The following is a 280,230-nucleotide window of genomic DNA, read 5'->3' as shown; positions in this document are numbered from 1 at the left end:
AGTATTACTTAGCAGTAGAAGTGTAAAAACTAATTTTGATGCTTTTAGAAAAGGATTTGGCCCACACTATGTGGTCCTTACTTGCACGAGCAATTGCATTCAACCTTATGGGAGTAACCATGCCTCTGCAGGCCCCGAAGCATCATGAACTTTTCAGTTGTTCTCCTTCACCTTAAAGAGGTTTTATAAAGAATAACTCCAGCTTGTGATTCATTTAGTTTTCTGAGCCAAAAAATTATGTATGAAAATGGACTTGTTAATCCCAATTCAAAATATCTCTTAATCCACCTCATCATTAGTTCAGTTGCAGGATTTTCCATAGTTATAAATCCAACATTTCTCCACAGACATTTTTTTTCCAGCTATATAAATGCTTTTTAATAGGAGCAAATCCTGCAGTCCTGATTCAGTAGCAGGCAGAGTGCCTGTGGTCTGGAGCAAGAGCAAAGATCTCAGACTGGCCCTTAGGGCTAAGGTCATTTCAGACATAGGCTATTTTCCCCTCCAGAATAACCCATGCACAAATCAAGAATCACTTGACTTGCTCCAGCCAGCATTAACAGCCTGAACCGCCTGCTGTAGATAAAGAAAATTCTTCACAGACAGGTTTGCTGAAAACATAGTCCCCCCTAGAGGCTGAAAAGGTGAAATCTTTTAATATCGTCTCTACTGCAGATATATCCTGCCATTTGGATTTTAAAAATCTTTCCTTGTTTTTCTAGAAATGTATTCTATTTTTATTTCAAGAAATCTGTATTTTTCTGGAGCACACATTATGCATCTCGGTGTCTCTTTTTGCATTTTGTGGTCTTATCTTTCTATACTGATGTTGCATTAAAATGCTGCACAGCTTTTAGGTGAAAATATAGCAGAATGAAAACCCAAGACGAGCAGATCTAATCCTTTAAAAAGTGAATGGAGAGGGGTCATATAAAATCTATCTACCTTTGTTCTGTTTTTTTAATTGACACCAACCTCTGTGTAGATATGTTTCTAAGAACTAGAAAATGACGGATTAAAATTGCACACAGAAAACGTGAGCATATAGTAGTAATACTTCGCAGATTCTACAAAATTGCAGAACTTACTTTGCTTGCTATCTTAACAGCTGGAAACTCCCCAGCTAGTCTAGTTGATGTTCCCCTAGATTGTGCTTACACTTCTGAGGAGTATTTCAAGAGCACACACTCTTCTACTGTGTAAAAATTGGGAGTTAACCCCCCCAAATCGGTGCTTGCTGTGTTTCCTCACACCTACTGGGTAATATTGAATGTGAGGCAATATGATGAGAGACAACAAACCAGGAAATCTTTGCAGAGATATGACATTCAAGAAAAAATGCTGGAGAGTTGCTATGGCTTAGGGAAAAACCCTGCTCTCAGAATTGTCTTAGGAGGCTCCACTCTGGGTTTAGAAGAATTATTACAGAGACGAGATTGTTTGTTTCTTAGATGCACGCTAGGGATGCATCCAAATTCATCAGAATCAGATTACTGGCAACTAGTATGAGTTAGAGCAATTTCAGGATGGTCCTAAATAATCCCTTGGGACTGACCTTGGGTATAAATCACAGTCCATAAGTGTGTCTTGTGCCAGGCTCAGTTCTGTGCCCTGTGCATCTGCAGCACAGGAACTGGATCCATATCTTCATTTCCATCTGAAGACTTTGGAGACTCCCTGATGCGTTGCCCTTCACTGCGTGCAGGAACAGCTACAATGACCTTAGACTAGGGATGTCTCCTTAGCACTTCCATGAAACACTTTTAGTCACCTCATTTTTTCTCCCCTCCTTTTCACTTCAAACCATCTGACATTATGGCAGGGATAAATCAGCCCTGACATATTTCATATAAAAGAATTCTGAAGATATGCATTAGCTTGGGGTTGCTGAAGTTATGAGAGTAACTTTACTTTACACAAGTAGACATCAAGACATATCTGAATTATATTCTGTGTTGCCTTTCCAATCACTACCCTAGTCTGTATGGACAAAAAACTTGTCTGCTTAAATGCATCTAAGTATGTGATACATTGCCAAGGATCTGTAGGCCTAGCTCAGAAAGATTTGTATCATTTTTAAAATACAGGGAAATAGTTTTTCTTTTCTATGATGCTACTAAAATTACCAGGAATTCTATGTAGTATTTTTCAGTTTCTAATAATTCATCACCTGTCTAACGAAAGTTATCATCTATTAAATGCAGGAAGCAACACTGCAAATTCAATCAAATCATCTTTTCAAGCATTTTGAAATCATAGAAGGTAAGGTTGGAAGGGACCTTCAACCAAATCATCTTTTCAAGCATTTTGAAATCATAGAAGGTAAGGTTGGAAGGGACCTCTGGAGATCATCTAGCCCAACCCTCAGCATAGCCCCATACGGGGATTGAACCTGCAACCTTGGCATTAGCAGCACCACACTCTAACCAACTGAGCTAAACCTGCCCCCATAAGAGAAAACAATGTGCACGAAATTCTCTATTTGAAGTTAATTTCTCTTCAGTAGTTCCAAATGGAAATAGTTGCTTTAGAGATTATTGCAAAGCACATTTTTCTTTTCTCTCCTATGACTAATATTCATGAGAAAAATAACGTCGTGTACTTCTGCAGTCAAGGCATGTCTGCAGCTGCAGCAGTAACTTTGCCACACCTACACCTTTCATCTCCAAAATGAAGGAAGGTTACTACAAAAAAGGCCCATAGTGTTCAAAAATGCAGCAATAAGTATAATCTACATTAGCTATTATAGCGTTGTTAGCTCTACCCATCAATCAGCCTGTCTGATATTGGCAATTATGTGATGGCTGTATTTATTGTCATTATGCATAAAATGACACTGTTTTCACTTGCCTGTGATTTTAGCTGAATATTAACTGTTTGAGCCCAAGTTTTCACAATGTGGGTCTATGCTAGGCTGCTTTTTGTTCTTCTAAATTTAGGCAGAAAATCTTGGCCATTTCACAAGAGATTAAGGAAACAGTCATCATTTTACTCACAGTAAAAATCTTGGCTTTATTTTGAATTCAGTCCTTCAAGTAGGTGTGTGGGGGGGGTCACCTGTGTGTGAGGGAAGGGCACATGAAAATATGCTTGCATTTAACCACATGCAGATTCAGGACTGATGTTCCTACAAGCAGAGCAAAGGCCTGCAAAAGGCTAACAGCTTACATCCAAGAAGATTTCATCTGCCCTGTGTATGCACCGTCCCATTGCAACTTGCTCATCACCTGGTAACTTGCACTGTTCACCTAGAGCAACTGAGTCTTATTTCCATTCTGACCTTCTACTTGGCTGTGACCCTGCTGCACATACGCAGCTTCACAGGGATGACAGTACTTCGGTCCTAGACTTTGGGAGACTACAGCTGCTCCAGACTGTGCTGGGTGAAGGCACCAGAAATAACACTGGAAAGTCTGATCATTTTGTTTTCTCTGTGTAACCAGAAAGAAAGCTGGACGGATTCTTCTGCCTCCTCCTGAGACATCGTGGCGCTGGCAGTTCTCCAAAACATGCTCCAGAGTCAGCTGGGCATTGTGATTCTTGTCCGTGCCCGACCATAGATTTCAAAAAGCATTCCACTTACTTCACCGAAAAACACCCTGGGTCACAGGATGTAATCCTTACATTTTATGCTCTGTTTGCACAACATGTAATTTGGACAATTAAAAAAATACATATGATTAATAATAAGGAAGTATGCTATACTTGCATGGTATTTAAATTAAAAGACTGTGCTACAGAGATTTAGTCTTATTATAAGGCATACGTACATAATAAGGTGTTTATATATATATATATATATACATGTGCATATATATATATATATATATATAGCTACTGAGGTCAGATAATCTTAACCCAACATCCACAAGCTCTAGGCTCAGAAATCATACTGACAACACATAGCAGAGCAAGTGAAGGTGTAAGAGTTCAGAGGCCACCTTGAAAACACAGACTAATTTGCTAACATGGCCTTATTAAAAAAATCCAGCTGAGCTTTGGTTATCAGCTTCAACTTTGAAAGTAATTAGCTGCCAATAAAAGGCAAGAGCACTATTCGGATATGACTCACTGAATTCTCACCTCAAAATTTGGCATGTGGCTCTCATGTGTCAGTGTTGCACTACAGAAGAGATTGCATGGTGTTGAACTGGTGCCAAAGTCCAGCCGGACAATGTGGACAAGCTCTTAGAAGCACTTCAATGTTCGTGAGCTTCATTCAAAGACAAAGAGGAAATTTGTAATGAAGGACTGTTTGATCTTAACCCACGTCACAAGTGGGCAACCATGCTCACATTATTTTTCTATAAAAAGGGGACACGTCCTAAACAGCTGGAAGAGGTGCCCCCAGTAAACAAACGGTAGTTATACAGATAAAAGAGGTCAGATCGCCAGACTCCACTGACTTTACTTGAGCCCTACAAGTTTACTCCTTGGAAGCATTTGGATTTGCACAGAGCAAACCCTATCTTCCCTTTCTCTTCCATAAATAATAAAGATTAAACTTGCTGTGAGGGCTGTTCAAGGAGTGCAAAGAATAATGCTTCTTGTCCTCTGCCTGCCATCCCAGATAACATAAAACATGGGGTGAAATGCAACTTTAAACAGAGCAGATATTACATTACTCATTTTTCTTTTCCAGCATATGCATGGTCCCACTGAGCTCTATGGCAGAAGTACTGATCACTAGTTGACAGCAGGAAATCAGAAATACCTTTTATTTCTAATTTTTGTATTCAATTCAAGCAAAGCATCCCTGCACTTCCATTTATTTTCCAAGTATTTTTATGGATGAGAAAAATATTTAGAAAGCAAATATTAAATTGCATTATTTTAAAAAGTATAACCTTATAAAGTACCCTTTACTTATGTTGTTCCTTCCCAAAAATGAGAGGGGGGAGGGGGGGGAGAGAGAGAGAGAGAGAGAGTCAGAGCCTTTTTTGTGAACAGAGATTTGAAAAAGATCTCCAAGTTCATCACATCTTTCTCTGCTATCAGCAGCAGTCATATGCCCTTACATGGAAAAAATGCAGGTAATCAATGCTTTTACAGATGGATACAGCTCTGTTTTAAAACTAGTTCTAGTCTTGACCACCCCTTTCTTCTCTTGGAAGGATGATCTGCAGTAGAGCACTCTGACTGCTAGCAACTGTCCTTAAATTCAGTTCATAAGAAAGTGAAAAAGGAACCAGGCCACTTTTCACCTTACAGCTGAAAAATACCTACTTAATTGTTGGGTAAATGTGCTGCAAAATATTTTATCATGTATCTATCCAAATACAGTAAGAAGTCATTTTGTATACCTTTATGTGGGAAGAGGTAGCAGTTGTTTGGCCTTTTTTATGTAAAGTTTCAACAGATTAATGTGGGAACACCAAACTGAGTCAAGACAAGAAGAGCTTCATAGTGTCTGCCAGTGTTATTAGTACCACTACTTAATGAAGCATTCAGATTCTAGCTTCTAGCCAGGTTGGCAGCTTGAAGAGCTGAAACTATGCAGGTAAGACTGCTCTTGTGCTATCTTCAGCTATGATACAAGACTCAGATGATTTATTTACAAGGTATTAAGATTTGAGACCAATAGATAGACATGCAGTGGTCTACTGTATGGTCAGAGCCCCATTGGATGAATGGAAAATGCTTGCAAAATTTGGATACTATTCCTACCTAGGCACGAAAGCATGAAATAAAGTAGCTTGCACTGTCAGAAGCAAAGCTTTCTTCTAAAACAACAAATACTGATTCCAAATATTTAATTAAATGAAAATGTATGCTTTAGAAGTTCTGCCATTTCCAGTTTATTAAAGTGCTAACAAGATAGAAACCATATTTCTGATTTAAAGGGTTTTCTCTAATTTAACGTCCCATTTAATTTATTGCCTAGATAAACTACTAAATCAATTTTGAAGATTAGAGCAGCAGAATACATTCATTACAGGCTTAGACATCATGAAGGACAACATTTTCCCTGCTTGAGCAGTGGGGATGGACTAGATGATCTTCAGAGGTCCCTTCCAACCTCAACCTTTCTGCGATTCTGTGATAAATCTGTGAAGATTTTTGATTTGTTGAGTTCTTGACGAATTATATATAAAAATATCCAAGTCACTGAAGTTTATATATTTATTTTTCATCTTTTTTTCTTACTGTTTATTGACATTGTATTTATGTTTACATATATCTTCTTGTAAAAGTCATACAAGTCAGAACTGACATACAGAGGACTGTAAGTGGGGGGTTCTTTCAGGTCATCATTAGCCATCTGCAGTTCTCTGGACAGTGCAGGCTGGATCTGAAGAAGGCCCTATCTGCTGCAATTCAAGCTAGTTTCAAAAGGCCTTAACAACTGGTCGGCTGTTACCTTCCTTGAGATGCTTTATTCATTTATCTCAGTTAAAACGATTATTCTTACAGAACATCTGAGTTTTACTGTTGCTAATTACCATTCCTTACCTCTGTCTCTGAGGAAAATACATAATTAATTCTTCCTCTTCTGCGCTTTTCACACATTAACTGTGTTTACAGATCAGCATAGTTCTCCTTTGCAGATGCCTAATCAGTTATGATCTAAATCTTAAGTCATTGATTAATTGCTTTATATTTCTTTCTACATCCTCCTTGGGAAAATCCATGCTCACAGAATCAGAGAATGGTTGAGGTTAGAAGTGACCTCTAGAGATCATCCAGACCAATCCCCTTGCTCAAGCAGGGTCACCTAGAGCATGTTAGATGCACCCAGGTGGGTTTTGAAGGAGACTCCACCACAACCTCTCCGGGCAACTTGTTCCAGTGCTCTGTCACTCTTAAAGTTCTTCCTTATATTTAGGTGAAACTTCCTGTGTTTCAGTTTGTGCCCTTTGTTTCTTGTCCTGTTGCTTGGCACCACTGAAGAGTCCAGCCCCATCCTCTTGACCCTTCAGGTATTTATAGACATTGATAAGATCCCCTCTTAGTCTTCTCCAGGCCTTTTTCCTTTCTCTCTCTATTTCAACATCTCTCATATGCATTCTTTCCTTTTTTCCCTCTCTCAGAGTTTCGTATTTCCTCTGATTCCCCCAATTCCTGAAGAAAGCTGCTAGGTATTCCTCTGTTTTCCTTTGGCCATCTCCTTCATTCAAGTAACACTACCGTTTTTGCCTCCACAGCTGGTGAAAATTAATCTGAAGTTTGGGTCCCATTTCTATCTGATGTCCCAGAGGTGACATCTAGCCAAGTTTTTCATCAAGCTGCTGCAAGCCTTGTGCATGGATGGATGTCCCTTCTCTGGACAACTCAGATGAGTTCTGTTCATTTGTGGAAATCCCATTATGTTGTCAGAGCCTTGGTGCTTTACTGATACTCCCAGATCAGTCACAGGTCCTATCATAAGTGAAGGAACAGAACATTAGCTCTGCTACGAACTCACTTCAGCAGACGAGGATGCAAAAAACAAAAAGCAACTAGCCTACTTTATTGTAAAACTATCCATCTCAATATTCCTGAATGGGAAGTTGGATGAAAAGGTTAGCCCATGCTGCAATAACTGAGGACCATGCTCATCAAAAGAAAAATGTGATCAGAATTCCACTCAGCTGAAAATAGCAGACACAAGAGGAAACAGGAAAGGGTTATTTTACATCATGCCACAGGACATAATCACAATACAGTAACTATATCCTCCAGGTTGTTACCAAAAAAAAAAAAAAAAAAAGGCATGGAAGTGTGCAGAAACAGGAATCTACAGTTACTTCTTTCTCTGCATACTCAAATATATCTCCTACTGATTTCAGTAGTATTTTGCAGATGCCCAGTTCTGCAGTCTTCACACTGTTCTTTCCCTGACTTTGATATTGCAAAGGAATTGCTAGCACAACAGAATTGTTAGAGCAATTAGTAAATAATCATTTGACAAACATATATGAATGCACACACTATGTCCTCAGAAACAATTCTTCCATAAACTTAGAAGAACTGTATCCATCCAAAGCACAGAATTACAAGTATAGAAGATGTCAGTGTACCTACAACAGGAAGACATCTAAATCTTTAGTTTTGTTCTGTTTTGCTTAGTAGTAAGTTGGAAGAACATGCAGAGTATCAGATTGGAAATTAAAAGACCATGATGCCAACATTGCTTAAAAATTCCTACTTTGAAAGAATGAGGCATATAACAGACAGCTTGTTCTCAGCAGGCTGAGAAATCCTGGCCGAAGTGCCATTTTTATATTTTAAAAGGTAACTGTCCTAATTATTAGTTATAATTTGTTCCCATTTCTGCAGCAGTTTTGATTTCAGCTGCAAGACAAAAATAGAGGTTTAAAGACATATGAACCTTGATATCATAATGTGCTAATTGAAAGCACAAATCCACTACCAAAAATACAGGAAAATCCCTAACAGTGCTATAATGCTTTCAAGGCAAAGATATGTCTTTGGATTAATAAATATTTTTATTCTGATCTCTTGTTAACTTCTTAGTTTTATGTATTTTGAAAAACTTTGTATAAATAATATTTTTATTGACATAAAAATATTGTAAAAAAAAAAGTGGTGATTGGTAATACAAAGGAAAAAAGAAATAGAGGGAAGTTCATGTGCTTCACAGGAGAGCGACTGTCTTTTTCTAGTGGAATTGCCAATCATTTTAACACGGTTAACATGGTTTGGACTGCTCTGTGGCTCTCCCACATCCAAAGGAGATGTTTGCCACTTCTTTTATGTGTACCAAGAGCATCAAACTGATGCAATTGGCCAACACCAGATTGTTTGATTCTTTCTGGGCAGCAAAGAGGGTTGCATCAGCAAGATATACACTGCGGAAACTAAATCAAAGATTTCTTTGCTCTTTGGTCCCAGTTTAGAAGGACCACAGGTTTGTAGGATTTTGCTATATGAATGTTAGCTGCTGTTCCAACACTACTAATATACCATAAATGCTATTGCTCCTATTGCTTATGCCTCGATCACTCAGAAGCTAAGCAGGAACTTCCAGCAAAAAGCCCATAATGCTCCATCATGCAAAGCCACATTCATGCAAAGGCGTAGGGAATTGTGAATACATGGGCATGCGGCATTATCATTCTTACTTATCCCAGAAATGGTATGGTCAGTGTAGTACAGAGGCTTCCTGGAAATGGTATGTCTTCAGCAACTTTTGTAGAATGGAAGCTTGTCACATTCAGCCTGCTTCATGAGATGGCAATTCATGACGACAAAAATAGACAGAGGTCCACAGAAAAGTCTGGGAGAAACGAAACTTGGAAGTGCAGACCAGATCACTTGTTAAACCTTCTAAAAGCAGAGGAAAAGGAACCTGAGATATCCTCCTTCACCCTGCAGAGAGACCTTTAGGAAGTGTGACTTCATCTGTGTACTGATGATACAGACACCTTTACTAAGTGACCTTTTATTTATGTGCAGTTTACCATGTATTCCCTAAGAGCCCACTTGCTTCTTCCTTTAGTTATGTATTTTGCTTTTGCTGACAGCATGAGTAAATGCTTTTATGACAAATAAAATTTACTGCTTGAGAAAGTTTAACTCCTGTGTGTGCACTTCCAGACTAAGGTCAAAAGGACAGAAACATTCCTTATGTTTGTTTAAAAAAAAAAACAAAAAACTCTTTCATGTCTTTTGCTGCCAAAGCAGACAGAAAGAGCAAACATATGCAATTATGGAAAGGTTAGAAAGAGTTAGACCTCTTTCTGAAGAAGAAAGGAGTTTTATACTTCTTTTTACACTGTAAAATTTCCTAGCATTTTCAGATAGAAAAACACAGAGAAAACACAGAAAGAAGATACGAGCTTCTTAATTCTTTCAACTTTTAACAGTTACACTGTTCTTTTTTAATACTAAACAGAACAGTTTAAGAAGAACAAGAGTTCAGACAGCTTTGTTCTCTCAAAGGCAGTCAGGAACCTAGTGTAGGACAGAGCAGAGCAAAATCCAAGGCACGAACATGATTCTGCCATGAGGTTGTTCATTCTTTTTCCAAAGACACAGTTACACTAGGACCACACCAGGCAGTGCAGACTGAAACAAGTTGAAAAGTTCTGAAAATATCTCTTATAGCCCAGAATCCTTGGCATGCAACAAAAAATGGAGAACAAAGATTTCAGTCCTTGGTATCCATCTGAAACAGAATGGCTTTCATGACAGTAGAATAAGTTGTCTAAGGAAAAAATATGGACAGTTGGAAACTCAAATAATTTCTATGTATTTTTTTAAGCTAGACTGTATCCTCTCAATACAGGCCAATGATGGTGAGCAACAGAAGCTGAATGAGGAAAGCAAAATAGGAGGAATTGTCATCTTTATTAGGCATCAAATCTGAAGCATCAAGACAAGAGTATATATGTAGAACTGAAACTGAATGTGGAATCTCTTTGTTATCGATGCTCAAAAAAATGATCAGAAGCCCATACAGGACTTTCTTCACTGCAAGGAGTACTGTAAAATGCTGAACGCTATCAGGAACACAATAATATCAGATAGGTATTAGAGGGGTTTGAGTCAATGACAGAGAAGATGCAATTTATGGAAAGGCCAACTCTCTAAGAACAAAAGTTTTAAATTTTTTGACCACATTGCAGGTAGCATCTGAAAATAATGCAGAACAAACATAATATAATTTGTAGCTGAAGTGGAATTGTTCTGGGTTAATCTGTGGAAGTAGAATAGTAAGTAGGTAGACTTGATTATTGAGGTGTTTTGTGTAAGACTGTGCTTGTTTAAATCAACTGGACTGCTATGTATCAAAAAAATAAATAAAAATAAAAATAAAAAGGACAAACGATGGCTCAAAGTTGCATCCATTCTCGCTTTGGAGACTTGTCTCCAGCATCTACCTGGCTGGCTGTTCCTAATGCCTTAGTTTGTTGTTCTATCAGATCTGCCAGGGCAACTGCATGTGTAATTGCTACTTATCCTCATTCTGTCAGTATGATTCGAGTTAAAAAGGTGTTTCTGCTAAACTAGGTCATTTGACAGAAGTAGACTAGGGAGTGTCTCCGTATAAAGAAATGCCAAGAGACTGGAGGGGGTGATAATTTCTGGTATAATGAAGAATGCAGCTGTAGGTGAGCTCCAGTAACAAATTTCTTATCCCAAAGCAGCTACACTATATTCAGCTCAGGTGATCTGGAAGACAAAATAAGCATGTATGTAGACACTATCTTTTTTAAAAAAGTCTTTCATTGTATTGTGGTTCACCCCTAGAGCCAACATTAAACTGTACTGTTGTGTACAAGGAGTGATTGACCCTATACAGATATAATGTCTGTGAAAGGAAAGCTTGAAGTATAATTCCTAGCAGCATGAGCTGGGTTGGTATGTGCTAGGTATGATGAACAATGCATTGCTTGCCAGGCACAACTTTGGTTACTGGAGAGTCATGTGAGGACAGACTTGGAGTCCAGAGAAACTGAGAGTTTCTCTCAGTCTGAGTCCAGAGAAAGGCAGACACCAGCAAGACCTGAGAGCTATCAGAAGTGTAGCTAGACCTGACAATGATCACTCTACAGAAACTAAGAGGTCTGCAGTACAGTCTGCATCAGCTCACTGAATGCTTGCATGATCAGCTGAAACTGGTATATGTGTTTGAAAAAAAGAAAAAACTTACAGAACAGCGTATCAGTCAGTCTCAATTAAACTGGAAGGATATTTTAAGTAGGTTCTCTCCTCTGTCTGGTTCTAGTCCAAAAATTCATTAGTTTGTGCGAGGGAGGAAAGGATATATGTTTAAAATCTGTAAATTTGTCAAAATGAAAGAGGGCTGGCAAATACTTTGAAAAATTGCAAACAATCTTAACAAACTGGAGAGGTAGTTTAAAATCAGACAATCCATTTAATAACATACAGTGCTTTGCCTTTCAGGAAAGCATACGTACACACAAAAAGCATTAGCACTACAGAAAATAATCTGGCTGTCCTTAAGAGTCAAAAAACTGAAGGAGTGAACAATATGATGCTGTTACATTAACAGAAATATTGCTTTAGCTTTCCTGTTTCTTTATTTGAAGAGATTGTATCCATGAAACATCATTAAAAAGGGATTATCAGAAGATCACCATTTGAGCCATAGCTAAAAAGAGAACTCAAGAACACACTTTGCAAATAAAATAAAATAAATTTCACTGGAAATGTATGAACTCAAGTTCTAATTTCAATGAAAAGCACGGTCAAAGGAAACAAAAACCTAGACTCCAACATCTGCTTTCCCTGCTTTGTCTATCATTTTCCTTGAAAATTCTCTGAGAGAGCATATGCATGAGAAGCTAAAGCAAGAGTTCTTTGGTATTTGGAGATCATTTCCAGAACTATGGAGTATGATAAGGAAACTGAGTTTGGAAAATTGATGCTCATTGAATTTACCAAATGAGTGGCTCTGGAAAGACATTTCTTGCTTCTTGTTGCATTATGTAGGCCATATCTACATGCTGTATCATCAAACCTCAGCCATGTGGAAGGCCTTGCTCAGGAAGAAGATAAGGAACAGTTTGGTGTCCATAACATGTGAATCACTGCTTTTTCTGGTAACAGCATCAGAAAGGATGTCTTGTTGTCATTACTCTGTGGTAGACATAAACTATACAACATATATACAGGCCACACATACACAGAGGAGTACTTTTAACAAAAAGAAACATGTCTGAAGAAGTTAAATTTTCTTCTGATGTCCAAAGCAACATGCTATTTCCTGGATTAGAAATTGGAGTCTACTACACTTGAGTGACAGGAGTGTAGAGATGTTCTTACAACTGTGAAGGTTAGAAGTTCCTTACATCAGAGAATTTTTCCTGATCACTCCTCAATGCATGCACATGATTCCTCTTTATTACCTATGCATGTTCCATATGGGACTATTCAAATTATTTAATGTTCTACTGTTGGGTAACAAAATTCACTACCACAACAAATTGGCACATGTAAAACAAAGGAGTCATAGAATGGAAACGCTTTTATACAGACTGAGGGAGAGACATCTTATCAGTTAAATACAAGAACAACATCTCTTTTATCTTAACAAAAGAATAATAAGTTGAATCCAGGAGATCTGAATCTCCATCTCACACCTCAGAAACAAGATTATGCCATAAATCCCATAGTCTGAATCGGAGAGTTTTAAACAGGACATCCTTGTGGAATTACTTTTTCACCAACACAGCCTGTATCATTGCTGCCATCTTCTGGCAAAACAGACAGTTCTGCTACACTTCTAATCGCTTTTGAAATATTGAATCATCTTTTGTCTTCTCTTTAACAGCATCCGTAATTTTTTTTGATCATTTTTGGGCAAGACTATCTGTAAGCTTTGCAGCGTTCTGTCTGGCAGGCAGGTACCACCCCTTCATAAGGAAAAGAAATTCTAGAAGGTATTGTTAATTATAATTTTTTTTAAAAAAATGTTGTATTACTAAACATTGTGCTACTAAACAACATCGTACATTCTTAAATGTAGCTGTTTAAGAAGGGTATTTTTCAATATTTATGCTCCTTATATTTTGGTTTTAGACAACAAATACATTTTTCAAGTTTATTCTGTATAAAAGTATTTATAAATCCATATTTACTATACCTTCCCATTTTAATATTTCTAAATAAACAAATATTTGCATTAACTTCTTATTTTTTGTGGCCAAATGAGGTGGTAACATTCTCTTAACTACTTTTTACCTCTGTATAATCACTATTAGAAAGCTATATTAAACTGCGAATCTTTCCTTATATTTTTTCCTGCAGCATTTAAGTCTGTAGAACGTTTTAACTGAAGGAAACACTCCAAAACCCCACGTTTTTGTTGCAGATGAGCAGGAAGCAGCTATTCCAGGAGCCTTTGCATGCAGGGAAGGAGCGGGCGTCACGCACTCTGCAAATGGCAGAGGGCCAGACCAAGCCGCACTCCTGACCTCTGATTTAAACTCCTCAAAGGCCCCTTCAAGCCAGGACTCTATACCTCTAGGCCTTTCAAATGTGAAATTTTGTAATAAGCACGTTTCTTAAGCTAGGCCACCTGGCTACTGAGTTTACTGAGCACACCTAAGGCCTTGCAACAGCCTTCCCTCGGGGAGCCCGTGGCCACCATGAAAACATACTGAAAGAAGGAAGTAACTTTCCTGAATTAAAGTATTATTTATTTTTCCATTAAAGAAGCACCAGGAGCAGAAGAGAAGGAAGGTTACAGCAACAAATCTGTGGCTGAATATTGTAGCCTTTCCTTGGGGTATCAGGACTCTCTCACCCCATTTCCCCTCAGGAAAGGGCAGCCAAGCAGCTTAGATGTCCACAAAGTGTGACCCTCCAGTCAGCATCTTCCTCACAAGTTACCAGACTTTCCAAAATCTCTTCTACTTTTTCATCCTTGTTCTTGGGGAATGGGAGCTAGGAGGGCTTTTCGCAGGACAAAAACTGCATCAAAAAGGGAAGTGCCCCTGCTTCCCTCCCCGGGGACCAGTTCCTCAGCGCGGCGACAGTTCCCGTAGCGCGATTTATTTTTATTTCCTTTAGGAGGGAGGACGAGGAGGCCCCAGAGCGCGCACGGCGCGGGCAGCGCGCTCCGGCAGCCCCGGCCCGTTCCCGCCCCGCGTTGCATCAGCTGGGGCGGGCGGAGGGCGCCTGCGTGGGGCTGCCCCGCTCCGCCGCCCGCCCCGCCCCGCCCCGCCCCTCGGCGACGGCGCGGCTTGGCGGACGCCATGGCGGGTGCTGGCAGCGAGGTGGGTGAGGGGTTTGCTGCGGTCCCCTGCAGCTCGGGGGGCTTCGGGCTCTCTCCGCGGCCCGGGGCGCCCTTACCGCGGCCCGGGGACGGCGTGTCCTGAGGCGGGGAGTCCCCTTTCCCCCACCCCGCTCCCGCGCCGGGCCCCCGGGAGCCGGCGGCCGTTGGGAGCGCGCGCGGCGGCCGTTGGGAGCGCGCGCGGCGGCCGTTGGGGCGGCTGGTGCCAGGGGCAGACCGAGGCCTCTGGCCGCACCTTCATAGCAAATCACGGGGTTTTTCCCCAGCTGGCTCCGGGAAAGCGGGGGTGGAAAGACGATATATTTTAAACCTGAGCTGAAAAACGAGTTTCCTGTGTTTGCTTCGATCAGGTTTCCTTTCCCTTGTGTTGTGGGCTTGGACAGGGGTAAAAGTGTGAGCGCGTCTGAGTGATTTTTGGAAAATGAGGAAATGGGTGTTTGCCCTCCATAGGTAAATGCTGAGGAAGGGAAAAAGGCAGACTGTGGAAAGAAGAAAATGAAAGAAGGGGCTGGTGATGAAGGGCGCACAGAGGTGAGCTTCCCTTGGGTTTGTATGGCATTAAAAGATGTAGACTTTTGGCTGTTGTGTTGTGTGCTGATGGTATTGCTGCAGTTTGTCCCTCTGAAGTATTTTATCTAGAATTACGATTATTCCATTCCTTTTCCTGTTATTTCTGATTTTAGTAAAGTTTGTGCTGAAATGAGTTTGTTGCTCTTGACAGCAAGTTGCATATGTGTATTGGAGGAGCAGTTCAGATTTCCATAGTTGCTATTTACAGTGCCTCCCATTTGCACCAGGAAATAGGGAGCAGTTCTCTGGGATGATGAAGGCCTGTGTAAGATGCTCTGTCTTTTTAACTGATGTAGTGGGTATGAGTAAATGGATGCCTTCGACTGTGCACCGAGGCAGCCAGATGCTAGCCAGTGCTGATCCCAAGCCATCCACATAGCTATATAATCCTCTTTATGCTCAAGCTTCTAGCCCTAGCGCCATTAGCTGACATATAGATTGGAGCTAGTTTCTGTCTAGATAGCTCAAAGTAGGAATGTGCCCTAAGTTTTCTGACCCAGTAATAGAAATATATTTTATCTTGAACTCTGATCTTTTCAATTTGATTTCAAATTGATGCCCCTGCTAGAATTTTACATAGTTTATTAAACAGGTGTATTGTGCTACACTTGAAAGTGGTAATTTTCATTAAGATGAACTTTTATAATGTTAATATATAATTAAAGTGTAATGGTGACTATTGCTTGTTAGATATCTAACTTAAATTATCTTCCTATCTGAGAGAGATTGAATGAGTAAAGACTAAAAAATAAAAGGGATGAAGTGACAGATGAAACTGTGAAAGGGGAGATGTAAATGCTTATTAGCTGTCAAGTATAGTGCAAATTAATTTTAATAATTTAATGCTATATTCCAAGCATCAGTGAAATATGTGGAAATACATAAACTTTTTTCTTTGTAATTAGAAAAATTGAAAAATGTTTTCAATCCCATGATAAAAGTGACGGATTGCCCTTTTTCCATTATCTTGAATTGTCGTTGGGATGGTCCTTCTCCTTAATTTTTTATTGCATTGCTTAAAGGGTTCTTATTTTCCTTCTCTTTATAAGAAAATCATCAGTATCCATGCTCCCTTTTTGAAAGGGTTATAGCATACAATTTTCAAAGTTGGCGGAACTGAGATTCCTAAATCACTTAATTCCCTGTGAAAAAGTATACCATTCTATTTGCATTCTTGACATAATTGGAGTAATCTTATATCACATAGTCTGTTGAATTCTTCTTTCTCTTTATTCTTTGTATGTAGATGAATCCCTGGCCTGCATTTATCAGTGAGCGTTTAGAGATGTATAATAAACTCAAAGCTGAACATGATGCACTTCTTGCAGAAAGAGCTGCGAATGACAGTAAACCCATTAAAGTTACATTGCCTGATGGCAAGCAGGTTGATGCTGAGTGCTGGAAGACTACTCCTTACCAAATTGCTTGTGGAATTAGGTATGATTCTATTCTGTGACTTACTCAATAGTTTTCAGATAGATCTATATCTGCAGATTGCAGTTGTTATCATTAATGTTAGGATCCTAGTTACTTATCTCAATTTTCTTCAAGGGATCTTCTATAATAAAGTGGAAGTAACCAATAGCTTTCTATTTTTGAAGTCTAATGTTTTGTCTTATGAAGATACAGTTTCTAAAATTAAATACAGACTATAGGTGGGATCCTTTAGACAGGTAACTTGCCTGTCTTTCTCAGTGAGTACTGCAATTGCCTTAACTAACATGCTAACAAATTTTCTGTGTCAGATTGAATGTTAGCACATGTTAGTTTGCATGGACTTGGGGAGGACTGATGGGTGATATTTCAGTGGATTTCGGGGAGCATTAACAGTGTATCATTCACTAAATTGCATTTTTTTTCTTATGTGTGAGATCACCATAAAAAGCATGACCTCTCTCTCTGGATGACTCAGACTTCCTGTGGGGAGGGTTTGATCAATGCGCACTGGTCACCTTAAGAGTTAAAATTATGAAAGATAGGTGATACTTAGAGATGAAATGCCATTTCTGTGCCCGGTCGGGAATTTTCTTTGCTTTTGTGATTTGGGATCAAGGAAAGGGTTTTTTGACCGTTGGAAATGAAAGTGTTAAGGTAATGCATTATCTTAGAAGTGATATTTGATATCTGTATTTTTGATATTTGAGATCTGTCTCTGCCATGGGAAATCTGTCTTTTATTGCAGTAGGATTTTGAGATCAGGTCAGTACTTCAAGATAGGTGCTTCTAAGTCAAGTATGTTAAACACTGTATGAACATCCAGGACACAATATAGTTTTTTTTTTTTCCCCAAATCTCTTGGAGATGTGGGTATGATTTTCATAAATGTTCAGGACTGGCTAAACTGCTTTTTTATTTGGAATTTTTTTATGGAATTATACCCTCTCTGAGCACTCCTGAAAATCCTACTCGACATTGAGGGCAAAGTTGGGGAACTTTTACTTGCTGATTTCAAAAGCTTACATACCATGTATTTATTTCGTAGTCAGGGATTAGCTGACAACACTGTTGTTGCTAAAGTGAACAAGGTGGTTTGGGATCTAGACCGTCCTTTAGAAGAGGATTGTACCCTGGAGCTGCTCAAGTTTGAAGATGAAGAAGCTCAAGCAGTGAGTATCTTCTTTTAAAACTTGCTTGTCCTTGGATTTGCATTAAACTCAGCCTCCATTAGTTACTGATATTTTAATGCTTAAAAAATTAAGAAGAGAGAATGAGTTTGCTGTGTAGGTATATATTTGTTTCTTAAGAAGGAGGTGTGATACTGGAGATAATACACATTCTGCTATGTTTTCAGAGCCAAGTATCTGCTAGCAGTTGCTATAGATTATGTCAAATCTGTTCTCATTAAGATATTTACGTTTGCAGCCTTCATGTTAATGTAAGGTAGGTTTTTTTGAACCAAGCTCTTGAGCACTGCCTGCAAAAGTGATACTGAGTAAAGACGAACAGAGTATGTACAAACTTAAAGAGTACTGAGTAAGCTGCACTTGAACTTTGTATGTACAAAAACACATATTTTCTGATATGTGCAAATAAAAGCTGAATGAGACCCTATTGATTTGCTTTTAATTTGTCAAAACTTAAGGTGTCCTATAAGATGAAGTGTTAATTTTTTAATTTATGGACTGTTCTACAGCAGTGCAAGATTTTCCATTTATAAAATACTTATAGGACCTCAGCCTTATGTTGTAAGTGCACTTCATGGCTTTTAGGCTGGCTGTATATCAGCAGAGCTGATTGTTTAAAGTTCACAAAAACAGTTAGTGAATTAGTTTCCCAAATTCTTGACAATAATTGAATTATTTCAACAGTAATTGAATAATAGCTGAAAATAATTCTGTTTCACTACTAGACTGTAAATAATTTTGCAGTGTTATTTTTCGATATATCAGTGCTTTGGATGGGTGGGGGTAGCTGAGCAGATCATTTTTGTTCTGCAGACTGCTTTAATATGGGATCTGCATCATGTATCCTTAAAAGCAAGCTTTTAGAAAGGGTTCTAAATAAATTACTCAGAAATGCATTATGCCTGTTCAGACTGACCCCTCTTTTTGACTTCCATTAGGTATACTGGCACTCAAGCGCTCACATAATGGGTGAAGCTATGGAGCGAATCTATGGTGGATGTTTGTGTTACGGCCCACCAATAGAAAATGGATTTTATTATGACATGTTTCTTGAGGATGGGTAAGTATTTTATTTTATTTTTTATTTATTTATTTTTTTCTAGGAGTGAGGGGACTGCAGGCACAGCAAAATTTCTGTAACCTGCTTACTCCTGGGACAGTCATCAGTACTGTCACAGATGCAAATTGTTTTGTTCTTTGCAGTATGTCCTGTCCACAAGCTAGTGCATTGCAAAGACAGTACCAGGTCAGAAACTGCAAGTGAAAGCAAGAATGATTCACTTTGTCATGTGTTTGTTTTAGGGGTGTATCAAGTAATGACTTCTCTGCTTTGGAAACTTTATGCAAAAAGATCATGAAGGAAAAACAAGCCTTTGAAAGACTGGAAGTTAAGAAGGAAACACTGCTTGAAATGTTTAAGGTAGGCTGTTTTAGAAGATTGTTTCTAGCATCATACAGTTACGCTTTTTCTGCCCCTTTCTTTCCTGTTCCTGTTCCTCTCTCTCCTGTTTGTATGTCTCTCTTTTGATGAAACAGAGCATTAGATTTGTAATTAGTTTAAACTGCTGTTCAAATCTCATGCTTAATAAGTAGTTAACAAATGTGTGTGCTGTTTTTCTTTTTAGTATAATAAATTCAAATGTCGGATTTTGAATGAAAAGGTCAATACGCCAACTACAACAGTGTACAGGTAATAATGCATGCATAGTAATACAACTAGATATAACTCTCTAGGATGAAATATACTAAATTAATGTTTCCTTTTCTTAGGTGTGGCCCTTTGATAGATTTGTGCAGGGGGCCTCATGTCAGACATACTGGCAAGATAAAAACCATAAAAATTCATAAGGTGAGTGCTGAAACTTCATGAGACAAATGTGTTCACTGAAAACATGTTGCTATAGTGGGGCAATACATTTGTGGGATACCCAGGAGCATAATGCAAAGTGGATAACCTGGCCATAAACTCAGTTTATCTATATGAGAGTGGGTTGTGTGCTGTGAAAATTATCTTTAGTAGTATGAAGCTCAATTATGTGACCAGAGCCTCCACTGCCAACAGTGGATTGGAAAGTGAGCAGGGCCTAAGAAAAGGGCCTGGCTGAACTCTGTCAATCGGAGCTTATAATTTTTGCTCATCTGATGGTTATAGTTGAGTGAGAATGAGAACATTTGGAAGAAGATGGCTACAGAGAGAGCAAGTGGGATTAAAAAAAGACAAAGGAGAGGTCAAATTCCTTCTTACAGAATCTGTTCACCTGTCCTTTGTACATTTTTCTCTACAGGCGATTTGGTTCTTTTTGAAGTTTTGACATACATTTAGTTTTCATCATGGCACAAGGAGAGCTTTTATTTCTAAATAGAAATACTGGTGTGCTGCATTAAATATAGTGACTGTTAATAATTCTATGCCTTTTAACAGGAGGCAGTAATAGTAGAATATGGAGTCTCCTCCTTGTCCTTACTGCATCATTTAATTTTTGCACGCAGAATTCCTCTACCTATTGGGAAGGCAAGGCTGATATGGAATCTCTTCAGCGGATCTATGGAATTTCATTCCCAGATGCCAAAATGCTGAAGGAATGGGAGAAATTCCAGGAGGAGGCTAAAAACAGAGACCATAGAAAGATTGGGCGGGTGAGACAACCTTTCTGGTAATGTATTTCACAAATACCATGTGCATGTAACCTCATAACTAGAAGCATCTCAAAGACTTCATATACTTGCTGGCACAACCAAGATGGACATAATTGTATTTTCAGTAGTTTTGCAAAGCCAGGCACTTTTCTCTAACAACAGAGCATCAAAAGTCCTAAAGCAAACAGAACTCCTATTTAGAGCTTTTACTATTTAAAACACTATAGTATCCTTATGCCACAGATTAAATGTAACACAAACACTTCAGTTTGTAGAAAAAGTTCATTCCTATATGAGCTGCTTTAGCCTGTTCACTCAGTTCTTTCTTCTGTATGGCATTAGAATCAATAATACATTTCTTTTTCTTGTGTAGTCCTTACACGCATTTTGTGCTGACAGTGTTCTTGTTAGCTTTTTCTCTTCCAATACTATCTGCTTATTTTGTTGGGGCCGTTTGGATGGAAACCTCTGTCAGACAGTTGATAGTCGTGGACACACTGGTGCAAATTCTGCTGCTTGGGCGTCAGGAAAACCTACAGCAGAATTTCACTATGTGCTATCCCAGTATGTCAACAAATTAGCTACGTACAGTTAACACTTTTAATACATGTGCAAACTCCTAGTGTGCTGCAGCAGCAGAACTAACTATTACTTGTTAACAGACTGAGTGAATTTTGGAGGCATAACTGGTTACATATAAACACAGGAATAACAAAATCTGAGCATCAGTAATGAAACAGGAGACTGAACAATCTCCTTTAACAATCAATACTAATAGGAGATATAAATGCCAATGAAAAAGTATCTGCCTATTGCTACTGATTTTTTTTTTTTTTTTTTTTTTTTTGCTTTCAAATGTGTTTTAACTTTGAGTAGTGATGCCCAGTCAGTAGTAACTCACCAGTGAATGTCAGTGAAAGTACTGGCTGTACAAATAATTTTTTTCTCAAATACTGTTTTTCTGCAGGACCAAGAACTGTTTTTCTTTCATGAGCTCAGCCCTGGTAGCTGTTTTTTCTTGCCAAAAGGAGCTTACGTTTATAACACACTAATTGAATTCATCCGGGTAAGTAATACCTTTTGGAAATCTTACAGAAGAAATTTCTCTATTTTAGGAGAATATGTAACATCATTATAAATGGCATTGATTGAGAGTGAAGTGCTATATTAACTAGTTCTGTAAGCAGTGAACTAAAGTAACCTGATTTCTTTGCACTGGTCATGTCAAATTCTGTGCTTAAGTTTTTATCAGAGCTTTACCTGCATTTAAAGCCATGTAATGATGCTCTGTATTATGGATTATTTGAGGTCTATTAGTACAGCTGAGCTTATACTGCAGCTCTTCCACTGCTGCATATTTCTTTGTTTTATTTGGCCTTGTAGAACTATCTGTTATAAAATGATGTGTAAAAAATACACTCGCCTTTCGGTTGCAATATTTAAAATTGCTATGTCTTGTTGTCATATATTTGGGCTGCAGGGTAATATCAAGTGTCGTTGAATAATTAGAGACTGTTTCTTTGCTTGCAAGGAAGAAACTTGTTCTTCTTGTTTAGCACAGATGAAAAGTTTTGGGGGAGGGTGGTGCTGGTAGAATGGAGGTAGCCTGGCATGTACAGCTTGACTCATTACTGCCTTACAGATGAAAGGGGGTAGAAGGATCAAGTTTTCTTGGGTATTTTTGTTCTTGTTTTTGTTTTTATCTAGTCATAGACTTTTGGAGGGCAGCATTTGCATATTCTGTGGCTGCAAATTTATTTGTTTTATAAATTATTTTATATATTGGGTCTGTCATTATAGAGTGAGTATCGAAAACGTGGATTCCAGGAAGTTGTTACTCCAAATATTTTCAACAGCAAATTATGGATGACATCAGGGCACTGGCAGCATTACAGTGACAATATGTTTTCCTTTGAAGTGGAGAAAGAAATCTTTGCTCTGAAGCCTATGAACTGTCCAGGACACTGGTAAATACATAGCAAATTTAGTTAATCAAAAATGCTGCTGCTTCAAAAAGTGCTCAGTTTGTTTTCCCTGCTTAATTATAAAGATGCCTATCATCAGGTACTCTGATTTGATGCGCCATCTGGAGCGACGTAATTATGAGTGTACGAGCTCTCTGTTTACTGAGACACTGAGGAATGCCATTATTCCATTGTTGCACTGGCTATATTTTCAGAACTGACAACTTACTTTGGTACTACAAAACTTGAATATCTAAAATGGATACCCAGGCGTTGTCCATTTTTTTTGGCAGTGTAGCCATTAAGAACTTCGTGTTCAGTTTTAGGAGCTATTGTACCCTCTGTGTGTGTATGGAGGGGGAAGCCTATCAGCTATAAACAGTATCTGAATTTGTTTTCCTGAAAAAAAAATAGATGTGAATGCTCATTGTGTTCAGATCTCGTGGTTGGAGTTAGGGACATTTGCTCAGATATTGGCTGCTCTTTGCAGAACTTTGATTCTGGGTGAGTTTCAAGCAATAAACTTTTCCTTCAGCCTTATGTTTGATCATCGTCCGAGATCCTGGCGTGAGCTGCCGTTACGATTGGCTGATTTTGGTGTTCTGCATCGTAATGAACTGTCAGGAGCTCTTACAGGACTCACTCGAGTACGCCGGTTCCAGCAGGATGATGCTCACATATTCTGTGCTATGGAGCAGGTATGGGCTGCAATTAAATGAAATTGTGTATTAAAATCCAAGTAACTAAATTTCCCATAGTTGACACTTTATTTCCATCCTCATAAAGATTGAAGAGGAGATAAAGAGTTGTCTGCAGTTCTTACGTACTGTGTATGATGTTTTTGGATTTTCCTTCAAACTGAATCTCTCCACTCGTCCTGAAAAGTATCTTGGAGATATTGAAGTATGGAATCAAGCTGAGAAGGTAAACAGTGATTTAATGACTTTTTAAATGAAAAGTAGGCTGCAGTTGGAATACCATTACAGCCACTGTAATAAGTCTTAGAGTCACCTTCCAAAAGCCAGGTTACTTTCATGATTAAAGGGACAGGGTTAGACCTTGCAGGGGCACTGATCTCTGTCAGGGAGAAGATGGGGCAGGAATGGACGTTAGGTGTGCTAGGGTGGATTACCTCTCAGTATTATCTACAAACTTTGAATCTAGCATAAAAATTTCTTAAGTTATAGCCAACAGTGCTTGACTAGCTTCTTCCAAAATGTATGTTTTAGTTTACTTGCTTGTTTTTTAAATTTGGATTAAAATAATTTTTATTTTAGTTTGGGCACCCTGACAACTTCCCCTTTCCAAAAAATAAAATTAATTGGTAAGAATGTGTAAAGAAGTTGCAGCAGGTACTGAAAAGCATTGAGATTTTGGTAGTTTTAAATATTCTCCAGCAGTAGGCTGACCTGATGCTCTAATATGGAAACACAATAAATAAAAATGATGGGGGGGAAAAGGGCTGAGTGTGTGTTCTTTATCTATAGCAACTTGAAAACAGCCTCAATGAATTTGGTGAGAAGTGGGAATTAAACCCTGGTGACGGAGCTTTCTATGGACCTAAGGTTAGTATGTTACAATCATCCTCTATGTGGGTTAAGCTTTTAATTCTGTTTGGTTGAGGCAGGGAAAAAAACTATACAGTTCCTCATTTTCCATTGTTGCTACTGTAATCTTGACAATAGAGATAGCATGCAAGCAAAGTTTTCCGCAGTATAGTGGATGAGCAGGAAAAAAAAAAGTCCTAACGTGTAGCTTAGATGTTATATTGGTTTTAGTCTCCATAAAGTCTGGTAATGTATGAATTCCCCCAAAAGACAATTGATAGGCATTAGTCTGTGCAGTGTTTGCCAAGTATCTTCAAACAGATACCTGAGCAAGACGAAGGCTTCAGCTAGTAAATGTTCTACTTTAAGTTAATTAAACCAGTACAAATGGTCACTAAATGCTGTTAATACATAAATAACACTCTTCAGATGTTATTGTGAGGGAAAAGAGGAGTAAGCAATGTGGTGATACACTTGTTTTTCATTCCTGATTTGGAGTAAAGACAACTTCCTCTTTTCTCCTATCATCCTGCACATTCCCTTGCTATGTAACATTATAACTGACTTTTTTCAATGTTAGTACACACTTAATTAAGTATGATGCTGTTTACTTTCGGTTGGAGGGTACAGGACAAAACTCTTTCCTGAACTGACAAGCTGGTCCGTGCTGAGGTTGTTAAAGACTGAGATTAAGAAGGATTTTTTTTTTTAAGTCATCTGTCTCAAGTTGCTGTCAGACTGAAATAATATGTTTTACCAGCTACATAAGCTTTTACTTTCATGGGAGAGAAAAAAATAGTCTATGATCTGGGTTTCTACATACCTTTAACATTCTTTTCCTTAATTAAGCCCAATTTACATGTACAAAGTAATCAGCTCTGTTTAAGCAGCAGCCAAATAATTTAGTGAGGGATGTGAACAGAAGGTGGCACTGTCAGATCTGTATTACCAGAGCAATAGCTACATTTGAAATATTTTTCAGTAATCAGTGAATCATAACATATGTAAATAATTCTATATTGCTATATAAAACAAGCAGTGAAAAAAAATTAACTTCATTTTATTGATTAAACAGATTTCTGAAAAATTCCTTTTACTGGCACAGTTTTGTAGCTCAGTTAAATTGCTACTGGGTTTTGGTATTAGGAAAGAAAAAACAAACTTGTGTTGGTTTTATATTGTTAAAAGATGTCTCCTCAGTCTGCACAGATTAAGTAGGGCTCTCTAGAAATTTACTTGTATCTCTGAACATAAGGACACAGAACATTATAAAATTACTTGTAAATCTTTCTCTAATAAACCTACCCTACATTTATGTCTACATTAATTCATGTAGTAAACTGATTCTGATTTCTGTCTTTGTATGTTAATTGAATCAATTTCATTTTATAGATTGTACATGGAATGTGTTATAGCAGCTAATCATTCACAGTGTGAAATGCAAACAGAGTTTAGTGATTTCCCTTCATTAATTTGAAAGGAGGCAAATATCTGCAGGAACACTTACCTTTGTTAACCTTAGTTAACCTTCTACTTAGTTCTAGTACACTCCAGCTGAAGGGAAGTGAGCAGACATGTAGCCTGTTGCACTGGTTTTAATGGAAACTGGTTAAAGTTGCATGTTAAGTGAAGCTCGACATCTAGGGTGCTTTCAAACTAACTTTTACTTTTTTTCTACTTGGATAATTTGAAGATAATAGAAGGTTTTAAGTAGATTATTTTGATAGAAGGTTTTCTTATGAATAACTGACCTATGATAAACTCCAGCTTCGAAGCTTTCTTTTTTTAACAGTTCATATTTAGCCCAAATACTTTTGAAAGATGTTTAGCATTTCAATGAATAAAACACTTACTTACCTGTTTATTTGATATATAAACTAAAATAAAGGACATAGCCCCAACATACAGCCATACTGGTGAGCTGTCTGGTTGTGCAGCTTTTTATCACAGATGTGCTCAGGATTAAAGCTTGTAAGATGCAACAGAAAGAATAGGCTTGATTGTAGATAGTCACATAGACAGAATGAGTGTCACTAATGCAATCCATATTAGAAAGGGAAATTATCTAACACAAGGATTCTCTTCCCTGTGCCCTAATTTACAAAATAAGCTACCAAATATTCCAATATTGTATAATAAATAAGCATAAGTTTTCCAGTTTCAGGTTGAAGATGTCCTGTTTTCAGTGAGAAGTGTTCAATTCTGATCCAACGCATATGCACTCTTCCCTTGATGTGCTGCTGACTTTACTCAGTAAAAAGGCCTGTGAAGGTCCCATGTCCTGAGAACAGCAGAGCAGATTGAAACTCACCCAGTATGATATATTAAATATGGTTCCCTCTGAAGTAATGCCACTGTACTTGCTTACCTCATTTATCATTCTGACAAGTATCTGCATCATATTCTGCAAATTATTTAAATCTTGAAGTAGGCCAAAGTGTTGTCTAAAATCATAAATAGTTCTTCTGTACTGCTCTGAGTAAAAACTTCCATCTTAAAACATGTTTGCTTTCAGAGGAAAATGCTTGTATCTTAAACTCTAGTAAAAATTTGTGTCTTTTGTTTCTAAGATTGACATTCAGATTAAAGATGCCATTGGTCGCTACCACCAGTGTGCTACGATCCAGCTAGATTTCCAACTGCCAGTCAGATTTAACCTTACCTTTGTCAGGTGAGTAAAGTAGCTGGTATTTTTAATTGCTGTATAATCTAGCTTGCCTGGCACTTAGAGGCATAAGCTTGAAAAAAGAAACAGCTTGATGTTTTAAAAAAACCTTTATTCACAGCCATGACGGTAATGACAAGACCAGACCAGTTATCATTCATCGGGCCATCTTGGGATCTGTGGAAAGAATGATTGCCATTCTAACTGAAAACTATGGAGGCAAATGGTAATGTTGAAAAGTAGATTTATTATTCCTGTTTGAACAAACATTTTATGTAGTATAAGATAAATTGGCCCCAAGTGTGCAAGAGTCAAGAGGATTTCTTCTGCTTGCTTGATGCAGAGTTGTGCTGTAGGTACACCATGAGGTAATTTCTCTTAAACTACATTCCTTAGATGTTTAGTAATCCTAGATGTGATAGCTAGTACATGATATCACTCTTGCAGGTGCAGCATACAGCCTAACTATACAAGCCATGCATCGCTGATCTTATTCTTGCAGCTAGGCTGCCTTGAAGAGTCATTTTATGTAGGTAACATCCTTAACGTGCTGCAGTATGATACCTGGCAGGTACGATCTCTCTGACTACTAGGGAGGCTCAAAAGTAAACATTTTTTCTGTGATTAGTTAATAATAAGCATAATGACTCAGTTACACGTTTTTCTGTTGTAAAACACAACTTGAAACTTTAGGTAAATAAATTTGCCCATACTGAAATTTTCCTTTAGACACTCAGTTTTTTGGGGGAGATAAACTGTGACTTGAGTTTAGGGCTGTCATCATCTCTGAAATCAACCTAAGCAAGCGGCTTAATGACCCTCTAGTGTAGATTTTAGTCTCATCTATTGATAGGCTATTTCATATTGAAAAATACTAAAAACTGTAAAACTTGTTTTTGTTTTCTGAAGGCCACTCTGGCTCTCCCCACAGCAGGTTATGGTGGTACCAGTGGGCCCAACCTGTGATGAATATGCTCAAAAGGTGAAGTAGCATGGGTTTTGTTTTGTTTTGTTGTGTGTTTTTTCTTTTTGGTTCCCGAAATTCTGTATTTAGATGAGCTGCTCAGTTTTTAAAGATTAATACTGTTTATTTGAAATAAATAGGATAAGTCTTTACCTACTATGTTGTTGTCACTGTAATATATAAATGCTACAAATTAAGCTGCTGAAATTATAGCTGGATCCTTTAAGAAGACCTGAAACAGATTTTGGGTATCCAAGCAACACATGCTGATCTTAGTGATGCTTTTATTATTGGAAAGCTTAGCTTTTCAGCCAGAGGAAAAACGGTTACCCTTCAGGTTCCAGTCTCCCATGTCCATGGGCCTCTTGCAGAGTAGTAAGAAAAATGAAGCAGGGTCTTTTGTGTCTTTGGCATCCAGCTGACATTCTTCTGCATTTCTTTCAAGCACATGATACATTTAAGGAAAAAAAAGTCTGCAAAATAAAATCCTCTGATCAGGTAGCTCCATCATTCTGCTGCCTTTCTCCATGCCAAATTCAAGTCACTATTCAGCTCAATGTGTCAGGTATCCATGGCACTGCTTAGTGATTCAGTGTGTATGAGCTTACGATAGCTGACATGTTTTCACATTCTTGAACTAGGCTCATCTCCATGGCCTGAGCCAGCAATGGTGTCTTAGGTTTAGGAGGGAGTTAGACAAGTTTGACTGGCTTGTTAAGCCTACAAGTCATAAATAGTTCATCATCATGAAATACTCTGTCCTTTTTCAGTGACAGTTTAAGTACTTTTCTTCTAGGTCAGACAGCAATTCCATGATGCTGGACTGATGGCAGATGTTGATGTAGATCCTGGGTGCACACTGAACAAGAAGATCAGGAATGCTCAGCTTGCACAGTATAACTTCATTCTGGGTAACGTATAGGGCATGTGCTATTTTATCTATGTTGGTTGACTTTCTTGAATAGGACTAGGATTTGATCTAGCTCCTTCTGTGAGCAAGGCATAGTCAGTGTTTTACGCCACTTTACTCCTAAGAATCTCTGTCTCGGCCTCCACTGCATGATGGGCATTCCTTGCTTGTGCAGCGGTTAGAGGAAGGAGGTCATTGTTGAGTGGCCCAAGGCATTACTGCTGCTTTAGAAGAAGTATTCTGCTCTCTTCTGGTCAGCAGTATGGAGACACGTGTGGAGTCTCTCTTCATTTGTGAGGTAGATTTAAGCAATTTTTCAGTATTTTTCTCTCTCATTTGAAGTGTGGCAAAAGAAGTATCATATTTCCACTGCATTCAGATGTGGTGCACTTTTAAGCTATGCATGCATGTCTAAGTCTTGCAAGAGAGGGTGATTTAAAAAGTGACCACCAAGTATATGATTTGAAGTACTGACTTAGTCATACAAACTACTTCCTCCAAGTATATCCTATAAAATTTATATTAGTAATGAGACAAACACATATTATCTTGGTGTCTCTATTTTAATGTTTAGTTTAAACAAATAACTAAGCTTTTCCAGTAAATTATCTTGCTGTTTCTATAAAGTAAAAAAAAAGAAAGAAAGAAAGAAAAAAGCAAGCTGTTGGTTATTTACGATCAAATAAATCGTAAATATCGTTATTATCGTAAATAATAAATCGTTTCTTTCCTAACCTTTGTGTAGCACTCGGCTTATTTCTGATTTCAGCTTTGTGGGTCTCTAATAAGAAATAAGCCAAGCTGAGCTTATTCAGTTAACTTTTCCCCTTGCTCATATTTTACTAAATTGCTATTTATAATACACTAAAACCTTTTAAATAAGATGTGATTAAGTAAGAAGGCTAGTGGCTGCTATGGACCTAAATTTAGGGGAGGATGTGGAAGAGAGCAAAGAAGGACTTGTATTGGTTGTTAAGTTTTTTAGAGTTTCTGTTTAACATCTTTGTGTTTTATGGGAATGAAAAAAAATATTTAAGAAATGTTAAGTTAATCTCTTTGCATCTGGGTTGTTTTTAGTTGTTGGTGAAAAGGAGAAGGCAAGCGGAACAGTTAATATTCGCACTAGAGATAACAAGGTGCATGGTGAGCGTACAATTGCTGACACTGTGGAGAGGCTGCTGGAATTGAAACGGTCCCGTTCCAAACAAGCTGAAGAAGAATTCTAACATCACCTATTTTACCTGGCATAAAGATTCTAGTTTTTCTTACTCGTTTAACCATAAAGTTGTTTGCTGAACCAGATTTGACATATATTTCACAATGGACCTGTTGCTTATTTTAGCAGAGATCTTTCTTAGTCAAACATATGTCTTTGTAAAATCAAATTTGCACAAACCATGAAGTAAAATTTCTTGGCTGCTGATAAATGACAGATGAAGCATGGTGAAATGACCCTTTCTGCCGCAAGAGGAAATGGAAATGTTCATCAGGGATACCTATAACATGCTAACTACCCAATTAAGAATAAAATTCATTTTGGTAACAAATGGTTTTCATGCAAGCTAAACAGGAAACATTGCACTTAAGATACCACACAGGACGCAAGCCCTGCAGCAGCTTTTGGAGTATCCTTTAGCAGGGTAAGTGATACTTGCAGTCTTGGTCTGCTGGTCTCACATTTCCTTTACCATCTGAGCAGAAGCATTTCATCTAGCCTTCCCTCACCTACCTTTCTCAGGTGCGATGATAAAATTATATCAAAATTTGAACCTATCTTGTATTTAATCTTTGCTAAAATTTGCTGGGGGGCTTGGTAAATCTGTTTCCTGCCTCTTTGGCTCATCTAGGCTAATTACTTTACATCTTAAGTGCTGTGATAAAAGGGGCGATTTACTTTCCAATGAGTTGCTGCTTTTAAAATTATTTCAGTGAAGGTGCTTTTTCTTTCTTTTTTTTTTTTTTTTTTTTAATATTTTTGCACTTGCTTTATTTTGCTGTTTTGTGATTGTTGCTGGGGCAAAATGAACAGCGCAGAAGCAGGACAGCTATCGCTGGGGCAGGAGGGCTTAATCAAATGTAGATGTTGAAGCAAAAATAAGGCAAATAGATACCAGTCCCAGACCAAAAAGGAGCCACTAACTCCATTTCCCTCTCTAGGAAACATGCTTTAGACCACCTTCTAGCTAGGTTGGTATATTTGCTGAATTTTACAAAGCTCTGCATTTCATATTGTAGGCATGCTAGAAGCATTAATTTGCCATATTCCTTTAAAGAGATACTCTCAAATTAGACTGGTGCTGTCAAATGCTAGACACTACTGTGTATAAGTCAGTAGAGGTCAGTCTTGTACAGGTTACCCTGCTACAGAAACCTCATTTAAATAATTATGCTTTCAAAACTCTAATAATGTAGATAGAAATGTATAAGTGCATATATTATTAGAAACAACACTTACTTAATGGTACAATCCAGTAAGTACATGGGCAACTTCAGCAGGAGGTGGACAGAACTGTATCTACAACTAAATCATAACTGAAGCCACTGAAGTGCCATCTAAACTCTCTTCGGTCTCTGCTTCTCTGACTAGAAGTTCTCTGGATCCCTAATGCGGGCATATGCAGAAGCAGAATTGGCTTGGCCTGAGTAGCATGTTTGCTTTCTCCCTCTCCCTCCCTCCCTCTCTTTCTCTCTCTCTCTCAGTTCAACCAGAAGTCCCTTGAAGAGTAGGCTTCGGGTACTGCTGATCATCTCTGGCAGGACCAAGCTTTTGAGAAAGTACCATGTCCATCTCTTGGGTCAGGAGGATACCATAAAACTTTTGTATAATAGCATCTCTTGGCAAGTGGTCCAACCACAAAGCTATTGACTAATTCTTTCAAGGGTCTGAGAGGGCTTAAAGCCACTTGTTCAACTTCTCCAGAGCATGTTTTGATTACCACCACTCAGCAGGAGAAACATAACTTCTGCAGTTTAGTTTTTAGCCTGTACATCCCTAGGGACTGTTTCAGGGAAAGGTTTGCTTGTCCTTTGTTTACTAGACTACTGCATGCCATGGGTATTTCTTACAGGTTGCTGATAAAATACAGCGCACAACGTGCTTTACAGGAATTCTTGCTTGCTCCTTCCTTGAAGCAAATTTTAATGCAAATTGCTGAAGAAGGAAGACAGAATGAAAGAGAAGAAAGATCCCTGATCTGATAGTTCATCCAGGTACATAACTGGACAATACAAAATAGGGTCTGCCGGGAATGCCTACCTGGATAGGTCAATACACAGGCCTTCAGTTTTCTGTGAACTCCGCAGTTGTACAAACTCCTGTGAAAGAGTTTCACCTCTCAGAGTCATCTGGATACTGCCAAGGAACCAGGGTAATTCCACTAAAAGTCTTGAGATTCCCATGCTGTGGTTAATATTATTTCATGTCTTAGACCACTGGGACAAACGGATAAAGTTTCACTGCTCAGATTCAGTAATACAACAACTCCATCCACAACCAATGAATCATCTTTAGGGAGAATCCATCTATAGGATAACTTTTTTGTTTATTGTAGGCACCTGACTACATCTTTTCTATTGCTCCAGAATCCCCAGAAAAGCAAAAAAATCCTTGTGTTTTTTTTTTTCTTTTTAAAAAAAAAGTCTGTCCAGCCTGACTTCTCCCAAGTAGAATAGACCAAAATTAAGGCTTCAACTTATGCCTTATGTAGTTAAATGATTACCCTAGCTTTCACTATAGTTTCTTAACTACGTAAGTTTTTGGCAAAGATACAAGCAATTGGCTCTGGAATCAAATAATTGTGAACTGCTAATACGAAAATTAAGTATTGCTAGAGGCTGTGCTTATAAAAACAAAAAGATGCCAGTTTTTTTACAAGTACTTTCAAAACACTTTGCCTTTCTACACACCAGTGTTTTCCGGCTGCTTTGGAACAGTCCTTCATACTTCTCTGGTTATGCTGGATGCCTTGCTAGCCACTGTAGTGGAATAGGCTACATTTGGACCTTCTGTCAAAATTATTTTTTTGCATAGGCTTCTGACAGGAGTAGGAGAACCTTTGGAGCAAAGTATGCATTAATAATCTGAGACACTGCTCCAAATAAATGTGCCCAGATGAACAGGGGCAGCCAAAGACCTTTCATAATGTTCTCAAATGTAGCGTTCAAGGTAAATCATCTGGGCTACATAACAAGCATCAATAAATAAGATTTTTTGCATCCCATTCAAAAACATTCCCTTCAGCTATATCACAGAGTTCTCTTGAAACCATGAAAACGTTCTGCAATGCACAGCATGCACACAGGAAAATTAAAAAAAAAAAAAATCCAACAAAGGGTTGAGCATTTGGAAAGTAGACATTCATGCCAACTGAACATGACAGAGCTTCCTCAAGTCATCTGTATATATCTAGCTGTATTAAGGGATAGAGGAGTACAGACCACCATAATGCAGGCCACAACGTCTCACCAAACAGCCTTTGCTTCCTAAACCCTTTGGAACTGCCTCACTTTGGGATCCCCATTACAGCAACAACCCCTGGGGCTAGCACAGACTGCCATGGGTCATGAGGAGCTGGCTGTGCCCCAGGCAAGACCCTCTCAACACACACACGTTAAACCTTCCAGAAGCTCCGGAGAACCTGCTGCCGGCCTGGGCTCCCTGCAGAGCCATGCAAACAGCACAGCAAGCAGCACAGGGGCCGCCTGCTCTGCTGCAGTAAAGCTCTCTGACTCATAAAGTTGGCCCTAGTTAGGGGAGCAGGTACAGCAGAGAGGAAGACAAAGAGAAAGACTGAAGGGCGATGACTCTCCTGGCATGGTGCAAAGCCAACATCCTCTTCAGGTAGCTGGAGTAGATCTAAAGGAAAGAGAAGCAGAAACAGGGACAAGAGGGCTGGCAGATGGGCAGCAGTGATTACGCAGGAAAGTCTGAAACAAAGATGTCCACATGCAAAGTACAATTAAGCTCTTTTGAGTTTCAAGTGTCCTGTCCTATGAAGGGTTTAATCTCACTAGACTGAAAGAAAATATGTTCACTCCATGCCAATTTGGGGCTGGCATTTAAAGCACATTTTGCTATACCATCACAGGAACAAGCAGGCTTATAAAATAGACATTCATTAATTTGTTACTCTCCTGAAACACCATCTTCATTTTGAGAATACTCACAACTAACCCTTGTGCATGGATGTGTATGCCAACATCAGGACAAGTTAACTTAATAGGCTACAAGAGCTTAAATGCACAATGACATTGATCTAATCATGTTTAAATGTGATTTCACAGTTGCATGCTGAAGGGACAAACTGAAACCTGTCTACATCTAGCAATAGAGAGACAATTTATCTTTGTTTAATGGAATGAACTTCCATAAGGATGCGAAATTTCTACCCTTGGGTATCTGCAGGGATGTCAGGCTGCACACAGGAAAAGCTTTGAATAACGTAAGCCTATATAGGTGTGTGTATACATACATATACACACATTATATACATATATATATATATATATATATATGCATATAGACTAACGGAAAGACACCTTTTATTGGTGCAGCCACTGAATTGTCAAAATTACAAAGTGTGTCTTTCCAAGAAGCCATTACCAGCTGAGAGCTAATAACTATACAATGACATTCATAAGTACTCCGCCTCGATACAGAAAATTAAGTCACACGTATTACATATGAGTCCTGGCTTCCATACCAAGCTAGATGGTGTCCACAGAGGGACCAGGGGGAGTCCAGACACCCTTAGATGATACCCAGAAGACAAAGGGAAGCTGCATACACATGATCAAATGGAGACTCTTTCTTTAGTAGCAGGTTGTTTGGAGATTTTTAAACCACTGTAACACAATCTTTGAGCAGGGCATTCCTGGACAGACTACAAATCCAAACAAGAGGAAATCTCTAATGTGGCCACTTAGAACTTCACTATCTAGCTTTCCCCTACTCTCATTAAAAAGGTAGATGTCCCCACACTCTAGCATCAGGTAGTTACGCTGTTATCTTTTATTGCCAGAGATGTTTTTGAAATTGTTGTTAATTTTAATTTTGAAAATTATTATAATTGAAACTTAGTTTCGAAAGGCAAGTTTTATTTTTTAATAGGAGACTTTATCCACAGACTGACGCTGCCAAGCTCTCACCAGAAATGACCATCAACCAACCAAAATTAATTTCCTCTTATGATAAATGAGTATTTTTCATCCTTTGTTTGCAGACCGAGAAACAAAGACTTAAGAAGAAACAAGGAGCCATTTTTTGTTAGAAATTCAGAGGTTTTTTTTGTTTTTTTTTTTTTTTTTTTTCAGGGTTCAAATCTGTCCCTCAAATCAGAGCTCAATAATTCCTTCAGGTTTCATGTACAGACTTTCAGAGGAATCCAGCATTTAGCTCAGCTGTTCTGGAAACACCAACCACTCAGTGACCTGGAAAGCAGCCAAAATGAACTGTTTGAAAAAATCAGCTCTTGCAGCTGAACTCAAGAAAGATCGCAGCATCTGAAGTGAGACTCGGGCAGAAATTAGAGCTCAGCTTCAGTCCATACCTCTGATTCTGCTGCCTGGCCCCAAAGTATCTAAATCATAGAGGCAATTTCATATTTATGTTAAGTCCCCCACCTGTCTAGTGCTGGCACAGTGTTGTGGCGTATGACTTTGTTCTTAGCAGAGTTAAGTATTTTGCAAGGCAATGATTTGTTACAAGATGATAGTCTGTATCTTCTAAATTACAACCTTGTCAGAACAGCATCATAAACGTTAGGATCATTTCAGTCATCCCTATGTATAGAAGACAGCATGGGGTGATCCTGGCAAGCTCTGGCTCTCTTTCTAGCAGTGCTTCAAAATGAATGGAAGAGAGTGACATCCATCTTCCCATCAGGTAAGACACACCAAATTATGCAGTTTGCATTGTGCTTCAATGAAGAAAAATAGTGCACTGCTTAGAAGCATTTATCCTGCACAATCCATTAAAACTTCAGGAGAGGGGTATCAGCATGTTTCCCATATACACTGCTGGTCTCATCACAGTTCAAGTGTAAATGAAGAACCTGCCAAAGGTCCCGGCATTGACTCTCGGCACTCTTATCGCATCCCACTGTAACTGTGGAATAAAGCACTGCCACTGCTGGGGAATTGCAGCAAAGAGCATTTCAGCTGTGCTTTCCAGAACAACAAGCAGGAGGCAAATGTGGTATTTAATTCATGGCTTGAGCTGAGATCATCAGAAGAGGAAAGGGCCATGTGAAATGTGTAGGAGAAGGCAGACAAATGGAGAAGACAACAGGATGGAGAAAAAGACAAAGCGTCCAGAATTAGGAATGAGGAGAGATGTTACATGTCTGTTTACATTGACACACTGTTTTGATCTCACCCCGACCAAAAATGCCAAGTCCAAACTGCCTTTTAATAGCAGTGTCTTCCAGGTGCCTTCTCCAGAACCACGCCCAGCCACTGCATGAGAAGGCCCAAAGAATATGCCAGCCTTTAAGCAGTCCTTTAATAACCCTTAAAAAGCCAGCTACTCAAAGTGCCTGAGCATGTTTTAATTACAATATATCCATAGCTGATTGTCCCTGTTCAGACAGGTTTTTCCAGGTTTGCTACATTCGGAGGTTGCTAGGGAAGCACAGATGTCTGCGTGAGTGCTCACGGGGTGGGTATTTGCTGTCCCCATTCTTTTAACATTGATGTTATCTCAGCTGACAAATGAAATAATCATTGAAAGTTCAGCTGTACATGTCAGCCCACAGTAGTGACAGTGAAATCTCTGTTCTCCTATCTGCAAAGAGCTGCCAGGGGGTCCTTGCTGGATCTCCCTTCTCTTCCTTCCTTAGGCTGGCCAGCCCGACTTTGGATTTACAGGTTCAAACCGCTGGAAGAATACTGTTTGCTAAGAATGGTAATTTTATCGGCTTTGTTATGTAGCCTCTTCTTGAACTTTTAACATGACTTTAAATGGATCATCTTTGTCACAACTAGAGACAAGCGAAATAACAGCAGCAATGGAGCGATCTAAAGATGCTTTCTACAAATCTTAGTTCACTGGGAGTCTTGATGGCTCACCTGTGCCAGCCAGGGTCTTATGCCAGTTGAAAGAATAAATGATCGGCTCCAAACTATAACAAATATGGGACTAGAACTTTTTTATGTCTCATCCTCAGCTCTCTGCTTTCAGCACAGGATCATTCTTCTTTAAAACTGTCTTTGTGATATACCAGTAAATCATATAATATGATTAAAATAATGGTATTAATGCAGTGCCAAGGGACCTCAAACAAGATCAAAACTTCACTACTCAAAGCTGTACACAGGCAGCCTCTGTGTCAAGCCTGCGATTTTATTTAGTGAGTGCACCAAGAGTGCAGAGCACTGAGGTGACTTACCCAGTGTCACCCTGCAAACTACGGGAAGAGAAGGAACGGGACCGTCAAGCTCACAGAACAGTGCGCTCTGCTCACTAAACCACGCTGCCTCTTGTGTCGGCTCTGCCACGTAGCAACTTTAATTACAACGCATTTGTTGCGAGGAAGAGAGATGGCACATGTGTGCACGCATACGTGTGCACAGCCTTTCTGCACCACTGCAAACCAGCAGGACAAACGGGGATTGCTGTTTCCTGCACTGATGATTTTTACCAGCTGCCAATACTCACTGACACATCTTTCACATCAGAGCAATGAGTGAACCACATCATTAGCCACAGAAAAGGAAAAAGAAATATGGTCAAAACTTTAAGATTTTTACCTTAGGAAGGATGGAGCTTTCCTGCTGCTTAAATTGCCTCCATGCCCTGCCCTGAGTTGCTGCATCAAAGCTCGGTGGTAGCATTTGGTTGGAAGATGGAGAAACTGACTCTCCATCCTCAGTGTGACCATCTTCATCTCAAATTTTTAATGCCTTTTTCCCCCCAGCCTTCAAATTCTCATCTGGCCCAGCAGCTGCACAGTATTCACAGATACTCACAAGATCCCTTCACTCGTCATGACCCAGTTTGGCAAAGCGCTGGGCCCCTGCAGAGGGGTAGGGAGTTACCTCTGCTAATGCTGCCTGCAGGACCGGGGCCTTCGCCTCCTGCAGAGCAAGGCTGACACTTGTTCAGTAGGCCTCTGCCATGAGGTCCCCACGCGTCAGCCCATAGCACGGCCCTCCATGACTCACAGATATCAGGACGGGGACTGTCACCCTCCCCAGGTCCTCCCGTCTCCAAAGTCTCTCTCTCAGAGCCTGCAGGAAAGAGCAATCTCTGGCAAGCGCAGCTCTGCCCAAACGGCAAGAGAAGTCCCTGGGAGCCCAGACAGATGCTGCTTTGAAAGCTGCTGGAAGCAACGCAATTAATCCTTCACTTCTGACAACCTTGGCCTATGCTGCGTATGGTATTTCAGGCCCACTACTTATTCAGTGATCAAAGCTTTGAAATATTTATTACCTATGAAGAATATTCAGTTCCTCAGAAGACAATATTCTTTATGAACTATCATAGCCAACAGCGTTCTGAAAAAAACAGACAAAAAGATCTTACCCTGTTTACTGTTATCCAACCACTCATCTATAGGGACCTGCAGGCAATTTTCCTTGCATGTCATGACCAAACTTAGTTCTAGAGGACGATGAATGCGGCTGAGGCTTTGCAGTCCGTTTTGGCAGCCTGCAGTCATTAGTGCAGGTAATTCTGTGCTGTGTTTCGCACACCAACTTGGGAGGTTGGGAAGACACCTCTAAGCCACTCCTTCTCCCCAGTAATTTATCAGCACCTCTTTTTCTCCCTTCTCTGCCTTGTTCCATAACAGCAGCTTCAGAACTTGGCTGAGCAACAAATACGCCTCTGCACAGCTCGAGAATGCACACGAAAACCAATATTACCCATCTGAAAGGGAAAAAAACAAAAACAAAACCCTGATCGCTTGCAATTTAATTTTTCTCATAAGACTGAGAGATCACCTCAAATAGTTTTCAGTCTTCGCAGCAGAGGTGGAGAGAGCATAGCATTTTACTATTTTTGGATTTCTGTAGCATCATAAAAATTACATTTAAAATTGACACGAAACTTCACAGCTCAAGAAGCAAGAATTGCTGGTGGCTGGGGGGTACTGGACAGGAAGGGCATCGTCACCAAGGATTACCTGACGTAATAGCAGCACACGAAAACTTCATAAAATCAAATCTCATTAAAGAACTGCAACCCAATAGCTTTCATCCACAGATACAACACACTGCAAGGCAGGCCTGGTTTTTTCTCCATCTCAGCTGCAAACCACATTTGTCTCTCAGTTACACTTCTGTAAATCTGGAGCGAGAAGCCTGAGGACTGAATTTCCTCAAGAAAAACAAGAAATTGCTTCTTTCAGTTACCTACAGGTGTTCTCTAGGTGCACAGCTGAGCTTGTTACGGAAGTTTCTAGCTTGTGCTTTTTGTGACAGCCCTTTTGCTTCATGTTGCAACCTTGGGCACTGCCAGCAGAGAGATGTTTGTGAGCACACCTTAAACTGCCTCAGGCAATGTCTGCTGGTCTAGCCTCAGTGAAGAAAATCACTGTTTTAAATTAACCTACCTGAATGTTCCAAAGGTGATTAGGGAGAGATCACACTTACTGCTTTAGATGTGATGGCAATCGGACAGGAATTGGCAGCAGGTGGCTAGACGAGCTTCAGCTGCTTGAGCTGGAGACTGAAAAGGACATTGTAAAAGGATGTGTACACAGATGCTGGTCAGGTAAGAGAGCTGCATTGGTGGCAGAGCAGTTCTCAGATCAGGAACCTACAGTCATGCAAATCCAAGGAGCACTCAGCTGAACACCTGAAGCTTCAGCCAAGTTCATCGGAAGCTTTGCAAAACTTGTAAACACGAGTTGAATTTCAAGAAAAAACAAGTTGAAAAGCGGTAATGTTTTTGCTTTTAGTTTCAAAAATGGGAGGAGGTAAACTTCTGTAAATTACAATCCTTTTGAACTGCTGCTCAGTTTTATCAGTCCTGCCTTCAAAATACCTGGACTTACTATTTGAGGTAGAAATCATGTTCAACCCATTATTTTAGGACTCTCTTTAGCTCTCAGTGAGAGCAATCTCATGTGAATCATGATTAGAAGTTGTAGATGTTAATAAATAGCAATCAGTGCTATATAACATATAGCATATAAAGGCTATTTAAAAATGAACACTAGTAATGAATGACAGCATAGCTCACCAGCTGCCATGCAGTATTCCTCCAGCCTTTATGCAGGGAACTGCAGTCACACAAAGGAAATTAGACAGGACTCCGGAGTTAACCCCGTCATTTCAGAACAGTGCTAAGTACTATTCTCTCCAGTTGCAAGGACCAGACATAGAGTCAAACAAATCCACACAGGTCAAGTTTTTTGATTCCTTAACAGTGTTCTACTAAAAACTACAGCTTCATCAAGACTTCAGCTTTAAAGGAAAATGTTATCTATGACAATATTCATTTTCTTCCATGAGAAAAAGATCACTTTGTGTAATAAAATGTCACTTATCCTAAAATATAACGTCATTGTTAAATGAGTTCTGAGCTTCTCACAGGAGCTGAACCAAACATCTTCAATTAAGTCTTTTTTTCCAGCTGCTCAGAGTCTCCTGACCAGCTCCAGCCCTGACCTGGCTAGAGATTCACAATCCAGGCCATTATATTATAAGCTAGAAACCACTGGCCTCTGATATAAGAGCTGATGTTATTTCATACAGAAGATGGCATTTTCCGTCATAAGAAAGCTAAGCAGAGAGTGAGCTCAGATCATCAAGATAAACAATCCCAAACTGTGAATTCAGAGGCAAATACCTCCTTGGTCACAACTTCACAGAGTGGCTGGCACAAGGGGAAGGTGGTAAGCCCTTCACTGAATCAATCAAATTCCTTCTCTAATGAAAATCACATACACTTTAACTTCATTTAAAAAAAAAAAGTAGCTGTCACTGCCTTGAGGCTACCTGTAACTATTTTGCCTGACTACAGCCTGTGGCTGCATGTTTGTGATGCATGTTTGTGATCGGGACAGATCTCAGCACTGCCCCACACCAGCAAGTGTGTCCAACGAGCATCTGGACTTGTAACAAGGTCACTGGTACTTGCCTCCTCTCAAAAATTCCCAGCACTCCAGGTCAGTCTCTTCTTTCACCCCCCAAACTAGCAGTAGTTGGATCTGCTTGTAAAACGATACACGTCCCTTTTAAGCTCTTACTGAAGCTAGACTAGTCTCTCCAGATCACAAGCAGCTGAGGCTCTGACTAGGACAGCCAGCATCCTTGCAGCCTCCCTCCCTCAGCATGTTCTTACTCTGTAGGAGCCACAGGCAACTAACAGTCCCTGGGGAAGCCTGGGAAGGCTCTGGCCTAAACTGTGCATGCCCCAAAGTAGGAGCTGGAGTTGGGAGCTACCTTCCTTTTCAAACATGAAACAGGAGCAAGCATCTCCCATTGCAGGCTCCCCTGCTCATCAGATCTTCAGGCTCAAAGTATGGGCTCAGGAAGACTTTCAAAACCAGGTTCTTCCACATGGTAACCCCCTCTGATGTGCTAAGAGACTGCTCAGCCTGTGCTCTGCAGGGGGACAGTGCTCCTGGCTATCTCCAGAAGAGCTGCAGGCAAAGACATCTCCCCGGCCAGAGTCTGTCAGGCTTTAACTAGCTGCAAACACTGGGCCTGCAGGTTGCTGGCAGCCAGCTTCAGGGGAAGTCCCGCTAATATTTGTGAGCTGAAGATTTATAGCCAGCATATCGGTTATTAATGTGAAGAGAAGCCAGATGAAATTTTTCCTCTGTTGTAACAAATCACGGCAGTTTCACTGTTCCCACGCAGCAATCTGTAGCTGTTTGAAACAGCAGCTCTACAGCTTCCAAAATTAATTCCTGTGATTTCAGATGCACGATTAGGAGTCTCAAAAGGCAACAGAGAAGCATGTCACGCAGAAGTTCTCAGAGCGCGGGAGTGCAAAGTCACGGATGTTTCAACTGATCAGTAACAAAGATTCCACGACTCTCATATTTGGCTTTCTTCTAATCTTGGATGTTTAAGAGGGCAACTAGCCAGCTGACCCCAAAATGTCTCACTGGTTACACTAATAGGAAGCCTCATCCAAAGAGATTTCAAAGCTGCTGGGCAGGTTTTCAATGTGCTTTAAGGCTAGAACTTCAATGAGACGGAGTTTAGGGTTGTGTTCTCTACTACGTTGGTCCTTGTCAAACCAACTTGACTAATTTCCCCCCATGAGACAACAAGCTTAGTTGGACTTGACATGAGATATCTGTGAAATATTTCATCTTGTCCCACACAGTATTTCAATTGTAAAAACTACCACTCTGTTAAAAATAAACACATTCAGAACTGACAATAAAAATAACTATAAAAGGGAAACATCAACAAAACTTTAATTCCTTTAGAATATACCTTTAGAGATATATTAAATTAAATATACCATTAAATATCTTTATCAGTGATTTGGAAGAAAATACAAAATCAGTGCTGAGGAAATTTGCAGATGACACAAAAAGAATTTAAAGATCTGTTTTCATAAAGCAGTAACAGGCATATATGACCTGGTCATATATAATATGGAGGCTGTACTCTGGAAGTCCATGACACTGGAAAATGACAGTATAGTAATGGCAAAATAACAACTGAGTTTATGCTTACGATCTAATGCTACAGCTGTAGCATTACTTACAGCTGTAGTAAGTAAAATTTGATCCTGAAAAAATAGAATTAATACCAATGTTGCATGCAGTGACAAGATACTATAGCAAATTTAGCTGTCTGTATTTCGAAGTGGAAATTTTGAGAGTTCAAAAACAAAACAGAAAAAAATGAAGTCCATGGCATATGCCTTGGAATAACAGAAGAAACTCAGTATTATTTACTTCATTCAGGAGAAGGTGCAGAGGTGACCTGACCACAGTTTGCAAGCTCCTAGGATCTCTGTGGAACAGATTTCTAATGGAGGCTTCCTAGCACAGAGAGATCAGCACAGTCCAGAGTTTGGAAGCAGAAGGTAGAAAAACTTCAGCCAGCAAAAGGCTTGAATAGGAGTGATAACAAACCTTGAGGTTATTTAGGAGTTTCAGGAGCCCAGTAGGCAGCTTGTAAGAAAACAAGATGCTTTGAATTTCACTGGGATTCAACCTCAGCATAGTTCAAATTAACCACATACCTTTCTTCTGTTTAGAACAAATGCTGTTAAAAATGAAGTAGTCCTCTAATTTGCAACCTTAACTCATTAATCTAGGGCGTGAATATACACACTCATTCACCAAAGGTAAAGGAACCCAATGAACAAAGATGATGAAAGAGAAGGAAAACAGTTGTCTACGGCAGACTTTGTGCTCCATGTACGGCATATTTTCATCTCAGAAGACAACTCCTTTCCTGCGAGGGAGAGGTGGGATGGGCTGTTACAGAGGGTACACAATGTTCTTTCCTCAGAGACTTATTTTATCGTTTCCCCTATAAAAGTTCCTGAGACTCAAGCACATGATTGCTCTGTGCATGTGGAAACAACGGGAGGCAGTGAGACACACTCTATAAATCTGTTTGGGGACTGCTGGCAATTGCTTACTCTTCACTGTTCAAATTCAGCTCCTACTTGCTTTGGCCGTCAGCGAGTAAAGCACCCTTTCAGGGCCCACTGAAATCGACAGCTTTCAGCTTTGTGCTCAGCAGATTTCCTACAGAAAACCAGCAAAACTCATTTGACAAGCGGGGGGAAAAAAAAGGCTTCTCTGAGTAACTGTTTCTTCCTCAGGTGACTGAAAAAAACCGAGATCATCTGGAGTCAATATGAAACTGAGACGCTCCCTGTTCACTGGAGGTGGAGACTGCTCCTTTCTCTCAGCCAAGAGCCTTAAATACCACCTTAGACTGTGTCTCTCACTGCTACCATAATTGTCACTATGCAGTAGAAAAACTCCTTCAACAGGGAAGACTGGAAAGAGACCACTCCGGCACTCCGGCATCCTGCACGGAGCTACACTTCAGGCACTCATACCAAGCTGCAGCTATGGACCATACGGGTACACAATCGAAATGCAAACTCCATCCAAGCAGCTGCTGATAGGAGAAATACCTGATACAGCTTCTGCCTTCTGAATGGCATCCACCTACGTTCCCCAACCAAAAGATTTGATTTCAGAAATATCAAAATTAACAGTTCTGACATTCATGATTTTTCCAGTCAATTTTTCACTGTATCTAACTTAATAGGCAAGAGGTTTCAAACAGTCCAGGACTCCACTTTTGAGCAACTAAACTTTCTATCACAGTTCGTCTCCATCCTTGTTTAATGCAAGCTTCACATTCACACAGATTCTGCACCAAGTGCAACAGCTACTGACTGCAGCTGATGGACAATTTCAACACTGATCGTTGTCGTCTCTCTACAGCTTTCCCGGGCGCTGCCTGCTCCCCCGCCGGGCAGGCTGCGGGGAGGGCTCCGTGCGGTCCTGGCGCTGCCCCCGCAAAGCCAGCTCACCCGCACTGTGAAGCGGCCGCTTCCAGGGAGCGCGGCACCAGCGTGTCCTCTTCACACGGCCCATCCTTAAACTCCCCCCTGCGCCAGCGGGCAGAGTCCTGCTGGTTTTTCAGTGCATTAGTTACCTGCTTTGACCAAGAGGCCCAGGGCTGCTTCCCATGAAGTCTAGGAGGACGAGGGCCAGGGACACAGGGTAACGAATTTGCAATTTTCCTCTGGAGGAGAACACCATCCAATCACCGTTCAGATAGTAGAAGTTGCAGCAAAGGATAGTAATCTTGTAAGCCAACATTATCTGTTACGAGTCTGATTCAGGCTCCCGATATATTATAACATGACAATGTATTTTTACTTCCAGAGCCAAGCAACCAAATAATATCGTTCCAGGTGAAAACAGTTGATAAGCGACAATTTAATCTCAAGCTTCATTAGTTCAGCTATTGTATGAAACATAGCAGATGCAGGAGAATAGCCAGAAAATACAGTCCTTCCATGTTTGCCATCTGGTTAAATAACTGTAGGGGATTTACAATTTACAGAGGGTCATCATGGGATTGTAATAAGGCATTCCCTCTATGCTAGGTGGTTAGAATAATCAACTTCCATCATGCTGGAGTTCTCCTTCCTTCCTACTAACACCATATTTGCCCTGTGAGAATTTCCCCTAAGAGTAAGACTACAAGAAACAGCAGTGCCCTTCGCCAAACTGGCCTGGCAAGCATGAGCATAGATGTGGCATGACGAGAAGGCAGCCCACTCCTGTTGGTATCGCAAGGATTACTGCTGAAGGAAAGCCGGATTCCACGAGCTGCCTCGAAATGCTCGCATGCCCAGTGCTTTGGTCTGCCTGGGACTCCTCTCTCATTTGCAAGGAAAGCCTTTCCTTGCTTCCAGCTTCCCTCAGCCTCTACACACAGACCATCTTCTCCTTTTGCTATCTGATAGTATTTAGTCAAATCCATGACAACTCTTAAGGGTTTAAAATCCAAAGTTCACCCTAATTTTCATTTAGTGAGCCTTCAAGTACTGTTACCTTGATGCAGGCTCTTGTTAGCGTGCTAAACAAGAGGGAATTCGGGGTTTCTCTTCCATGTTTACTGCATGGTTAGAGCTGACTCTTGCCAACCCTTGAGCATAATTTATGCGTACTCAGTGCTCTGTGTACGCCAGGACTCAGGCACAGGAGGACAAGGCTGGATGGCACTGCAGCCGCTCCTGCTCCAGGCTCCAGACCCAGCAGTTCTGTGAGGCAGCCTGAACTCCGTCAGAAACTTGCATAATTGGGGCTCAACAAACTGGGGAACAGCACATCAAGCACTGTGTTTGCACATTAAAATCCCTTAGTCCTTACGAAAGGCGTCAGTAGGTTTTCTGCATTTATTTAACATTAACCATGCCCTATCTGCATCACCCTGTTGCATGACCTGTTGATGCACTGGAGTTCCTCCCAGGTGCCATGACTTGCTGGTTGCCCTGGACAGCTGTCCTTCTGGTGAGCATGCGACTGTCACATCCTTCCTAAAGGCCATATAGTCTTATGTTAAAGCCCCATATTGTGACCACATATGGCACTCTCTCCTGGGATGAGCTACGTGGTAGCATTTTGTGCCAAAATCCTTGTGGAAGGAGGCAGATGAGCTGGGCTCTCCCATTACTTTATTTTGGACCACAGTCACTGCTCGAGAGTTTCTGCACTGTTCATCAGAGTTTAACCTGCCACTTGTCCCATCACCCTGATATTAATTTTATATTGCTTGAGTGGGATTTTCAGTTTACTTCAGCACTCAGGTTCACTTTTAAGGGTAGGTCAGGGGGTGAAGAGGAGTGATAACAGGCTTTTAAGCCCTGCCCATCACCATCAGCAGCTGCAGGATAGGTGTTTGTGCACCACTGGCCCTTCTAGAAAGATCTCCACACCAGAGTCCACATATCACCATTACACATTTACACAGATGTGCTGTTTAACAAGGCAACAACTTACCTGCACCTGAAGTTTCTCCAAGCAGTTTTTCTTCTGTGCTCCCTTTTAATGTAAGGTTTTCCAGAAAGGTGGCTTCTTTGCAGCCTCATCTCTCTCGTCTTGTGCCTGCTGGATCATTAACACCCCTGCGATGGACGGTGCTGGCAAAGGAGACAGAGACTGGGCAGGCCGGGTTTTCCTTAGGAGATTGCTGGACCCCCTGAGCAGGGCAGCACCAGGAGAGGCTGTCAGTGCTGCACAGCTCCTTTTCCTCAAAAAAAAGATCCCTTTCTGGCCTATGTCCACTTGCTGCCTAACCCACATGAGAAGTCTCTGATCTCTCCAAAGGACACTGAATCCCCAGAACACAGCCACAAAAAAAAAAAAAAAAAAAAAAAAAAAAAAAAAGGTTCTTTTTCTGCTGGGTTAACAAGCTGAATCAGCTCAAAAATGACACCTGAGAGAGGGGTGGGATGGCCCAAGTGGGCATGCAGTGAGGGTAGAGTGGTTTTTTTGTAGTGGAGAGTTCTTTCCATGTGGAGAGACATTAGAGAAGTTCAGCTGCCTGTGGAACTGCAGCCAGCATTTCTACGACATTTCTGAAACCCCTAGGACTGAGATTACTTGTATATTTGAGCTTACGTAGAAGCATTTCCATCTAGCCACCGCAAGCAATTTGACACATTATTTACAATGTACTCTCTTTCTGTGTCTACAGAATTCATCCACCAAAGCTACTACTTCAAGCTTCTCTGTCTAGAATGCCATTCCTCAAATCCCTGCTTCTCTCACACCTCATCCTATCATCATACAAGTATGCTCTGGCTGGCAGAAACCCTGCACGCCTAGAAATCTCTTCCTGAACAGGTCTAGTTGTGCGTAGGCCTTGATGCACAAGGTAACTATTTTCACATTTAGGGACTAATAAGATTCACAGCTGTGTATTCCCCTTTCTCATCCACTAGGGTTGCAGAACACTAAATCAGACTCTGTGTGAAATGTAACTGAAGAAATTGTTCCTTTCCCCACAGTTTCATGGTAAAGACACTCATTTAGCCCTTGGCTGACCCAGAGCTGGGTGACAGTAAGGCAGCTGGACTGCTAGGTGTAAACAGTCACTAGGTGCTGCAAACCACAGAGAAGGAAGGATGTTTGGAGAAGGAAGATGTCCCACAGCTCCCTGCCAACATGTGGCACAGAAAGATACTCTGATTTTTTTCCTCATTAATCCATCTTACAAATCTTCTTGCACTAGCAACATAAAATACCAGAGACATCAGACATAAGCAATGCCATTTATTGGAGCTTTAACAAAGAAGTCATCATAGTTTGCTTTTTAAAATTTGAAATGTTAGAACAAGTAGTGAATGTGCCAAATAAACATTTTTCCTGAGCCACTTGAAGAAGCTGATGTGTCAGAATATGGATAATACAATGATATGCTTCTGGATTTAACTCTCTATTCACTTTTGAGAATAGCAACCATCTGGGTTAAGACCATAAACCCACCTTTACTCAAAAAAAGTCATGTCATAAAAAAGGAATCTTGCTAAATGGATTGGAGAGGTGACTGCAAATAAAATTGGCATAGAGGAGATATTTAGGCTGATGAGTGCAATGTAAAAACCTACACAAAATACTGCAGTGGCACTGCTTTATTAAAACAGTTCCTGCTATTGTCACAGTCTTTTCCCTAAAGTTTTAGGCTGAGTAACAGTGATGACTGTACTTCCCTGGGTAGAAAGATCATTTTCATTCACGTTCACGATATCACTTACTCACTTTTCTCAATTTCGAAGGAAATTGCAGCTCCCTGAAGAAAACAATGAAGCCAGAAATGGTTTTAATCCACACTAGCTGTAAGGAAGACTGCAAGGCACATCTCCCCCCAGGCTCTCTTCCTTCCACCTGCACTATGTTCACTCAGTCATCTCCTTTCTTATTAGTCTACATGTCCGATGGCCTTGGGCCACTGTTCCCTGTGGATACACATTTCAGGTACCTCTGAGCACAGAAGATGCTCACTCCAAAGTGAATCTAGCATTGACCTGCCCAAATCCTGAGACACATCTCTGGGCACATCAGATGCATTTGCACCAGCTTAGGTCGTTCGGCCATCAGAGAACAGCTCAGACCTAGCTGTACAGGTTCTGCTCAACCTGAGCCTGAGGCCAAACGCTTCCTGAATCACAGATGGGACGCCTCCCCCCCACAACACAATTCAGTGTTGCTACAGTCAGTGGAATAAGAACTGACCTGGTTTCTATTGCTCAGAGAGTTACTAACCATTCAGGTCTTCAGAAGGACATAAGCATACTGTAATACTTAAAAAGCAGTATGTCTGGCATTGGCCAGCAACACCGTAGATATGTATTATGTTGTATGTGCATATAGGCCATGTACACACACATGCATGCACACATACCACTTTAAAGCACCCTCCATGTCTATTATACTAGCACCATATTTTTAACAGTGGATTTTAAGTTTTATCAGCACCTATCTATAATTGAGGTTACATTGCCATCACAGAGGTTAAGTCTAACCTTCCCATGCTGCATATCCTGAACTCCTAGAGACTTCAAGTGAAGAAGCAAACTCTTAGCCAAAGGTCTCAAATCTGTCTATGAAAAAGGACAGTTAGATTTGTGGTCTTCATTAGATTAATGCATTATAGCCAGCCCCAAACATTTCTGTTAACTTTCATATAGGTCTGTCTAGAAATAAAACTACTGCTAATCTTAGCTCTGTATCCATAGTGACACTTACATTCGTGGCTGTGTGTCTCACTCTACATTGCATAAAACGTGTCATTTCCCTGTTTTACATCCTGAAATTGTCAGGTAGCTAGGGAGTAAATCTGAGATATTCAAAAGAGCACAAAGGACCAGTGTGTCCAACTCCTAATGAGTTTCAATGGAATCTGAATGCCAGACTCAGTCTAGCTCTTCTGAAATGCCCAGCTACACTTCAGAGGGTCCAGTCTGGTCTTCTAAAGGTTGCTTGTCATTTACTTCAACAGTAAAATAGATCGACTGTCTGGGTAATATTCTCCTGATGATTGAGGCCCAGAGCTAGCCAGCCACTCCAGGTCTCCAACTCCAAACAGCCAGCTGCTCTCACTCTCGTTAAGGTCGAAGATTTGCACTGGGGCAAAAGTTTGCTGGGAGTGAAGTGACTGAGTAATGTTGTAGATATGAGCTTAGACTCTTCTAGTAGACACTGGATTAAGTAATTGCTCCATCAGTGTGAATTACGTCCATATCAGAGTGAATTACAACCTATCTGGTAATGGAGTAGATGCAAACAGCTTTGTTTTTATGGTACCATGCTGCTTCATGACCACTTAAAACATATTTGGAACTTAACATTCCAGATTTGATTGGGCTTTTAGGTTGGAGTAAGACATTTACAGCAGGACAAAACTGGCCAGGACCAGATATTTCTGAGGTATCCTTAGATGTTCAGTCAAGTATTAAGTGAACAACTTTCCTTTTAAGAAATGGTGTTTAGATTTGGCCTACATATCATGATCAGTTATAAAATTCCGCTTGTAAATTTAGATTTTAGGATGGATGGAAGTGAGCAAACAGTTTGGAGAAACACTGCCACTTCACCTTGATTCCTTTGGGGGGGGAGGGGGGGAAAGAGAGTGAGCACAGAGGGGCCTGGCCCAGAGTGCAGAACACATAGGGCACTCCTTCACTGAGTGCTCTTGGGTACATGGTGCTGCCATTTCAAGGAGGTTTCAAGAAGAGATGGAAGAAAGCACAAATTAAACATTCATTTAAAAAAAAAAAAAAAAAAAAAAAAACTTGCAAGCTTATCTCTAGCCTCTATGCACATCTAAGAAGTACTAACTGCTGGTACATTTCAAGTTATGTTACAAATTATGGACCATTAAAGGAAAAATTTGGAGGAGTAAACTAAGATTGCCAACCCTACAGGATGTGTTTTGATCACAGAATTCCATTTATATTGGATGGTTCAAAAGAAAAAAAAAACATTAAAAATCTGTAAACAGAAGCCCTGTTTAAATTAGCTATATAAAAAACAGCTAGTGTTGAACAGGTTGGTTGTTAATTTCTTGGCTTTTGAGGTGATTTTCTTCTAGACTTAGAGTAATTCTGTTGTTTGAGGCCTCGCTGATTCCAATATCTTGCTTTGTTACGAATCTGGGGATGGCTACATGTGAAGCAGCACTGAGTCTGTATTGATGGCACCGAGCATTTGCCAATGCCTTTCAGCCTCTGGCAGAAATGAACCGACAGCTGGTCTTTGCTGCAGGATAGGCCTATGGTGGAAAAGATGAGAAGAATTAGCTATATTTCGCTGAAAAATTTCTGTATTTCTAGAATCTTCAATTACTTTATTCTGGACAGTCATGTCTGTTAAGGCTCATCTTTATGATGGCTTTCTCTTGCTTTGTATTAATTTTCAGCTTGATCTCCCTGAAGTTTTGGCACTCCTAAGTGAAAGGATCCTATTAAACTTCACATGACCTTCTGTCTTGGAAAATACATCACTTTTTATTATTGTTCGGTGAGCGTTTACTTTTGCAGCAGATGTAGGTGATTCGTGTTTTTCAGTTTAATGTTTCTGTTTTTAAGAACTGCCAGAAAGATTCCAGTAACAATGATTTGTGTGTCTGATACTCTGGCATTTTCGTCCCAGAGCACTGGAGACAAGCCCGCAGGGGCTGGCTAGGGGCTGCAGAGCAGTGCAGGGCAAACAGGGAGAGCACAAAGAAGGCATGAGCAGCTACGCGACTCCACTGCAGCACCAGAACAGGCTAGGGACTGGTAACACCTGTATTACGGTGCTGACCAGACTGCAGTAGTTTTAAAAAAATGAAATGCTCCAGAATTAGTCAGGTATAGAAATATTGGGGGTCTTCAGCTGTGAAAAGAGATGGTTGAGAAGGGACATGATCGAGGGTTGCAAAAGCAGGAAGGTTAGTTGAATGCAGGGTTGTTGTTCAGCAAATCCCTCACCAATAGAAATATGGTAATTCAATGAAACTAGTAGAAAAGAGGCTTAAAACAGATAAAAACACTTCTTTACACCGCAGACTGTGAACTTCTTGAAACTGCAGTCAGAGGCGGTGACAGAAGCTGACAGAATTGCACAGTCAAAAAGGGATGAAACAAATTCATGGAAAAAGTTCCATAAATGTAAACTGAAAGAAACTGGTTGGGATGCCCTTAACAGCCCTAACTCAACAGTTGGAGTTGCTGGAGGAACACAAAGGGAATGATTCACTCCTGTGTCCTCCCTAAGCAACATCTCCTTATGCCTTGCTGGAGACAGAATACTGGGCTGCATGGACCATTGGTCTGCCCAGTGGGCATTTCTTAGTTTTATTGTCCTCTTGAGTTTTTATTTACAGAAGTAACTACTAACAGATCTGTATAGGTCCTATTTATCTGAGTGTGTGTTAAGAGGGACAGGAGATAAACAGAGCAATTAAACTCTAGGGCAAAATACATGCTAAAGATCTTCAAACAGCAGGATGGGTGACTCATAGCACTCTCAAGTGTATGCCAGATCTGCATTGCCTGCAGGAGTCAACCTCTTGTCTTATGGCCCTGCTGGACCCACACTGCTGACATGCTAGGAAGAAAGAACCTCCAAAAGGCCTTCGAAGGCTCTTCCAGAAAGTCTCTGAGCTGGTGTCGTGTTTACCATAGGGTAACCATTGGATACTGCAGTGCACAGACTACAGAGCTTTGGAGTTTACTCCACTTTATAGTCATCATGAACAAGAATAAATACACCCATCTGCAAATCTTTTCTCCTTCTCTGGAAAATTACCATCTATATAACTGCACCCCTGATCCCTTGAAGAAGAGAGCAGCAGGACACCCAGAGCCACAAGGGGAGCTTTCTTCTCTCTATCTCTTTGTTTTGGGGATAGTTTCACTCTGTAGGGCACTTGAATTAACAGTGTCAAGACACAGACTGTACCTGTGTTCACTGATAGCTACATTTTACTAACATTGTATTTCCCATTTTACTTGCTTACACTCTCCACCTAGAATTTGCAGTTCCGATTGGAGAATCTGTTTAAGAAATAGTATCTACTTGGCCTCCATCACTGCACAGTCCTGTTCTATAGCTGTTGGGTTTCTGCTTCCAAAACAGTTGCCTCCCTTCTTCCAAGGGAAAACACCCTCTGAGATGCTTGCTACTACCTTCTAACTGCAATATTTTTAGACATGCTATGGGCCCTCCATTGCCTCCACCAAATCAAGCACAGTCTGCTGACCGGTGTACTCATAGCTTCAACAGCTCAGCTGCACACAAGCACAGCCACTCTGCCCTGCCAAGAAATGAGTTTCCAAGCTTACAGCATGTCCTTTTGTAACCCTTCCCTCACAGACCAAAACAGGCTGTGAGTTACCTAATAAGTCCATGCACAAAGAAACATCCATTTTGTAGCATCAGAAATTTAGGGACACATGCTCAGTCATTCCCCATCATGACAACACAGTGCCAGCAGGGAGGGAGAACATGGTAACACGACCCTGCCAATAGTATGACTGAGCTGTAGCAGGTGAGGCTAACCTGTAACTTCTGAGCCTGCAGTATTTCCAGCAAGCCAGTACACTAGGGGAGTACTAGGCTTTTGCAGGACCTCAGCACAAATGATGAGCTCTTTGGAAACTGCCTGCCTGAGGTGTATCATCATACCTGTACTTCTCCCGCACTCCTGTGGATTGCATTTCTGATACTCCATTGGCTTGGGCTTATCCACACACATACTGTGATCTTCAGTTTCATTGCTCTCTCTATTCATGCACTTCACTGTTCTTTGCTGAATGCCTCCTCCACAAGAAACAGTGCACTGAAAGACAGTCATTTTAACATATATAAAAGTCTTTTAAATTGAAATTGTTTAATACGCCAATATTTGAGCTGCAGAAGAATGAGATTTTTTTAAAAAAAGCCATATGACCCACAATCAATGGCACAAAAGTACTGTGTGCATTGCACTCCTGGCTGGACATCTCCCTGGGGCACCGTGGCCAGGTTTGAGCAGACTACAGTGGAGTGGTAAATAGTAGAAATACAGCATCTTGGCATGTGTAGCCAGGGTGGGAGAACTGCTTTTTCAAGAGGAGAAGGCGGATCTGAAATGCAAATTCTCCAGCATAAGAGAGCAATAATCCAGATCAGTATTCCAAGCTGACATTTTTTGTTTCCTGTGTTTTTTTCACTGTTTGTCTTAAACAGATTTTAAAAAAACCTAGTGAGAGGATGTTTTTTCTTTGGTGATATTTACCCTGTGGTTGCCCTTTCCTTGTAACAACTGCCAGCTGCTTGTTATGGCCACACACAGATGGCCATCAAGAGAACACTTCCACAACACACTCCTGCACTACTCTGAAAATTTACTTAATTCTTCATACGTCACAGAGTTTAGAGAATTCCAGTGATTTTTACATTCCTATTCTCTTCAAATACATAGTAGGCAGAGAAATAAACACTTTACAAACACACAGTATCAGCTAAAGAACTGCAAAGAAAGACAAGATTGGTATCTCTCTATCTTTTCTCAAATCATCGTTTCTCTAGCGTCTATCTGTGCATAAGGCACAATATTATTAGTGTGAAGTATGTACAGCTAAGATCTTAAACATTATTGTTGCAACTTCAGATTAATGTCTAAAATATGTTTTTTATAAAATAAAATGTATGCATCAGTAGGTTTATTAAAGAAACTGGAGGGAAAGGTTTATTAGTTATACCAGTTTCTTTATAGTTAAAGATGTACTGCAGAACTATTTATTTCATCATTTGCTTGGATAAAGGCAAGAAATAAGCTGTAATCAGTCCAAAATACTATGGAGAAAGCTGCCCTGTGTGAATGAATATGGAACAGCACAGAACTGGCAATAGCAGCTGATGCAACACCACCGGCAGCAACACTTCCCCAACAAAAATAAGTATGCAGGTCACATGTCTGTAGGATCAATCTGCAATCTTTACAGAAGACAGTACAAGTCATGAGATGCAACATCTCATTTTTATAAGGCAGTTAGGGACATTAGCATTTGCCCAATGTATCCAATATATTATCTACAGTACGGCCAAAAAAAAAAAAAATAAATAAATAAATAAAGGCATCACACTGTGTGTGACCTAGATTCTTTCTAAGCGATCTTTTGTCCCTAATTTATTATCACTGCTCAACTGATTATTATTATTCACTTGGTCTGCAGTACAGCCTGCTTGAAATACACAAAAGGTTTGGTACACTCGATGCAGCAAGGAGCCAGATATTCTTTGGGTAACACACTGCTGCTGTTCTACATAGAACTGCAACCCTATGGACAGGCATAGGATCAGGGTTGTTCCTTTTCGATCCAATTCTATCCAGTATCCTCAGCGTGAGGACGACTGCCAGGGATTGCCAGGAGCTGTCAGAAAATATTCTAAGTGCTAAAAGACGAAATGGTGGAATCATTTGGGCAGTCTTTGATTATTCAACCTTTGCTGACCGATCCAACAGGAACTCTGCATCCTGCACACAGGATGAGGTCTCCTATTTCTTAATTTCAGTGTGATGTGTCGGCGGTCTGTAAGGAAGCAACATGATCACTTTCCATTTAAATCCATAAGCATCAGGTCCACAACGCAGCAAGCAGCATGGCACTTTCTCCAGAGCTCTTCTTAGTGGGAGCAAACATTAAAAGGGAATCATCATGCCACATGCTCTAGCTGAAATAAATATGTACTTGGATGCCTACAAAAGTTCGCAGATTTATGTCACTAAGTGACTCACAAATCAAATTTATCTTATGTCTGACCTCATTTTCTGGCCCCATAAAATTCTAGCCCAAAAGGGTAAAGGAATATTAGGAATTTAAGAAAATGCTAAATTGGTCATAGCAACAAGGCAATATAAAAACTGGCAGCAGAAGGACGCAGTCTGAATGAACCTGATTTACTGATCCAGTAGAATACCTGAGACAAATCCACTTGATATTCAAGGCCGTATGCGACACTGTTTTGGGGCATGGTTATTTACAGCCCTAGCTGTATAGCATATGCAATCCTAGGAATAATCCTGGCAGGTCTTATCTAGAGTAAATGTTGCTCTAACCATACGCAGGGACTGTGAACCTGTGATTAGTCACAGCCGCGTGCCTTCCTTTGAGGGACAGCATCAGACAAAACAGTCACTGCTATCTGACAGCTAAGCGCTCATTCCAAAAGCTTCTTTAAAGGACAATACCTCATTCCAGGGCTCCACTTGCCACTGCAAGCAAGGCTCCATATTACAGCTGGTGTTGAGCTGTGGTTTATATCCAAATAATTGGCAATGAAAAGGCCTGAGAACTCGCTTCTCACGAACATCCACGCAGTGAACATCTCGGGTCTTGAAACCGCCACTGCAGTTTGCAGAGCACTGTACATGGGAACAGAAAGGGGCACATAGTCAGCGACGGTCCTCCGACAGGCTGTCCCTTCCCCAGTCACAGAGGAGGGTGACGCGCCTGAGATTTCAGCATCACGATTCACGGACGTAATTTCCAGTTTGCCCTAAGAGCAATTTCTTACTACGCTTAAAAACTGTGGTTTTCATCATCGCAAATCAGAACGCACCATATAAGTAAGTCCCTTTCTTCACTGGAACATTCACTAATAACACAGATGCAGATCTAATTAGGAAATCTTGCCAGCTATTTCCGAATATGTCACAGTAGAACAAAAGTCATAACGAAATACAAAAATAGAAATCTCACGCATGCGAGCGAACAGCCAGTCCTTCAGCTGCTCCTGCTGCAGGCAGGCAGGAGGCACAGCTGTGCGAGTAACCGATCTCTAGTTCGGCCACGGACGGGGCAATCCACAGCGGCAGATCGCTCAGGCTGGCAGAACTGCTTCCCTTCTTTGAGTACGAAGCAGAGCCACTGATGATGCCTCTAGGAGATGGTGCACTCATTCTGCAGCAGCAGCTGCCACCCTCATCTGCCTCCCACCTCCACGGCAGCAGGAGCAGCAAGTCAAACTTTTCATCCCTATCTTGCCTTCTCTCTCATCTGTTTGCCCTTCCACTCCCTCTCTCTGGGCACGGCAGGAGCCAGGGGGATCGGACCCTTCCCGTAGGGGAGGAAGAGATTTAGCGCAGAGTAAAGGAACACAGAAATCTTTACTATGCTGGCAGTGGATTATAACCATATTGCCATGATAAAGGTGTGTGACAAACATTTGAAACAAGTAATGAGAGTAAGAATTGCCACTTGCAAAGGCAAACAAAAACCAGCCATTTTTATATATGAGACCATAATTAGATTTGTATAGGTAAATTACTGGAAAATAAGGGTGGCTAACATAACAGAAATCTGTTACAAAAGGACTTTTGCCACAAATTGGCCTCAGATTTGGACTGATGCTCTAAAATACCTGTTGCGTATAGTATGTTAGCATTAAACCTGCCATCTAGTTACTTTCTATGACACAACTACCTTTCAGTAGTTGCAAGAGTAGTAACATTTTTGAAGAAAAAGTGAAGGTGAAATGCACCCCAGTGCAAAGGGACTGCAGAATGTCTATGCATCATTTAAAATGAACTTTCAAAGTTTAAATACAGTTAGATGGTGCCTTACCCTTGCTTGGACTTTCTACACAGGTATGTATTTCATGTATAAATCACTTCTGTGTCAAAGAGCTCAGTAACATAACACAAGTTTTGTAACTATAACATTTTCTGTAGCGTCTTCTGTGAATTCACCTATGCTCTAGTCCAACGGCAACAACACTGTCCACAAAAACAGTATGTTTGGAAAGAGTCCAACAGATTTTCGTTTTTCTTTACTAAATCTATATTATTTCAATTAGAATTTTGTATTTTTTTTCTGAGTATTGAAAAATAACCCAGTGTTTTAAGCCCTAATTCTGGATAGCCTGAAGATAAAACCAACAAGCTTCAAAAAGTTTCATCAAAGTCTTTCCAGGTGTTCACTGTAAGTCTTACAGAACTCAAAGCCAGTTCCTTGCGTTACACTTATCTTGGACACATTTACTTTTCTCGATCTAGCCTGTGTATGCACCTGGGACAGAATAAGACCCTTGCAACAACAGGCATTCTCCCTACTATATTTTTCTTCAATTTTTGCAAAATGAAGTTTTTAAGTTATAAGACGAATTTTCACTTGTTTATTAAAATTAGGATATGCTTCTAGTGGTAGAGGTACATATTTGCACATGCAAATACGTGTAGTTTTACCTTAAGATCTTCATAAAACATGGACAGCGAGCTCTGCTCTATCTTTAGGGGTAAGATTTAATGAGCATGACCCCCACACAGGAAGGACTGAATTTACAGCAGATACATTTCCATAAAAAACTTTCATTTATTTATAAATATCTATTTATATATGTATATTTTATATTACATATATTTTATATATATTATATATGTGTATTTATATACTTATTAATAATACAAATTAGTAAATTAGAGCTGAATGGTCAACTGGGAATCAGGCATGCATTCAGTGCAGTGAATGAACAGTTCTTTTAAATATGAAGTATTTACAGCTCCCTAGCCTTTGAAGTCAGTGAGCTTACTGCTCACACAGAGCTCTCCATGAGGTTACCTTGCTCCAATTTCCTGTTTTCCAGCTCGCACAAGGGCGGAGATAACATCTTCTTGCAGGATCAGGCTTTTTGGTGTGCTGGCAGTCGGATGCATCCCTGCTGCTACACTCCACGTGTCTCCAGAACGCCCCCAGCCCACAGGTGGTAGAGCACTGCGCCGTGGGAGAGGAAAGCCCAGCAGTCAACCTCAGTCAATCTTTCTGGAAACAAGTTAGGTGCCTGAACATAATTATCTAAAGCCTTTTCAGATGTCCTAGGTTATCCAAGATGCTTGTACAGACTCTACAAAGATTTCAAATTTATCTAGAACTTCTTAGCTAACATTATGAAGGAGGATTTTTGTTGCTTAATTAGGAAAATACCAGTTCTGATTTATACCACGCACTGCTCTTTGTTGGCAAACTTCTGCTTACTGAGACATTCTCAATCTGTATTGCCTGCCCTGTTGCTTTCATTTGTGATCTCTGGTGCTTTAATTTTCATTTTGTTAGGGCAAAATGTCAGTGCATCTAACCTTCATCACTTTTCCTTCTCTACTCCTACTAACATAATTAGCAAATTATGCACATGATGTTGAAAATCTCAAACACACTGCATGAGAATCTAGACAAAATTTTGCAGGAAAAGGATTTTTTAAAAAATGAATTCAGAGCGTAGATAAGTGTTTCCTACAGCTAGGAAGTTTTTAGCATCTAGGGTAGGAGGAGATTGATCATCTCAATATAGTTCCAAAAAGCACACACTATTCACCAAAAATGTCACTGTCATTATGTTTTGAGGCAGAGGGAGGTGAAGAGTAGCAGTGGCTGGCGACTCTCTTTTGAAGAGGACAGTGTACTACATGCAAAGTATGAACACATGCCAAGTAGTCTGTAGCTGGTATGAGAAACAGTATAAATAATCTATGATTAAATCAGCAAAATAACGGAAAGTAATTGCTACTGTGTGATTTGGACTCCCTAAGCAAAGAGGGGGAGTTAAACAGGGAAAGTTGAGCTAAGTGTCCTCGGAAAGACAAGAAAAATTAAGTTGAAGCTAAGGCAGGAAAAGAAACTGTTGAAGATAGTGGATGTGTTTCTAGATTCAAAGAACTAGAAAAACTGTAAATAGTTACAATAAAGAATTTGTAAAAAGAAAAAAAAAATTGCAACTTGTGAACAGCTGGAATTTGCAAGGACTTCTGCAGCATGCTGTCTCCAGGTTTCCAAGGTTCCTGGGATATCTGGCCAACAGGACAGAAAGTTCTTGTTAATGGGGATGGCATATCACTGTTCAGTTCCATAGAGTCACAGATCTATCCAAGACAACTTGCCTGCAAGAGAGGATAAACTGCCTTTGTCTTGGTTGCTGGCAATTCAAAGCTCCCACCAACCCTGCTCTATCAGTCTGACAACATTGAGACCTTACTGGAAGGTTGCTGATGTTCAGCTCAGTTTTTGACCAAGGCCCCATTCTCATCATTCACAAGGACAGTAGTGATACTGCCAGGGATGCAGCTGAGCAGAGCAGGTAAGAACATAAGGCTTTGTGAGTATGAGAGAGCTGGGACATAGCACGACTCTTTCAAAAAATTGCTGCGTGTGAGCACTGAGCCAGCAGAAAAATGCATGATGTTGTAAATAATATTTGCAGAAAGTTTTGGCTTTCTTGATCTTGGTTTCATGTTCTGCAAAGGAAGACCACTGGAGGACATTACTCTGAGTTTCAGAAGCACCAAGAGTCTAATTTGTTGCTCTTCCCTTTTGTCATTCAGGAATCAAAACTTCCTCATGTGACAGTAGAGATCTGTTACAGGAGGAGGTGGTGGAGGAGACTTCGTAAGCAGCAACAGAAATACAGAATGAGCAGATCGATGGGTAATGGGGCATCTTGGGTACCCAGAAAGCTCTTAGGAAAGGAAAATGCCAGCCCAGAATGTCCTGGGAATGTGACAGGAAAGTCAAAAGTATCACAGAATCACAGGGTAGCTGAGAAAAGTAACTGGTGTCAATGAAAAAAGGTGGGGGGAAAAAGGCGGAGGGAAAAATAAAAAATGAAAATGAAAATGAAAAAATTGAAAAGAATTTGAAAGTTACTGGTGTCAACCTGAAAGCTAAAAATAAGTTAAATTGAAGTGACCACAGAGCAATATAGCTATTGAAGGGAAAAAAAAAAAAAAAAAAAGTGAACACCAGAAAAAGTGTAATACCTCATCTTCAAAACCTCAGGGATGAAGATTAAACCTCTTGGGAAGACATGTTTTCCTTTGCACTAATAAATGGAGTTGTGCCCAAAAATGTTCCCAGGCACTGGAACATGATGGTTTATATAACTAAACTATTCAGCTGGCACACTGTATGCTTTTGCCCTGTCCTAAATAGTGTTCTCCCTTTGAGGATAAATATCAACCGAGGTATGAGGCATGTCACATCATTTCAACTCTGGGACATGAGTATTCCTGGGCACTGCTAATTTACTAACGTATGCAATATCCTAAGGAACAAGAAAATATTGGCAGTTACTAAAATAGATTATCAAGTGTATTATGATAATAATAGAAAGATATGAAGCGTAACAAGCGATTCATCTAGGTAAATACAGCAGTCTTGAAATATTAAGGCCTTAGAAATCATCTAAAAATAGGCACAGAAGTTTATGAAGGATAAGTAAATAGAAAAAGCAAAAACACATATAAAGACAGAAAACTGCAGACTAAAGATGAATTAAAAGTAACAAAGGTCATAAATACCAATAAGAAAAGGTTCTATGATTATTGTACAAGAGGAAGATGGAGGAAATACAATTCCTTTATCCCATGAGAAAGCCGACTTATTCACTAACTCTTCTTCAAATTCAAAAAAAAAGTTAAATGTCACCAGACATTTATCACCAGACTTCACATAAAATTCAATTCTTACTAGGGGCAACAGCTCAGACTAGAACACTACAAGATTACTAAGAATGCTAAAGGACAGCAGTCAGATGCATGAAGCATCCTTTGACTGTTTTCATCAATTCCGTGAAACTGAATGGATTGATCTTACTTTAATATTCATTCAGGTGTTTTTAAATAATCTTTGAACTCATGGCAATTATCTTAAAAACTTTATGGAGGATTGGGAAGGCCTCAGAGGATTATAGAAGGACATCTTTCAAGTTACCTTTAGGAAAAAAAAAAAGGTGGACCTGTATACTAATGGAACATTTAGCCTAACTTTATTTCATAGGAGGATACAAAAGTGAATTATTAAGCAACCAAAATAGTAAACACTAAAAAAGGCGATAAAGCAATAAAAACAACAAACATGAACCTGTTGATGGATCATGCTATTGGACCAACACTGGACCACATCTAAGAACAAATGATGTCAATTCAGTCTAACATTTTTCTCTGGCAAGGGTATCTGCCTTAATGAACAGGGAAACCAGCCAGTGACATGCATATTGATGCGATCTCAAATACCATCTTTTTTAAAAAAGGATGGAAATATAGGCTAGGCAAAATTATGGCAAGATCGGTCCAGCTGACTTAAAAACTCTAACAGACGTCACGAGTGATTCAGGGTCAAAATGAAAAGACAATTCAAAGGAGTTCCTGTAGGACTCTGTTCACAGCCAAGCTCTCTTCAGTATTTTCATTAATTGGATGATGAAAGACAGTACGCACTTATAAAATCTGCAGACGACAACAAGTTGGGGAATTTGGCAGAAAGTGGTAGGATGAAATTAAAAAAAGCTGTGCAAAATATCACATTTACAGAGAATGTATTATACGCATCAAATAAAACTGGGAGTATCTGCTGCTGCAGAAATATAATTTGGATCACAAAACAAATGAATCAAAGGGAGGCAGTAACAAAATAAGACAAATCTCATCCCAGCAACCAAAAGGAGGGTCATCTATAAAATGAGAGTAATTATTCTGTTTTATTTGGCATGTGTCAGCTGGAGCTGTACTGAACATCACTTCTTAAGAAATACAAAAAGAGACAACAGAAGTCTGGACGAGAACAATCAAATCATGTGTTTAGAAAACAGAAGGAAAGGCTTAAAAGAAATGATTGTTTATTTCAGAAAACAGAATGTCAAGTAGTTGTTAAAAAGAATTATCTTCTGTGGCCACTGCATATAATAAGTAAAAAATATCTGCTTAACTTTCAGCATAGAAACTTTTGGTTAGGTGTAAGGAAAATCTTTCTAATGGGGGCCATGAATCACTAGGGCAGACTGCAGAATCTCCTATTAGACACCTGAAAGGGATGCACTGGGCTTGATAGCACAGCCTTTGCTTGGACTCTCTCTTGTAGCAGATTCTATAGGGCTTCTCTTGTAGGCTCTTTCACCCAAGCAGACGTACAGAAAAGTCTTTGGTCCTGTGCCAGAGGAAATGCCTTCGTGCCCTGCTTGGATACGGCAAGCTCAGGCTATTCTCACCTGGCCATGGAAGGCACAAGAGGCAACTCTGGACTGCATGAGGGAGTCTGCTTCATGAACAGCCACAGAAGTGGTTGGTCATGACAGAGCAGGGATCTGACCCACAGCCTGCAGACAGACTGCAGGCGACCAGCAGGATCTTGGTGGTGTCCAGCTGGGCTTTAATTCCATTGCCATAGGATACTCTAAGTCATCTCACGCTGTCCCTTTTAGCATGGCATTTCTACATTTTCATGTATTTGCAGCATTCCAGATGGACCTGAGAGCAAGTAGGTATGGGGAGATAGAGCTTTCAAATTCTTCTCCATCTATGTTGACACAAAGAGGCAGATTAGTGCAAGGAGGTTTCCAATTCTGGACTATAGGCTTTACTGATTGCACTGTTTGAAGATGGCCATCAAGAAAGATGCCTCTTCAGTCCCTCTGAAGATGAGGTAACTTGTTCAGATACCAAAATCTCTCACTGTAGGAATCACAATTTAAAAACACGAAAAACGTTAAAATACGAAAAACTCTACTCACTTACAAACACAATTTTACAATAGGAAAGACATTAAAAAAACCTGTAAAATTGTAAAAGGCTCTTGCTGATTATATATATTCTCTTACTATTGTTAGGAGGGGGTGGCTCCCCCAGTCAGCCCTGACTCCGCAGGAATTACCATCCCTGAGCACAGCAAGATGGCTACATAGAAACCTACTTGTCAAAAAGCATGATTCTGGGAATCAGAAAAAGAAAGTCAATAGCAATACACAAAACGCTGCAACCACATTTCAGAGGCCACAGAAAACTTGGCAATCTGCACTGCTCCTGTACAGAAAGCACAATTAGCCAAGCATTATAATCATTCAGTAACAACCAGGAAACATGGGTATCCAGCCAGGGAAGCACACTTCTCCACCTGCTCTGTCTAGCATGTGGTATCCTTGCAAGGTAATAGTTATGTTCAACAAAACCATTCTTTTCAAAGCCTCTGTTGTGTGACAAGCTGGGGAATTGGGACAAGTCATCACTTTTCAGACCAGACATCTTCCAAATGCTGCTTGTTCATTCTTTACAACACCTCAAACAAGTTTTCAAACTCCCTATGAGCTCCAACTTGTTTCATATAATCTCTTCTGTCATTTTTATGAATCACAGAAGAATCAAATAAGACAGTGCTTTCATAAGGAATAAGTGAACACCGTAGAACGTTAACACTGCTTCTGATTCACTTGCATTATTGCTAGAGATTAAAACGTCCTTTTTGGCACAGCCATTAGTGCAGCTAAAATAACTGCTCATTTCTATGCTCAAATAACAAGCAGTTTTAACGCTGTAAAAATCAGCTGCTGTATCCAAAGATATTGTCATAACCACAGCCACTGGCCTGACAATTATAACTTCTATTCTAGCCACATTCTAGGTAAATACTCTAGGCAAAATGCTTTTTGTTTGCTATTACTATCCAGTTCCAGTATCCGATCACATAAAACACTTCAGAGAACTTCACAGAACTCACATATCTCTGTGTCTTCGATATCTCTCCACAGACATACTGGACAAATTATTTTCCCCAAAGATACCAGTTTAACTTCGGATTAAAATCCTTGTCTTGACTTTATAGAGCCAAATTGATTTTACCAAATAGGATGCTGTTCTGAGGTAGGAGACATTTGCTTAATGGTGGATAGAAATGCTCACGGCAGTATGAGGCAGAAAAGCACCACAAAAATCTGTTAATAATCAACTGAAAAATATGTTTAACTGACCAAAGTATTTATGTGCTTTATCCAGTTAAAAATAACTTACCTCACTCCAGTTCCCTACTATCCAGTAGGCCTCAGCACGTAAATTGTTGGCTGTTATTAGGTGTCTGTTTTCTGTGACATTCAGCAGAACCCCCTCAGATGTTGCACTTTGGCTCCTGGGAGCATGCTGGAGAGGCGGCGATTGCGTGCTGTTGGTGAAACTGTCAGGTAGCTTTATTTCTGTAACCTGGTCAATCTGGTCTCTCAGTCGATTACTAAACATTGCGGGCATTACTGTAACAGATGCTTCTTGGGTGGCAACTTCCACGGCAGGCACATCAAATTGCAAACTGATAGAGTTTGCTGTTGTTGGAAATGCCAGTCCTTGTGGTGCTTCACTAACAGGAAGGAGCATAGAAGATTCTTGGTGATGAGAGGCTGGGGACACCTGAGAAGTCACACTATCACGCTGCAGGACACGAGACCTAGTATCTAGTGTCATGCTCCTGGTTCTGATTTCGGGATTGAGTTCTGTGCTGTAAAGGAGCTCAGTCGGTTTCTCACTACTTCCTACTGACACACTGATGTCATCAGATTCTTCAGTTAGGTAATCATAGCTAGGAGTTATTTCTGGACCTTTGGTGAATGAGAATACATGACTGTCCTCACTTCTTGGTGCTTCACTCTTCACTGTAAAAACTGGCTCACTCTCAGAAACATTTTCAGCACGCCTTATATTTTCAGTACTTGAGCTGTTATGAAAAGGCCATGAAGTAGTATTTTGGTGTGAACTAGGTTCAGTAAAAGCACCAGAATAATTGTAAACATTACTTGAGCCAGCAGAATTGTTTTGTAATGTTTTGTTGATTGTTCCTTCTTTTTCTGAAACATTACCCAAAACAGAGGATGTAGGCAAACAGGCAGTTATACTTTCAGACCTGGGTATTTTTGTTGTTGTGTGGAACCTTGGGCTTGGTATGGGTATAGGTATTCTTCCAGGAGAAGCCCATTTGGGATTAATGGCTGTTTTTCTGATAACTATCTTTCCTCTTCTGGGTGCCAGTGGGGGTATGAGAAATCTTCCAGCAGAAGGACATTGCTGGAGACCACACAGGGCCTTAGAGTTTGGTTTCTTGGAACTATCACATGGCTCATCATTATTTTTGGCACAAGTGACATTACGAGTTCTTATTCCACCACCACAAGTAACTGTGCACTGCAAAAGAAACAAAATGAATACATCTCCCCTTTTCATTTTGCTCCACATGATGAAAATAAGCATCAAATAGTTTATAACAAAAGCATCCTCATAAATAATCAGTAACAAAGGTTTTCCTGAGGACTAAGCCCTTAGTTTTAGTGATTTTCTGCTAGCATGGATCTTTTAGAACAGTAAATGTCTCATTGAATATACAGCAATGATAAAAGACTACATGATAAAGACAGATTATGGACATATGATAGAATTTGATTTCTGCAGTGAAACAATCCCAGAAGCTGTTTAGCCAATTCCTTTTCCATCAGAGTCATAAAAGATGGACTAAAAAAGCTGTTATCAAAAACCTATCTGTCTGGCTCAGTTCTGACTGCTTGCAATGCCCCAAACATGCTGTGATGCTTTGGCAGCTCATAGATTCTTGCTGAATTTATGAAATGGATCTTTCATTCTGCCTTAGTGCAACTATCATATGCTGTCAGAGCTGCTTGCATGACTCTCCTAAATCAGAGACTCCTGGTAGGAAGTAACCTATGTGGCTTCTACATAAACAGGAGACCTGCAGTGTTCAAAGGGTGTTGGACTCCAAGGAGACTTTTTCTGCCATATTCTGCCTCCTCAGCCCCACAGGCATCACCAGGCCTTTAGAAGCTGCAGCTCCACTGAGGATTCTTTGAAATTTCAACATGCTTCTCTTAGTTTTAAGGTGCTGAGGCTGGCTGACTAGCTGTGTATTAGTGGAGATGTTACATATATCCTACTGGAGGAAGCCTGCTGAGGATGCTAGAGTGCTGGACCAACTAATTTTACTGGCTTAAGTTAGGTGCTCAACACTTAATGCAATGAATACCCCTACTGCCAGCACTTTTAACCCCTTGGGATATCTCCCCTTGTCAGAGCTAGTCTAGGTCCTGTGGTAGTAGAAACACTAGTGACTTTGTGTTAACCGGTGTTCTCTGTACTGTTACCACCTGTAGAATAACATCAGCTCCACAGCAACAGGAGGGGGAAGGAAAGTAGAGAAACCTCGGAGTAGGTAAGTTCAGCAGGTATTTTGTCTTCTTTGTACTTCTAGCAGTATAGCATTATTAAAATACTCAGAGCTATGCAAGTTTACATCAGCTGCAATTTAGCTTCTGAATTCATTCACATTGCTAGCAAAGAATTTTGCTTATTGAGAAAGATACCAACTATTGATATTATGTTGCTGCTTCAGAGAAACAGAGCACATCAACTTCCTCGGACTTCACCACTTAGTCGATTTAGATTAGCATTTCTAAGAGTTACAAGGGACATCCAACTTCATTAACTTCTGGGGGAGACGGATGTCTTTTTTTCTATAGAATTAGCTTTGAAAATCTCTGCTTTAGATTATGGCCATGAAAAAAAATGAAATTTCAGAATGGCTGTAATGCTGCACCCTCATCTGCCTACTTAAGTATGTTCATTTCACAAGACACAGGATGATTTTCTAATAGCCAGGTAAGCTCAGAGTAGAGGGAAACCTTGTCTGTAAAATATCTCTCTCTTATGTTCACCAGCAAAGAATGTTCTGCAATTACAAGTCTATTGACAACACTGCCATTTGTGCAGGAGAAACAATCCATTTTATGATCCTTCCCCAATTTGTGCAGGGATGGAAATTTATTTTTGTCAGTAACATGCAAATATAACTCACTGACACACAAGCACTTGCTGTATTCAGTATCTGTTGATTTCCACCATTTCTGTATAATGACAATGCTGGCCATGAACTCACAGTCAATTTTTTCACAGGTAGTTAAAATATGTTGGCTATCCAATTTACAAAACAATCAACATTCACTGATGATGGCTTAAAAGCAGCACAAGCTGAATTAAAACTGTCACAAAATTTAATTAGTTCATTATCTGAATCTGCTATCAAACTTGCTAAACCCGTTAGTGAGTAATTGCATGCAGAAATTTGGAGAGAGAAGGGAGAGGAGGCATTAAAAATGGAAGTGTTGGAAGTTCTGAAAAACTCAGTAAAACTTCATTTTCATTGAAGATGACACCTAGAAATGGAAATGAAAAATGGGATTTGTTGCATATCTGCTGTCATGATTATTAGAATTATATTTTCTTATCTCAGGATATACAACAAAACTGCCTGTTTGTTAACTGAACCATGAGCAAGCCTTACGTTAGCAGAATCATAATAAAACAGTTTTAAAATTGCACATCACTCAAGACCTCCTTCTCTCCCTCAAAAAGAACAAATATCTTAATGCATCTTTAGATTTCATGGAGAAGTGGACTGTTCAAAGTGTTGGGGAACCTAAGCTCTCTTTGGTCTTAGTAGAAAGGGAAATTGCGAATCACCTGCTGATACCAGCCCTATAATCTAAAGAAAGTTAAGTAGTATGTGGTCATTCCACACTAAAGTGCATCAAATGAGTACTCCCTATTAACCCTAGCACACATAGCAATATATGTTGCATTATATTTAAAAACATTTAGTATACTGCTATCACTATTTTGATGGCCTCACATTCTGCAGCTCATCAGTTGCCAGTGAAATAACTGCATAATATTTATTTAAAACTTCAAGGATACAAAGATATCCCAGTGTTTGTTAGGGCTTCAGACTAATTCTGTAAGTAAAGAGCTTGCATGCTGCTGCAAATCCAGCAGACAGAGAGATGAATGGAAAAGAGATATGAATGTAAAAAACATGAACGTAAAATAGTTTTTTTTCCATGCCTATATACATAATATATAGCCTCTCCCATCCAGTCCACAGCATAATAATGTCTGAGAATTGCATGGAAGTTTTGAGTGCGCAAACAGACTCTGTTCTACAGCACAAAAAGCTCAACAAGCAAAACTCTCAGAAACTTCTAACAAGCAACATGTGTTGAGGGTATTCTGAAAAAAAATATTTAATTTTATAGTTGATCTGAGTTTACCTCTGTCCAGTTGCTCACTGTCCAGTCAGAAGGGCACAAGACATCCCTATTGCATGAAAGATGAGTTTTTGGCTTAAGCAGATGTTGGCACTCTGTGACAGCCAACGCTTGCTCATCAGATCCCACTGTCTGGATGCAAAGTACGGTTCGCTTCTTCTGTCCTGTTGGGCCACATGTAGTTGAACATTTTTGCCATTCTCCTGCCCACCATCTGAAAACCACAGTGGGGAGAAACATTAGCAGAAAATAATCCATCATAAACACATTAAGGAAAGAGTCAGAGAACCCTTTCCTAGAGAAAAGGCCCAGAGAACCCAATTCAGAACTTTATTACTGGTGCTTTTTCTTGTCACACAGTAATTAAAGTTCTGGGTTCAGGTATCTGCTCCATGCTCTGATACTGGCCAGTGATTGAGAGGCACTGATTTCCAAACAGCAGTAGCCACTGAGGATTATGTTTCTAGAATAAATAAGAACCCACTTAGTGATAGTCTTTCAAACCTAAATTTGATGAACAGCTACAAAGCTTAGTAATTTGCTTTCTCTCTCCTATTGTTTATCTGCTTATTGTTTCCTGAGTACAGAGTGAGCCTAACAAATGAGAATAACAAGAGGGTCTGTAATTAGAGCATAGCTGTAGAAAAGATCATCTCACACGTGTCTGTGCAGCTTATACTGCAGAAGTGCTCAAACCGGCAGAATCCTGTGTTACCTCCAGAAGGGGAAGCAACTGGCAAATAACCCCCCCAAAGACGAGGCTACAAGCAGAGCTATGCTGCTTGTACCCAGGTAAGATTTCCGCACAGCAGCGCTATGTTTTTGGACCTAGCTAGATGCTCAGGACTAGAGCAGGCATTTCTGTACTGCTTTCCTTTAGGAAGTAAAAATAAGCCCCTTAAACATCTCTGTTGATTAAAAATAGCCTTCTGTAGCATACCACTCACTTGGGTCACTGAACTGATGATAACTGCTTCCTCCAGTTACCAACATGACCTGTTCCCTTTATATTCACTTCACCTTAGCTTTTCCCCAGCATCATCCACGTGTTTCTTGTCATACTGAACAGAGTGGACCAAATACCTGTATGCCTGTCATCTGTGATGAGAAAGGAGGGCCAATTCCGAGTTCCTACTGTTCTAGAAACACTGACATCAACTGCAAATTGTGCCACTTGCCTACAAATAATCTGTATTTTTGAACAACAAGAACAAAATCCTTTCAGTTTACAGTGCCCCAAGCAAAAACATAGCCCCAGGCTGCTGAATGAGAAATCTGGCTCAGCTGCTAACTCTAAACCACAAAAGCTCCTAGACAGTGTTACTTGTTCCTTGGTTTTAAGGCAAGTCGTAAGAGAATCGTATGTTGCAAACGTAAGAGGGATGAATTCAGAAAACACCTTTCTAGACAGAATAAATATCAATTTGTTTCTGGCTTATCATCAATGCTATTTTATCACATTTTTCCTTCTTAAGCCAATGAGCTTAAAGTAAGGAAATGCCATTCCAATAAATACACCAAAATTCAATCTAAGGTTTTATTACAGTTTTTGGCTCTGTCACAAGCTCCTGCTTGCCCCCCCCATCTTACCCCATTTCTAGCTTCTTCAGTTTGCTGACTGTCCCTTCTCCTGCAATTAATTTATTCTTCAATTGCAAAAGAGTTATCACTGATGTTGAAGATGCTAGTATCTATCCATAATTACTAAACAGAAAAATCTTAGAGCTATCAAGCTATCACACAGCTTGTCTGTGCAACTGTTTGGTGTTCTCTGAGGTACACACCTTCCCTCATCTCTTTAGGTACATATACTTATCGCATTTCATTTTAAATTATGCTATAAGCCCTTTGGAGCACACACTGCTTGCTACACTGCAGAAGGTTAGCAGATTGCCACCGCAACCTTGTATGAGGCCTCTGGATAGCGGTGTAATAAAAGAACAAACTATTTCTCTCCTGCCTATCTTTGAATGGTTTCTTGCTTCTTCACACTTCTGCAAAACTAAGAAGTGGTTGAAAAGCCAGCACGCCTCAGTGGAAACCGGCAATAAACAAGCAAAAAATATATTTTGATATATCAAGCCATTTCAGGGTTGTTTGCATCTCTTGCATCTGCTTTCCAGCTCTCTTTACCATCTCTAGTATCTTACAGCTTGCTGAAAAATCACAAAAGCAACTTCAAGAACATGAATTGCCCTATTAATTTTAATGGCCTCAGATCACATAGTTCAAGTTACAGACAGGGCAGGCTGACACCCTCTCTGCCACCATTTTCAAATTGCTCTGAGTGACAGTTCAAGAGTTTGCAGGTTTAAGTAGTGAATTCTCAGCACTAAATTATCCAAGTTTACTGAAGGACTTACCCTGATCACCTGTAACAGTGCATGAATAATAAGCTATTGCATGCAGAACATTTTTAAAAAGTCATGAAGGAAAGTTAAGTACTCCAAAGTTAGGAAATACCAGAATTAAGACTTTATCCTTTTGCAGCTTCATAATCAGTGTTAAATTACATTTAATCCTGTAAGCTTTTCTAAAGTCCTTCCTCATTCAATGCACATAACAGGATTCAATGTAACAGGACTGATGAGTCAAGTAACTAACTGATTTATTTATCACACACTATCCAGAAACTTGTTCTGACTGAAAATTTATTCTTATCAGAGCCTGGAGTTTTTGATGTATGTGTTCTAGTGTGTACGCACGTGCCATAAATACCCAAGCACGAGAAACCTGAACGTGGAAGTATCATGCACTCTACCCCTCAAGCTCTGTGGCAAGGACTTCTGAACAGAGGCATCCCAGTGGAAGGGAAAGAAAAGCAAAGTGAGGACACCAGAATGCTTATCATCCATCTGCCCAATCTATTATGGGGGCCTCAAAGAAGGTCCATGACTGCACAGAAGGGAGCTACATATGAGGATCTGTTTTGCAAGACACTATTTATCCAGATGCTTCTACAGAGGCATGACTCCCACTGCAGAGGCACGGCTGGAACTGGAGGGGACTGCTGCACAGACATCCAGGTGTGACACAGCAATCTGAGATCCAAACATGCAACTGCTGAGTTGAAATGGTCCAGCCGTTGGACCTCCCAGATGCCTGCTAAAAGTGGGGACACTGCCAAATAGGCTTAGCTTTGTGCACGTTACCAAGCAGGCTTTCTTCAGTCCACATACAGAGATGCTTGGCAAGGAAGAGGATTTGGGGAAGGTAGCTGTGATCGTGATGATAGACTATGATGATCTGGTAGAAACTGAACTTGATGGCAGTCTGTGTCCAGTAGGGCAGGGAGCCTCAAAGTGACAGTGGATAGGGTGGCATGAAACTGAGGTGCACTGAACACTAATAGCAGAGCAGGTGTCTGAGCACCCAGGACAAAACATTACCAGGCAGATAGGTTTATGTTTGCTAGGACTTATGAGGAGAAAGAGATTTCTCCCAAGCAATTTAGCACTAAGTGCTAAAGAGAGAGAAATTTCCTGGAACGGGACAGTGGTGTTATGGCTGTGGCCTCAAAAATGTGAGCCTTGGAAAATGGTGAAAGGCAAACACCAACTTTCTGAAACTTTGGAGGAACTGTCTTGGAAAAAGTAGTCAGCATCAGACTCCTCTGCTGTCACAGCATGGATAGACTCCTCATAATCCTTCCTGGAGCTCTGTGAGGATTTGTACTTAGTTCTGGTATTTTAGACAACACCTGCACAGAGCAGAATACAGTGAAATCTTTAGCAAAACTTCTTGTTCCTACCTCTAGTTTCCCATGGCAATTATACCTAAAGCAACTGTTCTTAAATATTTCTTAATATTTTAAAAGTTCTTAAATATTAATGCATCACTGTATCCCTGTGAAGGGATACAAGGCTGTCTTATCTCCACAGGGAGGCATGGCATGGAGAGATTGTGGTAACAAATAAGCAAACAAAGTATCTGACTTGGTAAGTTATTTGCCTGAGCACCCGTTTTCTTAAGCTTGCTGAACTAAAGAGCAGTCTGTGGAGTGAAAGCATCACTTCAGTTGATTCCAGTTGTAGCTGTTAGTGCTCAGCTTTTCCATAATCCAGTCAGGCGTTCCCAACCACGCACCCACAAAATGGGCAACATACAACAAAGTTCTGTTCACAACAGGACAAACAGTTAAATTCATCTCTTTTTCTTCAAGTATTATCTGTTGATTTTTATTACGAACACCCATGGAGTTAAATACCTGCTTATCAAAGAAACATATAACGGGAAACAGTATTCTTTAACTAAAGTCTGACTGTATCCCTACATAGCAACATTATTCTAGCTTCATATAAGCTGTTGTATCACATTCAAACTTTCAACTACGTAAGGTAAACAGTTTATCCAGTGTTAGTTTGTTCTAAGCCAAGATGTTGCATGCATATTACAACATTTAAAATGTTTTATTTGTCTTCCTCTAGATTCTTTCAGTAGAAAGTGTGGGAAAAATAAATTTAGTCCAAATCACCTAACAAACAAAACTATTAAGACTTGGTACTTCTCAGGAATCTGCCATTTAACCTGTTTATAATTAACTCCTTGAAATGGAGTAGTAAGATAAGATCTGGTTTGTGCACTACAATCATTTTAGTAATGTTATTCTTTGACTATAGCTACTGTCTGATATGTTATCTCATTTTGACTTAGTACCCTAGTAGCTAGACTAGTAGACTTCTCTGGTAGCTTGTTTTCCATCCATGGGATTTAGCAGCTCATACAAGGGTTATGCCAGAGATTATTCTTGTTCTTAGACAGGAAGTTCTCACAAAGCAACTAGTTCACTGTTGGGAAGTGTGAAGCCATCCAGCAATTCCAGACCTGTGGCTACAGCACTGACTCAAGGTCCTCACCTCTGTGCTTCTAGAACAGAGCTGCCACCTCTCTCTGCAGCACGCTTGTTCCTTGGCAGCTTCACATGAGTTTTCAGCTATGCCAGATCATTAGGACAGTCATACCTTCCTCTAACATTCAGATTTTCTTTAGAACCAACGAACAACCAAATGTCACTATCCCATGTGATTTAAGCACCTTCTTGCTTTTCAGAAAGAGATGTGTAACTGTCTGTCTGAATTAGAGGTGACATCTGCCACAGCAAAGTGGCATATCAACTAAATACCGTGCTGGGATTACAGCCTAAGAGACCAGATCTATAAAATGAATAGCAGCGGAAGGGGTGGGGGTAGGAATCCACTCTTCATTGTCTGTTCCAAAAGAAGAACTAAGGGCCACCAACTGAGGCTAGTGAAAGTGAGGTTCAAAACTAACGAAATGAGGCGTTTCTTCACCTATTAGGCAATAATCTGTGGAACTTCTTTCAGATACATCTTCCTGTGTGAGAAGTCTTACATGGTTGCAGGGGGAGGCTGGACAAGTATTGACAGAACCATTGGCAGTTATGATTAGACAAGCCACAAAAGGCTCTGGAAATGCCTTGAGTTGAAAACAGCTGGAACCTGGAAGAATATTAGAAAGAGGCATGATTTATACTTGCCTTGTCCTTAATCTTTCCTAGGCTTGCATTTATGCATTTATTCTGCTGAAAACAGAATACTGGGTTAGTCAGACCCTTGATTAAACTCTATGGTCAGTTTTCTTTTCTTAAGAAGAGAAAAATAAATGCACAAATTGACTCCTGAAGTATATATTCTGCGTGTTTTATCCACCTCATTTTGTCAATATTTTGCTACCCTCATCTACCTCTGAAGGATAAATGGTCCTTTTCTCTGCAGTAAAGAACGATCTTGAGAAAGATCGTTCAGACTGACAGTATTTGCGAGCTTTTCTGCCTGGACTGCAGAAAAGTAAGCTTGGCTTACCTTTAACGTAATTCTGTGCTCTGCCGAGTAAGGGATGGATTCAGCTCCCTCACTTTCAAAAACAGGCCCAAATAATGCAGTCACTTAGACCAAATAGGGATAACTGAAGCTTATGTAGAACTTTGGAATAAATAGCACAGTTTACACTTGCTATAAATACAAAGCATCCCCCACACGTGGATACCTTCAGCTCTTAAAAAGTCAATTAGTTAGTAAGTTTGATTTACTGTAAGTTGATTTACTGGCAATCAATACAGAATTATGAAAAACTGATGGTTTATTCTTCTAACAGCTATTTATACAAGCTGCAACAGCAAAGACGTAATTCCCAAAGGAGCCATCATATATTGTTACAAACATACTTGGAAAGAATTAAACAGCTGTGCAGTATTTCTTACGTTAAAACTTCACAAAATTCACTGCTGGTAAATGTAACATGATATACTTAAATAATTATAATGACTTTGATATGATTACAAATTAATGAAAATTACTAAGGACAGACTAGTGTATCCCTATGTGATACCGCATGTCAGAACAGCATGACAAAAATTTTCCAAAGAAAGTGAAAGACAAAGTAAGACGTTCCAGCGTCTAAAGCACGAAATAAAAAGCAATACTGTACTGTAGCAACAAATACAGGGACTGCCATGTCACTTTGCTGCTCTGATATCTTCCAACAAATCAGTGCCCATCTTACAAGCCCACAGGCTGTTCTCACCTGGAATGCTTGTAGTGATTAGATTTCCTTACCCTACTCCCTAAAACAGCAGAAGAAAACAAAAACAGTGATGAACAGAATTTAAAATAACGGAAATGGAAAAAAATGAGCAGAGAAGGAAGAAAGTTGCCTTTCATGGAAAAGAACGAATACTGAAGGACATGATAAAAAGATGTCAAATAATAACAATTATGAAGAAGGTATAATAATTAGTTATACAGAAGAGGGCATTTCCACCCATTCTCTTTTACAAAAAGACAGAGGAATACCCAAAAATAAAAATGAAATGAAAAACAATATCAAAAGCTTAAAAAAGATTTCTCTGCAAATAAGCTTTTGGAACACAAAGTAATATAATATTACTTATGCTAAGAGGAGAGTAGGTGTTTTTAAATGATTAAGAATTTTGTACAGCTTGTGTGTATATCTGCAGCTAACCTCAACAGGATACAGTAGCTATGTAAGTGAGACGTAGCAACCTCTGCTGTTCACAGCAGTGACAGACTGTTCAGTAACTCTTAACAGAAACTTCTTAGGACATCTCACTTCTTACTTGTCCATTACTGAGTTTCTGACACTTTCCCTCTGAAATATTTGGGAGTTATTGCTGTAGCTGGCCACAGACAGCATACTGATCTGGTATTAGAACTAACATACTCTTTTGAGTAAGGCTCCTGCTTAACGCTACAGGAGCCCTCCCAGTGTGTGTTACCTGGGTGGACAGTCCTTTTCATAGCATTTCTTTTGTCGTCCATTTGGCTGTGTTGCTGGGTCACAGAAAGAGTTTTTGATTGCTCCACTTCCCTTCCACATGCAGTGGGCAATCTGGCGCTGCACTCCTGAAATAGAGGCAAAAAAGAAGAGTTATCCTTGAAGGTAGTGGATGAACCACAGAAATCCTCTAGCATGGAGAATGCATGTAGATTCTGCTCCACATCTGAGAATGCAAACAGCTGTGGGACAAATACAATAATATACACATTCCTGCATGTATGCAGGGCAAACACAGATGCACATACTTCATCACACATCAGGAGTAAAAGCCAGCTCTGCTGAATGCCTGAGCTAAGACAGGCACGAGTATCCTTTAATCGAGCTGAAACAGTGTCATGCAGAGCTCCTCTGAATCTATTAGCTCAATTAACACCATTAGATGCACTTCACTTTATCGCAATTAAATTGTCAGTCTTACAAAGGGTTCCTGTATACCTTGAAATCACACCTAAGTTTAAGGGCTGTGAATGCTTCTTGGATTAAGATTGCTTCTTGGGATAAGAGGCAACACAGAGCAGCATGAGGCTACTCACAGCAAGGATGTTTTTGTTGATCTTTATATTGTATTTCACAGATCAATTAAGCAGAAAAAAAAGAAAGCGTGTCACTAAAAATCCAACCTTGTGACTGTTAATGCTGCATTGCACTTTTTAAAGGTTTTGATCCAGCATTTGACCTGAAACAATGATGCTATATTATAAGGGAGAAAATCTTCTGTTTCCTATATGACTGACATGCTGCACTGATTATATGAGACAAACAACAGTAATGCAAAGAGGCAGAAAGACAGAGACACATCCCAGACACACAGTCTGGGTTATTCACTAACAGTTCCACCCACAAAAACCCCTACTCAACTAACAGAAAGAAAAATGAACCAAAATACTGCATCACTCTGATGTATAACAAAAGAAAGTCAGCCTTCAGGGGCCTGCCTTCTACTGTGAGTTTTGCAATAATTTGAGGTAGGTCCTTTGCTGCAAATCCAGTGTAAAAAGTATTGCAATATTACAATTTACAAGGCAGTAGTTGATAGAGCTACAAAACTGGCATTAAACTCAAACAAATCCCAAGGACTCTAAAAAGACAGAAGAAATCTTGTTTATTAACTCCCATTAAATCAACTGTGCTATTAACTCATGGCAATTAACATGTAAAGGTTACGTCACTGTATCTCTGTGACTTGTATCCTTCTCAGGGAAGAAACAGCCCCAAGAGCAGCTATTACTGTGGTGTCAGGGATAAGTGCTATCGTATTTTGCAGCATGTCTAGGAATGAAGTTTTTCTTTTCTTTAATAACTAATATGGGAAACTACCTGGAAAACAAGAGCAGCAATTCCTATATAATAATACTTGTGAAATATGAACGTGTTCCTCTGTATGACATATATATATATATATATATATATAAGTTTCTCTATGTAACAATGTGCCCATATATAGCTATTAAAATGTATTTCCTAAAATTTCATGCTAGAATTATGGCTATCTCACCTTTTTTGTAATTTTACTTGCAAACTTGTGACCGAGACATATAAGACAGGTACGCATGACAGCATGGGATTTGTTGACCGAGTCTCCTCCCACAATACATGAGATTTATTTTCTTGAACAAGAATTAGTTTCTCTTCTTGGGGGGCGGATCAAGGGGCCCACAGTCCTGTGCTCCCATTAATACTGTGCCAAGACCTTCCCACCCCAGGCCGCGTGACGCAGCCGCAGCTGCGTGCCCGCACAGCCCCATGTGGCCCTCGCCAGCTCTGACTTTCTGCTTCAGTGCCGGACTCCCTCAGAGCTGCGTGCTGTTTCACACTTTGAAAATCTGTCTGGAATAGTAAGCAATCTTCCTGCTAGAGGTAAACAAGGAAGTTCATGGAAAAATATGTTTGCATCCCTTTCAGAATTGTAATATGTTGCTGTTACAAATGCAAATAAGCCAGAGAAGAATTCTTTCACTCTGATAATTTTCTGAGTGTCATTTCAGCAGCTGTAATTCACTTTAAAACTGCTATGAACCTTTTATGAGCATCATTTCAGCTGCTGTAATTCACTTTAAAATGGCTATGAACCTTTGCAGAAGTCTTGTTTAGAGGATGTACATTCTCATAAATCATTTGCTGTTCACTGGCATCAGTAAGCTAATTTATTCAGCTCTTAGTCTTAAGACCTATAGCGTTTGTAAGTGAATTCATACTGTAATTACAAAATCTGTAAAGTTCTGGGATGGGCATAAATGCTAAAAGCACTGATAAAAGCATAGTTTTTTCATCATGATTGTGTACAGTTCACTTCAGAAGTTGGAAGGAATTCTTTATGTGTACATATATTTATATATGCATAAACTGATAAAAATATGTTCATAAAGGGAGTAACAAAATACAGTTGGGTTTCTAATCTTGAGCTCATTGAACTAGAAAATATTGCAGAAGTAGAAAACTAGTCATCTGACACTGACCCCTTCATCAAACATTCACACACTTACACAACTCAATAGTACATAAGATCCTGATTAAGTCACAGATTAAAAATTGCAAATATGCTTAAAGATCTCAGTTTTAATGAGTTTTTAACACTCTTCCTAAAGGGCTCTGAAAGACGTACTGGCCTTCTTCACCTTCGGTATTTCTCTCTGACCACTTGCTAATTAGTCCATATTGACCACGGTTTGTGGTGGGCACACGTGAAGGTGCTGGTTGTGTTCAGTCGCACCTTGTCCGGTGCTCCGATGCCAGTGGCAAACCTCTTGCTTTGTCTCCTGGAGCGGGAACATGCCTGTTCCCTTCTGTCGCTCGCTGTGATGCAGGTACCACCAGCCATCACAGCCTCCCTTCCCGTAGGACTCGCAATCCCTTGCGAGTGCAATACAGAAAGTTGGCTGTGGAGGGTTTTTGAGACACAGATTAGTAATCTGTGGGCAGAACAGCCCTCTGTTTCAGCAAAATTAGAGCTGAGAACAAAACAGCTGAAGGTCCTACACTTCCACAGCAGATGTACAAAATGTATACGCGGAAGAGCATGTTCGATTGTACACCTAATTTGATCATGTAATTGTCACAGTTGTGCTACCTTGTAAGAACAGCACTTTGGCATTTCAATGAACAAATTAATTTCACTGCATGCACAAATTACATACACAATACAAGAGCTAGCCTTGACATTCTTGTGGTTTTAAAACTTAGATGCGTAATTTTGAAGGAAAACACATTGACCTTTATTTTTTAAAATCAAAGCTACAAGTTTAAGACTACATTTCAGTTCAGAAACACCTGGAGGTAATGTTGCAAAACAGCAAAATTGCTATTTGGTAAGTGCTATAAAGGATTAAAAGGGCACACACCATTTAACCCCCCAGTTACTGGTCTTATCTATGGAGAAATAAATTTTTGCAAGCTACCTAAAATTCTCTCTTAGTTGCAGCTGTGTTATGCTTACTGTTACGTTCAATGCCACTCAAATCTATTTGCACCAAGTTTTACTTCTTCTTCAATGCAGTATTGTCTGCTAAAGAATATGTTGATTTTTCAGACAAATTTTGTCCTTCTTAAATGATGTTACTGAAGACTGACCAGAGCCACTCTCTTTGAGACTACACAAAACAGGAGCACATGAAGAGGACAACGGAAAACATTAGCATATCATGAAAAATGCAGCTTCTTTTTCTGGGTTGTAAAGCAGTTGGAGAAGGGTATGAGCCAGGGCACAGCTATGCAGGTGATGTTACCTTGAAGCCAAGGCTTTTTAAAAATGTCTGGAAGGAGCTGCCTTGGGGTAAATCTGAGAAGGGATGGCCTCATTCTGTAAAGACATCTTCCCAAGTACATTTCTCTTGGTTATGTAGTTGTATCATGTGGTTAAAACTGTATTTTTCACCTAGGATAGATGAGACTTATCTAGATCAGCCCAGCCAATATCCGTAGTCCCATCTAATCACTCCCTAATTCAGCTTCACTCTCATGGCTCCAGAAAGCATTTGTCTGCACTGTCCTGACGCCTCTGGCTATGAAAGGCAGAAGTGCCCTTGCATTTACTACTACCAGATCGATCAATTGTGATTAGGGGCCCTGTGCTGAGTCTTCAGACTGGTCCTACTCTGCCAAGAGAAGAAATCTCTGTAGGTATGGACTACCGGGTACGCCCCTCAAAGTTAGTTCAGAAGTTCACCTTTCTGGGCCCTCCTTTCTATCCTGACGAACTACTAGTTTATTATTTACCAAACAAGGACTAGAGAAGTCCTTGAAGGTTATTTTACTACCGCATTTAGTCTAAACTAATGCAACTTTTCTAATATCCTTGACTCTCATTCTGGGCTTGCTCTCAGTAAGACTTCTTGTGTAGCACACTGATAGGAGAAGATAATGTTCTTGCCAGCTTCAGTACACTTTATCTTAGAGACCTTTCAAAAATCTTCAAATGCTTGTGATTTGGCACAACAGGTCTGTTACTGCTAATGGCATTAAATTCTGAATGTAAAGATGATTAATTTTATCGGAACGTACAATCTCTAAACCAAGAAGGAAGTTCTGCAGAAGTGGGAGAGCTCTGTTGCTTAATGCTGCTTGGGAACATTCATTTTTGCCTTTGTTCTGCCTCCTGGTCCTGAACTGAACTTGGGGGGATCAAATCACAGTAACATGCAACCGCCTGGGGACGTCCCAGTTCCAGGTCAACAGCTACTACAACACCTGTTTCTTGCTAAATGTAGCAAGGCTTTAGAGTTTCCAAATTTCTCTGCTGATGGAGAACTGACATTTCCCAAATACCCCTTCTCCACTGCTATTCTCTGCTTTCTAGGTAGCAGAGCTCCCGGGTACCCTACTGATGCCCGTGCTCTGCTCAGCCAGCTCTAAGCCAGCTGTACTAGGGCACTGGTGCAGAGCTTAGTAGGGCCGGCTAGCTCTAATTCAGAGCTGAGCTAACATGGCAACAGCACATCTGTCCCCCTTTCAGACAGGCTGGAGCACTGCCAGAATAGGCATCCGGTGCCTGTGTAAAACTGCGCAACATCAGAGCACCCCTGGTTCAAGTGATACATGAAGCTCTATGCTACTGTTACCCTTTTTTCTGGGTCAGGAGTAAGTGACAAAAAACCCTGTCTTCAACATAGATTACACCCTCCTTAATGCCTGCACAGTTACTTTTGCAAATATATGTATTTAAAGGGAAAGAAAGCAAAGTTTCTGTCCACTCTTTGCCTCCTGCCCACGAAGGCATACGAAGACCTGAGAAGGTTTCTGTGCTCTTCTAATTTTATTAATGAGAAACACTTCTGGGAAAAGTGCAGCTAATGTCAAAGAAAACAAAACAAGCAGTCTAATAATACTTTTTTTCCTATTTTTGTTATCATGCCAATCGTTAAATTGAACATTATCCACAACAAAGTAACAGAGTCAAAACTTACAGTGTGCCATTAAGCACAGTACTTTTTTTTTGTTTTGGAATGTACTTAGATGGATTTTTTCTGCTAACCAGGAAGCATACAGCATTTTGTGCTGAGACTTTTCTCCAGAAAACACATACACACATACACATAAGCATTTAATTGGGGTGGAGTAATTTACACTATTCTAAAACTATACTTTTAATTTTTTAAAATTAAGACCATACAACGGCCTTTGTTCAAACCACTGAAAATACGTTCTTATAGTGAAAATACATTTCCTGATAGGCAAGACTTTAATATTGTTACTCATGTAACCATTAGTACTATACTATTTTAGAGTTCATTGTCAACTTGATCTGTTACAATGTTTGATTGTCTTTTTCTTTTCTTCTGGAAAGTAGTTAAAGCAATAATTACCAAAAAACACTTATAAAACCATAGCATTATAAAGAAAAAAGGCCCATTTCTTGTCATTTCTCCCCTGGTTGTAATACAAATATTCTATTACTTTGCATGATTTACACACACGTCTCAATGAATAAGGTTCCCATCTAATCTCCAGGACTTTTCTCCTGTCCAGTCAAACTCAGTAACTAATTCAGATCACAAACAACATCAGAATCCAATCTGATAAATCACAAAATGTTGCAATCTCCTGCCCCCTATGCAGACTTCCTTACACATGCAATCTTGTTCTTTTATTAAAAAACTCCTACAAAGAATGTTTTAAAAAAAACTTTCCTCATACAAAAAGAAAACTTCTTTAGTCCTTTTATCATTATTGTGTTGGCTTACTCCTAATATTAACTTCATCTCATTGATCTGTTTCTTAAAAAGCTGTCTTTCTAATGTTTTTATTGTGTGTTACTAAAGGCAAACGTCCAGACCCATTTTTAGATCTCTTACAGGTTGTCATTCTACTCTTGGTTTAATATGCAGCATGGAACTACGATACAAGTAAAACTGTTCTCCAGCCATTGTATTTAGGGTGGTAAAAAAGTACAAATGCTCAAGACTAACTTAAATCAACTATTTATTGAGAAGTGCACAAAAGGCTCTGTTGCTTATTAAGATGATACAGAAAATAAGTTTGGGGTTTTTTTGTAGTTAATATGTTGGAAAGATTCGTTAGAGAAATTAGTAGGCTGTTAACTGTTCCTGGGAGGGAATTAGTGCAAACAGTACTAGCAACAAATTATAAAGAGAAGAAAAATAGTTTCATTTAGGTTCAAAGTTGTGAATTTCAGGGCAAGTGTTACAGAAATGTAGTTGCCTTAAACCATCAAAAAACTTACTTTATTTTAAAGCCAATATATGTTACTATAACCACTTGATCTGCTTTCCCACAGAACGCAGATTAAAGAACCTTACCTCTCTGAGAAACAGAATGCTGCCAGGCTAATTTAAAGTAAAGATGAAACTTGCCAGTAACGAAGACAAACAGTAAGAGAAAAAAGAAGCGAGGAATTAACCTTTTCCACATGTAACACTGCAGGCTGTCCAATCTCCGTACTGCCAAAAATACTCTGGCTCGCCAATCTCATTCTCATGGCTTTCTTCTTTACGTACAGTATATTCATACATGACTCCAGGGTTAGTCTCCTGAAAAAGCAGCTGGAAAAAAGAACAGTTTATTTAATGACTTAGGACTACAATAATTTACTGATCCAAAGCTCTTAAAGTGTGAAAGCAGAAGAATTAGCAATTTCTAAAACAGCTCTCCTGTTTTGGAGCCTACCACCAGTTCAGAAATGAAGACTGACAGACTTTAATTTGTGTGTTGGCAGTGGTGCAAATGCTTATCTCTCTAAGACACAGTTTTTCGCCATGCACTTCTGCAAGCACAGCTGGGAGGAACGAGGTCACCATAATTGGTATCCTATTGACTGTAAGAAAAGATAATGCAAAGTCCATCCAAGACTGCCAGAAGTGCCCTTGATTAAGAGCTACTGCCTATCCTCATTATAAATGGTAATTTCCCTACCCACATGAAATAGCTGTTACAAAATATCCAGTAGATCAGCAAATAACACACTTTCCTCAGATATGCTTTACTATTATTTTTTCAGTGTTTATGTCATTCAGAAGGAAAATTTTAATTGTTAAGACTCCTCAAGAAATTTACCATTGGCTGATGACAGGGAGAAAAGGAGAACATCTTCAAGGGATAAAACAGTGAAGTAATGAACTTCTCTTCCTCCTGATTATTTCCTTGACTTTGTTCCTGACAGTGAAGGCGGAGCACCCACCCATAGATGCACCTTCTCTCCAGACATTCAAAGTGTGAGAGTGGCCCCCCTCACACTTTTAATACTGATTTTAAGTGTTCACTGGATACGCAGGGACACAAATCAGGAAAGATACATTTAGGTATATATATGTTAAAAAAAAAAGGGCATTTTAAAAACATTTCCAAAAGAATTTACAGAAGCTGGTTATGCTTAAGTTAGAATTGATAAAGCAACATTAGAAAAAGGCAGCAATGTTAGTCAGTGGATGCTAAGTGGATCCATTTCATATAAGCTATTTGCTGTGTTTCATGCTCAGCATAAGCTGGCTCTAGTGTCACCTTTCCCTAGCCGTCACTGCTGTTTGACATCGGCTTCTTTTGTGTGACAAAGGGTTACTTTTCATTTGGGTGCAGTGCACATCACAGCCACATGTGCCGGTCTAGGCTGGCACAAGAGACAGGGAAGCCTGGGCAAAGGCCTGACCAACCAGAGGCATAAAATCATTACTCCATGGGGCACTGCTAGATCATAATAGTTTTTAATGATCATGAAACTATGACACCCAACAGTGATTTTCAGATAGGGTGAATTGCCCTCTCAAGCAAGGGACTTCTTTCTCTACAAACTACCTCAACTGAATTTTGCAAGACTGTTAAAAGCGGCTTACATCAAAACACACATTTTTCCAGCCTCATTTTCAGATACCCCAGTGCATTCTGCTGCCATCTAAACTCAGTAAGTTCTGCCAGAGGTTTCCTATTTACCTGTATCCATACTGATTCATTGGTGGGTCCTGGAGCAGTCAGATTTTCCAGATCACCTGCTCTGTCATACTGAAATATCGTTCCTGCCACTTTGTATTCACCATTCCATTGGATGATAAAACCTCCATTCAGGTAATATTTTTCTGGGTCTTCACTTCGAACAGCAAGGAAGTTTCCTGCTTCTGCCACTTCTGTGACTCTGATACCTCTTGCACCTTTTGGAATTAGCCCAATATCAACATATCCTAAGGGACAACAAAGGTTCATGGAAATGAATAACAAAAAAGTCATTGCACGTTACTTATTTATAATTTCATATCCCTTCTCTTAAGTCATTTAACTTCTCTCTGTTTCCCATCTATAGACTTGCTACTGCAAACTAAAAGCCACTCAAATGCCTCATATTACTAAGAATAGTTGAACAGATATAAACTACTGAGTTTCATAAGGAAGTTCAATAGCTCTTCATGCACAAAGTTATCTATAAAAGGAGATGAGATTATTGGTATGTGTTTTAAGAATGAAACCAGAGCATTTATCACAGTTTTGTTTGTGTAACGGGCAACATGACATGAAGCTCAGTGCTTCTCAGCTTACAGGGAACTGCTATTGCTACTTAATGAAAACTGTAAAAATAGAAAGTTCACATACAAGTTTTACCAGAAACTAAAATAGCTTTCTTGCTCTTGCTATTGCTCCTGGCTGGGCTTTAGAAGTTGGATGGATGACAGCTCTACAAGCAGGAGCTCTGGAGTGAGAGCTAAAACTCATCCTGGTGCATTTCAAGACTGGCTACTAGGTGTGAGTGTGGTGCCTCAGTTCTTACCCCACATGGCTGAGGTTATGAATTAAATTCTGAGAACTACATCCTGTTGACCTTCCTGTGTAAATTATCACCTTTGACTACACACACATGTGAGTGAGACAAACAGCACCGGGCACATTACATGATCTTCAGTATCTTCCATAACCTGTTAGAACAATTTACTGGAGTAAAGAGCGGTATCCACATAGCCTTTTACATTTTAGTTGTTCTTGCAGCAATTTTCTGAGGTGATAAACACTGATTTTGACATCACATATTGCTTACATAAAAAAAAAAAAAAAAAAAAGGATCTGTCTACCTTGGCCCCTTGTAATTAAATTCCATATATTTTTCCTGTCATAATGTTCAACCGAGAGAGTCTTCTGGTTGCCATCTTTTGCAAGCTTCCAAATTTTAAGTCTTTCATAAGTAAAAGGATAACAAAATTTGTAAGATTACTGAATAACTTCTATTACAAGAAACCAGAGAGAAGGTCTAATGATTCTCCAAAATACTCTACTCTTTCAGCTGCAGTGGAAGCGTATTAAACACAGTGTGTGATAATGTAACTAGAGATTTGATTACAAGGCATGCTCACAAATGCATCAAATTAAAACAGCATAGAAAATTTCAGTTGTGTCACTTCCTGAGAGCTTGGCTTTGCAGCCTTGGTGCCCCTTTTCAGTTATTTTTTTGGATGTAATTAGAGTAACAACTGCTCAAAACACAAGTATAACAACAATAAAATACAATTTTCTTTCTGTTAGAACACAAAAGTCTGTGTCCTGTCACGTTTTTGCACAATTATTTTTGTCTGAATCACTTGCTGTTGCTCATAAACCTGATTTTAGATGTATTTTAAATGTCTGGTGATAGATTCTTCCATGCAGTCTGTGTATCATAGTCCTCTCTTTTTTTGATTAACTATATTATCTCCTGTTTTCCTAGAATCTCACACTGGTTTCCATATACTGAGAATGCAATATGAAGAACAAATGCATGCATTTAGTTGTAGTTTAGTTGTGTTTAGTTGTATTTACAACCCTACCGCAACTGAAGTGTGGACTGGGTACTTGCTAGCATTATTGTTAATAGTTGAGACCATCTGTGCAAATCTGATTCGATTTCCACCATAAAACACTAATGGAAACCATTACACAGATGAAATATTCACTCCTGCAGCTGTTCTGGGAGCCTCTGGACCACTGCTACAGCACAGAACCACGAAAAGCCCTGCTGGGCTGAGCTTTAGATCAAAATATACTAGCTTTGCTTTTGTATTTCTCAGTGCTATTAACCACAGACAGTCCTCTTCAAAATTGCGTTCCCAGTGACTGGCAGCACGTACCTTGTGCTCTGGTCCAGTTTTGTTAATTCTGAATTCATGAGCCTGAAGTCTTTATGCTTACGTGAACCACTTAGTAGCCATTCTGCCATAAATTTGAGTTGTAAGCCAGAACTTCACAGTACTTGTCAGTCAGAGACAAAAAGTAGCCAGATTGTTTGAACAAAAAAAAAAAAAAAAAATCCTATTCCCCACTTTACTACCTGTAGAACATCAGTGCAAACCATATGTTGTCTTAAAAGCTTAACAGCCCACAGCCCACCTTTCCTGACACTTTTCCTCATTTCTTCTGCAATGGAATCAATTTCTGCAAGAGTGAAAGAGTCTGCAGAAGCAATCCATTCTTTATTGAATCTAAACACAGCAATGAAATAATTTTACTTAACACTCAAAGACCCCCTCAGTGGTTTCTGTCAGTGAGGCTTATTGAATCCTGCGGCAAGAAAAACAAAGTGAAGATAAAATACAGTATGAATTTAAATAAAATAGGTGTCATTTTATCCTCCCAAGTATAACTGCTTCAGTTAGCCTGGACCCTTTGAGAAATACATTTCTTTGAAAAAAAATTTCAGATCATCTGCATCCTTGGAAAACCCAAACACAGTCAGAGGTAGAGTGAGGTTTAGGCTAGCAGGAGCAAGAGATCAGAGGGTAGGGGATTACTGAGGGAGAGGCCTTCACACATCTACAGCTTGCCTACAGCATAGTTGTAGGTGCCTTCAAAGTTCACCTGTGGGATACAGGTGCAATAAAAATAAAATAAAATTTAAAAAGCGAACCTAAGTTTACAGGACAGAAAAAAACTAAACTACTGTAAATGTTTTCCCTGCAAACTTTGGCAAATCCGATTATCAAACCAGTTCTAACTTATTAGTACATACCATATTTGTGCAAATCAGAATTCTTTTATGAAAAAACAATGAAAAACAAAAGCTAGTCAAAGCCATATCCTCACAGCATTCTCCCTATTTCACTAACATGGTAGCAATCACTGCTCTTTAGGCTTCTCATTTGCCTGCCAGTCTCTGGCTCCAGCCAGGCCTCGCTCCAAGCAGGCTCTCTAGAGCCCCATCACCTCACTTCTCCCTTCCTGTCCTGCATCCCCACTCAGAGCTGCTCATCCCAGCCTTCTCTTCCAACTCACTGTCACGTTCTCACTCAGTTTTAGTTTCCCACACCCTGTTCTAGACTCTTTAAACAGATACATCCCATAGCCACCTTACAACCTAAGTGGCTTGCTGCCATCAGCTAAAAAAAAAAAAGCTCAGTTCTCCCAGCACTGGTTCAGACCACGTTAACCCTGTAGGGAGCTACAGAATCACAGAATGGTTGAGGTTGGAAGAGACCTCTGGAAATCATCTAGTTCAACCTCCCTGCTCAAGCACGGGCAGCTAGAGCATGTTAGACAGGATCATATCCAGGTAGATTTTGAGCATTTCCAGAGAAGAAGACTACTATCTTTTTCTCCTGGTTACTTTTCTCCCCTTCCACTCCAAAGACATCCTGTAGAAACCCATACAGCAATCACATGGGCCCAGTTCATAGAATCATAGAATCCGTAAGGTTGGAAGGGACCTCTGGAGATCATCTAGGCCAACCTCCCTGCTCAAGAAGGGTCACCTAGAGCATGTTAGACAGCGTGGCATCCAGGTGGGCCTTGAATATCTCCAGAGAAGGAGACTCCACAACCTCTCTGGTCAACCTGTGCCAGGGCTCTGTCACTCTCACAGTGAAGAAATTCCCCCTCACATTCAGGTGGAACTTCCTGTGGTTCAATTTCTGCCCATTGCCTCTTGTTCTGTCACACGGGACAACTGAAAAGAGTTTTCTGCATGGGGAAGTGACTGTGTTGCAGCGGAGCTGTTTGTATCAGACAGATACGACTCTTCGAAATTAATCCCAAAGCCAGTCACTTCCAGCGTTTCCTTGGTGCTTTACACTGCCTGGATATTTAGTTTTTTCCGTTGTGGTAAATTACATTCATTTTGTAAATGCACTTGCTATTTTAGGTTTTATTATTATCTGCATAAATTACATAGGGACCTGCTGGTCTCTAACAGCATTTTTATTAGACAAGGTGAACCGATCTTTTCTAGTTCAAACATGATTCACTACGAAGCATTCATTTGATATTCAGACTGATAGTCTGCACTGTTGCTTAGTTTGCAATGAGAAAAGCTTCTCAAGCCTTTTTATGGAGAAAAATGATTTCAGCAATGGAAGAATTTTTAAAAAAAGAACTCCTTTTACCAAATCCTTCACTTTGATTAAACGTCATCTTCACTGTATGACAAGCAGAGCCATCTCCCAGGCAAACTCCACATTGGTCTTCAGTTGCATTGGAATTTATCTCATAATCGCAGCCAACAGTCTAGAAAGAAAAACAGTTTCAGCATAAACGTGGCCTCCACAATGAAACACTCCAAAACTCACATCTCACTGCCTTCAGTGTACCCTGCTCTTCCAAGAAGGGGGAGAATTAATTTCATGGAATAGTGCACATCCTATACACAGAAACTAACAGAAGACTTTGTCATATCTATCTCAAATTCACATGTATTATATGAAATTAAAAAACCACACCATATCATGAAACTTGCAGTAGTGACCAGACACTGTTACCCGAGATGAAAATGTGCCTCACAAATGGCTTAAACTGGCCAATGCATCCAGGATTTTTCCCTGCTTTCTTATGATGCAGAAGCAACCGTGGCTTCCTGGGAATACAGTGCCCTAACAGAAACAGTGACTCTCACCAGTGCCTCAGGGAAACTCCAGTATTTTAAATCCTTGCAAATATTTCACAGTTCCAGGCTATCTTCCAACAGCTCTAAAACACTGCTCTGCACAGGAATGGATGTTTTGGACCTGTATTAGTGCCGGTACCTAGGGCAGGGAGTACATGCCAGGGACTGAGTCATTGAACATGCTGATTTTATACAGCTGTACACAGCTAAAGCCACAGAAAACTCAAGAAAGGACAGATCACTGTCTGATCTCTATGTTGGCTTTTTGTGTCAAACAGCCAGTGTGGGACCAACAGCCACAGAGAAACCTCCTGGCAAAGAGAAACTCTCGAACAGGCATGAGGTTTTATACCCACAAGGTCTGCTTCTCCAGCTCATCAACACCAGGAAACATGCCAAAGTTCTGGTAAAAGCTTATTTTTCAGTTCATGCTTGCTACAGGGAGATAGAGAAATTCATTCACTTTGAGGCATGACAAAACTTTTTTCCTTGCCAAACCCCAAAACTGTGTGCACTGTACCTCCTTTAAATTTGAACAAAATCTTTGTTTTGTTTTTGTGTCTTTTTTGCTTCTATTTAAAAACTGGCAAGGTTTTCGAAGTTTAAAAATTAAGAAGTTTAATTTTTAGAACATGGAATGAAAACAATTTAACATACATTGACTTCTATATCCATTTGTTGTACTCAGACAACAACCCTACCTGTTGGCCTTACTCAGTCTAAGTAGCACATGTTCTAGACAGAGAAGTGGGGGCGTAAGATGGCAGAGCCAGCACTCAGTCAAATGTGCACCAGGGTTTGGTCCCTGGCAGCATATAAAGTAGAAAAACCTTTCATCATCTAAATCTGCTGGTGGTGAGGCACAGCAAGGCTTCAGAGCTTCCTGCAGCATCTCTTTCTTGACACAGTCAGAGCTCAGCTGCAGGCAGAGCATCATTCCCCAAACCTCCCTAGAGGCTTCACGCTAAGATAATTCTTTAAAAACACACCAGGGAAAGGATTCTAAAATATATTCAGTTCATTTAAAGTGATTTTTAAAAAGCTGTATTTGAAAACTTAGAAAAGGTTATAGTACAAAACAAAAGCTGAAGTGTACTACACTCTGTTAAACTTTGCATTTCTGTTTTTTATAGACAACTGCTTTTCAAAGAGAGCGAGTACTGCCACCTAAACTACATAATGGTGCACTTGAGCTCCTTGATATCATGAAGTTACTTAAACGATATGTTTTAACTACTGTTGTCACAATCAAATATTAACAAAGTTTAAAATACATTAATAGTGGTTTGTACCAGAGCCCATCATCATTACAGAGGAGCTGGCTGGGGCTCTCAGCTAACTGAATCTCCAGCTGAGTATCATTTTGCATTGTTTCATTTTTGTTATTCTTAGCTTCATCCACAGCACATCGTCACGCAGCGAATGAACACAGGGCAATGTGGTCAACCAAGGAGCGTGCTACAAAGTTTGTCTTGATTCTCCTGGAACTTAATTTTCCAGTCTTCTCTTCATGCAAGAAAACAGGATATATTGATTTTTTTCTTTCTATTTGAGGAATGTGAAGTCATGACTATAAGAATGTTTAACCAAATTATGCTGTCTGCTTTCTTCCTCCTTGAATGTTGCCTTTTGGGAATCATTTAACCTTTTAAAACTGTTTTCCCCACAATTCAGAGTAAATTTTTAGGAGAGGTATCAAAATGCTTTGTTTTCAAAAACGCACAATAAAATGTGTCAGGTTTTCTGACCCTCTCCCTTCTCTGTCCCCTCCTTTCTCTTTCTATCTTTTTCTTTGGACTGAACCTACTTTCAAATTTTGATACGAATTACTGAAAAGTTTCAATCCCATACATGTTACATTTCTTGGTTGACTGAGTATTTGCTAGGAAAATAACATCATGTTTAGCTCAGAGAGGACAGAGGCAATTCTGGGCAAGTCTTTTGTGGACCCACGTCCACTGAAGGAAAGTGCCGGTTCATGCTCCAGGAAGTGATTTTAGGAGGGTTGCCTCACAGCACAGTCCTGCCTGGACTCTCCGGCTAGTGTACGAATACTGCCGCTTGCACAAGCCCTTGAGACACTCCTTTCCAACCCATGTTACAGCTAGGACTCTGCCTGCACCCAATAGATTGCACCTTCACTTTTAGCAAGGGGGCTTCTAGCAGTACAGCTCCAAGATGCTCTGTGCCACCCTCACATTGGGCTAAAGCTGCAGAATGCAACCTACTGTCCAGCACTTAATGGAAGTTAACAGTATATAAGATATCTGGAAGCCTTCAGCCATGCACTACCTGAGATGTAAATGAATAGCCACAGATGTGGTATTTGCAGTTTTTCTCTGCTGATTTTTCTCAAAATTAACTTCTAAGTCCAATACCTGCTAACTTCTCTAACACCCTCCTATAGTATGAAACTCTAGCTATCCCTCTTTTACTCTGATCTTATTTCACCTTCAGCACAACTACCATAATGTTCTGTGAGCTTCTGACAGGAAAATGCATCCATTAGACTAATTTAGGCATAATGTATCCTTCATATTCTAATATTTTGCTGACCTTTTAAGTGCAAGAAACACCTAAACTCTTCCTCTGTGTACCAGTGATACAAAGAACAGCTACAGAAGATGCAAAAATGGAAACAGGAGAAGGCCTCAAGTTAATAACCGTGTTAAACCATGTCACTTGCATTTTGCAGAGTATTTCAAAAAGACTCATGTATCACTTAATGCCAACACCTCACCAGTATCTTTGATATCTGCTACGGTAAACCAAACCTGTGCCAAAAAGTTCTGCAGCATCCTCAGTTTCCTTCTTTCTTTATAGAAGGCCACTTTCAAAAAAGGGAAAATAACTTTCTCACTGCTACTATGTCTTTCACACAGGCATTCCTCAGTACCAAGGGACTAGGTTTATGAGCAGTGCAGAATGTTACAGAGATAAGCACTTGCTAAGTAGGTTCATGACTACATTTTGCCTCCAAGCATGTAGCTATTCTATTAAGGATGGATTTAATGAAGTACTTCAAGTACTTGGATAGCACTGTGATAAGAGCAGGATGATCTGTTATCTTGCCAGGAGTTCAGATTTGACTCTTCACCTGTGAGTCAAGGATGCACTGTAGCTCATTCTTAGCACTGCCTCAGCATGTAAATAGGTAGGTACGTAGCCATTTTCTTTAAAAATAGAGAGGCATTCTGCACTATATTTACTGTACTATCAGCACATTAGTTAAGTGTCTATAAATTGTTAGTAAAGTCAGCGTTATCAGGCTTATCATTAGACCAGAGCAAGAACTAGGCTCTTGATGGTTTGGGGAGTCCTGCACGTTAAGTTTATTTTCTATTCTACGAAGAGTCAGTCAGCAGTGTCTCTACATGGGCTGTATTGTGTATAAACTCAGAGTCAAATTACAGCTTCCTCACGTTCTTCTGCATTTCCTTTGGCAACGCACTTGTATCACCAAAATATGAGACCACTGTGACATGAAAGGAATCCCTTTGTCCCTTCCAGTTACAACTACTACTGGTTTTCCTCTGACATCTGAAACAGTATTTATATTTCATTGTATATCACCACTCGCCTCTCCACATGCACCATGGTTTGGTGCAGGGATTCCCATGAGTGCGGCAATCTGGACAAACGCTGCAGAGCAGGTAATTTACCGGATCACAGTACATAAAGCCTTCATTTTGTTCCCTGCTGCCACTGATGCAATGACATCTGTATTTGGCAACAGGTCATGTTACAACACTATTAATGACTATTGCAAACTGTAAAACATTTTCATGCGTCAGAGTAAACAGCTCCAGCAGTCATTCATTATAAATACATTTACATGAACTTTAATTTCCAGGCCCTGCTTTACCTCACCGCTCCAGTGAATATCACATTACTTTTGTCATTCATTAGATTTATTTCTAGATTCTTCCTCCTTCCTTTTAGTTGCCTTCCTCATTCTTCTATCCCAGATACGAACCAACCATGGTTTCTGTAACTGCTTTTAATAACATGCCTAAAATTTCTGGCAAATTGCACGTGAAAGTGGACCTAGAGACTAAATGCAGATTATTAAAACAAGAAAAAAAAAGCAGCAGCAATTAGACTCTGATCCTAATGCACGTCTATGTCCTTATGCACCCTCCACCACTCCATACTGTGTTACAGCAGCCCGTGGCATGCCCATTAAAATCAGCATCATCCCATGCAGCCTTTGTCATTGCCTAGTTCACCAAGGGCCTTTTTGACATACCTGAGAGTAGTTTTTATTATTGCTCCCATCACACAGCAGACATGAACTGCCCAACTGCATTTCTGCAGAAAGAAGAAACCATTTATTTCCTGTCGCTTGGTGACTAAAAGGAAACTACTCTTTTGCCATTTACAAAAGGAGACTTTTGTGTCAGATTGGATGTTGGGCAGCAGATACAAAGAGTCCTTGCTGTCACTGAAAGACATTGCCAGGATGCACTGTCTGAATATCCAAACTACAAGAATGATGCATTACACTTTAAGGTCTTCCTTGCCACGTCTCCAAATGAAGAAATCATGATTTTGTCATGTTGGCTATGACATTGCCTTGAAAGGGGAGAAATGTGTCCTGATGTGCCTGTTTCTCTTATGACTTATCGAGAAAGGGCTGAAGCAGTTGGGCTAGCAGTAGGAGAAGGAAATCGATGCAATACTAAGAGATAGCTATGCTACTACGATAAATGAGATGCACAGTCTACTTTTTAGCAAGAGAAAAAAAACTCACTTTCCTCCCTAGGACCACACAGAAGTGCAATTTCCAATACAATATTAATAATCTCTCAACGTAACAATTGTGAATTACCACAGAGAACAGCTCACGACTTTGCAAGACTGAAGGTCAGTTGAGCCCTCAAACTCTGTATGGGGAGTCGGAGGCCTGTTACAGACAGGGGAGATGCTGGGTCAATGTCCACACACTCCCAGTGCATACATTACACAAGCTTTCACTTTTCACGAATGCTGTAACTCATATTTAACCAAATTCCTTAACCTGAAAATGTCATACCTCCATTGCACCTCAATATACAAACTAGCATGGCAAGATCCTTGCCAATTAACACTGTGGGAACAACCAAAGGCTCCAGTAAGAATCAGAGTCCACTTGTGATATACAATTTAAAACATAGGAAGAGAGATTATGTGCTTTAAAAATCTTATAAACAAATAAAAAAATGACACGCAAAGGATGAATGCAGGGGAACATGGTTAAACAGCAAACTAATCATGATCTCTTGAAGATTTTAGATTAAATTACAGACAGATCTCCCTGACTCACTCCAAAGTAGTTTAAGTTGGGCATCACAGCAAGACTGGGTCTGAGAAGATATCTGAAGGAAGCTGAGCAGCTAGGTGCAAATATATAAAAGGGTTAAGAGCACCTCTCGCCTCCTGGGTAGCACCACCTGGAACAACACGTGATTGCAACCACAGGCACAAGGATCATGACTCCTCTGTGCAGCTACTGATTCCAGCCCTGACCAGGCTAACAGCATTACTGGTGTTCAGAGACACCCTGCTCTGTGTGAAAGACAAAGGCCCAGCTGTATTATATGACAGGACTTCTGAAGAATTAGGCCCCATGTATTGTACAAATTGCAAGGACCAAGAGAATCAGCAGTGTTATCTGCCTATACTTACTTTCCAATTGAAGGTGCACATTTTGGCCTTGCCAAGGTGGCTAGCAAAGCAACCAATAGACCTCATATAGTTAAAATAAAGCATCTCAATCCACATTTAGACATCTAGATAAGAGCAATTTCCCTGGTTGCTCTAAGCAAAACCATTGCAATCTGCAAAACCACATTAAAATCAGCTGAATTTAGGAGAATAAATTCTTGACTGAATCTGGGTCTACATGACTTGTTTTTAAACAGCCACATAGAAAACTCTGAACTTCACTGTTAAAGAGCTATTCTGCAAGCCAAACACATGCTAGCAATACGGACAGCAGGTCTAACAGACAACACCTTACCATATTTTTTTTAATTCAATTTCAGGCAAGTGAAATATTATTTCAGTACTCGGAACAAATGTGAAGTGCTTTTGTGAGATACAGTCCTGAAAACCTCAATTGAGCTTTATTAGTCACTGCCATTAATTTTTCCAAACTCCTTTTTCACATTATTAGTGCATGTTACTGTTAAGAGTACAAGAATGATGTATCAGGCTAATTACATTAAACACATTTCTAAGTTTGTGACCCATAATGTATGCATTGTATTTAACTAGCCGGACAAAAATACTAGTGAATTATATTGAAAGAGACAAAGCTTCCATTCAAGTGTTGTGCTGTGTACATATTTCAGATAAAAGCACAGTGTCTTTCAGAAATGTCAGCTATTTGGGCTACCTATTCACCATTTCATCTAGTTTGTGGCAGTTGCATGGTTATATTGTTCACGCCATGATTCTGACTCAAATTAAATCTGTTTGTCGGATGGGAAGTGGTATTCCACATGTGAAATTGCTGACAAAACTGTACTTATGACAGCACCTGTATTTTGGAGGATTTTTTTTTAAAAAAAGTTTCAGTCTCCTATTTATGACACAGTATCTCTAGTATCTACAAACTGCAATTAAAACCGGTTTTGTTTTCAACTCTGATCTACCAGTTCAGTTAAATTTCGCTCCTTCTGAAATAGGTATAAATTTGAATTGTCACAAACAGGGCTAAATGTAGAAAACATATGAAAGCTAAAACTTAGTCACAGTGATCCAAACTCCTACGTGTTGGAAATCAAAAAATAAAAGTAAACATCATGAAGACAGCCTTCTGAGTTCAACACCTGGCCTTTTCTGAGTGAAGGCAAAAAACATTGTAACAGTATTTAACATTTACTACATGCTCCAATATACTAGACACTGGTTTCCAGCTGGCTAAACTGCTGATGTTCAAGTCAGCTCTTTCCCCATCACAGTTGGGAGACTCATCCTAGCTCTCAGCAAGTGGAATCTCTTCATTGTAAATTTGAACAGGATTTCCTTAACTCTCTGTTACGAATGCACTTCGTGCAAGAAAAGCTTAAATCTTTTACTGCTGCTCTCTGAGGCATTCCAGTAGAATAGAAAGCCTTCAAAGAGGGCATTCTAATTCCCTAAGGAAACTGTAGGACTTCCATCACTGGAAGTCTCCAAGTAAAATAAATATTTATGAAGAATGACAAAAGTGTACATGTTTCTGTAATGAAATGCAACCCTTCTGGCCGCATTTTTCTATGATTCATTGGCTTATGACATAGGATTACCAAGCTCTCTACTGTAAGCTAACATAATTTCTACAAAACATCAAGCCCTACTTTTCATTCCTAAGATGTTAAAAGCCAAACAACCATCAGGCTTCAAGTGGTATAAGATCCAAATTCCTAATTTTTAAGGAAAAAAGTTGTTGTTGTAAACACATCTCCTACAAATAAAATGTTCATTTGATTTATTAGTATTTCAATAAAGGTAGAACTATGACCGTGGGCATTGTAGTTACAGAATACATCTTCAGATGTCAAAGTCCTGCACATTATTCTGGAAATCTGCTACTAACATGCAGAGAACCTTGTATTTATTCCTCAATAAACAGAACATTACTGAAACACATACCTTGTGATTAACCATTTCCTCATTGCATAGCGTTATTCAATTTACTTATGTAAACTGCTAGAATTTTTATTGTCTTCAAGTGCAAGTGTCTGATCTTACCACAAGTTCCACTTCAGAACTGCTACATAATGTGTAAAACTGCACAGCGGTGACACCTAAAGCAATAATCTTTGGTGAAAACACCTTCATCAGAAACAAGCAGTTTTTCTTAAATTGGTATTTTAACATAAAGGAAGAAGAAAAGGGGAGCCTGAAGGTACCAAAAGAAATGGACACTCAAGGCAGATGGGTTCATTAAAAAGAATGTTGGAGGCTCTTATGATGACTTAGAAAAGCTGTTTCCATGACTTTGTTCTGTGACTATTAAAAATGACATAAAACGGAGCTGGGAGTGCCTTTTGCTGAATGCTCCAAAGAAGTATGTTAAGTATTTTCCCGTAAGTTTATAAAGTAAATTGTAAATAAAGAAACATGCAAACATACCCAATACCTTACACATGCCATTAATACAGATATCTCGGCTGTGGCTTCCTTCAAAGCATGGAGTACCATCGGTGACAGCATCAAGCATCTTCTCTGAAAAATGGCCATCTACTGGGCGACAGTGGAGCTCACAGGGGTTAGCTGAAGGAAAAGCAAAGATACTCTTTCAGAAAATACTTCAACAGGGTCAGACTGTAACATGCAGGGAGTAACAGTACACCTTCATTGCACCATCTGCTCACTTTCCCTGGTAGTTTCTATCAGCAACGGCCTGATTAGAAATAAGTAACAAAGCCACAGTAGTATTGCTAATAGAATGGCACAGACGTGATAAATGTCTCTAGGGTATCTCTAGGAAGTAACTGGTGTTTGGCATCTTTGTACCTCCTTGCCTTCTATCACCGAAATGTGACCATTCAGCTGGGTGAGCCGGAACAGCAGTGGCTACACAGTCAGCTGGGGTGGTGGAAGGGAGAAGAAAACAGCAAAAATAGTTGCCCTCCATGAAGGAAAAGGAGAAATTTCAAGATGAGATTGCCAAGGACAGTGATAAGCACAAGTCAGTTGTGACTGAGTGGGTTTAGAGATAATTTATAAGTCCTGATCAGTGCCGCAAGCCTCTCTTGGTGAACAGTGAAGCAGTTGCTTCTGATCTTTCGTATGTCAGTAGAGAACACAGAATTGCTAATTTTCAGCTACTTGATGGGACTCAATAACCTATTTCAAACACTTCAGACATGGTGATTTATTTTTTCTGCTTGGCAATTTATGAAATCAGAGTTAATATTAGTGGGCCTGAGAGATTTAGGCTGTTCCTGGGTGAAAGTGCATGGAAGCACCTGGGAAGGCAAAAGTAGAGCAAAAGCATTTGCAAGTACAGCAAGGTTCTCTACAATGGACCACTCTTAAGTCTAGCCTATACATGTATTGTAAAGAGCTAAACATAAACCTGCCCTGCCCCACAGATGCTGGCCTGTGGCAAGAGGAAGCTTCGAAATTCAGACTTGGGAGTGTCACAGGGCTCGAATTTGAAAAATAAGTTGTATAAACTGAAGGCAGCATTAGAACTAAAACCAGAGTCAAAGCAAAAAGAAGACATGATCTATGGCCCTATGCCATTCCCCAAGAAGCCCTCCAGCAAAGCCAGAGCTGTCTAATTGAAAGAAAAATCACCCAGTGTCATAGTTGCAGCTGATGATAGCTGAGAAGCTGTCTCATCTTTCTGATCTATTTCAAGATACCAGTTTAGCCAACTGCTAGAGCAATTCATTCATGTTCAGCCAGCTGAAATGCTTTGCTGAAGCAAGGCTTAAATCTGCTCCAGATGTGACTGTAAGGAACCAGCCAGGAGGACTTGAAGACACGCTCATTAAGCCATTTTAACAAAATCTTCCAGAGTGCTGCAGAAGTGCCTCTGCTGAGTGATAATTTTACCCTGCATCCGACTGAGCCAACAAATGCCCCTCTGCTGGTCTCAGAGGAATGGAAAATTGTTATAAATCTTCTGTATCCTGGCTAATGAATTTCTCTTTCCTTCCTCTCCTTTTTCCTTTTTTCTCTTCCTCATGTCATAAAAAGAACTGCATTTAAAATCAGAGGCATTTCTAGTAATAAAAAACTTGGGGTTTTTAAAAAATACAATTTTGTTTCTTTGCATTAGCATAAAAGGACTTCTGCCTTTCAAGGGGGAAATTCAGTTTCATTGCTTTTGTTTTTACAGCACCAACAGATGTACAATAGAATACAGCGTACTAAAATCACAGCAGCTCCTGCCCCAGACTGCTTGCAACTCAAGGACTGAATCCTACACAGCCTAAGTTTTAAAATCAATAACCTCATTCACATAAACATTATTTTTGCAGGATTGGAACCTAAAAGAACATTAAAAAAGAAACACTCCAGGAAATCCTAAACCTTAATGGCAGGCAGTTGTGTTTCCTCTCTCATGGTCAAGGTGGTAAGAACCTGAAAATAATGAAGCACTCGTGGCCTCCCAAGTAAGACAGAAGAATGCTTTCCACCTTTGTAGAGGGCAGCAGAGGCGTTAGAGAACAAGGACTGATGTTATGAAACTAGTGGAATTTAAGGTGATGTGAGTCATAGTCAAGAACAGTGACAAAGACGGAGTTACTAAAGACTCTGGAGCAAGAATATAAAATTGGTAATCATTATCAGTCCGCAATACTCTGTTAAGACTGCCAGCCATAACATCCATCAGCTGTTTTGATAAGAACTGTCATGGTAAGTGATAAAATTTATTTCACTTTTATCTGGAGAAATGTTTTCTGGCCACGTGGCCAACTTCATGACTTTGGTGCTCTTTATTTTGTTGCACCTTGTTCACCCTCTCACTACGTTGTTTTTCAGACATGAAGCACAAGGGAAAGGAGAAGCACAGAACCGCCACTAGCCTCTTCCCTGCTCTGAACTGATGCTGCCTGACACAGACCTTATACAAAGCCATTTCAGCTGTCATGTAGTTCATAATGAAATACGTACAGCAGCAGTTTGATATCTGCACCATCTCCCTACCTTGTTGACATAAAAAGCAAGATGGTATCCCAACTTCATTTCAGAAATCACTGAGCAAGAAAAAACAGGCAGTGCCGTCTGCTGACGGACTCCTGTCGTGACCAGGAGGGTCAGGCACGTAACTCGGAAAAAGTTTGTAGCGAAAGATAATCTCCCTTACTCAGCCAACTGATAAGGTAAAAATAAACAGCAAGCAAACTTTCAGACTCACGAGCCTCATGATTCAAAGATGGGCTTTCTACGTCTGAAAGCTTTCCTGTTTTTTCTAATTGTAGTAACTCGTTTAAACAGAGATCCTAACTTCTCTCCACAGATCTTGTGTTACTTCTCTTCCCATCAGCCAACTGAAAATGAGAGCATCTCTGCTCCCTGCACACAAACTCAATCCTCTCCAGTATTTTTTACTCGTCATTATTCTTAACGCTATTTTGGTATTTCAGTTGCTCAGAAAACTGGTTAGGGCACAACCGAGGAAATTATCCAAGCACTGTATTAACTGTTCATTTTCTAAAATTGTTTATCTATCTATTACTATTTCTTACAGCTGAATCTAGGGACCTGAGAAAACATCAGGGCTCCATTACTCTTAGACTATAAATAAAAATTAGTCACTTTCCACTAAAAGTTTAACATTTTAAACATAAGACAAATATAACAGGTGTAGAAAGTTCTTTCATCCCCTTTTTTCAGATATAGAATTGACATACATGGAAAATAAGTACACTGTCTGAAACAATGGAAAAATTCAAAAGCAAAGATTGGCTCCGAATTCAGATTTTCTACATCTTATTCCAGTCCTGAAAAACTGAAAAGAATAAACTGGGATTAGTATGAATATTAGGGTTTTTCAGAAGAAACTATTTAAAGCAGCTTTTTTAGTTTTTGTTGCTTTAGCGAATTTGATTAATTCATGACGCAACTTTAACAAAGACATTCCCATCTTAGTTACTTTTAGACCAAAATTTACAAAAGTTCTTTCAGTCCAGCATACACATGAAATACTAGACTCAATCCGTAAACACTCAATAAGGGCCAAATAGAGTAAAGGCCACAATCCTTGTTCGGGACGAAAAAAAAAAAAAGAAGGCACTCTGAGTTCTAGTTTGATTTCTGCCTGGGTAAAGCCTACAAAGCTTTAGTCCATCTCTGTACATGAACGTACGATCAAGTATATAGGATCAAGTACACTTAAACTATCCCTTTCTAGCTTGTCTTTAAATCTACACTGATAACATTCATCCCTCTTGCTCCCTGGGTAACCTGCTCAACTGTTTAACTATGGCTATAGCAATAAAAATTCCTAATCTCTAACCTAAAGCCCCCCCCACACACTTTTTGCCTATCACTACCTGTCCTACCTTTTATGGGCACAAAGGACCTCTGGTTTCTGCTCTTTTGGGAGGTCCTGCCCTTGTCCTGCATAAGCCAATGCTGGAGCCAGAAGTTCTAGGGCAGCAGGATGAAGTGCAGCGACAGGAAACTTGACATCAGATTCACGTTTGAAAGCCAAAGAGCTACATTCACACATCCTGGAACTGAGCTGACAAGACCTCCTGGGTCCTACCTTTCACAGCTAGCTAACAGGGAAACACAACTGATTGCAGCTGTATTGCTTCCACACTTGAGCACGTTGCGTGAAGCCACGTGAACTTACTACTAGCTCAGGGATACGCATGGAATATACTCTTAGAAACATGCTTAAAGTATCTGGCCTTTAACTCATTCAATCTTCTCTTTTCTAAGGCAAAACTTGCTTTTTCTGACCATTCACACTATGTTTTTAAAATATTTTATCTTTTATGTCCTTCTTCAAACTTCCTCCCATTTGTCTGCATCCTTCTTGCAGTGCATTGCCCCTAGCTGGACATAAGATTTGAGCTGAAGTGCCACCAACACTCAACAGACCAGAAAAGTTACATCCTCCATTTTATGTATTCTGCCCTTATCTTACACCAAGATTACACTGCTAATCTGAACAGGGACCAGATCAATAGTTTGATACTTTGATATACGGGGTGAGGGGAACACAGATGTAATGGAATACCAAGCAAGAAAGCTCCCATAAACACCCAGCGATTTACTTCTAAGTAGAATGGGATCAAGGACACAAGCAAGCAAAGTTGAGTAAAGTTCCTAAAATTAAGGTGTGGGGTTTTTTTCTGTGTATATTAGGACAGAAGTCAGATTCAGCAAGTGTAAATAGAACAACACGAAGATAACAAGAAAGGGACATGCTCCCTTCTCAGAGTAGAAATACTGAGTTTAACTTCCTTCCTTCACAGCTGAATCCTATGAGTTTGAATGCAGGAAGGATGCACCTTAACATGACTGAAAGGGATGTGATTAATGTATCTGCCTGCAGAAGATAAGGCCTCAGTATTTTTTCCTCTATTACACAAGGAATAAAGGAGGTGGACCTATTTTCTTGAAGCCCTCGCCTCCGTGCATCTGTGAGAACTCAAAACTAGATGAAAAAATCCAAAATGAAGAAAATCAGAAAAGACAACTACCAAACACAGACAAAAAGGAAAAAGAGAAGCTGATGTAAAGCTACTTTATCGTATTAACCAAGCTTGCAACTTTAACAGAAAGTTTAATTTCAAAGCAGTGGCAGCAGAAACATTACCTTGTGCTGTTAGCTCAGACCCTGCAGCTGTATCAGTATAGATCGTACCTGATACACAGACACATTTCAGAAGAAATACAAAATTTACAGCATTCCAGTTACACAACCCCTATCGACACGTACATGAAATGAAAATATAATTAATCCCAGCACTGACTGAGGAAGAAAAGTATTTATATGATTACTTCCATCATTCAAAGTACGACTCACACTGACTACTACATGTTCCGAGAAGCTATCAGATTCAGACTAATGTTAGCTGCCAAAAAGCATGAAATAAATTAAGTAGATGTGGGGTCTGCCTGATGGCAAAACAGAAGTAGTACCAGTGCCCAAAGTGCCAAAGTAGGGGCTTAAGTCCTAAGAATGCACTCAGAAAATGCACTCACCAAAGCTGCTTTAACTATCCTTTAATCTGAAAGTTTCTTTTTTGTCATGTCTCCCAGAGATGCTCAGAAGATTCCAGCTTGAGTTCAGGAATTTCTAATGCTCTAGAGCCACTCTATGACAGGTAAGGAGGCATCAGAAGGCTGTGCAAGTTCTTCAAGAAGGTGGAACAAGAGGAAAACAAGGACTTGAAACAGGAGGGAAATAACTCAACAGACTTGGAATCTCAAATGTAGATAGTCTAGGTAACAGCAAATATCATTCACTGCTCTCCTTCTTGGCTGCTTGTTACAGCTTCTTCTTGCATCTCACCTTACATTAGGTCATAAACTACTTAAGAGTCTTTGTCCTGTACAATTGTATGAATGTACAATTTACATAACAGAAAAGGACATTATGACAGTCTTTAATTATGTAACAATCATTAGAACTGGGTTATGGAAGCTATGAAATCAAAGCCAAGAGAGACAATTGTGATCATCCGGGCTTCTTTTACCATTTATTGTTTTTCCAGAAGGATTAAAAAGAACTGAAAAGATTACCAGCATCTAGAAAGTTTCTAGTTCAGAGTTTCAACTCCTCGACTAAGCACTTCCACACAAAACTAGGATGCACAGTCAGGGTCTGGGAGAGCTTTTCTCCTACATCACATGGGCAGTGGAGAAGGCTTGAAAATGCCTGCTAATGAAACATAAGCCAAAACCATCTTGGCAGTAAGTTAACATAGTAATGGAGTGCTCTGAAAAGTCTTTGAAATTGGATGGCATTAGCTATGCAAGGTGAAGCAAGGCAAGCTGATATACACTGATGAAGGCTGGTGGACATATGGTGGACATGGTGATTCAGTCTCCAGAGCTCTGTAGTGTCAGGTCTTTTCCATGCAGAATTTACGTGAGGGTGTTGCTTTTATTTTTCTAACATTCTGGTTTGCTCAAGACAAACAAGAAAGACTCAAACTGCTTTATCACACAGAGATAGCATTGTCCTATGAGCCTACTTAAAGTTATTCTGCCCAGAGGTTAACACAGACATGAAAACAAGAGATTTGTGCTGCAAAACATTAGAGGGTTGAGGAGCTCCTTCTATCTCAAATAAAATGTGTTAGATTTCTTGAGTACTCCTGTTAGTCATGGCTTATGGCTGTACATTTCTCCAAGTTTTACTCTCCAGCTACCTTTAGGTACTTTTGCTCTCAGTCACATTTTTTGCTATACTTCCATCAGAAATCACTGAGCCATATGTAACCAGAGAAAACAGAGACAATTTCATTTCCCTCAGACATCTTTAGCGACTGACTGGAAGGTGGGAGAAAACTAGAATCTGAGATGGCTCAGATGAAAAACTGCCAGCTGTACCTCAGTATAGTAGCTGACATGGTCGCACAAAGCTAGAAGCTGAGAGCCCACAATAGCCAGTGATGCTGGCAGATGGAGGATTAGCGCAGGACATCGCTCAGCTGTCTGCCCAGGTGAGTGCTCCCAGGAGAGCCTGCCTATCTTTGCCAGGATTCTTCTAAGTTAGAGTTTAGCAGCAAGAAAACACTTCAGATGTTCTTAATGGAACGTAAGAATGAAGTTGCAAACATAGCAGACCTCTCAAATCCTGAAGCAGCAAGGTAACTGAAATCCTGGCTGCTAAGAAAACAGGTAAGAACAGACAAAAAGCCTTTTAAGCCACTGAAGAAATATCTGCTTGGTATTTGAAGGATTTGGCAAAAGGTCACCAAACCCAGGATGTTCCAAATGAAATATTTCAGGCTCAACAAACCAGCATTTTTAATGCACATGTTTTGTCAGTAAAGTCAGTATAATCAGGTCTGCTTGAAACATGGCAGAGATATGATCATAGGCCTGCCTTTCAGTGTGCAGGAAGCATTCAATTCATGATCTATAGTGCTTTTTAAAAGCAGACCTTCAATGACAAATGCACATACATAATTAATAGCTCTGTTAGCACTGCCCTGGAAAGGACACTAACTGAATCAAGGCCATAGACAGCAGAAGCACCTATATGAATAACAGAGAGGAGTAGAATCCCAATTTCAGTGACAGGGGATTGTAGAAAACAATTTATGAGTTTGGCTTTATAGGCCTACTTTATAGCCTATTGGCCATAGGCTTTTAGCATTTACCGTGGATTGTTTTGCTGAACGACCTTCTGAAAGAGTCTTTTTCTATCACTTACATTTTCTCTCATCAGAAATTCTCATGGAATGCTGTATGCTCCAGGATTATCTTCAACGATGTATTTGTTATATGATACTGAGGTAGTAGTCTGTACTTAGGAAATCTATGTAGTGCTGTCAGTAACTATGAAAATGCAATAACTATGGCTGAAAAATACAAATGAAACTGAGAGCTGAATCTTGAGCTTCACTTCCCTAACTGGTTTATATATTCTTAAAGAAATTATATCTATAGCTTCTACTGGATAATCCACTCCTTAGGTTTATGCATTCAGCATGAATTGAACTTCGTAGTAATAACTATTACCCATTTTACCCCTATATTTAGTAACTAGCTGTTACAAGTCAAATTATAAGGCAGAGATATCAATTCTGTCTCTACAATATAGAGGAGTACATTAAAGAGCCTGCTGAGGTATTTACCCAGCATTGTGCTAGGCACTTCCCATGCAGGTCTGAGTTTGGAAGTAGTAAAGCTGCATTTGTGAAGCTGAAGAGCTGTGCTTATTGGATGCAGTGATGCCTGCAGGCCCAGACACACAGCTCTGCACCTCACTACCACACTTCCTGTTCAGGGATTGATACTGGGAAACGCAGGTCAGGTCTATCCAGACCAATTAGCATAGATGTGTCCTCACCACTAGCTTTTATTAGCATAATATCCTGCCAGGTGATAGGGTAGTTAAACTCATGGCCACTGTTACTAAAGCTTTCTGAAAACATCAATGTGTAAAGCAAAACCAGTACCTTCCTGCATACTCATCATCAAGAGTGTGGTCACATTTGATATTTTCTCGCTAGTTAATTAAGACCTGTAATTCAGTGACTTCTCTTTCTCATAGAGGTTCTCCGTATGTCTGTAAATTTGACTCTTAAGACAAGATACTCAAGAATTCTTAACTTTGTACCTGTGTTATAAACTGGAACCCAGTGGTAGAATTCATTCTGGTAGGGAACTGTATCAAACTCACTACACTGCATCTGACGGAAGGTTGGTGTGCTCTTGTGACAGGGACTAATGTTACAGATGCGGTAACGTTTCCTTTCTCCAGTGCAGTAGTCTCCTCCGAACTGTGGTCTAAAAAGGAAACATTGAGATCAGGGATATGAGATTCTGGTTAAAATATAGTTTTAGCTTTTGCATTTTCTAATAGTATCAGTTAGACAACAATGTCTTTCCAACGGGTTAACAAGGTGAATCTGAATCCTTCACAGCGCAGAGACACTCTTCACGTGTCCAGCTATCCAAATAGGACAGTATGCAGCACAATGATCTAGAAGTACCTTGCATCTCACAGAGCTGCTCCGCACATTGCCTGACAATGACAAAGTACCTTATTAAAGAACTCAAAAAAAATCCAAAACAAAATAAAAAAAACCTTTTGTAGAAACGTTTGACAATCCTGCCAGAAGAGCCAAGTAATTTCAGCATTTCAGCTGTTAGGCACCCCTCTAGCAATTTTTGAAAATGAGATGCAGGGTTCTTATGTTCTCAGGTATTTATTAGAAAATTCTGCTCTTCCTCTTCTGTACCTATTGACTCATGTATCTGAAGCTCCAAACTAAACTATGATTAGAATAAAACACAAAAGGCGGGGCCTTGACTCCCCTCTAGAACATACCAGTAGCCATTATTCTCACCCCATGTTCAAGGGCATTGTGTTTGTTCAAGGTAGTATTATTAAAGCAACATTTCTAATATTTACACCAAGCTTGAGGCCAAATATCATGATTTTTTCATTATGTGTAAAAATAAAATCTCTGGAAGATAAAGATTAATGAAGGAGATGAAGATTATAAAAACTGAGCCAAGATATGTTTCACAAAGGTATGTTTAACTGGGGAGGAAAGGTGCTCAATAATTGTCTTGCTGTAGCACCTGCTGCTAAAACTGTACCATAAAGAAGTTTCTCCAGCCTCTTAAGTACATCAAAGATCTTGAATAAAGAGAATGGAAAGATCACACACTCAACTTACTCTGGGTTATTACATGGTCTCTCTGCACTCTGAACTCCTGCCCCACACGTCCTTGTGCAATGGGACCAGGATGACCAAACACCCCATCCACCATGGACTGCTTCTGGAGTCTTGCCCACTGTAATGCACTCACCAGAGAAGCACCACTTAGAAAAAAAAGGGCAAACAGTTCAAGATTAGTATCACAGAAAACCATTACTGTAAAGGAACTCCACTGAAGGTTAAAACTTAAGTGGAGCTTTAAATGAAGACATCAAAGGATGCTCCCTCTTTTACCCAATGACAGAGCTATTCATGGTATTTCTGCTGCCCTTTCATAGCATGGAAGCTCACAGTCACCTTGTTTTCTCCACATCGAGTGCCATCTGCGGCAGCATCCAGTTTGGAACGGCAGGAGCCTTTCACTGAGCACCAGAGGGTTTGGCAAAGATTCTGGAAAAGGAAGAAAGAAAACTGCAGCAGTCTCAAGTAGAGCTGAATGTCTAAGGCCAGAACTTTCAGAAGTCACACACAGTTTTGAACATCAATTTACAAAGCTTTACAAGGGCCCTATTTCCAGAGAAAGACGTTCAGTTCTCCACAAGTTAGGACCCTTTCAGGGTTCAAATTCAGGTACAACTATGGACTACTTAATAAAACACAGAACAGTGAATACTTTGTATCAAGTGGATTAACCAAACTATGCTTGTAAGTTTAAATGTTTCCCTCATTTGCTGCTCTGCTCCCAGCTACACACAGAAAAAATTACTTTATGAAGTTTGTGCACTACTGCTTATAGTAAATGCAGATCGAGTCTGTATTATTTTCATTTGATGACTACTAAGGAATATAATGTTCAATTTTGCATTGTTATCTGCTTGAAAACACGTACACTAAAATCAAAGAAGGTTAGAGAACCCAGCTGGTAAGCAAAAACAATGTCATGTCTCCAAGTATGACAACCAGGTTAATGTCCTTCAATTCTCAAAATCAGGTAAGGAGAAAGAGCAAAAAGCAGTGCTCTCAGAACATCAGCCCAGCAGATACAGGAGGGAATGATCTAAAAGAACCTGTCCAGAAGAGCTGGCAGAGGGAAAAAAGCCTAGTAGCCCAAGAGCAGCAAGGGCTCTGGTTGATGAAGGCTGACATAGCCTACAAACAAACTGTGCATTTGCAAAAATCCAGCCCCCATAAGCTAGCAGCAACATTTGGACGAGTTGACATCCAAAGTTTGGCCACTGGTTTCTGGCCATCTTCTATTTAAAATAGTCAAGCTCAGACATGAAGAGTGCCATCTCCACATACTCTTATGCTTCCAGTTGGAACACAGTGTCTGAGGCTTTGCATCTCTGCACATTTAGCTGCTTTCTGGTGATGTATACATGTTAAAGGTTGTTTTGTAGTTCCCTATTTATTATAGTTTAAGAGTAGCACTACTTAGCGACTCTTTGTGGAGCCACCATTATCAGGATGTAAAGGCAAAGCTACCCAAACGTTCTTGCTGATGAATTTGCTTTCATTGGGAACTTCATACTTATTTTTAGCTATTGTATACAGAACATGTCTGTGCTTTGTGCATCCTCCACTGTTTCAAATGCCCAGAGAAAGGCACAAGCAAGTACCACAATGTGGATTTACACTGAATGCAGCTTTCCATGGGCAGTTACATGTTTACCCTGCAGAAGCACTCAGATTCCAAAATCTAGTATTTATGAAGGAAACTCATTATCTTTAAAAGATTTTTTTTCCATTTTAATCCCCACGGCTTTTCTTCATATTTAAGAATATTGAAATAATAGAAGAGCAAGAAAAAGCTTTGTTCACTGCATATTTTTTGGAGGTAATAATCAGGAATTTATGGCTAACATGGACTCACTGTAAGTGATTTTATCAGCAGCAATACAGTATACGCTCAATCTGCGAGATCAGGATCTGTGCCTCAGAGATCACTCTAAACACTCCCAAGTGCGTGAAAGATATGGAGATAAGGAAAGGACAATAAAATGAGAATTCTGAACTCCTAAAGCCTGTAGGGAGCTATGGATCCATCTACCACTTGGAATATTCACCCTCCAAGTTTATATTTTGCTTTCTTTTTCCTTATTAAAAGGACAGTACTTATGTATTTCATGTGATGCTCAGAGAACTAACTACCTAAATGGCTTGTGGAAATCACCATATGAATTCTAAACCTCTATTTCAATTCAATGTAATCACTGAACCCTTGGGCAACTTCAGCTAAATGCAGGTTCTTCTCTTGAAAAGAATTTGTAGATAAAATTCAACCATACATTAAAAGTTATACAAGAAACGTAACTTGGTAAGTGAGTGTTAAGTAAATAGCAACAAGGCAAAGAATAGTCAGACTTCTCAGACAGAATGACTATACTGATTGTCCAGTATGCCTGGCAGACTACATTAATCACAATTCCTTGCCAATGCAGTTACCTGCAAAGCACAGGCCTTGCTCTAAAAACTAAAATAAAATGATACTAATTAATTTACTGGCATTTGTCCAGCTGCAAGTTGGTTAATCAGGAGATGCTGAATGTAAAGGCCTACTAGGTTCACACTCAAGGAGAGACAGAATGAACCAATATTGCAAAATTACACTTTAATTTCCTATCTGTACCAACAGACAAATTACAGCAGCTGAGAAAACTGGAACAATAGGTAATGAAAGCAATCTTTCAATACATGCTTCAGATTCAGTAGGTGCAGTTCAACATTGCTAACCATTACAGCTGAGGAGATTAGTCATAAATAATTCCTCTAATAAGAGGGTAGATGAGGATGCATATGATTATCACAATGGAATAAGCAATCAAGATCTTCAGTCCCCAGTCCACAGCTGTACACAGTACCTTGCCTAAAACACAATCCAGCATTGTTGATAACCTCAAGGCACTACTTCTGCCACAGACCTTTTTTAACAGGGAGAGCAAATCAGGATACAGCCTGCAGCATTTGCTGAATAGTGCTGCCCAACAGTCAGGAAAACTTAGTGATCTCTTAGCTAGATTAGCATTTGAAACTACAGTTTCTGAAGTGTTCATCCATGTAGAATAATGCTGCACTGAGACAAACAGCGCTAAACAAGATAGGTACAGGTATAGCAGCATAGCACTATACCTTAGCTGATTTAACCTGTTACTCTGCAGTACTTCCTGGGTCTTGCAGGGAGTTGTGCTGATGTGACTATACTGTTCCCATGCATCTCTACACAGCACTATCTTGCTGTGCTGTGAAGATAGTCCAATATTGGCTCCCTAAGGCTTATCTAAATTATCCACTGCCACATGAAAGTCTTTATGTTCTTTGAGACTGGATATAAAAATATCTATATAATCTATATTTAATTTATATAAAGACCCTAACAAATATCTATCTATATTTAATCCACATAAAGGTTCTTTGAGGTATATAGTCTAAATAATGAAAAAAATTTTCAGTCTAACAGAAGTCTGAAAAAACAGGATTTATAGGAAAAGAGTAATGCCCTGTTTTTTTTTCAGGCAACCTCTCCTGGAAATGAAGATTTGTCCCCAATTAAATCATTGGTCAGTTGAAAACTACATTATTATAAGTGTTTTATTTTGGAAGATAGAACTTAATCTCTGCTGACAATTTACTTGAGATCAATATCATAAGTTTAAAATAAAATTACTTCTCCATTGAAGGGCAAGCATCTCACAATAGGTATGAGGCCAGATCTCATAAAGGACAAGGAATATACAGAGCAGACAGGGCAGTATCTCACTTCTGGGATCTCTGAACCGGAATCAAAACACCCTGTTAGGTTATGTCTGCACTACACGTCTAGTCTCTGAGACTCTGGATATGCTGCATTTGTGCTTGTAAGCTTCAGAAACTGCACTTCCACGCTGTTCAAAAAGCCTAAGCTCTCAACAGTGTAATGAAGAAAAACATACAGCACTTACATCCACATCTTCACAGAAAGTAGCGTTAGAACCATACTGAAGCTGGCACTGGTGATGTACATCATAAATCACTCCGGGGGCAATGACTGGAGACTTCAGAACTTTTTTTTGGGGTATATCATCCAAACAGAATCCCCATCCTCGGCTTAAAGATGAAAATTGCAAATTAAAAAAACCACAACCACACCTTTTGAAACCTTTTTTTATACTGACTTTCAATATCTAATTATTAGCGGTAATTTTTGATATGGCCTTTGGTAATTATGCTTCCAGATTCCAGCTAAATTATGCTGAAGTGCTGCTAACAAACAGTACTCATTTCTCGTAGTTCATGAAACCTTAGAGATTATCAAAAAAATTGAAAAAAAAAAAAAACCCACAACAAACTGCCTGCAACAGAGCAGCCAATGTATCAGTAACAGTTAGACCAATGTCCCAATTCCACACTTTGGAGAAGGGCCACTGAAGTCTCCAAAAGCAAAGGAACATATGCAGTCGCTGTATGTGCTGATGGCCCCGATACTGAGCAACTCTCAGCTGCTATCACCTCCTCCTACACCTGACAGATAAAATCCCTCTAACGACTCTTCATCTGGTGGGGGGGGGGGGGAGTGTTGTAGAGGCCAAATCTAGCCTGTCAAATTGGAAGTATCATGAAGTCATTATGGTTTGTAGAGTGACTTCAAAGCATACTGCAGCCTCTGGTCAAAGTTATATCATAGTGCTGCTTTTAAAAAGAGTATGAATTTGGACTAGTCATTGAAGTCAAGCACATGTTGTGGCCAACAACATTTGATGTTCCAACAGAAGGACGTATGTCCCTTCACAGAAAGGCTTCCTTCTTCCTGGTAACTGCAAGAAACTGCAGGTTGCACCAAACCTGAGCTGACATGACAAGACTGCAGTTCACTTTTAGAAACCCAAGATATAATGGAGCTTTCCCCAATTACTAAGTGAGCAATAAGCTTGTGGTATGCCCTGCATGGGAATTAACTCAAATACTCTACAAAAAAGTAAATCTAATAAACTCCACTCAGATGGCTCATATACAGCTGTACTCATTCCAGTGAAGTGTTACACCCTGAACACTCACTCCAGAAAACGTGTGATGTATTCCTTGCTGCACGGAGACCAGGTGAGGGGAGTGGGATCGTACTGCAACTGCCGAGACATAATATATGGACGCTTTCCAATGGGCTCACAGTCATTCTCTTTTCCATCATGCTGGATACCAAAACTAGAGAGAGAAAACAAGTTAATAACTCTAGCTGACTGGTTATATCAGAACACTCCTTACAGGTTCAACAGTATGTGTAAACAGATATAAGAGTTGCTTCCTCTTTTGGTTAGCTGTAGATACCTCTTTGCCAAAAAGTGCACAGAAGACCTAATTCAAAACCCACAAAAAATTCTTTCAAGCAGCTCTGTTATGCAAAGCAATACTATACAGCAGAAGCAAGTAACACTGTCAGAGACAATGCAGTATTTTTAAATGAATCAAAATGCTATTGCACAATTTGGTTGGATTGAAGCAGGCAGTTTAAACCACAGGGTTATGTCAAAGCTGTTAGAACTAAGAGCATTTCCTAGCTTTTCGGTCCAAGAGCTACCTTCTTAGTAGCTCTCAGTTCTTTCTAGCAGCTCTCCAGTTTCACAGGAAATCGGCATCTCTTGCCATCTGCTCTTCTTTCCCTTCTTCGCTGCCCATCATAGGGGAGAAATCTCAGCTTCAATGCCTTCTAGTTAGGTCTTTGATCCTTTTCTTCACCTGCTGGTTCATTCTACTGGTTGAATGTAGCTGTAATCTGGCAATCAGATTTTTAACAACCAGATATTCAAGCTTTATATCCAAGGCAACTGCTTTTAATACCCTGCTGCAATATAAATTTGATAACAATTCAGAAGGAAAGGTCACCGTTGGAGTTATTAAGCCTCAGATACTCCAGCACTCCAACCTACACCTGGCTGGGCTAACATGTGCCTACTGTGGGATATCTGATGAAATCATTTATACATAGACAGAGGACGCTGGTAGTGGGATGCTTGCAGAGGCCAGATAAGACGCTGATGAAAAAAATATCAAAAGCAAAACTTGTTCCTAAAATTACTAGCTACATTTTACTCTTTGTTCCTTGGGCTAAGAACAAAGCAATTCTATTGACTAGCACAGTTATTTCTGACTCATACCACTTTTACTAAGGTCAGGCTTTGTTACACTGTGTCATACTGTCTTACAACCACGCCTTTAATGCTTGTTTCTTTTCTAATCTCTTTTGCTGGATTTGGACGGAGACACTGTTTTCCAAACTGGTGAACATGCAGTGAATTAGCCGCCAACCTGCACTCCTTCTTACTATTTAACTTCCTCATATTGTGCCTTAGAGACAAGGAGACAGTCCTCCACAGCAAGTCTTCCCAACACGGTGTTCTCAGTCTTCTGTGACTTATTTAAAAGACCTCCTTATTCAACAGCTTGTTAAAGTCAGGAACATAAAGCTTTGGGTGGGATTCACTTGACTAAATGTAGATGTCCCCAGGTCATCTCATCCTAAAGGAAACTATCTGAATCAAGTGAGGGAAACCACATCCTAAAAACACCTACTTCTCACCACTTACTGTAAAGGCAATAGATCTACAAAGACTTTGACACTTGCACTGTTAACATCTGAAGCTTCAGCTCATTACTTAATTGAGGATCACATAAAGATCTTCTAGTGAATTCAAATCACTAAGACTTTGTTTCTGGAAAACAAAATTGTACCATGATTCTAATGATCCAAAAGCAGGGCATAGCTTCAGTCTGCATAAACTCCAGCAATGAGTCTGAGCAATAGAAGTGTGCCCCTCTAGTGACGCATAGTCCCTTTCCATGAACAGGGTCTACTGGCAAAGGAAGTGAGTGTATAGAGAGCCAGTATGAGGGAGAGTTACTTTTGGAATCCATCATCTTCTGTTTCACCTGCAAGACCTATAGACTGCTGTCCATACTTGAACTTTGCAAGTATGCAAGTATGCAACTATGTCTCCTAACCTGGCTTGGGTAACGATGGTTTTAGGTTAACTGCAAACTCTAGAGTATTCCATTTTTGTGCATGGAGACAACCTGTAAAAGCAAGGCCCTAAAACATTCCTGCAAATTCACCAGTATTCTGTCCTGTCAGCAGCACCATAGTCAGGACCAAATAACTCAATCTCAAAGGACTAAGATCTTATAGCGAATGATCACAGTATTATATTATTACACTATTTCCTTTCTGGCAATTGAGGTACTGAATGAAGAAAGACCAATTAATGGTCGATAGGCTCAATATCTAAGCAACATTTGTATCAGATTTTATATCCCACCAGGAAATCCAGTCTTCATTTTGACTAGTAGTTGGATGCATAATAAAAGTTACGCGATTGTCGATACAGTAACGAACATGTCACCTAGCCAAGGAACACAGCCTAGCTGAAAAATGCAGGCATTGCACCCAAACTGAAGTACCCATGAGACAATATGCTATTTGGGAAAAAATGGTTCAATTCTGAAATGGATTTGAAACCACAGTGTTTCAGGTGAGTTTAATAAACCCACTAACCAACCAAAACATCTCAATCAATTTGGAAATACTGAGAAATCAAGTTGCTAGCAAAAAAATCCAAACTCAAAAAAAATAATTTAGCCATGTCTAAAACTAAATGCACAGGAACTTTACTTGACTTGATATAAGTGAATCCACAGTGGGAATATTAATATATAGCAGCTGCCCTGTTATTAAGAAAAATCCAAAGCGACTTCATTAGTTAGAAAGGAGACAGAAGACTTACTGCTTCTGTAAAGTTTAAGTGCTTGGAGATAGAAATGGTTTGTAGTTAATCTTCAATAATGAAATATGATGATGTAGTATAAGTCATTTAATAATGATTTAATGAAATGTATGTTTTATGCAAAAGTAAAGGAATGATTGGAGATCATATATACTATTCAAATAATAATTCAATATACAGTTGGAAAAATGAGTATGTGAGAAAAGTTAAGGCATGAAAAGCATGCTTTAAGTGATGGCTCTTTGTAGCTTTATTATTTCATCCTGAGGAACTGCCTTGGCAGACCCTGTTAAAAGGAGTATACTAAACAGCTGTAAATATAAACAACTGTCAAAAGCTGAAGAATGCCTTTCTTATTCCTCTGCTTGAAAAAAGATACACGTAGTTTTTAATTTTAATAATAAAGAGACAGTAACTCACTCCTTGTTTGATTCCTGTTCGGCAGAAATGCAATTTTGCAGTGAAAATTACAGAGTAGTTACTCAAAAGGACAGCATTTCTAAAGTAACAAATATTCAATTGGTTCCTAACTAATCTCAATCTAATGCACCCGTCAATAGTTATTATTACAAAAAATACCTCCCCAAGGGTAAATGAGACATAAAAATTCTTTTTATTAGGAGGCTAAAACAAGACATATATGCTATTGTTTTTCTGGGGTGTGCAGGTAGGCTAACGGCATAGGTTTGAGAAAAAAAACCAAACAATTTCAATAGTAGTGTACAAAAAAAAAATTAAACTCAGTTGAGTCCCCCTTCACTTTCAACTATACCTGTGTCCCAGTTCATGAGCAATAGTGAATGCCAGTGGAAGGCCAGAATCTTCATTAATATTACAGCTTCTGTGAGGTTGACACATGCCCGACAGATGAGACAAACCTAAGGTTTCACACGGACGATTCATGCCGGCACAAATGTCCTTTCTAGAATCACAACGAAGACTTGCCATTAACAGAGCTTAAAAACAACTGCAGAATGTCACTTACACCGGACAGTAAGTCTCTGCCTCCTAATGTATCAGTGCTAACTTGCATTTTAAGCAAAGCATAGTTTTGTTAACATTTTTACAAACATATCCACAATGATATGCACTGGTACTGCTGTTACAGTATTATACTGCTGTCATTTATTGGACAATATTTATGTTGCAATAGTGCCTCAATATAAATGTTTATTCCCAACTCACGTAAGGAAAAGCTTTAAAATCTCCACCTCTGACAGATGATTTTGATTATAGTACATCTGAAGTTTGCTAGTGCATACCTGATGGTGAATGTCGTGAAGAATTTCCTTTCTTCTAATTCTGCACAAGGATTTACGGGAATCAGAATAGTTTTACCTCTAATGACCCTACCTCAGCCTCTTTAATTTGCCATTAACTTTCTGAGCAGAATTTTCCCAAGTCTCCAGGTTTCTGTCTTCTGGAAACACTTTTAAGAAAACTTCTGCCTTTGTTTTCTCAGTCTGAGCAGACTTCACTTTGGGCATGGGACTCACAGGCAACTGGCAGCTGATGTGCTGCTGCAGAAGCAGCCCTCGGCTACTGTGGTGGCAAAAACCCCGTAAGCTGTTCATGCCAACAGTTTCCTTCCCCCAGCAGTGGCTGCTTCCCTGAGGAAACCAGTGAATTGTGCTGCTTCACTGCCAGGATTAAGCAACTGAGCTCAGGCTAAAACCAGGCTCTTTAGTTAAAAAAAAAAAAAAAAAAAAAAAAAAAAACAAACACCCAATGTAGCTACTTGCCTTCCAGTCTGCTAAAAGAAATGAAAGAGAGCAATGTGTGTTTTGCCCCTGGATAGGAAAAGCCCTAATGCCAACCCCAAAGTCCATAAGCTATCAAGGAGGAAAGGAGACAGATCCCCAGTTCAGTCGGAGCAGGCTGAGGGAAGTAAAGCCTAATCCCAGGCTCGTCAGCTGTGAAACAGCCCACTGTGACAGTGTTCTCTCCCAGGGTAAATGAGTGATTTATTAAGGAGAGGAGCAAGGATTCATATCCTGTGTATCAGCACTGCCGGGTGCAACGCGTGTGCAGCCACTCATGGGATGACAGGCTGGCTACGTTATCTCTCTAGCACCTCTTATGCAAGCTTCGTTCAAATTAATAGTCTGAAGCCTGTTTACTGGGAGAAGCATTCTGAGCCTTCTTTTTCCCATTCTTATTTTAATATTTGCTGACCCTCTTCTTTAAGTACCTAATCCTAAGTACCACTTAGGATTTTTTTCCTTTGGCCTTCCAGACATTTTTAGCTTAAGATTTGTTTGTTTGTTTGTTTAAAGACTTGTATGCTGGTTGGATCAGTTTTTATGGACCTGTAAAATTTCTGTTTCATGCTCTGCCACAAACACCTTGCGTAACCTCAGTCAACACCTTTAAGGTTTCTGTGCCCCAGTTCCTTACGCTAAAAAAAAAAAAGTCTCTGTCTAAATATAAGATCATGCAATACCTTTAAGTACCTCTTGTATCTAAAAATCATAAAATTTAAAGCTTAAAAATAAATTGCAGCACACAAAGTATACTTCCACTCTGAAGTGCACCTCTATATTACTGTAGGGTTTGTCATTATGTTGTTATGTTCATCTACATGCTAGACTGCTTTGGTATATATTCCTCTATGAAGAATACACTAAATGAGACAGGATCAAGTGGGAAAAATGACCCAAGGTCCTTTTGTCCCTGAGAGACTGCTAATCTCTGGGGACACACAGATCTCAATTTCCTGACTAAGATGCATTGCCAATAAAACACCCACATACATATATAAAGCATTATATGTACTTTGAAAGCAAATGAAAATGAGCCCTTTTAAAAGGTACAGCAGGTCTAACCTTAACCACATGCTTTTATACTGTAGCTCATGTACTCCACCTGTATGAGTGCCATGCACACTCAACATTAGGTTATTTTTGTATTAACATTGTGTCTCAGAAACAGCACATCTTCATCAGGTAGGCCTCTTTACAAGGTTCAGTGCAGGACGAACTAAAAGATGGTATGAGTCTATAAACAAAAAATATCAACAAAAGAAACACAATTGAACAGTCTGCCACTTATCTGCTGAACTGCTATCATACCTGGTTAGGAGGACAGCTACATCATGGTGTGCAGGGTTGACATCACTCTTGGGGTTGACACTTTTTTGCCATTTGCAGAAGCTGGCTAATGTCTTATCAGCATGGTGAACTATCTTCAAGCCTTGCTAACAGGAAATGAAGGAAAATATTATTCTAAAGACAACACTGCATTGCAATGACACATCAGGAACACTAGCTGTGAAGCTGAATAAAGTCATTGAAATGCAACTGATTACAGTTTTGCTTGAAGCTAGAACCATCACTAAGAACAAGGACATCTATTTATCTAATGTCTTGAATATTAAGTTAAAATTTTGTTATCTGTTAAATGGTGTTGGTAAAGATAAAAAGGCAGAATTCTGTATTTCTTTTTTAAGTGAGCTTCATAAAAAACCAAAACTGAATTTTCTAACATTTTATTTGCTCTTTAAAGTAAGTTTTCCTCTTGGTGTAAAGAAGGCAAAAATGAATTGGTGTATGACTTCATGTCTATCACTCCTAATGCTGGGTGAACAATCACATAGTTAGGGAATAATTTACACATTTAAGGGTGTACTACTTTTACAATACTTTTCAATTACAAAAAGAGACAATGCACTTCATAGATGTTTCTTCTTCATCTTGTGATTATATAGTAAACATTCAAGTTACAGAAGTTTCTTCTGTGGTATAAAGTATGCAAAATAAATTCATCCAAAAGCATATTTTCTTATTTCTGGCTCTGACATCCATGATATCTTGCCTCAGTTTTTTAGAGTAAAGTAAAATTTTTAAAAAGCATCTAATAACATAGCTATTCAGTTTCAAAAGTAACTTAAAACTAGATTTTTAAAGATACCACCACTGTTGCTTCCAACACTGCCATGCTCAGCTCATCAGGAATTCATTGCTCATTTTTAAAGCTGCCACTGAAACTTCGCAACTAAATTTTATTGACGGATACCGTGGACTAACAGGACAGCCTAACTGTCCTGTTAGAAAGTGAACTACATTTTTTGCCCTTTACATCAAGGGCTAGCTGTGTAAATTAGGCTAATGATTATTCCTCAAGGCACAGCCTGCCTCCATTGCTTGGTTCACTGCCTTCAATAGCTTTGGATCCATCTGGCTTGTGGTCTTACACCGTAAGCCACTGAGAACAATCCCCTCATTGTGCTTCTGCAGGTAGAGTAGGCTGTATCATGCACAGAGTTTTAAAAAATGACTAGTAAAATGATGACTAGTAAAATGGTAAGATCTGCAGAGGAAAATGTGTATTGCAGCTGAATAAAAATAGATTTACTTCTTTAGAGACCTGTAAACACTCTAGCCTTATACTCTACAACTCTATTCAGGTAATGTTGGGAGATTAGACCATGAGTGATGACACATTAATTTCCGGTTCTCATCTACTCCTCCTTATCAGCCCATATTCTTTTGACACTAGGGGGATTCCATCTCCCTATTCCTAATCATTTTATTTTAATTGCATTTTCCTTGAGGATTTTATGCAGGAGTATCTGAAGTCATAAGCCTAATACTGTGCTATCCAAGGCAGCATTTATCTTAAAAACAGGTATGCTAAAGTCAAGAGATTAATAGAAGAATCAAATGAACAAATTATTTCAAGCAAACAAACCCTCTTCACCCTAATTATGCCTCAATGCATTGAAATACCAAGTTTTTTAACTTAACATTTTGAGGAAAATAAAAATCTTACCTCCTCCTCCTCGAAGAGGATGAGCCGAACCAGTACAATGTGAATTGCATTGCCAATGCTTGGATCATGGAAGAGCCCTGTGACCTGTGCCAGAGCCAGGAGGTATGAGATTAACTGAATCCTCTACAGTAGAACAGAACTTCAGAGAAAAAATATGACTTTTACTTTAAGCACACTGTCCATCTTTGAGTTTTGGGGTTTTCTTTGTTTTTATACTCACACTTCATTGAAAGTTTACTGAAATGCAGTAACTGTTACAAGCTACTGCAACAGGCAGCTCTGCCAAACGAGTGAAGATACAGGATTTGGCAGAAGTTGCTAATTTAATGAGAAAAAGCATAGACTTCCACACCAAAGATCATTTTACATCCATTTCTCTTGCAGAAGAATTCATCAGCTCTGGGCCTGCATCCCTCACAGTCATTTCAGCCACTTCAAAATTCTTGACAAACATTAGCAGAAAAAAAGCAACATCTACTGTCACTCAATACTAATGCAGAGGTCCGCTCAGGGTGCAACAGAGCAGCATATCAAATCTTCATGTTTTGATTTGATAAGAAGAAGCTTCTGCCACAATGAAGCAAAAGGAAGCCAGTATTTTAGGCAAAAGGTTATCAGTTAAATGATGGATACAGTTGTGTTTTCACAGCACAGAAGAGGATGCTAAGAGGAAAAGGAAAGATAATGAATTCACACAAAAAACAACCAGAACATTAGGACAAGAATTGAACTCAGCAAAAGCCTGGCTCAAACAAAATACAGCAATATCATAGCAATGTCAAATCAGGCAGGAAGAAAGGGAACCAGAACAGAAAATAGCCAGAATCTCTCTACATGAAATATCTCATACATCACAAGAAATACAAATAGATAAAATAGATTGTGTTCGGGTCAAAACTGTTTTGGAGAAGACCATTAAAGGATGCATTACTGAGACAAAGTGGATCTGCTGCTTTTGAGTCTGACTTAGATATGGGTCTTTTTCATGGTATTAGACTGGAAATTGAATCACTGTAGGTAACCTTAACAATTCAGGTACAGACTGTACAGAAAATGGTAATACCTGTTTGTTCCTGAATGTGATAATGATAACATTTTATTCCACATATTGTCCCTGTGTGGACAAAATCTTGTGTAGTCCGATCAGCCTGGTGCTTGTTTACTGAGGCTCATTGCCTCACTAGCTAGTCAGACAGTTCATCACACAGCCAGGCGTATATTGTATAAACATGAGGGATAGATCAGATACCATGCCTAGAATTTACATTGTGATTTGTTTCATAGCTATAACATACAAGTCAGAAGAGAAGGACATAGGAGAAGACATCCTCAACATATTCTGCAAGGCCAATACCTCCTATAATAGAGATAATAACATAAAACATGAGCTGCACACAGCATCATGAAACACTTACTTTTTGGGGGATCAATGTATTTTGAAATTTGCTACACAAGGACACATTAAAAGTTAAACCTTTTTTTTAATTTTAATGTGACTTTACTACAGGCAAGATACTGCTCTATTCATCTGGAAAGAAACAGTACTTTTTCAAGTCTGCAATGGAAGTGACAGAAAGAAAGTAATTATTTGGAAAAAGAAAAAACAAAAACAAGTACCAATTATATAAGTAACCAAGTCATTTCTGTTAGGTACAAACCTACATACTAACTGTTTTGGCTGAACTTTATTTTAATAAAAGCATATCCCTCTAAATTGAACAACCATCAAAATGCTAGAACAGAGCTTAAAATTACTACAATTTCCAGTGGGCTCTAGGGTGCCTTTCATTCACAGACATGGAAAAAAATTCATATGCTTAAAATCATAGCACTTCTCTGTAATTGCAGTTGCTAACCCTAAATCATCAATGAGCAGCAAGAGAGGCAAGAGATTCAAAAACAGTAATTTCAGTGGAAAGAAAATTAGTGCCAAAATTTGTAGGTATGTAATATGTCCTCATGACTAAGACTTGTAAAAGCTACTCTCACTTAAAATCCTCAGAGAAAAATTACATCTATGCAAAATAAAAATGAAAAATAAAGATGCTTAAAAGGACACTTTTAACTAAAATATATGAAAGATACTCCACTTCTTTCAGTAAACTACTGTTATAGTTGTTTCAGGGTGATTGGTAACATAATCATTAAAATTGGCTTCATTCACCTAACTAAAAAAGAACACTGTACATACCATATTCATGATAGTGAGGATATACGACTCCACATGGTCACTTCCATGATATTCAACCATCTTACTGTCTGCAACCACAAGCGTCTCCACCCATCGTTCCTTGCTGACAGAGCGCCGCGAAACCTTTCTGATAGTAGTGTGATTTCGTTCCCATCTCTCCCTTTGACGCTCTTGGCTTTGGAAAAAACTGAAGGTATCTGGAAAGGTAACAAGCAATGCGGACTTCAAAATGTTTTCAAGCCTGATTTACATTGTGTATGACTGTACTACTTGTAGATAGAACGGCAGCATCACAGAATCAAGGAACAGTTGAGTGGGTTGGACCATTGGCTGGAAGAGACTTCTGGCTGCCACCTACTCGATTTGCTCAAAGCAGGACCAACTTCAAAATGACATCAAAATGACAATCAAATGACATCTCCCCAGCGAAGTGCTAAGTATCTCCAAAGATGAACTAAACAGCACTCTAAAATACATATCCAAAAGTTACCCCCCCCAACACTCAAAACACCAGAGATTAAGATACTAGACACAGAGCTAAGCTAAGAAAAACAAATTGGGGATGCCTTTTTCAAGGAATTTTTGCTCTGTGGTTTGGTTCAGAACTTTCTAATGACACCAGTTTACAGTTTCAGATAAGGGATACTCTGTCTCCACATGGCACCCTTATTCTCAATGGCATGATAATTTAAGCTTAGTACATGCCATTTGTTTTGTACATGCAAAATATCACCACAGAAACCCTGAAGAGCAAGAATGCTTCACCAGCAGGTGTCATCTGGATACCAATGAGGCAAATGGCTGGAGGCTCCTCAGCTGTCACGTTGTCTGACTGACAGGTAAGAAGTTTAGTGCTTCTGCTCTAATATTGGGATCTATGCATATAAATCCTTTGGGAAAGTGCTCTTGCTCTTTAAAGTTGCTAGCAACCTTGCACTGTGCTCAGTGGGGCTAATTACTCCTCCTTCACTCTAGCTTGGAGGGCCAGCTGGCTCTGCTAACAGGGAAATACTGGGAACATGCATACATCTAGGCCTGAAAATGAGATGAGAGATGCCAGTTCCAGCAGCAACTGGTGGCATTTTTCCAGCCAAGAAGCCAAAGAAACACTTCTGTGGGTACCAGGGTTTCCCAAGTCTTGGGAAGAATCAGGAATGTTTGTTATTTTGATAGATACTGCTGAAGTCCTCTGGCATCTCATCTGCAGAACAGGATGTCTTTACTGTAGACTGTGCACATGTGCTGGCCAGCAGCATGGCTCTTGTCTCAAAGTGCTCACAGCCTGTTCATCATCATCTGCACCTCCCAACACTACTCAGTGGCAGGGGGCAATTATCCAACATCACCTCCACCTCCCAGCACCACACAGCGCTGAGGGACAGCTATCCACATCACTCTTCCCTTTAAGTACAGATGACTTTGCAGCTAGGTCTCAAACTCCTGGGTTCACATTGGCAGAAGATCTGTTAAACCTGTGTCATGAATGCACTGTTTGCCCTTCAGAAGAATGAAGTTCAACCAGAAGGTATCACTGGGGCTTATGTATCTACAATGTGTGCAACCATTTGACTATTAATGATGTGTACATCTGTTAGTACGAAAGGTAATTGGTATCTTGGCTTATGGTATACATGCAGCAGAATATGCACATGTCTTTAGAAGTGGGCTCTCTGAGGTCAGTCTGAAAGTTGCCTAGAAAAAGAAATGCTGGTACTGATAATACATTGGAATTGGAATATGCCATATTAACAATCAAAACTACAGCAGCTACACTACTCACATTTAGAACTGAGCTACAATACACAACTGTGCATTGCACAAGAACTCCATTAGCTAACAGACATTATCATCAGTTAGTATTGCGTTGTAGCACCATTTAAGGACTTCAGAAAGCACCAGACAGGTAGCACTGAGAAGAGCACATACATACAAGGTTACCTCAAGCAGATTCATTCTATTAAACAGGTATCTGTACCTCCTTGGACAGCTTTTTAAAGTATACTGTACAAAGCTGAATTAATATACTATGCAGGACATCTAGTATTCCATATTGTGGATTCAGAATATAATAAATTAGTAAATAATAGTTGTAAGTACATTTTTTGGACTACTTGGGCAAAAACAGGAAGATTTTTGACCTTCTTGACAAGGTTGACAGTGTAAAAACTGACTGAATATAAGAAAAGTCTGAATAATATAAAAGAATTCATATAAATCTGCAAGCTTCTATTTTTTACTATCCATACATTGTAAGAATAAAAGTGTAACTATACTGATTCCCTTGTGATTACCAACCCAAATCACTGTCAGTAACACCCTATGCACTCAGGCTGTATCCAGTAGATATGTCAACTGGTAAAAATGTTAGTCAGTGAAGAAAGTTCCCTTCTCACCAAGCCAAGGAATGCAATGAGAGGCATGCATCTTTGTATCAATCTTGAAGAATGAGCTGCATGGAATACTAGCTTTTTTATATACAGAACATACTTTGCAGTATAAGAAAATAAAGATTTCCTTCCCCTCTGTTATGTTTTTCTAAGGGCAGGATAATGGTCCTAATGGATAATGGATAATGGTAACTCTTAAGGCAACTCCATAATGCTAAGCTGCAGTATCATTCCTGCTGCCACCCTCAAGTTTTGATAAGTTACCTTAATAGTTACCCCTATCAGGGGCTATTAATGAGTTGCATTCATTGCTCTATTTTGTACATTTGTGTGGTTTTCAACTTTTTGTTTTTTAATGAAGTGCAGTTCACAGTATCTACATTTTATCAAGGCATTTTTTCACTAAGAAAAACCTTCCCCACTGCTACCTGAACAGAATATTTTGGCCAGGCTGCTAACAAAGTGATTTGTTTCTGCCCAAAGGAAACATCACATCAGTTGTCAGGCTTTGTATTTGCATCCAACAAGGAGTTTTACTTATTGTCGGGACAGGTGATAGCTCTGGACCCAAGGAAGATAAAAATGTTTAAAGCCAGCCAGACTGCAGCAGTGAACAACCCTCAGGGAAGTAACATCCCGGTTAAGTGTGAGGCTATGATTACCGCAAAACCTCAGAAATGAGACTCGAGTTGTGAAAATTAATGCCAGAGAACAAGAAGGTGCCTCAGACAAAACTTTCTCCTCAATGATGGTCTGGGTAGTGCCTGCACTGAAAGGGATCAAGGGACTCACCTAAGAATTGAATCCCAGGCGCTCAAGTCTCCTGACAGCTTTTAAGTTGGGTGAAGCAGGGAGAGAACCTCTTCAATACACACTAGCACATCAGCAGTTACAAAGCATAGTTCTGCTGTTATGTCTCCACAAATGATGGCTGCTTTATCAAGCTTTTTGTTCTGAAGCAAAATAAACTCATTTTCCTTTTACCTTATATTAGTGAAGTGCTGCAAATGATTTCTGCTTAGCTAGAAAGTCATAGGCACTCTGTTCTCCAGGAATGAAAATTCTAACCTAGAGTCCACAAGTTCAGGGAGAGTCAATACAAAAAGACTTTCTCCCCCACCCTCCCATGATAAATGCTGACCAAGGAATATTCTACAAGAAGGAGAAGCAAGAAAAGGGGATACCTGAATCCTGAGGGTTTCCGTGAATGTTTGAAAAAGAGATGTAAGTATAGTTCTGGAATCATAAGCAACAGAAACAGAGGTAGTGCTGAAAGGATACACAGAATAGTCCAAAACCAAGTAAAATGTAGGTTGGTACAGATCTCAGCTAATAAACTGCATGAAATGCAACCAGAAGTATTCAGATGTTTCTATCTATTATGGGAGAAAATTTCGCAGATATTAGGTTATTAATTAAAAACATGATTCAGCCAAATAGGTCACCTACAGTGTTACAGAGGTCATACGTGATATCCAGCCATATCGCTGCATATCCAGCAAAAATGAGGCAGATGACAAGATTTCATCAACTTCCAACCAGAACTGGCTGAAAAAATTTCAGCTAAGAGCTTTGTTTTCTTAGAAACCCAAAGTTTGGTTTTTCTTTTCTTTTCATTAAAAAAAAAAACTAAAAAAATAAAGACTGTCCCCTGAAACTATCCACAAATGCCACCTGTCTAGCTCAACATATAGTATGCTTAACTCTGGGTTACGAGGGAAGATTTTTGTTATCTGTAAGCCTGAACAAGCTTACAGGAACAGGTGTGCAGAAAAATAGCAGTATAACAACTTCTACAGCACAGGTTAACAATGCATGGCTTATATGCAGGAAAGCTGCATTTTCTCTTTTAGTAAATCAACTTAATTTGTCATTAGATGACAAAAGAATTATAGTGTTATTTTATTAGCTCCTCTAAAGAAAGATCTTTCTAACCTTTAAACAGCAACATTGATAGCTTCACTATAAAAAGCAATTAAATTTTTCAATTTGAACATCACATCTGCTCAAAATTTTGCTCCATTGGAGGTTTTTTGTTCAATTTCCCCCCCCCCCTCAAAAGTCCCTTAAAGAACAGGTATGACTCACCTCACTTAAAGGCATTCTATAGAATTTTCCATTTCAAAGGTCTCTTTCACCTCTGTTTCCTGCAGGTGTTGCTCACAGAAGAATGCAAGCAGCATACCGCGCAATGCAAGGAGACCTCAAGGTGCTAACTGCACACAGCCACTTCTAACATCTTTGGGGATACAGAGGGCACTTTGAGGAAGTAAGGTGAAAATGTCTGTAAATTCTCAGGAGAGGAGGGTGAAGCCTATAGACATAATACAACAGCACAGACTTGTATCTTCACTTTCTCTCCCCACCTCCCGTCTCTTTGTACAAGAGCTCTTCCATTTTTACTGCTCTGTATTATTCATAGTCGAAATACTAGCTCTCCAGACATGAGGTATGAAAAATGCTGGGGATGTTAGAATAATAAATCCCACACTGTTCAGGAATTTCTACATCACAGTTATTCTCATAATCTTCACTATACAGACGTTTTCCTAAGATATGTCTTTAGTTTGAGTATAAACAAATAGACTGTAGTTTTGGGTAAGTAGTGGAGTCAGTAAGCACTGAAACCCCATCACTGTATAATTCATAAACATATGAAATCATCACTAACTACAGAGATTAACCTAGTGCTAAAAAGAACAGAGAAGACAGTCCAACTGTAGACTAAATAAAGGAAAGGCAGAGAAGTGACTCAGCTGACAAATATTAAGAGAAAAGAAATTAGCAGAGTTTCATGAAAACTGAGTATTATCCAACAACCGCTGAATCAGATCTAATAAGGACTTGGGAATGTCCAAGGAAAGTGCTCTAGCCACCACACTTCTAGACAAAGAAGGCAGCCCTCTTTCCTCCTTTGCTCATGTTTTGCGAAAGCGCAGGTTTGGTTCTAGGGCGTGAATCCCCATTTCTGACGGGCAATCCTAGGCAAATTGCCTGTATCTTTGAGAGAGGTGGAAGATGAGACACGCACTGATCAACATTTTTCAGCGGCTAACTCCCAAACAGCATATTGCTTCTTTGAGTTTCTACCCATAAACAGTAACCTTCTTCATCTCTACAGGGAGAGACGTCAGCACAGGCTTCTGCCCAACCCTTCAGTCTGGTGAGCCCTGCACCAAAATGCCACTAAGGCCTGGAGCCACAGGTCTCATTCCACATACCCTGAAAGCAGAGGGCAGCAGGAGCTGGCGGTGGACAGATGATACCAGGTCCCCCTCAGTGCTCCAGCAGCCGAGGTTGGAAGGACCAGATCTCATCCGACAGGGATCTCATCCCTGACAGGTCAAGTGAGGCCAGACTCCATGGCCACGGCCACCTCTCCTTTTCCCATGGCCAACAGCAACCCATATAACCCAGCAGCCCACACAGGCTCTTGCCCACACTCAGCAAGCAGGCACAACAGGGATTTGAGTTGAATTGTCCAAGATTCACATGCAGTTCGAGAATCAGCAACCTGCCTCTTGCCTTCTAGGAGGAAGGCAACTGCAGCTTTCCTGCTATGATCACTGGCAATACTGGTAAACTGGTATGTTTGGTCAGCAAATTCCTAGCTTGCTCTGTTCCAAAATGCAGCAGACTGCTTGCTAGCAGTATACATTGTCTTGAGCAGCACAGTATCATCACCCTGAGTAACCGTAAGAACTTCTTATTAATCTACAAAATTCAGGAAAGCAACAGCTTATTCCATACAATATGTGAACTCTTTCTCCTTTTCTAACTCTGTCTGCTAAAATAAATAAGGTAGAACAACACTAGTTCTGAATACTGGCAGTGTAAGAGGAAAGGCTCACACATCCTTACACAGAAAAGCTGCTGTAAAACAAGGAAGAAATAAAGCACATGAATTTAAAAACAGAATAGGTATCTAAAGCTCTTTTTGAACATTTCTGAACAGACTAAGCTAAATCACACAATTGCTTTCCGAGTGTCAAACAACACTGTTCACATAGAGAACTATTACAGCTATTTAATCACATATTTCCCCATGTTGACAAGCTCCAAGATCAACAAAGACAACCCCATGAGGGCTCAACAAAAATAAATACAGAAAAAGAAAACTTGCAAGCTTTGTTAGCTTCAACATTCCCGCTGTCAAAAATATATAGTATCAAACAGTGGAGTCACACCACTTAATATAGAATGAAGCTAAAATTGGATCTGTGATGACTGATGCACTGAATCAGATACTGCTGCTAAGTGTGTCTGCCACACGTTACCACGCAGGCTGGAGGGACAGAACAACACATATCCTGAGCCACTAGCTCTGTACATCAGAAGATGTACAGAGAACATCATCATGAAAAACAACTACATCTAGAGCTGCCTATGTCTTACAACTAGAATTTTCCTTCTGTCTGAATCTTTTAATTCCCCCCCCCCCCCCCAGGGGTGAACCCAAGGCAAAACAATTCCAATTTTTTTCAAATTTTCTTAATGGGAAAACCTTGCTCCTTCCTTCTTAACTCCAGTATTTTTTATTGCCATCCTACCACACTGTGTATGTACTACTCACATTAATATAAGATAGCTAGGATAGTTAAAAATGAAAAAAGAATAGAAGCTGCAAGGAAAAATAACCGCATGCTTTCCTACCAGGAAAACACAAAGTAGAGAAACTAACACTTTTTTAAAAACCAGAAAAAAAGTACTTGCTAATTAACAGGACATATGCAGCAACTATAAAACCCCAAAACTATGAAACTCCCTCCAAGCTGCAGCAGAACAACACTGCAATAATTATGTAGTAAGTACAAACTACAGCTAGAAATAATCTGCAAATAAAAATTGTATGAAACATCTGATTGCCATCTCTCCATTCAACAGAATTCACCAACTCCGATGGAACTGGCTGTAAAGTATAGAGTTCTGTACATACTTAAGTCTCCAAAAGATTATAGTTTTTCCGTAAGTTAGAGTTTTCACTTCTTTTTTTAATGTTTATTTTAGTGAACATCTAAAACTGGCTGTTTTGTTTCTGGCTTCCCTTAGATATTAACAACAGTGAAGTATCTAGAAGTGGTGGATTAATTATCCCCTTCACATTCAGGAACTATATTTCGGTCAAGGTTGCAGAGAAGAGCAAAACACTTCAGGGACAACAAAAAACTACAGATGTGTAAGATGCATTTCTATGACTACATTACTCAATGTGGCTTGAACTTTCCATGTTCGTTCATTTGGTAACTTTGGTGGCTGGTCCCTCTTGTTTTGCTGATAATATTAATGTGATGGATGAGAAAAACAAAGTGCCTTTTCCATGAATTCAATCTAGCACTTAGTAAATCAGTATTTGAAAACAATTTAATTTGCAGTGCAATTCTGTTTTCATTTGATGAGACAAGTATCTTCTGGAAAAAAAATTCCTAATAAATTACGTCAATGCCTTAATGTTTGCAACTAAGAATCATTACTTTAAGAATCACTGACCTAAGAACAACAAAAAAAAGTTTTTTTTAGATTTGGGAGCTAACACGACGCAAATGAGAATTTAATCATATGGTCTTTATTAATAATTTTTCTTCTTTTTATGTATCAGTAGGAAAAATCCCTTGCATGAAATGAAGGCAAAAACTAAAAGTGACATCTTCATGTAGATGTCTCCATGTTGTCAAGGCTGATCTGTTTTCCAGAGGTGAACCAAACAGCATCCAGAAGTTCATGAATCAGACACCAAAAATTTCTATTAATGTTCCATAAGTTTCATTCATTCATTCTTCATAGAATGAAGAAAAACAAAGTGCTTATAGACGTCCTTATACCTGCTTAAGTCAGGAATAGGACTAACACTATAAGAAAAATCTTATTCTTGCAATATTCTTAAAGCTGCAGTAAGTATGTGTAGACATCGCAGCATTCAGTAGTAGAAGAAAGGGTTGAAATTCTGGAAGGATGCATATTTTGTGGAATATCTTAGAAGAACAGACAGGAGGACAGCAATGAACTAGCTGTATCCAGAACTGGCAGTACAAGTTGCTAGAGTGCTCATCAGCTCTTTGAAGTTACCCAAGTGATTTTAGCACAGGCTCCTCTTGGAGGAAAGCCATTTGTCAGCTTATGCACACACACATCACAGATACAGTTAATATTGTGTGTTTAAATATAAAACTCTGGTCAACATTTGCAGTCCTCACTTAAAAAAAAATCACTCAACATAAACACAGCTAATTCAGAGATTTCAGGTAAACTGGTGCACCTCCCTGTGTAAATATTTTTTTTTGTCTCTGCTCCCCAGTAGAAACATGAGCCAAAGTACAGCAAAGAAGAAAGGCATCGTATTAGGATAATATTCTCCTGAGGCCTGTAAGCATGTGCTTTCCTTCACAGTGGTCGATCCTTTAGCCAAGCTGCAAGTTTGTTGGGGTCTGAGCAGGGACACACAGCTGCAGAGCAGAACCGAAGGGTCTGGGATTCCTCAGGAGATAACTGGGAGACCTCTCTCCCACTTGCAGTTCTTGCTCAGCTTTGCAAACCACTTCAGCCTTCCCTGCCTGCCCTGTAGAGGACTACCTGCTTCTTCATACCTCCAGCATTCCCACACTGTTTTCTTCAAATTTACAGTAACTAAGGACTCCCTCCACAGCAAAACAAACTTCAAACAAGATACTCTTCAGAGAAACCTGCATGTACTGTTGCCATAAAACCAATATGCCCAGCATTGATGTCTTGCCTATATTAAGGATATCCTATATTAAGTTTATCCTATATTAAGGATAATAAGGATTAGAACAAACATGGGGGGGAGGAAGGGTTGAGAGCCTACATTTTTTGATCCTCTACTACTCCAAAATTCAATGTGTAATCCACAGGAACTTCTATCTGACTCATTTTCATTTTCCATTTGTAAATACAGCAAAAACAGCCACTTACTTCCCTCCGTGCTTGTAAATGGTACAGAAGCAGCTGGGATCAGCTGCTCCTGACTCCTCTGGCAGAGGGATGGGAAGGAAGAGGCAAACACATGCTGGTAGCACAGCAGCAGTGAGATGCCACTACTGTTACCCTGCCTGTCAGGTGGTCCTAAGGCAGAATGCAGCCTTCCCGCAGGCTGTGACGCTGCTCCAGCTCATACTTTCAGCTTCTCAAAGAAACCTCCAAGTTCACAGCTACTAAATCTCAGCAGTTCAGTTTAAAACTGTTTGTTAAAAGTGTGGCTGTTGAACTAAAGCTATTTCACATCGCCCACCTTTGCCTGCCTGCTTGGCCCAATCTCTGCATCCCTCTGCTCCTCTTCCCCTAAACTCCTCTCCTGAATCCCCAAACAACTCTCTTCCCTGGGTACTCTTCAAGATGTGAGCTCAGCTGCAACTCTCATGTGAGATCCGGTGTGTCCCAAGCCTCTCACACCATTTTTATTGCCTGCTCTTGTTCTCAGCTGTTGGCACACGCTCTCCTGCCTCCAACCTGCTTTCTTGCGCTCTCGGTCACAGGTAGCTCACAATGTGCTGGTCGGCTAATTCCCCAGGAAACTCCACATCTTCAGAGGATTCAAAAACAAAAAAATGAACAGTTGTGCCTTTCAGACCTTCTTTGACTTTGCTTTCTCTCAGCTAGAAAGTTAAATTAGGGAGAGATTTTTTAGCTGAGGGCCAGCATTTACTTTGCTTTATAAGTGGCAGATTTTGTAGTGTTTGTGTCACAAATAAAACTGACAAAACACAAGACTTAAAGTTATTACTCTAAGATAAGATTTGCTAGATATCAGCTCAACCTTTTAGGTGAACCACACAATGAATGACTTTGGTGCACACAATGGAACAGGACCCACTTCTATACATATATATGGATGGGCTGGGGATAGAACAGACTCCAGGAATATTTAGTGACCCAAATAGGTTCTCTAAGCTGTATCAAAACTGCTTAACTTGCTGTTGAGTATATGAGCTCTATCTCCCCAAACTGTCCCAAATGCATGGGAGACATGCCAGTGGGTACCATGAATGAACACTATCTCTATATATTGAGTCTCTATAGAAAAACTATCAGCTACTGAATCATTGCTTTGGGGAAGCCTCTCATAGTTAACTAAGGAGTTTCATTTCTTGGTATAAATTTTGTTGTCTTGAGAACAGCTCACAGTCCGCACAGGCTCTGTAAAGAAACAGAAATTTAAATAGCATTCTGTATTAACTGACTCACTAGCTTCTATACCACATTGTCTGTTTAAAACACTGAGCAAATTTGTTCTTCCATTTTCATTATTTCCCTTAACTTCTGGGAGTCGAGGTCAGGTCTTCCCTTCTCCGTGGTTCTTACTATAAAGAGTAGTTTTGCAGCATTCTTTGCATTTGGGTAATATTACCAGAGCACTGGACCTCCATTTTATGGCTACTTATCCTATTGTTCTCTATACATACAGATTATTTTTAATGGCATCTTAAAAGACATTATGTTTGACTTCTATTTATAATTCTAGTACTTGCTTCATTCACTCCCAGACAAAGGAGAACACTGATGGCAGTTGTGTGTTAGCAGAATGAGAAAAATGTGGCAAGAGGTTAAACTCAGCCACTCTGTTTCAGAGGCTTTAGAAAGAGGTTTGGGGAGAGAATTTAATGTATGAACGCAGACCGGTCTGTGCTACTTGGCTGCAAAGCCAAAAAACATGGTCATATTTCATTTATACAGCATTTATTAGCAATGAGGTCTCATTGTTGGCACAATTATCTACATGGCTACAGCAGTTACCTGATGGATAAAAAGAAATACCATACAACACACTAAAACAACATTAAAACGTATTTGGAATTCCATCAGCATCTTTTTCTTTTTAAAGTTATCTTTTCCAACCAAAGTTATCAAAGAGGAAGCCAATTCATGTTCCTCTCATAAACTGACTGCCTTTGTGGCTATCATATACCTTTGAAATGTAAAGCTTAGTAACATATTTTGGCACTGCATAACATTTTTTAGTGTAGTTTTATCATTCAAGTAAACAAGTACGTTTACATTTCTAAGATAAAGTTTCTATTTCAGCTTTCAAAATGTCTTGCTCATACAGGGACATGCTTCAAATTGTCTTCTTTAAGATATCAGTAGAGAAGTTATTTGATACCCCATACGCATAGGAATTGGAGAACTCAGCTGACATCAACCCGGATGGCATCTGTTTGTGCTCTGGCATTGCCACCATATAAACTTTTGCTGGATTGCAACATGACAGATTCTCCTACCTTAACTTTTCCAGATACGAAAGTCACTCAAGAATTAGGTTAAAAATATCTTTTCAAGACTGGATTTGAGAGAGACTTCCCCAGCTGCAATATGATAGTCAAATTATAAAGCATTAGAGAGTAATCAAATTCATGTCCAAGCATGAAACAGGTCAGAATTTAATTATTATTAAAAAAAAAAAAAGTGTTCTAGACAGTTATTTGGCTCAGTAATTGCAGAATTGACTAGTTTAGGAACTAACTTGATCTCTATGTCCTAAGTAGCTAAGCAAAAATGTATGAGAACGCATTTACTTATATAAATTAATGAAGTGTCCAATAAAATGCACATTCCACTGAGCACTGATGACCAGGATTTCCTGATTTTATAACTAACAGTTTTAAAATTTAAAAATAAAAAAGCCAAAAAATAGTCTAAAATCCACTATAAATATTGGGAGTATTACTGCTAACTTTTACAGAAAACTTCTCTAATCACCCAATGAATTTAACAGAAGGTCTGCAAGCATTCCTTATATAAATCACCAGGGTTTGTTTCATGGTTTTAGCCCTGCATTTTGACATTTCATTTAGCCCACACACGTAAACACACTCCTTTTTTTCTTCCCACCCGCCCCCAGAACAATTTAAAATTTCACATTTAAAAGATAGCATGCACTAACAAGACTAGAAAAGATTTTCAGATCTTAAAAAGCAAAGCAGTGCAGCAGTCCTTTCCGAATACTCCAAAACCCTGTCAACAAACAACAGCTCTGCACGCAGGTTGCAATGTTGCAGTCCTTGGGCTAGGGCCTGACTAGTGTCCTTGGCTGTTAGCAAAATAGAGGTGAAATCCCAATTCAGTATTTAGATTAGCTATTTTACACATTTTCTCCGTGACTGGAACTCTTCAGTGTTTCCATTCTACAATTTTTTCTCTCTCATTCAGCTACAGTAAGCTTACGCTGAACAGAACAGAAATGACTGCAACGTGCCACAGGTGTTAACTGCTAACCACAGAAGACTGGCTGACACACCACAAAATTCATTCATGCTGCCAGTCTTGCTTAAGAATCAAGGAAAACTGGACTACACTCAGAGGCTACACGTTTTGCTACAGCCACCTTAGCACAGCCATTCGTTCCTCATAGCTTATGCATCCCCATGCAACCACTTCTGAAGCAGGGAAACTCAGCTCTGCCTCTGGTTTCTGATGTCAAGCACCACCGTGCCACCACTACTCCTTTCCCACTCTCCTCTCTGACAGCTTCAGATCCTCTAGAAATATGGCAGTATCAAAGCTGTCTCCCTAGCAAAAAGCAACCCTATGAGAAAATTCAGAAGCATCTCTAACACAGTGATACTATTTCCCGTACCACAATTCAGTTTTGCCACACAAAAGCCTAGAAGTGACAGATCAGCCTGAAGACGTCAACAGAGAATCATAATTAGAAAGTGCTTATCTGGGCTAGCAGAACAATAGCTATTGTCATTAACTTTGTAATAAAACTAATTATCCATTGAAATGTACTGCACAAATTCTGCTGTTTGTCTTCTAATATTACTTAAAGGGGATTTATTTTTCAACCACTTTTTTCTCCTTCCTTTCTCCAGTTTCACAGATTATGGGAGAACATTTTTTTTTCTTTTCCACACATCACTGAAAGCCATGATGACTGATTTCCATCATGAAGGGACAGTGAGGAGCAGGTGGAGCTCTTACAGGGGAGTCAGGGTCAAAGCACAAGAGAATGAACAGATCCTATTCTTCTGCTCACTGGCCATTCTAGAAATACCCCCAAATAGAGAGATTCTTCCCTGAAGTAATAGAGTTTTCTGAACCTTTTTGGCACTATTGTAGGATGTGATCTTTGAAGATAGAACAGAGAAGTAGACAGCCTTAAGTTATCAAGTCAGTTAATTTCTGCATCTCATTTTTCCCATCTCCTAATCTTCATACACCTGCTTAAAGGCCTTCATGATACATTAGCTCAGTTGTCATGAATTCACCATCCATCAATAAGCGAGTGCTTCTGGCATAGCAATATGCTATGCAGACAAAATAGCCACAACAGTACATAAATAATTCCAGAAACTTGAAAAGTTAAAAACTTCCTCGGTTTTAAATATTTTAAAGACACTTTGAGAAAATGTAAGCTATCACAACTAAATTAACATACCATGTCTTTGCTGTGAAAGAGAAATGGCTACTCATGGAATAGATCTTTGAAGGGGTAATTAAACTGTGCCTTTTAGTTAAGTTGGTTTAAGTTCAGACTGCAAAGGAGAACAAGTGAAAGAACCTCTAGAATTAATCTTGAAATGAACTGTTATTATTTCATAGCTTGACCTGATACCTTTTAGAAATGCTGCATATCCTGTAACCTTCCTGTCTCTGGATTTACACAACCAAGGTCATTTGGCCTTTTTCTGTCCCAGATGTGTTCTTCCTCCCACCCTCATTCCAGCTTTCAGCAAAGCCTGCATCCCTGAGAAAACTCTACGTAACATTTACCAGTTCCACCAATGTGCTCAGAGGAAAAACCACAAACCAGCACTTTCAAAATGCCTCCTTGCTCTTGGCTGAGGCACAGTAGCTTGTATTTCGAATAATGCTACTAGAGTTACAGAGCATTCAAAGCCTCAGCCCCAACCCTGCTGTGCTTCTGCAGCAAACACAAACAGCATGAGAGCAGCTGTCCCAGGTGAGGACTCTCCTCTAAGCCTAGGCCTAATAAGGGACTGGGCATCATTCTGCAAGTTCCTGAAATCAATTACACTAACACAACATCGTGAAAATCTCTGGCACATTCTGCTTTTAATACTTTCTATTCTTAAAAGTAGATCCCAATAACAAAAGTTCTCAATTTCACAACATTTCAGTAAGACCCTGGAGGCTTTCCTGCCCTGGTGCAGCATACAAACTTTGCATTTTGCCCGATTAAGCCCCCTGGAGCATAGGCATCCATGCAGAGACAGAAATGAATGCTTCGAACAACAGAGCAGGGGCAGCCTGTCACCCAGAAACTCAGTTCTGCTAATGGAAGGTACTTAAAGGCCTTTGTAAACTGCTAGAAGGCTCAAGGTGGGGGGGAAGCACATGAACCCGAGGAGGTCAGGGCAGGCAGCTGGCAGGGTCTCTGCACGTAGCAGGTTATGAACTCCTGCCTCCTGACGCCCTGCACGAGCGGCTCTGTCGCCATACGATGGTTACACAGGTGGCTGCTGCTATTCTGAACTCTTCATGAATACCACCACACATGCAAAGGATGTCTTTGGTTTTAGCCAGAGTTTTGAAAGCAGCTTTTCCTTTTGAGCCCTGTTTCCTATCAGAGTTTGTTATCAGAGGCATTATAACCCGCTGGATGTCACGAACCTGTTAATTTGCTTCGTTTCTGTCATGAATGGGATGGAGGTTCACCAGTGACACCAGAACAGGGCTACAATTACCTGGGCTCCGTGGGATACGCTGGCTATAGAAAGCTAGTCCAGAATCCTTCGGAGATGGGAGTAGCTGGGGCTCCCGTAATAAAATGCCAGAGCCTTTTAAAGTGTTTGCTTAGAAATGGGTTTGAGCTGCACCCCAGTGCAAAGAAAAATCAAGCAGTCATGTTAACAGATTCAGCCTTTTTTATCTCGTAAATGACAATCTCATCTTTTATTTGCAGAAAGCCCCTAGCTCTTCCTCTTTCCCAGGAGTCTTGAAATTATAAAGGCATGTAATGAATGGGACCAGATAGAGAGAAAAATGCAGGTGGCTTTGCCTGAAAGAAATATCCAGTTCAAACACATCATAAAGTGGTATGATTAAATTCTAGTGGTATGATTAAATTCTAGTTTAAAGAGAGAAAAATATTTCCAAAATACAATTTCACTAAGCATATTTAAGTGGAGACACCTCACTGCAGAGATAACGACGGATAGAGATGGGCTACATCTATCAGCTGGGGACCGTGGAGAAGAGACTGCTCAGTAATCACCACCTTAACATTAAAGCTCTCTCTGCTTGGGAAACTTTCAACAGCCTGTCAACGCTACTGGTACTGGCTTTGCAGGATACTCTCTTTTTGTACTTCTTCCCTTCCCCATCACTTCCCAGCAGATGAAACTTCATTTCTCATGCCAGGCAGCTCCTCTGAGGAGCACTTTACTGACAGACACACCTCACAACAGGCAATGGATGTAGCTGGGGAGGCGGAAAATACCATATTGCAGACAGAGGCTCAGGGAATATTTTACCTAGTGAATGTCAGGCAAATACTACAGAAAATGCCAAGAATAATCCCCTGTTAAAACTTCTCCAGCAGCTGACAGAAGACTTTGATCCAAATCCAAATCTCCACAGAGTTGAGGGGCATCTAGACTTGGGACTCAAGACAAGAGTGAAGCACAGAGGAAAAAAAACTTTGATTGAGCTTCTTTTAGAGATCAGGCAGACAAGAAACATGCTTCCAATTCTAACTTTGGCAGAGTGGTAAGAGTCAGACCAAGGCTATATTTTAACTGCCTTAAAATCATTTAAAATGCAGCAATCAATTTCTCTGCGGTTTCAACCCAAACAAAATGTTTTACAACTGAGTAAAATATTAGACAGTATGTTTCCAAAAGTGAGTACAAAACAAAGTATTTGATGGTTTTTGAAAAACGAACAAAGGACATAGAGGTTTTCCATTTACCATTTTTGTACTAGATTCAGTTTTCTGGCAGAATGCGCCCCAAGACAGACAACAGTGGTTTAGAAGAGAATTTCTAATTCAACAGTCTAACTCATATGTACAGAGACCTCATCACTAGTTCTTTAAAAAGGACAGAAATATGTATTTGATTCAGCTTAATATGGTCAATTATGTACTGTTTGCTGAAGTAAGTTAAACTGAACATTTGCATGAGAAAGAAAGCAAAAATTAAGTACAGAAGAAGTTATGGCAAAAATCAACATTCTTTATGTCCTTTACTGAACACAATAAATGGTTCCACCAAGCCTTCCAGCAGCTATAACGTTTAATGGCAACGCTTAACAATATTTGCTATACCTTCTAGCACAACAATCTTCCAGACACTTTTCTTTGCATTTCTTTGCATGCCCCTTTCTGTTAGACAATTCCTTTTTTCTAGAAAAAAAAGTGTGTAATTCTGTATGACCTTTAAAATTAATAGTGTTTTGCTAGTCTGTTTGTTATTCATATACAGTTTTCTGAGGGCAGTCTTTTCTACAGAAATACAGGGCACAAGAACGAGGTATTATTTGCAAGGATACGCTGCAACCGATAAATTTTGCATAAGCATTGTGAAACAGAGGAACAAACTTCACCCTAGGAAAAGTCATTCACAGAAACAAAACCCAATAGCCTCACTTACTTACACTGAGGCAAATCTTTGTTCTCAGTAACTGACTGTATAATCAGTCTAGAGCCAGAGACCTATGTCAGAAATGATGCCGCTGACTCCAGAAGATGCACGTGTCCTTTGCAGACTGCAACCTTGCAAATTTGCTGCTGTTCAACACAATTGGTTCCAGCTACTCAAATACCACCAGAGCCATGATGAGAATGGCTCCTGGAGCCATTCATGAAGGAGTGTCACCAACACTGTGCAGACGGGAACTCCACCTTACACTCAGCGTGTAAGGTCCGTCTCCATTGTCTTTACTCCCCCCATCAAGATTTATACACACTGACAAGATCGCCCAAATCCTCCTCTTCTCTAGGCTAAACCACCTCAGCTCTCTCAGCCTCTCTTTGTTTATCAGATGCTCCAGCCCCTTAATCATCATGTGGTTATTTGCTGGACTTGTTCCTTTTGGTTCATCTCTCTTGTACTGGGGAATCTGGTAACAGATGTGCCAAGCACTCCAGATGTGGCTACACTAGTGCTGAGTAGAGGGGAAAGGATCACCTCCCTCGACCTGCTGGCAACACTTTGCTTAATGCAACCCAGGATACCTACAGCCTTCTTTGCCACAAGAGCACATTGCTGGTCATGGTCAAGTTCTTGCCCACCAGGTCCTTTTCTGCAGAAGGACTGGCATATGGAGTTATTCCTCCCCACATGCAGAGTAGGTGTTCTGCGCAAAATTTCAAACTCTTAACAAATGCATCTTGCAAATGCAGATATCTGGTTTTCTACTCCAACTGTGGAAATAAGGCTTAAAATTGTCCAAGACTAATTTTCTTCTACAAAACAGAAAAAAAATGACGTGACATGTTATAGCTTAGTTTTAAAGCACACTATTGCTTTCCAAATAAATACTGCAGCAATTTAACATTAACAAAGCACTTGCTCAACAAATGACTATCAATACTCAAAAAATAAAATGGCATTACACACAGTTTGGCAAGGGAAGCTGCAGGCACAAAGCAAGAGAAGAATATACTCAAGTACAGCAGGACATGGTTAGAAATGCCAGATGTAAGCTCACTCTGGACTCAGACTAGGACTCCTCAGTCTGGTGAGGATTAAGCAAACAGTTTCATTGAAGACACAGGAAGAGATCACAATCCAGCCTGTAGACTACATGAAAGCAAGCAAAGTAAGCAAGGTTTGTGTAGCAAATGCTATTTCTTTTCAGCAGCACAGGACTGAACAGAAGGACACTACTGAAAGTCAGTGAAGGTTTTTTTTCCCCTTTATGGCTTTGACTGGCTTTATTTGGAAAACAGTCTGTCGTATTGAGGGAGGAAGCGTATCCTGTGTCTGATGCCTTTTGGTAACAACAGGTGACTATTATCAAGTTATTATAGAGATCTGATGTTTCCACCTTTCTATCCCTTACCCACAACACATGTATTTAGAGAAGGCAACTTGTTACAGTTAGTAGAAACTAATGAAATACCAAAGGTAAGTTCCAGAGGAAAAGGGAAGATGAGAAAACAATCAGGGACTGGGAAACCAAGAAAATTCTGCCAGCGTTGAAACCTTCTCTGGCCACTCTTCAGCATGGATTTTGGGATCCACTAGGAGAAGATTCTAGTTCTGACTCTGCACTCTTACCTGGAGAGGAAGAAGTCTGCAAAATACACTATTTTATTCCTTTCTCCTCTCTATTAGTATTTCTACTACCTGTAACTACAGCCTAGGCACATCCCAAGGACAACTAATCTCCAAGAAGTTATCTTAGGATAGGATGAATCAGCCTTTGACAATAACTGTCTTTCTCCAAGAACTACGAAAGGGGCTAGCTTGTAACACAACTAGCTTGGTGTTCATGTTCTAGGTTACTGAGGTTAGGGGATATCCTGCGTATTTGATCCCTGAAGTTCAAGCAGTATTTTAAACATATCCATGGACTATGCTACATACAAACACAGAAGTATGGTTATGAAATCTAGAATCCTTTTTATTGGTTAGCAAGAAGACTAAGTATTTGTGCCTGTTAGAAGGTGCACTTCTAGCAACAACTTTTGACAGTAAAGTGAAGAGAACATAGAAGTCTTCTTAAATTCATGTCAGACATAACAATCCTTTTTAGTTTTTGACATCTCCATTGTATAGGATCCACAAATTTTACAAACAGAAGACAACTCTTTCTTTTTCTGGGGAAGGAAAGTACATTGAAAAAAGAGACATTGACAAAAAAAGAAATCTATCTTATTTCTGATAAGCTTCTAACAAATTCTAAGGAGCAACTTAAATCAAAAAAAAAACAAAACAAACAAAAAAAACCTCACTCTTCCTGAAACCTGAAAGTACATTAGAACATCAGAATCTTTCATAAGATCTTTTGGAAGTTTTTTCTACTGATATTAAGCAGTTAGGCGCAACTGTTTCATACACTATTAGAACAAATCAGCTATGATGGCTCTGTTTCCCAGGTACCATAGCCCTGAACTGCTGTGGGCACAAGCAGGCACTCATGATCTCCAGTTCAGTTCAAACTGTTCCAGAAATGAGAGAGACTCTGTGTGCTTCTAGCAGCTGTCTGTTTTGTTGTTCCTGCTTTAAAATAGTGGTCACTCTGACTGAATGTATGCATTTGCACTTTTTCCATGGCAGATTTCTCATAAACAGATTAACAGACCCTGTAAATAGAAAGTAGAGGGATGTGAGGGGAAAGTAGCTCTATCCTCTACACTGAATTCATTTCAGCTACTACAATTCAATACGTGAACTTATAATCCTGAGAAAAATAGTCCTTGTGTTTTGGAGAAACTAAGCAAATTAAATGGAATAGTAAATGATGTGGTTAAACACAGAAAAAAAAAAAGATAAATACTGGAAAAATGTCAGCGTCATTCCTTTAAAAGATAGATAAGTTATACAGCATGCATCGGGGCTCTGCCAGCCAGCAAGACTGCTTATAATGGCCACGATGTTCCTCCAACAGAAGACAGGCTATCCTTTGAGAGTAAAATAGTGTCTGGAGTCTTTTTTCCTCCCCTTCTCTCTACATAAAGGAGCAAAGGATTTCACTGTCAAAAGGCAAGACCAACAGTTTATGCTGTCCATTTAAAGACAGAAAATCTGAAGAGAATCCTCTGGCAGAAGCAAGTTAATCATCAAAAAGCAAGACTCTTATTCAATAAAATCCTGCACTCAAACATACTCCTTTAGGAGGAACAACAGATAACCATTGTCTGAAACAGCTTTGTGGCATTCTAATTGCCCATTAAATGGATCACACTACAAAACCATCATTCAAAAGACTTTTAAAACAGTTTTTGCACAGATGGTGTTGCTCTGCTGCTTTAATTCCCCCCACTCCTCCACTCACTTCACACAGCACCAGGCTTCTAGAGCCAGCTATGCTCTAGTAGGTCTCCTCCCCTCCTACCCCAGGGTTATCACAGCTCCCAGGAACTGACAAATATATGGAAAAGTTTCTATTTAGAAGACTTATGATACCACTGCAGACAAGGAGGTGGAAGTTCATGGAAAACCATGCAAGTTAAGCCTAAATTCTGATATGCATAAAACCCACCTACCAAACTGCTTTCAATGCCAAAATGAAGGCTAATGAAACGACAACTACGTACAACCTAAAGTTCCAATGAAAAGTATAAATGTAAATCTCTGTTTATACACTAAATCTATTCTCTCTTGCTTAGCTATGTTACTACCTATTGCAGCAATCACCAAGTTACAGTCTAAATAAAATCCAAATATCCTACTTCCAAACCACAGCAACCCAACCATCTAATCATTGAAGTGCTCTAATCTTTGCATTACTGCCGAGTGAGGAAGAGTTCTATCGTATCGCACCATTTTCATCCACAAACTTCACAAAGCTTCTCTATTTTGCAGTTCATAAACATACCACTATCTTGTGGTAGACTGCACTAAAACAAAACAAAAACAGGAGGACTTTTTTTTTTTAATCCTGTAGAAGGGAGGATAATGTCTCATCTATTACATTATATCTTGGATTGCAGGAAAGTTTTAAAGATAACCTATTTAAAGAAACAAAACAAACCCTCAAACCCTGTTTTCCTCTCCTATAAGCATAAATGAGTAAAACAGCTATAATTTCTAAAGGTCGGGGCCACTCTTCATTTGTCATTTTTGCCACTTCTCACATAGATTTCCAATTATAAAGTAAGCTAGCAGCTTGCAATGTACAATATCATAATGGTATTTTCAAGATTAGCACTCAGTTTTGCATGCAGCTAATGAGTGAGTCATATGGCAATTGCCAAAGCAGCAGTGGAAGTGCACAGCACATACCCAAGTTCTAATTTGTATAATTTATCACATCCTTGATTTCTAGCAGCATAATAATTTTTCTCCAAATATATAAATCTGTTGAGGATACCACAAATCATAAGCTAATTAATATAATCATTGCAAGAGCACAGGAATGTAACTGATGCCAATGTATTACAGTAGGTAGAATGGAGACAACGAAACCTTTTAATCCACCTTTTCTCTACATATACCATAGAAGTGTTACAGACTACTGTTCTACAGGAAGTATCTACACAGGCATCTATCACAGAATGGAGAGAGCTTAGGAGAAACCACTCTCATGCTGCGAAGACTAACACATTTTAAAAATTGCCCAGTGATAAGTATTTTGGAAATGTGGGTGATGGTATGCAACTGTCTGAAGTGTTGATTCTGAAACAGACCCTTTTGTCCTGCAATTCTGCTGCACACAGGGGACCAAAGAACACGCCACTCTGGGAGCTCTGGATAGAAAGTGGCTGTTGTAGGCAAAGAGCCTTAAAAACAAAAAGGCCACTAACCAGAAGAGTACACTAAGACGACCAGAAGATCATGCGTGGCAGTTTGGAGGAGGGTGTACTGGGTAAGAGAAGAGAAGAGGAAGGAATGACAGCCATGGAAAAAGAGACAGATGTAACTGAAAGAACAACCAGATGCAGAAGTTACTTTACATAAGCTTCATCTTGAACTGATCACTTAGTACCAGAATTGCATTAGAGGCAAACAGGGCAGGAGGAACAAGTAAAAGGCAGATGCACAAAACATACAAAGAAACAAAAAGCTACAGTACTGTACTGTATCACCACACTACGCACTGGATGGCAGAAAGCATAGTGATAACAAGAACTGCCAGATGCGACAATTCATACGTTACAATCTTCAAGAAGGAATCATAAGGAACAGCAAAGGCTTTGTAGCCATATAAAACAATGCTTCCTCAGACATCCAGCTGATGGTATTAAGCTGTAAATCCAGAATGAGTGGCAAAATCAATTAGCATGTACTGGAAGAAGCTTAGACTGAATAATTTGACCAGCTTCAACAAAGTATGCCTTAAGCAATGACAAAAAGTGATTATCTAAAGGTCTTAGCAACAAGATCTTCCTTATTCCTCTTCCATTTGTCTCCTTTGCTCAATGCTCTCCTCAGCATATGAGGAAGGGTCTATGAACATACTATTTACAGAACAACTCCAGAACAAGCTGGGTATCAAAGGAGGCAAAGGTCCTGTGTAAAATGAGTATGTAGTCATTCAGTTTGAAACCATATTATATTGTACTCACAAAAAAAAAAAAAAAAAAAAAAAAAAAAAAAAAAAGCCAGATTAAGGATATTTAACATCTTTTATTTCTGTTAGCTTGACTCAGTCTTCTAGTAACTAACTGCACGATAACATGCGATTTCCTAAGGCCTTGATAAAGCAAAGAAAAAAATGGCTCAAAGGTATCATGTTAACATACTCACAAATGATGAGTAGAGTTGGAACTTGTAAAGCTTTTTGCTGGCGGCAGCAAAAGATTAGGAAACGTCTAGGGTGGGTCTGCTCTGATTAAATAAATAGGGGTCTCTGCAGATGATCAAGGTGTCTGTAAAGTCACTAGAGATCTGGTCAAGATCGTTAATGGAGTTTAGGGCAAGTTTCACTCAATTCAAAACAGACAACTGATGTCAGTAGATGAATTGAATGCTAAACTCCAAGGGGGGACTGGACAGCTGACTTAGATGCAGATCTCCACAAGGCAGACAACTCCATTCAGCTGAGGTGAATCCTGCCCTTGCTTGTCTATTCAAGCTCTGGGGGAGAATGTGGAAGAGAGCCTGTTTCTCACTCTGCAGTCCATGGTCATCCAAAGTAGCAAGAGATAATCTATGAAATGAAAGAAATTTCTTTTTCTTTTAAAACATGTACAAATCCATTTCCAAATCATCACTACATTTTAACTTGAGTACAAACTGTTTCCTTAGCATAATTCTTAGGCTTGGCTTACTTGGCTTAAGTGTAAAAAAAAAAAAAAAAAAAAAAAAAAAACGAACCAGAGCTCTCAAACAACAGCAGACACTCCATATGATTACTCTCAGCCCAAATATTTCAGCTAAAATATTTCATTCCAAAAACGACGTCCTACAAGAGAGATAGCAAACAATTCTTCAGCAATTACTCCTCAGCCCAATGGAAGCAAGCTGGGACTTGGGAATACATAATAACAACCATGATATTAAAAGCTATAAAATAGAATCTTTTTTTAAAATTAAATGCAAACTTTACTTAAGTCAAGATTACTGCTTGACCGAAAGCAGACACTATCTATAAAGTCTGTCAGTTAATACATAATCATTTGTGTTTAATTGACTTGTTTACCTTCTTAATTTATAAGATACTTTCTTATAAGCCTGGAACATTATGAACATACTTTTACCAGTAGTAATTTTGTCATGTGAAAATAAGTAATATCAGATAGAGTTTAAATCCAAAAGCCTAGCACAGCAAACTTAGCTAGTCAAAGCGATGAAAACTTAGGGAAGTTGTACTCAATTTTTTCTGCATCTATATAGAGCCAGATAACAAAGAACACTCATATTCATTCTTATGCAATCCCTTATCATGGCCTAGCCAACATCACTAAATACTTAGCAACTCTCTCCTAACCATCAGGCTTCTAGTTTCCCTCAACTATCAGTTCACACTGCTTTCTGCCAGCAAGCAGCAAGTGCAGTCCAGGTCTTTGACTAGAACGTGGTAGGGGTTGAGTTGTTGTTTGCTTCTTTTACTCATCAGTTAGTATTATGCAGCAGTAAAAGTACAACAGCAGTCATGACTGACCATTAAAATTTCCTATATAGCCTTTCCTTTTTTTTCCTTTTTTTTTAACCCCTGGAAAAGAACCAACTTTCTTTAACCATTAACTTGTAAAACAGACACACAGACACATATCTCTTAATATAAGAGATGAATCCCAAATTATGTAAAAAAGGAGCTGCACAGTATTATTTATTCATTTTCCCTATCAACACAGTACCTTTACTAATGTTTTGTGCAGACTGTCTGAAGTTTTTGTTATGAAATCAAATACATGATTTATCTAATGAATTAAAGGCATATATTTTCTAATCAGGAGATGCTAACTACCCTCCAGACATGTTCCTCATTCCAAGTCTAATAGTTTGTTTTATCAAATGACATATTGGTGCAGTAACACTCAGCATCATGTAAGTCATTTTTACTTATACTTCTACAAAAAATACTTTGCTATTTATGCCTTTGACATGACAGTGTACCCCATTACCAGAACAACCAGCTAAAAGCTTTCAAATATTCTGGTAACTATCACAGAGAATCTTGAAATCCTAAAATTAAACCATAGGTAAGAGGTTCACAATTTTATGTTGAGGAGGGCATTTGTACAGAGTGAGAATACTTTACAAAAAATCATGACTGCAGTTCTTGTCATCCCAGAACTATGCAAGAATTCAAATTAAATTCACTGAATAATTTTGGCTGGAGAAGAAAAGTGAGGAGTAGAAAAAGGCCATGGAAGACCATATTTCAGCAGTGATAAGATTCGGGTTCACGTTCTCAGGAAGGAACATGGGTAGCCAGGAGGCATTTTGACTGAGATACCCCTGTTTTCCTTACTGTTTCCAGAATTAAGAAAAGCCTAGCAGAAGGAAAGGCAGGGACAACTGAAAAATAAAAGCTACTCAAAAAGATGCAGAAAGCAAATAGCTAGGAATTCAGAAATATTTATACCATCCAATCCACATGCTTGTTCTTTCTCCGTAGGAATCGCACGTCTTCTCCTTAAAGCATTTTGAAGGATATTTGCCCCATAGATAATATGAGGATGAGGTGTTCCCTCTTTCTGTGGATGTTTTTTAATGGGCTCAATGAAGTAATCTCCATGGGGCAGATGAAAATATCCAGTCTGAAAATAAGCATAGAATAGATATAAATAAAATCTCTACTGTCTAGTACTGGAAGTTAGAAAGAACATACACTCTGTTCACACCACTATCTCTGAGCATTTAAGGCAGCCATTACGCCACAGCATCAAAATGCAAAAACAGGTTTTCAGCATTTATTTTGCTGCGTACATCAAGGTTGCTTTGTACCTCGCAAAGGCGTAACAGGCTAAAGGGGAATGTATAGTAGCAACAACCTGAAATCCAGTTTCTTGAGGCAAAGGCTCCATATTTGTACAAAGCTGCTGAAAGGTCAAAAGTTAGTAAGTCACAGACGATGCACTAGAAAGAGTTGTGTCTTGTTCCTCTGGCTTTTTGTATCTCTTCCCCGGAGAACAAACCCTGAATAGAAGCTATTTCATAAACAGAAAGTATAATTCTGCTCCTAGCTGAAATTCCACGGTCAGATTATACAACATTTCAGACTCAGTGAACTGTGTGGTCCCCTCTCATCTCAAGGGTGCAAAAACCTTCTGGCCCCAGGCTTTCAGTGGAACAACGAAGCAGCTGTTCACACATTTTAACAAGCTCTTGTGATCACAAAACAGACCTGCATGGCAAAGGCTGTAAAATTTCTCATGCTACAAGTTCTGTAGCAAACTGTTGACTCTGACTGAGCAAGAGGGCCTTTGATAGCCATCTCGACTACACAGGATTCATCTGTATTTCTCTCCCTTAGGTCTCCCCTGTGCCCTAAGGGATGGATTTGGCAGCCGGACGTGGCCTCGGACCCTTGTCTCCTTTTTTGCAGCGATTACTAACATTGCAAGGAAATTGTTGGGCACAGCCACACAGTCATTTCAGGCACGCTCAACAGCAAGCACCATAAGCCAAAGCAAATTTAGAGAGGGTCTCTCCCTTTCTAAAATTCACTGATGCTAATTACCCCTTAAATACACTTTCAAATGCTTCTCTCTTTACATTGACTCTATGCCATTGTGAAAGCACACTCAAATTATCAGAAATGGAACTCCAGTTCAATAAAACATTGCACTGGAATATATCATGCTGCCTTCTACATATAATAACATATATATTTTATTGCTATCTTAACTGTATGTCCTTGCTTAACATCAGTTCAACAGAATGATGGGAAAATGGACTAGCCATTTGGAACCAAGTCTGAGGCCACTGTAGGGTTATTATCCAACTACATCCCTAAAAATTCCTAAATAACTTTTCCCACTGACAGCACAATATTCCACCACAATCACCCCCACCTCCCCCCAAAAAATAGCAAAAGCCTTACTGTAGTCACAGACTGTACCCACCAGTAGATCTAAAAAAAAAAAAGCTCTCTCATTCCTCAAAAAGAAACCTGAAACCATGTAAACCATGTAAAAGTAACCATGCCTCGCATCTATCTTACTTAAAACTTGTGCCCAATGCAGAGTTCTGACATGCCATTTAGCTCAGTGTAGACATGATAAAGCAGCTAGGACTCAGGCCCTCATCAGAGCTTCCTGTCATGCTCAAGTCACATGAAAGTGGTCCATAAGCCAAACTTTAAACTATTTCACTGTGCTCCCACATGACTGTTGAAATTTTGTTCTCAGAAGTTTTCTGTAATCCTGCTCATGCTTTGCCTTACCTCCAGTCTTAGCTTTACTGGCATCTATTTTCTCATTGAGTATCTATTTAAAGTAAAATTTAAAAACAAAGTTACCTGCTACCAAAATCTCTCTGCAAACAGACCAAAAGGTCTTGAAGGATGAACCAGTTTGTCTTTCCTCTTCATTAGCCAAACACATCAGTATGGTAAAAATGCCCAAGAAGTTTGGAGCATGCTGACCCCAGGCATCCTGAGAGCTACTGGAGATGCAACATGCTGTCCAGGATCTGTGTACCGCCAGTGATCTCTAAAGATGCATAACAAGTAACTATAATAACGGATAGGAAAGAAGGCAGCATTTTATATCCATTCACTTAAAATATCTGAAGTCTAAATAGCTTAAAGTGGCTTAGAAAAGCTGTAGAAAATTATTTCCCTTTTTTTCCACAACACTGATTGCCTGGCTGGCTATAACACTGCATGTCAGCTAAATCCAAAATTGTTATTGGCTTAAAATTGCCAGCAATGGAGAAACACGGGCAGTAAGAAGTATTACGTAGGTACAAATTTAGCATGCCTCAAGACTGAAAGCAAGCAAAGGAGTGGTAAGCATTTCTGCACAGACATATCCATTGGTATTATGCCTATGATTGCAGAGATAACTTAGGAGCAATACTAGAAGCGTGTATTACTCTGTATCTTCTAAAAGACCCGTAAAAAGTTCTAACATGCTCCACTCTCATCATCTACAAATGGCTGCATTGCATGCACAAGTTTATCATGAAAAAATACAATATTTAGTTCGTGTAAAAGAGCACTGGATAGATCAATTCTGGAACCTGCCTCAAAACTTTTATTTCTAGTACCACGCAATTCTTAAATGGCTGAAAACATTTGCCAGTTCCACTTTCAAGCTGCAGCAAGAACAGGAGATGATACCCTCTAGGAAAAAAGCTCTTCTCAAAACTGTTCCTAGAAGCGATGGGAAGAGAAGTATGGGAAATCTCACAAGAGAGATCACTTGTATTTCTTGACTAACAATGCAGATTTAAAGTTTGCTTACTGCAATACTAACTCAGCTGTCACACGCAACAACGCATCATTTTATGATCTACAAGTTGCTGGAGAAGATTTCTTCTGTCTCAAGGTAAGTTCACTGCTCTGAACAACTAAGAAGCAGCTCAACCACAACACTTCTTAAATCGTTGTTCTTCCACAAAGGCTTTCCATAGCAAGAAATGCTTTGCCCACATCAAATAGGCATCTGCAGGTCTTCTAAAACAAGAACATCAATCTTTGTTTTGCATATCCTGCAACTATTTTGTTCTTGACTGATGAGCTGCCACATAGCAATGATTTTTGTTCCTGCCCAGAATTATAAAGAACAGAATACACAGGCTACACACTTAGTCATACACAAGATGTTTATTAATTAAATGATATACCAACTAGAAATAATACAGACTCTATACAATAGCAATAATGGATAAAATCACTACATCTTTAACTGTGAGAAATGTGGAGGTGTTAGAAATAGCCTATTACTGTAAAAAAAAAAAAAAAGATAATACCTTGTATTTCAAATGTTAATCTTCCCAGGGAAGTATTTTTTTTATGAATTTAATTTCCTGCTCTGTCTTAATGAGAAGCATGATACCTGTGTAAATTTATGGGCAAATCAAATAAGGAAATCACAGTGGCAAACACTGCACTCATCAATGCTGCTTGGGATGAAGCAATTGTGAAAGTCTGCCTCCAGCATGCAGATGTGCTTTCAAACAGCTTCCATAACACTCTCCTGATTTGCTGAACTAGCACTTTGCACTTGCCCTTTGGCTCCTCATAGGCTACACACTGTGAAAGAAAATAGTAAGACCACACTGAAAAAAATATCAATAAGCTCTGCACTAAACTTACTTCATAGCACTCAGAACTGCCAAAATTCCCTTTGCTGTTTAAGTGTTTCCTTAGATTTGCTCTTTACATTTGTTCTTTCCTGAGTTGCAATAATAGCATACATTTTTCATTTAGAAGTCCATCAGATTTCAAGCTCAGCATACACGTAACATATGCATTTTTTAGGATATCCTTGTTTGATGATGCTACTATTTGAGTCCACCCACACAGCCTTCTCATAGAGTCTTTTTATAAAAAGTTTCACCATAAAAAAGCCTTATTTATGCTCATTCCAAAATCTAGATTGCAATATTTAGTTTTTACCATTAAAAAAAAATGATTACAGTCGAACTTCCATCATTTAAAATTTCTTTATGAAAAACTGCTGTCCAAAATGGTAATAAAAATGGCCAGAAAATGGGTTTTCCTCAATGCCTACAGGTGAAAAATCTACCACAGAATTTTTCTCTCCTCTTTTTTAATTTCCTTCAGAAAACCCTTCTAAAAATTCTGACGTATTTTTGCCAAAAGTGTCTCCCAGAGTGTATTTGGAAGAGCGGTCTCATTGTTTCCTAAGCCTGCACTTGAAGTGCCTCTTCCTCCATTCCCACCGCCCTGCTCCCTGGACAGATCGCATCTCCCGCAAAGCATGGTTCTCATCATGAGGCAGTACTAAAACATTTATGACTCAAGATTTTCAGCCAACTTTTTTAACTTTAAGCAGAAATTTGAGTTTTGTAGTGTATTTTTCACATAGTTCTTTTGATAAATGAAAAGAGTTTATAACCTTTTAAAAAAATGAAAAAAAAAAAAATTGGGGCAGATTTTCTCAAACCCACACAGGAAACTGAAGCAGAGTCTTGTGGGAAGGGAAAAAGCAGCGTGGAGCCTTGGCTAACCTTTGCAGTGCTATCCCAGAAAGGAGAGGCTAGAATTACTGGGAGTTTGGGGCCAGAGAGGCAAGGCTCCCAAGCCACTATGAGCAAGACTCAAACTGCCAGTCTAAATCTGTATTACTGAGTATATTGACATTAATGCCCCCCCAAAAAAAGGTGCATCTGAAGGATCTGTAGCAAAAATAGTGCATTGCTCATCCAGACTGCAGTATTTCTGATGACAAGGCAGCCACAGACTCTGAAAACATGGAGAGCTTTAAGAAATGAATTGATACAAAAATAAAAAGAAAAGATGCTAAGTTTACCCTTAAGTACTTTGCTCTGGTTCCCTATCACAACTGTAAGGCATGCTAAGAGAATTTCAGTTCGAGTAAAATAATTTTCTTATCAAAGGAAAATTTGTGCTGTAGGAAACAGATGTATTCCCACACTCTTTAGTAAAGAACTTCAGCCTCAAATAATCAAAATAAAACTGGTGAAATAAATTATCTGTAAACATTACATTACACATGCTGAGTTTATTTTCCTTTTTCAGTGTCTGATTTAATTGCTTTCTGCTTTTATTCCCCCCCCCCGGATATTTCTACTTCAGTCATCCTCTGATGCTACCTCAGCTAGAACCCAAGCCCAGTAACATGAGGGTCCAGTCTAAATTTTCACCAACTGCCTCATGTTCAGCTGCAGCAGCCACTCAGCTGCTCAGGTAAGAGGAGATTGAAATGTTGATTATCTTTTAGATGTCAAGAAATTTGGCAAGAGTCTTCTGTGCACATCGCCAACAGAAAAGGCCAACATCCTAGCTCTTGGCATCTTACAGAAAGCAAAGATGCCTGCAGCAGGCTTTGATGAAAAAGCTGCTAAGGCACAGGAATGCAGCCTTATAGTTTAACATAGGTTTGGTCTAAAATTAAAACAGCTTATTTTTAAGGTGACAAGGTGACTGGAAGAGGATTCTATCACATCAAAAAATTTTATGCTGTTTTGTCATGCTTGCTGGCTTGTACATTTTAGAAGCAAACCAGAAATTAGGCAGAAATATGCAGAGTTATACCTCGCACAATGCAGGCTCAGATTGTGTGATCAGATACAAAGAAGGAAACAAAACAAAATAGTGCAAATCCAACTTTACTGTACATTTACAAGATGGACTTTTCTGACAATAGATAAGGTATTAGAGTGGGTAGAAGTGTCTGATATTCTCCACTTCTTAGGTTAACAGCCAGACCTCACTCTTGAATACGCAGTCTCCTCAGTCTTCCTGGCTGGCGACACAATCTGAGTAAAAGAAGTCACCATGAGTGTCTATAGGGCCGTATCTGTCAGCTAACATAAAACTGCTCACAAGACATGAACCACCCAGCTGAGACACTTCATAAAGAATCATTTCAAGAGTACTTCATGGTGTGAAAGTGAGGATGAGGAGGAAACACTTATCTTCACCAAGGTCCCTTTCCCTAATGGGGCATCCCCTCCAGCACATTCTCAACACAACACACGAGAGGGTTACGGCATCAGCTTGCTGAGGACAACAGTCCACCTCATCTCTTCTTTCCACTGGAGTTGAGCAGAATAGACTCCTCTCTCTTCCCACAGTTGAGCAGAGATGGGGACTTGAATGAAAGTTATTTAGGAGACATTTAAAGGAGCTAAGATAGCACCACATTAGAATTCCACTGTTTATATAAATGAGCAAGAAAAGCCGACAATCAAATCCTGTGTTCATCTGTTCCTTTGCAGTGCCCCAGGAACAGCTTGCCAAGGAATACTGATAGCCAAGAACGATTTTGATAGCAGATCTCTAACTCACTGTGAGCTTTATATTTGTTACGTTCATTTATATTACAGGAAATTCCTTGTAAAACTGGAACATTCTCTGAAGAGTTGAGCACACTCTCAAAAAAAAGTGGAACTCTGAACACAATTTTCAAAAACATCTTTGTTCACAGTTCAAGTCATGCCTTCCTCTATTATCAGTCTTCATTGTCTATTCTACCACCCTCATTCGTATCGACTCTATGCTGGTTATATTTGGAAGAGTTGGTTTGTAATCTCATTTATGCATGCACTTGTTGATACTCTGCTGGCCACTGCTAGATTTGCATCACAGAAATATTTTGTCTTTTCTCTCATGACAAAAGATCCATAAGTGAAAAATGACAATTATTATCTGGCTGTGAAGTTGCTTAGACTCTCTTTAGTTTCTTACAGGCTTCTGCTTTGAAATCTCCAGTATTTCACGAGGAACATGAAAAGTAGGTGCTTTCACAGCTTCTACATCTCTAACAGTATCATAGAGCCCCAGTAGCTGTCACTTCACGTTCTGCAGTTCCCAGAGCTCCCATCTGCTTCCTTCCACATTCTCATCCTCTGCTTTTTGAAATAAATCCTGTTTGATCTGCTTAAGCCAGATCTGCTCTCCTTTGCTCCCTCTAAAGTTCAGACACACCATTAAGTTCCAGCAGGGAAAAAATCTATTGTCCTTTAGCAGGGATAAAGTAACTATCCATTTTTAAGGTCTTAAACTACAGCAAAGATTACATTTAATAAATCTTACATAACTTTCAGTGCTGCTTAAATCGAAACAAGCCTGTGTTCGGCACAGGCTAAGAGTACCCAGCAGAGAGAGATGGTGTGACACAGCTGACTCGTAATCCATTAACTCCATCACAGTTTGAGCCCTTTTTCTATTTTCCACTGTGACTTCCACACTACAGCTGAGAGAGGGACTCCCAAGGGCTCTCAAGCCCAGAGCACTCTTGGGATCTGGGACACCTTTTGTCACCATTTCCCTTGTTATTCAGTTACTGAAGTCCACTCTGTCTTTGGAGAAGGCAATGTTGCAGCCCTTGAGGCTGTCTAATTTGCCCATATTCGGTAAGGCGATATCCCCACCAGGACAGGTAGAATGGGTGCTACCTTGCTTGTGCCCTAACCTGTCCACCCAGCAAGTTAGACCATCCTCAAGTGTAAACCATCTGCAGAAGTTACTCCCTGGAAACATCAGCTAGGCCACAGTGGAGCACTCCACGAGGCAAGGAATATGAAAAAATAGCTGATATAGCCTCAAGCTCTACTTCAGGGTGAATCTCAAGAGTTCAAATTCAAATTAAAAACCCAATCAGCTTTGCTCTCCAGCCTGCAAGACCCACTTTGGCCAACAGTAACACACTTCAAAAAAAAAAAAAAAAAAAAAGTTTCACTCTTCTTCCTATTCCATCCTCTCCCCCTCTTCTGCAAACCACTTTTTATACTGGAATATTGAGAAGTTTTAATGGCAAATTCTGCTACAAAAAAAAAAAAAAAATCTATTTTCTCCAGGTGCAGGAGGCTTGCTTTGACTACAGTCACAAGAGGCTGAGATTCTTGCAAGTTTTGCCTTCATTTCGGATCCAAAAACAACTTGGCAGGTGTCACTGTTCTGAGAGAGAACAAAAAGTATGCTCAGTTCCTCCAAAACCAACCTTCAATTTGGAAGGAAAGAGCAGCAGCTGTTTTTTCTATAAAAATACTCCTGGAACATCAAATTCATATCTTTCTAATTAAGTTTGTTCAGAAAGCACTGCATCCAGGGGGCTCATTGACAAAATACTTTTTTCCTCCCTCATTAATCTCAAAACAGCCTCTTGTGAAAATGGAAATAAGCATTTTAAAAATGGTTTGTACCCATCAGCTTTCAAAACTCCTTTTCAGACTTTTGATAACAGGATGAGAAGTTGTAAAGCTCTGAGTTAAAGGACAGTAAACTTTTACAGTTCGCAAAGCAGATCAAGTTGAATGTTTAAAGCCTACCTAACGCCAAAGAGTAAAGATCTAAGCTCCAGAGAAGTAAGAGTCTCCTCACTGAAACTTTACTTTCTAATAACAATGCAAACGCAAACAAGATCCACAGAGCAGATGCAATCTCTAATCCCAGTGATAGAAATTACCGTGACTGTTTGGGCTTCCTCTTACATTCTAAAACTAATTTTAAGCTACTGAGTATGACAGTACTAATATCACAGAGCCCAAACCTTATTAGGAGAAGTAACTAATTATGGGTATTTGATCAAACAGAAAGAGTCATTTTGTAAGTATTATTTGTACTACTGTGGCCCACAGGAAGCCCTAGTAAGCAGCCAGGAAGGGATTAAAATGTTGAACTGAAGAGACAGCTGCCACAACAGGTGCAGACTCATGGAAGAGAGCACAACCCTCTCATGATGCTCTTCCCCATTGCTCATGGATGATAGCCTAGCAGAAGCTGTGCTCTCACGAAGAGAAGGGAAGGTTGTGGCCCACGTTCCTCCACTCCCCAGGAACGACTTCGCTGGAACAAGTGTAAGTCTGAGGGATAAAGCAGTTTCTGGCTGTGCTAAACTGACCAGCATCCCCCTCCATCACACAACCAGGCACAGCTATCACAAGCAGACATATATTGTAGGTTTGCAGCTGCAATGATAGCTTGGATTCAGTGTGTTGGGGGACAAAATTCTGCCTTTCTCCTCCAAACTTGTGATGCCTCTGGCTATGCACCATGGATGGGATTGATGAATGAAGTTCAGCGCTCCTAAAAAGGGTCATGCCACTGTTTTCCATGAAAATGTCCCATCAATGTAAAAAGACAGATGGTTCTGATGCCCTCAGTCTCTTTTTCATTTATCATTTAAGCTTCCAAGGCCTTTTTGAAAGGTCACTTCCCGACACTGAAGGATAACCTCAGAGCAGCACTGTTGACACTGACAGCTTCAGCCCCGTGCATTCAGGAGAAACGATGGCTTCTGCTCAGTAACTGCAGCTTGAAGCACGCTCCCCTTAGCGGCACAAGGGAACGGTTGCTTCTGTCACTCCGCACCACACTGTGGCAGGCTGTGAGCCGTGCTGGGGATGCAGTGGGCTACACTGGCTGTCGCTGGGGAGGAATGAAGGAGGAAGAAGCTCATCACAACCAAATACCATATGGAACAGGAGAATTCAGTCCTCAGTATATACTAAAAGGCATCATAGCCAATGGCCGTATTGAAAAAAGATGAAGAGTAAACACAGGGGTAAGGGAAAAAAAAGAGGAGAAAAAATGAAATGAAATCATAAGAAAAAGGGTTCAAACAGTCTCAGAATTTGGTGAACTAAGTACAATCTCTAGGACACAGACAATGCTTAGCAGAGTCTGGGAAGTGGCACGATGATAACCAGCAATTACAAAAGAAAAGCTAAATTTCTGCCATCCTGAGCCAAATCACATGCCACTCATATAGCTTTCTTGGTTATTTCTTCTGCCTGAGAAAGGAGAGCTAGTTGATTTTATGATGGCATCTGGCACAAAACCTTAACGTGACTCCCTCGTCCCCCTTCAACGTAGTACAAGTTCCAGGTCCCATGCGCCTACAGCAGAAGGCTGAGCAGATTCAGCTTTGGGTTCAGGTCATTTTAAAGGCATAGAGCACTTAAGTTAGCTCCAAATTTGTTTTAAAATCCCCTCGCAGCACAAATTCTTATTGAAATCCTTTTCTATTGATACAACAAACACATTATATACACCAGTATATAACCAATATTACTGGCATGTGTGAGACACTGCAGCTGATAGGTAGCAAAAAAGTCTAACGAAGGAGTAGAATCTGGAAGCTTAGATCACCTCTCTCATCATGCAAAAAAACTCACCACCATAAGCCTGCAAAGCAAAAAAGAAAACCTCAAGCCTCAGCTCAAAACTTGACAGGATTTCTATTCAGTGAGAATGAAATCAAAAGAAAATTTTGTACAAAACCAGTAACCAAGCAAGCTACTTTCACCTAGACTAGCATAAAATATCTACTATTAATTCTAAGCTCCCTTTGGTAGGAAGAGCTAGATCCGGTTAAATACTGGCCAGCTCCCATGAGCTGCTGAATACTTTCAGCTCCTACTGAATTCAGCGTGTTCAATGTTTTCCAGAGCAAGGCCCAGAGAGAATTCTGTAACTCTTTGGGCTCGGCCTACCCAGGAAGAGATGAGCCCACATGGCTCTGCTGGCCTCCAGGGGAAGGGTGACCAGCAGCCCTTCTAACCAATGGTTTTGCAGGCATACAGAAAATAGTAACATCAGATCAAGGGATTTGCCTGTAATATGCAGAACAGTCCAGGAGAGAAAATGACAGTGTGTTGACAGTGGCATAGGGCAAGCACAAAAAAAGCTCAGTTTTGTGTGATTCAGCTGTTAAAAATATTTATTGTAGGAAATTTTTTCTCAGTGCCAAGCTAAAAAAAAAAGTCTTCTAACCAAGTATCTGTGGCACATACATTACCTAAACATTTTTTTTATTAAAAAAAAAAAAAAAAGTGAAATTCCCAAAGGATCAGTGCTCTGGAGACACATCAAGAAAGTCATCTTTGAATAGGTCACTGGGCCAGGCAGTCACACAGAGTATGATCATGTGGCTGTACTGAAACAAATGACCAACTGCACTAATGCAACGTCCTCAGGGAGGCTAGACAGCAAGCCTCTCCTTGCACGAGAAATACCAAGTATGGCACAGGGAATGAAGGGGCAGTCCCTCTTTCTTACCACTGCCTCAGCTGTCTGGGGGGCCGGTTTGACTCAGAAGATTCAACCAACTTCCAAGGACTTGGCAGAATCAGAGACTGTGGGGTAAGGAAGGAACACAAGAACATCCCTTCTCATCTTTTCCCATCAACACTGACATCCAGATTACAATTGTAGCAATAAAACGCCTATTTCAGTTCAAAGTGACAGATAAGGCCTGAAATCAGTCACGGCCTTTACAGCAACTATAGACAGCACTGTAGCAAGCCTCTATGTCCAAATCCAGTAAATATACAATTTGCATACAGTTAGATATACCTACTGCACAGCACAAGAAAAATGCAGGTCAACAGAACTGGGTCTTTCTTTTTTGTTTAAAAAACATATGAAGAATTCTATCAACCCACTAGTAAGAATGATGTAAAATTACTCTATATTTGGGGGAAGAAAAAGAAAGAACACAGAAAAGCATATCAGAGCTAAACAGAGAACCTGACAATAGTTTTATAAATCATTGGCATGCCTATACATTACACACTTCATAGAAGTTTTCATCCTCTGACTCTAAAAGTAGCACAACAGAGAAGTACACAAAACAGTGACATGGCTGAACAAGGCTACAAAGCAGTTTCTGTACAATGAGCAACTGAAAAGGCTGAGGAAAAGAGACAGAAGGTAGGCAGCAAGTGGCACAAAGAAACTGGAGAAAAAAAAACATTTTTTTGCTGTCTCTTCTAGCACACAAGCTAGGGAGCTTTACAGTAAGCAAGCAGGTAACAAAAGATTTTTTCATCCAAAATACTTAAGCTGAGGGATCATTTGCCACAGAAAGCTGCAAACAGGAAACTAAGTTAGAAAGGTCCCAGAAGTGGCTAGACAAATCCATGCAGGGCATATTAATCTAAGGCTGTTAAACAGAAAAATACTACCTACAGCTCAGAGCCAGACAGCATGCCAAGGAACGGTCCCTATGTTCTAACCCTACTCTTAGGTCTCCCTAGGCACCCGGGGTTGGCCACTATTTCCACTCGAAAGTCAGTTGTTACTCAAAGCCAATTAACACTTTCCACCAACACAGGGAGCACAAATCAATCTTCTGCTTAGGCGCTTCCTTTGTAGCAGCTTTTTCAACAGAAAAAGCAGATTTTTTGGCTGTATGCTTAGCCTTCTTGGTTTATTTTGTAGCCCAAGAGACTCCTATTGTGCCTTTCACGCTCTGTGTTTCTGCTTTCTTATAGCTGTAACATCAGCTCAGGATGACCAAAATTAACCTTCCGGGACTTTGCAGCAGAGCATGAGCACTCCTTTATTTCTTCAGACCAGCTGTTCTTTCCCAAGACAGAACATGGGGCAGGCTGGACTTCTGGGCTGACCTGCATCTTCATGCAAGCAGCAACCACTTCTCGGGGACACGCTTTTGTCTTCTTGCATAAAGAAAATGTCTCAGTTCTGCAGCTCAACCATGGAGATCAAAGGGATAGTGTCTAGGCTGAAAAATGATGAACCTGGGATTCTCATTTTTAAGTGTTTTTCTATACATATGTTTCTTCTGTAGGATAGTTCTGTTAAAAGAAAAAAAAAGGATTTTGTCCATTGAAAAAAGCTTTTCTTTTGGTTTGAAACTGACAGATGAAGTAGTCAAACAAAAGCAATTTTCATGAAAAGCCTGCAAAGAAATTACTTCATTTCAAAAAATGCTGTATTTCAAAAATAAGTATTTCATTTCATTTTGCTTTGTTTAAAAGCTGCAGCCAGCCTTTTCAGTTTGAATGTGGTGCCTCTTAGTACATTATGTTTGTTTATAAAAAGAGAGAGACGATCTAGAGAAAAATTGAGCTGTTTGTCTGCATTTTTTTCACCCCAGTAAAATATTCTTGGGAACCAGGCAGGTGAGGAAGTGTATTTTGCTATAGTAAAAGGATTAATTTTCTTTCCATTGTCATCTTTTCTTTTCCTCAAAGGATATCAAGTCCTCAGAACTGGCATGTTTTGAAAACCTCACAAAGCAACTTCTAAAGGTTCTAAAATGATGCAAATCTTTATAAGCAAAGAAAAAGCATAGATGTTCAGTACTTTTAAAAATTCAGCACTTTGCCTCTTTAGGATGTGTATTTTTTTTATTATGAGAAAGATTCATTGATACACGTAAGTATGCAAAAGAATATGACTTATTCTATTTAATATTTTACAGATGAGATATACAGATTAAAAACCTTCCTAAAGACATGCTGTACGCCTACAGAATAAAATATTGTTCTGTTAAAAAGTGAAAATTTACAGGACTCAAACCCAAAAGATACTGAGTAACTTCAATTCCTACTCAGAATAATTCTTGCTAGCTTAGGAATAGTGATAAATCAAAGGCTTGGCAACAATGGAAAAAATAAAGAATATATCATATGCAGTTTTGAGCCAATTTCAATGTACTTAAAGAATTGTGTGTCACAGGACTGTTTCTAAATAAAATAATTTGGGAAGAAAGCCAGGACAGAACCAAAAATAATTTGTAATTCACCCCTAACAAAGGTGAGCTCACAAAAGTACTGTCTACAATGAGCAACTCATTCTGTTTTCACTATTAATAAGAGCTGAATAACTAGCTTGGACTGAAACCTGGGAATAAGAATTTTACTGCAGAAACCTCTACAGCTGAGATGATACTGTGACTTATCGAGGAATATGACATTTTCGAAACTGGGATTTTCCCACAGAATGATGCCATACCATAACAAAGGCAAACCGAAATGCTGTCACTGAAAAACAAGGCTTTTGCACAAGGAAAAGCAATTTTTGTTTCTTCCTCCCCAAAACAAAATAATGAAGATTTCCTCAAGCTGATGTATTTCCCTGACAAAGTTATGCCTTTTCTCCGTCTTCTCTTGAACAATGAAAAATAAAAAACAAAGACTGAACCAAATTCATCCCTGGCTGAATTTCATTGATTTGTTTGCAGGGACAGATCCGACTGTCTACATCCTAACATACTATGTGTAGCTTCCAAAGGCAGTGAATAATCCCTTCCACAATTTTAAAATATTCTTGATTTTCCTTTATGGTCAATACTCAGCATACACCTGCACTTAGAGATCCCTACTACACATTTTCGATGAGAATACTTCAAAGAGTGTTCTGCCAGAACTGACCTTGAGACACGGAGGTAGTATAGTAGAATTGACTGTTAAAAATCATCTGTAGCAGGCTTTTTCCTCCCACTATGGCTGGCTGTTTACCAGGAGCTGCACCACCTACGCCCAGCTCAGGGCACAGACTCTGGCTCATCCAAGAATCCAATTCTAACTTGGCAGCACATTTCTGGATTCTGCTGATCCCTTTCAGGACACCAAGGCTCACCACCTTAAGCATTAGGCTTTGTTATGAAGCCACCACCCAAAAGCCTGGATTTAGTGTCCATATCTAATCCAATTTGATTGATTTGACGCTGCCTTTGACTACCTTTGGTTGTGAAGCATTTGGGACTATGGAGATGGGAGCTGCGCGCAGCTACCAAGCAGGCTCTGATTTCATGTTCAATCTCCTTAGCTGTCAGAGAGCCTCTTCAGAATGGCTCTTTCCATAGTGCAGCTTCAGGTCTCACCAATTGTGCTGTGAAGCTGCAGGGAAGCTGTCGGGATTTTCCTGTCTGCTGTTTTTAAACAATAATTCTGTAGATTCAGGAAGAATGCAAACCAATCACAGAAATGAGAAGTCGGCTCTAGCTCCAGCATTTGAAAAGATGTCTAACTCAGCCATGGCAGTGTAAAATGCAGGAAGCAAACAAAGTGAAGGATGCAGTCACACAAACAGCATAGAATCAAGCACATATGAAACACAGGAATTAAGACCTTAGTTGGATAACCGAAATCAGAGGGAAAGAGAGCTGAGCTGTTGGGCACTACATCCAGACTAGAACTAAGAACTCTTAGCACAGTAATTTTTAATTAATCTTTGACTTTCAACAAGCCAGCTGACCTCTGCTTGTCACTCCACTGGCAACATCTGAGGACAAGGGAGTTTAACCACGATGTGCAGTCTTCCAAATGGGAGAGTTGGAACAGATAACCAATTTCAGCCTTTTTAAATCTGTAGACAGCTAAATATTTTCCCATACAATCTTAACTCCTTCAAAATGTCACACTCCAGCTTGCAGAAAGTACATGCACCTTTATATGAGAGAGAGCTGGAGACAGACACACACAGCATATGAGTCCCTTTTTATTAATTATCCATCATGGATCCTTCAGGCTTAAGGGAACCACAAGGATTATCAGAGTGTAAGCCACAACTCTGAATTACCTGTAGGACTAACAGGGCCAACAAGGTTGACAAGAGGCAGATACTGGCCTGCTAACACCAATATCCAACAGCAAACGTGCTTCACTGGTGACGCATACCACCTGCGTTTTTCAGAACTACACACAGAATTGCTGTTTGTCACTGGCTTTCTAAATTGGAATACCAAAAAGAAAAAAAAAATCAGACTCAAATAGAAAACTCAGGTTTCTTTTTTTGATAGGGAAGTCAGAACACAAAAATCTATGTCAAACATACCATTTCCCAAAGAAAAATGATCCCTTTCTCATATGCATTCATCCTGCTGCCTTTTGTTCTACGCTAAGGTCTCAAAGCAATGGCTGAATTTTTGGTGGTGTTTATACTGAACTTGGAAAACATCTGACAAAATACAAAGTACACCCATTTGCCTTAGCAGGGGTGTGTGTGGGTGTGTATTACAGCCTCCAAGTCCTAGCTGCACACAGATAGCTGCCTGTGTTAGAGCCAAAGCTACAAGATGGCATAGGTCCTTTCATCTCTCGGAGTCCCCAGTAAACCCTCTGTTTGGTGGCCAAGACCGTGCTCATCACGAAGTCATGCTTCTTACCAATCTCATCCATATAACAATGCACCTATAGACACACTCACTCTCAAAAAGGAGTATATTAGCTTTTCTTCTTTCAAATTTGAGAGAGTCCTGGAAGGTTATGTTTATCACTTATACTGCTTTACTTTGTAACATTTGCCACTTTTCAAATACTCTATTTCCATATTACCTGAAATGCTTCATAATCCCCATGTTGTAAGCTGAACATGATGTTTTCCTGGGTAATTAACATCAGGCATCTCTGCAAATACTGAAAAGATAAGGATTCCTTTGCAGTCCCCTGCTGCCATGGCTGGATTTCTAACAGGAAAGCCCAAACAGAAACAGAAATTTGCATGCAAAAATATGAGATGCAGATCTTTAAGCGTGTCAGAAGTACATTTCGATTCAAAATTTATTCAAACTCAGACCTGTCCACTTAGATCACAGCATGATCCTGCCGACATGTGCAATTTGAAAAGCACAGCTGTTCAGTGAGTGAAGAGCACACAAAATTATTTGTAATTATAAAGAGCAACATCATGTTTTACATACGTTCTTGGAGCAGCCCATAGAAAACTTTACATTGGTCAAAGATTTTGCCATCAAAAAAAAAAAAAAAAAAAAGACTTGCATAATATTTCTATTCCCCTGTTCAGATGAGCCCTGCTTTCACCCTTTCTGGATAAAAGGCAGACCCTCATGATTCAATTACCCTTCTGCCAGCCCTTCCACAGACACTGGTTGCCTCAGTCATCCATTTGTCAATGATCAACTAAAAAGACGAGGACAAAGCCAAAACACTGCTATCACGTCATGTTTCCACAGCATACAGGCAGAAATTAAGTAACAAAGTCTGGGATTCTGCTCACCTAACCTCAAAGGTCTACGAAACAAAAATTCTACCTTGAGACAGCTGTGCAAGAATCAACTTTAACACACTTAGCTCACTCTTAACCAAGATATTTCTAGGGCAATTTTGGAAGGACACGGACAAAGAAAGAACAGAAGCAGAAGGCTGACAGCCTAACGTGATGGAGCTGTGACAGCCTTCAGATAAGCCCCCATCATCCCACAGAGGTCCGTATCTAGGAAGAAGAAGGGATCTGGGCATCAATGTGAACTCAAGCGATGTTTGGTCACCTCATGGCAACAAAGATCTGATGGTGGGACCTGGACTCTTTAGTGGGATATGCTTCTCTGTGGCCTCCCAGTATTGCATTCCTTATTCCAAATGAAACTAGTTGGGCTGACTTGTGCTCTGATGCAGTATATGTAGTAATGAGCAACAATAAGGGAGAGGAGGGAATAAACTGCCCATAAGCTGCATTTTACTCATCTTGAAGTAACGATCTGAAACAGAAGGGAAGTCAAAAAAGTTAAGTACAGCATGAAAAGACTCTATACGTAGCTCTACATCAGGAGAAGCAATTATATTTCCCAGTTCTAGCTGGCCACCAGTTTAAACCCTGATCAAACACAGTTCTGTGTTTACCGCACAGTAATGATCTTGTTCACGCTCTGCTTCCTGAAAGTTTAATGCAAGTCTGGTTTAGCACAAAAATTCACCTCATCGGAAACTCTACCTAACCAGCCTCTAGGGATAGAAAAGATTCCTGAAAAGACTGAGGGTCCATGACCCCAAGCTGAAATGCACCAGGACAAGCGCAAACTTAAAAAGCAACAGAGAAATCAAATTGCCAGTTGTGAAAGCACCTCATGCTGCCACCACCCCACATTACTGCAGCAAGATGACGTCGAGTTACTTGTGAGGCACCGTTTAAGACTCTAAAGACGCTATTCAGTGGATTCTATGAACAATTACATATTTTGTACATCCTTATTAATTGCTTACAGAACAGAAATAATACTGATGAAATTTGTTACTTTAATCATGTAAACCAATGTTTACTGTAGTCACATACTGGGGGGGGGGGGGGGCAGTCCACACACTGACTTGCTTTTAGGTGACTTTTTACTATTGATTTTGCACCCTTGATTTTTTTTTTCCCCTCTCTCCTTTTCCAGTGTTTTGTATCTGGCATCAAGTAACTAGCAAAGCTGGTCAAAATGAATCCCAGATGTTAATTTTTTTTTTCTTACCACAAGCTGAAACAGAGAAATTATCCTCCCAGTGCTATGCAGATTGATCCCAGTGAATGCTATGCATAATTTAGTGTTTTCCAAGCCTCAAATCAGACTCCAGATGCAGCATTTGTTTGACCAAATACAAATCTCTACCTCTGAACTTGTGTCCTCAGGACCTCTTTCATAATCAGTGAGGAAAAACAGGCAATTCTTCTGACTTATCTGAGGCGTCAGTCTTAGGATGAGTCAAATTTCACTCTAGAAGGTGTCTGCTTCTCTTCACTGATCATGAAGAAGGTCTAGACAAGCTCATATATGGACATCTACACAAAAGACATTTATATTTGGTTAGATAAGTCTCATTTAGGGTGACATGGGATAATATTACAAGAGCCTCCACTTAACTTCTCTCCAACATAAGCAACACTGAACAAAAATACTCAGTTGCTTAAAAAAAAAAAAAAAAAAAAGGTACATCTCCATCTGTATTATGTAGAATTCAGAGTGTATAAATAACATTGCAGACCAGAAAAAGCAGCTAACATTAAGGGTATTCTCCACTACATGGACACATTTCTAATTAGGGCTCACAGAAAAAGATAATTCAGAAATTAAAAATACTCCAGAATCATTATCATCATTTGAAATAAACCCTCACCTGTCAAACCAGTAAGTTATTTAAAACAGCAGAGCACAGGACACAAAATATGAAGTGTTTCACTGAGAAGCGTATGTCTAAATATTCTCATTAATTCACAAATAACTGAATATATTTCCACCTGCAGGGAGATTCCCCCCCTCAGATTTCTGACCTTATTTTTATCTAGGCTTTTATGAATCTAGCCTTCTCTTATTTTATTAAATAATCATCAGTGATAAACACAATGTCAGCAAATTAAATATTTAACCAATCAGTTGATCCTCTGTGGAATTCTTGAGGTTCTGTGTAAATTTCCACTGTTAGAAATGCCATTATTCAGAAAACACTACCTGTTCCGCTAGTGATAGTCCAATGCTTCTTGAGGCAGGCATAGAAGAGACCCAGTTCTCGTATTTCAATGCAACCTAAATTACTGTGCTGATTATCCTTAGCAAAGAGTAGCAATAATCAAATCAAAAAGTAACAAAGCAGTTTGTAAAATGAAACGCCATAAACACTAAAAGACATTAGTCCTGAAACAATGTCATTTAGTATTATTTTCATCAACTCGTATATGTGATGCCTATTGTACATTCACTCTTGGCTCTCTGCACTGTACAGTCATGGGAAAGCTAGTTTAGAGCACAAACTGTACACAGACTGCATGAACTCCCAAATCACAAGGGGCAGGGACCCATAAAGTATATGGAAGTTAGCAGACACTGCAGACTTAACCACAGGCTTACACTGCTACCACAACGAACAATTTAGCTTTCTTTAAAGACAGATCCTTGCTGTGACAGAAGTCAAATACATGCAAATGCAACCAGAGTCTAAGTATGAGCCAGTTTTTGCACAAGTTTGCAGAAAGCCTCAGGTAAGAGCTCTGAGATATAGCCTATGCTTTCAAATAATGCTATCTTAGATACTAAGTGGAATAATCTTACTAAATCCATCCTTACTCAAAACACATACAAATGCAGAAGAATTAAGCCACAGAGAACTCTACCAGGGCTTTCCAAGCGAGCAATCCTGTGCGCAGAACAGGGTGCAAGGAGGAAAGCCCTGTCAGCTGGGCCTAAGACAACTGCATCGCAAAGGATCAACCTAAATTTAGTTACAACAGGCCTGGGGAACAACACAAGGAAAGCCTTCCCACAAGTGTAATACCAAGAATGGTGTTATATAGTACGTGACACAAAATTCATTCTCCTCTGACTTAGTTGCTTCTGTAGTGCTATAAAAAGATATTTTGGAGCATTTTTCTGAAGCCTTGCTCTCAGCTCCCTACTGTCCTACAGAAACCCTTCCTAGATAGTAGCAATAGCCAGAAATTGAGAATTTGAGACATGGAGCTACTGGAGAGAGTCCAGCGCAGGGCTGCGAAGATGATCAGAGGGCTGAAGCACCTGCCCTATGAGGAACGGCTGCGAGAGCTGGGCCTGTTTAGCCTGGGGAAGAGAAGACTGAGCGGGGATCTTACCAATGTGTCTAAGTACCTGAAGGGAGAGTGTCAAGGGGATGGGGACAAGTGTGACAGGACAAGAGGCAATGGGCAGAAACTGAAGCACAGGAAGTTCCTGCCTGAACACGAGGGGGAATTTCTTCCCTGTGAGAGTGACGGAGCACTGGAACAAGTTGCCCAGGGAGGTTGTGGAGTCTCCTTCTCTGGAGATATTCATGGCCCACCTGGATGCAACCCTGTCTACCAGGCTCCAGGTGACCCTGCTTGAGCAGGGGGGTTGGACTAGATGATCTCCAGAGGTCCCTTCCAACCTTGCCAATTCTGTGATTCTATGAAATGCTTGGCTATGTCTGCATAATGCTTGGCCCCTCTGGAGACCTCTCCCTCACCCTGTTATCTCCCCTTTGCTACAGCTCTAAACCTGATTCGCACTAATTGCAAGCTAGACTTAGCAAGCAGCAGCTAATGGCATTATCCTAATGCCTCACATACTAACATGTTTTCCTCAAGTTTAACTGCTCTTGGAGTGGAGGTGCTGATTAAGAAAAATGGGACCCCCGTTAGCTATTTAGGGAACCTTATTAAGGGACCTCAGAACTGCTTTTCCAATGATGATGTGGGTAAAACTGTGTATGTTCTTAGTGAGGCGGTCTTCACTATCAGCTACATGTAACAGAGGACTTAGAATAATTACCTACACTCTTCCCCTTAATTCTATTAGCTATTAATGAAAACAGTTAGCTTTCACCTGAGATTAGCATTAGTTTTAATCTAAATTATTATAGCTTTGCTCAGTGTGTGTGACAACTTTGCATACTGGTGTTGCGAGATATCAGCAGAGTGTTAAAACCTGGTTATAGTGTAGTGTTTTTTGCCCAAACAATTAAATGTTAACTAACCATTAGAATGACATTTATGTGCTTATAACCATGTTCATATTCCAAATTCCTATCTCCAAGTGTAATCATCCCAATAAAACTGTAACTGATTGCAGTTATACCTAATATGGCATTGAGTTCAAGATTTTGCTCCATGGTAGTATGCTATGGGCTATTTCTAAATAAAATCTGCCAAGTTCTAAAAACCAACAGAATGAGAAGCAGCACATTCCACTACAGTTTATACAATAACTCTGATTTCCAATCCAAATAAAAATCAACAGTCCCTCAACAACCATGCACATATTTTACTAACATTTTTAGACATCATTATACAATGGGTCTATTACAACAGGCCATAGATTCTCCAATACATTTATATTGCTTTACCTTTTTATATTAACTCACCGTATTTTAGGGAAAGAAAAAAAAGGTACATGACTGACTGCTGTTCATTTGCCTCTGTGAGTACATGCTGGAAGAGAACGAAGGACCTATTGTTAAAGCAGTCTTTGATATTTCTACCCCTGCAAACGTTGTAGCATTCCTGTTTGACGCTGAGTGTTCACAAATGACTCCGGATATCTAACCAGAATGAAAGCTGGTAGGAAATGAACAGGTGTGTAATTTTAATTCCCATGGAAAAAATAAAGTCTCTGATACTTTACAGAGGCTATCTCAAAGTAGTACACACTTCTGATTTTAATCTCTCTATACTCTGAGTTCACAATAGGCAAACACGATAATACTAGCACCTTCTCACTTTACCTCTATGAAAATACTTGTATGTTTGTGAAAACCACATTAATGGGCACACAAAAACCCATGAAAAACTAATGTCTGTTCTCAGAGCAGGGATTGAACTATGCGCAGTTACATAGACATGGGTCCATGCAGTGAGCAACAAAAAAAATGTTGAAGTAAGAACAACTAAGTGTTCTTGGGAACACTCATAAGGAAAAACACACACGCGCATGCAAAGAACATACGACTGAGTCATTTAAAGATGGTCTCGCACCGTAGTAGCACTTGTTTCTCAACATTAATGCTGTTATGGTAGTTTTCTTCTTCCCCCCCCCCCCTTTTTTTTAAATGTACAACATACAATAACTCGTTTTGCTGTAGGTATTCCTACACATGGCCCCTTTTTTTTGCAGGAGTGGTATCAGTACACTTGAGAAGGGCACTATGTTTACAGCTCCAAAGTACCACATACCATCACGGCCATTAATAAAAAACAGCATACAGTAGCATTTATACTATAGCATGGGATGGTGCCAGATGAGGGAGACAATTTTTTAAAGTGACCGTTTTTAATTCTCCATGAAAGAATTACTAAACATGGGAAGTGAGGCTGCACATATGGCTTGCAAGTATCTGCTATTCCCAGAAAAAGGACACTCATTTTTGAAAGCTAAAAGGATGCAGGAGACAAAGTTGTCTGTTTCCTAGAGACAGAAGCTTACTTTGAATGAACATCCAGATGTAACTTAGGGATACATGTTTTTGAACAAACTTCAAGATTACAGTAATCCTTTGGGAAAAAAAAATAACTGCTTTTTATATTAGTCCCTCCTTGAATTCCTTTTGCATGTAATCAGAGGTCTACTCCTAAAGCCTGAAGAGAGTTTTTTAAATTATTATTATTTAAGTTCTTCTAGGATAATTAACACCTTTCAATTACACATTCTACCACGTAACTACGCAAGTCTAGGTCCAAGCTTCTTCCTTTCCCAGTACTGCTAATGACTTGCTGTGAGGCTCAGAAAAGCCACCTGTCTGTCTCACTTATCCATCATCTACAACCTGTTAAAATTTAAAAAAGAAAAAAAAAGAAAAAGGCACTTTTCTACCTCAGCCTCGCACCAATAGAAAATTAAGAGGAATAAACAGTGGACCTTAATAGAATGTCCCTGCTGAAAGAAAAAGAGTATCCTCAGGTTTCAGACCAAATAATAAACTCCAACCAGCTTCACCTGACTGCTTGCTGACACTGTGGATGGTGAGTCAGGTGCAACATGTCCCAGCTTAAGGCCTGGGAAAAGGCTTTTGTTCACGTGCTTTAGCAACAGTCTAAAAAAAATTGAGGTGCCCATCATTCAGAAATAAGCATAAACAAATCTGGATTGAAGGCAGTTTGTCTTTGATGAAGAAAAATTGAGAACTCAAGGTGATACAAACCCAGCTGGGTCACTCCTTTAAACACTGCACAAGCACAACGATATCAGTACAAAACTACCACCTTGTACCTAGATCAATGAGCAAGTCACAAAACCCTTCAAAAATACAGGACATTATTCACCTTTTAATGGTCTTTTTAGAGAAGAAATAGCCACCTTTTTGATCAGTGGAGATTCCTCCTCAAACCTAAACATGGGAAAGAAAAGATTTCCTCTAACACACAAACCTCCAGTAGATCATTATACCCAGATGTCCCACATACAGAAACCCCAACCTTACCCCATGTGACAGGGAAATGACAGATCTTACATACTGTAATCTCTCAAACTTATTTATCATAGTTTTGTGGTCAAGAGCTTCTGAGGTCTGTTTACAGTACAGTGTGCAATATGTGCATATTTGAGATGCTGTAATCTGAATGTCTATTTAGAACCAACATAGCTCTGTGAAGAATTAAAGAATGTGAATATAATTTGTGCCAATAAACATTGTTTCTACATGTCTGGCTGAAGCTTTAAAAATTAAACCAATATGCAGCTGTGAGACAATCATGGTTTTTTCCCTCAAATCCCACTGTTGGAGACTCCAAAAAGGAACCAGTGCACCAAACCACCATGTGCAGCACAGCACCAATTCACTCACCACAGCCTTCTGGACAAAATCAACCAATTTCTTGTCACTTATGGGACTTAGAGGTTCCCATGGGCATTTAAGGTGCCTTGGTTTCCCCTCTGCTTTGTCAATAGCATGCTAAAGTTTAGCTCGCTGATATTAAACATGGTCAATACAAGGGTACTTGGGTTAAATTTAAGATAAGCAGTTTGATGTCTCAATTCAAATACGTAAGAGATGTTCTGTAGTGTCACCTTGTACAGCCACCTCACTTAACTGGCATCATTTGGAGACAAAAATCTTCTCTACTATTGGAGCTTCACTATCATTTTGATAAATAATTTTACGGCATGTTACATGCATAGGCTTGAAAATAATAATTCTGAAATTATTGAACCTGAAGGTTGGATTCATCCATCTAGGGCCTAAACTCAATTTCATTTTCTGCATTAACGCAAGCTGGCTGCCTTACAGAAGAGGCACACTGGGGACTTTCCATTTTCATGACTGTACAAACGGTTGTGTATGCCTGCTGGCAAATCCAATAAAGTACACAGCCACATCACTAACAAGACATGATACGTTTTCCTCTAAATAGAGAGAGAATTTACTCAAATCAACAAAAGAACACAGAAAAATAGTCAAGTCTGTCTGCTTAACACACTTGAAGATTCATTTGGAATCATTGCTTTGATTTTTACTGTCTTAAAATACAAACCATAATTCAAACATAAACCACCTGAATTATAAATAAAACAGGAGGTTGGTATTTATACTAGTTTGCTTAAAAAGCTTCAGATGGGAATAAAAACATGGACAAAAAATTCGTTGCAATCACACGAAAATTACTAGGTCGGATACCAATACCAACAATGTTATCTTTAACAACAGTGATACAAAACAAACACCTCAGACTCAGAAGTAGGTAGTACAAAAACACTTGCATCTATAACAGGAAAAGCCAAAAATCCATATGCATATTCTATACCAGACTGAAAATCTGTCCAGTCTGTTCTGGGGACAGAATAGCATTTAATGTCATGTTGCTCAATGATAGAAATACCAGCTAGAGTTGTCAGGTGTTTGCTTTTAAACAGGATTTGGATCTCTTGTCATTCATGCACATCAAAAATCTCTCTCAGGTCTTTTGAGGCTTAGCAAACTAGGTGCTGAATGCAGTTACACAAATCAAAAACACAACAGGCTAAACATCATTCACCAGCATTTTGTTTTTATTACTGTACTGACTCACATTATTTCTCCTCAGCACACAGCACCAGTTTTTTTTTTTTTTTAATGGCTAAGCCTTTCCCTTCAGTTCTGTAGGAGGAGAGGGTACCTTCATTCCCACCCTCCACCTTTACCCTCCTCTCTGCACCCCTCACCCCCCCCCAAAAAAGGAAACTAATAGGGACTGAACTCTATCTTGTCTATAAGCCACGCAGCTAAAGGAAGATGCAAGAATTACTTGTTCCTTTCTCCTCCTGCTCTCGTTGCCCAACCTCTGCAAAGCTTAAGGATCAGGCACAGTGTAGTCCTAAGGAATCTACAGGTACTACTAGAAAAAAGTCTCACTTCCCAACTACATTATGGCCAAACAGCTCCTTGATTTTGTAGGTTCAATAAGCTCCAGAGAGGTGGGGAGGGGGGGGTGCTGAAGCCCAAAACATCAAGTTCTTTACTCAGGGATGTTAGTATGTTTAGATTCAGAAAGGTTGGAGTTTCTTCTCAGAAAAAGCTAACACAGGATTAAGGCTAAGAGCCATGTGGGCTCTCCCAGGAAAGACTGTACAAATGAGGTTCTTCTCTCAGCTCTGCAGTACTGAATGCTTTGAGTAGAATTCACATAGCAGATTTACTCACCTATTTATGCACAGATGCACCAGTTTTAGGCACAGAATTCTAAATGGTAGAGATCCAAGGTCCTTGCATTTCCTGGATGCCACAGGCAGATCTTAAACTTTTGGAGCTGAGCCTTGAAACAGGTCTCCTATTTACACAGGAAAACATTCTCACTATTTTCTGTAATACGAAAGATGGACCACCAAGATTGTAACCATGACCACAACTAACTTCACATCACCTTCAGGAGAACTGCAGTCTGTATCCCCATAGAGCTTTAGTTGAGAGAAGTGGTTTTAGGGAGAAACAAATCACTTCTGGTATACAACTAACTTCAGGTATTCATTGAACTCCCAGATCCTTTCAAGCTCATCAGGTTGGACCCCCTTCAAAGAAGCTTAGCAGCTTTCAAGGTTAGACAGTCCCAAAAAGTAAGCAGATTACCACAGCCCCATAAAAGGAATCAAAGTTTTAGATACTTAGTTTACAAACAGACAGGATTTAGCCAGATTGGATTCCATCTTTAGGTATCTAGTCTCCTTTTCCCTTCAGCACAGCTGAATGGAAATACACATCGTAGTAACTTCTACCAGATGCTATGGAGCCATTTTTTCTTTTAAGTTACTACTTCAAAAAGCAGAAATCTTCTTGAAACTGTTGAATTATTAATATCTATTTCATTGTGCATTAGAGATACCTCTGAAATAGATTTTGTTTATTGTCATTAACATAGTGCTATCAATGCAGGGGAATGAGTATCGTTTAAAAATATGCATTAGTCAGCAGCCCAAAGTACATGCCATTTGAAAGCAGCAGGCATTGTACAGACTGAGATCATGACCACCCAATACATACATTTAAGATACCTATTGTCACATGAGAAAGAAAGAGGGTCTGCACACAGGCTGGGTTTGGAGCAGCCACATCAAAGAAAGGGAAATGCAATTACAGGTAACTGCAGGACAGTCTCAGTTTCTGTAATGAAATTATTCAGGGGAAAATTACTTGAAAGTCAAGATTTGATATGTTATAGTGATTAAAAACCTCTTGCAACGAATTTCAAGCATGCTTCAGTTGGAAAATCCACTCTTTCCATACCACCTCCATTCAAGTTAAAGGGCACTTCACTGAACAGCTCATACAAGAGGACTGTGACAGGGAGGCCTGATTTCATGAGGTATCATCCGTAAAAACATTTGAGGGATTAGGGTTTCTTCACCTTCATTTGTACTTGACTTTTTTTAAATCATGACAACAAGAAAAATAAAGGGGGCTTCTTTGAAAACCATACAGGAATACTAGCTGTGTCAGTCATACACATCTCTGCTTTTTCTACAAGAGGAGCTATGCTTTTCCTCTCCAGACACATATCCTGTTGTTAAAAACTCTGTAGCCTAGAGCCACACTGAAAAGGCAATTCCTATTTCATTTATCCTTTGCACAAAATCAGAGCTGCCAAACAAGTAAATGACAATGCATGCAAGGGCTCTGGGCTTTGTTATTTAAATTTTTAAACAAAACCCTTAATCGAATTAACCTCATATTGAATTAAAAGGTCCTTTAAAATTCAGGAGAAATGCAGCATTTAAGCAACTAGAAAGTTACCAGATGATAACTTAGCAGCTGTTGGTAACAAGAACAAACCTTAATATTCAAAATATTAGTACACTTTAAATGAAAAGAAGCTTACTGAACTGTTAAGTCATTTAATGAGGCCTGTATCTGGTTATGGCTCTGCATAAGACAGCTACAGGGTGGAACAACACAGCCAGGTCTGCTCAGTCTGTTTGGCTTGTTCAGGATTAGAGATCTGCTTGGGTTACCTTCTCGATCTGGAGTTCACTGGAGCTAGATCTTTCTGCTACCTGAACTAGTTTGATTCTTCCTGGTGTATCTTCATGCTCCACTGTGTTACAAAGCAGATGTACCGAAAGGCACCCAGATATTTCTTTTGTAATACCACTTAACTTTGGTTCTCTCTCCTCCTTTACAACTCAGAACCTTATACAGAACGCTCAGGAGACTGAGTTTGATCTTTCAAAGGAATACATAGCATCTACCTCTAGTAATTTCATTTAAGATGAGGCACAGCAGATTCACGTAACAATTAACAGGAGAACAGGGAGTGAGGGACAACAGCATTCTAAAATTAACTCTTATTTTTGCCATTAGCTATTGCTGAATTTGATTGCCACAGATCATTAACAAGTTCTTAGAGGAAATGGAAAACAGTCAGAAATAACACAAGTAAAAACAACCCTGGGGTTATATTTGAAATGAGAATAATGCACATACTTTTAACCAGATGGTTTTCTTTCTAAGTTCTTATAATATGAAATAGTTATTCTGTAATACAAATATTTTCATTCTCTTGCTTACATACAATTTTAAGGAAATATAACACTGCTGCATCAAAGTGGAGACTTCAATGAACTGCTAAAAAAAAAAAAAAAAAGAAAAGAAAAGAAAAAAAAAGTACATTTACCACTTCAGAATCAACTTAGTACCATGAAGCTGAAAATGCAGTACATTGTGCAATGGACATACTCAAAACAAGTATTTAGAAAAGTTGACTTTCTTTGCTCTCCATGGAGAAAAGAGGAAAATTGCCAGGATTATGAAGGAGCCCAAAAGCCACCATTTGTTCAGAGCTATTAAATTACGGACCCTTGTTCTAGATAAAATATCCCACTAAATCAGTCAATTGGCACAGGGATTCATAACATCCTTTTAAAAGCCTCTGGATCTGACATAAACCAGGAGTAAGGCTAGACTAGAATATGTAAAATATGGGTGGTAGCAACTTCATTCCTTTTTGAACACGTAGATATAATCCTAGAATAAGTCAGGGACAATATCCCAGATTTACTCCATCCAACTTCAGGTACCCAAATGAAATACCTACTGAAGTAGTTAATGAAAAGTAAACATTAATAGTGCTAAACAAGACCTTTACAATACTATAAGGTGCTAACAACACGAACTAAGAGCTCAGTAACTCACTGCAGGCCCCTTTTAGAGAAAGGGCTGGTCCTTAGCAGGCTTAACTGCCCTCCGGAGCAAACAAGCTCCTCTCAAGGTCATTGGATCCATGAATCCAGCTCTAAGAGTACTGGCAAAATCTGAACAAATGTAGAATTGGTGCTCCATTCATGTTTCCTAAAAGCATCTATTTTTGCTCAAAACCTCTTCAAAATGCTGCCAATAAGCATATAAAGTCCCTCAACAATTACACAACCTACTTAAGCAGTCCACAGGGAAGTAGAGTAACATCTGTGGCTTGACTTCTTCGAAACAAAGACTCAACATCAATCCTCATCAAAATACCATATGGTGGTGCTAACTTGTTTCATATCTTTCTGTATAACCGGTTTCTCAGAAACGCAGGAGCACAAATGTTTGTCCTTCTAATTCATAGCAAAGAATTATTTTATGAGACCTTCCAGTAAATGAGGGTAACACATCAAATAATGTTTCTAAAGAGTACAGAGCAAGTTGCTATGTATTTTTCAGCATTAATTAACTGACCATCAACTTCGCAAAGCGACACTTTCTCCTTTCGGGTAACAATTGTTTTATCTCTAGTTCCAATATGTAACAGCCTGACAGAACGTTACAGCTAACAGTTTTCCAGATCATTGGCCTTGGACCTGAATACAAGCTGCATTAATGTTCTTATCCCGAGTGCTAATGTTTCTGATAGCCAAGAGAAATACTCCACAGTGTAAGAACTAGTTGCTAGATGACGGCATCCCACTGTGGCTGTATTTGGCACTTCTTCCCCAAAATGGGAAAGCATGACATCCATTAGTTTTATCGGGGTTTAGAAACCTGCGCAATGAAGCAAAACTTACGAAAGACCCAAGAAAGTGAACATAAGCCATCATCAACAGCGGTGAATTTGATGTGTACACCGTAATGCTACTTACGGAGCATTTCTAGTTTTCATTAAAAAATAGTATTCTTATTATGGTTTGATGCTTATACTTCCTCTATTTTGTGTTCTTATAGTCTCACACTAATTTTTAGAAATAACAATAAAAAGTCAAAATAGACTGTGTAATTCTAAAACTTGTAACAGCCCAGCAGCCACACAGTTAAAGAAAACACACCCACATACCCACACACTTCTGGAAGGATAGCAACGGATTTTTTTTTTTAACTGAAAAATTGATGGAATAAAACCCACTGGGAGACAGATACATAGATCAATTTCATCAGCTTCCTTGTTTTCTTCTGGGGTATTCTGAAACATTTAAGCTAAATAACTTTTCTACCCTCTCCTGCCAATTGCAATTTGAACTGCAATTTCTCTGGTGTTCTAAGAGACTGATTTACATCTTTTAATACCTGCTAAGGTTGTAGTCACATGTCATGGAAAGCAATGGGGTTCTTCTGAGCAAACACCCAGACATCACATCTCATTTAAGGCAAGTTAGCTATTTTAAAGGACCACCCTCATCTGGATGGTACAGTTTTAATACCAATTTTCTCTGAACAATACTAGTGAAAAAAGATATTTTTAAAGAATGTATTTCTTCTTAATGCTGCTCAAACTGCAACCTAAAGCTGGTAAAACAATCTATGCCATGGCCCTGCATTTGTCTACTGCAATTTGACTTTTCTTATGTTGAAGCTGAGCACAAACACAACTACTTATCTGTCTGAAGACCAGTGCACACACTGCAAGGCCAGTATGAATTAAAAAAAAAAAAATAGCCATCTTCATATCCACTTTATCCAGTACAGGTCCATTTACATTCATGAGCAAGTCACGCTACCAGAGTCAAAAGCAATGACTGGCATTTACAAGTTTCCGCTAGAAGTATCCTCAAATCAGCTCTAGTCTTAAGCAGAACAAATAGATGCCTGAATCAGCAGAGAATAAAGATCTGCAAATCCTGTTAAGGAAGAAGATCCCCTCAGACAGTGATTAGAAAACGGTTATTAAATGGAAACTAGAGACTATATGAATATAGAAAATAGACAGATAGATAGAGGACGAAAACAACAGAATTGTTCAGCAAAGTATTCTTATTTTGCATGTGGGAGGTCAGCCATGCAATGCAGTCGTAATATCCCTACTGCAGCAGTAGCTAAGGAAGATGTTGAATGGCAACTGCTAAAGCTAAATCTTTTAGGGTCAGGAAGTTTCAGTAACTTGTCTCCAGGAGTTGTAAAAGACAAAAATAAATAAATAAATAAATAAAATAAGAAACTGTGTGGCAGCCTGTCCTTCAGTTTGGAAATGTAGTTCTTCAATAAACACTGGAATGAGGGAAGTGTTCCCAAGAACTGACAAAAGGCAACGCAGTGACTGTACTTATTGAGGACACACAGCACAACCTAGGATATCACAGTCACGTAAACTTGACATGACTCAGGAAGGGAAGGGAAGGACAGCTGACATTAACCAGTCTAGTAAAGAATTAACAGCGGGAAATATGGCTAAAGTCAACTTTAATCTTATTAGACAGGATCTGTTGTTTATAGGATTTTACATTTTCTAATTACATCTCCTAATGAGATTACGAATTTGACTGGTTAATGATATAGGATGCGTATGACACATTCAGGGTTCATAAGCTATATATCTTGGCACATTTTGATGAAGAATGGTTTAAACCAATGCTACCAATATTACATTGATCCAAAAACTGGCTAATTGAGAGACCTTAAGATACAATTGAAAACGAGCATCCATTATCAAGCGGGTGCATTTATACCGAAATTCTCCAGCCATATGAATTTTTTCCCTCTGTCTCCAAATATCTTTGTAAGGATTTGAAGAAAAGACATGCCTACATTCCTGGTGAGTTCTGTAGATAATACAAAGATTGTGAGGAATGTCTGCAGGAAGAAAGGTGATGGATATGCAGCAGAGTCATTTGTAATCTGGGCTCCAGGAAAACGTGCACATTTCTACAAAGCCAAACAAAAAAGTTGCACAATACAGAAACTATGCCTCACAAAATGAGGCTGTAGTCTGGGAAGCAACAATTCTGAGAAGAATTTAGGAACACCTCAGCTTGGTTGGGCACTGGCTCCTAACAAACCTCTGCAATCAAAAGGGCTAATGCAATCCTGGGATATGAACACGCAGCTCTCTGGGGCATTACCAGCTATTGCTGCAGGTGCCTGCTTACATCTCTGCACACTGCCCTTTGCCTACCCAATAACGGTTACTCTACTTTCATCAATATGTCAAGCTGTTAGCACAGAAAAGCTTTTCTAGAAAAGAATAGGCAAGCTATTGCTTTCCTTTTACAAAGTTGCCACACCAAGTTACATGATGTAAAGTATGTACTTTAACATTGCATGTTCCTATAAAAAAAAGTGTGTGACACTTTCTCCATGGTCTTTTTCTCTCCAGCTGCCTGTACACAGTTAGGCCTTTCCTTATGCAAGCTGTATTTACTACGCCCTGTTATTCTTTCATCTGCCAGTGCTGATCGACTCCGATCTGAATGCAGCAGGCTGGCTTCTGTTGCTTCAGAAGCAAAAGAAAAATAAAATTTCTTTCTCCATGGCACAATGACGGACATAATTTTACCCTTCTTTCCAATTCCTGTATTTAGGCAAATCCAGTGTAGTATTTACCTTTCTTAGGGCAAGGTAGAAGTCTGCTGTACCTCTGAACAGACACATACCATCTCCTGGAAATGAATGATCCAAACTGTTTTAAATTGTTCCCAGTATCACCCTTCAGTTATTATTCATTGATATGCATTTCTGAAGGGAAGCACACTGAGCATTTTAGGACATTTCAGCATGATATGTGCAAGTCCAACAGTGGATACAGTAAGAGGAATGCAAGCAAAGGAGAATATCCTCCAACTTTCGTTAGCAGCCTCAAAAGTTAGCACAGCCCAGGGGACCTGCATGGCTATGCCTCCAGTAAACTCAAAAGCATTACCATGCTTGCAGGAGTGGTCTCCACATAAAAGAAACTCTCTGAAAATTAACTTTAATTATATACCCAAGGGATTCTTTCCAACAGTCTGCTGCCTTTCTTCTGGACGTATTATTTCAATAAACATCAGCAGCGTACACAAAAAGCTATTGTTTTCCAATGCAGACTGAAAAATACATATTAGATTAAATAAAGCAAAAATCATTTCATGAATGCAACAGTCTGTTCTGGATGCAGTAATTACAAAACAACTGATTGGAGCAGTTGTGAGTGTATTGGCCCTGCAATGATTGTTGGATTAGTATGTTAAGATCAGTAAGGACTGTTGATCCTTAAATCAACATCCAGTTTTCACAGCTGCACATGCCACGAGGGCCACAGTGACACAAGACTGGACGAACTGCAGCAAGCAGACAGCTAATGCTTGCAGATGCCTGCTCAGCTGGTACCCAGCACTCCCACCCCCACCCCCTACAGCACTGGGATATTGCCCCTGAATGTTCCTCTGCTTCTGCTCCATCCCACGCCCTTGCCATCTGGCTCCTTACAGAGCTTGTTAGATGCTTTCTGATTTCTTTCATGGGGTTTGTAAAATTTTAGAGTTGCCTTACTTCTATCATAAGTTGTTACATGGACAAGTAGTTTGGTTCAAGCTTTCTACTAAGCACCAGCTCCAGGTTCAAAGGTACTGCACTATATTTAATAGTGCCAGATAGATACTAATATTTTTCTCCTTTCTTGCCTACTTTTTTAAAATTTTATCAGGTCCTTAAAAAAAGCTTCTCCTATTTTTACTTCTGCTTTTGCTGGTTCTGCCTTCTCTTTATCTAACCTTTTCTTTATCACTCTGGGTTCCACTCTTAGAACACAAGCTTTCACTGAGAAGTAGAACATAGTATTTTTTCACCTTTAAAAACAGATGTTCAGCTTCGCAAAACCACTGCATCTTCACATGCTCCTTATTTCAACTTCAGAAAGGCAATCAAACTTAAGCTACAGAACAGAAAGAGATAGGGTTGCAAGTGTTGGATGGAAAATGATGAAGTAGGAGTGGGTAAACAAGACAGGAACTGATAGAAAAATGCACATGAAAACCAAAGAAGATTCTATAGAGAAGCCTTCAAAAGGCAGAATGAATTTGCAAAAAGCAACAAAAACCACTGCTCATAAATCCAAAACAGAGTACACTGTGAAGAAATGAACTTGTAAAAGCTTTTCACTACCTCCAAGACTCAAATATTTATTTGAGCAAAGTTTTACAACATGCAGGTTGGATACTGATATGAAAACCATCATGGTATCATAAAACTAAATAAAGAACTAAGTCAGAAATCATCCATGCCAGAAGAAAGCGATCATTAGTGGGAAGTCATTCTTGGTGCGTCAGAGCTAGATGTGAAGGTGCATTAAATTTTTGGAAAGCCAAGGCCTGCAATCATCTCAGGAAGTGAAATACGTTTTCCCACTGCTAGGGTTCATTTGTGCCTTACAGACACCAGTTTGAGCTTTGCCAACTAAGGGACGAGCACATTAGTTCTAACATCGCTTTGTCAACTTCTCCACTCTCCAGCCAGCTCCAACACATGGTAGAAGGTAGTAGTCAAAGATCTGGAGACAATAAACTAGTTCTGCGGAGCGCTTACTTCATGCAGCCTTTGAATAATCATAGCTCTTGGGGGGGGGCGGGGGCGAAAAAACCCACTAACAAAACAGAAAACAGAAGTAAAAAGTGAGATGGATATAAGCAGTTTGCATGAAAGGACTTTCACAGATCACTAGAATCTCCCTAATTCTCACCCTTGCTACTTACAAGACATTTCCCCCCAATCTTTCTTGCCACGCGTGAAACACCAACTGATCTCAGTGTTTTCCCCTTTTCAATGCTTTCATTTAAAAAATAAGACATCACACTGAGTCTCTGCCCTTAAACTATGTTTTCTCTATGATGGCTCATCTCCCCTCCCTGTCAGGGGATGTTTCCCCTGTATTTTTATTGGCAATTTTCTTATTGAAATCCTAAAAGTAAGTTTTATTATGCAAAAATACAGGAATAGAGTATACTCTGAAACCCACAGGAAAAGAGATAAAGACATACAAAGACAGTGAGGAAGAGCAGAGAAACAGGCTCTCTAACTCCAGGTTGCACAGCCTGGGTAAGAACTACTAGCCTTTCCCAGTCTTCCTTTATCAGAAATACAATAAATGCTGGGAAGGGGGAAGTGAAAAGGAACAGATACACTCACTTTCCAAGATTTCTTTTAGTATTTTTACTACAGGTTTAAATCCACCGGACATCTAGGTGCTCATGGTATCTGCGCCAAGCACCCAAATATCCTGCTGAAGCTATGCCCATGGCAGAAAAGGATAGGTCTCAAAAACTTGTTTCATAGTGCGTGGTGGCAGGAAATCAGACTTTATTTAGAATATTGGAAGAATGCTATGTAACTACTGGTAATAACACAGCAAAGCATGAACATTTCTTTCTGTTAATCCCTTTGGAATCTAAAGATTTATGTGCTTGTTATTGATATTATCTTTTTTAGATGATAATTAAACATGAAATTATTTTCTAGAGATTATATATCCATAATTGAAGTGCCTTTCTGAAACAAATCATTCCCCTCAAGTCATCATGGTTCAAAAGACTAAGGAAAGAAATTCCAGAATTGTAAAGTGTTTTTTTCTGTTTCACTTTGCTGTCAAGAGTAAACTTATATTCATAGCCTTTTGTATCTAAAAAGATGGCCAATCAACAAAAGCACACCAAGAACTATGTCACACAAATTCAAATGTTAAGTTCTCATTTTCAAAAGCAAGATAATAATAATAATAAGCTGGACATTATTTCTCCAAATCATTCAGCAATGACCAGGAAGTAACTCTCCAAAATATACCAAATAAACTCCCCAAAATAACACAAGTTCTGTACTGCACAAACACAAGTACATTCATTCCAGATATACATTTCTTGTTGTGTGCCAGTCACATGATGCATCCAGTGATTTGAAAGAAGAGGAAAATGAAGGTTGCAGCCAGACACCTACATTTAATTCCTTGCACCTGCACTGTTACAAGCTTCTTGTTTGACCTTTAGCAAACCACCAAGCTGCTCTGCTCCAGTCTCAGTTTGTGAACCAAGCTAAAACTTCCTAACAGTTCAGTGAGGTTTAGAAGATAAATGCTGTAAGGTATCAACTGTTCCAATCAAGGGGACTACATAAGCATCTAAGATTAGAAGTCAACCTTTCACTTCAAACCACCCTAGTTTGAATTTAGCCTGCTAAGAACTCCTGCTACCAAACAGGCACTTAGCAGTGAAGGATGCATGAAAGAACAGCACAACTGCAAGAGCCAGGTTGTGCTGCCCTTCCTCTCCCTGAAGAGCATCCTGCTCCCCAGGAAATCAGACTGATCTGACAGACTGACCTAGCAGCTGTGGGAGAAAAAGCTGGTCTCTTAGACTGAGCTGTAGGTTGTCTAGAAACCTGCCCGGTTCCTAACTATCCCATGAAACTTTCAGCTTCAGCATACCAGCATTACCAAGTGGGGATGAGGCAGAAGAAATCCACTCTCCCTCTAAGCCTCCCAAGCAGTTCAGTCAGCCTAGGACTGTCCCCTATGAGCAAGGCTGGCAGAATTTGGCCCTTAGCTGTGAATGCATTTTGCAAATATTCTTGTGGTCTTTTGTTATTCAGAAAAAGCTAATTGTTTTGCTTATGCCAAATAATAATAATGCTCTCCTCATACTTCAAACCCCTTTGGGGATACAGGCCAAACTGCTGCTGTACTACTGTTTAACTAGCACATGTACAGACTAAACTCATTCACAAAACCAGATTCTTTGCATTTAAATACTATTTTTAATCTGTATTTCACAAGTACCCTTTTTAAGCACACTTTGCAGCATGTCTAATCATCTGGAGCAGTAATTATCAAAATAGAGAACATAAGGGGAGGAAGATCTGTTCCCTGGAAGGTGTTGAGAAGAGGGGGCAATGCCCATTGGATTGGGCAGGTAGTGACCTGGCAAGGAGCCAGTCTATTCAGAGAGCCAGACAGCCTGCCCAAGACTGTCAAGACCCAAACTACCACTCTCAGCCCCACGGTCTCCTGTCCACGGAAGGAGGCTGGGAAAAAGCAGCAAGATTCTCAGCAACTGTGGACCCCCAATATTCCCACACACACTGCTGCCCAGCTGGAGCTAATCACCACTCTACTTCGAGCCCTGACCAGCATCTTCTCAGGCCTCCAGCAATGTTCTTTCCCTTCAGTTCCATTCCCTAGGGGTAAGGCTCCCCAGTGAGTAAATGTTTCTCAAGCAGGGAACCAAGGGAAAAAGCTTAAAACGTTTAGAGAGGAGAGGGGAGGAAATAATTTAGGATGTCCAAGAGCTGCTAAGAGCAATTCTACACATTTTACAGCTAAAAATAATGTTGCCTAGTTAATGAGTCAGGAGTAGCTCAGTAAATTACCTGGAGTACTATCTCCTTTGCTACTGTAACCAGAGCATGACACTGCTCTTCTGGATAAATCTTTGCTCTGAAAACACGTAATAGAACACAAAGAACAGTGTTACAAGTCATCCATTAAGTTGAAGTTGCTGCAGAAGAGAGAGTACACTTCATTCTTTGCAGCTATGGTAATACAGAAACCAGAGATGTTCTTCGTCTCGGCCTTCTGTACAAGACACATTTGGAAGCACTACAAGAATATTCTGTGATGTTTTCCAACACTCATGAAGAGCAAAATGATTAGAATTTCCTGTCATCAGCATCAAGTTCACCTCTCTCTCTCCTCACTACAGTTCCTAGAACAGGAATCTGCCTTTCAAAGATTAAGAAAAAAGATAAAGAAGTGCAGAGTAAGCACCATGTGTGCTGTCAGACTAGAAGTCTGCACAGAAAGAATCCAAGCCAGAAAGTAAATAGTTTGCTGACTGAAATACTTTCCCAGTATTCTCTTCCCAGTTTCTTAAAGTGGAAGGTAACACTGAGAGCCTTCCCAGCCCTAGAAACTCTTCAAAAAATAGTTCTCTAAGGAGTTAATCAGGCTCTCACACTGCAGAATTTCGCGTGGGAGTCCAGGATGCCCAGGCTCCTCTCCCATAGGCAAATCCAATGCACTGTGATCCTATAAAGTCACAATGCAAGAGTCATCATCCTGTTTCAGCAACAGAAAGCAGCGTATTTAACTTCTTCCTGAAACCATACCAAAAAGACATGTGATATTACTAAAAGCTTTAGTACTCTTAAGCTTTTTGGACAAAGAGTTGGTGAGTTTGAGGAGATTCTGGACAGCCTAAGGGTACCCAGTTACTTTGCTTTTGCTGAGAAGCAAGGATCTGTCCATGAGAGATACCAACAAAAGCCAGAGGCTGTAACTAGAGTAACTCTTCTCCCTGCCATCCCTTCATTACCCCATGTGAGATCTCTGCTCTCAACCTACCTCTCTTAGGACTGAACCTTCCTGAAACCACAAAAAGGCTCTTTTCCACCACTGTACTTTGCTGAAGAAAAAAAAAATGAGTCACTCACAGCGGGGAGAGAGGGAGATAAACAATCTGCCTCCATACCTATATCCTGCCTCGCTCTTGGACTGGAGAGACCATGCAAGCAGTCAGCTCCAGTTGCGAGCAGTGCTCAGACGGAATAACAGAAGCCAGAGCAAGCAAAGGACGAGCCTGAGCTGTACCACACAAAATAAGGTATGGGACAGCCGCATCTAACAGTGCTGGTATAAATATGTGCAGTACAGAATTATACTTACAGTGCAGGGCCACATCAGTATGTCATCCATTCAGGGACAAAGGGGGCTTTATGTGAAAGTTATGTTAAGACAGAATTCTTCATTTGTTTCAGACAGTGTCTTCTGTTTGGGTAACTGGTACAGAAGAACAAGTACAGTAAGATTAAAGGGAAAATTTCAAAGGGACCTTTTTCCTGCTTATTATTCCTAAAATTACAGTGGACTTGTAGCCTTTACTGCATCCTGCCTGAATGACCCAGCCACCCACTACTCTGTTGAAAAAATGTTCTTTTAATGAAAATTGGCAGGAAGATGTGATTGTAAAGGAAGAAAAAAAAAACCACTTCAGAACTGTGCCCCATTCAGCAGCTCTTGAATACTGATGCTCATAGACACCGCTTTTATCAGGCATTGCCTGGTCAGAGCACAGCACACAACCACAACTCCCCAGGTTCCACCATCCAAGCAGAAAGGTGTGAAATACATTCGTGAAATGTGTTTTGCATAGGTTCATTTCAAAGTGAGACAAGAGGTTGTCAAAACAACAACAAACAAGCTTCTGAAGTCCTGACTCATACTCATGCTTGCCTCCTCTTCCTAATGTCATGATAGTGCTTCCACCCTTTTTCTGCACAGCTTGCCAACCTACATGCTGAAGTACTGAAACACTCTCACCCTCTTTTCTAATGGGCAGAAGTCCGATGAGGACAGGATGGGATTTGATCAGGCTGATCTGACAGAGAAGTTCCTTATGGGAACCCTGACTTCAGGATCTGTTTCATTCTTCCCTTACTGTTTACCATTGATCAGTACAGAAACACTTAATACTAGGAAAAAAAAGCTCCCCGCCACAGTCAGGACAGCCAAATAGCAAATATGCCTTCTGACCAGAACATTTTCCACCATGACCAACAGGAGAGAGGTTAATGCTCCTCCAGACTCCACAGCTGCAATACTGGGGCATCCATACCCCCTACCTGTGCCTGAAAGGCACAACAGTGTCTTTTAGGGAATTATACCACAACACTCCTGAAAAGCAGAACACATTTCAGATATTTTGGTGTTCCTTCAAAAGGTCTTAAGCAGTTTCTAAGATTTTGCTGCTGTCTCCCTAAAGAGCTGCACTCCCAAATAAAGCCACTTGCAAGTCAATTCTCCTGTTGCATACCACTGCTAAGCCGTCCCTACAAAGCCTACAGCAATGCTGCTGTGCTCACTGGCCTTTAGACATACATACACTGCAGTGGCTCAGTCTCTGTATACAACAGATCCCAGACAACTGAACTTTACCGCTGCCATGATCTTTTCCCTGCAATCAGTTACACAAGCAACACAACTTTCCAATTTTTATCTCAAGTTCTGTTTCTTCCTTACTACTTCTCCTCTCTGTCTCCCTGTGTTATTAGTGGGTTAATTCAGCTCATTTGTGAGATGTTTCACTGAGTCAGAAACTAATGTGGTACTTTTTGTTGGCCAGGGAGGGGTGAAGTGGCGGTGGGGGTTTTTGTATGCTTTTACTTGGCTCATACAAAATACAGGTTCACCATACCCTAAGGAAGGGCAGTCACTTTGTATCCTTAAAAGAAAGATAAAATTGAAGTGAACTAAGACCACTTACAAATAAGATAAGATGTTTATCAATCAGATTTCACAGAAGTAGGGCTAAGAGGGAATTTCTTGACTGCCCTCTCAAAATCCTACCCTCAGGTAGGCTAAGTATGCCTAAATCATCTCCTGCACTTACCTAACCTCTTATGCTCAAATTTCAAAGGTTTTTTGTTGTTGTTGTTGCATTTTCCAGGTATTCTCAGGAACATCAGCCTACTTGTTTCAGGAAGAGTCTGTGAGCCCTCACAACACCTCTGGTTTGAGCATCCAGACCAGTACTCAGGCAGCTACAAACAGGACTGGAAGGAAAGCCTGTATCAGCAAACCCAATCACCAGTTTTCCATCACATAAACCAAGCATCACAAGAGAACAGCAGGACTGGCTCAGACCAACGTCTCTCACCCTGTATCCTGTGGCCAAGAACTACCAAACACAGACTCTTAGAACAGTATAAATAGGATGTGATACTTCCCACTAACTCTTTCCCTATCTTTTTCAGGCTCAATGATGAGAAACATCCACTGTATTTAAAGTGAATGTTTAGCCATATCTTCACTTTGTTTTTCTCATTTCTGCTTGATCCTAGGTTCTTTTTTGATTTTTTCATGACATTTCACAAATAAACTCATCTTGGCATCAGCTAGTATGCCTAGTTTGGGTCTTCATTTCTAGCAGATAACTTTCTAAAAGCAGACTTTGCAGCTCCCATGACACTCAATTTCTTCTTTGCTGCTAGTCCAACCTTGACATTACCTATTTTAGCAATGCAACTTCTCAAGATCTCTGCACAGATGACATTCTCCAACTTTGGGTCTTCAACAAATTTCATTATTCATTTCTTATTTTTGTCCCATGACCATTAATGAAAATTTTAAATAAAAGCAATACAAATACAATACAAAGCCTTAAGAGACTATGTCAAAAGGCTTACTTCTCCCAATAATTTCCCTTTCCCTTTGCTTGATATTCTCCTGATTTACAAAGCCATGCAATTCAATACACGTTTAAAATCTTTGCTATGGTTTTTGCAATATTATGGGCTTCTTTCTCCAATATTCTGGAATGGTGATTACGGTCTTGTCCAGGGCCTCTGGCACATTTCCCCCCACACACTGCCACTGCTCCTGTGAGAAGTCTTCTAACACAACAGCAGTTTTCTGCTGCCTGTTGTGCGCTGCAGTCCATCACGCTCCCTGGTACACTCTGGAAACCTCTGCAATCACAGATAACTACACTCCTAGTCCCTTTGGGTTGCATTCAGGTTCCTAATTACTGCTGCCAAATTAGACCAACTGGTCAGCTACTCAGCTGCAGTCAGGTATCTTACACTCAAGAGAGCAGCAAGCAACGTAGGCCACTCGAGTCAGCCAAGGGGGCTCCATCTCTAGTCAAGAGAGAGGAAGCAGTAGTAGTGCCTACAAAAGCAGAACTGAACAAGACTCGTGTCTTGACGTCAAATAGAGAAAGCAGCTTACACTGACCTGCATTTATGTCCTAAATTCCAAACAAGATCATGCTCTAAGAGGCAGAACTATTATTAAACTTGATTCTATGATTCTATGTGTGCCAAATGCTGGAGAGTAAATGCTACATAAAGGTATATAAGCACACATCTTGCCATAAGCACACACATACACATATATTTAGTCATTCTGCTTAATTATGTGCAACTGTGGGGACAGAAATGATGAAATACAGTTCCCAAATGCCTAACTCAATCCCTCTCAGTCAGTAGCAACTGCTCCATGGGGCAGCATGCAGACTCCCATGTGCATATTAACCAGAGTCCCAATTTAATTCTATAGTAGATATAAAGGATAGCAAGAGATACTACCGAATTTTCTGTGACACTGCTATAAATCACTGTTCAGTCTATACTCATGATCAGGTTAAACATCTGAACAGCCCTCATCTTTCAAACAGGATTACAAAAAAATAGGTCCTGAGCACATTTCTCTCTCACACTTTGTTTTTAAAACAACTTTGTTAAGTTATGCAGGAGCTATGCTACACCTGGATCTCCCGACTTCAACAAAAATGGGACCCTAGTGACTTGTTCGATCACCGAAATAGCCTGTATGAAGGCTACATCAGAAATGTCCATAGCAGACTGACAATTCATAAATTCCTACACTTCAGAAATGTAGTTCATTACATTTGAACTATCTGAACTATCACGCCACCTGTATTTTTCTGATTCAGACGTTTAATTCTTAAGACTAATTTATTTGCAGTCTTTGTATGTCATTGTGTTCATCTTCTGCATCTAAGAACTTTACACTGCAGCGTCCAGGATAAAGAACAACTTCCCCAAAAATGTTAGACTTCATAGTTCAAAGAACAGAGAGATTCTTAGCAATGGAGAGAAATGAAAAATGCAACTCAATTTGGCTAACTTTGGTCTCCATAAAAGGCTGGACATAAACAAACTTGGCTAGTTTATAATTTAATATTTAACTATCTTTCAAGATCTTTATAGAATACATTTCTTGAGCGCGTAAGAAGTGTTCAGTAATAAACTCAACCTGAAAAAGAACCATATAAAGCAGGATTCGCAGACATAACATGAAAAGACTAAGCCAAAATCTGCTCTGCTCTCTTGCTGGAAGATGTCATGTCTGAAGCACAAGAAAATTGCCAAAAATATAAAACAACATAATCTCCAAGCCAGTTCCTTTCTGTAGGTCCAGCAAAGTAATTCACATCACCACTACAAAACACGTTTCATAGCCCAGAACCTCATTTGGGTTAATCAGTGTAGCTGAGGATCTGGTACTATGTGTTCAGTCTCTTTATTTAAATACATCTTTACCCCTTTTTCCTGGAAAGAAAAGATAACTTGTGCAAGCAGGGGCTCTGCAGTTATAGTTAACTTCCTGCCTCTGGAAGAACAGCAAAACTGGAAGCCTGTACACCTACCCCAGAGATATCACCAAATGCCTTCTGTCTCCTGTGGTCCTGCTGTGAGGCTAGCTGAGGTCAAATGGTTTTATTTTCTATGTTGTTTCATATTATATCACCCTATTCTAGTTAGTCAGCAGCACACCAGTTCATTGTGCTTTGTCAGCAGTGCTTCTTTTTATGGTAATTCTGCTAAAAAACTAAAATAATACAAGAAATGCACCGTAAGAAAAAAAGACTTTCTCCCCACACACATACACACACACACACACTCTCACAAGATGCAAGCCTCAGCCCTATTTCTACTAAATAATATCCTTTTTAATGTCATAACAAGGACAAATTATGTTATATAAGCTAAAATCTGGAAGCCTAAGCTCCATTCCATACATCTTTCAATTACGCAGCACTAGAAGAGACAGAGACAAGAGTGAATTAGGGACTACAAATTAGCAGAGTACAAGAAAAATCATTTAATAAGAACAACTTGGCAATGCTTTGACAGATGTAAAATGGAAATGGCAAGCAAGGCTCTAGAGCCACATCCAAATATGTGGGAGAAAGGTGTAAGATTAGATGAAACTTTAAACAACAGAGATAGGCTCTGTTTTACTCAGCAAGATCCACACAAAGGGTTCTGTGTCTGTACTACCTACATGTGCTGTCTGCTTTAGCAAGAGCTTATTTCTTGCTTGCAAACTGAGCTACAACAGCAACACATTGCAACCTGCTTCAGGGGAGAGACCCAAAAAACATTTAAAGAAAAGAATAAGAGTAGACTAGAAGTTGGAAGATACTTGCAGAGCCTGACTTCCTAGCACTCACTTGCAACTTGCCCACAGAGGGCCACCCTGCTGGTCTGCAATGCAGTCCGGAGCAAGGGATATGGGTTGTGTTACTTCCAGATAGAGAGACCCAAGGCTTGATGTTTTCCCTCCTCGCTTCTCCTGGCGGAAGCGCATTCTGAAAATGCTGCCGCATGTGTTTGCGGGGCAAGCTGTTGCGGCCTCTCCATGCTGCCAAGCCTCGTCTGCCCCTGCACCTTCTTCCCTTGCAGACAAGGCAGTAGCAACAGGACCCAGGAGCAGCGCGAGGGCACAGGCAGCATTACGGTCCTTGCTGCACTGTGCTGCCACCCAACAAATAAAGCTGCTTTAGTCGCTGGCTACAGCCCTCAGGTACATCAGCGCCCTGCAAGAACCCAGCACACACGGCCTGCGGCCACTTTCTCAACCCCGTCTTCACATGCTCTTCTTACGTCTTATCTCCAGCCTCAATTGTTATTCCAGACTTTAAGCGTGGTAGTGCATTCAGGCCCCGAGCAGGAAAGGCCCCACGCCATCAAACATCCCGCAACGCCATCAAACATCCCGCAACGGCGCAAGGAAGGGCAGGCCCTGTTTCTGTTCACCAGGACTCTAATTTACATTCTTCCTCCATTTAACTGTTCACACGTGGGCAGAGTTGTGAGAGGTCAGAGCAGTTACAGCACTAGGATTACTTCAGCTCAACCACACCAAACTGCATTTTAACCTACAAGCACTCAAATCTGCAACTTCCTTGTATCCTATTTTAATTTACGCCTCAAGGTACAGCCTCTGAGTGATACTGGGCAGTACGGACAGCTAATGAAAATGCTGCTTTTTAAAACAGGTTACTGGATTGCCTGGAAGAAGGGGGAACCACAGCATGCAGAACTCCTCAAGGGACTGAGGATTTCTAGCTTACTGAAGTAAGTTACTACCACTGATTAATAGTTCTATGGAGAACTGGAGTAACAGCTTTCTTGTATATAAAGGACGCTAATAAAGATTTCTCTTCTTAGGAGGCTACATTCCAGGTCTTTTTGTTTTTAAGAAGTTTGACTAAAAATATTCACAGATAACAATGTACCTTTGCCAATCATCCAAATGCAAGTTCATTGTAGGAGACAAGATGATTTTCAAAGAATAGAAAGCCACCCTCAAAATACCAAAGACTCTATAAATATTTGCATGGGTGCAATATAATATCTTTTCTATCCATCCATATTGATGGGAACACATTGCAAAGCAAAATTCCACTAATTTTGATGCTCCCTCCAAAATAATAGGCATCTAATTGGAGACTAATTAACATTTTGGAGAAGAGACTAATTGTTTGGGGTTTACTGTTAAAGTACATGGCATTCAGGAATATAAAACTTTTTTGTCAATTTGTTGTTTTTCTTCCCAAATTGTATATTGAAATCAACCAAAACAAATTTAACAAACAAAATGGGGGGAATTTAATATTTTTACAATTCAAAAATAAAACTGTTTTTCTAACTTTCATTTGTAAAAGTTATCCAAGGTTTTAAAGTACATATCTGGAGGTAAACCTCAACTAAAATTTAGGTTTGGATCTAACAAAAAAAACAACACACACACAAGAACTACACAACTTGGGTATGTAGGAGAAAGGGGAATAAAAAAATAATAGGAAGGGGAAGGGATGTTCGGTGATAAAACTCTCCAGATTAAAATGTAATTGATCTGAAATGAACTTGTAGTTGATCTGACATTACTAAAGGTAATTATTCCTAGTGTATTTCTGACAGAGATGCTTGTCTCAAATGCTACCAGGAACTTCCATGTAATGGAGTTCAACAAGGGTGAAATACCACTTATAATGTTATTTCAGCTCCATAAATCCCATTGGTAGATCCTTACAGTAATAAAAATTGTTCATATTTCTGTTACTAACACAGAAGCATGTTAATTCCCCAAAAAGGGAGGTTCAGCAAAAAGAAAATAAATTATTTAGTAATTGTTCTTGCCAAAATCAAACATGTCTTGTTCTCCAATACTCAATACACTATTAGCTTGATCTGATTTAATCATATAGACAGGGGGCCTGATGAGATCTTGATATATCCATTTAATAAACTCAGAGGAAACTTTGGGAGAACAGAAAATGAACGTACAAACCAAAGGTGACAAAAAGTGACGAAAACATATGCTTCAACTATTAAGTTCCATTAAGCTCCAGAGCAACAGCCACATAATGATGCTCCAAAGGAACCTTATGTAGACATCTTCATGGAAATTTCCCTGGTGTTTATATTTTAGATTAAAAATTAGCTTGGAGTCTCTGTTATATAAGATATATAAACTATATTTCTTTTTTTTTTTTTTCCACTTCATTGTCTCCTGTGACAGGAAACTTCCTTCCAATGTGCTACACTAATTAGAAGCAAAACCTCAGTCAAGCTGAACAGAGCGAGACAGTCTATACAAAAGACAACCCAGATTAAAGTCTCCAAATAGTCCTATAATCACAAATAGCCAGTCACAGATACAGCTATGTGGGAAATAATGCACATTTGTGACAATTCATTGAGAGGGCTGAGCACAAAAGCAAGAAAATCTGTTACGATATAAAGTTATTCAGGAGAGTAAAGGAAAAAGGAAGACTGATGAGCTTCAGGAAGATGCAATTCAGCGTAAATTAATGAGAACAGATGCATGATGGCAAGGGAAGTGTGGAAGACAGAGAAATGACCCTAACTTTTGTATATTTAAATGATGGGCTCTGAACTAATTGTTACTGCATAGAAATAAAAGCTTGAGCTGACATTTTCATGGGAAAAAAAAGGTAGTCCTTTTCAAGTCCACCTCAGCAGCCATCAAAAAAAAAAAAAAAAGGCATATTGAGCATTAGGAAACAGATATAGCATCAGGACACAAAGATATAACACTGAATACACCATACCACTGAATAATCCACCTCAAAAGCTGTGATCAACGCTTGACTATTGATTTTCTCCACCAAGATAGTAATTTAGGGAGGCATCAAATGAAGGTGATAGGAAACATAAAATCACAGCAAGTTAAAAACAAACCAGAAGAAGGTCTAAATCCACTTCTAGGTGTGGAAATCCACAGTAAAGATTCATGCTTCTAGACCTAAGTGACTCAGGGGAGGCCATGCAAGTACATGAAAGACAAATCCTTTAACAGATACTCAAAGAGAAACCATACCCATATCACGAAATTTAATCTGAGTTGAAAACAGAAGCAGGCAAGGACACAGGGGAGAGGTCCTACATGCCCACCCTGTTCTTATTCTTCCCTAGATATTTATTCAGCATCATTGCTAGAGATAGTACACTGAGCAAGACAGAGACTTTTCCCTACAGTCTTAGACAGATTTGGTCCATCACTGTTCTAAATAAGGAAACAGATCAAATTAACATTGCTTACTAGAAGATACTCAAATTCTGACTAAGCATTTAGAATCTGTTCTGTTTTAAATATACACACTAAAAATTACAAAGAATAGATTTTGAATCAAGAAATTAAAAAAAAAAGCGTCTGCATGAGCCTCAAGCATGAATTACAACACTTGCTATGGATTTAGATCTACTGCTTGGACTTCTACGTAGCAACAAGCCTGAGCAGTTTTACTAGGGACTTGCTGTTTGCCATCAGAACCATATGTAATGCACAGTGGATGTGCTTAAACTCAACTACTGCTCAGCCAAAACGAGCTGCTTGCTATATTTTAAAGCCTACAACTTTATATCAATGATGTAATGAAGTTTACAACTTTCTCCAGAGCTACTGGACTCTGGTCTACCTTTGTGCAACTGGTGTTCATGCTGCAAAACACGCCCTGGAGACGGTAACTGCACTGGAAGTAGTAAATCACTGAAGTATCCCAGTCTAAATTACAAAATACTTAGATTCTGCCGCAATTAACAAATGTATAGAGAAAGTCCTTTATTAAGCCTCAGTTTCTGGAGGAACCCAATACATCTGGCATGGCTTGGTAATACCCAAAGCATATGACAGCACTGAAGTCTTCTCAACACACAACGCAGATCTGAATACACAAAAAAAATTGTCTTTTTCACAAGTCTAACCTGTCTGTAATGAGAACTATCTATGCACAGAAGTGCACAGATCAGACACATACATAGATTAGACACAAAGTGAAAGAGCTCGACACTGGCACCTTTCAGAGGCAAAGCAAACCTTCAGTTCTAGCTTACTCCTTTTTCTCTGCTACTGCAGCCTTCAATGCTTACCCCACACCAGGACCAATGTTGATCATCTTTGACTAACAAAGAATTGAAAAGACAGTATCTCATTTCCCAGCTGCTGGTTTCAGCTGCAGCCAGAAGCCATGCTCACAGGGCTGCTGTGAAGATGCCATCAGCCCAGGCTTCCTGTAAGCGCAAGCAGCAAAACCAGCATCTTTCAGCCTTTTGTTTACATCACCCACTGTCATTCACCCCCTAACATCTTGCGATCATACATCTGCTCAGAACAAGAGAAAGACAAGCCTAAAAAACAAAACCAAAAAAAGAAAAAGTCACACACACAACCACAACCCACAGCTAGGAAATAAGGCATGTAACCAGTGAGATTTGTCCCTATTAATGTCACATTATATGCATCACTGACTGGCTATATAGAAAGCGTCAGTTCTTCCCCTCTCTTGTTCATCAAGAATGACTACACACCAAGCACGTGCTGCAATGGGCAGCAGACAGAATTGTTTTCCCTGGTTGATATATTAACTGTTAACTTCCAAGCTGGACCCTTCCCTTCAGCATCCTGAAAATGGATTAAGAATAAAAGAGTTCTAAGAACAGCAAAACTATAGCAAAGGCTGGTTTACCATAGATTTATTTCCCACATATGCTCTGTTTCCTCACTGAAAGCAGTTTTCTCCAATATCCCTTGAATTGTCTCCTCCAGGACTCCTCACTGCCAGGTTGGCTGGGGCAGCTTGGCACCCTACTCAGTACCAAGTTACAGCTGTACTGTCTCACAGACCAACTTGCTTATGTTGATCAGTCATTTGATTGATCAGAAGTTCCCTCCTTTACCTGTAAAATTTATACAAATTTAACATCTTCGATATCTGTGTCTTTCAGATTTGATTGAATTCCATCAACAAATTCCAAAGATACTAGAAAAAACAGAAACAGACTGTCTTAAAAGCCTCACATTCTTATGCAATCAAAATGAAAGACATACTATATTTTTTTTTTCATTTAACTTCTGGGTTGTGAACCTTTAGAGTGGGGCCACAATTCCATAATTTTCCTCAAGCAATTAAAAGCTTTTTTCATTAAAAAACTTTTTATTAAAAAACTTTTCATAAGCGCAAGCCTTGAGGGGAAAAATATATATGTATATTAGAAGACTCATTGTAAAGACTCATAAAAGCTGGAAATATGATTTGATAGCTCTGTTTCAGAGTAGCATTTCAAAGTAATGAATAAGTAGACAGATTTAAACAAGAGAATAACATTTCTTAAAACTACGTCTGCCTTCTGAATCTTCCAAACAGATTATGGAGTTATCTTGAAAGAGCAAGACATTTTAATCCCGGACACTCTGTTCAAATTGGTAACTACTTTAACCCTTATTTTAACCTATCCCATCAATAACAGTTTCACTGAAATGTACCAGCTCCACAGTAAAAACTGTTGAGATCCAACTTCTGGGCTAACAGCTTCACATTGGTCAGAGGTGACAAGGCCAAGACTAGCAACAACAGACACAGCCGGATTCTCAGGGACTGAGATCACTGATGAGATTCATTTGACCTGTCAATTAGAGTATTTTTGCAGACAAAAGACTGGGGGAAGGGAGCTAGCAGATGGATGAAGTTGGAGTTCAAACACACACACACACACAAAAAAAAAAGGACGGATTTTGAGGTAAAATACTGCAGCAAATACCAATCAGAGTTTGAATGACTAAAAAAAGCACTAATCAAGCAAGAACATTATGCAGATATTCATTATTATATAAAAAAAGATTAGCAAAACATGACAAAATACAGGACAAAGTGCCTTGGTATTTAACTTTCAGTGTAAATTCTGCTTACAGCATTTTCCATACTACTGCCTAGAATAGGAAACATACAGTAGTAACAAAGAGTTATTAACAGTTCTTTCCTTCTTTACATATAACAAAAAGTCAAACTACAACATTTAGACTTTGGAGGCTGTATTATATCCAAGCATGGAGAAATTCCCAACCCCAAGAAGCAGACAAGCAGTCTCCTTTCCCTCCTGGCATTCCACACGCTCCTTATGCCCTATATTTTGGCTCCAATAGATGGCTAGCTGGACAAACTAAAAGATTTTGCTCTACAGATGTCACTGACATCTGAGCAGAGAGGTCCACTGGCAGATACAGCTGTCCGCTGTACTTCCAACTGCAGGCAGAATCCACCAACTACTACAAGGTAGGGGAATGGCAAACGAAGTGAGAAAATTCGCTTGAAGTCAATAAGGAGAGCTGAGTTTAATTAATTTCTCCCAAGTTTTTACCTGTTTAAAAAACAAAACATATTTCTCTTGCAAAAAGGGAAAAACTTGTTTCTAAGCAGCAAAATAGTTAAGAGGAAAAAAAAAAAAAAAAACTTCCTCCTTACATTGCAATAAGATGCTGACTCCCATCTTCATAATTACTAAGAAAATATGTTTTTAAGCAAAGCTGCAAAACATAGGACTAAAAAAAAAATCCTCAACACATGAAATTGTTCCAAACATGAGCTTTCATCAGAAGAATTTGGAAAACGTGTCCCAGCATACTTTTTGTTATCTCTTTTAGAGTAAACAAAACTGATAAGGGAAAAGACCTCTGGAGAAAGATTTATGCTTGTGCCTGTATACACTTGACCCCAGAACAGAGTTAATTTATTTAGGTAGTGTAATAGCAGTATGTGTCAGTTCTTTGCCATCAGCCTCTCTTAAAATAATAGCCATCAAAACAAAACACTTTTCCAAATGTATTCTGAGGCTGTAACATTCCACATCCGGGAAATTGGCTGAATTCAATTTCAGATGCTCATACAGGCAACTTAAGAAAAGGGGAAATGTAATCTTTACTTAAGTGTATTTCTTCACTGCCAAATACTAATCCACTTGTGATTAGAAACACTTGCATCTGAAGAGAAATAATTTTGTTAGTCACAAAGATTTCAAAAATACTAGAGAGATGCTTAAGTTTAGGTTTGGGATAGAGACTTAGTTCCAAGGAGAGAAACTATTAAATTTAAACAGAGATATAAAATGTCTCATTACCAAATTATCATAGACAATTGACTTCATGAAACTGTAACAACAATCCTGAAAGGTTCCCTTAAATTACCAGATTACAGGTCAGTTAATCCAGACACTCAACTACTCAATTTCATTTTCTGTTGACATTTTAGTATTATGTTTATAGAGCAAGCTGACTTCAGTAACATTGTATTTGACTAATAATTAAGGCAAGTGATACTATGCCTTACTGGACTTGAAACAGGCTGAAAAAAAAACAGGTTGAAACTGAAGTCTGAAAATCCTAGTTTAGATATGTGGTAGAAATGTTACTCAAGAAATCTTGTGAGTGAAAAGAAAAGGAAAGGAAATCCTCCTCATCACATGAGCTGAAAATCAATCACCAGAACTGAAGCACATGTAATCCATCAGGGAAGAGACAGACATGGTCATTTCTCCGGGCTATAGCAGTGAAGCGTGCAGAACAACAGCTCCACCAGACTCTGATTGCTACTTTAACAGCAGGGTAAACTATTTTGTTAGTAACAAGTCAGCCTCACAAACTGGAAGATGTAGAAGCAGACAAGAATCCCTATTACTGAATATAAGTTTAGTATGCACTTTATCTTTCCATTACTTTGCTTCCTTAATATAAAACTGTATTAAAGTAAACATCCCTAAATTTTGTCTAAGAAAAACACCTGCTTCAAGTAGTCTGACATGCTGACACAGGCTTTCCATACCCCTGAGAGGAGAAACTCTAGAATAGGAGTATTAGATCACTCTTGTAGAGCACAATACTTCATACCTGCACAGAGCAGTTTCACTTGGGACAGATAAGATGAAAAAATGAGAGTCAGTATGGAAAAGACATCTCATACTAACAAGAAAAGTTTCTCCATACAGCACAGGAGCATAGAAGATAATGAATTCCTCAAAACTGAGGCAAGTTTGCAAGATAAAGTGACACTGATGGATTTTACACTACTTTAAGATTAAGAATATAGGTAATATTGCATAACTACCAGAGATCATTCTTCATTTTCATATAATGGTGATATCCTGCAATAAGGTGAATGGTTACACTAGGGAATAACTCAGCACTGCTCTGCTTTTCAGTGACACACAACTTGTCACAAGCCTTAGGGCAGACATTGATCTGCCCACAGAGGACCCACTCAGCACGTCTCCCACCAGCTGCCACACAAAGTAACGCTGCCACGCAGCCACCAAAGTGGTCAGAGCGGGCTGCCCCAACTGCAGCTTGACACAGAAGGAAGAACTGAGGAGGTGGCAGTCTAAAAGACTAAAAACCTGGGCTCAGGAGCAGGCTTTGCCCAGTTTTCCACAGAGGAGCAGGGTATGGAGCAGCCAGCATGTTTGATGAGCCTGTCACAGCTGAGAAGAAACAAAGCAGCGTTCTGCAGTAGCTGGATTTGGGGGGAAGAAACAGATGGCTTCATGACTCTACTTCACCGCTGTTGTCTAGACAGCAGAAAACAACAGCACATGCAGCAAATGCTAAGCTAGTGTTTACCAGGACAGAGGCAATTAGCTACAGGCAGCCAAAGCATGACTTGCTCACACTGCTATGCAAATGCAAGACTAAGCAGGGAGTCCGAGAACTTTACCAGGTTCAAGCACAAAGACTGATCTCAATTTTCCTCTTTGTTTCCATACCAATACTTAAGTTGTCTTTGAAAAATAAAAAGATTACCAGAAGTTCAATGGCAACCATTCACTTTGCATTTTAAACATGTCAGGGAAACAAAGTTCTAATGAGGTTCTTTCATCTAAAAGAAATACTATAAAGAACGTCTATGTTACTGATGAACGAAAGAGAGTCTTCCTTGCTCCTAATGAAGAGGCCAGATTAGTGGAGAAAAAAATTTACTTTCCAAGTCTATAGGACTCAGTGCATAGAGTTAGGGTATTCATTCAACTTTCCTGAGCTTTGTCTCCTTCCTAGCCCTGCTTTGGGGATGGCTGACACTACTGCTGCTACACAACGGATCTCAGGACTAATACAACCGAGAATTATCACACTAGTAGTGTAGTGTAGTATAAACATTCACTAGAACCTTCTCCGAAAAAAAAAAAAAAAAGTAGAAATATAAAGCATTATTAGGAGCTTGCCCTAAATAGACTGTCAAGATAAATCCAAATGTTTCCACTGAAAGAGACAAAAACTGAAACACTTCCTCCATTTATTTCCACTTGGAAACTTTCCTGTGCCTAAGAGATTCAATGTCCACTCTCTTCCCAGTTGCCACTTTTGATTACCACATTTCTAGTGTTCTAGTGGTGACTTTCTCTGGGGTTTCCTCCTCCATCTGTAACCCCTACATAAACAGCAATGTCTGCAACAACATGAGAAACATGGGACAGTCATGTTTCACAAGGAGTGAGGCAGTCTCTTCTACTAGACCCACAAGTGCAAAGACCTTAACTAGACAAATGACCCTGAGAAGAAGGGACAGTTTATACCCTGATGTTCTTCAGCTTAAGAAGGACTTCCTTAGCACGAATCACACAGTGATAGAAAAATATGCATTTGGAAAATATTCCTCTAGATCTCTGCTGGCTTTTCCTCTTCATCCTCTTGTCTGGTTCTGCTGAACATCGCTTTATGAACCTAGCCATTTGTTTCCAAATGTTTCTGAAAATAAAGACATATTTGAATCAGAAAGAAAAACCTCAAACAATGACTTCCTCATTTCTTCCACTTACAGGCCTTTGGGGGAATATATAAATACACAGGAAACGAAATTTGTAAAATATCAGAGCTTTTTTCAAACCACCTAACAAAAATGCTGTAAACCTTAAGTACAATGGTTTTCTAGCTAATAAAGCAACATACTGTTGACCTGGAGAAACACTGACAGCAATCAGGCAGAAAGCTGTTTCCCACATTTTGCAAGTGCTGCTTCTCTTTTTCAGTCATCTCTAAATATCATTCAGTCAAACAGATGCCCCCTGGAAATTACATCTCCTCAGCAACAGCTGTTTTCTCTGTCCACTTGATTTATGGAGAAAAAAAAATCAAAAAATGTCATGAATAAAAATGAATAGTAAAAGCTATACCATTATTACATGAAAAAGTGATGTTCATAACAATAATGTCAATGGAAGCAGGAATATATTTTAAAGTAAGAATACACAGGAGATGAAAGTCCATTTCTATGTTTTCCATCAGTGTTGTTTGATCTTTACAACAGGACATAAACCTACGCCACACATCTTTGTTCTGCTCTTATACTACACTATTATCCCAGAAAATCAGGAACCTTTAAATATGAACAATAATTTAAATAGAGCTCATATAAAGACAAAGTCATTCCTGGAAGAGGATTACAACTAAGATTCTTGTACCACTGTCAGCTACAGGATTTTATTTTGTCTTAATTCCAGCCAAAAGGTTGGGGGGTGCTTTTTGTTTGCTTGTCTGGGTTTTTTGGTGCGACATAACTACAAGACAACATTTCAACTATTTCCACTAAAAATTTCAACAAAAGGGATATTCCAGTGAAATATACTGATTTAATCAGATCAGTATTTTCAAGTACTGTAAGATTTTTGACCAGCCCATTAAAAAAAAGCCAAAATTAGTAGTTTAGGGATAACACACTTTCCCATCACTCATTACCACAGTAAATCGGTGCCTCACTTCATTTTTTAAATATCACCTCCTCAAAAAAGCCTACTATGTTTATTATTTCGTAAGGTACCTAGAGCAGTCAAGCCTAAACAGTGCCAGGAAGGGATCACCACTTTTCTTGGACTGGAACGCTAAGATATTAGTTCTCACCTGCTCAGTTACCTGCTCATGAGCCTTAAGCACGACACCAGCACTTGGTGATCTTGCAACGATTGCCTACGGAGCTGCAGCTTACTGGGACCCACTTGCCAAAACAAACACACTAAGAGTCCAGTCCTGATCCAGGCACTCACAGATAACACCTTGTGCAGTGGTCACGGCTGCCCAGTTATATTCTGGATAGCTGATAGCTTTCAACCACACCAATTTGTTGTCTTTCTCTTCTTTCATTCATCTCTCTCAATCCCAAAGATCCTCATCAACTCACCCAATTCTTTATTTCATATAACTTTACCACATAATTTAGAATTAATCTTCTACAGTATAATTTCTCCACATGGGTAGAGGGTTTTTTTGTTTTTTTAATATCCCAAACCATTTTTTGCTAATCCTATCCTAGTGTTGGTATTCTCAGTTCACCTCATGTGAATAAACAGGAAATGTATTTTTATAGAGAAATTAGAGAAATACAATATGGCCCACAAAAAAAGACAAAAATAAACATGATGCTGAAGAACAACAACAATAAAGCATTTCCAGGATGACCGTTAATAACCATTATCTCAGAACACAGCAGACCACCACAAATTGCTTCAAAGAATCAGAAATCTGGATGCCATTTCTCACCACTGCCAAAACCCTATTAGGCATTCATAAATGTTTTCATGCCACAGAAGACCTCTGGAGAACTTCCAGAAAAAAGGCAAGCTGAGCCACCTTCCCCAGCCTGTGGAACTCAAAGGAATCAAGAGATTCAAACTCAGCTCTTACTGTGCCCTCTCCAGAGGAGAGGCTCAGAGAGAACATATCTTCACCTCCTCTCTACCACTTTTAGGCTTGAAAAATCATTTCCATCAAAACTATCATGTTCCCCCCGCCCCAAGTCAGTTGCAACCTGAATTAATCCACGAGTCTGTTTTCAAACTTTTGGTTTGGAGAAAAAAATTGATTTTTTCCTGATAAAATTATTTTGTCAAAAAAATAAAGAACAACAACAACAACAAAAAAAATACAGCTCTGTCTGCAAGCAAACAATGTTTCAAAGTTCTCCAAACCAAACTAAACTTCAAAGAGTTTGTGACTCAAGAGAAAGGGTCACTTCCGAAGCATTTTACCTGGCTCAATTCGTAGCAATTTGTGTATTTTTTTCTAAATCCTTTTTGCAGACTATTTCAGAAGGCATAATGATGATACAGCATTTAATTTCCAAGTTCACACTTCATGAATACTAACAGAGGTGCTTTGCCAAAGCACATGACAAATCAACCACAGGAACTACTTGTATCATCACACCATCTTTTTCTTACTGTCCATCTATGACTATAAAGCATTTCAGAGAAGCTTTGATAAACTGGTCCCTACCAGAAAAATTAGTTGGCAAATCTCTAATCTTCAAAGCGTCAATTCCACAGCAGTTATCTCAAGTAATGGTTTATTTCCCTAGGCAATATGCCAAAAGGGTTTTCTGCACTCATGTGTGATATTCCAAAGGTTCTCACTTCATCTACATCAGACCTGTCTCCATGTTACTTTTCACACATTGTCAGGATATTTCAGAAGCCAAAGGATTTTCCAAAGCTTTATACTTCTCCATAGCAAGGAATCCCTTTATGCATTTACAGGCTGGCAGGGAAACAACATACTTTACAGATACTCAGTTTGATGTTGCATTCAGGCTCAAGAGCAAACTTTCTTTCCCTAGCCTTTGCAGGGTGAGATGTGCTAGCCAAAAGGGGTCAGTGCATCTATGCACTTTCAAAGGCCATCACTTGTCACTCTAAAAATCAAAGTGCCAAAACAAATGCATACCTTACACACCTGCATCACCTCTGCCAGCATATACAAACTGCTTGCATTTTGCTTCCCACAGATTGTGCGCGCCATACTACATAGCTTCCTAAAATGTCCCTACACAGGGTTGTCACCTCCTCTTGCCTTCCACACAAGGCAGGTCCAGCCTTATTCTCTAGAGTTATAGACTTCAGGTGTTTACAGTATTTCAGGCTCATCTGAGCTAAAACAGTGCAAAAAAAATAAAATAAAAAAAAATAAAAAGGTTTCCACCTCCTCATCTCAGTCTGAACCACAGGCTATCAAGAAATGCAGGAATTCAAGCTCCAGCCTTGGAAATTCTTCTTTGAAAGAAGCCTAGAACTAGTTCACGTTTGATTTAAAACTTTAAGCTTCCACCTACACTAGCATTTACCACTGAAGTTGCAGTGCACTTCTGAAGTCAATCCCCCAGTTGTCCCCACTTTGCACCTGCTAGTTCAGTTTGCAGGCCAGTTTTGATGCACCTGAACTGAATTCCTTTCAGAGGAAACAAAAGCAGAAACTCCCATCCAGATGCAAAGGAAATGTACTCTGACTACTAGTAGGTTCAAAGTGATAGCTTGAAGCCATTCAAGTGACAGAGATGTTCAGTTCAGGTCACCAAAAAAATCTAATTAAAATTAAACCCCAAGAGGCTTCAGCATCAACTCCCTTGACCTGCCAATCCTGTCTTCCAAAAATCCACATTACATCCATAGACTTACCAGCAAATTAGCAGATAGTCCCGCTAGATTTCTTAATGCACACATTCACATACAAATGCTCTAGCTCAGTTCTAATTAAATCAACATTAGCCCAGCACCCCAGCAAAAGGTCACAGTCACTTACCAGGCCATTGCAAGTGCTGATTGCGGCAGTTCCGCTCCCAGAATCTGGCTGCAATACTGTGCCAATGAAATGGCAAGGAACTCCTGAGCGAGTTGTGATCTTCGCACTAGTGTGGTTGCCACGTCTCCTTTCTACTATGTAGTTATGGGAAAGAAATCCCATGTGGACAGTCAAGTTAAAAAACAGATCCTTCTCCTCATGGTTAATTTTATAATATACCACATTTTCCTTTTTGCTGAGGTCTCTCTTCTTCCTTGTGTTTGAGATGTGATGGCGTAAATTAAAAGAAAGAAAATGCCCATTCGCATCTACTCTTGCAGGATCAACCACGTGGTATTCTTGCAATGTCTTGATAAAGTGCTCTGAGAGGAAAGGGGGTGGGGGGGAAAAACAAAGAAGAAGCAAAGCTGGGGTAAGTTCTAGCTTTGTCAGAGTTCACACAGTTTAAAGGAAACTTGTGAGTGAGGAAAATTCACCACACCATCCTACTGACACGAGGGTGGGGCAGGACACAGACTGCTGTACAACAGATTATAGCATTCATTCTACAAGATAAACATTCTTCCCAAATATTTTGTCACACTCCAAATAAAGCATCAAATCTCACCTCTCTCCATTCTCATCCCTGCTACAAACCCTGTCTGTCTTTGGTCTCCAATACCCTAGGCTAGGTTCTGACCAAGGAGATAATCCCTAAAAAAACAACTGCCTAAAGCAGGAAACAGTGCTTACAAATACCCTTAAGAGAGCAGAGAAAAAAACATTACTAGTTGGCATAGCAGGCAATAGCAATAGGACAATTGGTAGCATACAGCCTTAGCAGACACTGCAGTGCAGAGAGGATTTTAAAGAAGGGCTTGAAGAAGAAGAGTGAAGCAACCACATCATTCTAGGCAAGCAACTCTCATAAGGATAAGATCAGATACCTTATCACTTAGTAGAATCTAGCAAGGGAAGAGGGGCATCACTAGTTTTGTCTCTTACTAAGATATTTAACAAAACCTACCTATTCCTATTTTTTTAAGCCAATGTAAAACTCAAAAGCTCTAAATAAATAAGATAAATCCACATAAATCACACTTCCTTACAGCTCATTCCCTATAAACCAGATCTTCAATTGGCATGTTTGACTTCAGCCTGGGAAAACATAGTCTGAACATTTTTCATCAAAATGAAATTGTGAGGCTACATGCCATTCCATTCTATCCTTCCCCAGGTCTGTTCTTCCTTCTCAAAGTCCCAGCCACTCATCCATGAAGTGATTACACCTCATTCCTTATCTAAGTGGGATAACAAAGCAATTAACCTGCTCCAGGAACTTCCAGAACAATTTCTCCCTCCCTATGACTGGAGAAACAATCATTCCTCTGGAGAAGTTTCAATCCTCACTGACTACATACTCAAAACAACACAGGTTAAATCACACCCAGACAGATACATATCTTAACCCATCCCCTCTGGAAAGAGGCATAGCTCCTTTGTGCTCATTAGCTGCAGTATGAGACACAGGTGCTCACATTTCCTAAGGCCATGGACATTTGAGACACAGGCACTGAAATACTCTCAATACAAGAAATTTCCTAGCACATGCAGAAAATTACATAAGCAACTCGGCCTTTTCTCAGTGGCACCTTTATCCCTGAAATAAGCTTGTTGCACTCCCATACAACAGGTTTGCACGCAAACCTTCCCATCAGTTTACAGTGACTGTGTGCCTTCACAGGGTAAGCCACAACAGTGGGCCTTTAGACTGCCACAGCTGCAGCAGCCCTTCACACCTACTGCTAATTCAGAGACACAGCCGTTTAGCAGACAATTTAGCTAATTCAGAGACACTTTTTCCTATATAAGCACAGGGGGACTGAGACACTGGAAACTCTATCTGCACCTTCCTGCCAGTTGTTTATAGACCTTGATGATAGCCAGCTGCCTGGTAATTTAGCACCACTTTAAACAGAGGGTGGTCCTCACACTCTGAAGAGGACAAAATAGTGGGGAAGAGAGGAGGAATACCCCCAAAACACGGCTAATCTGCAGAAGTTAGAATTCTAAGACTTTGGGATTTTTCCTCCATATCCCATATTGTGCTAGCAAAGATGGGGTTAAAAAGAACCCTGCAAGACCAGGCCCTCCATCTCACTGTCTTACAGCGCAACTCATGTAATGCTCAAATTAGAAACCTGAAGGGTAACTTATTTGTCTGCTGTCACTGTAGGATTTGATCCTGCTTCATGTCTTGAGCTTAACTTTCTCAGCTTAAATGCTGTGCTCCACATATGACTTTTGAGTTTTGGACTTCAAACTATTCAGGGAAGTTTTTTATTTCACCACTAAAATAATTATTATGTAGAGGTTAAGGCAAGTTAGACATCATCAGTTATGGCAGAAAACTTCCTAAGCATCTGCTGTTAAAGGGATTATCCAAAGGAGAGAAGTTTAACTTCTCCTACCCACACTTTAAATACTTACTTCTGAATGCCAGTAACTGGAGCGCAGAATTATGCTGGAATATAGTAAGCTGTGATACAACTACAGAAATCAGTTATTAAAAACTCTGCAAAAGACCAGAGGGAACAAGATAACAATACAACAAGTTTAACAAGATAAGGCTAAAGATATTTCCACAAGTAATCAGTACAACTCATATCTTGACTGTTGCATAGAATTTAGCAAAGGCAATCCTATCAATATTAAACAACTTACTAAGCTCTGTGTTAAGCCTAACATAATTTGATCTTAATTTGGATGATATCCTACTGCTCTTCTAGGAAAGAAAAAGCCACCAAACCCTTAAAAGAGAGAAGAAAGAAGAATTTAATATAAGCAATCCACAATGTGCAACAAGGGTAGTATTCTTCAACACTGACTCCTTCAACTTTTCTAAAGTAGTAATTAGTTCATATTCTAAAAATATGGGTTCCCATAAAACTTACTATTTCTCATGTCCCCTTCCCTCCCACACCTTAATGTTTTGTGTGCCAGTAAAAACTAAATGCAATGAATCCATCCCAGTGCCCTTGACAAACCTCAGGGCTGACATGTCAGATTTTCCATAACATGCATTGCTGTACATCCTTACAATGTAAGGAGGCAATTCAGTATCAATAAATATTTGGAAAGCACCAACTGCTGCCTGATTAGCACTTATACTAGGAAGAACAGCAAATGGAAAGGAGACATGAATTAAGAACAATGTCATTAGAGTAGCAATGATAATACTACTGCAAATAGACTTTTAATATAATCTTTAAACACCATCATAGATGCCCACTTTGCTGAAGTGGTTGAAGTTTATCCTACTCCTGACAACTTTGGCTCCTCTATCTACTCTCCTGAACAGTGGTACTATTCAGAGACAGTGTTCGGATCTGAAGTCAGTAGATACAGTGCAGGTGAGCGAGGACCTGTTCCTCCAGATCTGCCCATGCAAGTGCCTCTAGCAACAGCACTGCTCTTCTCCTTGGCCATTTATAGCACTCTCCAACACAAGGAAGTCTCGAGCACACCATGCCAGGCAGCACTGCTTACCAGTGTAGGGCAAGAAAGGGAAGACTTTCCTGGGAGACTCATGTAGCACCCATTCTGGGAATACTTTGTCTTTCCACAACTGCAGCCTGAACACTGGCTTGCACCAGCATTATGAGCAGGACTAAAAGTAATAAATTAAGCAGAGCATGTTCAGGGCAGTACTTTGCCTTGGAATAATAGTGTTTGCACTGGTCCTTCTGGGCACACAAGACTAGCAAGGTTGTGAAGAGCAGGCCCTTAGCGCTTACTTGAGGAATCTAAGTCATTTGAGAGACTTTCCCTGCAGACCCTGCTAACTGTATCATGACAGACATCTGATAAAAGTGAACACCACAGCTGCCTGTTCTGCTCCTGTGTGGATTCAAACTCCAACAAATGAGAGAGTACCGCAGGTGCAAAGAATTGCTGTACACAAAGCAAATAAATTAGAATAAAGAGAAAGACATTCATGGTCTGTCATGTGTACTAGGAAATGCATAATTTTCTCTGTAGACAAAGTTCCTTAAAAATGTGACACCATCATTGGCCATTGTTTCATCTTCAAGTATGCTACATCTGCCTCCCAGGCTCTCTGGCTTCTTTTCAAATGATTCCTTGGGACAGCAAATAGCAATGCTTATCTCTGGAGAAAGCGTGTTCCTGAACCAGAGGAAGGCTCCGTTCCCAGGTCTTCCAACTTTTCAACACCCTTGAGCTGAGAAGATCCATCCTAGAAAACACTCATCCAAAAAGGCCTTGAACATGCATTAAGAATATCCTTAATTGTCCAATCACCTATGTTCATGGCAGATGCTGAGTGAATACAGTACTTAAAAGTCACTTCAGCTATGCAAGACACAAGTTTTAGTCCTGACTATTGCACACGGCATGCTTATTGGTACAGTCAACCTGCCTTCTTACTGTTACCAAAAAAAAAAAAAAAAAAAAAAAAAAAAAAAGCCAAATGTTGAACAATTGCTTTACATAAAGCTTTCTGTAGACTCTTGGAAAACACTAGTTTTGATGCCAAAAAAAATGAAATTCACTCTACATCCATTTCTGGATGCCTGGCACATAAACAGTGAATATTCGCTAACACTGCTATCCCTGTCCTGTTCCTCTTACAGTCACTGAAGTGCAATTATTCTCTTCACTCTCGGTGAAGCCACTGGAAAGTGACTTCGGGATAACTGTTCACTCCTCATGCAACTAATTTAACCACTTTACCTTCTCATGAGCTCAGAGGCGCACAGGAGACTTTTCTTCTGTGCTCAAACCATGCCTTCGACAGCACCACAGCTGATTAGATCTGGAAGGTCTTCAGCAAAATTTCCTCCTATGCTTTCAGGTTTTCTACCGCTAGGCAGAGCTTTCCAACTAACCACAACTTTTCTTTCTCGGGGGCTGCTTCTCTGATTTTCCTTAAATAAGCAGTAAGTACTAAATTCATGGGGTACCCCACTCCAGGTGGGTGTTCAGCTGGCGGGAGCTGCTGGAGCAGGCGAAGCCGCCCGAGGAGGCGGCCGATGCGCAGGCAGGGCTGGCGGCGAAGGAGGCTTTTCTCACAAACGCAGCCTCCGTCCTAACTTGCTCTCCCCCGCCGCATGTGAGCAACCCGCACTCAGTGTTACACCCCGGTAACATCAACCCTTCTGCAGCGAAACGTTGTCAGTAAATAATAATAATAAAAGCTGTCGGTAAACACAAAGAAAAACTACGTTTTCAGGACGCTAAACTTCTCCAGGTTTGTAGCCAGAAGTGGCGCTGGCCGTTGGAGAGGTAACGTCCGAGCGCGGAGCGCCCGCGGCAGCGCGGCGCCCTCCCCGCGCAGCTCCGCCGCCAGGGGAGCCCTGCGCCGCCTCCCCGCTCCGCGCCCGCGGGCTCCCCGCGCCGGGCCGCGCAGCGCGGAAGGAGGGAAGGGGGGGGGGGGGCACTGACCTTGCCGCTCGTCGGGGAAGGCGCGGCGGCCCCCGCACAGCGCCTGGACGTGGAGGACGTGGAGGCAGGCGCAGACGCCCGCCGCCGCCGCCCAGCTCCGCGCCGCGCGGGGCATGGTGCGGGCGCGGAGCGGCGCGACGACGACGCCTCAGGCGCGCCGCGGCATGGCGGGGCGGCCTCCCGGCGGCTGCTCCGCCGGCGCGGGCTGCGCGGCGCCGTCCCGGTGTCTGGTTTCTGCCGGGGGAGGAAGGAGGGCCGGGAGCGTGGGGGTGGGGGGAAGCGGGAGGCCGCCGCTCCCCGCCCCGGAGCCGCCGGGGTTAACGCCGCCGCCGGCGCTGCCGCGCCGCGCCGCCCCGGACCGGCGCGGACCGGCGCGGACCGGCCCCGGGCGGCGCGGAGCGGAGCGGATCGGATCGGATCGGCGGCGCGCGCTCTCCGCGGGTTTAACCGCGGGGAGCTGGGGTCGCTCCCGAATCCCCCCCCGGGTCCTTGCGAGGGAAATTTCTATTTGTTTGTTTGTTTGTTTGTTTCTCGGGCGCAGCGCTGCGGCCGCCGCTGCCCGCGGAGCCAGCGCGCGGCGCAGTCCGCGCTTAGCTGCGCGCCTCTCCGCGGCTCGGGGGTCGGTAGCCGGCGCGGTTCTGCTGTCCAGCTCCAAGGGACGCGAACTGCAAACTCCAGAGAACGCAACTGCAAGGGAGGGTTCGGAAAACTCCGGGTTTCCCAGTAGGAAACGTAACTTCTCTGGGGCTTGAGACGTGACAGAGCTCCGGAAACCAAACGCATCTGCGGCGGCATGGCGATGCTCGCGCTGTGACTCACGGCGGCCTCTTCCCCGGCCGGTGGAAAGGCACAGGCGGCCCAAAAGGGGGAGATTTTGTGTAACATTCAGAATCCACCGACACTCGTGAAGATTTGTTTGTGCAGGGTATTTATTTTGATAAAACTCTGCATTTTTTTGCGTGTGAGTAATGGTATCTTGCACGCGACAGGCGCCGTGCTGCCCCTGCCGTCGGCACTGCCCTTTGAGCGGAGGGCCTGCTCGGGCTCGGGCGGGGGGCTGCTCTGCGGCCCGGGATACCCTAACCGCTCCAGCTCTTCATCGGTGCATCCCTAAAATTAATTAGGAGCTAAGCGTGACCTGAAATTGATACATCTACATTACTTAACATTTTAAAAGCGTTTGGCAGTTACAGCAAGCTACACAAATTGCCGTGAATATTCTAAAAAAAAAAAGGCGAATAAGGAAGTATTTACAACAAATGGTGTAAAATGGAAAAGGACGATAAAAGGAGCAGAAAAGGCTAGGAGCGCTGGAAAGCAGGGGGGCAGTTTCAGCTCGGTACGGGCACACGTGTACGAAGTGCTGGTTTGGCAGGCCTCTTGAAGGCCGTCGACAGAACGGGCCTTCCTGGCGAGGCGTGTGCCCGTCGGCTTCGGTTTCCCATCTTCTCTGTGGGTAGACGTGCGCTGTGGCTGGTGGGGGCAAGCAATCCTCCGCGCAGGTTTCTGTCCACGTTCCTTCCTCAGCAGGAAAAGTAGATTCCCGTTGCCCGTAATTCTTGTGAAGTATGATATGTTTTTCCTTCTGCCTTCTTCTGAGAATACAGAGTTCTTCTTCTGGACTAACCTTCTCAACATGTTACCCCTGCCTATTTCCATCTCTGTTATCTCTTCTCCAACAATACCACATGAGAGAAGGGGGAAAAAAATCAGGAAATGATGGTGAAATAAAGGCTCGAGGAACTTGAGAGGTTTTGTGGGAATTTGCATTTTTGTTTTGTTTTGATTTCTTTCCAACCGAAAATTATAGATGCAAAAGCCATGCAGAATGCAGAAGGAGAACTGTGGGAATCTGATTCCAACCATCTATAATTCCCTGGGCTTTGTGCCAACATCCACATATACAGAAGAAGTGAATCACTGGGTGTTGTATCAAGAAATACCCTGGGGGACAAGAGGATTCCTACTTAAGGGATGCTGTGGCTTTAGCTGACACAGTCATGAAAATGTACAGCAGTAGCACAAGTAGAAAGACTTTAATGCTGTGAGGACATACAGAGGCCAGCTATTTAAGTGAACAGAATTTATGGCACCATGTCTTCCCAGTATAGACCAGACTTCAGAGAATATTTGTGGGCTATTAAACCATTTTAGTTTAATACGAAACTAAACTGTGAAAATGGTATGATAAGAAATTGATTAGCAGTTCCTTCTTCTGAAGGAGGTGTAACCTAAGACTTTGGAGCTTTTTGTGAATATAAGGGATTTTTTTTTAATAATTTAGCCTCAATTAGAAAAAAAGAATGTGTTGCCATTTCAGCTGTGTTCTAGTGACAACGAAGGTATTGCAATTCAGTAATTGCAACTCAAGGCAGAAAACTCTGTACAGGTATTGGAAGGAAATCAGAAAATAGCATGAAATGTGATCAAGAGGCACAGTCATGCCGCCTGTGTAACTTCCAATCCAGAGGTAAAAGAATTGTGTGTGTGTGCAGGAATTCATATGCTTGTGTAAATATGTGCAGAAAGGCAGAAAAGGAGATGTTCTGAGCAATGAGGAATTATATAACGTGATTTGACAGTGAGGAGTTTCTGCAGAATGAATCCCACCTTAAGATGACCAAGAAATTTTGTTTCACTGGGGATGAGATTCCCTGGCCAACATTGAGAGATCTAAAAGGCATCAGATATAGGCTTGCTTGGCTGTTCCTCTGGTTAGTAGACAGAAGATGCCTCTGAAGGATAGTATGTCCCCTTCTGTCACACAGAAGGTGAAACACTGTCCAGACCTTAATCCCGGAGACTGTATGTAGAATTTGTTGAGTTATTATTATGAATCTATTAATTTTTATTTTTAGATGGAAGTTTGTAAGTCCAGTTTGGGGAGGGAGGGGGCTTATTCCCTGATTCTCATTTAGAGATTACAGTCTCTTAACAAAACCAACTTCTGGTAGCTGAAACAGAGACATTGCTGCATCTCTCACTTTCCATTTCCATTCTATTCTTTAAAGATGTTCGCAGGTTACTCGTGCAAAAACTATTTGCTCACATTCCACCTGTGGTATGTCTGTGAGCAGATTCATGTAGCAACAGAACAAAGCGAACTCTAAGAAGGTCAGTGATTTCGTTACGTGAAATTTTTGGAAGGCTCACATTCAGTTTTCTGCTAATTCCTGATCAGTGTTCAAATACGGATCGTTATTTGTAATTGGTTAGCTAATTCAGAAAATGTTAATTTTGTTCTCTTATTATGTGCAATGTAAAGCCCATCTAGCCTTACTATTTGTACAAATAATTTTAAAGCATGTTTCTGGAGCAACAGGTCACTTTGAAATTAACTTTTCATGAATATTTGTGCCACTGAATATGTTCTCAGTGATGTGCTTTCAAATGAAGAGAGGACACGAACATGGCTAAACTACATTTTTTATTAAAATGTAAATCTGTATTCAAGTAATATTTTCTGGAGAATGTGTCATTTTACCATGAAGTTTACCAATGATGTTTTTCTCAAGGTAGGCTGACTGTGTTATCTGAGTGAGATTTTGTAATGCAAACCTGTGAGTATTTCCTTCTACACCTTAAAGAAAAGAGTTGGAGTAAAAATAGCCCTAAGGTGGATATGCACTAAGTCTCACTGAGCCTCTGCTCTCAGGGTGGAGAAGGGGAAGTTGTAACATCCCGTTCAATGGTAAAAATGTAACCATTATTATCTGAGTACAGTTAAAAGCATGAGATTGTAAAAAAAGGGGGACACCATATAGGTTCCAGAAATTAGAACAGAGAAAGTAAATAACTATGAAATGTCCTCCTTCCTATTTCGTTATCCTCCCCTTAAAAAACTACTTTCATGAAAATGCCATAAAAAATTATTCACAAAACAGTATTCTGTGGAGAAAATACAGCATTTGAGAACAATGTCAAGCCCATCTAAGCTATCACATACTAATTACTCTTTTCAGTGAAGTCCATTGAAGACCTTTTCTATTATTCTTTTCTTCAGTATGTTGAATAGGGAAAAAAAAAAAAGATAAAAAATCCCTTGCTGCTACAAAAATTCATTTGGAATTAGTCCCCTGTTTGAAATGTTTCTGTATTTAAAATAATGATGTTTTTTATATTTTAAAAATCTGCTTTAAGTTACAAAAATGGATTTCATATTGAAAACAGAGCCACATCTCCCCTGCCAAAAAATAAAACAAAACAAAACAAAAAAAAACAGCATACAGCTGGTTCAGTCACTGTTGTAATCAATCTTTCATTTTTTCACTTCTGTAAAGACATGAAAAGAATAAGGATTCTTAAGGGTAAATTGTAGAAAAATAATCATTTTCAGCAAACATTTATTTGGCATGTTTATCTGAAACCTTTTTAAAGGCTATTTTAGAAATCTCAGTAGGAACAACAGAGAATTTTTCAAAAAGATTGAGTCAATAATATACTTTGCAACAAAAGTGCCAGTGGGCAAGGATGATTTAGACAAAGCCCCTATTCTGCCAACGTTCTTTCATGAGAGCAATTTTTCTAAAGTTAACTAGACTGACACATGCAATATTGAATTTGTCTGCAAAATTAGAGTCTTTTTGTAATAGGTTTCAGTAATCTTTAAAAAGAAGTTAGAAGCGTTATCTGATCTTCACTCAGGATGATAAACACAAAGCAGGCAGAATTATATGTGTAAAAGTTAATGCTGGTTACACTGGTACTTTGACAAAGAGAAGACTCCAGAAAGCTACAGGTTAGCAACAAATCTTTGGCTGCATTGCTTCACTTACAAATAACCATTAGGTAATGTATCTGATGAATTTTTGCAATACTTTTTCCAAGAATCTGAAAAGTTTTGTAGCATTTTTCCATCTACAGAAATATTCTGAAGATGTGCTGAATAAATTCTTCAGTGCTGAATAAAATTTTCAGTGAATATTTCTTCTATTTTTCATCTAACTCTAGCAAGTACCTTTATCTACCTGCAGAACTTTTCCTCTGAGGTGAAAAATGATGAAAGAAGAAGCTAAACTGCCTGAGACCGAACAGAAACCTTTCTGAGGGGGTCAGAATATAAGCACAAACCTTGGGAAAGCATTTCACACTTCCAGCTCGGAGTTTAAAATTCCCTATCAGTATTCCCACAAGGCATCTCAGTTCATATCCTATTGCTTTATCTGGGTGCTTAACACACACACACACACACAAAAGCAATATATCTTCAGACATGCTTAGACAGGAACCTTACACTGGAATTAGGTATAGGGGGGAAAAATGAACAAGAACAGGGTTTGTTGCAGGTATTTTAATCACCTTTATTTTGGGTAAGTACCGAACCAGTGTACCGCTAGTGCTAAGGCAGCCAGCACTGCTGGGGGGAGCACTTCACACCCTCTACTTTTTTTCCACAACACCAGCAGTAATGTGGCTCTGTTTAAAATACTGCATTCACTTTGGTTATATTTCTTAGGGAGATTTTACCACTGCTGTGGAAAGATGCTGCAAGCTTTGTAGCCTGTAGCTTCACAGTTCACTCTGCAACATTGCTGGGTCTCAATTCGGTTTTATGGCAAGGGTGGCTTACTTCAATGATTTGGAGGAGGCAGAGGAGAAATATGAGGGGGGCATTTGTCGAGGACTGCTATGGTCAGCCTTCGGAAGCCCTTTATTTCAAATTTTTATTTCATTCTAATATCAATTTATTTACCGTAGCAACTTGTCTGGAGGCTAAGCCTTCTCTGAGTATTATATTGCTCAATTCCAATAAGCTTCTCCCTCATTATAAGCAATACCAATGTTCTGTAAAACCACCTAATTGCTCTTCTTCACCTTTAGCACTCCTGTTATCGCTGATACTTTTACAGAATCATTATAGGTACCAAACTGAGTGAAGACTGGACCAAATGGCACACACACAGAGTAATTTCAGCGAGGTAAATCAGCTTAAAGACTATGGAGAAAGAGTTCATGTGTTAAATCTGACGTTTAGCTCCCCAGATATTTGGCTGGCCATAGTTTATTTAGATACTCATTTGAATCTGTTTAGATTTAGAAATGTGGATTTCTTCTGGCTTATTTAAACATCGCCCGATGTCCGCGGGGCGGAAGGAGGCGCGGTGGGTCGGTCTCCGCGCTGCCCAGCGCTCCCGTGCGGGAGGACGCTCCGCGCCGCTCGGCTCCCGGGCCGCAGCGGGGCGTTTCGGGCTCGCCCCGCGGGCGGCGGCGCCTCCCCGCCGGTGCCGGAGCTCCGCGGGCCGCCGCGGTGTTAACGCCGGCCGCCGGCCGGAGCCGTCGGGAGAGCGCATTGCCCGGCGGCGGGCGGCTTTGGGACGGAGCCCCCGTCAGCTCGACGGCTGGCTCATGCGTAGACACACACACAGATACATACATCCGCACACTTATGTATTCCTACAGATATATATATTTAAAGACGCGTGTAAACGGAGCGAGCTGGATTTCCCGGAAGAGCCGAGGAGCGTGCAAACGAGCGGCGAGAATGAAGTCGGGATTTTCTTCGTGCTGGCGATTCGGAAAGAAAAGCGGCGCGTTTCGGGGCTCCGCTCGCAGGGCTGCTGCGGCGCGGTGCCTGCGCGCTGCGCTGCGCCGGGGCGGAGCGGGGTGGCCCGGGAGCGCCCCGCCGCCGCCGCCGCCGCGCATGCCCCGCCGCCGCCGCGCCGGCCCCCGGCCCGCGGGGGCGGATATAACCGCGCAGCGGGGCCGGGCTCGGCGCCAGCCGCGCGGAGCCGCCGAGCAGGAGGGAGCCGCCGCCGCCCCGCGCCCCGTTGCGCGCCCCGCCGCGGGGCTTCGGGACCCGCCGCCCGCCCTGGCGCGGGATGGCGGAGCCCTGCGAGCCCGGCCCCTGCTCGCCGGCCGCCGGCGCCAAGGGGGTAGCGGACGGCGACGCCTGGGACATGTCGCTGAGCTTCCTGGAGGGTGCCCCGACGGGCAACCGGAGCAACGTGTCCTTCCTACAGCTCCTCAGGAACATCAACCTGGAGCGAGCCGACGGGATGCAGGGTGACAGCTCCGACGTGTTGCGGATCATCATCTCCCTGGTGTACTCCGTGGTGTGTGCCCTGGGGCTGGTGGGCAACCTGCTAGTGCTCTACCTGATGAAAAGCAAACAAGGCTGGAGAAAGTCCTCCATCAACCTCTTTGTGACCAGCCTGGCAGTGACTGACTTCCAGTTTGTGCTGACCTTGCCCTTCTGGGCAGTGGAGAATGCACTGGACTTCAACTGGCTTTTCGGAAAGGCCATGTGCAAGATCGTCTCCTATGTGACAGCCATGAACATGTACGCCAGTGTCTTCTTCCTCACTGCCATGAGTGTGGCTCGCTACCGCTCTGTGGCTTCAGCCTTGAAGAACCAGCGTCGAGGTGATCCACTGGGCGGCTGCTGCTCTGCCAAGTGGCTTTGTGCACTCATCTGGGTGTCAGCCATCCTGGCTTCCCTGCCCCATGCCATTTTTTCCACCACTGCCACCGTCTTTGATGATGTACTCTGCCTTTTGAAGTTCCCTGAGGGCCGCAGCAGCAATGCCCAGTTCTGGCTGGGGCTGTACCACATCCAGAAGGTGCTGCTGGGTTTCGTAGTGCCACTGGCCATCATCAGCCTGTGCTACTTGCTCCTGGTGCGTTTCATCAGTGACAAGCATGTCGGCAGTTCCTGCAGCGGCCCCAGCACCAAGCGCCGTTCCAAGGTGACCAAGTCAGTGTCTATCGTGGTGTTGTCTTTCTTCTTGTGTTGGCTGCCCAACCAAGCGCTCACACTGTGGGGCGTCCTCATCAAACTCAATGTGGTGCATTTCAGCACTGAGTACTTCCTCTCCCAAGTGTACCTCTTCCCCATCAGTGTGTGCCTGGCGCACTCCAACAGCTGCCTCAACCCCATCCTCTACTGCCTCATGCGCCGGGAGTTTCGCAAGGCACTGAAGAGCCTCCTTTGGAGGATCACCTCACCTTCCCTCACCACCATGCGCCCTTTCACCGACACCACCAAGCCTGAGCAGGAGGAGCAGGCCTTGCATGCTTTGGTGCCTGTCCACCCCATCACTGCTTCCTCGCCCAGTGTGGCTGTCCAGCCCGAGCTGGCCTACTACCCGCCGGGGATGGTGGTCTACAATGGCCGCTACGACATGCTGCCCACCGGCTCCTCTGAGCAGCGCTGCTGAGAGCAGCAGTGAGCACTGGCGGGGGGGGGGGGGGGGCGGGGGGAGGGGAGAGGAGATCTGAGGGGGAGGGGGTCTGTGAAGGATGTGGCCCTGGGACATTGCATTCCTTGGAGGGACAAGTGGAGGGAGGGACAGGGGTGAAGGAGGACTTCTGCATGGGAGATGCTCTTCAGGGATTGTGCCTGCTCTTGGAGGCTTGTTAATGGAAATTGTCAGCTTGAAAGTGTCTAGAGAACAAGAAAAGGAGATGGTTGTGGTGGCCAGGGAATAGGGATGTCTCTAGGAGATGATCTTGAGCACTTGCACCTGTCCCGGGGAAGAGGAATGGAGAGGGTAATGGGGCCCAAGTTGCAGGCTCCACGGAGGATGTGCAGGGCACCATGGGGAAGACTGGGAAGCCTCGTCTGTGCCCACCACCTGCACTCCAGCCTGGAGCTGCAGGCAGCGAGGGGCCAGCAGTCCCCCACCCGCCAGGGTGCACATGTGTTTTGTGGGGAGGGAGCTGGGTGCTTTCTTGCTGCTGAAGGGTGGCACAGCAAGCGGTGCCAGCCTGGCTGTAGCCACTGCTCCCTGGGCTCCAGCGAGGACAGGGTTGGGACCATGTCCCACTGCACACCTGCCCCCGTGGGAACAGCTGGGACAAACGGGTCCGAGTCACCTGCTCACTCAGGTTTGGCTCCTTTCCCTTCTCTTAGGGCACTGGGAAAGTGCTGCCAGACTTTGGCAGAGCAAGAGAGGAGCAAGCGCTGCTCCTCCCCACCCCCCCATCTGCTTTTCCACCTTCCTATCACCGCTGGCAGGATACACAGCAAACCAGGGAGCCAAGGAGAAGCCCGAGGATGGGACTTTCAGCTGCGGGGAGAGGTGTTGCTTTGCCTGGGTTGGGAGGGGAAGGTGTGAGTCCCCCCAGCATCGTGGTCCCCAGCCTCCTCCCCAGCTGCAGAGGGGAAACCCACCACCCGAGCCGTGTGCAGCAAAGCAGGTGTCTCTCCGGGGCCCTGAAGAAGAAACCAGGGTTTCTTTTTGCTGTGCTTCAGACTAGTAATTCACTCCAGGTAATCAGCACAATTGTAAATAAAGAGAGGGAGATGGAGGGTGGAGAAAGCAGGCACTTCAAATTATTTACTCCAGGATACTTCTGGGCTCAGCTAAAAGTGAGCCACGAAGGCCGATGTTCTGCAAGACTGCTTGTAAGGGGTCTGCATCGATACTTGCCAGAGTTTCGGTTACTGCATGCTCAAATCCTCAGGTGTGAGCAGCCTCAGAGCCTGCAGGTCACTGCTGTCACGCACGGGAGAAGAGCAGGGACAGGGGATTGTCCCGTTGACTGTCCCAAAGGAAAAAATGGGAAAATAATTTGGGGTTGGTCTGAAGTGAGCTTTTAAGGGCATGAAAAAAAAGTGTCATTTCAAGCTGTGAAACTTCTTATGGCAAGGCTATGTATTTCTTTTTTCTTTTTAAGGTTTTTAAAAATTAAAACACTAATATTAATTATTAACATTAATTTTAAACTGAAAGGTCAAAAATACTTCCTTTAAAAGATGCAGAAATTGAACAGTTCTGGTTTTCCCACCAAAATGCAAGTTCATTAATACCTCAAAACTGCATAGGGGATGAATATATGAACACAGTATCTGTAATCTCTCTCTACTCTCCCCCTCCTTGCACCTGCAGCCAGATTCCAGCATTTGTCCAACTCTGCTAAAAACTGTCTCTGCAGAAGGCTGTTTTTCACCTCTAAATACTGATTCAAACTAAAATTGCTATTTCTGTCCAGTCAACGTTGCATTGCCATTAGTGGCAATTATGTTTTGCAGACTCCTTTAGGTTTACTGTACATCAATAATTCCCGTTGTAGAATTCAGGTTTGGGTTGGAAGCTGCTGGCTCTGCTGCTTGCAACGAGAAGCTGCTGTTTCTTTTTCAAGGCAGTGGAGACTTTTACTGCAACCTTGGGCGCTTGCTACCTAGGAAGATGCTGTAGTATTGCAAGGTGGCTGGAGAAGAACCATGGAGGTGAGCTGGCAGCTGAAGGACTTACTTGTACAAATGCAGAGACTCTGAAAACCATTGTGTGAAGCTATATGCACAGAAGAACTTGGGGACCTAAGCACTGTGCCGCTGCCCCTCTAGGTTCCTAAATCCCGAGCAGCTGCTGATTGAGATCTGTAGGTACTTACAAGGTGGGTGGGGTGGGGGGCTCAGTAAAATTTCTTGTGCCTAGAAGTCTGCTCCTGAGCATGTCTGAATCTGTTTAAGTCTATGGCATCCGCCTTGTGTGCGTTTCCCTGTGATCCCTCTGGCAGGGCTGGCAGCAGGGCGAATCTCGGCTGAGGGAGCAGCCTTGCTCGCCAACACGTGCGCCCCGCTCTCAGGCCCTGCTGTTAGGAGGAGCTGTAAACTTAGTTAATCCCCCCCCCCCCCATCTCCTTGCAGCTGTGTCTAGCTACTCTTCTGCTCTCCTGCCTTCAATGCATGTGCAGCCTGTGCTCTCTTCCCTTCCCTTTTCAAACACTACATTGGTGGTCTTCTGAGCTCTTGCTCACAATCCGGGAGACTAAACTCCCCCCCTTCCACATCCCTGGGGCGTTACTGAATCTCTGGGCTGCCATGTGTTCCTAGACTGCAGACTGGTTCAGACTGTTTGGCTTGAAACTGTTTCATGCTGCATGAGTTGCTCACCTGGATCAGGAAGGGAAAGAAAACCGTTGAACATTATTTTGCAGCCTAGTGGTTAAGATGTGAGCCCCAGAGAGAAAGTGCCAGGATGTTTTTTCTTGTATAAGTAAATTGCTATAAAATGCAGCAACATAAATTGGATCCAGGTCTGGATTCTAGGTTTCCTGTTTCCAAGGACAATGATTAACCACCTGACAGTGTAACGGGACTGTAAAACACCGGACTTGTTATTGCTCCCAGCCCTGGTTCAGTTAATATTTCAGTACACCATGCAATGTGAGATTGCTTTCACAGCCTGAGAGCTTTCCAGCCCCATAAATCTAGCAGCCTAATGTGTCAAAGGATTTGCAAGGGATGCATCTGAGTCTTATATATTTGAGGAGAAAGCCCTAATGCTTGTGCTAACAGATAAATGACAGCTTCATGGTTGTTGTTATATGAGAGCAAGAGGCTGTGAACACCTATCTTCAGAACCCCGACAGACCTAAATTAAGGAGTGGCGATGGATCTTAAGACCAGATTCGTTTCTTAGTGTTTGCTTTTGACCATTAAAGTTTCTACTCAGCTTGCTGGATGCTTAATTCCTCTCCTCAGATGCTTAAATGGCCTTGTGCATTTCGTAAAAAGTTTCTGGGTATCTAAATCACAGCCTGATAGCATTGGTTAGCAAACTGCCTAAAGGATGTTTTCTGCAGTGTTCAGCGTAACAGAATATATATCCTTTTGTAGACATCAGTTTACACATAATTCTAACTGAGCAACACAGCACTATAAAACAGATGGTACTCAGAACAACCCATGGTTAGCTCAGAACACCAGCAACATACCACGACCAAAGCAAGCCCCGAATATCTGGTCACTAAAGATATAAAAACCTTACATATGGCAAATTACCCCAAAGAGCAGCAGAAAATCCTGCATGTATAGAGAGGGGCTGGAATCTGGACTTAGAGGACTCCTCTGCCTTAAGCCTCTGATCCACTAGATCTAGGTCGTGGATCTGCCCTTTGAAAGAGGCACAACCCATCCACAACCGGTCAAGTGCTGGTTTGTGCCTGACCTGCAGTTGAGGCTGCACAGCTGGTCTGTGCGTGCCCAGCATCGCTCTGGCTGTGCATGTGCAGGGATCATGCCTGTGTGGGGCTTTTATTTCATGTGTGCAGTGAGTCCCGGCTCTTGCCACGTGAAAACCGGGCCCCGTGTTGCAGAGGTGGTGGGACCGGCCTGTGCGTTGCGTGCCCTGGGGCTGTCTCCCTGCAGGTGCACACCTACCTGGCATCCGGCCAGAGCAGAGGGTCTTCCCAGCTCCAGCTTTGAGGTTACACATAAGTAGCAACAAATCCTAGTGGGTATCAGGGCCATGGGGGCAGGAGTCCTAAGTAATTAATACAATACTCTCTAAAAATACTCCTGTCTCCTACAAATGTTCATGTTTTCATTTCTAACCATCACCTTTTCATGGATTGAAATAAACACCGCTGAAGGATTGAAAACAATATCGACAGTTCTTAAGGGATTTTCAGGATCTGGCCTGTTCTGCCAGAGATTCCTCTTGGGGTGCTGTTAGAGAGGTCCAAATTGTGAAGGAAGGACAGGAACCCAACGGTGCAGACTGACCTCTAGTGACAACCTGGAGGAACCTCTAAAGCCTTGATATTCTGACTAGGCACTAGCTTCACTTTGGGTGGTTAAGGACTTTAAAATATTTACCTCCAAATAACTAAGCAAACTCTTAATATGATAACAACCTCCAGTTACATCTCCAGATTATCCTTTGAAATATCTCTTCAATGGAAGAATTACTTGACTTTCTCCTTGAATTATTTTGGCACTCACTTTAACGGGAAAAGATCCAGTACCCTTCATCCCATTTCACTACTTTCTGCTTTATAATTTGATTAGTCAGTTGAGTCAGCCTGTACAGAAAACTCTGATCTAATGGGTGTCCATGAGCTTGAACAGGGATATATATGGGTGCAGTTCAGTTCAAGGATGCTAGATTGAAAGCTTGGCTCTGCAGTTTTTGGTGAGAATTATTTCTCTTGTGCTTCAGAAGAGAATTCTTATTAATCTGATTGGAAGGGGCTATTGAAAATATCTTTTTGTCACAATCATTCAGTTATAAGAGTCTCTTCCAATAACATTTCTCTGCAGCAGTCAGTGCAGTAGCTGTTGAGACAAGGTCTCCAGGAAAAGGCTGCACCGTCAGTTAACTCATTTCTTTGCCAAAGTGTAGTTGTTAACATGCCATAAACATGTTCCCTAATTGCAAGGAGTTATTTTCCTTACAATAGGCTCTTTCTGATCCATACAAATTTTCACATCTTTGCAGGTTTCTCAGCCTATATTTACAAGCTGCTTCAGAGTAATTCCCCAAAACTTAACTATAAAATACAAACTCTTACAGGATGCCAGAGTAAATTGGGCAAAACACCAGCTGGAGATAGAAGCCATTTATTTAGTTGTGCAAGCTTTTTGGAACCTTGACCTATCTGTGTGGGGAGTGCTAACAGAAAGTAAAGGTGACCCACTGCAGGTTATTCACTGTGGGAAATAACAAAATAGAGGCAGCTCACTCAAATAGCCTTTATACATCAGTTCCTAGTGACAATGACTGTTTCTGCATGAGAGCCTGTGTCGTTCCTTGCACAGGCCCACTGAATGAATACATTTATTGCACAATGATCAAATTAGCTATTCAATACCGACTTCTAGTTTCACTGCTCAATGAACCTTTCCATGCTCTTGTTCCAAAATCACATCAAACCTGATGCTAGATAAAATTGGAATCTGGCAGAAAATGACTACTCTCTATATTTGCGAACGAGGCTCTAATCAGCTCAGATGATAAGAAATCTGAAAATGAAATACCTTCAATTTTCTTTTCAGGCTAAATCCTAAAGCTGAGAGAATTAAGTTGCTAACAATTTATAGGTACCAATAATTACCCCAGGGTTAACGTGATGAGAAAATCGTGTTGGTCTAACCTGATAGCCTTCTATGAGGAGAAGACTGACTTGGTTGTTGGGAGGACAGCAGTAGATGTTGTTTATCTCAACTTTAGTAAGATTTTTGACACTGTCTCCCATAATATCCTCATTAATAAACTGATAAAGTAAGGGCTAGATAAAAGGGCAGTGAGGTAGATGATTGAAAACTGGCTGAACTGCTGGTCTCAGAGGGTTGTGATCAGCAGCACAAAGTCCAGCTGGAGGCCAGTGACCAGCCATGAGCCTCAGGGGTTGATCCTGGGGCCAGTACTGTTTAACATCTCCGTTAATGACCCGGATGCAGGGACAGAGTCCACCTTCAGCAAGTTTGCAGGTGATACAAAATTGGGAGTAGGTGTTAATACGCTAGAGGGTTGTGCTGCCATTCAGAAGGACTTCAGTACGGTGGAGAAATGGGCCAATGGTGGGCCAAATACCTGATGACAAGAGTAAAGAAGATAGAGCCGCACTTCTCAGTGGTGCCCAGTGACATGATGGGAGACAATGGGCACAAACTGAAACATAGAAAACTTCATCTGAACATAAGAAAGCATTTTTTTTACTGAAAGGGTGGCTGCAGACTGGATAGCATTGCCCAGAGAGGTTGTGGCATCTCCATCCTTGGAGATATTCAGAAGCTGTCTGGACAGGGTCCTGGGCAGCCTGCTCTGAGCTGGGAAGTTGGACTAGATGATCTCCAGAAGTCCCTTCCAACTCTAACTATTCTGTGATTCTATGATGGCAGATAAAATGCTATGAATATGTCTTTATTCCAGTACAACAGATTTGGCATGTGTCTGCATTGTTTGACATTTATTCTGAAAAATCTCTAAGAATTTTTTTCTCCTCAGATCATCTCCTATGAATACTTAAATTTCAAAACTGTTTTTACTGGTTTTTATTTCTTTTGAAACTGTTCGGAGGGGCTCAGAGGAAATGCACTTTTCCTTTTGTCTCATAAGACATTCTTTACGAATCTCCAGTCCCTTACTTACAGGCAAATCCAGTGATTTATACAGGGGTAGAGAGCTACCAAAGTGTTCCTGAACAGAAGGGGACAAGCATCCCACAGCTCTCAGGACATACTTGCTGTATTGAATAATTGCTGAACCTGTACAGCTGATCATCAATAATGACAAGAAGAAGAAGAATCTAGTTTGAATTTCAAAATGGGGATTATATTTTCAGGGACAAAAAATAAGATATTGCATTTTGAGCACACAATATAGAATCATTCCAAGTCAAATATTACTAAAGGAAATCATAAACACGATTCAGAATCTCTCTCAGAGATAAATATAGTTTTAACAACTGTTTTATTGCCAAGTTTTGCAATGTTATGTCAGTTCAAGAGTATTTGGGATGTATTTTTAAAGCTCTAGCTATTGGGATCAAATGTTACATTAGAATCTCAGCACTTTTCAAAGAAACAAGTACATCTTCAGCCCCTAAAATCTAAGGAATCTGGTAACTTGCAAATCATATTGCAAAGCAATATTTCTTGTATTTAAAAGTCTCAGACCTGAACACTGAAATGAAAAGCAAAGCATCTGGGATATGTCGGCACTTAAACAGCAATCTGCCAACCATGCAACTCCAGGCTAGTGCTCCCAGCCTTTAAAAAGAGGCACCACTGCCACAACCTTCCGCTTTTTCTCGTGCCACTACACAGATCTCGTGCTCTTGCTATTTTTTCCCTTTCCCACTCAGCACTAATGAACAGAGGGACCTGAGAACACAGGTGCTCAAGAAGTTGATGCTGCCTCCTCTCCTCACTACTGCTGCTCTTGCTTCCCAATGCACCTTACCTGTTAGGAACCAGAACAACAAAAATTCCTGTGCAGAACAAATAAGGGGCAGCTGCACCACAGGTTTGCATCTCAGCTTTAGCTGTGAGCCACTTTGCACGGTGGCCACGGCTGCCGAAGGCTTGCGGGCCAGAGGCCAGCAGGGTCAGACACTACATGCGTCCTCGGTGGACTCTGATGGCCACACATCCAGATAGCAGTGTCTCCATCGGCATCATGTAGCTGGGTTAGAGGTAGCAGCAAGGAAACTTGGATTTGTTGTTTAGATACAGAACTGAACTGCAACACAGCATCGTTATAAGGAAACTTCAAAGGAAGAAGTACTCAGGTTAGAAAGCCATGCAAGAAAAGGCAGCTACGAGGCTCTGGAGAAGTGCTATAATGTCATTGAACACTGGGGGGCAAACAAGCACCCTGCCTTTCGGAAGTATTTAACTGATCCTTGCTAACACAGCAGCCCCAAACCCTCTCTCCCTTGGAGCGCAGTCATAGTCTTAAGTAACTCGCTCTTCAAAAAACTGCCCATTTTTTAGAAAAGCTAATAGATCTCTACTTAAAATTGACAGACAGGATCTGCTTTTCTCAGGCAGTCAGGCGTGGCGAGCACTGAACTGTTATTTTCCTTCTTCGCAAGTAGTTGCATGGAGCAAACACAAGGCAATACTCGGTTTGATGTCTCTGTATGACGTGAAGGCATTATCATTGCTACACACATAAAATATTAATACAGGGGGACTAATAAATTCATTTTCAAAAGGGAACTTAATAGAAATGCAATATACTTTGCATAACTAAACAAGCAACGTATGAAACTGAGTACTCCGTAGAAGACACCAGAATTGAGAAGTTTTTCTGACAGTTCAGTCTTGACAAGTGGCCCCAAGTGTTTGCTGCTTAAACAAAGCAGCAGCAGCTAGGAAATGAGAAACAAATGCTGGAAACTTAAGAGGGAAATGGTTTATTCTATAGATCTATTTTTATAGCTTTATAACGACAAAAATTACTTGAAGAAATTTTACAGCAAATGCTTTCACCCTCTTCCTTCATGGAGCAACCCATCTACAGTTCAGAAATATCAAATTCTGTCACTGGCACATCTCTTAGTTACACCACTTTCTCTCTATCTTTTGACATGTTACAGGGACTCGTAATGACTTGCAGACACCAATGCTATAACCGAGAGGTCTGCCAAGGCAAGAGACATTTATGATTCATCTTGACTAATGTAGTTTTATCTTGAAGTGTCTCCCACAAGCCATTTGAGTTGCTAGTTTTCAAGGAAGTCAAAGAAACCTAATGAGATCACTGTGAGAGACAGAACGAAAATTGGAAAAAATAACTGTGGCATTACTAACACTGCAAGTACTTTAAACAAGAGAACATAGATTTCCTTGAATCTTTTACTTGTATGACCGGCCAGTTTGTTAAAGGGGAACAAATGATACACATTCCTAAGGAAAAAAAGAAAGGATCAGGAAGATAAGACAGCTGACTTGTTCTCTGCTTTGTTTCCTTCAGCTGTTACTATCTATTTCTGTTGAAATGGGAGGGAGGGAACCTTGATTATCTCAAAATTCTCTTTTTTCAACTAAATTTATTCATTTGCCTAAATGCACTACAGATAGGACGTATAGGAAAGCAAAACTAGATAAGAAAGACCAGACTCAGTGATCTTTAGACACTTGCATCATCTTAATAAAAGCTGATAGAAGGTGTAATAACTGATCACACTGATAATTTGATCCAAAGTCTAAATTCATTCATTTAGTACAGAAAACACAGAACTTTTTAAAATTAGTAGAACCACAGTGCAGTTCCTCAAAGCCTGTAATATATCTCTAGTGCTATTAGAAATATTTACTTTCTTCCTTCTCAGGAATTTGTAACATTTTAAATAGCTTTCACTGGCATCTGAAATACATTTTTGGCCTCACAATTAGCATCATCATAATTCTTCTGTTTAAATCTTTTTAAACATAGTGCTTAGTTTTCTGGCTGCTTGCTACTTTGAGAAAGACCCATTAAGCTGAATATTATTTGGAAACAAATTTAGCTAGCTTTTATAGGGAGACTTCCAAAGAAAAATGAAATCAATTCTGTTCCTTATAGTATAGTGTGCAACTAATTTTAAAAGGAAAGATCATGAGAAATATGATAACTTCATCCCTTGAAACAGCCACCTCCGAACAGATTTCTAAACAGAACCATTGATAAATGATGCTCACATCTCCCTTCTCTTCACAGGTTCACACTTCTTGTTATGTTGCTACAGATCTACAGTCAGTCCACAGGTCTCCATCAATGCCAGCTTTCTCTGTGTGTAACGGAAGAGAGAGAGTGCAGACCATCCAAATTTTCATGCTTTGATGGCATTAAACCTTAAAGTATTGACAAAGAGATAGGTGAACATTTCAAGGTTCCTTTCCATGGCCTCACACTGGCATCAGAGCTATCCTACAGTTATTATCCTCTTAGTTATCCTACAGTTCCCTTTAAAATTCCTCCTCTCGTGAGATCTGCTGAGTTAAGGTGAATTTGTGAGTTAACAATGGTAATGTTTGAATCGAGGTATTTGTCCTGCACTTTTTTTGCTGTCTCTTGTATGTCCCAGTTGAGGCCCTTGTGCTCCAGCCCATCTCAGCATCTACAAAGGGGCTTGAGCACAGTCCAGGGACTCACTCTTGCAAGCTTTTCACATCAAGGGGTGTGACAAGAGAGGGACTAACAAGGAGCCACAAAATGAAAGAAGCCACATAACTTGGCTTTTTCACAGGGAGGGAGGAAGGAGCTGTGGAATAGGTAAGGTCTGCCTTGTTTTGAGCGTACAAGGAGACACAATCATCAACATGGAAAAGCAGATGAGCCTTCCATGGGCTTGTTATAATTAATAAGAGTTTACTCTAAGGGGGATCTCTTTTTTTCCTGAGAATAAATGACTCACCATACTCTTCAAAAACAAACAAAAAAAGAGGATGAAGTTGGTGCACCTGTGCAGAGACATCTTCATGCTCAAATTAACCATTTATATGTAGAGTTGCCTGTTTATGCAGAGCCACCCTACCCAACAGTTAGGATAACTGAACAGCCTTGATTACACATGTGCAACATTTCAGGAAACATCTGGCAACAATCCTTCTCTGTGTCACTGTTCATTAGTAATACTGTATTAGCAGATGACTGCATGCAGCTTAGCACATAACATAGTAAATGGATTTGAAAATTTCCAGGATGGAGGATGCACAGAATGAATACAGAATTTCATTTTCACAAACACAGGATCTTTGAAATTCTGGCAATATCATAAAAATAAGAATGAAGCTCCATATGCACTTAAATACAAATAATTTGACTTCAAGATTTACTGTATTGGTTAGAGGTACATCTGTACAACAATTCATAATAGTGCTTTGCAGAACAGAATTAAATTACAATATTCTATAGAGAGCAAAACACATTTCACTGAAAGCTAGACACATGCAGGAATATAGAGAAAACTGACATACTACATTAATTAAGGTAAATACTGTAATACCCAACATGAAGATTCGTGAGGCTTACAACCATTCATAAAATTCTTATTTTGGCCTAGATTATTCTGAAGTATTGAGGTCAAGTGGCCAGACTTTTCAAGAACGAAGAAACTGTAGCTGCTTCCTGTAGATGAATTGTTTAGGTGCCTAAACATGGATTTGCAGAGCATCTTTAGGCAGACTTTTATGACAAGCTCAGCTAGTGTTCTCCTTTCATTTATACATAAGCAGCAGGATACAGTATAAAATAATTGCTTTACTGTAATATGTTATGCTTTTAAGCAGGAGCTTTCAATCCTCCTTAAACTCCAACCACCTCTCATACCCAAATCTGCTTCTGATAGTAGCTGGGCAGTAACTGATCCCATTTAACAATACTGCTAATCACAACATCAGAGCACTATGGCCTTTGACACCTGTTTGATCCTCTTGCAGCTTTTGTCTACTAAAGGGAATAGCTCCATCTTAAAAGATAGTTTAAAAATACGATAAGCAACAGCCTTCATCCTAACTCTGTCCATTTTTATTACTTTTTCAATTTATCACATACTTCATTTATTAACTTCCACAAATTCCTAATAAGGAGTATCTTAACGACAACTCATACAGGGTATCAGGATACCATAGGAATACAAGCCTTAATGTGTACAAGTGAATTAATACATTGGGGTTAGTATGAAGTAGGTAATAAAGCAGTCAAAATACAGAAGTTTTCAGTTTGAGGGCATTAGGCTGCCAGCTTTACCAAGAGTCTCCACTTTGTGGATAAGAAATGCTCTGGAATTGCAACCATTCCAAGGAGGTAAAAGAAGAGGACGTGCCAGCAATCTCAGTGTGGCAACAGCACCAGTGCTACTGAACCAGAAAGAAAACGCTCCCCGGCGGTGAATTTCTTCCAGCGCTTCACACTGCTCTACGCCACGTATCGAACGCAAAAAGCAACAAAGCAGCAGCCGATCAGTGCCACGGTAGATGCTGAAATCATAGTGACCACACTGCCGGCAACACTAACCAAGAGCCCAAGGCCCACGCCGAGAATGATCTGGGCCAGCTGGACCATGCAGGTGAGCGCAGCACAGTCAATACCCTTCCCTCGCCCATGCTCCCTGGCTTGGTCTCCATCCGGCAGCTTCTGGTTCTGCAAAGAAACACAAAACAAAGCCCAGTGAAATATGAACGCTACTAACCGGCAGCTCTCGGCCAACGCTTACAGGCAGCGCTCCTGTCGTGACCCCCAGGTGCAGCAAGACAGGCCAACAGGTCTCTGTTTTCCACCTTGGTTTCATTCTGCCAGCCCTCAGAGGTCGCACTCGGAGCCTTTACAAGCAACGATGACTGTCCAAGCTCCCCTCAAACTGTCCCGTTTCTCCCATCAACTATGTTTCCCTCTATCCTTTCTCTCAGAGGAAGAAAAGAAACTTGGTGAGAAAGTATTACCTTTTCCTTGAAGTTTGGGTCTATTTGAACTCCAGCACAAGGAGAGAGTTTCACAGTACAGAATACCCCGTCAAGGATACTTTAGCTCCAACCCTCACATGCTTAAAGGAGAGCCGCAACGGATGTTGAGAAGAGTCATAACACACGCACATCCCACGCACATAAAGATCAGAACTGCTTGTCATGGAGCACTGTGCTCTGAAGTCATGCTTCAATGCTCAAAAAACACTTCAAAACTAACATCTTAACATAATGGTTTTATTGCTGGAAAAAAGACTTGAAAGCAATGCCCAGACTAGGATTCTACATTACAGAAATCCATTATCAACTACTGACATTTGAGTGATTTACATAGCAGAGCAACCGGCTTCATTTATCATACATGAGCATCTACCCCGAGAAAGAATTATTCTGGTTTTGTTGTGAAATTATTTGATAGTTCACACATTTACAGTTCCTGTTGCATAGGCTGTTGAATGCGCTGTAATAGACAGAGCTTCCGTGCTCTATGGTAGGTGAGCTGCTGTCTCCTGATATCCAAATGCTCTCAGTCATTTGGATGCTTTTTGTTTTCCCCAAGACCTTATTACATTGCATTTGAGATGTTACTGCACAAAGTTCAAAAAGTATTGGAGAAAAACAGCTATTCTCTTCCAAATCCAGTACACAAAACTGAATTTGGATCCTAGGGAACACAAAGGAATCGAAAGGCCAGTACTTTAAAACCCAGCATGTGATTTTGGTACAATGCATACTGGTGGAAAATACTCTTTGTCTACTTTATGTTCGGGAATAATATGGTCTAACAATGTCATTTCATCTGAGGTATTTCAAACTTTAAAGACAGTATTTTTAAAATTATTTTGAAGGGCTTTGCCCAGTGTCCTTATGTGCCAGTAGATCTGAGTACAATTATGTGAATGTGTAAATAAATGCAATCTTGCACTTGATGCTTCCTCTTTATTTTTTCTATCTTGTCCATTATAGAAGGTTTGAGATAAACCTAATTTTGATAATATCACATCTAACATGAAATTCTATAGCATGTTAAATGCAATGTACTTGCATTTAACTTTGCAAAGCAAGTACCACTAAAGGAGACTTTACATGACATGAAGATCCTGCTGTGCCCAGTAACATGACATAAGGGATGCAGGTTCTTCTAGATTTTCTTTGGAAGCAGGATTTCACACTGGGGAGGACCAAAAACCAACTCCGGACATTAGAGAAATGAGAACATGGCATGGTTACAAAACAGGAAACAGAAACATGTCTGAAAAGGGGTAAACATTTATTTTGAGGCATGAGGCCACAGGAAAGAAACTCCCTTCTGCCTGGTCAGGAGAAAAGCCCTTGATGGTCTCTTCGTGCCCTAGGCTGGGGTGGTTCTTACACACCCCTCTAAAGCATCTATCACTGGAGGCACAGGCACAAACCACAGAACTGAAACAACCAAACATTCTGTTCCAAGCTGGTAAATTTTCTTAAAAATGGCTATTCTCATATAAGAAACATATTCTTGTAGGCATGTAATTTAGTACTAAACTACATAAAATTGTTTGCACTTGAGTTGCCTACTTTTATTAGCGAACAGTTTTTGTAACACTTTGTAGTCAATTAAAATTTTTGTCATCCTTTGCAGGTTGGTTATTAACTCCAGGGACTCAAAAGTCACGTCCTCCACTAATATGAACAGGTTAAGCCTCCCTGAACCCAAGTTTGGCAGGGTTACTCAGTCTGAGCCCCAGACCTCCCTTTTGCTTTTGAAAACAGAGACATGCATGCACACGGCTGCGTACGAAAACAGTGGTTTAGATTTGATCCCCAGGACAGCAGCCCTTTACCCCAGACTGGAGCCCTGTGGTCTGTGTATTGCTTGAACGCATCCTGGGATTGCCTTTGCTTCAGCTGTAATGATAAATAGTTGTTTGTTTCAACACATCACTGAATTTGGAAAATTTGGAATGGGACCTTAGCAAAAAAGTAGTATATAGTTAAACCTAGCTTATAATGTTAATATGGCTAATTAAAGTCCTGAAGCTCTCTCTGTCAGAAACTTTCTTTTCACAGCATCTGTGTCACCATAAATAGCTTGAAATTATTACTAAAATCTTTCTTCCAGTTCTATCAAATTTTCTCCCCAAACAGACTAAACAGAGCTTGCCAGATATAAATGTATTCTTCTGTAGGCCTTGAACTCACCTCTTCTTCCCTGTGATACTCTGCAATGAGGTGGAATGGCACTGTGTACAGCGTGCTGGACATGACACCGAAGAGGGAGCATAGAGCCAGAGTGGAATAGATGTTGGGAAATAAGCCAATTAATCCAGTGCCTAATCCAAAAAGTAGGTATCCTGTGAAATAGAGTCCCTTTAACCCTATATATGGCAGAAGGGCTTTCTGCAAGTCTGCAAAAAGAAAGGGAAAATGGTGATGAGACTTATAAGAGGTTTCCTTTTGTAAGATAAAAGGAAAGGAAAAATCTTATAGATTTTGGAAGTTGCTTCAAATAATTGTGAGTATAAACTTGCAGCAGAATACTTCTTCCTGACTTACCTCTCTAGAAAAACTCAGAATACTCTTATTCTGAGTTAAGCAAGTCCAGAGAAGAATTAGTTAACAGGTATTCTATAAGAACTGCCCTGGCTGGCAATTCACTGTTTGATTATAACACAAGCACCTACCAATAACCTCTCACAGAGTTGAGAAAGGTGCCACACAAATGCCTTTATTTAAGATCCAAAGGGAAAAGGATTTCCATCAAGCCTCTTTTAGATGCTCGGTTTATCCCCCCAAATGCTACTAATCAGATTTTTTGGACAGCAAGTAATTTTTTTTAATCCTGAGTAAGAACTATGGTAAGATCTATACGGGGAACTGGCCTAGCATGCTTACATGCAATTCTGCAGAGTAAGGATCATATTTTTGGCAAGAAATTCTACTGCATTGTGAAAAAGTTATTTTGCGAAGAAGCATTAGAGTGGCCTTCTGAGAACCTATAGCTACATGCTGCTATGTAAAGAGCATCTTAGAATGATGCTCGTGGCATCCATTTCACCCTAGTATTTAACTTTAGGATGATTTTCAATGTTCAGAGTCAGTCCACATATAGAGCAATGCCTTACCCCCAAAATGACCCCACATCATGAGGTCTGGTCAGGAATTGTTCATGTTGAGAGACAAGTTTCTAACAATAATGAGAACGCACCATTTCTTTAAGTTTCAGTGTGAAAAAACAGTTAATTAGGGATCATTTTGTTCTTTTAAACAATGGCAAACACATTTAAACACTGTTTCAAAGTACAGTGTTGGAGTACGTTCCAGAGTACTTACAAGAATAGAGCGACGAAAAAATTGCATTGATGCATAGTCCCCAACATCCAACTTCTACTCCTCTTTCATAGGCAAGGTAAAGCGTGGAGTTACGAGGTGCGTAGGGACTACCCTGGTATACAACCTGAAAGAGACCACAGAGATCAAGAAGGCAAGAATGTGCTGCACGTATATAATATCTTCTTACTGGGGCTACATGGCACCCCAACACAGGCTCTCATCCTTGGGCCATTCTTCTTCCTCCACACCTCCTTTCTTGTCTTAGCCTCTCTCTCTCATTTTTTCTTTTTTTCAAATCTTTTTTGTTTTGTTCTGTTTTCTCTTCCAGGCTTACCCACATACACTCATTTTTCTACTCAGTCTCTCTGGGAGTCATTTTCTTATTCAGTTTCTTATCCAGGCAAACATTTTTTTTTCTTTAAAGTTGTTCATATACACTGCAGGAAACAAAAATTCCCTCTCACCTAGAGAGAAAAGAAAAAGGCAAAGAAATATGTGATAATGCGTGGAAACCACAGAAAAGAGGAAGTGGCAGTGACAGGACTGGTGCTGGAAGGAAGGAAGCAGACAGGATCAGATAGGTGAGCATCGCTGAGAAAAGACGGAGGGTCTCACTGCCTGTGAACAGCCAAGTAGAGGGAGGACTTGAGTATCGTGAAGGCAAGTTACTGGCAGAAGGGACTCATCCAGGGAAGGGTTTAAACAGATATGGCAGGGACAGTCAAACTGATCAAGGGGACGAGAGCCTCGGGCTGCAGATCCAAGCAGTTCGACGAACGCAAAGAGCTGCAGAGGCCGGCGAGGCTGCCACGCTTCCACCTTCAGATGAACGGCCTCGCTCGGGCAGGCGGTGCTGGGCAGCGGGCAGCAGGGGCTGAGCAACATCTGTGCTTCTTCAGTCGGGAAACCTGCCCGTCTCTGAAGCCAGAACGGAGGACAGATGTGTTTGGAGCGGCTCTGAGAGCTTCATTCTGAGCAGTGAAATAGGTACGAGTACCCTTATAAACGCAGAAAGCCTGATGCCCAACAGAGTCCTGAGAGCAATCAGCTAGTTTACAGAACTCTTGTTTGGGCACTCCAGATACAACCGGCTCTGACATCACTGTTATTTCTTCAACTTTATAACATATTCTCTCTTTTTCTTTCTTTCTTTTTTTTTTTTTTTTTTTTTTTCCTATGGAGCATGAAATGCTACAAGTAAAGAAAAGCAAAAGGATTTTATATTTTTACCTGTCCCACGAAATCTGTGAAGAAGAGCATGTTGGACAGGAAAGCCATCCATCCGAAGAGGTGGCTCACGCACAGATTGCGGTAGTGGGATGGCATGCTTAAAAGTGTCTTCAAGAGCGATTTAAGGGTCATCTGCTGCTGAGTCTAAACACAAATATTTAACACTAGTTAACAATAAACTACTTAACAATAATACTATATTACTGCCCCAATGGCTAATAAAATAGCTCACAACAAATGGAGAAAGCCTCATCATCTTTTAAATGCCAAAATTTCTAAGTTTTCTATTTGTTTTTGCTAGAAAGGATTGCTTGGGTGTACTGAAAGCCCTTCCACATATTTTCTATTTGTCAGAGCCAATTCCTAATAAAGTCATCTGAAAGATTCACAGAGACATTGGGAGAGTTGGAGTACATCATTAAGGATAAAAACATTTCCTGCTGTTACAAACAATCAGTAGGATTATTATTTACTTGTAGATTCAAGTGAAAATTTTCTGACAAAATAGATTCTCAGTGGAAAATTGGAGTTTCAAAAGAAAAAAAAAATTCTTCGTGAAGACAGTCAGCTTTCCACTGAAAATTTAAAGCTACCATGGGGGGGGGGGGGGGGGAGGGAAAAAAGTGAAATCAAAATATTTCCTGAGAATTAAGAATACTGCAGTTCTGAGACCTTGCTCCATTCCCTTTAGTGTGTTAAGCACCCTGGAAAACTTCACTTCTTCTGCTGCATCATTACCATGCGATCCATTACACACCATCTACTCCCCATTAAGCAGGAAGAGACTGATACATCCCGGGAGATGCAGCACCATCCAGAATCCTAGTGCCCAGAGGATGCAAGTCCCAGCACCCGAACACCTCGTCCCATGGGAGAAAAGAGTCAGTTCAAAATCACAACATTACAGGTACTGGTTAACAAAATTTTCCCGATGGAAAAATAAAGTTTCTTACTATCTTCAATACCCCATTTTATCTCCCTCCTCCTCGGTCTCAGCCCTAGACCCAAAGACTCTCTCCCATTCATCATCTCATTTGTATATTAAGTACGATGAGCTTGCATTTTTAATACAGTAGGTGTGCTGTCACACATTCATGACTTACAAATATTGCTACTTTAAAGCTCCTGCATGATTCTTTGCTTTTAAAGAAAAAACATTTTGTTCTGTCTATGAGTGATGGAACATTTCCAGTTTTTTCTAGTAATGTTTGGAGTCAACAGTGTTGGGAGAGTTGGTAAGGGGAGTTATACAGTCATTAGATGTGGAAGAACCAAAAAAGTTATGTTCATTACTGGAAAGCAGAATTTTATCTTAAATTTGCTGTAAGCTGATGAAAATTTTTCCCATCTTTGATGCTCAAGTTACTTTTCACAGTTCTGCTGTCCTTTGAACTAGGTTATGCTGCTAGCTGTTCTATGAATAATCACGACGTAAAAGGTTGGAAAATACTTTGCTCCAGTGAGAGGTTTTTAATCCTCATAGGAATGCCAAAATTCAAGTTGCTGACTTTTACCTTGAGCTGCATATTGTCAAAATCCCTTGGAATTTGTTTTGGCATCACTGTCACTTTTATCTGCATTTTAAATAAGGTAAGCTTTCTATTGTACTATCGTAATAAAAAACAAAACATGTTGACTCATAAGTCAAACTTAACTCATTATTTCAAGGATACTGTTGTTTGAGCTGGCATATATAACTTGTTCAACTCTTACACATAGTTCTTTAAAACAGCCTTTCCAATCAAAGGGTCAGGTAATTACAGAGGACACTATTGTAATAATCACAAATCACAAATGATCACTTGAGAACCAGCCAGAAATAGTTGTTTTCTATTCAGATATTTTCAAAAGTGGAAATGGAAACACAAATGTTTAATGCATATATTCAATATATACCAACACACAAATCCTGCACTAAGATTTTTAAATGAAGAGCTGAAGTTTGGCTCAGGCCTCTGTTTAAGTGACTTACCCTTCAATAGCCCAGAGTACCCAACCATTTTCTCTATAAAATCAGTAATTCAAGGTCTAAGGAAGCTTCATAGGGATACATGGGAATCAATATGACTTATATTTTATGGCAGCAGGTCCTGAGTAATTTGTCACTAAATTAAAGAACAAAAATGGAATCATTTTGGATGTCTTTTCCTACTGTAACAAGTCAAATCTCATTAAATAACTACAGGGACTATTAGCATGCAAGAGCACAGTCCTTAATTCCAAAGAAATAGGACCCTAATGCCTGCAGCAAAAAAAAAAAAAAAAAAAAAAAAAAAAAAAAAAGACACAGAAAAGCAGGAAATCAAACCATTTTTTTTTTCAAGGAAGCAATTACAGTAATAAACAAACTCAGAAAACATGTGCCACACGAGACAGGCCGTTCCTGCAGTGAGAGAGTGTCTAGAATTTATAGCAGCCCGGGCACATCAGAGAAACACTAGCTGGGTCAAAGCACTCGGCCTCGGACGGGCCGTTCACCGCTTGGGCGGTGGGACAAGCCAGAGCAGAGGGGACAGCAAAGCGTTACTGGGGGTGTCAGAAGCCCCTCAGTCAGTGGGATCAGTTCTTGCAAAGGAACAGGTTCACCCCGTTGCATAGCCTGCTCCCCTTGTTTTCACTGGAGCGGCTCTTTCTTCCTAGCGTATCTTCCTTCATCTCAGAGCCTGCGCAGGTCACACAGTGCCACGGCATTCAGCACCTCCGGCAATCCTAAGGCTGCTCGGGGCGAACAGCGCTGGCGAGGGGGGCTGCCTGCTGTGGCTGGCCCCAGCCGGGGAAAGGCAGGGAGCGCTGCGGAGCGCCGGCGGTATTCTGCTGGCTGCTGGCAGCGATACTGCTTTGCTGCCTGCTCCCTGTTGGGTTTGTCTGGTCGTCTCCTCAGGCAGCGTTTACCTTTTATTCCACCTTTGTGTAGTACCTGGTGTAATAATATTGTCATTTTGGTTAGGAATACTAAGTGCTACTAGAATGGAAATGATGAAGAGTAAAAGATAACAAATCCCTTTTGTTTATAGCTTAAACATGGATTTAGGTTTCTAACTTTTAACCATCTGCACATTCTCAGTATTTTTTTAGCTGATGTCCCAAGACTTATTTCAGGGATAGATGTCCATAATGCTAAGAGATCAAAAGTGAATTTAAAACAAAGGACAACTGTTTTGTTACTTACTGTTATACCAGGAACCAAACGTGCATTACTAGCTTTTGCTTACCTAGGATACCATGAAAGTGCAGTCAGGATTCCTAGCACTGCAAACCATCAACAAAACAATAAAAACTATTATCTGTTCCTAAGACTATTCTCAAAATGTGATCTCTAGATATTTTTCAGGCAGATTCACCTTTTCCTTGTTGCCTTAGATTGAAGTAACATCTTGTGAAAATGCAGCATGAATAAAATGCCAGTGATGATTTGCAAGCACTCACTACTCCCTTCCACCCCCCAAAGTGGTTCTCCCAAAAACACAACTACAACATCTTAATAGAAAACCAAAGCTTTGGAAGGGAGGCAGTGTTGCTGCAAAGCTGAACAGCAGTTTTAGCTGAATTAGTGTTGCCAACAGGTACTTGCTGAAATGCTGAGCAGCAGCGTTCCTGGAACATTTATCGGCATAGGGAACACTTCATATATACTATATGTGTAGGTGCTGTTAACTTTAATGGAAGCTACAGATTTAAATCAAAGATTAATGATATCTAGCTATTGTACATAATATGTTTTGAGTTCTACAGTGATTAAAGGACGAATTATATCCTCTCGAGGAAACATGCATGAGGAGTTTCTGCTGTGGGTCAGTACAGAGCAGAAACTCCAATCTGGTTCTCTCTCATCCCTGCAAAATGTTCAAAATCTGCACGACCAGTCTGTCTCTGTCTCTTCTGTTGAAATTGCTGTATAAATACAAAATAGAAAGGAGGCCAAGGGGAGGCTGACTCATCTTGGTGGAGGATTTTTTTCTGAGATAGGGTTCCATTTCAAACAGTCAGCAGTAGGTAATTAAACAAGGGTAATTGATGGTCTCCAAGCTTGAAATGATATGGGTTACAAAACCACCTCTGCACTTACTTCTGTATGGGATGGACCAGAGGATTTCCTTGGTTTAGGTGCAGCCTTTATTTCAGTACACGCCGATTTTAAGCAACCATTCTTAATTTCCTGTATGGAGTTATACTGACAAGGTTCATCCACTTCCAACAAGAACTTGGTCTCTTCACTGTCATATCTGAGAGGGACTTCAGGGATACTGCACAAGTGTACAGTAAGGCAGACTAGGAAAACTAAGGCTGCGAAGAAGAACATCACCTGGAATTCCGATATCAAGTGATGTCCCAGTATAGTCTGACTCCAGTCTATAGCACCTGTCAGGTAACCTAGGGCTCCTCCCAAACCTACAGGGAAAAAGAAAAAAGAAAAAGAAAAAAAAAAGCAGGGAAGACAAAACTAAATTATTGGCAATTTTAAAATAAATGAACAATACATGTTATGCTCAACATGATCTCTAGAAATGACTGAATAATTGCCCTTCAGATATCAATAAATGTGGGAAGAAGAACACTGAGCTAATCACACATGTGAACAATTACCAAATGTGTCCTGAAAAACCTCTCCAGCTCCGGTGGACAAAGCTCTCCATGAAATGGCTGAGCATATAGCAACACGGCTCTCTACCCCTTTTGTAGCAAATATTCTCTGAGTCTTATTCAGAAACATTTCTCTGAGGCTTTCTTCTCTCTGAAACAATGCCTAATACAAAACAAAACTCCATAGCCATTTGTTTTTAGTGTGCCATAAATATAAAAGATTTCACAGAACAGACTAAATAGAATTTTTGTATTATATCAAGGCTATCTGTACTTTAACCTTGTAAAACATATTTTATACAGATGAGCACAAACTGAAATACTGCCTCCATGTGAAATTTTCAAAAAGGAAACAAAATCAAAAACATTTCTTTGTAATCATCACAATCCAAGTACCTTATCTCTAGAAAAAGGAAAAAAAAGAACACATACAAATGTGAATTTCGTTTTACTTGTTTTCATCATCTCAGGAAACAAAAATCAGAGTAAAAAAAAGAGAATACTATCTTGTCTCTTGAAGTCAGTAAAATTAGAATTCAGCTTTTTTTAATACAGTTTCTTTTTTTGTTATTAGTGCACGCTGTTTCAGTAACACAGGAAAATGTGCATCATGTACAGCACAGAGCTTTGGTCCCGGAAGCAGCTTTGTACGGTCCTGACATCTTGATAACCAGGTGATTCTGAACGGTGTGAAATGTCAACCAGCACGGAAGCATCTAAAGGAATGGCAAGTATTTCTACTCTTCTGCCTAGGAGAACTGAGACAGGGTATGGCAGAACCAGTCTGCCGAACAAAAAAGAAATGGAGGTAAAAGGACCTACCTCTGCTTGACCTAGCAACCATGTGATTGTACTTTCATTCTGCGATTTCTGTACTTCCTTCCCTTTTGGGTCTGATTACGGCCTTCCTTCACCCACTGAACGGTAGAGGGGCTGTATCCTGGCTCGTTCTACTGGGCTTCAGAGGGACTGCACCTGTGCTTGTTCTAACGAAAAACAACTAAGCTGGTAGTGATCTTCTTGAAGAAATACAACACTAAATTTTTGCACAGTGGTCAAAGTTTTATATTTGAGATCTTTATATACTCTTTTGACTAAAAGTTATGATACTGGAATGCGCAGTGGGAGTGTTGTACATCGGATACATGCAGCATCTCTTCTCAGTGATCATAAGTCCTTAACTGCAAAATATTTGGCTTCATGTTTGGACCTTAAAAGTGATGAGCAAAATCTTGGGGATATTTAGTGTAAAAAGAAGGAACTAAACTGGGAGCCAAAATAACTCAGTATCTGAAACAGAAGCTAGAGAAGAGAGGCAAAAAGAAGGATACTTTCTGTGTCTACTCTGGATAGTACAAGGAGCAATGAATCTAAGTTGTAGGGAATAGATATGAAGGTTAGATTTTAGGGAAAACTGCCTTACGGTAAAGCCAGTGAAGCGCAGCAATAGCTTGCCTTATAGGGGCTAGAGAATCTCTGTCGCGGGAGGATTTTAAGAAAAGAGCAATTAACTATCAGGAAGGGTTTAGAAGGTGCTGGACCACGTAACTGCAACATTTCAAAACATGTTTAAATGCCATCAAATGAAACAAGGGCCTGGACTGAACTCAATGTTGTTTTGTGAAAGTTATGAAGCTATGAATTTTACACAGGGTCTCTATCTTTGTACAAGAGGCTAGTATATATTGAAGCATTGCTGACAAATGCGAACCAACCATACAGCTTTGTGTATCGCTTGCTCTGCGTCATATACTGAGCCAAAATGTTGTTTATTTTTAACCTTCTGTGGCAAGGAAACAAGTTGCATTCCTTAATTTTTGCTTCACCAAAAAGTTTTTTTAAAAATCAGAACAAAGTAAATACACACCACTTTGCTTTCTAAAACAATTAATTGCTCTTAATTTAACCACAGGTATGTTGCTGTAAATATTTAGCCTTCTGCAGCAGAACCGCTGTAGCAGCAATCACAAGTTGCTGTTCTTTGGAGTAGTAAAAACCCAGCAACAAAAGACTCGTGACTGAACGCAGGATCAGATGATCAGTTCATTGAAGATTAGAAACACAGTCAGAATAAAATCCATGCAATTGCCTTCCCCTCCATCCACAGGTAGGGAGGAAAAGAAGGGATCTGAGTACCTGTAAGGAGGGCATGGTAATGCAGACCCTTCTCTTTTTCCTGATGAGAGCAGACATCAAATAAATACGCTTTGATTGGGCCATCAATAAAGTCAGCTGCAAAGTCAAAAAGCACTACTCCGACCATGGTAGTGACTATTGCCCATGTCTGCCGCTTGTCTCTCTCAGCGATGAAAGCTACAAAAAGAAAAAAAAAACAAATTCTGACAACTTTCACTTGCTTTACAAGTATTTTTCTGTATACAACAGTGCCATGTTCTTCAAAAATCAATTTTTATCCTTTTTGGTACTTCCAAATAAAAACATTTCTCAGTTCTCTATGGGAGAGCAGTGACACAAGAGCTGTATCCACCTGTGCCAGCTGATATCCAAGAAGAAGCACAGCTGAGTTTGTGCAGGGCTGAGACTTACTGCCTTGGGTCAGCACAAGCTCCAGGTACTCCACAGTCAAGAGCATCACTAGGTTTTCTTTTTTTTCCTTTATACATGCATTGCATGCTCTAGTAGCCTCAATCACATTTTGTATTGCTTTTTTTATTTCACATTATTTATCCCTTCCTTCCACTGTTTCAGATGATCACAAACTATGACATCTCTTTTTTGGGCACATGAATGCCAGTATATACATCAATGATACCCAGGAACAGAGGATAAATCAATCTATAAAGACACACTCCTCCCCACACTGACAAATCACAATGACAACATCAAGACTGAGAAAGTTGCAACTGAAATACCAACAGCATCTAGGGATGTCAATCCTATTTGATTTTGCACATTCCTATTGCAACAGCTTCCAAAAAGTTGTTGATTTCTATTATTCACAAACACAACACGTCCCTGAGTCAAGTCAGTGCTGCAGTAATTACAGGTATATATTTTGAATGCCAACACATCTCAAATAGGGATTAATACATACTCAGTTTGGATGTGTACTGCATTATACAAGCAACATCTACCGTTAAATTTAATATGACATATTTTAGTTCTTAAAACCCTCTGGGCGCAAGCAGCACTTGGCTTTTACAAACTGGTGAGCGATCACATCAACATACAGTACATAGTAATCGCATGGACAAACTACAGAACAGTCAGTATGTAACAGGCAGTATCAGGATTGAGCTGGTATAAAGATCATACTTTTCCTCAGCTCCTCCGAAGCAGCTGAGTAATGCAATACTCAATTTTAAGAGGGAAAAATCTGAATCTTTGGGATTCAAAAGGCTAGCATGAGTTTATTTTGTCAGCACAGCACACGCCCCTCACTCACCTGAGATCATCACGTCCCCATTGAGGTACAAAGCCATGCCTAACAGCATTATGATGCCCAGACCCAGAATGTAAGGTCGCCTCCTGCCCCAGCTAGATGAGCAGTGATCACTGGCTGAACCTACCACGGGCTGCAGTACAAAGCCCAGGACAGGGCTGATGAGCCACACCAGGCTGTAGAGGTTCTTGGGCAGCCCTACAGTGAGCAGCACCGGCGTGACGAAGGCGGCCTCCACGGCGTAGCAGAACTCGCGGCCAAACATTGCCATGCTGTGCATGACCAGCCTTCCTGTCCCTTGTTTGCCTGGCTCCACTGTTCCAGTCCTTGCCACAGACTGCAGCATAGCCTCCTCCTCCCTGCTGTTGTCCATGTCAGCCTTGGCCACCTCAGAAGGGGGTAGAGGAGCCCCATAGAAACTCTCTTTTGTTAAGGTCATCGCTCTGGCTAAGTCCAACACGTCGGCCGCTGGCGGGGAAGTCAGTGCTGCCTGCTCCGGCTGACATGGAGCCCAGATCATATGCCCGGGGAAGTCGGTCCGCGCTGGGGGAGGGACTCGCATACTTTCATGGCTCTGCGATCACAAGTTATGAAAGGAAGGGGGCGGGGAAGCATGCGTTAGCATTTGCCGATCTGCTCTCGTGGGTGTCCGCACAGCTCCCAGCCATAACTAGATGATGATTGTTAAAGTGGGGAACAGGCACAGACGGGGTACCTCCACATCACACGGGTGAGGCGCAGGACTAGCCGGACACAAGCTGTTCTGCTGGTTTCTGTAAGACAACGACGATACCCAGAACCTAGAGCCCTTTTTCCGTCCAGCGAGCAGCCTGAGCACAACACAGCATCCCAATTTCCTGGTGATTAGAAGGGTGGCTGGGGGGGGGGGATCTATATTCATATGTTCAGCAAAGGATTTCAATGCACTTTAGGAAGATAAGCAAATTATCTTACCCTGGAGTGTAAGTGACCTTACCCTATCTACTACCCTGCAGTGTTAGTGACAGATAAAAAAGCTTGACAGAAGTCTGTCAAAAGGCAACTGTTGAATATTTCTGTGTTGGTTGTGTGCCACCCTCAATGCAACTGATTATTTTCTTTGTTTCTGAAAAAAATAAAGCGGATCAAGATCATCTAATTTTTTTTTAATAGTCTTACCTGCCACAGAAGTAGTAGTATTTTTGGCAAGAGAACTGGAGGATTCAACAGAAATCTGTAGTGACATACCAAAACCATAGAGTCACTCAGCCACCAGAGTGAGGCAGCTAATCCAATCTATACTGAAGTTAACAGGACTTTTCAAATTGGCCTCAACGGTGTTGGGTCAAAACCGAGACGCACTGTAGATTACACTTGACAATGCTGATTGTCCTCTGATGTAACCAGATACATCTGAGATAGAGAAAATTCTCAAATTTTATTGCAAAGGTACATAATATTCAGCAATTCATTAGAGTTGTTACCAGCTGGAAACTTAAATGTCTTTTGCTATTTTTTTTTTATCTAATTTGTCAGGACCTACTAGATAATTCTTGCTCCCATGCAGGAGTTCACAGAGTAAAATGTAAAAGGTTTTTTTTGTAGTAGTAAGTCTGACAGTTTGGCATGACATATGTCAAATATACATATCTCAGCTTTGGAAGTTTTTGTAAGTAACAGACTAGTATTTAGCACTAATAAACACTACACAACAGAAATTAGGTAACCCTTTGTAGCATAAGTCTTGACATGCCAGACTAAAGAAAACTGTATTAGGGCCATATAGATAATTCTTTCTAAAAACATAATTATTTTCAAGTTGAAGAACAAAGGCCGTTTTACATAACTTTAATTTTGAAGGAGATCACAACGAGCATGGAATAACCATTGTTTACAACTTGTGCAGCTAAGCTTCTTCTTTTCCATTTTTCCAAAAAGAGAGGAAATGATTAATTCTCGGCAGCTATTTTAACAACAAATTTCACCTTGAAGCAATTTTCCAGACAAATTGAAATTCCAAATGTAATTTAATCACATGACTGCATTAAGGAAATGTCATCAGGCTCTTAAACAGAACTGTCAAAACAACTCTATAGCAGAGCATAAGGAAACAGCATTATATGGACAATTGTTTTGGCATGAAAATGCAAATGAATCAGCACAATAGAGATAAAAATCCTTTCAAATCTATGAGTAAACAGCACAATTGTCCATTTATGGAAGCACATAACTGTATTTTATGAAAAGTATTACCTTCAAGTAATTACAAAATATATTACAAAGCAACAGTGTAACTAAGAACTAAAATAAACAAGCATTTCACAGGATATGCTATTTAAAGAAGCATTATGAGGATTTACATCTGCTTAGTAAACCATCAGTGTAGATCTTCAGAACACAATTTCAGTAACATTCTAGACTTATCAGGAACACAGTTTGTACACTCCAGTGGAAGTCACCCAGGTATACAGGTACTTAACTCCTACTGACTTCAATTAAATTTAAAACTTCATTCATTCAAAACATTCTTTTAAAATCAATATCATATAAGCACTTATTTGTTATCTAATTCAGTTTTGATGCATAAAATCTTACTCCATCAGCCTGAAATTCTTCTTTGCATAGTTAGAGATTACAAATTAGCTTTTGGTTTACTGAATTCTATTACTTTTTCAGAATGCAGCTTAGCAATCTCTTGCTTAGTAAATCCATATTCTAGAAGTATCTCTTCTGAGTGTTCTCCTATAAAAGGATCTCTTTTAACAGATGGAACAGCAGGAGTCCGTGAAAGAAGAGGAGCAGGTCTAGGACTTATCTCTTCCTGATCATTTTTGATAAAAGAACCTCTTTGTTTGTTATGCTGATGCAAGGCAGCATCATCAAAGGATAAAACAGGGGTCACGCAGGCATCAGTGCCATCAAATATGCTGCACCATTCAGTTTGTGTCTTCTGTGCAAATATGGATGTAAACATTTCCTTCATTTTGGGCCAGTCAGTGAAACTCAACTGACTAGGAAGTTTATCTGAATCTAGCCCAAGACCTGAAAAGAGAAAAGCAAAATTTAACAATAGCATAGCTTAGATAAACTAAAGAGCTGCCCATAACTAAATACATTTCTCAAGAAACTAGCACTTTGCAGGCAGTCCAACGCTGCACAACACACTAAGAGTCACTTCAAACTTCATTAGGATATCTATGATTACAGGAGAACAGGGAGACACAAGAAGAATGTCATGCTCTATTATTTGCTCTTAAACTAAACTGCATCAACTATGGCCTTCTAACTAAGTACACACAATAAACATTTGTTTGCATAAATGTCTTATAACAGCAGCAGCTGCCTAGAAAGAACATTTTGTCCTGAGAACATTTTCTGTAATAGGGATTGTGTTATCTATCTGGCAGTAGCAACACATTTAGCACCAGCTGCTGCAACCATCCATTGAATAAATCCAGGGCTATTGCAATATACTTAAGTCACAGAAGTCAATAAATCTGCCTTACTTGGACATTCAGCAAGCTGCAGTATTTGGGGCCCAATGCAATTAGATATTTCATGCTGGAGAGGAGACAATAGTGTGGACATACTCAGCCCAGATGTGAACGAGGCAGCATGGCTGCAGCTGCCTGCAGGCTAAGTCCCGCTGCCCAGAGACTGCTGCTCTCACCTCACAGCACACTGCAAGGCTCAAACTCTCCTCCTGCTCCTCTTTGGGACTACTGAAACTCGCAGCCCTTACACTGACTGACTGCTTAAGAACCATGTTTCTAGATCAGTCTTACGGACCACCAGGTACACAGTACACCTCTTCTCCACCTCTGGAGTTACCTTGCTCCTGGGAGGCCAGTTTCCCAGTTCTGTTTCTGTTCTCTTAATTCCTCTGATCTCCTACTTTAATTTCTCCTATGTTTGGAAACAGACCTGCTCTTTTATAGTCTTCAGCTCCCTTTGCCAGGGACTATTTTGGCACTCTGTCCACAAACATTTGCTTAGCTGCCTACAGTTGCAGGGAACGCAGCCTTGGAAAAACAGGCATCTTGTAGGTCCCACAACTCCTAGACAGCCAGATATCCAGGAGATGAGAACAATTCTGGAGCCTACCATAGGCATCTAGGAGATGCAAGAATTGTTAACATTTCTTGTAAGGTTTACCTCAAAAAGGAGGTAAGGAACAAAAATAATAGAAAACGCATTTAAATCCCACTTTAAAAGTGGAGGTAGTACACACAGGGGTACAGACTCTAGAGTATCGAACAGAATTCTGAAGTGGTATAATGAAGGCTGTCCAAATGATCACAACTATAGCAGTTTGAAAGAAGCAGGGAAAAAAATGCAGAAAACGTAGGTATAAAAACATGCAAATTTGAGAAATTAAGAAGGGCTTGAGAATAGTTATCAACATAATGCTTTACCAACCGACATAAAATCGAAAGTTTTTAGAAAACAGCTCTGTGCAAAATGCAGAGAAAACGTGGAGCTCTGTAAACATTTAATTTTGAACCTTGTATCTGTTGCTATGACTGCTACTGATGGACTTCCAGGTTTTATAATGGGCTTGCCTACCAGATGCCTGTTTGCATACAGAATTGACACAGAACTCCTCTCATCTTCAGCTTCAGATAGGCAGAAAAAGCTTTTTTTTTTTTTTTTTTTTTTTTTTTTTTTTTTTAATCTTCTGCTATTTCCACAGTTTCCTCATCACTGAAAGGGGCAGAAATATAACTACTAAAACATAGAGGGGAGAAGAAAATAAGATAATGTCCTTTCTTCTGCTCTTTAAGTTCATTTTTTCCCCTGATAATCTCTACTACATGTCCTTCTTGGGGCTCAGTCTCCTCCAAATTACAAAGTTACCATAATATTTAATGGGTTTCACTGTTGATCAAAGAGAATCTAAATAGTGTTTTTGGAAATGAATACACTCTTTTAAATCTTACTTTGGTACTGCAAAGAAAAACACACAGAAACTGTCAACCTTCAGACTCAGGAATACAGCCACGCAACAGTTCACATTCAAAAGAAAATCAACACAGCCAAAAGGCAAAATAAACAGTTTCACATCTTATTAGAAGTTCCTAAGGATACCAAATTAAGATCACTAAAAGTTACCAAGTACATGTACCTGATATCTCTAAACTTAAAATTTACTCTTCATTACAATTCTTACCATCCTATAACAATTAATTAAATATTACTCATATGGGTTCAGCATCTCTAATTAAATTGAGGCTATTGATGCTCACAAAATGAATCTGATTAATCTTTTCTCAAGAGATATTACTAAAGATGATTGGTGCTAAACAATCTACTTAAGAACTAGGTGAGACAAATTTACATTCCACAAGTAAAGCTAAGTAACAACATACTAACTGTGATTCTGTCTCACTGCGTGAAATCTTACTAATTGGAAACACTGGTTTGGTAAGTATTGCTTTGCTTATTTATTATGTTTTGGCTTCTAGGAGTCAGACCATTATGAATATAACTTTATCATTACTGTATTACGCAATTACACTTGAAAATCATGCCAGATGGAAAATTGGCAGAATCTAACCCTACACACTCTAATAAAATAGAACAATATGCAGAACCTGGAATTTAATATTACATGCTCATTTCCACCAACCACTGAAGACTTCAACTTTTAATTAGTATGAACTCACAGCATTTAAGCACTGCAGCTTCTCATTTTCCACCTTGTGCTAAACATTTGTGGTGCAAACAGAATCACAGCAGGAGCAACTGAGTCAACAGGGAAACAATTACACAACACAGAATTGCTTGGGATACCGCAGAATGACATAGTTCACCAAAATAATCAAAAGCAAAGTATCTTTTACACAGAGAATCTGGTACAGCAATCAAGACCTGTTCAGATTTTGGTCTAGGGATTTTTCTTTAGAAAAGGCCAACAATTTACCTCGCTACAGCTTTGAAACAGTGAGTTAAAAAAAAAGGGGGGGGAAAGTTAAGTCTCCCTTGTATGCTATAGCTATATTGAGAGATACACCTGCAGTTGACTTATTAATGCAACAAATTACAAGTGACTATTCCTACAGAACTTCTCAGACAAACTGCAATGAAATTAGGCACCTATTTCAAGAGAGAAAAAACAATAAAATTCCAACAACAAATCAGCAATGTTGATCTGATAAAACAGAAATAAGCAGTTTCTCACAGTATTTCAGCTATAGTAGTTTAAAAGGATTTTAGGATCCCTAGTGGTATTTTGCTTGGGATTTTCTTCTTCTAACCTGCTAATTTTCTTTTCCAAGCTATCTGCACATTGCACAGTAATTTTTAAATTATGTTGCCATGACATGACAATAGAATCATCTAAGTGTGACGATTCTGAGTATGATTAATTTTGGCCCAAATGACAGCCGTAAAATGTATACCACTACTCTACATAAATGCAATTTATTCTCAATCTCACAGGTAATTAAACTTTAGAATATTCCAAATTAACAGAGAATTTTCATTAAAGTAACTATGTAGTGTTTTTTCTCCCTCTCAGTTTTTATTAAAAAAAAAAAAAAGTGATGGTTCATCAAAAGGGTGATTAGAACCAGACTGCTACCACAGTATTACTACAAATGCATCCAAAGCTGCACTTTAAGTTTGCATAGTAATTACCACAATTGTAAATGTTTTGGTGTAGCAAGAACCTGGGTCTCTGGAGCTTTAGTACAATGTCTGAGGCCCACCACGAAAAATAAATTCAAATAAAGTTATGGGCAACTGAGGATCTCTAAACTGTAATGAGGAAACCATTCTTCTGCTTTACGTATTTCCTAATAAAAAGGCTGTATCAAATACAGTGCATTAATATATTTTAAATAAAATACACAATACTTCATAATCACACAATGGACAACCCTGGGAAAATCCTTCATAATGATGTAAACTATGTTTTTTCAACAACTTCCTATTTTTTTTTCCTTCTTTTTAAAAAGAAATCATACTATGCTATAAAAGGAATATCGATATATATTCAGAGCTTTAGTGGCTATCTCTGCTTTTCATATCAGTGTAAGTTTACACTACATTCATCTTATGTAACTGAATTTACACTACATGGTGATGCAGAATCACACCTTTACCTTCTCTCTGATATGTGAAATTACCAAGTTCTGCTTGTTTCTCTTAGCCTGGCCACAGGAATAACTAAGCACATATTGCTGAAAAACAAGATAAACTTGCAGAAGCAATTTACAGCTCAGCTGGAAGACATTCTGTCTCTTTTTATCAAAAAATTGAGACTTAGCCTTAGTAACAAATATTTCTTTCATCAAAATTCTTGTAAGATGCAAGATATCTTCATGATTCATTGGCTGACTTTACTAGTAACAAAATTAATGTAAGCCAGAGGATTACAGAATGTTTGTGAACAGCATATAGTCTATAACGAGTCCAGAATATAATTTCTAATACTGCAGCTGTTACAGCAATTTACCTTATCTATTTTATATAGCTTCAGTTTCTCTCATAACTAAGTTCTTAAAAACTCATGAATTTATGACAAGTGGAAATTTCATTTTCCCTGGCGAGCAAAATCCTTAAAGCCAACAATTTTCTCAAAATTAAGATGCAGTATTTTCTTAAACTTAACACTTTTTACTCTATAATCCCCTAAGAATTTTCCTCTCTATTCTATTAGCTGCACTCTCATCTAGCACTGGGTACACAATTCTACAAGGAAACACTAAGGTGAAGCAAAAGGAAATTAGTTTCACTTCTGCTAATCAGATTTTATGGGCAGCTATAATTGGTTCAGAAATCATGTTCCTTTTTCATATTTGCAATCTCTAACTCTCTGTCCATTACTTCTGCAACATCCTTGTGTTCTCGTTATACAGGACTGGTGTAAGTAACATATTCTCTGAATATGAACAAATGGACATAAAGAGGCTTCTGAATATATTTTATCTGGAACAGCACCAAGTTGTTCACCAAGAGAATTGACCAGAAGTACAGAAAAAAAAAGAAATAAACAAAATCATGGAACTGTAACTGGAACACAGCATTTTAAAACTACTTCAAAGCAGGGAATTAATGTCCTGAACAGCCCACTCCAAAGTTCCTTGGGTTTGTGTAGGAGCAATACACTTCTCACAAGCAGCTTTTTTTCCCGTGTAACATTCAAAGGCTTAAATTCTGAACGAGATTTCTGCAACAGATATCCCTGAAGGGAGAAAGATCTCTTAACTACAACAAGAATCAGCTGTTCTAATTCAGTATACTGCCGCTTCAGAAGCTTACAGTCAGAACTACTGAACGGGATAATTATTTCCTGAACGATTTCCTGAAATCTGAACAATTCACAATATGCACTTAAAATACAATGAAGAAAGATGGGTTATTTTAAAAGCAGCACTGTAAAAGAAAAATCTTGAGTTTATAGTCTGAATCTTTTACTAACACTCTTTTATAAAATAAATAAAGTACAATTTTTGACTAGAAGCAGAATTTGTGATAAATTAAAAGTAAAAGCAATTTTTTATTAGAAGATTGAAATCTGTATGTTGAATTTTTGAAATATGACAGAAGCTGGCAGACACACAGCCACAACTGTGATTACACTTGTCTTTCTGCATACATGCAAATGTATTTGTCTTTTGTTGTGTAAAAAAATGTTTTTGAAACTTCAGTTGTTAAAATCAAGCCGTTTCTGTTTTAAGCTTTTCAAACATGAAAATAAACTTGTCAAATGTGGGTCCCCCAATATAGGCTGATGAATTCATAGCTGCTGCTCTGACTTTACGCTCCACATTTCTGAGAAACTACCAAGATGGAAAGAGAATTTCAACATTTTCCTCAGTAGAGATCCTACATCAGACAGACCAGTCAGTGATTGTATTACTTTGTCTGGATACTAGATTCAATTATCCTAGAGTATCCTCCTAGACAACTTAGCTGGCTGACTGGAAAAGTCCTGAGTCTTCATACAGTGGCCCTGCAACAGTGATCAATATAGGAAGACTGGAGCATTCAGGGAAGGTTCACTGAGGAAGAAGGGCAAAAAACCTAAGCCCAGAGTCCATTACAGAACGTGTTTTCTTCCTGAATAAATGTAGATTTCATCCTGCTCCTGTAGCTTAAAAGCAATTGCTATTCAACTCAATCTCCAGAGAAGCATACAATACTGCAGCCAAGAACTTTAGGCCAAACAGGTAAGTATTTGAATAAGTAGTTTTACTTTGTTTCCCCCCCCCCCTTTTGTATTTAATAAGGGCATTCTGCCTGGAGAAGTGCCTGGAATTCCAAATTCCCTAATTTTCAGAGCAAGGGTTTACATTTTACTTTGACACAGTATTATATTTATTCTTTTTTCTCCAGTTATATTTAATGCAGACAAAAAACTCCAGGGGATTAGATGAGAATAACATTTCAAAGAATCAGTAACCATGGAAAAAACAACTGCACTTTCACGTTCAAGAAGCAGCTTAGATCTGGAGTCTGGCAGGCAAGGTATTTCCGGGACAATGAGAAAGAGGAGTACTAACTTTGTCAGCCAAAAACATGGTTCTCCCAAACCTGACATCTGATCTGGGTTTAGAACATCATATTGGGTATGTCAACGGGTCAGTCCATGAGGCTGCTCTGTGCATTTCATGTAACAGCATATACCAGTTTGGATATTCTCTGCAATTGTGAAAATTCTCTACAATAAATCCTCTACAATAAATAGTCCATTACGGCCATTTATAGAAGTAGCTATTTGCGGCCACAAATCTTCAAGGACTTTCTTTTGGAGCACACAGCCTGCAAGAGAGCCATGTCAAAAAGAACACAAGACATCCTCCCTCTTTAGGACTGTGCCCACCAAAGGCATGTCCCACCTTGGCTGAGTTCCTGAATTTCAAAAACTCCTGGAAATGCAAGCCCTGGCACTAACTATGCTCGTTAGCTCAACGGAGCTGACGGGGGCTGAGCTGACTGATGGTACCTGCCTGTGAGCAGGCATGCAATCCACAAGTCAAGTAATAATCTGCGGGGAGATGCTGAGTAAGAATCAAGAGTTGCTTCACTGTCACCTTCACCCAGCCAAGAGTTACCACGTTAAGTTACTTAAGTATCAAAGCGATCACATAACACCGTCTAGGAACGTCCACTGTAGGTATCTCTCTGTGGATTTCATCCTACTCATTAAGGACAACAAAAATTAGGTTAAAGGGGATTTCTTACATCGTTCATATTCTAAATACTGGGGAAATAGATCCCAAATTCTTTGCGGATTTTTAAAACTTTCATAAATTCAGTATGGAAAGCATAGCAATTTATCAAAGGAGCATAACAGACGAAATCTATTTTTAAATGAAGTAACTGATAAGAAGCTAAGTGCACATCTGATCTAAAACTGAAACTATGCAATTGATTCAAAGGTAAAGGGGCACCTGCAAATTTCAGTGCTCACATCACAAAATAATGACTTTGCTTGATCCAATCTAACTCTTCAAGACATAAAAATCATACTTCATAAACATATTTTAAAATTCTTCAGTCAAATATAAAAGTTAGATTCATGGTTGTAATGTAGAAGCACTCTGAAGTTCTGTGGCAAAAATTAATTTATAAAACTGACTTTCATTTTATAAAAGGTCCTGTTTATCAAAAAAATATTATGGAATATTTCCAGTGAACGTTCATCTTTAAAATATGTTTCTTTAAAAATGTGTATAGCAAAAATAACTGAAACTGCATGAAGATTTATTTGCTGTATCAGTCTTTTTTAGAGCAGATTCACATTCCTTTGAAAAAAGTGGTTTCCAAAATAGTTGTGCAGTGCTTCAGCCACATCACTGACTAGCAATACCATAACTGCAGAAGAAAAGGGATGAAGAAGATAGAGATCAAATGCTAGAAGAAGGAAGTCAACTAAAAAGCTACACTACTACTCAACTAGTTTCAAAAGGGGTGGCTTTTATAAAGATATAAACATAACCAATGTTATGAATCAAAGTTTAGTTAAAAATAATTTATTCAATCATGCTTTACAGATATGAAATAACTGCTCCAAGCTACTTACCCTTTATTAACTGCTCATAGAATTGAGGCTCAATGGCACCAACAGCCATGTATTTTCCGTCGGAGGTCTTGTAGGTTTCGTAAAAAGGAGCACCACTATCTAATAAGTTCTCACCTCGCGGTCTGTTCCAAAGTCCTATATTTTGTGATTTCCACAGAAAAGAACTCAGATATGCTGCTCCTTCTACCTTCAAGATATACAAAAAAGAGCAGCTTCAATAAATTAGTTGACATATTGCCTTAATTTGACATGAAACAAGACTGCAAAAACTCACTAGCAAGTCTGGCTTAGGTTAAGATTTTAACCACAAAACTTCTGTTAAGCAGTTTCACTTCTTACACTTGTGAAGTACATTTTATATTGCATATACGAAATTTTCTAGTAATAAAGAATAACAAGGAGTGTAAGTGTAATAATGCAGCTTCAGGGTCCTAGTCTAGCAAACCTTATAACCACTAGTTGTTCACACAGAGGTTCACATTTTAGATGATGGGACAAGCTTCCCAGCTCTCCCTTACACTGACTATCTGTCAGCCTTCAAGCTTTCTACTTACAGAAATCAGGATGCCTACACCAGTCTTGTAATTACCAATTCCTAGATCAACAATAAGTTGTCTTAAACTTACCTGACTATAATAAGACTGCTATTTTTAAAAGCAGAAAATTGGAAAGAAAACAGAAGTTCTCTTTCATACCATGCAAATAGGGACATTCACCTGGATCATAAAGTTAGAACAAAAAATTATTCTCTCACTCTTCCCACTGGCAAGTACTTAGAAATTATCTTCTCAAGAAAACTGGGAATAATTGTTCAAATGTAGTAGTAGCTATCATTTTGTTGCATGTATTTTCAGCTGTGTAAAATTAATCTGATATTGTCTGCAGAGCAAAGCATGGAGATTGTACCCAAATATAAAGCTGCTAAATTTTAAAGTATAAATACTTATTAGTTTCTACCTTTCTAAGTATGAATTTAAAAAGATGTAAAACTCAAGTATGCAAAGTCATGAAGGTTTCTTCATTTAAAGTATATTGTTTGCCTTCTTCCTCCCAAGTTCTTGCCACAAAGATAGGAATACTTTTGTCCTACCTGTCATATGTTGAAGTTGATTAAGGTACCTTCCTGTGAGAGAATATTACGTACCTTCACCTGCATGTTTGCAAAATGACTGCAAGACTACCAGATTACTGTTTGCTTTACTAATTAGCTTATCTTGCACTGCTCACATTAACAAAGAATTACATGAAAGATATTGGAAGTAAAGATAACAACATGTGGGATAATTTTCAGAATAAGCTCTAACTGCAAATTAGACTCTGGTGTCTAAATTTGTCAGAACTATTTAGAGTACCTACCCATTCTAGAAACAACTATGGTAAAATAGTATGTCTTTTTGACTGGATCTCAGAAGTATCCCAGGCTGGGCAACTGGACAGCTAGTGTGTGCCCTAGCCCCTTCACAATTCAGAGGCAAGTGAAAAAGTGTCTAAGCCCTGCCCTGAACTCCCACAGCAGGCTCAGACGACTCCACCCACCCCACTGTGATCACTTTCTTCTTTTTAGCTCAATTGCACAATGATCACAGCAAAACTGATTACGCATTTTACTTAAGGACTTCCTAATGGTAGAAGTGCCAGAAGCCTCTGAAGCAGGGATGGGTGACCTGAGGCAGCATGCTGCTGGGTGATCTCTACCCATACTGTGACTCAGAGTGAAACAATGCAGACAAAATGACTGAGAACAAACCCACCTCAATCTAACCTCAAGCCTTGTGATTGAGGAGCTCTTCTAATACATGGGAGCTTTGGTATTTTAGTACCTCCAGACTGAGAAAAAACTGGATTCCCAGCCTTCTGTCCAGCAGCAAAATGCTCTCACCATGAGGCTATTACACAAGAAACGGTCATTACCACCACCATCTCCTGTGGCTCTTTTCACAATGCTTGGTCAGATGTCTACTATCAGCAGAAGGTTCAGTGTCTGAATTTTGAGTGAACCTAAGGAGTCACCCTTACTCACGTGCCTGCATGGTGTGGGAGCACAGATGCACCCCTGCGCCAACTGTATCATAATCAGATGAATCATAGGATGGTAAGGTTGGAAGGGACCTCTGGAGATCATCTAGTCCAACCCTCAGCGTAGCCCACACAGGGACCGAACCCACGACCTTGGCATCAGCAACACCACACTCTAACTGAGCTAAACCTGCCCTCTTCTACTACAGTTTTCAGCCAGCACTGTACTCGGCACGCAGGAGCAATGAGATAAATACACTTCCAGAGGGTCGATGAGAAGAGACAGTAAATAATGTGAATTGGTTTAGATCAGAATTTTAATTCTTCTGAGCTAAAATGCAGGATCCAGTTCCTACATTTTATGCAGCATGACAATTACACTGGACAAGCATGAAGAGATGATGCAAATCTAGCCCTTGGCTCATCGCCTCTCTACTCTCTTTTAGTATTAGTTTAGCTTTGCTAACTAGAGGAGTTCCTTACAGGTATGTTACCAAAAAAAAAAAAAAAAAAAAAAAAAAAAAAAGTAGTTCAGTAAAATTCTTCTTTCTCCATGAAAGAAGATGAAAAATGAAAACTTACTAAAAGTAATCCTGGGGACACAAAGCAGCTAAAAAAGATATCTGTTGTCTCTCTCTTACCATAGAAAATCCCTCCATGTGTCCTTAGCATATTCAGATTACCTAAACTATTTAGCATGAAATGACAGCTCAAATGCTGCATTATGTATTAAAAAAAAAAAAACTTATGTCCATGAATCAAATTTAGAAATAGAAACAGACTCAACCATCCCAGTCTATTTAACTGCCTTTGCTGTGGATGACAAATACATGTTTTCCATCAACTGTCTCAGAGAAAGTTTGTGTTAAGCAAAAGGAATGCAAAGAAATTTTAGGTAAAGTACATCCAGTGCCACTGGACAAGCATTTCAGAGGTTGCCTGGAATATCAGTAGGGAATTGTAAGTTCCACAACTAATAATAAGGCAAGAAAAAAACTGGAAGACAGAAGCTTTAAGGGCGTAAAAAAATTAAAACAAAACAAACAAAAAAAACACAACCCCTTTTCCGCCCCCCCCCAAAAACACGAACACACACTCCTTTCCCAATTAGCCAGAGATCTAATTTGGATATTAGTGAACTTGCACTCCTTATAACAAATTCTTTCAATGACAGAAGGCACAGATGGAGAAGACAAGGTAATACTCCCAAACATAAGAAATAGCCTTTTACATATCTGAAGACTTATATCTCTTCACAGTTTCCACTTCACAAATATGCAAACTCCTTCAATCTTCCCCTGTTGGTCATGTTTTTTAGATTCACAATCATTTTTGCTGTGTTCTTTGAACTTCCTCCAACTGTGGGGTTTTTTTTTGGGGGGGTGGAGGGGGAAGATGACAGTCAGTGTTAGACACAGTATTTTCCTGAGGCCTTACAAATGCTGAATAGATGAACTGATCAGAAAAATTACTTAATTACTTCAGTAGTCTTGCTGGCTATATTTCCTATTTATACATCCTAATACTGTGTTCGTGTTTCACAACAGCATGATTCTGTGGTACTGTTGACTCATGTTCAGCTTGTGACTACTATAAACCCCAGGATTGTACTTTAGCCAATTGTTCTCATACTATATTTGTGCAGCTAATTGTTTCTACCTAAGAGGAGTACTGAGCAGTGGTCACCATGAATTCAGTTGACTTTTTCAAGTCATTTCTCCAATCTGTAAAGGCCATTTTCAATTTTAATCCTGTCATCAAACATACTTGTAGTTATTCCCAGATTAACTTGCTCTGTAAATTTACCAAGTATATCCTCCAACCTGTCATTCAGGTTATTAGTAAAAACAGTGACAGAAGAAAAGACACTCTGTGAAACTCCACTTATTTTTTTCCATTTTGATAACTGACCATTAATAACTACTGGGCACCAGTTTTGCACACATCCAATGCAATTTTCACCTAGACCATAAATCCATGGCCTACTTTTGAGAACGTCCTGAGAATCTGTCAAAAAACTACTCGAGTCAAGACAAGTAACATCTGTTGCTATTCCTCTAGCCTCAAGACCTCCTGTGATGATGGGATTTTTTTAAAAAATTATATTTGGAGTCCAAATGATAGCCTTTACTGTATTACAATCTCTCTAGCGAGATCAAATTTTAACTGCAGTGTTCTTTCAAAAGTAAGAGAGAGTGCAAGTGAAAAAAAATACTTGTAGATAATATTACCAATGGTTTTCAAGGATAAATGTAAATAAGTATTTTTCCTCTACGTACAAGTGCCTTGCAGCGAAAAATTCCATAGCATTCATGATTAACTACAAATTTGCATGTAGCCCTTCTTTCATTTCTTCTGCAATGTACTAATGTAAAGTGTTTGAAATTGATTTCTTGGCAATTACTCACGGCAGTGTAATTTTGGGGGAAAGAGGGAGCAAAAATAGTGCTTTTGAGAAGATATGACCTATCATAAAGTTATAAGCAGATGTGTCTTGGATAGAGCAAATGCGATTTCTTTATTTTATTAGGATCATTCTTTTTGCTATTATAGATTATGGTCATTGTCTATAATACATCTTATTCCCATACACCAAACTTACTCATTGAATATATACAGCTAACACTTTTTGGGGAAGACAGACTGGCAAAAGCAAATGCAGAATGGCACAGGGAAAGAACTTCAATGTATGTACTATACCATAAGGAAGCTGCAGCAACAGTGACCTGTGAAATCTGTTTGTGGGTAAAGAAATAGCCATTTTATGAGATGACTTACTTTGGAAAGGTAAAGTTCCAAATATTAAATCTTACCGATAGGTCCAACATTTCTCATTTTACAGACTTAAAGTAGAGAAGAAACAGCAACCCACCCCCTCCATGAGAGGAAACTTACCATACTGGCATCTACAATCTGCCCTTTGCCAGATTTGGTACGTTCATATAAGGCTATAATAATGCCCATTGCACACATGACACCTCCACCAGCAAAATCAGCCAGAAGGTTTACAGGTGCATAAGGATTTTCATCTTTTCTACCCAGCTTTGACAGCACACCTGGTAGTAGAGCAAACAAAGTATATGTAATTATAAAAAGAGTTATAAATATTAGCTTTTACATTTCTGCAATTATATTATCATTCTCTTCAATCTATGTGAGCAAACTACGGACAAAGCAAATTTATCCCAGTACTGTTTTCTGATTCTACTCCAGCTATGTCTTTATTCACAAAAGAATAGAATATCCAAAATTATGTTAATGAAGATGTATCTGATTAAATAGGTTAATAAAGGTAACAGAAAAAACACTGATCATCTGATTATATAGGAACAATATTTCATACAAAAATACATATATGAAATAATATTATACTAAAAATTTGTACATACTTAGAATCTCCAACATAAGAAAGGGGTTAAATCTCAAAAGAACTTTAGTAGATTTTTTCTTCTTTGAATCTTTTAAGGTAAAAAAGCATATCTGCAGCCTTCTGTGCATGTAATTCATGAATTAATAATCATAAAAAAGGACTTCACACCAACAACTCTACTTTAGTCTTACCCTCTCTCTTCAAATGTCTTTGCAAATAAGGTTATATATATGAGGAATGGGTGAATAATATAGAAAGGTTACCTTATTTGCATGCAACATAGATGCAGTGAAGCTATATTTGCCAGAAATTACACAGAAAAGAAACAGAGGGAAGACTTGGCCACTGACATTATTTCAGACAGAGTTTTGAATCTGTTAGCATTTCTCAGCCATCTTAAACAGCTTTTCCATTATCAAGTACTTCACTCTTTGCAGCTCCTTCATAACAATTCCCTTTGCGGAAGTAAGAAACTCCAGTAAGATCATGTCTCACCTATGCCTATAGCCTGAGGGCTGAGACTTGCAGCATACATGGCCAAAATTTCCTCAAAACTGCATGATTCTGGTGCAGAGTTTAGTTAGTTAATGGTCTAACATAGTTCTTAAGGGCAAGAAGCTGAGTGTACGGTATAAAGAAGTTTGTAGAACCGTAATGCATGTAGAAAACCCTGTCAATGACTAGAATTTGACTTCTAACAGTCTAATGGTTGTCACAGTCACCAGTAGATTAACATATTAACTTACATCTGTAATTTTTAATGTAAGCCATTTTTGAGTTTCAGAAAGCCAAAGCCCATCAGGAAAATACCAAGATGTGAGATCACCTCAATTTTGAGCACCAATACCTCCCCCCAAATACCTTGTCCTGTTTCCTTTAAATTGGCAGAAAAATCTGACTATGTGAAATTTCAAGCAGATTTAATTTTACTGAAGTGAGATTCCACATGTTTAAAACCATTTTTTTTTTACAGTGGGATGTCTGGCAAGAGAAACACTATCACTGAAATAGTTAAGAAGTGTAATGAAGGCTCTGTAGCTCGTTCATTTCTTTACGTGATCCTTTTTCAACCTGGAAATCTCATAGACTCTTATACTTTAAAAGTACCGATACACAGTTCACATTTTTAAATTTGAAATACCAAAAAAATTGAGCTGTCTGCTTGAAACTTCATTCTTGTAGCAGGCCTTTCTCCATTACACTAACCAAAACCGTGCGGATTAAGAAATTGTGAACAGAAAGGACTGTCACCTAAGACTATGATGGACAACACTGCTTCAACCTTTTCCTAAGTTTGTAACAAATTAAACTACCACAACACATTCAAATCATGCAGACACAAAGTCAAGTGCTGCAAATAAGTTCTCTTTTTTGATACCCTGACAATCTAATGTCATGAGAGAAGACTGAATCCATCTCTGAAGAAAATTCATTCCCCAATACAGTGGATCCCCACAGATTGTGGTACGCATCTCCATATCCGTGGCAGTTCTGCTCTGGCACTTTCCTGGGACTAAAAGAAATGCACCACGCAGTGGTAAGCCATGAGGCTTTGGCCCACTTCCTCTCCTCTCTCAAAGGCTTGGAAGAGGGGCAGAGACAGAAACACAGATGGTCCAGACAGTGTGAAGAGCAATAAGTGGGGCCATGTACAACTACAGATGGATTGCTACCATCACAGTTGGGTAATTGTTATTGTTTGGTACTGCATACCTGTAAAATCATCACACACAGAATGAGTATACTGCCTTACAATATTCTAACGCAATGTAGAATTGTAGACAAAACCCACTATTTTAAATCTGCTTTCTTTTGGAACGGTATAATTGGAGGGAAATTTACAGCAGCAAAGCACAAGAGAATGCCTTGTAGACGGTGCAGTTTTATGTTACTTCAAAGCAGCTGCTCACAATGTAGGCAAAATAATCTGCAATCCTCTGGGATTATGAATATATTGATTTTCTAGGAGAGAGACCCCAAAGGAAAAGATAAAAATACATACAGAATTCAATTCTCTGTTTAAAGAAAAAAAAATAATTCAGCTAAAGCAGCACAAAAGGAGAAATACACTACAGTCTGAGAAGACACATTGATCCAGTCTAACAGCTCACTGCTGCTGCCAAAATGAACAGCCCTGCTCAGCCCAAATTTCCTCTTCTTTCTTGTGCTGACATTTTTTTTTAAGTTTGTCCAACCAACCTCTTAGTGAACCGCTTCAACTCAACAATCTGGCAGGAGAATGCCCCTGTTTCTCCTGGGTCAGCTTTCGACATGCTCAGGAGGTGATTCAGTTCACAGAGGAGTCAAACGAACACCAGAGACTGGAGAGAAGAGCGCAGAAAAGCACAAGGACAGAGGAGGAACCTCTCCTTCATTGCCAGGGGGCTTTAGATCAGCTCAGCTGCTTCACCAACCTGCACCACATATAATTTGAGCTATCTGTAAAGAACCTTTCAATAAATTTTTAAGTCTTGATTTAATAAAAAAAAAAAAAATCCAGCAAGAAATTTTCAGCCTACCTGATAATGCCAAAAAATTGATGTCATGACCTGCAGACTTGGCGTATTTTCCTGTTTGGCCAAATCCAGTAAGTCTAGCATAGATGAGTCTGGGATTGTCTTGCAAAAGAACCTCTGGACCAAGACCAAGTTTTTCCATGACACCTGAAAAAAAGAAATAGTACCAAATCCTAATTCACATTCATTTTTTAATATATACATACCTTCATAGTTAAAAATAAGTATAAATTACACTACAACTGAATTGCAATTTATTAAATAATACATTCTAATTCAGTATCTGTATTAGAATGTTAAGAGCCAGAATATTATAAATTACCAGTATACTGCATGCATTTTGAATGCAAACCAGTTAAATGTAAATTAAGCTTTATGGTCCTTTTTTTTTCTCGACTTTTTTTCTTTCTACTTCCCCAATAGTCTGCCAGACTTCTTCGATTTTTCATCAGAACATACTTCCTTTGCAAAACCCACCTGTTCCCCCACCTCAGTACCTCTTGCGTTCTCTGTCTTTAACTCACTTACACAAATGGGCCACACAAGTGTACCTTCCACAAATGATCTACAACAACTACAAAAGCACAAGTTCTCTTTTGTGCAATGTAAAGAATAAGGAACTTTTTAAGATCTATAAAATACAGTTTTGGTCAGCATAGTTTACAATAATCAAGACTAACATTTTGATGTTGCATTTCTAAAACAGTGCTTTCCAAGAAGCATTCGATTTGCACATAAATCATCGATTTTTATCTGCTTAGTGAATCTTGGCCAGACTATACCCTATAATCCATACCAGGACTGCAGTGAGGCACAGGCTGGAAGAGATACCGACTCCCTCGACTTAGAGCTTCAATACCTCTCCCACCCCCGAAACTATTACCGATGCTTCTTTCACAAACTGCTCTACAAAATCACTACAAGTACCTTAAAATCTATTTCTACTGTATTACTTAGTAAACAGCAGTAACTGATTAACGCTAAGGAGAAAGCAGTGAAGTTTGGTAACACATTTCTACCACTTAGCGACTATTTTGAGAAACCAGGTCTATCCAATTACCAACAGAAAAAAAAAATGAAAGAAATGTTATCTTTTCCCTCCTCTTTTTTTTTTTCTTTCTGAAAAGCAAAGTTCTTAGGACTCATGGCCATGGCTGAAGAGAGCAGCCGGGGCTGCCCAGTGACACGGAGCCCTGCACCAGTTTAAGGATCGGCTGGCGTCCCTCCAGCGGTGGCCAACTTCCTTCGACAGCAGGAGTTACTCCAGATACATCCAGCTCATGCATTAATACGTGGTAAGAAAGGGGTAACATTGGGCTGGAATTCGAACCCGAAGGCTCGTTTCTGCGGGAAGAGCAGAAAGATCTTTCGTAACGGGAAGACTGTGAAAAGCAGGAGCCGGGACCGCTGCCGCAGGCCCGCAGCGGCGCTGTCGGAAGGTGCAGGGAGCGCGGCCGCCTCACGGCGCTCCCTTCTCACGGTGCCACGGCGGCCCGGCCCTGCGCCCCCGCCGCCCCCCCCAGCCCAGCTCAGCCCAGCCCAGCCCCGCCGCCCGCCTCACCGTGGCGGAAGGGCTCGACGAGCACGTCCGCCGCGCGGCACAGCCGCCTCAGCGCCGCCGCGCCCGCCGCCCGCTTGAGGTCGAGCGCCAGCGAGCGCTTGCCGCGGCCCTGCACGTCGGCGGCCACGGCGGAGCGCGGCGCGCGGTCCACGCGCACCACGCGCGCCCCGAAGTCGGCCAGGATCATGCCGCAGAGCGGCGCCGGCGCCAGCCCCGCCAGCTCCAGCACCCGCACGCCGCTCAGCGCCATGGCGGCCGCCGCCTACCGAGCGCCGAGACATCGATACCCGCCCCCGCCCCCGACGGCCGCCGCGCCGCTAACGGCCGCCGCCGCTAACGGCCGCCGCCGCTAACGGCCGCCGCCGCTAACGGCCGCCGCGCCGAGGCGTTTTGGAGGAAGACCCCCAAAATCCCCGCTGTTACATCTTCTGAGCAGCAGCTTTTCGCTTATTTCCTACAAGTTCCTCCCTGCTTCTCCTCTGCAGTCTGATTTTAATCGCGTTGATTGCAGAGGGCGTATTCTCGGTGGCTGCCCTAGGAAGGGCAGAGAGGAAGGAGCACAAAAATCAGCCCCTGGTTTTCGGAAAGCCTTTCCCTGCCAAGCGGGCGCACGGCGGTGGAGGGCTGGTGTGGTGAGGCGTGCGGCAGCAGCTGCACCCGCTCCTGAGGAGCCGGGCGGAGAGCTGGGACAGCAACGTCTTAAACCCGCAAAAGGTTTAACGGGCTGCTGGATTTTGGTGACAGTTGTCAGGACCTCAGTGCTTGCAGCTGGCCGCCAGTCCTGCAGCGACACGGGGGGAAGCCCGTCGCTCTGTAGGCCATTGCCCCAACCTTCTGCCCGTGGCGAGCGTTGAGGAGTTTCAGCCTGAAACGGCCTCCTGTCTTCCTGACGCTGTGGCCATTTCCCCTGCACAGAGCACGGCAACTTGGGTTTAGTAGAGCCCACATTCCTGCACAGTTACACTTTAAAGCCTTCCAGAAAAGCAGGCACCTTTGAGTGGAGGCCTGGTAGTTTTGTTTTGGTTTAGCCTGCTCGCAGGGATGGGCATCCAGCCAAGATAAGGTAATGAAACAGCATTAGATTCACGAGGCTTTTCAAACCTACGTCCTGCTCCTAGTATCTCCAGTTACCGTATGGAGACAGAACAAGGAGGCTGTTAAAATCAATGCCATGGTCATTTTATGTTTTTATTTAAGTTAAATGGACAACAAAAATGGGCAAAGGTTGCAAAAATAAATGCAGAATTTGTTCCATCTCTGCAATAATAAACAAAAGAGTTCTATTTCTAGAATGCCCTTTATTTTTCAAGTAGATGGACACCTGATTCCAGTTGCTAATTTTATCCATTGACATCCACAAGAAATGGTGTGGAGAAAAATGTGTGTATGTTTATTCGAAAGAAACTGGCTTTTTTTTTCTTTTTCATTTTCCATCTCCTTTAGAGACAAGATATCATGTAAAGATTTGTTTCCAGAGTTACCATTGTGTTACTGGGACATTGCATTTCTTTAAATGATTTTCAGTTTAATTCGTCTCCTTTCACCTTAAGGCTCTTGCAGTTTGAATTGAAGAGGCAATTTCTGCTATTTTGCCTTCTTACGTTTCACCTAATGGTGTTTATTTTATCAGATCGAAGTAACAAGATAATCATAGGCTGGATTATGTCTGCATTTTGCAGCTCATGTGTAGGGTGTGCTTTACACCTTTTCTTCCCCCCCCCCTTTTTTTTTTGGTTAAAATGAGTATCTGTGGCAGAAACATTCTAGTTATGGCCTTAATAAATGATTTCAGTTTCAGCAGTGTGAAGCTAGCACTTTATGAGCATGTTAAATCCACTTTGAAAAATTTCCTTTTAACAAACTAAGGAATAAAGAGGTGTGTGAGAGAAACAGAGATTCTGATTCACCAAGGGGTGGAAGCTGATGATCTGAATTCAGCAGACTCTCTGGAAGCATCAAATTGTCCAGCATAAATCATATAATAAAAACAAGGACCTTCCCCTAGCATAAACTTGCAATAAGAACAGTGCAGAACACATACGTGTGATATCATTCAACATTTGTCATTGAAATTACAACAGCAAATGCATCTCTCTGCAAGTTCTCTGCTGGAGAGGCAGTGGATGTGGAAAAGGAGATTGTTGCAAGGTTAAAATGCTGGGCTAGGTGGCAGGACCCTTGGTTCTGGTTTAGATCTTGTCAGAATGCTTTTGTGAGCTTGATTAAATTACTTCAATTAGACAGTAAATATATCATACTGTGAAATGTAAACACTCCCTGTATTTAAGTTAGTGCATTCCACCATGTTAAAGAAATGAAATAATACACACTGTGTGTTACATTAATATTGCTCACAGTGGTACAGGCACTTCTGTGATACAGGCTAGCTAGACTGCATGCCAGACTTAGAGTTCATACCAGATTTGTTGGTTACAATTACTCTCACTTTTTCACTCCATTGGAAAAATACCAATGCAGGAATGTGAAATCAAGGTACAGCAGTTAATACAACCTTATTTCTCCCCTTTGCATGTATATGATGTAGTCTTATTGCATAAATACATAATAGTCTTTAGCAATACAATATAATAAGGTATATTCCTGTTTAAAAGGGTATAAATATATGGTGTTTTCAATCAAGGACATTTATTTGAACATGAAAAACATCGACAAGCAGCAGAAGTTGATATAATACAGAAGTATAGGAATGAATGGGAAACCACCTGTGCATTGATTCCAGTTTCTTGCTATTTTGGACAAGCATGTAACTGCAGGACCCACAGACCACTTTCTCAACACAGTTGCAGCCTCCTGTCTAGTTGCCAAACACTCCCCAAAGCTCTGTAAATAAATGGCTAGTGTAGAAAACCAAAAGCCACAAATGATAAGGAGCCCAATGTACTGAAAAAGAGAAATCAAAGGTATTACCAATATCCTTGCAACCAGTAAGGAATTCATTAGGTAAAACATTCACATGATACAAGCTGTGTAACATACATCCTTTTATTTGAAAGCTTTCAAGCATAGGTGCTTTATCCTGATGTTTGCATTTATGCCTTGCCAGAATAGAAGCTGTGCTCCATTCATAACACTTCTTGATATCCGTAAAGACAATGTGGATCATGCTGCAGGTTTCTAGCCTTATACTGAGCGTTGTTAGGACACACTGTGTTGTGGATGGAACTTCTCCTTGCCTTTCTGTGTTTCTCTGCTTCTGTGCAAGTGTGAACTCACACTTTCTTACTCTCTAAGTGTATATTCTGCCACACATACCAAAAAAAAAAAAAAAAAAAAAAAAAAAGAAAAAAAAGTGAATTTGTCCTGAGGTCAAATACATCCCTGCAAAGTAGCTGTGAATTCTTGCTTCCAGAGAGTCTGATGCTATCTGTCAAAGTTTATGAATTTATATTTAGGAATGAAAAACTACTCTCATCCTCAGAAAGTAATTGTACAAGCTGCCTTGTGCTGCTTCACTAAAACAGACATATCTAGAAAAACTATTGTTTGTGAGTTGTTTAGTCCCGTCATTAATTGAGTGAAGTTTTGGCCTCACTGCAGTCAATGAGCTTTGCAACTAACTTCCGCAGTGTCAGAAAATTTAGTTCCTCAGTTAAAGTAGGAGAACTAATTACTGATGTCTTGACAATGACTTCTATACTGTGAACTTTTACTCCTGTAGCTGAACTAAAACATTATTTTTTTATTTTGAGTTATAGCTTATGGTATTACTATGCTTTTTTGATGTAGATGAAGAGACTTTGGCCAATAACTTTATATAGCTAGTCTTTATATTGGCTAATAAGTAGAAAATAAAGATTTTCCTGCAAGTTCTAGGACTTCAGGTCCACTATTTTATGGCTCTGAAAACTCTAGGCTAAGGTATTCCCAAATTTCATTTGCTTGGATACAGAACCTCAGCTCTGTGCTCGGCACCACAAATGTCCAGGGAGGTGCATCTGACAATTTACCTGCCATTTTGAAATAATTAGAGTACCTCCATTCTACAGTTTGGCAATCCTGTCCTAATTTCTTTTCAGTGAGACATTCCTGCTGGACAATGTCATCTGCAGCATTCATCATAGACAGTTTTCCCAATATTGCTAGTGCAATTGGTTGATATGCCTTTGTTTTCATGAACTGTTTCCATCACCCTACCAATGAGCAATTTATATGAGCTTTGGCTATAGTCTGAAGATAACTTAATTCATTACAAATTCACATTCTTGTTTATTTTGTGTCCCTTTGATAATTTGAGAAAGCAAGCACTGACTTTTCTGAGAGGGTCTTAATCTTCTAATTCTAATTATGTGCTTCTGAGAAGCACATAATCTTAGAGGGAAGAAAGCATTGATCTGAAATGATGCACTATCTGAAAGATTTTATTTAAAATAATGATAATTTAACTCATTTATTGCTTAAAAAATGAACAGCAACAAATTAATTTCCATCCAGCAATTTCAGCTGCAGATCAAGACTTTTCCTGTGATAGAATGGCACAAACTCTGAAGTCCCATCTCCTGCCCTGAAGTTCCAGTCCTCGAGGTGGAACACACAATTAATTCTCTTTAACTGTAGTATGCTATGAGGGCCTGGAGTATTTTTCTTTCAAAGAATCATTAAGATTAGAAAATGAAGCTCTCAGAAGTTTAAAAATGCTGAAATTAAGGTTGCTCTTGCAAATATAATTCTTGTTTTTCCTTTCATACTAGTGTGTTCCATTGTTTATAGTGACCCTGCTTCATTAACTATACTTTTGGGTGAAGTCAGTGAATGGAGCTGTTCAATATTTGTCTTCTGTTACCACATTCCAGTATGTGGTCCATGCCTTACTCATCAAGCACTATCTAACTGCTGCAGGGAGAGGCTAAGAAATAGCATATGACTATATAATGGGAAGAACATATGGTGAGACACATTCAGAGGAAACATAAGCTAAGATGTCCAAGATGGTTTTAACATGGATATTTCCAGTCTTGGGTTTGTAACAAAGCAATTCTTTTAAAACACTATTTTTTTGTGGAATTTCTCAAGTGTACTGAATTGTTTCCAGAAAAACAGAAGGATGAAACTCCATTTGTGCAAATCTTCACCAGTTAACACAAGAAACCTCTTCTGCATCACCTGAGTTTTGTTATTCTGTGTGTGTATTCATGGACCTTGTCCTGCCCCGTTTAAAATGCATATGCACAATATGGAGCCTCTTCCACCATTACCTTTGCAATCTCCATGGCAGAATCAAAGAACTGGATTTTATTGATCCAGCGGTAGAAAACAGGGACTTTGACACATAAACCACACAAGATATCACCTATTTCAAAGTGAAGGACAAGAATCTTTGAAAAGGGAACATATTTTTTTGAGCCTCAGCTAAAGAAGCAGCTTTTGATTATGAACAGCAATGCAAAGACAGCTATTATTCGTAAACATTTCTGAGAATAAATATGCATTCCATCTGATTTACTGAATATAAAAAAATAATTTTGAGGGACAAGAATACATACAGAGATTTTAACATCAATAGCTATATTTTGAAGGACCTTTAAAATTAATATCTAAGTTAATAATTTATTTATAAGGTATCACAACAGTCAGCAGAGACTGCATGCAGTAACTTTACAGAGAAAATATCGTAGACATTTCATGTGAGGTTGAACCTTGATGTAAAAACGTCTTAGCTTTAACCTTAAAACTGAGACCGAACCATGGTTTGTCAGAAACTTTCAGGCTGATTCTCAGTTGCCTTCCACCCTGTTTCAGCAGGGAAAGGTGTACAAAGCTTGTGAAAACAAAATAAAATGAGAATGGCAAAACCTGGCATTCTTTTGTACCATGGTCATTTCCAGAGAAAATATAAAGGATCTTGAAATGACTGTATGTATCCTATGTGACCAGTTTGTAAGTGCTTTATTCTAGTCAGAATGAATTAAAGTGGTCATACCATAAAGGAGAATGAAGCCCCAATGGAGGCCTTAGGGATTTAAATTTAAATATATAGAGGTATACGTGTGTGTGTGTGTGTGTGTGTGTGTGTGTGTGTGTGTATAAAAATAAATATGTTGTTGACCCTTAGTAATGGTTTTCTCCAGTTCGGTAGCAAAATGAATGCTTAGGAAATGTGTTAAGGATACATTCCCACAGTCTTTAAATAGTAAAGGTGCTTGGCTGATCTCAGATAGTGATAGTAAATACAGATGTGAACAAATCATTATAGTTTTACAACTAGTAAACTTTATTGGGTAAATGTATGTTTTACACAGTAAGCAAACATTCCTAACACAACGAGAAGTATTTTTTTTCAAGATTTTTCTTACTGTGAAAGTTAGCTCATTATGCCATGTATCACATAGGCTTTGTGCACTTACTCCAAAATAATAACATTATCTGATTACCTGGTGGGTGGATTTTAGTTTGAAGGCATGCCAAAATGTCCCTAAAATGCTTATTGAACTAACATGGCCTTAGGATTTGAAAGTATATATGGTACAAACCTGCCCCAAATTCATAAAGAGAAAATAAAGTCATTAGAAGATAGTTCATTAAAATTGATATTTTCAGTGGTTGATGCATGAAACTAAAAAAGTCACAAGTCATAATCATCAAGTATCAGCATGCATTTTTCATCACAAGATGTTGTTTACATGAACTAAAATTATACAAGAACATACAAATTCTTAGGGCAGATTTTGGGTTTTTTTTACTCTATTGTACTGGTAATGGTATCTTTATCTTATATAAAACAAGTTCAAATAAATATTGAACAGAATGTACACTGGTCCTAATCTCACCTACTTGTTACATATTAATGTCAGGGAATGTCTGGTGCAAATTCCTGTTAAAATGTAATTTATCTTTTGTTAGTTTTTATGTGGAGAGCCAGAATGTGCAGAAAATAAACACAATCAAACCTCAGTATTTCTGAAGCCTATTTGGTGCTGATAGGTTCATTCTTAAATAAAAAATAGCAAGGTAGGATTTCAGATATTTAAATTTTGAAAAATTGATGGGCAAATATTAATGCTAAAGAATGGTCCAGTTTACTGTGAGCAGAACTTCTAAGCTAGCCAGTGTTTCCTTTCAGAAATCAAATATTGAACTAGCTATGAATTAGCTATGGCTTTGCCAGGCTGCAATTTCTTTTCCTGAAATACTGGCTCTAGGCAGGCTGGTAGGCAAACTGATCAGCAACTTCACTGTTAAGTAAATATGCAGTATAACAACGTATATCCTTCTAAAAGAACTCCAAGCTCCACACAGCCTGTGTTTCTCTGTATGTGTGTGCTGCCAACAAATTCCCAGCATCTCAGCATCTATGGCTCTGCCTTGACACCCTGCATTCAACTACATCAGGTTTTAAAAATCTGAAGGCTAGGAAGGAACATTATGGTTCCCCTGTCTGGCCCATGCACCCTGCTGGCTAAATTCCCTTAGCTTTAAGCTGCTATTAAGGCTAGAATTACTACCACTTTTTCTTTCTTTCTTTCTTTTTCCTTTTTTCTTTTTTTTTCTTTTTTTTTTTTTTTTGAGAGAGAGTAAATATATACTAAAAATCTACAAAAAAATGACATCAGATATACCTTCAGAGGTTTGAGATGGCAATGCAATAAACCTGAATTCTTGACATCATTATTTTCACATTTTTTTCTCCTGTTTGTAAAATTCTTTCTAGGCCAGTAAAAACTTCTTCCTCTAAATCTGCTCTCAGCTGAGCTTATTTATCACTTATTCAGGCCTGTTTCCATGATGCAAGCTTAAGTGAACACATAAAAAGAATCAAATAAAGTAACAAAAAATCATGACTCCATTCTTCAATTCCTGATGTATACGTAAGTATATTTACAGACAAAATTGACTTAACTGCACAAACTGCTCTCTAAATCATCCTTTGCCTTTGTTTTTCAGTTGTTTTGGTGAAGAGAGCAATAGCAACATTTAATGGTTCATTAGATGCAACCTAGATGTTAATATATCTTCTGTGAATCAGTAATTTTGTCAGCTACCCAATGTATTCAGCTCATCTCTGATACACAAATTGCAACATACTGCATCAAAACAAGCCTTCTTCATCTTTTTTGTGGTAATGCTATTCCACAGTCCAGAGAAAAATACCAGCTCAAAAAAAGAGGTTTCCTCAAGTGAGTATTTTTGCTTGTTTCTTTTTTTACTTTGTTTCAAAAAGAAGAAACCCAGCAAAGGTGGAGAAGCGTTGATGGTCCCCATGGAGGGCTCCGTTTCCCATCCGCAGCCAGACTTCATCTCCCTTGGCAAGTTTTAGCACCGCACTGTTTCCTGAAGTGTCTGCTTTCCCTTTTGATTCATAGCTAAGGATGAATATTTTACAACAATTCAGCTCTTTCTTTGTTGACAATGAGCAAGCAAATAACTTGAAAAAAAGTCCAAGAAAGCACAATGTTATCCTAGGCAAAATTTCCCTCCAAGGCTCGCTAAAACCTTTTATCCTCTCTGCTTGAAAATTTTGCATTTGATCTACTAGTCAAATTTTGCACCTCATTTAAGGCCATCAATTCATTCCTTTCTGAAATTCTTGAAGTTTAACTTACTCAGATTTTATTTAGAGCAACAGAACAAATTTATTGTTTAGAATGAAACTCTGCTCATTATTCACAATACTCTGGATTTCTCATTATACTCCTTTTTTCCCTTGGATTCATCCTAGCTATTTTTACATGCCCATAGGTCAGCAGTCTCATGTAAGCTGAGTAAGTACCTGCACTCCCTGCTGCCAGTAGACAGAGTTCACGCCGTCCTAAGGCCCTTTGCTTGAACTTAGATCTGTCCAGTGTGGGCTAACCCGCTGACTTTGTGTGTGTGTGTTCGTTTCCTTTCTTCCACTTGTCTTTTCTGACATCAATGCTTCAGGAAAAATAGTTGGGTATTTTTTTTTTGCAAGATCTTAGGGGGGAACAAAATACCCTTTGGAGATGTCTCTGTTACTGGCCTAGACAACTTAAACAAAGCTGCTATCTTTTAAGTGCCTAAAGTCCAATGTGATGAACCTAAACTTTTGTGTGTATTTATTAAGGCTCGAGAGAAAGCTTGATGTTAGCATCAGGTCTGTTGTTAGTACTAAGTGGATAATAATAAAGATATCTTTTTTGGGGGGTATTAATCTGGCTACAAGCTGTTGACTTAGTCCTTACAGAAGTTGCTAGGCTAGAAATGTATCCTGTTCCTGATTATTTTCCAAGTAATCCAAATGATTTTTTTTTAAAAAATGTTTTAAGATATGTTAATAATAAAGCCTGTAAATGGAGCATTATCACTTCTGATTCCTGCAGTTACTTACTCCTTACTACTGCAGTTTAAATGCCCTCTTTTGAAATAACCTGTTTTTTCTAACCTTTGATAAGACTTTTATTAGTTGCTGAACTTTTTATTACTCCCTTTCTCTTATAGGCCATATGAAAATGAGGACATGTTTTAACCATAGGACTCCAACCCTGATTTGCAGTGCTTTCCCAAACTTTAAGGAACATCTGATCAAGAATAAATTTTAGGCACAGGTAGCAGGTATGATCCAAATCTGCAAGTTGTGTAGGGCAAAATACAATACTATTTCTTTGTTGTTTATTTCACCCTAGTGCATTCCTTCGAACAAGGAATAATTTCACATTACTTGCAGTGTGAGAAGGAAACAACATCTGTACAAACGCATCTTCTACGGTGAAAATGGCTTGGCTCTCAACTTACCTATATAAGCTGAAAACAGTATTGCCGTTATGCATCAGGTACACATACACTTCTTCCACATCTTCATGTTTCATCATATTGAAGGTGAAGAAGTACACTCCTGAAAAAGTTTAAAATTTATAATGTTTGCTTCGTAGAGTGAGATAGTCATGCTACAGACTGGTGCTTCTTGCTTAGAAAACCTAACAGCCAAGACCAAATTTGTCTTCTGGTTGTCAGTAGCATTTTGCTCCTGCTTACAGTGTGCCAAAATCTGACTCATTTTTATTCTGCATATGGCAAGGGTTCAGCCACATCCCATTCCAGAGAAATGACAGCAGTTATGTGCATTCAGGACTGCCTATCCCTTCCTTCTCTCCAAAAGGGAAGTTTGCTGGAGACTGAGCCTAGTGACCTCTCTTTCACCTTTTCCTCCTTGCTCACCCTCTCTCATTTATTCCCAAAAGGGCAATCTCCACAGCAGCCCCAGCTCGGTCCCAGAGGCTATCCCAGGTCAGGCAAGGCACGAGCCTTATAGCAGCACCCATTGCTGCACGTCTGCTGCACTGTGTCCTGCGCAATGTGGACATAGCCTTTGCTCTCTGCCCTTGCACAGGCCATCCAGTGCCTTCACCTTTTTCAGCTCTTTGAAAGGCACTATCAGTGCTGTCAGTACAACCACATTATGTGTCACGAGGTCTATGAGACTCCCACAGGAGGAAGGAGAAGCTTCTGGATCCTCAGCAGTGAGGTCTGTAGCATTAATCCTGGAATGGTCTGAGTGCTGTGAGCTTAGCTTTTGTATCAAAGTCCTTAAATCATTGTGGGTCAAACTTTAATGCCCACATATACATTAACCTCAAAAGGAGACATCCGTGAGGAGAATTACACGTACTCCACAAGACGAGTGCCACAGGAAGCTTAGAGGCCTGACTTTCATTTATGCTAATCTCACTTTTTACAGCAGAGAATAAATTAATGGAAGGGTGAGAAAGGCCAAGTGAAGGAAGGTGGTCTTCGGCTTTTCTCAGATGTATTTTTGATGAGGCATGTGGCCATCCATCCCTCATTGCTCCTCCTATACCACGTGAGCTGGGGGATTGACACAGATGAAAAATGACTCAAGAAGAACCTGTAATGCCTCATTTTTAGCCGCATCTGGCCCAGCTTATGGTGCAGCGGGAGTGACAAGAGATAGGAAGAGACGACTGTGAAGCTGCCACTGTGACGTGAAACCATGGCTCTCATCACAGCAGCAGAAGTGCTTAAGGTCTCAGTGCAGGCAGTCCCATTCTCTCCCCAGTGCCGGCCGTGCATCCTCCTCTTGCTTTGGGGCCGGCACTAATCCCACTGGTGAGCCTTCTGCTGGCTTGCTGTGTTTCCAGTCTCACTTTTTCTGAAGGCAAGAGCTATACAGATTATTCCCATGAGCCTCATCAGTGCCTTGTGCAAAGGCACTAGTGTTTTCTCATCGCTATTGGCCATGCTTCTCCCCATAGCTCCCAAAACTGCATTATTTTGTTCTGAAAACACTCACCATTCACTGGAGCTCCAAATCTACCAGTCATGACATCAAAGAAATTCCCAACATTGGTTTCGACACTGCTGAAGATGATGCCACTGTTCTGATTACTGAAGTGAGTAGCCATCGAAGCCATGAATGCAACCTACATAAATGCAGTTCCTGTTTAGTGAGTTATTCATGAAATGTGCAAATATAGAGGAATCAGCTACAGAATTTCGTCTCGTATTTGTGGTCTGTTTATTTTCCTGACAGAGATGTTCTTCTAGGGCCTGATCCAAGGCCATTAAACTCCAGTAACAAAACTGCCATTGAATGAAATTGGAAGAGGACTAGCTTCCTTATGTTCAATTGGGCTATTCATGACTGTAAAACTAAGTGTATGGGCAAGTGTTTGCAGGTCAGAACCTTAGTTTGGGATTTTATTTCCCTGAAATTCTCTCTAGAATGATACAACAGAAAAGTGTTATTGAAGCGTATGATGTTTTGCATAAAAATAATGCAATTAATTTTATATGTTCCCCAGTGCATTTAAGCTAGTTATTGCTTTTAATTGAAAATGTGAAATAAATTAGTCATGATAAAATCTATACACCTTAGTATTTCTTGCTAACTACCTTCAGAGATGCATGAAACATATTTATTACGGGTGTCCAAGAAGTAAGTGACTATGATTCAGCAATCATTGCTTTTTCTCTCTTACCAGGTGCTCTTTATTCCTTAGTCAAGATAGAGGGTAGAAATGATCAAAAGAGGAAACTAAGAAAGTGAAAACTGTGCTAGAACTTCGTATTAACTTTCTTGCAGTGAGATGTATTGGGTGTGGAAAATATTTCACAGGAAGCAGTGCAAACCATCCGCCCAGGAATGGTGGGAAAAGGGGTTATCTGATCTGCGAGACTGTGGTTCCCCAGCTGACTGTGGAGATGATACAAGCAGAGTCACTGCATGTGGATGCCAGAAGGCCATGAAGGGACTTGACAAGCAATTTATTTCTGTCTCCCAACTTTTTAGATGAAAAGTGCTCAGTTACAGTTGTTACTGCTCCTCACAAAAGTGAGATTTCAGCTACATAGGAATTTAAAAGAAAAAAAACATAAAAACCCTTCTTTTGATTTCAGGTCTAAACAAGAATGCAACTAAAACAGGCAAAATCAAATGCAAGTTTGGATCCAACACTGGAAATCATAAGCTGTCGTCTCAGAAATCTGAGGAGCACCAGATGTGAGCTGAAAGACTGGGTGTGTTTTCTTTATCCCTCATGGATGCATTTACCGTAACAGCAAACTCTTAACTTCTTGCTTCTCAGCCAGGATCACATCAAAGTTCATCATGTGTTAAAGAAAGCAGCTGCAATGGCAGCTTGATGGATTTTATTACTTTTTGTCTAGATTCCATTTCACATTCTCTTGACCTCAAACTACTTTTCTTGGGCTCACCAGAAGAATTGAAAAAGGTATCTTTTCTTCCTACGTCTCATTTTGAAGTAGCAGATCAGCATGGGTACAGATGTCTTTCAGAATAATCCTGTACTTAATGGTACTGTTTTCAGAAATGTTTTCTTCTCTCCCTAACCCTTTTCTAAAATTCTAAAGCATGATGTTGACAAGAAATTATATGCTTTACTCTGAGCAGAATTTTTAAGCACATCTGTTAAATACAATGAAAGAATTTTACTTTAAAGCAAGTATTGCGATATGAGCCTTTGCTTTTCATCACCTTTCATTATTCAGTATTTAATTAAATCAATACCACTAACTTGTGGTTAGGAAAAATACTTGATAGCACATTTTAAAATTGCAGAAGTATCTATGTTGAATGTAATTACAACAAATATATCTTTTAAGATATTCAGCTATAATACTAATCCTAGTTAATTCTTTTAAGAATGCTAAAATAATTCTGCTCTATCACAAAAATCCATTAAATTTGGAAACTATTTTCAGGCTGAAATTTATTTTGTGCAATTATCCCATCTCCATGCAACCCAGGGCTGAATATGCAAATACACACAATGCCAAGAAATTCAAAGCAATTTTTCCCACATTGCAGGCAGGTTGATTTACTGGTAACTTTGCTGTTAATTTTCATGCCTATTCTGAAGAGATGAAGAATCCAAAAGCTATGCAATTAGGTTAACACAGCAGTGAGCCCAAACAAATATACCCCCCCCCCCAGCAGAGCTGACAGCTCAGGTCTGCACCCACATTATCATGCTCACGTAGGTTTTGGATAGCTCAATCACAGAGAGAACCTACCTACTTCTCCCTTACAGCAGCTGTAAGGAAATAACCTATGTAGTTCAGAGCAACATTTCTAAGGTGCTGAGATATTTAAAAACACAGATAGCTACTGAGGGGCATTTTTCAAAACCTAAAGACTCTGGACTCCACTCAAAGGTTTTGACTCAATACTTTTGAGGATTTGGATATATATCCTGCTGTAGATCTCACAGGGCCTGGCAGACCTCAGAAGTGTGGGGCTGAGTGATGCCTTTACTGTTCTCTCATGCCCTAGGAAGTGCAGAGATGTATATGTGATACAGCTTAATGGGGAAATGATGGTCCCTTTTACTTTTCTTTAATGATCCAGATATTGGCTTTCTGCCCTAAAAGGGAATAGTGTATGCTTCTTCCTGCTCATTTCACAGCTGGATTCTTACTCTGAGGAAAGACTAAGTCCTGGTGTCTTTCTTTTCCAGGAAGATCTAGCAGAGCACATTTCTCAGTCCTGACGAGTGCTGTATGTGTCATTCTAGACTGTATTCACTTACAGATGAATTTACTTCACAGGTATTCTACAGTCATCAGACACAGTTTTTCAGAGGAGAGAACTCCATAACACAAGCAGTGCTGCAGACAGCATGAGCCAGGGATTTTGTACCTGCAGCTCTGGAGGAATCCCAGGGTAACCCTTCTCGCCTTTGGGTCCGTGATGGCCACGCTCTCCCCTTGGTCCCATGTCTCCTTTGTCTCCTTTCTCACCTTTGGCTCCTTCCTGGCCTGTTGCTCCATTATTTCCATTGTTTCCATGATTTCCTTAAAAGAAACAGAGCTTTCTGTTTGACTTAAAGAACTTCATATAATGTATTCTAACTGATACCTGTAATGGGGTCCTTTCCCACCAGTTCACAGCACATGTGCTTTTCAGTGTCATAAGACCCATAATGAGCTGCCAGTGGACAAGCTGTGTGTTAAGCTGGATGTTAAAATTTTGATGAGCAACTTTCCCAAAGGAGATGCAGTTGTGTTTAAGAGTTAACCCTCATGCGACCTTGGTGTTGCTGTACAAACTGCAGGTGTCTTAGGTCCCTGTGCTGGTAGCTGTAGGACTAGGCATTTGTGTGGGAAGAAATCTCAGCAGATGCAAGGCTCTGAGAAAGCAAAGGCCACTGCCCAGCGGGACACGTCAGATAGTCCGTGTGGGCGCTTCTACTTTTCCTTGTGTGTAAAATCTTGTTTCCTGCTGCTTTCGTACGATAATTTGGAGGCATATTTTGCTGTCTTTAAAATACATCTTGCAAATGTAGAATGGCAGTAACCTTAACTAGTTAAAAGACACTTGAGGGTCTACATTCTCAGGGTGCAGGTTACCTTGAAGCGGTTGACTGGTCATTCTTAGACTTAAAGAAAGACAAAAGTCCTGTAATGAAGCTTTTCTGAAGTGGTTTCATATAAAAGATTTCTGCATCTGCAGTATTACTTCCTGATGTTTACTGAGGAAATTACTGAGAAAATGTTGGTGACTGACAAAATTTTAAAGCTGGATAGAATAACCGAATAATTACTATGCTTACCTGAAGCAAGATCCTGACCTTAAGTTAATAACGAAAGGGATTAGTTAATGTAATCATAGATCTAATTCTACTGAATTGAAACAAGATTCATTGCAGCTCTGCTTATTCTTTGATGCAAAATGATTAGTTACTCTAACTGTAAATGTACAAGAGGAAAGTATTGTCTGAGGTCAAATCTAATGAGTAAGTGATTTTTCAAAGTTTTTGTATTGAGAAAAAAATTGGCACCAAACAAGGAAGCTAAATGATAGGTGTAAATAAGTGGATTTTTGTTTGAATGGAGAAATCAATAGCCTTTAAAAATTAAAAGAATGCTCCTTCATATAAATCAAGAGCCACTTCTCTGTTTAGAACAGAAGTGTGCAAGCAATATTTGAATCAATCAAGTGAAGTGCAGCTGCTGTCATTTCCCTTAGGTGTGTAATGATACAAAATGCAGCAGATGAAGGAGACAGAGATACGTCCAGCTGCAGAAGGATGCTATGGAGGAAGCATTTGTGGTGTCTTTTGGCAGCATGAGGGTGCAACTGAGTTACATTCTCACACGAGGGAAGAGCAAAGCTGAGTCTGTACTGTGCCCAGATATGGCCACAGCAGTGTACTGACTGGCAGTCCCAAAACTATGGGCATAACACAACATATTCTCTCACTTCTAAGAAGCCAACTCTTTGTTAATACATAGAGCAGTATTTCAGCATAAGAAGCCTCACTATTACATTTTTCCTACATCTGTAATGATCAATACTACTATAAAGGACAGATGCATGAAATAAATTGTAGCATATAGCAGGCTAATGCCAAATATACCTGATACCTAATTATGCTTAATAGCAAAACATGTCAGAGTAACAGTTTATTTCAGTATTTTTCCAATCTGAAGCTAATTCTTTAAACACTTCATTTAGAACAGTAAGTCAGATATACCCATTATTGGAAGATGGTTCTCTCATAGTATCTAAAGTCACCTTAAGGAAAGATTCCTTCAATTTTTTCTATGTGGTTATCTGTTGCCTCTGTTAACTGTAAGTAAATTTTTGAGCCAGATGGATAATGAAATAGTATTTTTACTGTAGTAACAGGAAGAGAAAGGTTAGGAAGATGAGACAAATCTGTCAATCAGTGGCATGTTCATTTACCTTACACATCTGCTTTAGAAATGATCATTTCATGAAGGTAACAGCCATATCAAACTTACATCAACATACAACTATCTTTTTCCCTTCTGCAGGTTCATCTTTTTCCATATCAATTACTAGACCAAATTATACCCTTTTCTTATGTATCCTGTTATTCTATGTGCATTTTTATATTATGGAAGGCAACAAGAAAGAATAGAAAGAAGAAATTTCCATGAGAGAATAGAGCATGCACGTCTCTGTAAAAATTTGGTTTGCAGTACACTAGGTAAAAAGTCTCCTAAATGTAACACAGTTTAGCATTGCGGTATATTTAATGCAATATTTAAAAGCAATAGTCGACCCAAGGGAACAAGTTCTCCCAACTTTAATGGAAGCTTCATGCAGCTTTAAGAAGAGAGAACAGTTTGGCCTAGAAATGCAAAAAGACTACTTTCAATATGAATTTCTGAAAGCTGAATTTTATTACCAAATCATTTTTCACTGGAGTAGACTTTATAGTATAACTGAAAGCCCCTCTCTTCCCCACGAAATTACAGAAAAATCTGTTTCCAAATCTCTCCCCAAATTCTGATGTTCAGACCATTCTCACAGAATATCCTGAATTTATAGCCGGCAAGCAGACTGGTGAAGAATGAATTAAATGTCTTTACCTGGCATCCCAGGGGGCCCGGGAGGTCCTGGGGGCCCTTGGTAGAGTCGAACTCCAAAATCACCACGGCAGCAGGTACTGCAGTCTGGATTCTGTGGTCCCGCTTGTGGGGGCTAAGTGCACAAAAATGGGTTTTAAATAACTCATTCATGGAATGCATCAATCATATGCATGTTGGTTACAGGGTCTTCATTATATATTCTCAGTTTATATATTTGCATAAGTTTTCAAAACTCTTCTTATCTGGACTAAAATCTCCCATACTTGGGCTTCCCCAAAGATGTTATTTTTGGAAGATTTAAGAAAAAAGCTCTTCAAGTATTCTAAGAGCTATATGATCATAAAAAAGCTAACGTGTTAAAAAATGGGAGATTTGGCAGTAAAATAATACTGAGTAATGAAAGTTAAATGGATATATCAGTTAGGTTCCTATCCTGCTTTTCACTGATCCCAGATTTCAGCAAAGACCCCTTGTTGACAAACAAGCCTAAGTGCAATGAGTAGCAGGAAAGAGGGGCCTGCCTTTGGCCTTCAGCAATGAGCTGTCCTCTGCTAAACATTGAGAAAACTGGGTCGGATTGACAGGAGGAGATGTACAAAGTTGTTCATGCGGCAAATACCCGCTAATGACCCCAGACTTGCATATTTACAGGCTATTAAAGTTAAGAGAATCTACTGAAGTGCCAAGGTACTTGAGAAAACTCAAAATGTCCATGAGGCATGCTGAAATGGACATTTGATTATTTATAGTTGTGGATGTGTGATTATGAAAATATGTTTATATGATGAAGCATATAGCACCTAAATAAATAAATTAATGTGTTCATAATATGCATCTTAGCTACTGTAATAATAGTTTGATAATAGTTTTTTTCATGGCTTTTCTTTCCCAAATTACTGTATTTAGACTAATGGATTCTCATTTAGTTCTGGTTAGATTTTGTAACTAGGCTGTCATGTTGATTTAGCAGTTACAAAGCTTTCAATGGTCAGCTGAGGTAGAGGTCCTGGGTTTTATTTTATTTTTCTACCACCTTCTCATTTTTCCTTCTTTGCTGCTTTT

The 280,230-nt window shown here is 40.0% G+C and overlaps 6 protein-coding genes across 9 annotated transcripts in view; 2 read left to right on the top strand and 4 right to left on the bottom strand.

Annotated features, from left to right (window-relative positions):
* Window positions 1-14,644: 14,644 nt before the first annotated feature.
* On the top strand, window positions 14,645-30,357 carry TARS1 (threonyl-tRNA synthetase 1). Of its 2 annotated transcripts, none has more exons than XM_062599391.1 (19): window positions 14,645-14,690; window positions 15,158-15,238; window positions 16,524-16,714; window positions 17,760-17,883; window positions 18,840-18,961; window positions 19,204-19,321; window positions 19,527-19,591; window positions 19,672-19,750; window positions 20,392-20,538; window positions 21,506-21,604; window positions 22,339-22,505; window positions 23,038-23,200; window positions 23,289-23,426; window positions 23,990-24,067; window positions 26,620-26,720; window positions 26,836-26,940; window positions 27,624-27,696; window positions 28,475-28,589; window positions 29,666-30,357. In XM_062599391.1, the coding sequence occupies exons 1-19, from the start codon at window positions 14,670-14,672 to the stop codon at window positions 29,812-29,814; spliced, it is 2,136 nt and encodes a 711-aa protein (XP_062455375.1). In that variant the 5' UTR covers window positions 14,645-14,669; the 3' UTR covers window positions 29,815-30,357. The 2 variants fall into 2 exon arrangements, with proteins under 2 accessions (XP_062455375.1, XP_062455376.1); XM_062599392.1 differs by lacking the exon at window positions 29,666-30,357 and adding an exon at window positions 27,162-27,285 and having other exon boundaries at window positions 28,475-28,563.
* A 16,942-nt stretch (window positions 30,358-47,299) lies between these two features.
* Window positions 47,300-208,869, bottom strand: ADAMTS12 (ADAM metallopeptidase with thrombospondin type 1 motif 12). The gene is given in 24 exon segments (XM_062600509.1): window positions 47,300-50,119; window positions 50,121-50,317; window positions 52,717-52,870; window positions 55,265-55,438; window positions 57,633-57,785; window positions 63,839-64,993; window positions 67,924-68,134; window positions 75,176-75,302; window positions 82,091-82,232; window positions 83,614-83,858; window positions 88,014-88,134; window positions 96,621-96,754; window positions 105,252-105,421; window positions 106,321-106,466; window positions 106,660-106,752; window positions 110,241-110,385; window positions 111,334-111,477; window positions 114,823-114,972; window positions 117,122-117,246; window positions 118,821-118,904; window positions 121,012-121,208; window positions 146,016-146,190; window positions 203,310-203,671; window positions 208,755-208,869. Coding segments are annotated over 24 exon segments (4,758 nt in total). The 3' UTR covers window positions 47,300-50,080.
* Window positions 208,870-215,572: 6,703 nt separating this feature from the next.
* RXFP3 (relaxin family peptide receptor 3) lies at window positions 215,573-230,298 on the top strand. The gene is made up of 2 exons (XM_062599261.1): window positions 215,573-216,918; window positions 226,631-230,298. The coding sequence occupies exon 1, from the start codon at window positions 215,573-215,575 to the stop codon at window positions 216,908-216,910; it is 1,338 nt and encodes a 445-aa protein (XP_062455245.1). The 3' UTR covers window positions 216,911-216,918; window positions 226,631-230,298.
* Window positions 225,329-242,677, bottom strand: SLC45A2 (solute carrier family 45 member 2). 3 transcript variants are annotated; one of them, XM_062599258.1, is made up of 7 exons: window positions 241,904-242,677; window positions 240,634-240,810; window positions 237,983-238,305; window positions 233,917-234,060; window positions 232,687-232,810; window positions 231,556-231,761; window positions 225,329-229,054 (listed from the first exon to the last, which is right to left on the bottom strand). In XM_062599258.1, the coding sequence occupies exons 1-7, from the start codon at window positions 242,460-242,462 to the stop codon at window positions 228,830-228,832; spliced, it is 1,758 nt and encodes a 585-aa protein (XP_062455242.1). In that variant the 5' UTR covers window positions 242,463-242,677; the 3' UTR covers window positions 225,329-228,829. The 3 variants fall into 3 exon arrangements, with proteins under 3 accessions (XP_062455242.1, XP_062455244.1, XP_062455243.1); XM_062599260.1 differs by having other exon boundaries at window positions 238,220-238,305; XM_062599259.1 differs by lacking the exons at window positions 225,329-229,054; window positions 231,556-231,761; window positions 232,687-232,810 and adding an exon at window positions 232,836-233,604.
* A 621-nt stretch (window positions 242,678-243,298) lies between these two features.
* On the bottom strand, window positions 243,299-262,624 carry AMACR (alpha-methylacyl-CoA racemase). The gene is made up of 5 exons (XM_062599993.1): window positions 262,375-262,624; window positions 260,817-260,960; window positions 257,823-257,983; window positions 252,912-253,098; window positions 243,299-244,921 (listed from the first exon to the last, which is right to left on the bottom strand). The coding sequence occupies exons 1-5, from the start codon at window positions 262,622-262,624 to the stop codon at window positions 244,512-244,514; spliced, it is 1,152 nt and encodes a 383-aa protein (XP_062455977.1). The 3' UTR covers window positions 243,299-244,511.
* A 7,303-nt stretch (window positions 262,625-269,927) lies between these two features.
* Window positions 269,928-280,230, bottom strand: part of C1QTNF3 (C1q and TNF related 3) — a 15,202-nt gene continuing 4,899 nt past the window's right edge. Inside the window, exons 2-6 of the mRNA XM_062599994.1 lie at window positions 279,169-279,280; window positions 276,467-276,621; window positions 273,599-273,728; window positions 272,083-272,182; window positions 269,928-270,692 (exon numbers count right to left, since the gene is read on the bottom strand). Of these exons, the coding sequence (XP_062455978.1) occupies window positions 270,533-270,692; window positions 272,083-272,182; window positions 273,599-273,728; window positions 276,467-276,621; window positions 279,169-279,280 (657 nt within the window). The 3' untranslated portion in view covers window positions 269,928-270,532. The remainder of the gene's footprint in view (window positions 270,693-272,082; window positions 272,183-273,598; window positions 273,729-276,466; window positions 276,622-279,168; window positions 279,281-280,230) is intronic.

This window comes from Rhea pennata, chromosome Z (genome assembly GCF_028389875.1).
Source record: "Rhea pennata isolate bPtePen1 chromosome Z, bPtePen1.pri, whole genome shotgun sequence".
In the NCBI taxonomy this organism is placed as follows: domain Eukaryota; kingdom Metazoa; phylum Chordata; class Aves; order Rheiformes; family Rheidae; genus Rhea; species Rhea pennata.
The sequence above is the reverse complement of the archived record's forward strand: the minus strand, read 5'-3'. Positions and strand labels throughout refer to the sequence as shown.

What these genes read in the sequence shown, in the direction of transcription:
- TARS1 (XM_062599391.1), top strand. Translation starts at nt 14,670, where the DNA reads ATGGCGGGTGCTGGCAGCGAG. An exon ending in GTGATGAAGGGCGCACAGAG is followed by an intron (nt 15,239 to 16,523) that starts GTGAGCTTCCCT and finishes CTTTGTATGTAG; the next exon opens with ATGAATCCCTGGCCTGCATT. An exon ending in ACAGTATAACTTCATTCTGG is followed by an intron (nt 28,590 to 29,665) that starts GTAACGTATAGG and finishes GGTTGTTTTTAG; the next exon opens with TTGTTGGTGAAAAGGAGAAG.
- RXFP3 (XM_062599261.1), top strand. Translation starts at nt 215,573, where the DNA reads ATGGCGGAGCCCTGCGAGCCCGGCCCCTGCTCGCCGGCCGCCGGCGCC.
- SLC45A2 (XM_062599258.1), bottom strand. Translation starts at nt 242,462, where the DNA reads ATGCGAGTCCCTCCCCCAGCGCGGACCGACTTCCCCGGGCATATGATC. An exon ending in TGGGGACGTGATGATCTCAG is followed by an intron (nt 240,811 to 241,903) that starts GTGAGTGAGGGG and finishes TTCTTTTTGTAG; the next exon opens with CTTTCATCGCTGAGAGAGAC. An exon ending in AGTATCACAGGGAAGAAGAG is followed by an intron (nt 229,055 to 231,555) that starts GTGAGTTCAAGG and finishes GTTTCTTTGCAG; the next exon opens with AACCAGAAGCTGCCGGATGG.
- AMACR (XM_062599993.1), bottom strand. Translation starts at nt 262,624, where the DNA reads ATGGCGCTGAGCGGCGTGCGGGTGCTGGAGCTGGCGGGGCTGGCGCCG. An exon ending in CGTCGAGCCCTTCCGCCACG is followed by an intron (nt 260,961 to 262,374) that starts GTGAGGCGGGCG and finishes TCTTTTTTTCAG; the next exon opens with GTGTCATGGAAAAACTTGGT. An exon ending in AGATTGTAGATGCCAGTATG is followed by an intron (nt 253,099 to 257,822) that starts GTAAGTTTCCTC and finishes TATATCTTGAAG; the next exon opens with GTAGAAGGAGCAGCATATCT.